The sequence below is a fragment of the Rattus rattus genome, chromosome 2 (genome assembly GCF_011064425.1).
Source record: "Rattus rattus isolate New Zealand chromosome 2, Rrattus_CSIRO_v1, whole genome shotgun sequence".
Classification (NCBI taxonomy): domain Eukaryota; kingdom Metazoa; phylum Chordata; class Mammalia; order Rodentia; family Muridae; genus Rattus; species Rattus rattus.
Genome location: NC_046155.1, coordinates 111,760,896 through 112,049,253, shown reverse-complemented (window position 1 = coordinate 112,049,253; position 288,358 = coordinate 111,760,896). Strand labels below are relative to the sequence as shown.

At 40.1% G+C, this 288,358-nt stretch overlaps 1 protein-coding gene and 1 pseudogene across 1 annotated transcript; both read right to left on the bottom strand.

The window, feature by feature from the left end:
• Positions 1 to 51,952: 51,952 nt before the first annotated feature.
• Positions 51,953 to 245,536, bottom strand: Tmem135 (transmembrane protein 135). Its single transcript, XM_032893263.1, has 15 exons — positions 245,186 to 245,536; positions 217,833 to 217,960; positions 215,249 to 215,341; positions 200,473 to 200,506; positions 159,208 to 159,273; positions 103,151 to 103,197; positions 75,809 to 75,850; positions 70,206 to 70,352; positions 67,878 to 67,947; positions 62,869 to 63,036; positions 60,303 to 60,366; positions 59,400 to 59,476; positions 56,409 to 56,507; positions 55,573 to 55,640; positions 51,953 to 53,942 (listed from the first exon to the last, which is right to left on the bottom strand). The coding sequence occupies exons 1-15, from the start codon at positions 245,324 to 245,326 to the stop codon at positions 53,810 to 53,812; spliced, it is 1,377 nt and encodes a 458-aa protein (XP_032749154.1). The 5' UTR covers positions 245,327 to 245,536; the 3' UTR covers positions 51,953 to 53,809.
• Positions 245,537 to 249,065: 3,529 nt separating this feature from the next.
• LOC116894918 lies at positions 249,066 to 249,251 on the bottom strand (annotated as a pseudogene).
• Positions 249,252 to 288,358: the final 39,107 nt, after the last annotated feature.

Genomic DNA, 288,358 nt, shown 5'->3' with positions numbered 1-288,358 from the left:
GTGGGTGGGGGTAGAACTGGATTTTCCGCCACTAGATGTCACTGTCCTACCCTAAATACCCTCAAGTTCACCATGAGATTGAAAGGGATGGATTCTTTGTCCTTCATCTAGTTTGCATGTCCAAAGACATAATAATACATTCAAAGATATATGCTCCCTCACATCTCTTCTTTCTTTTCGGGTCTCTGGAAATTACCAGAAATGCCAAAAGTGAAGTGTACCCTTGACCTCAGTAATGTCTGCAACTACTTCCAATAACAACAACAATAACAATAACAGCACACACCTTATATGGACCAAGATCTGAGCTGGAATATTCACACTCAAGGGAGAAAGTGCTTTCCAAGTCTTCAAGCACTCACAAAAGCCATGTCACTATAATTCAGTGAGAAAATGTTTAATTGAGGGAACCTATCTGATCAATGGACAGAAGCAGCCCTGTGGCCTGCCTGAAGTAGACAGAGAAGCTTTATATAAAGAGGCAGAATTTGAACTTCATATCAAGTTGATGGGCAAATTGTTGGCACATGATATCCCAGAACAATGGGACAGCAATTAAGCCCTGCATTTGTGACCAATAGTGGACCTCTGTCCTTTCAAGGTTTGTGTCCTGTTGCTCTCCCTGCTTGTGTCTCACCCTGGAAGAATGGGCTGCACTCTCCCCAGAAGAGCCCACTGATAGGCATCTCCTAGGGTGTCCCCCATAAACATGCCTTACCATACACTCACATCTCTAATGTTAGACAGAACATCATAATATGATCTCACAGACTATGCTATATGTTTAATGGTTGGGCCTGTTTAATCTTTAGAAAACACTAGAAGTCTTCCATAACCATGCCCATATCTTGGCTAGAAAACCATTATCTCACACGCTTTATAGCACAGTCATCAAAACTCTTATTATTTGCTTATGAATAATGTCTTATGTGTCTCCGTACTCTGTGCCTGCCTCTGAAGGACAGATATAATGATTCTCATCTGTTGGAGCACCAGTTCCAGAAGAAAGTTGAACCCATACTAGATACTTAGACAATGTTCTCAAGCCCAGAGCCCAAATGTTAGTCATCTTTTTATGACTAACCCCCTGACTATCATGACATGGGAAAACACTTCAACACAAAAATGTTGTATAAATCCATAGAAAAATAATGGCATGAAATTTCTTGCTTGGATTAATGAACAAATTTTACTATAACTATATATTTATTTTGCTCATTCTGATTAGTTAGTTGAAAGGACGACTCACTATCGGCATTTATTCTTTTGAGCACCTAGGTATTAACAAACACCAAAACACTCATTGCACCTAATTACAACCCCTTACCAAGTTTACTAACACAGCATTACTCTCTTTCAAACGATGACCACATTCTGCTCCAGTGGGTAACCCCATCCCTGGAATATGTGGCCAGAACACATGGGATTCAGTGGGGTATTAAAAAATCAATTTGGAGAGATAAGAAAGTGGTGATAGGTTAAACCTGGGAAAAGTTGGGGGGGCATTTATGAGGATTAATATACTTAACATATATTATATGAATGTGTTTAATTTTCAAAGAATTAATAAAAATATTTTAAAGAAGTTAAACAGGTAGAGTATGGTGATGTATGTCTATCACCAGGGGTTCACCTGTATTTCAGCACTTTCACCACTGAGGCAGGCGGATCCCAAATTCAAGAAGTGAAAGAGAAGGGGAGCAGGAGAGAGAGAGAAGAAACGTAGAGAGAAAAAATAACCCAGAGACATTAGGCTCTACAGCCATCCTGCAACTTTAGATAAAGGAATAAAACTGTCCTAACTGAAAAGATGATAGGGAGCTTCACTGACAGGAAACTGCATGGCTTGCATTGGAGCCAGGGACCTGACTGTAGACTACGCAATAGTGGTAGCTTCAGCAACTGGTTTATATGTAAAATATATCCTGGTATTCAGTGGTGGAAAAGGACTGAGGGCCAGCAGAAAGAATGGAAAGAGACGACCTCTGGAGGAAGAAGGTTGGGAAGATGCTCTAGAATGTACCAAAGGCCTGGGAAGTAAGAGACTTTCAGAACTCAAAAGGAGGGACCCTAGATGAAACGTCCAACAGCGAGGAGAGGGAACTTAATAAATCTACCTCCAGCAAAAAGACAGGGCATCAAGTGAGGATTGTGGGCTATCCCACAGCCAAAGCTCTCACCCAAATTCTTCCTGTTTGAAAGAAATAGAGGGAAGGAAATGGAGAAGATCCTGAGGAAAAGAAAGTTCAGCAATAGGCCCAAAATGAATTCCAGCTCAAAGGGGAGGCCTGATACCATTACTGAAGCTATGGGGCATTCACAAAAAGGGATCTACCATAACTGTTCTCCAAAAGACCCAACAAGCAGCTGAAAGAGTTAGATGCAGATATGTGTACCCAACCAAGGACCAGAAGTTGCTGATCCCTCTGGTTGAATCAGGGAAAATCCTCAAGAGACTGCAGGTCCCGGGAAGTTTAAATGTCTGGTGGAGTAGGTGGGGTGGGGACATCCTTGTGGAGAAGGGAAGAAGAGGAGTGGTGGTGGGGGAGTGGTATGGAATGTGGAACTGGTGGAGTATAAATATAATACATACATACATACATACAAATATACATAAATATCACACACACACACACGCACGCACGCACGCACACACACACACACACACACACACACACACACACATTTAATCTCTGCGCTTTGGAGACAGAGGCAGGTGGGCCTGTGTGAGTTCAAGATCAGCCTAATCTACATGGTGCACTCCAAGACTGGGAGAGTTATATGGTGAGATCCTGTCAGAGAGGGCTGCGGCTATAAATTTCTCTGTAGGATTTTACGTGAAGAGTTGGTGAATCCACGTGAACATGAAGGCTTTGTAAATTGCAAAGCACAGGGCTAATGGCATTATCTGTTTCACAAGTCTGTGAGCTCAATCATCCTCTCGTTAACTCCATTACAAATATTTTACATTCCTCCAAGCATTCTCTGCAATCTTCCTTCTACATATTTCAGAGGGGTGGAGGATATAATCCCTAGGAATGCGTTGTATTCTTCAGATTCTTTGAAGCAGCCAGCGTGACCCCAAATCCTGACTACTCTGCAGAGAATCCATAACATTTAACCAATGTTGACAGTGCCTCAGCCTGTATGGAAGAAAACCACTGCTCCTAGAGTGCAGGCAGAAACAGTGCTTTCCATGTTAGGCTTAGCTATCTGGGAGGGTTCTTACCTAACAAATGCAGAAATCCAAAGCATACTGGTCAATAGTGACTTAAAGCCTGCCTTCCAGGGTTCATTCAAGCCTGCAGGGAGATGTGAACAGGAAAGCCTCTGACTGCTGTCTCCATATGTCCAGTATTAGTTCTAGCATCTAAGTCTGCCTTGGAAGCTCCTTGCCACCTCTCCTGGGGCAGTCATTCTCTATTGTGGTCATCTCTAGCACAACCCTGCATATTTGCCAAATCTGGGGCCATTTTTGATTGTCTCGACTGGAAGAAGTGTGGTGCTGGAATCTAATGGCTAGAAAGCCAGGGTTCAATGTATAAGAAAGCTCCAAATGAAAATGTCAATAGCACTGGTATTCTGAAATCCCAGGATGACTTCTTCATTAGTCATCATAGGTTTTTTGTTTTGTTTAGTTTTCATTTTTGTTTTTCTCTTTTCTGATTTGGAGTCTGTTGAATCTATTCTTGTGAAACAAGCAAACATGCTTCATTATATCTGAATTCCAACCCAGATAGAACTCAAGTCTAAAGACCAATCCTTGGCCCTTACAATTTAACGAATTTTTTTTAAAGTTACACTGGCTTTCTCCTAACTCTCTTACACGACATGACAAATCTAAGTCCTCACTTCTGCCCATTTACTTCATTACATTGAAGATAAATAGTTGTAGGTTCCTTTAGTGAACAAATATTTGGTCAATATTTAGTATACAGTTGCCAAGATACTGCCTTAATACAAGATTGATTGACAATGTCCCTATTTTTACAGAGCTTAGAGTATGAAAAAGGAATAAATAGTAAATCAAAAAAAGACTATAATTATAGATGTTAGTACGTGCCCTAAAGGGAAAACATAGGATATCCAGAGAGATAAGAGTAGAAAGGAGGGCATTCAGGAACAAAAATGAAAGAATAACCATCTGAAGAAAGTATGTCCAGACTGAAGTCTGTCAAAACCTAGGCATTAGTACAGTGAATAAAGAAACAGAGAAAGATTGTGTGTAACCATTCTTGTGTGAAAAAAAGAAAAGAGAGATTGGCATCCAACAACACAATGAGAAGAACATGTGGCAACACACAATGTGATGTGGTTTGTGGTTTTAAAAGCACTCCCTGCTTCTGTATGGAGGGCAAGTTGGAGAATCACTGCAGTGAGAGATGCTTGAGAAAGTCATGTGACAGGATCCAGGAAACCAGTGGCAGTGGGGAAAATGCAAGGTAAGAGTGGAGATGGAGCCAAAAGCTATGAGACTTTCGGCTGTCTGAGGTTCCATGTCTGAGTCAGTGACTGGCAGCTGCTGAGGCACTTTGGGAGAATAAACATCAGTCTGCATAACTTCTCAGAATTACAGCATATCAAAAAAAAATCCTAATACTCACCTTTCCTGCTCAGCATTCCCATTGGGAAGAAACCATACGCATTATGGGTAGGTATCCAGGGCTTATTGTAGTTGGGGGTCTTCCACTGTTTCATCAGCTGGCAGAAATATTGACTGATAATTAATTATTTATTTATTTACTTATCTACTTGCTTAATTACTTATGACCAAAGACGTACAGAGTAGGAGTGACTTTTCAGAAGCCTAAATGTCTTGTTATCTAGACCAATTCATCACTGTCTCAAATTAGTACCATTTCTTCTTGAAATCCGGCTGATCAACAGCTGGCTATGGCCGAAGTCTTAAGATCATTTCTCAAACATTATCCTTGGGCCTGAGAGTTAGTCAAATCCATACCCACCAAAGGCCTTTTTTCTTTCAGGAAGATCCTGGTAACCTCACTTTTAGGGATGAGGGCAGTGTTGGGGATGGGTTTGATCTCCTGTAGTGGGCTTTAAATTCAAAGAGATATTAGTTACTCTCACAAACTTTATGCCACTAGTGCACCAGCACATATTATAGGCAGATAGGCAGGTCATCATTGTAAATCAAAGAGTTTATAGCTGTGTTTGTGTTTACTTTTCTCTTTGGTTACATGCAGAGTTTCTTCCTGTACCATGAACTCTATTCCATAAGGATGAGGGGTCTCGGTAGGCACCAGATCACTCTTCATATTCAATGAGTTGGATAGCTATTGTCTTCAGCAGTAAGGCCTTACCATTAGGGGACAGGCTAGGACCCAACAGTCTGAACTCACAGGGAAATCAGCTCTTATGTCATCATCATGCTGGGTGTCAACCGTCATCTCCTCAGATGATGCCTTCACATGTCAGTGCCATTGCCATCCAGGGAAGGAGGCTTAGAAGGCATGGAGCTAGATTTATAAAATGAGAGATTGAACCACAGTCAGGGATGATCTAACTGTGAATATCTGAGTCTACCCCAACCATCAACGCTCTGCCATGCTCAAGAAACATGAGAACTCTCTCCAGAGGACTGAATAGGAAGCAAAGCCTGGTGAGTGTTGGAGACTATGGTCCATGTCCTCAATGAGCTCACCTTTTATATTGGAAGCAGAAAAAGATTGACAGGAACAATAGACTGTCACATTGTACAGTGACAGGTGCCAGGGAATAGGGGAGGAAACGAACTTTGCCTGGAGACTGAAGAGACTGCAGATCCATCAGAACTCTCTATGCCACAAAATCCTCCATGGAGTCACCAGAGTTGATGAACTGCACTTAGACAAACAACCAGAAATGCTAACAGTGCATTTTAAACATACTTGCTTCATCGTCTATTTTAAAAGAATAATCAAGTGACGTAAATGTCCCTTGCAGAATTTGATTTTATTATAAAGTTATCCCTGAAGAGTGAGTTTTCAAAAAGGAAAATACTTCTTTAACATTATATAACCTTAGCCTTGGCATTTATAATCAAGCTGAAGAAACAATACTGGAAGTCTGTCTTTTGGATGTCCTTGAAGAGGATCTAAGCATCAATGCACCTTGATTGGATGAAACAACACATAAAACATGGTACGAGCTCCACTTCCACAGCCTGGCCACTCCCTTCACTAATAAACACAGACTGGGATTGGAAAGCAGTCAAAGCCTCAGGTTCATTATTAAGGTCCTCTCTCCAAGAGCACAGTTTAAACCTCAAAAGACTTGGCCAAAAACATCCCTTTACACATTATGAAATTCTATAAATATAACTTCCAATAGCTAATTTTTAACTGTGTTATAATTCCTACAGACCCATTCCACTGCACCCCTACCCTGCCACACCTGTGTGCCCTCCTGCTGCCATGCTCCCAGCCCCACTTGGAAATAAAAGTGAGTGACCTGCCTGCCTGTGGACTACGCTCCACTCCCTAGATCCTAGACTTGATTTCCAAAGACCCATTCCTTTGCCCACCCATCCTGCCCCACTGCCATACCCATGCCCCCAATTTCTGCAGAATTCAGCTGCCCAGGTGCAGGCCATGCTACTCAGAAGAACTGGGTCAGGCTATGACAGGTTGAAGAACAGGTGCAAGCCAAGCAAGCCAGAAAAACAGATAGGCAAACTCAGGCAGAGACTCCCTGCTTGATCAAATATCACACCAGCAGTCAGAATCACAGACAGGCAGCCCAATAAGCAGTCCTCCTCCACGCACTCACTACCCCCAATCCCTGTCTCCTTATACCCCCCCTCTAACTCGGGCAGGAACCCCCTGCTGCACCAAAGAACAAACTACCCTCCAGAAATCTATCCCCAAACTTGGACATAGATCCCTACTAGAGCCAAGATCACACAGGCCATGAGAAATCCAGGCCACAAAGACCAGAAGACCAAAGCAGAATCAAGAGCCAAGAAGGAAAACACCCACCAACAAAGATAGAACACCAAATAGATTGAATGGACCAGAAGAAAAGTCCCTGTGCCACATAATAATCAAAACACTAAACATGCAGATCAAAGAAAAATATTAAAAGCTGCAAGGGAAAAGGATCAAATAACATAAAGACAGATCTCTTAGAATTATACTTGACTTCTCAATGGAGACTCTAAGTTGTCAGAAGGGCCTGGGCAGATATGCTGTGACTCTAACAGATCACGGATACCAGCCCAGACTAGTATACCAAGCAAAACTCTCAATCAGCATAGATGGAGAAAACCAGCTATATCATGACAGGGTCAGATTTAAATAATATATATCCACAAACATGACCAACTAAAGGTACTAGAAGAAAAACTCCAACCCAAGAAGGTTAACTATATCCATGAATAAATACCTCACACCAGCGAAACCCAAAGAAGGGAAACACACACACACACGCACACACACACCACACGCGCGCGTGCAGAGAGAGGGTGGAGGGGGACCTTTTGCTTTTTAATTTTTATTCTTCTCTCATATATTACACCCCAACTGCAGTTTTCTCGCCCCCCACACACACACCTCCCTTCTTTCCCATATCCATCACATACCCGCACGCGCTCTGCCTAACCTCAGAAAAGGGCAGACCTCCTAGGGACACCAAAAATGCCCTAACAAGCTACAGTAAGATTAGGCACGTATCATCACATCAAGGCTGGATGAAGAAATCCCATAGTAGAAACAGCATCCCCAAAACAGGAAAAAAGAGTCAGACCCAGCTCCTGCTCCCACTGTTAGAAATCATACAAGAGCACATGCTACTCAACCATAACACATATGCAGAGGACTTAGGTCAGACCCACACATGCTATCTGATCTCAACTGATCCATGAGTCCCAATCAGGACTCTCCAAGTTCTGCCTAATGTTTGGATATGAGATTCTGCATTTGCTCCTATCAGCTGCTGGATGAAGTCTCTCTGCTCTCTCTAATAATGATTATGCCAAGGCTCTGGTCTCAGAACACTATGCAGGCAGGGCGAACTGTAGGTTAAAGGTTTTGTGGCTGGATTGGTATCCCAATCCCTCCATTTGAGGCCTGGCCTTGTTACAGAAGATGGCCGTTCAAGCTTGCTGTCTCCCATTACTAAGAGTCTTAAGGACTATCATGGCAAGGGGTCTCTATTAAGAAAAATAATTGACAGCTATCAGTCTAACTTTATGCATTGGCATAAGAGTTCTGCTAAATTGCTCTCACCAGCATAGAAGAGAGCAGGGTCAATTGGGCTGATGAGATTGGCTCAATCTTGAAGAAGTTTGCCTCCTAAAGACCTGATATCCTATCACCAGCACCCATGTAGAAAAGCAAGCCCAAGAGTTTATGTCTGTAATCCCAGTACTGGAAAAATAGAGAGAGGTGGATCCCAGGAGAGTGCTTGCTAACTTCCCTAGCCTAATCAGCAGGTTCCAAGTTCACTGAGAACCCTGTCTCAACAGAATAAGGTAGAGAGTGGCTTCGGAAAACATCTGACACTGACCACATACATAATCTATCACAAGAGAAATGCAGAGCTAGGAAGGAGCAAGCTAAGAAGGCTCCTAATGATGCTATCCTGGACATTCTTACTCTCTGTCCACCCTCTCCAGATGAGCAGATCCCCACAGAAGCACCAATCCCAGCTCATATGACTCCCAGAAGCACATCATTTGAGTATTTTCTCAAAATTGAATGTATTACAGGTATCTCAACTTCAACATATCCAAAAAAGCCATATATCCCATGCTAGCCTGCCTCTGTTTGGGTATTTTCCACTACAAAGAATGGCTCCTCTCTCCACCCAGATTGCCCCTGCTAGAAATAAGTATCATCCCCTTATGCTTGTCATTCTTCCCTCCCATGTCTACTCTACTACCAAATTCCACCACTTCTAACTCACCCTCACCTTTCTAATCCAGATCTACCCAGGATTTCCATCTTTACTCGTATCTCTTGAATGCTTCCTGTTTTCTCCACTTCTGCTTCACCTTTGCTTCCTCTGCTGTCACCCTGGCTATGTGGTTTCACAAAACTCTGCTTCTCCAAGCAAAGCATTAAACATGTTTCCTAATACATAATACCGTCATGATCATTTGCTTCACGATTCTACAGGAACCGGTTCCCATTTGGTGTGTGTGTGTGCCAGGCTTCCTAGGTTGCCATAGGTTTCATCTTGGGTATCTCAAAAGAAAATGGAAAGTCATTTACATTTTCAAGAATTTTTATGAGTTAATAAAGCAAAGGGATGAGAGTACCATCTGTTTTCCACTCTCCCAATTGTTAGGGCATGAGGCGTTTGTGTCTTTGTCAATACTCTGACACATTAGTGACAGCACAAAGGCAATGATTCGGTTCAGTAGCATGGTCCTGAGTGGCACTTATCTTTTATGTCCTTCATAACCAATTGCCACAAACTCTGGTCTCATTTTGTGCTATTGTTGCTGTTGTTGTTATTGTTTGCTCTTTGAAACAAGTCTCACTGGGTCTCCTAAGCTATCCTAGAATGCACTATGCAGTTTACATTGGCCTAAATTCATTGGCCTAAATTGATTGTGCCTTTGGATTTCTGAGTGCTGCAATTATAGGCATTGGTCACCATATCCAGCACAACCCCATTTTCTGTTTGATTGTGGGTATTTTTCAAGCATCTCCATCCCCTTCCATTCAACTACATTGCACAGGCTGAAAAGAAGCCCCAATTTCACCTTTTCCTTGGGTGCCAAGTGGGAAACTTGAAGTACTCCCTTATCTCTCATCCTCTAACCTGGTAAACCCTTCTCCTCAGGCACTGGAGAGCTAAGTGGCTTAAACCTACTTCCTCTGCCCTGCCCAGGCCAAGGTATATCTGTTTACATTTGTTTGTAATAAATTTTTTATTAAATTATTTTAGTGTGTGAGCCAGTATAATGGTACTTGGTTATAATCTTAGAACTCAGAAGGCTGAAAGGCAAGGAGGTCTCCATGAATTTGATACTGACCTGAGTTACATAGCCAGACCCTGTCTTAAAGGAATTTTCTAAGAGACTGAGGCAGGAGAATCCTGGGTTTGAGGCTAATCTTCACTACACAGCAAGATCTTACTTCAAGGAGAATAACATTGTTAGTGTATACCATGTCAATAGCTTTGATTTTCCAACCAAATTTTGTGGGGGACTCTCCCCTTTTTGCAAGGAAATTATATAACCATGAAGGGCTACCATGAGCATGCTTACTCAGAGAGGCGCAGTGGAGCATGCTTGTTGTCTCAACAGTTTACTCTTATATTCAGATCATTCGGTTTGCAATACATTCACATTTGCTGTCCTTATAAAGCCAAGAGTAGATTCCATTAATTCAATTTCAAACAATATAAACACCATGACAAGGAATAACTTGGGCAAGTCTATAGACAGTGTCACAAAGATTAGAACCAAATTTCACAGGCTTTTTGCTCCTACCCTTTAACCTCTGTGGTGGGTGCTATTATGCCAGCTACATTTCAAAATACGAGCATTAGAGAGATTTAAAAAAAATTCAAGACTATGGAAGCTATTAATCAGAAAAGAGTAGATCTAGAACTCAAACTTATACCAGCTTCAGTGCCTAGGCTTGTACCCAGTGTGTTTATTGCATCCCTTTGAGAGTTTCATGGAAGCCAGGCCTGGAGGCACAAGTCTTTGTCAAATGTCAGTGACTCTGATGGATGGCCACAGCATTCAGAGACTAAAGTCCTGCTCCCTCCCAGAAGATAACCCAGCCTCCGAGGATCCTGCATATTTTCCCTTGGTAATATACAGCTGATGATCAAGGGTGGTCTCCTGCCTAAACGCAGGCCTCTACTTCCTAAATCATCAAATGAAACATATGAGTCACGGGCAAATGTCTACAACATTAGAAATCAGTAATTCTGGGTTGTCTTCTCAGAGCTCAGTGAATATACTAAATATACTAAACATTATGCTAAATGTTTTTACTTCCTTGAAGTAAAACAGGGTAAGGAATAAATGTATTAAGAGCTATGAAGTAATAGGCATGAATAATTGACTACAATCAGAGAAGAAAAGAACCCGACACCATGGGTATTTCATAAGTCCTGTAGCATAGATTGTGTTTTAACCTTTATTTTAGTTAAGCATGCAGAAATATATGCACCAAGCTAGTACATGGTAAACAGGTTCATGTGTATGTCACACAGTTTCCAATCTATTGTTTTCCTACTCCAGTGAACATGAAAAAAATGTAGTCTCAATAACATACACACTAGATACAAAAGGGTTGGCAAACCATTTATTATTGACAAATGTCCCAAACGGAGGTTGAGGTAAACTCAGTAATGCATATGGCCGTCAAAGTGCTGCAGGAGACAGTATGAAAGTCTTTACCAGGAGTCATCCTACGCTAGCAGGATCACCTGAGCTGTTGCCAAAAATAGTTCAATAATTAGTGTCTGAGAAGCTATCTGAAGGTTCAAGTTCAAATGCAAATGGAGACACCCTGAGATAGGATTAGGAATAAAATGGGAAGTGAAGACTGAAGTCAACAACTTCACTTTCAAAGAGTCAGCAGCCAGCCAATGCTTACTAGTTTCGGGAAGATCATAAATTTAAAACTCATGTTTCCATGGAAAATGAGAAAATAGAAGAAACTTTCTCTCAGACTCAATCATGGAAGCACCATCAAGAAGACTGTAGCTCAGTTTGGTACTCACCATAACTCATTAAAGGTAGACACAGGGAAGGTCATGTCAGGACAGTACTGTGGACCATCTTGGCAGAGTCCCACAGCTAGAGTCAACATTTGATGCTCAATACTGTATAAAATTTGACAGCAACCATACGGTCACTGTTACTTGTTTTTTCCAATGCTTAGACATGTTCCTATGGTGTTGTTGATGATGCAAATCCCACTGGACACCATGGCCTTAGTAACACTCCTGGACTGACTTGAACCTAGCGCAACTATTTGCAAAGTTGAAGTTAGAGACATTTGGTAGACAAGGGATGGTGACTTCCAAGAGCCTTATTTGACACACAGCCCTTGGATTCTAGACAAGAAAAGTCTACAGGGAGGTTTTGCTCTGTGGGGGAAATAGAGATGCCTGGGAGCTGCTCCAAGCCTAGGGGAACTTGGATAGATCCCGAAGATGATGAAAGATTGTTCCCTTGCAGCCCCTGCTCAAGTCCCAAGAGTATGGAAGCCAAGGTCAGCAAATCAAGGGCTTGCCCCCTGACAAAGTCAGGCAGGAAAGGTTGCTTTCATTGGGTAGATTTTCTCAGCCATGAATGCAGGCTGAGAATCTGTTTTCTTTCTTTGTAGTTTTGCAAAGCCATGTCTTCTGGATACAAATTATTTGAAGGAGAAATAAAAAAAAAGTATCATGGGGTCCATCTATATTAGGGACACAAGATACTACTACAGGAGGCTCCCCAGACATGTGGAATGTTTCCCCCCACACTCACTAAAATCTTGTGACTTTATGCTTTGTGTATTTTCTCTGCTATCCAGAAAAACTATAACAATACAAATGATTGCTGTTTCTCCAGTTTATACTGAAAATAGTGACAGAAAATAGTGACCAAGAAATACAACACTAAAGCTGACAATAGAGAAAACTCTAAAGGCCAAAGCATGGTGTGGGTAAGAACTTACTAAATAATTACAGTGTTAGCAAAGCATAAATCTGCCAAGGAAGTCATATGTGAGAAAAAAATCTACGTAGAAGCACTCAGGGGCAACCATCCACCCCATGACTAGGTCATGCTTGGTCCATAGTACCACAAAATTAAGATATGTTTTAAAAGAACTAACAAGTCACAACAAAACTGCCAATGGTTAAGAACCACACTCAGGAAAAACAAACAAACAGATGAAATATTTTAAATTTTACCCCTAAAAATACAATTTCTTAAAATTTTGACATTATTAACTACGACAAAAGGGGGTAGAAGGAGAATTGGTCAATGAAACGACAAGAATGAAAGGAGAGTAGAAAGCCACACACTTTCATATCTAAATGCTCTGTATGCAGAGCACAAATAGTTATCCCAGGCCAATGTTAATAAAATAAAATTCAGAACTGTACCGGATTAAACATTGGTCAATAAATTATGATGGATTCATATAGAACCCAACAAAAGAAAAAGTGCTTTTTTGATGGACATTTCCTCACTAGGGAGTAAGTATTATTTTATATTTGTCCTTATATGGACAGTAAGTATGCTCAAAATCAAAGGGCGTATCAAAACATTCATGGAGTATCAGCAAGAGGCAATATTATAGAATCAAAATGTACTGTCTTCAACTCTGAAACTTGAATCCTGAAAAGACACATGGCTTTGACATCAGTAAACTTAGCTGTCTCCTGGTCTATGAAATGACCACGTTAATTGTATAATATCTTACTTTCATGTTTAGCTGACACAAGCCAACCCTGAGAAGCCTTGAGCACATCTTTCTCCTGAGAACTGCATGTGTTCCTACCTTCTATTCTAGAACTTCAGACCCTCACCAGGTCCTCTGGAACAAGTGACCCAAAGAAGGTTATGTTTAGATAAGTGATCAACCTGTCAAAAACTATCAAAAATATAAAAATAAAAATAAAGAGGTATGTTGAGGTTACTGGCTAAGCCTACTCAGGGAAATTTTAAATTCGATGAGTAATACAGTGGAGAGAGTGTAATTGGCAGAAACAGAAAGCAACAGTGAATGAACAATAGAAAAAACCCATTAGTCATTAGACGTTTGAGTTAGGAATTAGCCCTGAGCAAGCTAAAAGCAAAGGGTCAAGAAGAGAAGGCCTTGTCTATCTACTGGAGTAGAGTTCCCCAGTGTTGGGCATTTTGGCTAAAGTCACCCCCACTGAGTCCTTAGAGTCTCTCACCTCTCAGGTCTCTGGTACTTTCTAGAGGGACCCACACCTCCTACCTCCCCCATGCTGCCTATCTCCATTCATTCTCCTGGCCCTCTGGGTTTCTCTCCTGTTCCATACCTGATCATGTTCCCCTCTTCCCCTCCCTCTCCCCTTTCTCACCCAGGTCCCTCCATTCCTCTGCCTCCCATGATAATTTTCTTCCCCCTACTAAGTGGAATTGAAACATCCTCACTTGGGCCTTTCTACTTGTTACACTTATGGTCCGTGGGTTGTATCCTACCCACAGTCAAAATTTCGGACCCAGAACTGTTCCAGTCTAAAAGAATTGCAGGGACAAAAAAATGGAGAAGAGACTGAAAGAAAGGTGGTCCAATGACTGGCCCAACTTGGGATCCATCTCGGAAGCACCAAGGCCTACCACTATTACTGATAATATGATGTGCTTACAGACAGGAGCCTGGCATGGCAGTCCTCTAAGAGTCCCTACCAGTAGCTGGATTGAAGTCAGGGACCCCTATGGTTAAATTAAGGGAAAGGAGCTGAAGGGAGTGCAACTCCATAGGAAGCCCAGCAGTCTCAACTAACCCAGAACCCAGGGACCCCCAGAGACTGAGCCACCAACCAGGAGGACACATGGCCCAGCCCAAGGCCCTGGAACAAATATAGCAGAGGTCTTCCTGGTCCGGCCTCTGTAGGAGATGTGATTAATCCTTGAGAGACTTGAGGCCCCAGGCAAGGGGAAGGTCTGGTGGGAGAGTGCACCCTTTCAGAGGCAAGGGGGTGGAGAAATGGGATGTGGAACTGTGGAAGGGGCACTGAGGAGGGCAATAATTGGAAAATAAATAAATAAATAATAAATAAATAAATAAATAATAAATAAATAAATATTTTTTAAAAAGAGAGAACGCATCTGGAATATCACAGAAGTGGATGGGAAAAGAAATATAGGATTGGTCAGGAATCTCCAAAGAAAGAAAACCAGCAGAAACTATGTAGATATGCAAAAGAAAGCATGTGATAGAAATCTCTCATGTGATAAAGGAGACTGAGAAATCCCATGATTTATCTTCTTCACACCAGAAAATGAAGAAAGTCAATAGTACAACTTGGTCTGTCTCAGAAGGCTTAAGAACCAAGAGCTCCATAGAAGAAAAAGAACTTCCTAGCTCAAGCAGAGAAGGAGAATTCACTATCGGGCCTTTTGTCCTATGTGGGAAGAACTCTACATACTGCTCACACACATGGACAAAGGTGGAACTTCCTTACACAGTCTGAGGATTTTAGTGCCTACATCATTTAGAAGTGCTTTCATTAGGGCTGGAGAGATGGCTTAGTGGTAAAGAGCACTGACTGCTCTTCCAGAGGTCCTGAGTTCAAATCCCAGCAACCACATGGTGGCTCACAACCATCTGTAACGAGATCTGATGCCCTCCTCTGGTGTGTCTGAACAGCTACAGTGTACCTATATATAATAAATAAATAATTCTTTAAATAAAAAAAAGAAGTGCTTTCATAGAATAACCAGAATATGGGTTGGCCATATCTATGAGTATTTCTTGAAAAAAATCTTGTTGATATATATAAGATTAACTGTCACAGTTATGGGCTCAGAATATTTCAAATTATTACTGGAGCTAGAACTATCGATAGACTTATACAAAGTGATCTTGAAATGCATAAAATCCACTTATCTTCTTTCATAAAGAAAAGTTTAAAACTGGACTGAGATTTGTATCTCTCACCTGTCACCCTGTCAAAGAGTCAAAACTTTGATATGAAATCTTTCGTTGTGGGAAATGGGAAAAGAAAATAGAACGAGCCTTGGGAAGAAGAACTAACAACATATAACACAGTAATTTTTATATTTTGAACTACTAGTACTTACAGAAAAACTCAAGTACACACTGACAAAATATTAAAAATGTATCCATATGCACAGGACTTAAAGTGTGTGTGCGTGTGCGTGTGTGTGTGTGTGTGTGTGTGTGTGTGTGTGTGTGTGTGTGATTTAAAGCTAAATAGATTATAACTGAAACTGAAATGTGTGCTAATAAGGGGATCAACTGAATAACTGGTACAGCCACACAACTGTGACCAGGTGGTTAAAGGACAGGGATCTTCTATGAGCTGGCTGTGCAATGCTTTCTAAGTTCTAATATTTAACTGAAATCAAGAAGCCAAGATGAGGAAGAACATGCACAGCACACTATAGCTTACATGAGGAGGGGCACTGAGCACACACCAGGGCACACATACACATTGCAGCACTTGTGCTTCTCGTTCCTTGTAATACCTCGGTATTATAAAATAACTATGAGCACCAAGTTAGCAAACACCACACGGCTACCCAGTAGCTAACTGGTTTTCTCATATATAAGAACTAAGACCAGCAGTCTCAATTTACCCACACCCCTGATACCTCCCAGACACTGAGCCACCAACCAGGTAACATACACGAGTTGGTCTGAGGCCGACACATGTACAGCAGAGGACTGCCTGGTCTGGCGTCAGTGCCAGAGACTTGAGGCTCCAGGGAGTAGGGAGGCCTGGCAGGGAGGGGAACATCCTATCGGAAAAGGGGTGGGAGGAAGAGGAATTGGATGAGGAACTGTGGGAGCTGGACCAGGAGGGAGGCAATAGCTTGGCTGTAAAAAAAATAAAAGTAATAATAAAAACAGAATTCAGTGTGGTTTCTATCCAGACAGCTTTTGCAAACCCAAACCCTATTATCACCAAGAGGGAGACCAGATGCTATTACTTCCCAATGAAAATACACACTGCCTATAAAGTAACATTTTAATAACTATGATTCTAAAGTAACCTTATTTTAATAGCTATGAATCTGAATCACTTATCAAGATTTAGTTCTACCTTCTGAACAAACTCAAGGGAGGAGACAGGGAGCAGGTCTCACGACACCGTGGGAATGCAACTCCCAAAATTCATTTGTTTCCACAAGACAAATGACTCGAGCTCTTCGATAAACAATTTTTCTTTTTATTACTTGTATTCATTATTATTGCATGTATATATGTAGGAGAGCACAGGTTCACATGTGTGGGATATAATTCTCTCCTTTCTTTCAACCCCAGGATCAGGACAACCAAACCAGGTTGTCAGGTTTGAGCAGTAAGTGCTTTTACAAGCTGGGCCATGTTGACGGTCCCAATAAATAGATTTTAAAGAAAAGAAAGGAAACCCTTAGATTAAAAGACACTCAAAAGGCACATCAACTCAATGCAATTCATGAATCTTCCTTATAGGCTTATTCATGTGTGTGTTCACTGAACATGTGTGCATGTCTGTTAAGTGAGAGAGAATAACAGAAAAGTTTGAAAGCCAACTGGATAGTTTAAGTTTACTGAGATTCACTACAATTATACAGTCAGAAGAATGACAAGGGCAACTGTGAATTACTCTAGGATTATCAATTTGTGATAGGTACCAGGGCTTTACTGTTCTGGTATTTTTTAAGTTCAACATAAGCTTGACATATTTCAGGCTAAAAATCTAATTTAAATTCCAATTTAATAGGAAACTGAATGTATTCCTCTTTCTCATATTTTAAAAGAACTCATTGAACATAGAACTATTTTCAAAATTTTATTAAGCAAGCTTAGAACAGAGGGTCCAGTTACTCACAAACAAAAGGAACCAAAGAATGGTGTTTAGATGATGTTTCATGGGTTAGCCAGACCCTACTCACTCTGCTACAATTCAATGAAGTCCTAGGTTAATTGTTTGTAAATAATACACATAAAAGAATTCTTACACATCTTGTCAATATTTAGAAACAGAATCTCATATATTACATCTCTGGTTCCTCGTAATATTTGTTTTCCTGCCTCATGTCTATCCCAAAATTGCTTCTTAAATTCTATTTTAGCCAGTGTATACCCTATATTCCAGCACTGAAATACTCCAAGAAGCCTTTGACATTACAGACTTTATTGTTTCTTTTCCTAGATGTCAAACACCTACACATTGATTTTCTCAATACTAATTCTCATGGTTGCACTTCCCAATGATAATCTTGTCTCCTCTCAGGGAATATTTCCCTGACTAGGTCTGTCTCCTTGGAACAGTGCTTCCAACTCCTAAGACACAGACAGCTCCAATCTATGTTCATCCTGACTTCCCACAGCACAATTTGATCCACCTCCAACATGCCTCTCAGATGTCTGCCCTCCCCACTATGGCCATCTTAGGTCAGAGGATCTCTGGTCTGCCCTTCAGCGTCTCTCAAGTCCTCTTTGCTGACACTTTGTCTCATTTTATAATATATGTTGCCCCTATTCTATTTAGTAAGGGGTTCAGTACAAGTTTAGCAGTCTCATGCGTCCACTTCAAGATTGACACGATGGTACTGCTGACCGAGTTATTTTACTGTTACCAGAAATCAACTTATTAGGCAATTTGGGGAGTATTTTGCTCATTTTTATGTATTTTTTCTGTAAATAGAATAAATTTGTATAATTCAAATGGTTATTCCCCAAAGTAGGCCTAGGAGTTGGCAATCTTAAAACTTGCGTAATTTCCAAGAAGTCAGGATTCCATATTCCCTTAAAACTTTCCACCAATGTCTATTCCAATTGGGTCAAAGGATTTGAAATTATTTAGTGCCACAACAGGATAGTTATTCAATGTGAAAATAAAAGAGAGATTAACATTAAATCTTCCATTACAGCACACTCCCCTTTCTAGGCCTCAAGCCTATCACCATAATGAAATTTATGAAGTTGTTTATTTACTTTTATACTCTAAAAGTATAAATGATTCTAATACACTAGAGAGTCTGACAGTCAGTGAAATTGTGACTTTCACAGACATAAGCAAAATCCCTGACACCATTATCAACTCTATAATGGCAATGATTTGTGAGGGACAAGAAAATACTGGGCATATTGGAAGCCATACCTAGTCCTGAGCCAATATGCTGGGAGGTGACGAGGAACCATGGAGGACATGCCGGAGACTGCTTTAAGTCAACCACTAGATGACCTGCATTATGCCATACAAGCCATCAGACAGGAAACCACACCTTTCAGGTTCAGGGAATTTGAACCCAAACTAGATTCTATCACTCCGCCATTTAAAAATCTTTGAGTGTGAAGAAGAGTACCTACTGGAGTAACTGTAGGCAACACATGTGTTTTCCTGGTTTGATTGGTTTTAAGGCATATCAGTAAGATAATCAAGGCAGATGATGCAGGCAGGGCCAGGAAGAACTGATCTTTAGAGAGCTGGATTCACCCTATCTAAACCAGACTACAGACCAACAGAGCACATGATCTTTCATCATCGCTCCCATCTATATATCTCTGTGCAAAGAAACCTTTCATTCAGCTTAATGCAGGCTAGACATAGCCTTATTCTGAAAAAAAAATAAACCTTCATGAGCTGAGATATATATATATATATATATATATATATATATATATATATATATCAGAGAAAAGAAAATGGCATTCTTAAAATTTTGCAGTTGTGGAAACCAAAGAAAGCATAACACTGCGGAGTGATTTATGGACATCAGAGATTTCTTAGTTTTAAAACCCAAGACCAAAGTGCCGATGAGGCGTCTGGTGAGGTTATTTTCTGGTTCAAATAGTTATCTTCTCACTGTAGCCTCACAAAATAGAAGAGGTAAGGAGTTTCTCAGAAGCTATTTTTTTAATACATAAATGCCATTCATAATGGCTCTGCTCCTGGGACCAACTAAACTGCCCCCCAGAGGCCCTGTCTCCAAAGACTCTTACAATAGCTAATACGTTTTTGCCTATGGATTGGGGGTACTCAGTAGAGGATGCACCCAAATACACACTCCCTTTTCTTAAGCCACATTACACTGGGATAGAGAAAATAGAAAGTGAGGAAAATTGCTTTTCTACGAACCTTGAAAGTAAGGTGCAGAGCACAAGAGTACAACACAGGTGTGTGTGTGTGTGTGTGTGTGTGTGTGTGTGTGTGTGTATGTGTGTGTGTGTCTGTGTGTGTGTGTGTGTGTGATGTTGAAAATATAATACAAATATCTCTTAGAATAAATGAGACATCTACAGAGAGAAGGATGGCCCCTAAGGAGCATTTATAAAGAGCCCAGATACTGTAGGTTCTGCAGGAGTGAAGACAGTGGAGTTCCCAGATTTGCAGATCCTCTCTCTCCACCATTACTCCATAGCTTCCTTCCAGTCTCCTATTCGCAGTGATGATGCGACCCTTTGTTATGACTTCACGGGTTTCCATATTTTGTTCTTTCTGAATACAGTATTCATTCTCCACTTGCTTTTTTTAGATTGGTTATTTTATTTATTTGCATTTCAAATGCTATCCCCCTTCCCAGTTTCCCCTCCACAAACCCCCATCTCCTCTTCTCTCCACCTGCCTTTATGAGGATGCTCCCCCACCCACTCACCCACTCCTGCCTCAGTGGAGTAGTGTTCCCCTATGTTGGGTCATCAAGCCTCCACAGAACAAAGGGGCTCCACTCCCAATGATGCCAGACAAGGCCATCTTCTGCAATATATCCAGCTGGAGTCATGGGTATCCCCTGTGTACTCTTTGGTTATTGGTTTAGTCCCTGGAAGCTCTGGGGGGATCTGGTTGGTTGATATTGTTGTTCTTCCTATGAGGTTAATGGGCTCTGATTAGCATTTTCTTTACTGGGAAGTTTATTTGGTTATCATCTTCAAGTATTCTAAATGTGTCTTCTCTTATGCTCACAGACATGTCAAGTACATACTCATGGGTCTGCCCATCCTTCTAAACCCCCACTAAAGAAGGAGTGCCTTGAAATGTGTGTACTATTCCCGCCTGGGTCACAGTATTTTGTAGATAAACACCCTAGTAATATTCAAAGAATACAACAGCAAGAATATTTTGGTGGTTTAGGATTTTAGAAGTGGGGAAGAAGAAAAACAAGAGCCCTTTGTGTATTGAGAAGGATGAAAGGGCTGACGTCTGAGGAGAACATGGAACTTTCTAGAACAACTCATGCTAAGTAATAAGCTAGACTTGATGGGAGAATTTGGGGGCCACATAAGAAATTTTCTTCTCACTGGAGTGAAGAATTGGCATGCAGCTTGCATGCCAATGGCATCAATTAGTAAATAGAAATGCACAAAATTGAAGCTCATGACCTCCCTGTGAAGTTAAAAGGAACCCTTCCCACTCTCAGAGTCAATAGCTTTGTCCGGGAAGTAAATTAAAAGTGATCAAATCAGATTTGAGAGACCTCTGAGGGAGAATGCCTAAGACAGCCAAGGCTTTCCTGAGGGCATGAAAATACTAATACTCTCCCCAAGTCCATGATCAAAGGCTTGTCAGACTCACTCATGAAGAAGAAAATGCACTTAACAGGATTAGAGAAACCTTTGATTCTTAATCTGTTGCTGTGAGAAAATAGGGATTTTTGTCAACCAAATAGAATTTAGCATCAACTATCATGTTTTTGAAAAATCTTAATTGTAATCGCTATTAAGCAGTAACTGGTATATGTACTCAAACAAGAAATAATCAGATATAAATCTAATATAGAATTGAGCACCTTGTCTCCCTTTCCTGAATCTTTTCCTAGACTTCTGCAATCAGAACATCCCAGACACAGTGTTAGAGCTGCGAGGGACCTTGAGAACATCTGACAAAATACCATGTTTTCTTGGACAGCAGAGTAGAGGCTCAAACTTCTCAGGGTTCCTACTTCATTACTGGTAGAACCGAGGTTGAAAATTTTTCTCATCTTTCTATGGAATGATTTTCCCCTGGTGGCATGCTACAAAAATCAGGTTAAACTGCACTTAATACTCTTTTTAATTATTCGTTGAATTATTCAGTGTATTTCTAAGGGGCTTTGTTCTAGAAAATTAAGCTAAATAACATTTCCATCCTAAAAATTGTCACCCCACAGACTGCCGGAAAACATTATTTTCTGGAACACTTCCTTTTTTAAGAGTTTCAGAAAATGGAGATTTTCCTGAAGAGACATTAAATGCTCTAAGAGCTGTGGAGGAAGCTACTGCAATTTATGGAAGAGATGGCGAGCTGCTTATAGGAGATAGGAATAGAAAGACAGAAGGGGTAGGCCAAATACATAGTGTAGGGAAAGGAATAGCGATGCTAGCTGGAATAAAGAAATCTATTAAAATACAGTGAATATTTCAAATCTGGACTAAAATTAATTTTTATAGAAAAAATGACTCAGAACATAATCCATCACACACCAATCCCCAAATGTGCTGTATAAAAATGAGGAGAATGGGAATTCTGTTCTAACAAGATTGAGAAATACTCTATGCCCTCTTAGAGCTTATCAGAGCATGCTGGCATGTTAAATGTGCCAAGTCTTCATGTAGGTGAAAAACGTTGAGAGTATTTCTTAGGCTTGTGATTAAATATGATGCACATAACAGTGCTGCTTAATTGCCTGTCACAACTGCTTCCACCCAGCATCTGGACCATGGACTAGCATTTCAAATGTACTTGGCCTTGTTCAACACTTTCCGAGATTCACTTGACCCTAGAGCAGAGCATGCCAAAGTTACTCAGTGAAAGGAAAAAATGATAAATATTTTGTGCTTTGCTAGCTATATATAGGCTCCTTTGCTAATTTGTCTATTTTTTTCCAGATAACTTTTAAAATATAAGTCTTGCTTGTGGGACTTACAGAGAGACCACTGAAAAATGTTAGCTCTGTGCCTCCTGTCTACCATAGACCTTCTCTCTCTCTCTCTCTCTCTCTCTCTCTCTCTCTCTCTCACACACACACACACACACACACACACACACACCCCACTCATGACTTTGCACACGCGTGCACAAACACACACTACAGGTATATGTATGTGTGTGTATACATATACGCCATCCATAGTTCGCTTTAGAGAATAACTCAGAAATCTTGAACCTAATCATCAGCTTAAAGGCTGGTTAAATTACTTTGTGAGTTTCCACATATTCCTGGAGCTGACATCTCACTTTCCTCAAAGACCCCAGATAATTTGCACAGAGGCAGCACTACACACAGAAGGGAAATCTGATAATAATGAGAACCAAGAGTGATGATAACGTAGGGATTAAGGAAGGAGCTGCGGGAGGAGGATGGAGATAGGATTCATTATCTCAGAGATGCTTCAAAGCTTCTTTAGGGAAAACCTTCCGACTCCCCTAGGTTATCAGAGGTAACTTTAGAAAAGGCTTTTGGAGACAGGAGGGGTGGCCCTTGGTCCTTCCTGGATTCTGCGCTCCTAGGCATGACTCATTACTATTGATGATGTCATCATAGACTGGTGGTGGTGGCTGTGGAGAGGATTTTCACTTTACCTGAATTCCTCTGTGTTATAAGAGGTATTCACTCAGCGCTGCAGTAAAGACTTGGAGGAGAAAAAGAAAGAAAAGAAAGGGGATCGACATCTGACTCACAAGGTTTATCTAGTTCAATAATCCAGTCCTTTCACCATCCACCCATAGAAGATTCTGATTTGTTCCTATTGTATGGGTGACTTTGCTCTAAAGAGGACATGGCAGCCATCTCACAGCAGCTTCAGCTTCATGCCCCTCCCCTCTTTATTGAGTTAAATGCTTTGATGTTAGTAACTTGAAGTTGGTCATAGTGAAATTTCATCCTTCTACCATAGAAAGTGGCAGGGAGCAAAATTTACCCGTTCACTTACTTATGGAGAACTGGTTATGAAACAGTTTTCAGCACATCACAGTGTCACACCTAGGACCCAGAATACATGAAGACAAGTGTGAACTGTGTCCCCCCCCAACACAGCACTCTTACTGATTTGGGGGAGATTTTATACACTGTACCTTGACCACACTTGCTTCCCATTCCTCTTCGGTCCGTCCTCCCACTCAGGTCCCCCACCCCAATTTTTTAAATTAAAACAAAAACCATCATGTACAAATTGTGTTGCCAATTTATTCATTAACGCATGGTCAAACTCCCAGTAGCTAGACTCTTAAAGAAAACTGAATCCTTTCCCACTCCCCACCATCCCACTCTCTTGGTATACCAGAAGCCATCAACTGTGAAAAGCTATACTTCCTGTGTTTGAAAACAAGCCTTGATAGGAAGTCCACAGCCCCTTTCTATTTTGTAGCTTGGAGTTACTAAAAGGAGCACACCAGGAGTAGCCAGCTCCGGCTAAGTAAGTATTCACAGGTAAACTAGGCCTCTTAACATCCTAGAAGTAAATCAAGAGAAATCTGGGAGAGGTTAGTTCACCATCCCTGTTTTCTAAAGCTTTCCATGATCTGACTTCCTGCCCAAGAACACTACTTCTGCTCTACACCTTCAGAATGCCGGTATACATATAGGACTTTTCTCTATTGGGGAAAAATAACTCCTTTTGCATTTCTTTGGTGGAAATGGTCCAATAAATCCCTGTTATCATAAAAGAAACATGCCCATAGCAACAGGCAGGCTATATTGCATTGCAGTATGTCCAAATCCACAGCTATGCCTAATTCTAGAAGATTTCTACCCTGTGCTCTAGCCTCAGGCTGGGACAGATGTTGTCTGGGTCCCATGTATATATCATTCTTGCAAGACACACTGATATATAGCAAGTGACTTGGAAATTAGTGAAACAAGCATGTGGGAATATAGATTTACTTTCCTCCTTTTCTCCTGAAATCTCCACCTAATCAAGCATTCCTTGATGTCTGAGGACGTGAGACCTCTGGGTCATCATCAGGTCTATTCCCTTGACCCAAGGACAGAACTGGAACAGAAGAAAATTGCATGCCAGAATTATGTCAGCCACGTGACATCTGCAAGAGGCCGATTACTTAGACTAAATTCCTGGTATCTGTGTGCTTGGTTTCTTTTCTCTCCTAAGGACAAAGAGCCACAGCAGACTGTGGGCTGCAATTCCACCGTGTTCTTAAGGTGCAAAGCGTCCATCTGCTTCATCTGCTTGTCCATCAGCAATGACTGGAGAAAACAGCCCTGCAGAGACTTTCAGGCTCCTTTCCATCTCTGCAAGCCTGACTCTCTCCCACAATTCTTCAAGCATATCTCAAGGAGTAGAGAGTTTTCGTCAATGAAGGTTAAATAATTTATAATGAAAATCAGTGTACAATAGGTATCCATGGATATATGAGCAGTTAGAAAGATCAGCATATGACTGGCTACATTTGACTATAATTTAATTACGACCAAAAAATTTCATTTTGATATGCAGAGTATGCCGACAACTTCATCAGGATAAGGAAAAATTTTCAAAAATAGCTAGAAGAACAAGTAAGGATGAAGCAGATGCCTGCAGGGAAAAGCTCCAATGCATGCATTATTGATCCTCTTCTTGCTTGTTCATTTCTTTAGCAGCTTTATTAAAGAATATTTATATTTAGATTCCACATTTCAAGTGTACACTATTTAAGTGTATACTATCTTTATTGTGGGTCATCTTTATTCCATTACCTTCTCTTCTGACCCCACTATCCCCTTTCTGATACTCTTTCTGCTCTCTAACAGATTCTCTTTTTCTACCACATCTTAATTTTATCTAGATCTCACATAGGAGAGAAAAACAGAGTATTTGTCTGATTATATCTTACTTCACTTAACATGATAGTCTCGTTATACCCATTTCCTGCAAACAACATTACTCTGTTATTTTGCAGATAAATAATACTCCACTGTACATATCTGCCATTTCCTTATTCATCAATCAATGTGCATGTGGATTAATTCTGTAACTTGGATATTTTGAATAACATTGGAATATATGCAGACATATAGGTATCTGTCTTGTGTGTTTATTCTGATTCCCTTGAGTTTGTTATGTAGGGGTGAGACAACCATATCACCAATAGTTATATATTTACTTTTCTAAAGGAAACTTCATTCTGTTTTCCATACTAACTTCACTAATTTACATTTTCTAAAATAGTTCACAGGGCTTCCTTTCCCCTACTTAAATATCAGCATCCTTTGAAAGCCTAGCAATAAAATATTCTAGTCAACAATAGCTTCAAAAGCTACTGGGAAGAACCTGAAGTATCTGTCTTAGCAGAGCCAGGGGCTCCCTGACAGAGATTTCAGAAGTGTGAGACAGTGTTCACGGAATCTTTTTTCACGGCTTAGGTAACAAGGGATAGCAGTCTCAAATTATTTCTATTGGGGCATCGGTACACCATGATAATTTGTACACATCAGGACTTTGGGCCAGTGAAGAAACACCAAGCAGTGGAGTAAGAAGCATGAAAATGGTTAAGTCCTATGGTAGTCCTTTGACCTCATGATAGCTACACCCTCTTGGGTCCCTGTTTCTTCTTAGTAGCAACATTCTTAGGACTAAGATTCTGCCTCATAGGGTTTTGTAAGGGTCAATTTAAACATGTGCTAATATATCTATGCTGGTTAGTTTTAACTGTTCATTTGACCCAAGCCAGCATGGCCTGAGAAGAAAACCCAAGTTGGGGGGATTGTCTAAGTCAGGATAGTCTGTGGCCAATTGTCATGACTGTTAACTCATGTAGAAAGCAGTATTTCCTGGTAGGGACCCTGACCTGAAGAAAGTTAGCTGAGTATATGTAGGAAGCAAGTTGGTGGCCCGTCTATTTGTTCCACTCTGCTCTTGAAAGTAGATGCAATGTAACAAAGTTGCTTATAGTCTCGATCTGACCTCCCTTCAGTGATGGGCTGGAACCTGGAACTTGGAACCTGGAACTTGGAACCAGAAACCTGGAACCTGGAACCTGGAACTTGGAACCTGGAACCTGGAACCTGGAACCTGGAACCTGAAACCTGGAGCTTGGAACCTGGAACCTGGAGCCTGGAGCCTGGAACCTGGAACTTGGAGCCTGGAACCTGGAACTTGGAACCTGGAACCTGGAACCCGGGACCTGACGTGTAAGCCAAAATAAGCCCCTTTTATCATCTGAATTGCCTTGTGTCGGGGTATTTGTCACAGCAACAGAAACAGAAATAATGTGTATTTATCAAAGAACTTAGGCTGAGAAAGAAGTGTTGTGAAGCGGTCAGAGCAAGGAATCTGGACAGATTCATATTTGAACCTTACTTATTCTTTTATTCCTTATAACATTTATTCATTTATTCTTCGGCAGCTTGATAAATTCACTGGGCCGTTATCTTTCTCTCTGTTCAAATGTGGATAAAATTTCTCTGAAAAAACAATCACAGAGAATCCTCTTGTTTCTACATTCTCTTCCACATAGAGAGGCATGCCAGGAAATGTCTTTGTTTAATGTTGAGACAAAAGGGCAGAGAGAGTTGGTGTGTAAGGACTGTGAATGAGGAACACCCTCCAAGGACTTTAGAAAAATTCAGGTAATACTCGTTACATGTCCAACATAGAGATCGTTCAGAATGGAGCTGGATTCTTCTGTGTGAGATGTGCCAAAGGAAAAGCTCTTATTAACAGTTGAAGAGATGCTAGCAATAGGTATCACTGATAAGGCCAAACCCTGGAACCCTGCACTCAACATGTGCATCCTGTGCTGCCATGAAGAGAAAGGAAATGTCTGCAAGTCACTTTCCTGTTTTTCAATCAAGGAAGGTGAACTTGCGCTGATTCTGCCAACTCCAGACTTATCAGCGAAAAGCAAGTGTGCCCTTGGCAGCCCACTCTTATTTGCTTATTCCAACAACACGGAGCACCTACCATGTGCTACAGATGGGTGGTACACTTATGTGCCAAAGGGAATTCAGAAGAGCAGGCAGCATAAAACAGCACGCTAAAGACCTTTGCTTGGACTTTGCCTACAGAGCTACAATGGCCCTTTCATAGGAGAGGCACTTTAGAACAGGAGATGTGAGCCATAGTTTCATGTTATAATAGGAAGGAAGCAAAATAGCACCAGGAGGGGGATATCAGCAACACAAACATTTAACAGCACAGAAGTCATCACAGAGCTGGGAAGAATGGCATTGCAAGAGGAGGATGTAGAAATGACAAAGGTATAGTCAGGGAGGAGTGACTCACACTAAGTGAGCTACTAACCACTTGCAGGAAGAGTCAAGCTGTCAAGGCGAATGACACTGACATGATAGGTCCTCAGAAGAGAGCCTGTTAGGAGGGAGAGGCATGTGAAGAAGCAGAGTTGGAGACAGCCAAAGAATGAGAGAAACCAGAGCTCAAGGAGCTGAGGTCACATTCTCCTTGTCTCGCAGAGCTAAGTGGCAGAGCAAGGCCTGGAAAGCCAGCTTCCTCTTGTCACCCAGGCTTGGATTCCCTTCTCTGCACTAAAACAAAAACATGCTGGGCTGGAGCAAACATTTCCAGTCTGACACAAAAGCTGAGAGTGGTTTTGTGTACTAGCAATACCCACCAGACGTCTTGCCCATATCAAGATTAGGAAGAGGGAAAAACCCCAAACATCCTTAAAAGCCAGGCTAACAGCCAACTTCCAAAGGAAAAAGAACAATTAAACAGTAACAAATACCAGAGACAATCTAAACATCCACTGCTAAAACAGTGATTAAATGATAACAAATCCATTCATGTATTCCTCAACTATTACAAAGTTATAAATTTAATTGCACTCAAATATCTATAAAATAATATCAAGAAAAGTAACATAAACATGATAATATATAAAATATAAAATAAAAAGTAACAGTTAAAAATAAACCAAAAAATATTCATAAGATTTATCAAAACAATAGTAAAAATAAGCCATTCTAATACTAAAAATTATGTAGGATATGCATAAATATCTATCAACATAGACAAAGATACATGTATTTTTCTCTTCATTTTTTTTCACTGAAAACAGCAGGCAAGCTGTTAAGCTATAGTAACAGGTACTCAGGGTACATCAACCTATGTGTTCAAAATTGTACCACAAGTGGTAGAAGACAGAAAATAGTTAAAAGACCTATGTCAAAAGGTATAGAAGAAGACTGGAATACCAAAGATTCAGGTACAAAGCTGCATCTCAGTAATTGTTGATGAATGGATGAAGTGGATGGATGGGTGGATGGGTGGATGCATGCATGCATGGATGCATGAATGGATGCATGATGGATGGATGCATGCATGCATGAATGAACAGACAGACAGATGGACAGATGAATGGATAGATGGATGGAGAAACTAGACCTATGTGCAAAATTATCTGTGATCAATTCATCAGTTCTTCATCTTGTCCATAAAGAGGAATATTCTGGAACCTCTTTCCCAGGACACATTTCTAGCATGAGTCTGCATTAGTTCTGTTGAAGAAAGACTCTTCAGTGAATTCTGAAAGAAAATTTTATTTTACCATCATGTATAGTCATGTGAGCATTGGCAGAAAGCAGACATTAGGAACATTACCCTAAGAATCACCCCTTAGGATGTTACAAAATTTTTGATTGTCACCACAGTTCAGGATGCATCATGGGAACCTCTCACCTTAGAGCTGTAGCTGCTAAGAGGGACACGTCAAAACCTGAGCACTGTTATTATCCCCTAAAAAAAGAAATCACCTTCCTAGGCTGTTCGATCTCTAATCTCCTATATTAGACTTCTTCATATTAGAAACACCTAGAGTGGTTTCTGTCTTAAGAAAACACTAACTAGCATGGGCTGCATACAATAAAATGCAAGACAGAGGTGTCCCTGGGATGCTGTCCAAGTTAGACTCGTGGTACCCTCCCCAAATCAAAGGTGCCAACCAGGCATACAATTTACTTGTATGTGAATAGATACTTCTTATTTCACTCAAATAGTTCTTCAGTTTTGCCTCGTTCATCCAAGTTTTTCTTTCTTCTTTATCATCAGGACAGATGTGATTTTTTTTTCCCCTCTTTAAACATTGTAAATCAATATTGGCCTTCATCGGGAGGATCTCATTTAGAAAATTAATGGTTCGGTTTTCTAACAGTAATGGCCAATTCTGCTGACATAAGCTTAAAGAAATCGTCACAAAATTATTGAGAAATCTCCTGCCAAGGCCACCCACTTCCAAAAGAAATGACTTCCAGATGAATCTATCCCCATGTTCATAGAAGCCATGGAAGACTGAGTGGCCTAAGGCCACTCAGTACAATAGCAGATTGGGTCAACTCATTTACAGCAAGATGCAGCCCCTTCATAAGAAATTGAAGATAGTCCTGGGTTGCAACAAGCTGTTAAACTTTAATCCTAGATGGATGCTTCTTTTATAGTCAAACAGGCAGTGTTTTAACCTAAGTGTTGTTACACAAATAAAAATAAAAACCAAGAGTCAAAAGGTTGATCAACTGCTGAGTGGAAGTAATTTTACTGCCAGGCAGGAATATGTAAACAGACTGCTGAGATTCCAGAAGGAGGAGAAACTTATATGAGAGGAAATGGAGTCAGTCTTTTAAATCCAAGGTGTTTTACTGAGCACTGTGGTGCAAAGCATTTGGAAAATGGAGGCAGGAGGGTCAGGGGTTCAAGTTCATTCTCACACAGTGAGTTTGAGGCCAATCTGGACTACATGAAATCCTGTATAAATCCACCAACAAACAAACAAGCAAACAAACAAACAAACACAGAGTACCAAAAGTCTCTCTCCCATTTTCCAAGCAAAACCTCTGTCTACCACTGATGGCCAGTGACATTTTAGACTTGCCCCCAGATGTATATAAGGACAAGAATAGCTATGGTTGTTATTGCTATATGCCCCTACCTTGGAAGATGGCTTTCAGGGTCCCAAGAAGGCTTTCTCTTCTGCTTGAGTTGTCCAATTTGGAAATAAAGTCCCCAGCTGTCATTTTAACAGAAGTCAGGTCTACTCCATTGGCAGCAATCTAGATGGCACATCAGGGCTCATTAATAGAGTAACAGTGTAATTTATCATCCCAATCAGGATGCCAATTTGGATAAAAGAGTGCAATGGGAATAATTGCAATCAGAAACCGAAACAACTGTTACCAGCACTGCTCTGAGGAGAACCATAGCTTACCTAAAGTGGAAATAAAGAGGGTATGACATTCGTCGAGCCTCTGTGTAATATTCTGCCAGCTGTTTTCATGGGTTTTCTCTCATGTTAAGCCTCACAACAAATTTATGAAGTAAATATTACTTGCTCCCATTTTACAAATAAGGACCCAAGGCTTAGATAATTAAGGAAGTAGTCTAGGGTTGAAAAAATGTTATTAAGTCCAGTATCTGAACCCAGAGCACTGTAACGCTAGTATCTATTCTCAAGACAAATGTCATGGACCCTAAAATAGGAATTTTTGTCTCAGGTGATCTGGCTGAGACTGAACATATAGATATTTATTTGTAAGTACAATGTGGCTATTTACTATGGGTTTCAATACTTGGTTGAAATCCAGCCAATTGTGACTAAAACTAGGTGCTGTGGATGCACAATTCAAGAGATGATACTGGCTGTGAAAGGTCGTACAAAACAGAGGAAAGATACTTAAAAATAAAATCAGGGATTACATGAACACGGTAAATTTCAGGACAGAGAAACTTCCAAGATCACATTCAATCACCACAAGCAGGGTCTCATTCAACAGGGCAGGAAATAACAATTTCTAAGAAGGGGCTAGGAAAAAGATCAGGAACACAGCCTAAGAAAGATCATATGCAATTAGCACATAAAGCAATGCAAAAGATCCTTCAAGGAAAAGGCAGGGATCTGTTCAGCTTGAGGGAGGGGTTAGCACCCCTGTCTGGACGAAAGGCAACAGCAGCACCACTCTCCCTCATCTCCTCATCCCAAAGCTCTGAAGTAATGTGAGGTAATTGCCACCCAGAGACTGAGGCTCAATCAGAGTAAATAGCCGTGTGTTTCCACCCTTCCTGACTTTAACCTGCTCTCCTCATATTGGTGAGCCACCTTTTGACCATCTCCTGTCTTGATTTTAGTGTGACCTCTCTGACCTCTGAGATCTCATTTCTACCTTCTCTATGGTGTAGCTTTTTGTTTTGTTTTGTTTTGTTTTGTTTTTTAAAACTACTTTAGAATTTGAAGCAGTTTCTTTTAGTAGTATCTAGTAATGTAGTGATTTCTGGCTACCATAGTTTGAATATGGAATGTACCACCACAGGCTCCCATATTGGGATTCAGTCACCAGCTGATGGGTTTCATGGACATGATGAGCTCCTATGGTCTCCATCATTGTGAATGCATCAATCCAGTGCTGAATTTACATTTCGAGGACGCTTCTGTGTGATATGGAGCTCTGAAAGGTGGATCCTAAATGGAGAAAGGTCTCCTTGGTCTATGGGGTGTGTTTTGTCTCTTCTTCCTCCTCCTCTTCCTCTTACTCCTTCTCCTTCCCGCCCTCTCTCTCCCTCCCTCTCTTCCTCCCTCCTTCCTTCCCTTCAGTGAGGCCTACCATGAGTTGATTGGCCTCTACACATATTTCTGCAGCTGGGTATCATGTACCGCCTCAGTACAGACTCAGAAACTCAGAACCAGGTGATCATAAAGTAGAGTCACTGAAACCAAAAGTAAAAACTACATTTTTCTTTCTTTAAACTGTCAGGTATTTTGTTACAGTAATGACAAGCTTGACACGCTCACTAACCCCTTAAATCTAGGTTTCTTTGGGATCCTAGGCTCACCTCTTACTATATAGTATTCTTGGGCCAAGCTATTCATGTACTGGCTCTCTGCTGGCATGATCCCTCCTTAAGTCCTATGAAGTTGCACCTACCGGATGAGACCTACTGAAGCTGTTCAGTCCAAGGATGAATTCTGTATGTTAACCAAGCCCACCGGTGGCTACAAAGGATTAGAAGCAGAGAACTCTCCAGAAAGGGAGGAATTAGTTACATGGCCACCTATAGATGTGCACTGTATGAATTCAGACACCCAACTGAGGAGCAAATGGAAGCTGAAATTAAGCCTTATTGAGCTGCACAAATACATCATTTCCTAATTAATGGGCTAGCAGTGGCTCCTTGCCAAAGCCACATACCAGCAAGGCTATAACCACTAAAGGACCACATTCAACTAATTTACATGCGAGTGGACCATAGAATAATAGTAGCCCTGTAAACCCGAGAAACAATGAATGGGGTATGTCCTTCCTGTGAGCAGAATGGGGAGAATGGAAGAAGTCAGGAATTTACTCCTCTATCAAGGTAGGAAGTCTTCACATATTCTGACCATGAAGACCAATGATAGTTTCAGACTAGTAGCCATGTGTCCCCACCAGTCCTAGAGATGTCTTAACCCAAACAAGTTGACTACTAAGACCAAACATCACAGGTAAACCTCAGTCTGACTCTACATAGAGAGGACAATTTAACATAATGCAGGCCATCCAGTAAGCCTCTGATGGAGAACTCACTGATGGTTGGGAGAAGTCTCCACAGATGTTGGTGAGCAGTGGTGGGGTGTTTAGATTACTAAGGTATTGGAAGCTATGTTTGAATAGAAGACCATTCTAGGCAGGAAATTACATACCAAAATGCTGGGCCAGAGAGACCTGTTCCTTGGTTCCTCAAAACAGTAAACAGATTCAATGTGATATCCTTTAATGTTAAGCAAAATAAATCTTCATCCTCTTTAAGCCAGTGTTTCTTCTACTTTTTAATCCCAATAATTAAATATAAGTCCTAACAATAAACTCTAATCATGTAGAAACTTTTGAGTAATAATTGATAGTTGAGATTTCTCCCATTACCTTCATATGTCCCCCCTAACGGGATATACTCTCTGTCATAAACTCAAAATCAATTCTATCATCACTTTGCTTGCCTTATTCCCCACTGAGTCTGTTCTTCATCTAGGAGGTAATTGTGTTGGGAACTGAAGATTCCGTGTATGGTGGTTTGTGTGGAGAAGGATTATTTATGGAGGGTATACATGGAGGATGTGTGGTGTGTGTGTGTATGTGTGTGTGTGTGTGTGTGTGTGTGTGTGTGTGTGTGTGTGTGTGTGTGTGTGCATGTACATGTGCACAGGGGAGATGATGGTATGAAATAAGGATGAGCATGGGTAGAGTGTGGTGATGGGGAAAGGGAAGATGTAAACAGTGGAGAGAATAGAGCAGGGCAATTGTTAGAGGCATGTGAATGGAGGAGGATGGGTGTGAGAAGGGCAGAAGAGTGTGGAGAAGTATGCATTGGAGACATGTAATATGAGGAAGGGTTTCTGGAGGAGAAGAAGAGCATAGGAGAAGGAGAGAGACTGGATATGAGGGGAAAAGGTGTCAGGGTGAGGGAAAACGTGAAAGAGGGCAAGTAGGAAGGGAGAAGGAAATGGGATGAGAAATGTATGGAGAGGAAGAGAGAAAAGGGGAGTGTGTGGATGAGTGGAGAGTGTCAGACAGTGGGGAGGAGATAGAAAGGAGGCTATGCTGAGTGTCGGAGACTGGACAGGAGTACGGAAGTAAAGGAGGAGGAGGAGGACGTCTGCTCTTCCCACAGTGGAGTTCCTATGTAGCAAGGTCTTGGCTTTCATAAAGCACCTGTTGTCTATGTGTCCTTTGGGACCTCATAATTTGTAAGAAAGCCAAGGTCTTGTATGTGCTAGGTAAGGACTCTAACATGGAAATAGACCTTGCTCCTATTTTTCAAGAGAAATCCTGAAGAACTATACAAAGCAAAACCAACCTCTGCCTTTCCAGGTCCAGCTATGTAAATATCATCCTTGAAGGGAGGGTTGGCCAATAGAACCCACTTGTCTGTTAGAGCTCTAACCTCCCAGTTGCGCACCTATGCATACATGTTTTAAGCCTTCATTCGTTCAGTATCTTGAGCTCAGACTCATCTACCTGTCAGGCCCATTGATTTCTCACTGTGTCCACAGTGGCAATAATAGGGCCAACATGGAATGGGTGGGAAGTGAGAGAAGAAAGGGAAATTTAGTATGAGAGAGTGGTAAAGATTTCAACTGTGACTGTTCCAAGTTTCCTTTTCTTTAAATTCAGGTTCTTTGTGGATAAACTCAAATCTGTAGCCTGTAGACTCAAGATTCTTAAAACTAGCAAGCATAGCCCTCTAGTCTCTCAACGTCACTGTACCTATCCTTCTTAGGCTCTGCCTCTACTGACTCTCTCTCTCTCTCTCTCTCTCTCTCTCTCTCTCTCTCTCTCTCTCTCTCTCTCTCTCTCAGCTGGGAGGGTGCAGGATGGGGTGCTGCAGTGGGGGTTACCTTTCTTCTTTCTATAATAACCTCAGCTCTGTGGGGAGATGGCTGGGTGGAGGAGACCCATTTATCCTAAGTAAACTTACCAGGAACATGAAGCTGTTCTTTCTGGCATTTGGGGGAAATTATAGAGACCACATTGGGTAGGGTGTCCAGTACTGTACACTGTACACAGGTTGGTACCAGGCCTATGAGCCTCTGACCTGATTCTGGCTCTTATCCTGGTGACTTTCCATTGACCTTTTGGTCTTTTCATTAAGTCTTTATACTTCCCTTTAAGATGGGTATCTATTCCCATTCCATTATGAAAATGAAGTTTTAGAGAGGCTTGCCAGAGTTTGAGTTCCAGTCAATGGAGACTCAATCATTGCTTCCCTTCTTCCTTCTGTCTGCAACGATTGCATCTATTATGCGTCTCCAGATTCTAGCTGATCTGCAAAGCTCGTTGCTTGCTTGCTTGCTTGTTGTAGCTTCGCCTGGAAAGAGGTGAATATCTATTTGCCCCAACTAAGGTACCAGAGAGATGCTTCTGTCTAACACTAGTTTGGTGAACCAATGGGCTCATGGGAACTACTTACAGAAGCATTGGTAAATAATTCCCATAGAAGCTGACAGAAAAGAAGGGGCATCACCAAAAAGCTCCATTCCAGCATGAAACCTCATGAAAACTTTATGATGGAGCCCCCTTTGGTAACCTTCCACTTCCCATACACTCTAGTACTCTCCAAGACTATATGCCTCTGGAGAGACTACATGTAGCTAGTGGACAGGACAGATGGAAATAGGTAGCTACGATCTCAAGCAAGGGCCGAATGACCTTCTCTTATCCTTCATCCATGAGAGAATATCAACAGGCCCACTCCAGTGAGGGCCCTGTGACTACCGGTGGTCAAATCTACTATCATTTTGAGATGGCAGTGGTCAGAGGACAGAGTCCTCAGCGTCCCTGAAAAGGGTGAGTCCCAACTTCGCTCTGAACAGGAACTTTTGTTGATGTTCAGCTGCAGAAGGTCTCCTACCACCAGGCCCTGGCTGGAAAGGAAGCTTGGGTGTTAAATATAGTGCATACTTATTTCTCATTTAGACCAAGCTATTTGACAGAGCTGCTTAGATTCTTAGTTCTTAACCTTCTTTATAGCTCATTCTGAGTCTTTAGAACTGTATCTGCGACTACCTTGGGTTTTTTCCTCAATTCAAAAATGTCTCCCCAACACACACACACACACACACACACACACACACACACACACACACACACACACACACCAAAGCTATTAAAAGCATTTCTGGAATCTATTATGATGATAAATGTTAGGAGGTGAAAATGTTATTTCAGTTGCTGGCCTCAAAAAGAAAGAAAGAAAGAAAGAAAGAAAGAAAGAAAGAAAGAAAGAAAGAAAGAAAGAAAGAAAGAAGGAAGGAAGGAAGGAAGGAAGGAAGGAAGGAAAGGAAGGAAGGAAGGAAGGAAGGAAGAAAGAAAAGAAAAGAAAAGAAAAGAAAAGAAAAGAAAAGAAAAGAAAAGAAAAGAAAAAGAAAAGAAAACCTACCTTTGTTCTGGGAAGTGCCTTGACAAGCACCTTAGGGCAGAGGTGAAAGTATTTGACACAAAGCCACTGGCTGATGTGGACCTTTGAAAAGAACTATTTGTTTTATTCTGGAAAGCAAGAGGCCTAAACCACATGGATGGAAACTGAAAATAGAGGAAGGAGGAGTCCTGACATCAAGGATGGTCTGGGCATTCAAATTAAGTCTAGGTAACCAGCATTACCCAGATTAAAGCAAGTCTAACCACTGACCCTGGAGATAACAAATTGTGAGAACACTATACTTGATATTTTACTCAAAAGTATGTCAAGTTGTCTTCATTGCTGCACTATAAACTCATATCCCCAGAAGTCTGGCAAATAGCCTCATGTCCGAGCATGTTTTGTGAGAGTGTGATACTGCTTTAAGTCTTTGAAGAAGAGGCTGAGTTTCATTGTCTGAATCAAGATCTAGAGGCAGAAATCTTGGTCCTGAAGCAGAAATGTTTCCAACAGCATGAACTCCTCTCAGGACAGCTTTGGACTTGTGTTGAAGAGGGCTACCATATGGGGAAGCCCATGGTGACATGATTCAGGGTGTCAGTTTAATTATGGCAGCACGAGTGACAGTCTTTGCAAAGTGATTTCTCACATGTCATTTCATGCAGCCACACACACATCAGTCTAGGAGCTGCCCAGGTCATGAGAGTAAAAAAATATTCCCCTTTCTAGGCTCCTTGAGCCCCAGTATTCCAAAGAGGTGGCATGCTACCCCGGAAGACCCCAGGCACTTTGCTGGGCTATGGAAACTGTAACTCTCAAGTCAGCATTATTTGAGGGACAGGTGTGTGAGACAAATATTTGTTTTAAGATTTAATGGCCCTTTGTTCTTATTGTGGTTTGAAGGGAAACACTGTCAATTGACTCTACTGTTCGAGAATACATACTAGAGTAGGATCCATTCAGCTCACAAGTAAACAGTAGGTTCTTACATCAACTTTCAGCTCTCCACCAAGGGCTTCTATCTATAAGAAAATCTGCTCTACAGCGTTCATGAGTCAGAATCATTGGAGCACACAGTTCTGTCTCTGTTTCTTGCTGGGGGCCCTAGGATTCTCTCTTAGTTTGTTTATGTTCTACCTGTGTCCTTTAATAGAGAAGGCAGGGCCAGAGAAGAAGAGTCAACTCCTATTCTATGTCCTGGACTCTAATGGCTTTTCACCTCTTCCTTACCCTCTCCCCCCTATCTTTTGCCTCCATGACACCAGGCAGAAGCTGCCTAGATTGGCTCCTCCCTCTGTAACAAGTGTTCTCATTTGTTAGACAGAGAAGGATTATATCAATACCCCCAAAGGCATCATGTCTTCCAGAAACATACACAGGAGCAATTTCTATAATACATATGTACACAGTGACATGAGGGCTCTAGCCATTGTCCTTTTGATCTTGTAATTGAAACATAAACTAAACCTTCCATGTCTACAAGCTCATAACCAACCAGAGGAATAAATCTACTTGTGAAGTGAATCCCCTATGAGCCTTCACCTGGGAAATAAACCATACAAATAGAATGCCAAAACTTAAGAGCAGGTGATCAGTCTGGTGATCAGTACTCCAGAGGAAAGAAGCCTCTGCTTGGACAATCAACTCAAGAAATTTCCAGAGGCCTGTCTAGCCCCAAAAGTTCCCAGCTCACCTGCCACCTTCCTCCCAGCACATTATCCTCATTATCTTCCTCACTGCCTGAGACCCATTTCTGGTAATCTACCTGCTATGTGCACAGTGGATGGTTCACCAGTGACAGGCAAACTTGTGTTATTACAGAGCATGGGGCTGAGTGCCTGGGAACACATTTTCCAGATCTGTAACTCTTAACATAGAGTGTGGAAGGGCTAATTACTGGCCTGAGAGAGTGGATGGCTCAGTTTTGCCTTGTGGGGGCTGGCATTCAGAAGTCCTCAGCACTTCCCTCCCTCCAGGAAGCAGCAAGAGAAATCATTGTGATGGACAAGTGTGGAGCGGGGCAGATTGTTCTCCATGGAGGCCCTTTAAAGACAGGTAGAGACTTGTGGCTTAGGGCTTGGGGAACCCAACTCAGGACACTGCAGTGATGTTTCATTGACCCTTTATCAGGCAGGACAGGTTATCTTGCAGCCTGCCAAGTAGCAGCTTGACAATTCAATCCAGCCCGCACTCGTAGAGCACGGGTGTCACCTGGTGGCCAGATCTGGAGTCACCAACATTATCACAGCCAGAGGATTCAGGAAGCACTTGTGTAGTGGGGATCATAGTGACTTCAGGGTGACTCTAATGACACTCACACAATGCCCACACCACATCTCTTCCCAGAAGCCCTGTGCTCTCCTTTCTCTCGGTTTCTTTGATGCTGGCCTTTGTCATTGTTGCCATACTAATCGAAATACATCCACCTTCACAACAACATCAGAAACAACCCAGCCCTCTACCACGGTGTGGGTATTCTCTTTGTGCAGTGCACTGAGTGAGAAACAGGGCTTCAAATCACTACATAACAGTTCCTTCTTTCGACAGACTTATGCTGATATTATTATTGGCCAAAATATAAGACGCAGGTGGCAAAGCAGGTTCATCAGCCAAGAGGTGAGCCCAAGAGGCGACAAACTGTGAACCTTGGGAGCTTCTTTAACGTGTACCAAAGATGTAAAGGGTAGGAAAGACCTCAGAAAATGAGAGAAACAGAAACATTACAGGCATGGATAGAACAAGAAAACCACAGCAGGTCTAAGAAACTATGAGGATGGACATTGAATGTCTGGTGGGTGTGGGCAGAAGATGGCTGATTTATAGGGAAAGTGGAGCATGAAGGGTAACTTGTAATAGAAACAAAGTTTTCAGTTTGGACATCTTAGGACTGAAATGAAATAATTAAAGCTGCAGATAAGTTGTATTCTGCTTTTGTATTTTAGTTCTACTTAAGGCAAGCATACAAGGAGGCTGGTTAGGGAAAATGTATTCCACTGACAAGATAATGTAAGAGATACTGTTATGAACTTGTTATGTGCCCAGAGCTGTTCATGCCCAACCCCTTTCTTAGAGGAATATTCATTCTGGAGTGTAACAAGGGTAGATAGGAGACAAGGTGTCTCAGAAGTTGAGTTGACAGGACATTGGCAGTCTGTGAGAAGTAAAGACGCGTTGACACTCCTACATAAATGCTAGGGAGGGAAGCGAAGACTCACTTGGCTGGAATGGAGAGAAAATGACAACCTTGAGAGGAAAGGAAACACATGCTTTGGGTGTAGTCAGTAAACACGGCGAGAAGATTTGAAACGCAAATTCATCATCTACAAATTAACACTATGGCAACGGTTTTTCTCATCCCACGGAAATTCAGAATAGTTCTTGTAAAAAAATATTAATAACCTGATCATAAGACACTGGAGCAGGAGAGACCTGGAACATAAGCCTGAAATTATTCACTGTAGCGAGCCTAGAAATCCCTTCATCAGAAATCCTTCCTAGCTCTTCATTTAGCTAACTCCTGCACTTAACCCTTAACACAACCTTACCTAACACCATAGGCCTGAAATCTGCGCCTCTCTGGAAGATGGAAGGTGGAACTGTCCTTTCTGGGCTGCCTTAGCTACCAAGTGGATCAGGGTAAGCCCGGGCACCATGAAAAGGCCCTGACTCAAAACAGAAGGTAAGAAGAAAGCTAGAGATTGATCATACATGCCCAAAGTTTCATGCCGAGGGATCCAAATATCTCATCCCAGTTGCTGTAGTTGCAGAAAATCTCCTCTGTGCACTCCTTGCCACCACCCATCCTTGCCCACGCGTGGGCTGTAGTGTCACCTTGTTCCCACTCACATGCCGAAGTCTCTCTCTCTCTCTCTCTCTCTCTCTCTCTCTCTCTCTCTCTCTCTCTCTCTCTCTCTCTTTCTCTCTCCCTCTCTCTCTTTGTACAGGCCAATGCTGGGGCAAGTTTATACTTGAACTTTAAAATGCAGTTAAAGTTCTTTGACATCACCGTCAATAAGTGGAACTTATAGGGTAAGTTTGTGACTGCTTAGAGAGACCGCACGTGGCAGAAGTGACCATCAGCTGTTTGGTATCTTGCTAGAAAAACCCTAGAACTATTTCATGGCTTTCCAAGGGGATGCTTTTGAGACTCTTCCTTAACCAAGTTGTCAAAGAAATGCACACTGTGCACTGCAGGAGAAGGCCAAGGAGGAGGCCTTTTGACTGTTCGGGAGAACTGAGGGCCATCTAAGCATCCTAGCCTGTGCTACCGATGAATGAAGAAGTCACACGAGAGGAGAATTATACATCTCTCACAATTTTGCCTCCTATTCTTTCCAGCTGAGGCCTCAGAAGGTCCATGTTGGAATTTCTGGTCCAAAGTACATGACCATGGAAAGTTGTGCTATACACACCACCATTCCTCTGAGTAAAGTGCTGGAAGCCTTGCTTCTCCAGGCAGAATTTAAATGGTCCTGAGAAACCTGTACTGGGCATTCCGCCTATGAAACAGAACAAGTGGCCCTGTGATGGGAAATAAATTTAATTCCTTATCTTTAGTATTCCTAACTTCCCACTATTCTTATTTTTCTTGTCACATGGAACTGACCAATCACACTAAAAGCATTCAAGGGTCATGAGCGAAATATCATTAATAGTATCAGGGGTGGGCTCTCTCTCATGGCATGGGCCAGTCATTGGTTGGCCATTCCCTCAATTTCTGCTCCCTCTGTATCCCTGCACATCTTTTAGGCAGGACAAATTGTGGGCTGAAGGTTTTGTGACTGGGATGATGTCCCCATCGCACCATTGCCTGGTCAAAAGAGGTGGCCATTTCAGGTTCCATAGTCCCTATTGCTAACAGTCTTAGCTAGGGTCACCTTCATAGATTCCTGGAAGTTTACATTGTCCTAGGTTTCTAGCTCATCACAGAGATTGTCCCCCCTCCCCTTCCCCACCAATTCCAGTTCTTTCTCTGTCTGTCCCACACTTCATCCCATTTGTTCCCCATCCCTACACCCTTTCCCACCCAGTTCTCTCCATCCATCCCCCCCCCATGCCTATTTCCCTTCCTCAGGGAGATTCAAGCATCTTCTCTTGGGTCCTTCTCTTTACTTAGCTTCTTTGGGTCTGTGAATTGTAGCATGGCTATTCTGTACTTTATACCTAATATCCGCTTATAAGTGAATACATGCCATGTTTGTCTTTCTGGGTCTGGGTTACCTCACTCAGGATGATCTTCTCTAGCTCCATCCATTTGCCTGCAAATTTCATGATGTCACTGTTTTTAATAGCTGAGTAATATTCCACTGTGTAAATGTACCACATTTTCTTTATCCACTCTTCTAAGCAGCGACATATAGACTGTTTCCAGCTTCTGGCTATTACAGATAAAGCAGGTATGAGCATAGTTGAGTAAGTGTCCTTGTGGTATGGTAGAACATCCTTTAGGTATATGCTCGAAAGTGGTATAGCTAGGTCTTGAGGAAGATTTATTCTGTTTTCTGAGAAAATGCCATGTTGATTTCCAAAGTAGCTGTGCAAGTTTGCACTCCTACCGATGGAAGACTGTTCTCCCTGCTCCACATCCTTGCCAGCATGAGCTGTCACGTCAGGGACATTTGGGTTGTATTCAGTTTCTGCCTATTACAAATGAGGCTTTTATGAACATAGTGGAGCATGTGTCCTTGTGGTATGATGGAGCATCTTTTGTGTATATTCCCAGGAGTGGTATAGCTGGGTTTTGACGTAGCAATATTCCCAATTTTTTGAGAAACCACCAATTTGATTTCCAAAGTGGTTGTACAAGCCAGCAATGGAGGAGCAATGTCCTTGCTCCACATTCTTGCCAGCATGAGCTGTCATCTGAGTTTTTTATCTTAGCCATTCTTATGGATGCAAGATGGAATCTCAGAGTCATTTTTGATTTGCATTTCCCTGATGACTAAGGATGTTGAACATTTAAGTGCTTTCCTGCAATTAGAGCCCTCTGTTGAGAATTCTATTTATTCTGCGCCTCAGTTTTAATTGAGTTATTTCGTCCATTGATGTCTAATTTAAGCTCTTTATATATTTTGGATATCAACCCTCTGTCGGATGTAAGGTTGGTGAAGATATTTTTTCCATTCTGTAGGCTGTCATTTTGTCCTATTGACAGTGTCCCTTGCCTTACAGAAGCTTTTCAGCTTCATGGGGCCCCATTTATTCATTGTTGATCTTAGTGTCTGAGTGGTTGGTTTTTTGTTCAGAAAATACAGACTCTCCTATGCTAATGCATTTAAGGTTATTCCCCACTTTCTCTTCTATAAAATCTAGTGTATCTGGTTTTGTGTTAAGGCTTCCATCCACCTGGACACGAGCTTTGTGCAGAGTGATAGGTATGGATCTATTTGTATTCTTCTATCTGCAGGCATCCACTTAACCAGTGAGGTGATAACTATTTTTTTTAATTTCAAGTGATCCCTTCATCCTTTTAGTAAACTTTTTTAATTAATCATTTTTTTCATTTACGTTTCAAATGATATACGCCTTCTTGGTTACCCTTCCAAAAGCCACTCATCCCATCTTCCTTCTCCTTCCTCCCCTTTGCCTCTATGAGGGTGCTCCTCCACCCACTCACCCACTTCCACCTAACCACTCTAGCGTCCCCCTATGCTGGGACATCAAGTCTCCACAGGACCCAGGGCCTCCCCTTCCATTAATGTCAAGTAAGGTAATCCTCTGCTACATATGTATCTGCATGGATCCCTCCATGTATACTTTTTGGTTGGTGGCTGTCTCTGGGATCTCTGGTTGGTCTGGTTAGCTGATAGCGTTCTTCAGTTCCTTCAGTCCTTTCCCAAAGTCTTCCATTGGGGTCCCCAGGCTCAGTCTGATGGTTGGGTGTATCTGCATCTGTATTGGTCAGGTGCTGGCAGAACCTCTCAGGGAACAGCCTTACCAGGCTCCTGTCAGCAAGTGCTTCTTAGAATCAGCAATAGTGTTTGGTGTCTGCAGATGGGATAGATGACTAGGTGGGGTTGTCTCTGGACAGCCTTTCCTTCAGTCTCTATTCCATTTTTTGTCCTTGTCTTTCCTTTGGACAGGAACATTTCTGGGTTAAAAATTTTGAGATGGGTGGGTGGCCCCATCCCTCAATTGGGAGCTGTGCCCATCTACTGCAGGGGGTCTCTTCAGGTTCTATCTCCCCTTCTGTTTTGTATTTTGGCTAAAGTAATCCACATTGGGTCCTGAGAACCTCTTGCTTCCCTGGTATCTGGGACTTGCTAGTGGCTACCCCCAAGTCCCCATCCCCCACTGCTACATATTTCTATTCAATTTCCTGACCCTCTGTACTTCTCTCCTGCCCCTTCCAATATCTGATCTTACACCACCCCCTTTCCCTTCCCCTCCTCTCTCCCTCCTAGGTCCTTCCCTCCCTTTTCCTCCTGTGATTATTTTGTTCCTCCTTCTATATAGGATTGAAGCATCCACACTTTGGTTGGTTTTCCTTCTTCTTAAGTTCTATATGGCTGTGGGTTGTATCATGGATATTCTGAGCTTTTGGGCTAATATCCACTTATCGATGAGTACATACCATGTGTGTTCTTTTGTGTCTGGGTTACCTCTAAGGATATTTTCTAGTTCCATCCATTTGCTTTTGAATATCATAAAGTCATTGTTTTTATGTCTGAGTAGTACTCCATTGTGTAAATGTACCACATTTTCTGTTGAGGGACATCTGGGCTGTTTACAGCTTCTATTATGAATAAGGCTGCTATAACATAGTGGAGCATGAGTCCTTGTTATGTGTTGAAGCAACTTTTGGGTATATGCCCAGTAGTGGTATAGCTGGGGCTTCAGGTAAAACTACTTCCAATTTTTTCCAAGAAACTACTAGATAGAGGTAATAGCTCTACACAATTGAAAATTCTAGTAACTACTTACCAAACCCCTACTACATTCAAGAATTTCTCAGATGCCAGGGACTTGTCAGTGAATAAAGTGGTGATCTCTATGATGAGAGCTGATGTCATAAGCCAATCATTTATTGTAATGAAGGATGTTGAGTGTATAGAATTAGAAAGCATATAGAACAGGTTAAATGGACCTGAAATGCTAAAATGAAGCAAGCTCACTGAAAGTATGACATTCTAGCAAACCCCTAGATGTGAATTAGACCTTCACGAGTGCCTGTGTCATGGACCCAATACCCATTAATTTATACAATTAAGATGGATGTCTGGACAGGCTTGAAGTTTCACTCCAAAATGACTTGCTGAGGGTGGTTACACCAGTATATTCTCCCACTGTAAATGTCAGGTTCTCCCAGAATCTACACTGCTAGTAATGTAATCCAAATACCAGGTTCACAGAATAGCAAGCCATGCTCTTAATTCAGTGGCTCTCAATCTGGGCTGCAATTGTTAGGGGTCAGCTAAGACCATCCTACATAAAAAATATTCACAATATGATGTATAGGAGTAGCAAAATTACAGTTATGAAGTAGCAATGAAAGTAATTCCATAATTGGGTGTCACCACATGAGGACCCACAGCATTAGAAAGGCTGAGAACCACTGCTGTAACTCAACAGAATTTCATTTGATGTTTGGTCTGATTCAGGAAATGTTTGCTTAACTAACTTACATTCAAAGTAATGCAAATACTTTGTATTTTTCTATTACTGTTCTGTCAGTTTATTTTAGGCTTTACATTCTGGCTTAGAATACCTTTTGAATTAGATGTATTTTTTAAAATTAATTTTGTAGTAGTCTGCAGTGAGAAGACTCAAGATCATTTTCTTGGCATATCACTAGCACATATGTGGGAAGATTGGCTTTTCTTTTAATGAAGCACCTCACCATAATTATTCAGCAACTGGACACGGAACTCATGGTGTTTCATTGATCTGTCTTCGAGTACGTATGGGAATGGCATGCCTTTTCTAAAGCTTTATAATACCCTTTGAAGTCCATGTGCCTACCCCTCTTAGCTTTATTTTTGTCAGAGTAAATTTGGTTATTTGAGTTTCATTTCCATATATATTTTAGAATTGGCATGCACATATGTATATATGTATGTATATTTGCCTTGCTGATGCACATATGCATATATGTATCAGATTCATGATACTGATTCATATATAAGTGAATCAGAAGGTAATTCACCTTATTTATCATATATATGATTATTTATATCATATATGAATTACCTTGATTTTCCAACTGACTGATTTTTAATCTTGACCTTTGAGGATGTCTCAGTTAGTCGCAAGGTACTGTCATTTTTGTTCTTAGGTTCAGTTTGATATTGAGAGAATAGTGGCCTTACAGAATGAAACAGGAAAAGTCTCCATTTCCTGAAAACTTGGGCTTCAAATCTGGTCTATTTTATTGCTGTTGGTGGATCTCACCTGTGTATACAGCTTGACCAGGAGTTTTAAGTTGTACTAAAAATTCAGTGTCTCTAATAGTGTTGTTCATCCCTGATATTTGTTAGTCTGTATTTCAGTTCATTTGGTACTAATGTACCGAAATAATAGATGATGTTAAGGAGCAGAAATTTGTGATGAAAAAAAAATGTATTGGGAGATGATTCTGGGGGTTGCAAAGTCCATGACAGAAACTCCAGTACCTGTCTTCGTCAGTTGCTGGATGAAGCCTCTCTGATGACAACTGGGCTAGGCACTAAGCTATGAGTACAGCATAATAGCACTAGGAACCATTTCTTTCACTTCTTCCCCCCTCCCCCCGCCCCACTTGTGTTTGGTTCTATTCTGGGTCTCTGGGCTATCCAGGCTCTAGTTCCTAGCCCTTTGCCAGTGTCAGCGGTGGGCTCCCTCTTGTGGCATCCCTCAACTTCTGCATCACCTTTATTCTCACACATTTGTAGGCATAACAAATTATAAGTCAAAGCATTTGTGGTTGCATTGGTGTCCCAATCCCTCCACTGGGATGACTCGAGATTTTATCTTACACCTGTCAGAATGGCTAAGACCAAAAGCAGAAGTGACAGCTCATGCTGGCAAAGACAGAGCAAGGGAATGCTCCTCCATTGCTGGTAGGAGTGCAAATTTGTATAGCCATTTTGGAAATCAAGATAGTAGTTTTTCAGAAAATTGGGAATTGATCTACCTCAAGACCCAGCTATACCCCTCCATCATACCACAAGGATACTTGTTCAATTATGTTCATATCAGCTTCGTTCATAATAACCAGAAACTGGAAACAACCTATATGTCCCTCAACTGAGGAATGGATAAAGAAAATGTGGTACTTTTATACAATAGGATATTACTCAACTGTTTAAAAAGAATCAAGCAATTTGCTGCTAAATTGATGGAACTAGAAAAATATCATCCTGAGACCCAGAGAGATAAACAGAAAGTATATACTCATTTTTAAGTGAATATTAGCCATAAAGGACAACCATGCTACTACATCCACAGACCCCGGAAAGCTAAGGAACAAGGAGGGCTTAAGGGGGACACACGAGTCTCCCTGGAAAAGGAAAAGAGACATTTAGGGTAAATGGGACAGGGGAGGTGGGGTTAGAGATGGGAGGGAACAGGGGAGACCAGATGGAGGATGGATAGTGAGTACTAGGAGAGAAAACTGGAGTTGGGGGGACATTTCAGGGATAAGCTAGAAACCTAGGACAATGGAAACTCCCAGAAGTCTGTAAGGGTGACCCCGAGCTAAGACTAGTAGAATAGGCAGTTCAGAGCTGAACTGTCCATCTCCTGTAATTAAGCAAGAGAAATGAATTTTATTTTTTAAACATCTCCTTCCTTTCCCCTTAAAATGGGTAGTTTGGATAAACTACTTATTAGACCAGCCAATCTGGTCAAGTGACTGGAACCATTATCATCTAAGATTCTGTTACACCAGAAAAACTAAACAACACTATGGTACTAAGAAGTCAAACACAAAGGAATTCTGGAGAAACTTCCTGTGAATTTTATTTCATGAAACTGAGTGGGAGAGCCTCATGTCCTCCCATTTACCTCTAGTTTAGATTGGGCCGCTTTTAAGGAGGGGACAGTCCAGAATTGCAACTCTATCAGGAAAAAACAGACAGAGATGACAAATCATTTGCTCAAACTCAAAGTCAAAATGGCCCAACTACTGCTGGGATGGTAGCAAAGGTCAATGTTTACAAAGCCATTTGTAAGGATAACATTTGTAGATTTTTTGGTCTACAGACTCTACCGTTTGTAGGCAGTCAACAGGCAGCTACTGAGAACACTGCTTCTCATTCTAACCCATTCCCACATTGGGACTTACATAGGCACATCGGGGCTTACATAGGTGAGGAGGATAGATATGGATGCCGCAACTTACAGAGCAAGGATGAAAGCACACTTACCAGAACGAAATGGAATGTGCTTTGTGGAAGGGACAAACCGCTGCAGGAAGACTGAGGCCAAAGGCTGCCGAGGGATTCTTGCATAAAGATGGCACGGCTAGCCTGAGCTTAACTAGTCCAAACTGAATGTGCTCTGGCTGCTGCAGCCGGAGCCTCTCCAGTGGGAATTTAGGCTGCGGAGAGTGTGTATTAGCATCTCTGAAAAGCTGAAGTCCACTCTGTAAGAAGGTAGACCAATTGCCAAACCTACAGTACAGGATTGGTACATAGGAGTGTGGGCCTGCGACAAAATGCTTGTGCAGAATTAAAAACTCAGTGATACTGTCTTGTTTGCCAAGAACCCGATCCCAAATCCCAACTGGAAAAGGAAGTAGCCTGAGCATGCAAGAACACAGCTAGTCAGGTGGGGTTGGTCCAGCTGGAGTTTCTTTGCTTTTCCAGTATGGCTGGAATATGCAGACATCATTCCAAAAGCCAGATCTGTCCAGAAGTTTTTGGATGGAAAACCACTGCAATGAAAACAGCTACACGAATGGAAAATCAGTCCTGAGAAAAGATATACGAAGGACTTAGACTTTAAGATGCCATTCACGGGGCCATCTTAGCCAGAGAAGATTAAGTTATGAGGAGAAAATGACTGCAGAGATGACTTGATAGTTAAGAGCATTTGCTGCACAATCATAAAGATCAGAGTCTGGGTCCCAATCGCTTCTCGGCCTTTTGGCTAAGATCAAGTGCAGAGTCTGGGTCCCTGCACCCATGGATGGTGCTCTGGAATCATCTTTAATGTGAGTTCAGAGGTGGGTAGAAACAGCAGGGTTACTGAAGTGTACTGAAATTTGAGCTCCAGATACATGGAGAGACTCAACCACCAAGGAATGGGTGGAGAACAGAGGGCATCCAATCCACTCTTCTGGCCTCCATACCTGTTCCCAAATATACACGTGCATACATTCACAATTTTTCACATATCTGAACAGATTAATCAAAACAAATCAGTAACTCCTAAAACTAAAAGAGCAAATGACAGAAGACAACACAGAAGCTATGCTGGGATTCACTTCAACTAAACTCAAATCTCATTTTGGTGTCAGAGTATAATAAAGTGGCCAAAACATCCAGAATTTCTGACATCATCTAAACATTCTCAATGTTTGTTTTATTTTGTAGACTTTGCTGAATTATTTCTTCACGTCTTCTTGGGCTGATTTTTTTAAAGCACATTACTAAATTATAATTAGCATCCTATGTTCAGAAGCAGAGGATGGGGAGACAAGAGGAGGAAGGGCATGATGAAAGATTGAAACAGGTGTGATTAATATGGGAGCATGCATCAGAAACAGATTGGATCAAAAGTAATGGGATTCTTGAATAATGGCACCAGAAATGGATTGATGTTTCCTCAGAAATGCTCAGAAATATATGGTCATTGGTATCAAGTCACTGACTTAAGAACACCATTCACGAAGTGTGCTCTTTCCATTTTTCTTCCCCAACATGTTCAATCTGCTATTTTCCAACTTGGTATATCTCACCTAATACTGAGAAGATTGCCACCGCCATCTAGGGACCATTAGCTGCTATTCATGTGGAACAGGAAGAAAAGTAAAGTGGGCTTTCTTTGAAAGAAGGAATTCCTCTAGAGTATCCCATTTGTTCTATTACATCTTATTAGCCTATACTGAGCTGCACGGTCACTTGAAGGAAAAAACTAATTGGAAAAATAATGGATAAGATGAAAGTGTTTTAGGACAGTCTCTGCCTACTGCCAGTGGCTGGAAATGGTGCTGTCCCAACCATGAGCCGGTGTTCCATCAGGAAGGGAGAAGCAAACATCAGTAGGTGAGAGCTGACAGGGACTGCAGCCCGATGCTTGCTATGTGAATTTGGGGCTGAGAGATGGCTAGTGACTTACTTAAACCTTCCATTTCCTAAGTTCATTTATCTGCCTCTCTTGAGGTTGTGCCAGTGTGCAAAAACGGCTGTCTTGAAAGTCTGCCCACACAGGTTTTTATGCAACTTTATTTCTGCCTGTAGTTTTAAAAAAAATCCATATCAGATTTTTATCCATATCACAAATTAAATTTCAAATGAAGGATATTTAAAACTACTCATAAAATGCCCTAAATGCATTTACTTGCTTTCACATTAATGAGGAAATGGCTTTCCTTAAGCATCTCGGGGCTAATTCACCACACACATACACACACACACACACACACACACACACACACACACACACACACACACACACACACACAGAAGATGCTGAAGGTGCAAGGTATCTTGATAGTCAACCCATTTGATTACTGGCCTCAAGTAAGGTACATATTTGTAATTACTGCTTGCAGACATGGCTCCTACTTTAACGATTCTATAAAAACTCCTCCTTTCCCCATCACAGACTGTCTTGTTATAAGACCTAGTCTGGTAGTGGATACATAGCATCTGGCTCAGACATTACAGAAACACATTGAAACATTTTCACCTTGAATGAATTTAACTTACCTCTGGGTGACGGGAAGAGAAAGACATCTGCTTTCCTCCTCCTCTTCCTAAATTAAGACTGCTTCTCACTTTACAGCCCAGTCTGCCCGTAATCTCATTATCTCACCTTCATCTCTGGAGTGCTAGGATTACTGGTACCCACCATGCCTACCCTAATTCCCTATAAATTCAATAACAGTTTCAGGTCCCAACAAAACCAAGTGAGGCACACAAATGGAAAAAGAACAAGAAAGCAAAAGGAAGTAAGACATAGTTTTTGCCTTTTTCTGTAGCTACAGCACATTCCACAGTCAAACAATGTTAGGAGGTTGGCAAGAAGAGACTGTCCTGGACTTAAAGGGCTTGTTTGTGTACAGAGAAACAGCTCTTGCTATATTCATGCAGTCACCTTCCATATCATCCTACCTAAGAGGTGAAGAACTATTTTAAAAACAGTGTGTCCAGAAATGTCTCTTCCTACACTGAATCAGTTGAACACCAAAGATCTCACTATAGTCCTTGAGCCCAAGAGGCAAAAACTAACATCAGCAAGCAGAAAAGGGGGAAAAGGGAGGCAGATGTCAGGGATGATGATTCTGAAAGCTCCATGGTACAGAACCTGCCTAGCACAAAACTCCAGGCCATCTCTCTCTCTCTCTCACACACACGCACACGCACACACACACACGCACACGCACACGCACACGCACACAAAGGCAGTAAGGCTAAGAGGGAGGGGAAACGAGAGGAATGGGATAGGAGGAGAAGAAAGGTGAGGGGAAGAGAAAGGAAGAAGAGGGACAGGGAAAGTGACAAGTAAAGAGAAGCAAACAGCAGGGAAGCAGACACAGAAAGAACATAGCACAGGGCCAGAGGACAACTTCAGGCCCAGGATGGATTCTTTCCTTCAGGTAGAAGTAACAGGCTTTCTCTCCGTGTCCAGTATCTCAGTGTCGAGTATCAGCATTCACATTCATTGCAGCTACATGTGATGCCCTCTCTGTCATGCTAACGTCTTAGTGCGTGCACTGTATCGAGGCCGAGACGCTGTTCACCTTGATCTCAGAAGTCACTTGTAGTTCAGAGTTACCTTTAAAAGCACTGAGCCATACACAGCTTCTAGGACAAAGGATGACGAGATCAGGGAGCGTTCAGAGGTGAGTATCACAATGGACTATCTGGTGAAAAGGTGGGAAGAATCAGAGAGACCCAACATAACTTCTCAGCCTCAAACTCGCGTTTATTTGGGGCCAGCTCTAGAGCTTTACTAACACACAAAATGATCGTTACATGGCTGCTCCAAGTGCACTGCTGTTCACTCTGCATGAAGATACTGGGAAGACCAAAGGCTATCACGTCTGATATTCCATTCTGCTAGAAGCTGGCTGAGGACATAATTTCATGAACAGAAAAACCAAAATGGAAATAAAAAACCTGTTTTGGAATGGAGAGATCTCTTTGCCTTCATTTATGTTGACAGGGAGCTGTCAGCCAATACCGGATTAGTTAGAGGTAGAAAGACACTGGCTGTCTTTGGAAACACAAGTTTTCTTCTTGTTTGCTTGAGCAAACTCTCCTCAAAACTGTGTTTCTCAATCTGTCCCTGAAGTCCGTGAGCTATCCTTCCGAGCTGTGCACTCACTGCTGTATTTACTTCACGGCAGTTGTTTCTCATTACATTTTACAGAAAACAAAGACACGATGTAATTTGTTAAAAATATATCTCTCATAGAAATGCATCTTTTTGACCAGCAGGATTTTACTAAACATTTTTTAAGCACATTTCAATAGGATTAATCATTATCACAGTCTTTTAATGTCAATGAAAAGAATGACTTATGGCTTAAAATAGATTTTTTTTTTTAACCTGACAAGAAAAATGCAGCGGACATAAGATCTGAGAGGGAAATGAGGTACATGTAGCCAGGTGTTCTCAGTGCTTTAATACTTCATTTTCAAAAGTAAACACAGTACTAATCATCAATTCAATTCCAGTGAATAACAACCTAAAACTGTATTAATTAATCGGTGTTGAAGTAAAAAACCAAATGACCCTTCAACAGTATTACCAAGTAGGTAAGTCCACGCTAGAAGCTAATTACAATGAGAATTCTGACCAAACTAAAGTGGTTCTGTTACATGATGGCACTAGAGTCTGTCTCTCTGTAGGGATTCAATTTACCATAACAACCAAGGATAGGGTTACACAGAAATACAAGTGCTGATGCAACTGAATATGGGAGATTAAGTATTTTTAATGTCTGGGTTGTAATTCCTGTCCTAACACAAGGTCTACTGCATAACTTACAATGGCCTGACACCTTTTTAGCAACAAAATTATATATTTAAAGATAATTCCTATATATTACATTAACTGTAGACATCACAACCACTTTAGACTTCTATATTAACTTAGAAAAGTACAACTTTCCCCAGAAAACCCAAGTGATCATATTTCAGTCAGCTAGCTGTCCAGGACTGCTTCTATAATCAGCACCAACTGTCTGTTGTCCCTAACTCCAGAGTAAACTGGTCAATGAACAGGAATCCACTTAGCGAGAGACGAACTCCCAACAATCACTGCGTTTTCACATTTTTAGACATAAAACATCCCATTTAGGTGAGGCATTAGAGAGGGCACCAACTGTCAAACTGGCCCAAAGCTCTTTTGTTCCATAGGATATTAACCCTTTCTAAAACATCAATGGCATTCACTCCGAGCTACAGAGAGCACAGTCATTGTGGTGGAAATAAACGCACTATGCCTGAGGTGTAAAGGCTGGATTCTAAGTTGTCTGCTTGACGATATTCACGTGTAACACTCCTGTGAGCACTGAGACAGATTCTTCACTGCAGCACATGTCAGTTTCCATTTGCTCCTAACCTGCTACTAGCATATAAGGTCACTAGGCTGCCAAACAGCCTGTCTGGTCACGAAGGAGACAGGACTGTCAGCTGAACAAGAGTATGGGTACCACCATGACACTGGCCCAAATGGTCTGAAACCCATGTTTGTATCCCTGAAATAAGAATGGCCACTTCCTCCACATTGCTCCACAGTAAAGCAGCAATGCCCACAGAGGTTTCTCCCCATATCCAACACCCCACAGCTACAGAAATCCATTCAAAAGCATAAAAATCACGGACAGAATCCACACACCCATGATCCTCTGCAAATCCTAAAGTGAAGAAATATTCTTAGTTTTGACCAAGAATTCTATTGGAATGAACTAAAGACATCTTTTAAAGTAATTTTTAAGTATACTCTTCTTATTATATTTCTACATAGATTATTCAATATTCTTTGTGGACATAATTTAATCAACAATATATCATAATGTCAACACTACATGATCCAGAATGAGATTCTGGCTACAGAGGAAGCTTAATTATTAAGCAACGCCTTTCTAAAAAGCTTCTGTATTTCTGATTGGTATGGAAAGAAAGAAAAAGCATCTCTCGTTGACATAACACTGAGGTTCAGCTTGGGCCCCTTCTGTGTTGAACACAATTAACTCTTCAGGAGAAAACGGTGAGACAGTCAATAAGTTACAGTCGTCTTCAGGAAAAGTCTATAGGCAGCTCTGGTGTGACAACTGTGTATCGTGGGTCTAGTCTGGGGATGAAGTTGTGAAATTCTCTAGATGCACCAGTACCAAACACATCCAGGGCTTTTCTGTTCATGAGTGCAAACCTGAGAAAGAGAACACAGTACAGAAACTGATCAAGGCATTCATGAAAGAAATCAGTCAATTCCTCTGACTTGGCATTCAGGAAATGCCAAGTCAGGTAGGGTTGGCAAGGCAAAAGCCCTGAAACTCTGGCAGTTTCCAATGTTATACGGGCAGCCCAATGACCAAGGGTCACTGTCCAGGATTATCTTTTAAAAGATAATCCCCAAGGCAAAACACAGCCCCCAATTAGTATTTCAAACACATCTAGTGCTCTATACATTAGATGGCTTCAAATAGAAAACTTGACTAACCAATATTTTTCTGATGAATGAAATCACAGAATACTGGGGAAACAAGGAACCATTTAATACTTAGCAACAAGGCAAGGAAGTTAAGTGCAACCGCTCTCATACCTGAGGCCTTAATGTCTCACAGTAAGAACAGAACAATCCAAATATGAAAATAGCTAATGATTAAAGAGTAAAAGAGAACTAATAAAACCGCAAACATTACCCTCATGGAGGGGCAAGATGACTCAGTAGGTGAGGGCACTTGTTGCTATGTCTGATATGATTTCCATGCCTAGAACCCACATCATGGAAAGAGAGACCTGACTGACTCCCACGAGCTGTTCTATAAACTCTGCTGTACACACACATGGACACAAACACACTAAAAAGATGTAGTGATTAAAAAAATACCTTATATTAACCATCATCCAACCCTAGAGATAAAGCATGTTAAGAATAGTTTTAGTTGGTACATAGGATAGACCTTTTAAGGTCCCATTTTAAAAAAAAAAAGATTGACTGATTGATGTTTGTATGTATGTATGTGTATGTTTATATATTTAGTATTTATTTATATTCTAAATGTTGTCCCCTTGGTTCCCGCCCCCCAGAGACCATCCCCCATCTCCTCTTCCTCCTCTGAGAGGGTGGCCCCCAGCCAAACTTTGGATAGAGATTGAGGACTCTTATAGAAGATTTGGGGGAAGGATTGTAGGTCTCCCTTCTTATTCATGATCATTTTATTTTTGGAGAAGACAGAAGATTGAAATTGATTCCAAATCACTGGCCAGAATTGATATACCAAAATCCAAGATGGAAGCCTGTTGATGGACTGCTTTTACTTTCCAGTTACAAGAATTATGAGTCAAATGAACCTTTTTAATAAGTGTATTACCTAGTGTCAGGTAATCTCTCAGCACATAGAACAGAATATGGTTGTATAGATTATTTCATTAATAAACAAAATAAATATAAGATTGTTTGAGTAAGTATATTTCATTAGTAAAAGTAACCACAATTAAAACCCAACTCTGTCAGCCTATTTCTTTTAGGTCAAAATCTCCAAAAGACCTCAACTGAGATTAAAGGCAGAGGACCTGGCCCTGGGGTCATGGAGAAGAGCTGGCCCTTGCACAACTAGGCACATCTGCCACTGAGCTGCATTCCCAACTTGAACTGGAGATTTTAAATAAACAAGAAGAGTTTAAAGATTCACAGATAAGATTAAGTGCTGATTATCTAATTACTGACAAACTGTATTAGCAGGTGAGCATATTAATCTAGACTATTTAAAATGTCTAATATCCTTACAGAAGGATTTATTAACTTGTTAGACATTGGAATCAACTTGGTCACTTACCTGCCCTTGGTGAGCCTTAGAAGGAACTTCCAGTACGACGGTCGCAAGTTCTGAACTTCCATAACAGCCTAAGATTATTCAATTGGATATTTATTTTAGTAAACACCAACACTGCTGTCTCAAGCAATATAGTAGTTCTTATCTCTATCTTTGCTTTTGCTGCATTTTTAAAACTTTAGTGAGGAAAAATACGCTTTTATGTTAAAGTCACTCTCAAGAATCTATCTTTGTCAATATGCTTTCAAGTAGACATGTTGCTTTTGAGAGGATAATAGTGAATAGCCATCTTTATCAGGAAGCATGAGTGCCCATTAGAGAGCTGATATTTGACTTTACTGAGCTTCATGCTGACACCATCATTGTAAGCAAAAGCAAGTCAAAGCTCCTCCTATGACCAAACTCAGCAATGGCCTTTAACACAGAGACAGGAAAAAAAAAAGATAATACAAAACCCAGAGAGCTCAGACTTGCTTCTCCTTCTCCTTCCTGAGAGACGCTTGAGTGTCTCTGAGGCACCCGTGCATATTCTTAAGGTAGCTTCTCTCCAGGAAGGCTCACATCAGAGTGCTCTCCCTGCCATATAGGGCTATGGTTCACCCATTCTCATATTCTACTTAGACATAAATATTGTCTGCACTTCAAGCAGGGCCTGGCCCATTAACACGTTCAGTGCTTTGATACATGCAAGCTCTTCTGCTGAGAAAACAAACCACTAAGAAGGGGAGGTGATACACGAGTGTTGCTAGGCTCAGACCCAGCCCACCCTCACCCTCCCGTCACTGGCTTATATAACGCAGAAATAGAAACTTCTCTGTCCTCTTCAGAGCTGCACTTACTGCATGGAAACAAATCGCTGTGGAGATGGAATAGATGATAGTATCTGCTTGAGGGAAATAGGGAACCTTTCCAGCCTCGATGCCCTTGAAATACATTGTCTGAAAATGAAGCGTAAGGCAAGAGCTTAGACCGTATTTAAACACTGAGCAGTATTAAAACAGAGCTCAGTAGAGGATTCTGCAAGTACAGTTTCTACCTCCCGAACCCTTTCATTTCCTCTAAAGCGCAATCGTCACATCTTCCAGGACAGAGTCCTAAGTTAGCCTTTCCTGTCCTTCATTCTTTCATGACAAAACTCCAGGTTTGAGCAGCGATGCTTTTGTGTGTGAAACTGAACAGTTCTTTATTTCTGTTGCACTGATGTCATTTTTTTTTTTGGATGCTTTTGTAAATGCTTAAGCACTTCTTTCCTTGTATTAGACTTGTTTGTTCCTAATGTGAACAACGATGAGACGCTAGGAGTGAGGAATTTAGAAATGAATAAAATATAAACCTAGTAGACACACACCCTGCACTCTGGTAAAAACTGTGAGAGAGGCATAACTACATGTGATATTTATAGAAATGTAAATTATGCATTATATGTTATTTGGCTCTCCCAGGGAACAAAGAAAATATAATCAAGGAGAACTTTTAAGAAGATTTATTTGTAATGCTTCTCAAACTATCTCATTTTTAAGCTCAAAATTATCATAGATCAATACATTAATGATACAATAAAATTAACTAGTAAATAAAATTTAAAAAACAGAATTCTATCAAATTTTCACTGATATAAAAAGCCAAGCATTAGTGTCTCAAGTTGCTCTCAAAGTTCCCTAGTGCTGTGCTCTAGGTTATAGCTTGTCACAGGATGGCAGTAAACCAGCAGGATGAGCACACTTCAACATACATAAAACCAACAGCTATGTTAGACAGGAACATGACATAACACATGCATGATGTAGCTGTGTTTCTAGGGACTGTTTCATGTTTCAGAGAGTATCTGGAGGAAGCTCTGGGGAGGCAGCTCACTTGTGTGTGCTTCTCTCTCTCTCTCTCTCTCTCTCTCTCTCTCTCTCACGCACGCACGCACGCACACACACACACACACACACACACACACACACACGCACACACGCACGCACACCCATGCACGCTTGCACGAGACACAGAACAGAAATTGCCTATACTGGAAAACCTATCAAGTATATACAGAGGTACAATTTGCTTTATTTATCATTATTTCTAAAATAACATGAAAGGCAATTATTATAAGGCAGATATACTCATGTTGAAGAAACAGTATAATATGTGAATAGCATCACAGAGATGTTAAATGGAAGTTATCTTATAATCTTTCGATACTTGGGCTCCTAAGTATCACACTAAACACATGTACTGAACCACACTGTAGGTCGGTGAAGGGCAGGCGCCCTACTGCATGCATCACATGCTCGATAGCCCTGACTCTAGGAATCAGAGCACAGAACACATTTTATTCTTCAGTTCCAAGAAAACATTTATACAATGCAAAGTTTGTGTCTAAAATGTCCCTCAAAGACCCAAATATTAACAGATTGTCCCAGAGTGCTGTTACTGGGAGGAAGTGGAAGTGTTATGCAGCCAGTCCACCCTGTGTGGAGACCTCTGGTTACTGGAGGAATTCCTTGGAAGAGGACACTAGGAAACGCCCCCCCCCTTCAGCTCATCTCCAGCTGTAAAGTAAGCAGCTGTGCCCCCTCCCCACATGACAAACCGCCAAAGGAATGGCTGGTTAGAATAGACTGAAGCCTACCAACCACAAGCCAGAATAACCTTTCTCTCTTCAAAAGTTCTCTACCACACACAGCTGCCACAGCGATGGAAAGCTGACAATGCAGTGGCTTCCTGTCAATTCACTACACGGTGCTATAGCAGGGTAGAGCATTCTAATGGAAACTAACTTCAACCATGGGAAAGAGGCTACCAGTACACCATTTAAATTCATTTCACAAACTAAGCCAGATGACCAATGCTTTTCTCATTAAAATGTCATCCACTTTACACTGTACAGGCCAGGTTTTTTTTTTTTTCTAGAAACAAATATAAGTTGATGAGACAATAACAGAGAGGCATCCCACTGCTTGGCTGACATCTAGTTTCACCCCATGTCAAGGGTATACTTGGCCATGACCTCCCAACCTCCTGCCTCTACCTTCCGGTGCTGGGGTCCACACTTGAGCCTCTGCAGTACTCTGTGACTCAATGAACTAGTGAGGCTGAGTGATGATGCTGAGACCTGCTCAGAGTGAGAGCCAGAGGCCTCCAGTTGGCCCCATCAATGCTCGAAGCTAACAGAAAGACAAGCAGACACCTCTGAACATGATACAGCAGAATAAGCACACACACGGCACGCCCCTACCCACTCCAAGGAAAATAAGGGTTAAATGGAAGCTTTTGGATCTAGTTAATGGTTTACAGGAAAGACAGGAGTTAAACATCAAAGAAGTGAAGCAGAGACGAGGGAGAAGAGGGAGAGAACACCTACTGGAGGGAGAGGAAAGGGGGTAACTACTCAAATTAAAGCAGCCTTTCAGTGGCCCAAAGGGAGGACTGCACAAACAGGTGAGCTATTCACAGGACATGAAGACTAATCACTCGTGGGCTTTTAAAATATAAATAGACATGTGGTGGCAGTACGATTGGTTGATTGGTTTTCTTTTAAGACGCATTTCTCCTGAATCTGTATAGGTGAAAAGACACAGTGTGGCATGTGGGGTGGCAGAGCACAGGTGAGAGGCACGGTCTAGATGCGGTGCTTGCTCACGTGCATGGCACGCTCAGGACCGCTTACACTATGTGTTTGTCTGTGTAAAGGAGAATAAACCTAAGTGAGGAACTGACTGCCAGTGCCCGGCTGGAACCAGAGCTTGCCTTGGTAGCAGTTTATTCTTGCAACTGAAACAGTTACCCACCACCTATAAACGCTGTGAGCTTGGGAACTCCTCAGGCATAAGGTCTGTGCTTACCTCCACCAGCTTGGAAGCTAGGTACATGGAAATTGTTGTGCTTTTATAAAACATCATCGACACACCTGCCAAAAACCCTGAAAGGACAAGGAACACATCAGATTGCAAATTATCTCTTTGTGGTTAAGTCATCAGAAATGTTAATTCTCTTAAATAGGAAACATTTTGCTTTCATTTTCCTTTTGTTGGAAAAAAGACCACAAGAACAGTAACAAGCCCAATGACACTAGAGTGCAGTGATACATTGTTAAGTGGTGTTTTAAAAGTAGAAACAATGATCTCCCAGTGGAGAACAAATAGTGTGAGTTCCTTTTAACAAGAAAGAAACCCTAACTCAAAGAGCTGTGGTGGTCTTGCCCAACACTACTTTAAAGATCATCTGTTTTCATGACAGCTCATTATTTTCAGTGTGGTCACTCTCCACTACTGTGCACAGCATCACCTTCACTATAAATGTGGAAGACTAGGGGCTGGAATCCTAGAAACTAAGCTAACAAGTACTACATACATTTCACCCTAGAAAACAATCTTTCACTTTTACTTTTATAAAATAATGGAGGGCCTTTTAACAATTTAAATATCATTTCCAGTAGTAAAAATAGATTTTTAAAGAATTCTAACTGGAATTCGTGTTAATAAATTTTATATAATTGTCTAAACAAGTCTTTGGGTACTCTTACGACATATCCTCTAAGATTTCTGGCAATCATGACAACTCGAGTTATTACACTGCCAACTCAGAACACAGGACAGTAAGCTTGCCCGACCCATGTAACTTCCCACACAGATGGATGCGTCAGCAGAGACACGATTACAATGCAGGGAGAAACAAAACTGGATGGCTTGCCCCTCATCCTGCCACCAACGCTCCAACAATGGGCATTCTTTTGATCACTAACTTACCAGCCACAATAGCATGCAGCTCATCATCCAGGTTCCTGATCCAGCGGAGGAAACAACTTGTGCCCTGTATTAAGGAAGAAACACAATGAGCATGGTTACAGTATTCCTGAGGAGGAAAAAAAAAATGTACCAGAACAAAAACTGCACTGAATGATTCTCTCAGCAACCGGATCCTATGTGAGACAAGCTGGACCCCCGTCTGGGAAGTCCACTTTCAGCCCTGGGTACACTTAGGGAGATCACATGTCACACTGTCGAGCAGCTTTTCAAAAGCCTGCCCATGAATGTACCTCTAAAGACAGGACCTGGAGGCAAGAGGCATTTCCCTCTTAACAAAGCGAAAGAGCTGGAGAAATTACTCATCTGTCAAGTCAGGACACTGGACCCACAGACGCTGGTTCTCAGCAGTGCCAATGAAAGAGACAATTCACCTGCAGCAGACTACAGGGAAGGTCATTCCTCAGCCAAAAAAGGTGATGCTAAGCAAAAGCTCAGCTCTATAAGAAGAAATGAAGAGTGCTGGAAAATGGAAAAAAGGGGTAAATTTAGAAGACATGAGTCCCTTATCTCCAGTCAGCCAAAGCAAGAGCCAGCAGATGATGACTTTTTAGCTAAAAATGGCCGTCGGGTGGCTTCCTATGGCTTGGGAGGTAACCCTCACTTTGATTTGTGTCTGTGTTTAGGTTCTGTTTCACAGCAGGCTTGGCTATGTTGCCAGAGTTTTCTAGAACTTCTAAGTTCAATCAATCTTTCTGCTTCAGGATCCAGAGTAGCTGTAACTAGAAGTATGTGTTATTGTGCCAGTTTTTAAAATTCTTTTAATAACAATAACAAAAACAACACTGATAATTTTACATGGAAATAATAAAATATTTATGTTCTAAGAATTCTATGAAATTGTACTATGACATGGTAAGTTCTCCTGGAACACAGCCCCACTCATGTAGACAGCTTGCCTACAGCTGCCGTCTCACCAGGAAAACACAGCTTAGTGGCTGTGTTAGAAGTCACATGGTCCAAAGACTACAACCCTCACTCTCTGACTTTTTAAAGAACAAGATGACTATGAAGCAAAATATAAACAATGTGCTGTGGAGTTTTGACATTTTAAAGATAAACACACAGCACAAAGGCCAAAAAGGAATTTGGTGTAGTGTACAGTGCAATATTTTCACATTATATGTTAAGTGATGATACTATTTAATGTTGAGCAGATAAGTAAAAAGCAAATATTCTGAATGCTAAGGAGATCACTAAATACTAAAGATAGGTCAGCAGGAACAATAATATGAAACCAATAAAAATAAACGAGCCACAATATAGGAGTAACAAGGAAGAAAATGAAATAGAAAACAACTAACAAGAATTATAGAGACCTTAAATAAACTACACTGACACAGCTAAAATGTAAACAGTCTAGACACCATAATTAAATCATGGTAGTTCACATGCATAATCCCTAAACTGATCAGGGCGATTGGTGGGAATTCAAGGCCAGTTTGGGCTACACAGTAAGATCGTATCTCAGCGTGGGAGGGAACCAATTATAGTCTGAAAAAAATCCAATTTTAAAGATGAAAATAAAGGAAATTGAAAAATTAAAAACGTATTCATAAGTAAACAATTTATCACTTACAATCTGAATTTAAATACATAAACTAAAATTTAGATAGCAATACTTCAGTGTAATGAGTAACACATTAGTGTCTCCACTAAACGGCAGACCATTAGTCAACATTGCAATGTTCCCTGTCAAGGATGATCTCATACATGTGCTGAGGGGCTTGCTGGCATATGGAGACATTTAAAGCACATGCTACAGGCGATGGCAGAATGAAGTGATGAGGACTCACTGCTTTACACAGCACGACAGAAACTGAGTGGACAAAGGGTAACAGCCTGCAGCTCATGGGTCACAAGAGAAGACCATTCAGTGTTAGCCAAATTCTGCCATCAGTATACTAAAACGATTAACCAAACTGTAATGTGTTCTAGAAATTTGGAATATTATTAGATTTTGCTTAGGAAACACACATTTTCCTAGAATGTCTATGTGCTGAAAACTAAAGAAATTAAGTCTCTGGGGGAAAATGCAATATGGGTATAAGGTCAAGCATATTAAGTAAAATTCTAAACAAACTTCTCCCACCTGAATGCATAATATATTGTATATCCTTGGTGATGCCAAGATAGGTAGGAATACTCCGGAACGTACCACCAATGAAGCAATAGCCGGATCAGAGCTCATCTTATTCTAACAATAGCCATGCCATTCATTTATCTTATTAAGTATTTACTTTATGTGTATGACTTTTGCCTACATGTGTGGATGCATGTATGTACGTGTATATCACATATGTGTGTGTGCCTGGTGACCATGAAGGCCAGAAAAGGGCACCAGATCTCCTGGAAATGAAGTTACAGATGGTTGTGACCTACCATGTAGATACTGTGAACCCAACCAGGGAATTCCGGAAGAGCAGCCAGCAAGTGCTCCTAACTGCAGAGCAATTCTTCCACCCCTGCCTTACTCACTTCTCACTCTCCTCTTTTTTGATTAACTTACCTTGTATATACTAACAAAAGATCCAAGGAAAGCACCCAGCTGGAAGTTTTCTTTGTTGTAGAAGAGAGAGAGGAGCCGGGATGGCTCTGTAAACAGGTGCCTGAATGCAGAGGGGATCCGGAGACAGCACTGGATCAAGTAGCCCACGCTGAACATCCTGATGAAGCCCTAGAAACAATTCCACCTCTTTACATTCTGTTGACAATAACCACGGGGTTTTAGAAATACAAGCATGGAAATTCCAAAAATGCAGTGGACAGAGTCATCTTCCTCAGGAAATATTAATAGAAAACTGTCTGATCATCAGTACAAGCATGCTTTGTTTTTTAATGGAAGATAATTTCACTGTCTGGAGCTCTGATATATCACACACATATGTGTATATATACATATGTGTATATATATGTGTGTGTGTGTATATATGTATGTATATGTGTGTATATATATGTATGTATATATACATATGTATATGTATGTGTGTATGTATATATATGTGTGTGTATATATTTTTTAAGTAACCAAGTTAAAGGACATTCCTAGGAGACGGGAACTCTATCCAGGTAACTAACAGGAGGAACTGAAGGAACTGAGCTTGAAGACATTCAGCACTGCCTTCCCACTCTCCTTGTCTCAGCCCCACGGCAATGAGGAAAGACCTGGGACCTTGGCCTCTATGCTAAGTTCCAAATAGTCAAGCTTGCATTTTCCAATTTCAATTTTCTTTTCCAGAAAAAATAAAAAGAAAAACTGAATTGCTACAAGAAAGTAGGGGATGATTTTTCTAAAACATGGTGAAACCACGGACATGAAATAAGTCAATCATTTGTGAATTCCCATGAGTTTGCCTCACTGAAACTGCCCAGAATTTTTTCAATACTATGACAGTCCTTTTATCTCCACAACACTATGTTAGTGACTCAGGAATAGCAAACAGACTAATTTTTTCATCCAGTTTTCAAAAGATAAGATCAATACATTTTGAAGACCTTCCATTGCCCCTCCATGTATTCAGGCAGTATTTGCTGGCTATCTATTATATACTGGGATTACCAGGCTGTGGGGGACATGGCAGGCAAGACCAAGGTCTTGTCTTTGTGGTGCTTTACAATTTTATATGGGAAGAGAAAGCAAGTGAGTAAAGTAATATAACAGTTAAAAATTATAAGGTGTTACAAGAAGTACTGACCACTAAAGAGCCTTGTATTAGACTGGACAGTAAAGAAAAGCTACTGACACTGTGACATTTAAGTGAATCCAGAGAGAAGATGCTATCATGAAAGCATGCCACTCAGTTTGGACAGAGAGCACAGAGCCACTACAGAAGCAGGCAGGAACAGGACCCTATGAAGACAGCTGAGAGCAGAGTGAGCTAAGAAGAATGTAATTACTGTGACTATCTACTCAGGGTTGTAGCCTACCATGGTGTAATCAAAGCTGCACCATGAGATACACCCTGTTAAAACTTCAGTATTTTAGCCTTTAATCCCAGGACTCAGGAAGCAGAAGCAGAGGCAAGCAGATCTCTGTGAGCTCAACGTGTACACAGTGAGCATTCAGACAGCCGAGGCTACAGAGATAACCCAAAACGAGCAAAAGACACTAAGCATTTTTTTTTAAGATTTTTATTTTATAGATCTGTACAATAAGAACTTCAAGACTCTGAAGAAAGAAATTGAAGAAGACCTCAGAAGATGGAAAGATCTCATGCTCATGGATTGGTAGGATTAATATAGTAAAAATGGCCATTTTACCAAAAATGATCTACAGATTCAATGCAATCCCCATCAAAATACCAATCCAATTCTTCAAAGAGTTAGACAGAACAATTTGCAAATTCATCTGGAATAACAAAAAACCCAGGATAGCTAAAACTATCCTCAACAATAAAAGGACTTCTGGGGGAATCACTATCCCTGAACTCAAGCAGTATTACAGAGCAATAGTGATAAAAACTGCATGGTATTGGTACAGAGACAGACAGATAGACCAATGGAATAGAATTGAAGACCCAGAAATGAACCCATACACCTATGGTCACTTGATTTTTGACAAAGGAGCCAAAACCATCCAATGGAAAAAAGATAGCATTTTCAGCAAATGGTGCTGGTTCAACTGGAGGTCCACATGTAGAAGAATGCAGATCTATCCATGCTTATCACCCTGTACAAAGCGTAAGTCCAAGTGGATCAAGGACCTCCACATCAAACCAGATACACTCAAACTAATAGAAGAAAAACTGGGGAAGCATCTGGAACACATGGGCACTGGGAAAAATTTCCTGAACAAAACACCAATGGCTTATGCTCTAAGATCAAGAATCGACAAATGGGATCTCATAAAACTGCAAAGCTTCTGTAAGGCAAAGGACAATGTGGTTAGGACAAAACGGCAACCAACAGATTGGGAAAAGATCTTTACCAATCCTACAACAGATAGAGGCCTTATATCCAAAATATACAAAGAACTCAAGAAGTTAGACCGCAGGGAGACAAATAACCCTATTAAAAAATGGGGTTCAGAGCTAAACAAAGAATTCACAGCTGAGGAATGCCGGATGGCTGAGAAACACCTAAAGAAATGTTCAACATCTTTAGTCATAAAGGAAATGCAAATCAAAACAACCCTGAGATTTCACCTCACACCAGTGAGAATGGCGAAGATCAAAAACTCAGGTGACAGCAGATGCTGGCGAGGATGTGGAGAAAGAGGAACACTCCTCCATTGCTGGTGGGATTGCAGACTGGTACAACCATTCTGGAAATCAGTCTGTAGGTTCCTCAGAAAATTGGACATTGAACTACCCGAGGACCCAGCTATACCTCTCTTGGGCATATACCCAAAAGATGCCCCAACATATAAAAAAGACACGTGCTCCACTATGTTCATCGCAGCCTTATTTATAATAGCCAGAAGCTGGAAAGAACCCAGATGCCCTTCAACAGAGGAATGGATACAGAAAATGTGGTACATCTACACAATGGAATATTACTCAGCTATCAAAAACAATGCCTTTATGAAATTCATAGGCAAATGGTTGGAACTGGAAAATATCATCCTGAGTGAGGTAACCCAATCACAGAAAAACATACATGGTATGCACTCATTGATAAGTGGCTATTAGCCCAAATGCTCGAATTACCCTAGATGCATAGAACAAATGAAACTCAAGATTGACGGATGATCAAAATGTGAATGCTTCACTCCTTGTTTAAAAGGGGAACAAGAAAACCCTTGGCAGGGAATAGAGAGGCAAAGATCAAAACAGACACAGAAGGAACACCCATTCAGAACCTGCCCCACATGTGGCCCATACATATACAGCCACCCAATTAGACAAGATGGATGAAGCAAAGAAGTGCAGGCCGACAGGAGCCGGATGTAGATCTCTCCTGAGAGACACAGCCAGAATACAGCAAATACAGAGGCGAATGCCAGCAGCAAACCACTGAACTGAGAACAGGACCCCCGTTGAAGGAATCAGAGAAAGAACTGGAAGAGCTTGAAGGGGCTCGAGACCCCATATGAACAACAATGCCAAGCAACCAGAGCTTCCAGGGACTAAGCCACTACCTAAAGACTATACATGGACTGACCCTGGACTCTGACCTCATAGGTAGCAATGAATATCCTAGTAAGAGCACCAGTGGAAGGGGAAGCCCTGGGTCCTGCTAAGACTGAACCCCAGTGAATGTGATTGTTGGGGGGAGGGCAGCAACGGGGGGAGAAGGGGAGGGGGAGGGGTTAGGGGGAATGTTGGCCCGGAAACCGGGAAAGGGAATAACACTCGAAATGTAAATAAGAAATACTCAAGTTAATAAAAAAATTAATAAAAAAATACAAATAAAAAAGTGAACAAAAGAAATATATAAAAGGGAAAAAAAAGATTTTTATTTTATGTGTGTGAGTACACTCTCGTTGTCTTCATAGTCACCAGAATAGGGCATGAAATTTCATTACAGATGGTTGTGAGTCACCATGTGGTTGGTGGGAACTGAATTCTGGACCTCTGAGAGAGCAGTCAGTGCTCTTAACCACTGAGCCATCTCATCTCTCCAGCCCAAGTATTTTCTTAGTGTAAACTCCTCTCCCATTGTCTCCAACAGTTCAGCATATTCCATATTCCATGAATTGCTAAGTCCTTAGCACTAGAATGCATGTCAAAGAGTCACTAGGTTTCTGACTGCTTGTCAATTCTCATTTTTTTTCCCAATAAAATGCTCAGTTTCACCTCCCCACAGCCTGCCTGAACTTTCCCCTTGAATACACTCACTGTGCTGTCAGACACAATCCCCAACTTTACACACCAGTAGATTCTGGTTTATTTGTTGTTGCCACTTTGAAAACAAGGCAGGAAATCAAATCTGGACACTGCACAAGGAAAATGTATCCCACTGTGTTAACCCTAGACATGGCCCTGAGGATTCCGAGATGAGTACAAAGTTGGACTAATGTCACTACCGACACTGAGCCTTGGCATTACACTTATAAGCGCTGATGTGGGACAGTTCCTAAGTTCTCCATAACCATGCAGAGGGTGCTGAACATCTGAGGCTATTATCAACTAATCTCCCCCCACCAAAAACAAGAAAAAGAAGAAAAAAATCAGACCTTGTAAGAAGTGACTTTTTAAAAGCACTGGGATTGTGAACACCATCAACTGAGGGACTTGCAGCAGATGGTGCCACCTGCCCCAGACGCTCTTTCCAGAGCTAGTGATGAGAGACAAATCAGGAGGCGAGGAGTGTAGTTTTGCAAAATTACCCAAGAGAATAGCCCTGGAGAATAGGGAATTTGTGTGAATGGGCATGGTTAACTCCCTTAATGCTGATCTCCAGGCATCTCTAGTCAGCAAGGCATCATCAGAGACGTAATCTGAGTCAAATACAAATTACATGGCAGCAGAATGAATGTGGGCTTTTCTATTTACTTAGAAATTACTACAGAAATATTCCTTGGATATAAAGCAGCAACAGTTGACAAAAATCAGGGAGCTGCCTTTTGAAACTCACTTTAATACAGTAGGAGATGCAGTTGTCTTCATAATGCTTGCAGCATCTGTGCCTTGGTCCATGCTTGCATCTAAAACCACAGAGACAACACTAATTAAATTAAAGTATGTGTGCACATGTATGCATGTCTGGGTGTGCCTCTGCATGCATGTGTGTATACTGTGCATGAGTGTGCTGAAAACCTATTTAAAATTTTCTCACCAGTGAAGGAGAAAAAGATCCCACTTCCCCCTCAAATGGTTACAGCGTTTTCATGACCCACAGAAGCAAAGCTAAGAGTGCTGCTTTGATTTTGTCAGTAACACATGTACTGTACAAAACATGTGATCTCAGTTCAAACAGGAAGACGATACTGTCAATTATTTGTGACTAAATATGAAAAATATGGCTACACTGTCCATATACACCACCAAATTTTAGGAGCTTTAAATCTCTTGTTACAGAGTATGATGATCATAAATCATCCGTGAAGTCAGTACTTAAACAAAATCCTGAGAATGTGTTCAGGTTATAGGAATTTATACTTAATTATATTTGAGAGGAAACATCTGGAAAAGAAACCTGATAAAGTGTCAGAATTCAAAATTCAGTTATTAAAATAAATATGGAAATAGGAATCATGTGGGAACTCAAAGGTTATTTGTGACTTAACCGTAAACCACTTACAGTCTGGAGTTTCATACAAACATTTCTGCAAGGACTACTGTTCGTGTGGGATACTAAGTCTAAGACCCCTCAAACACCCTCGGCATAAAAATGTAAGTGAATGAACATGCATCTAAACAGCCATCATTTTTTTTTTTTTTTTTTTTTTTTGGAAGGGCTCGAGTTCCAAAGTCAGCAGTCACATGACTTCGTCCAGGCCAGTTAACTGTTTCTGCAGAGGGAGCGCATAAGCTGTTCCCTGGGTGTAACAGCAGCTTGTAGAGCAGCTCTGACTCTCTCCAGCCCTGGGCTAACTCTTCAGCAAGACCTCTCAGCAACCAAACTTTGAACTGCAGCCAGATTACAGACAGCTTGTCCTGGCCAACCACGACGGCACCAGACTTATGTCATGGCAATGCTATGCCATATCTGGCATGGGGAAGTGCTGAGTGATTAAAGCTTGGAGCTTGAACAGAGGTGGGCTACAGAGAAGTCCGCCTGCCTTGTGCAAACTATCACAGGTCAGGTTTTACCACCAGAACTACTTTGCCAGCCAAGTACCAAAGTTATCAGTATTGTCATGCGAGCTTTCCTTGGTCACCCAGAATGGATTCCAGTGTCCTAGAAAGCTACTCTCATCCTTTCAGTGTTGCTTCTGTATAATCCTCAAATAGTTTTACCTGAGTGGACTGGGTGCAGCTGCTGGGGCAAGGCCTGCCATGACTGAGCCAGCACCGGCCCTCACAAACCATGCACCTTCATCCTCTCATGTGAGCCTCTTACTACACTCGGTCGCTTCCATTAAGGGGAAACTACATGCTTCTTCACTCAGGCAACCCAAACCTGTTTTTGCACTTGCTTGAGGTCACTGTCAAACCTGTTTCTGCCCTTTATGCTTTGTTTGCCCCCACTTCTGTTTGCAGTACAGACTGATACGCAGATTAAGAAGAAGAGGAGGTTGGCCAAATGTGGGTAGCACCTGTACCTACACAGGCCAGCAAGTAGCTCTGCAAGTGCCAGCCCCAGGTAATGACAAGGATTTATGAAGAATGGCATTTTACTCATTTTTCCAAAGACGCAGAGCTGGTGGAGGCAAAGGGTAGTGGAAGGCAGGCAGGCGCACTCAGTCTGCTCTGACACATCACTGCCATGACTGCTCCACGGCTGATGGCAGAACTGCAAACCTTTGCGCTTAGTTTATTAAATGTCTGTGGTAACATAAACATGAATATTCAGGATGTAAAGATTTATTTTTCTGTATAATATACAAATAAATATTTTGTCACAGAGCACAAAATACTGTCACTGCTGGAAAACACCCTTTACTTGAAGCTTGCCCCTGCTCCTGTGTCGTCCTGGTTCTCTCAGCACTTGCTCTCTTTCCCACTGAGCATGAGCCAGCGTCTCCCGACTCCTCCTTTTATAGCCTTCTTAACTCTGCCCAGAAGGAACACAAAATGGTTCCAATTCCACAAACTCTATTTTAAAGGCATGTAATGATGCGGCACCCAATGAGAAAGAATGAGCAGCATTCCTCTGCCATTCTGTGTACTCTATAAACTCTAGGTATAGTCATTGCATGGAACAAAAGAGTAACATCATTTCCTTAAGAGAAAAAAGAGGCCTTAGCATGCACAGCGACCACTAGACAGGGATAAGTGAAACACGGGACAGAGCACTCACATGGAGTCCACGAGACTCCGAACCAGAGCAATTAGACTCATTGCTCTCGTCGTCCCCTTGTGCTTCTCCCTCTTCTGCTCCACTTTCGCATATGCTGTCTCTGGTGAGTAAGAGTGTGTGGGAATTTCTTCCTTTCCTACGATAAACCTGAAGGACAGAGCATGGTGTTAGTCATCTTCACTCAGGAAAAAAAAAATCTGTTTAACAGCTTACATAAAATATTATACTCTAAAAAGGAATTTGCTTGACATGATGGTTATTTCTGAATCAAATTAATCAACTACAATATACTACAGGACTTCTACAAGGCAATCTTTAACCTAGGACATTTTTAAAGGCATTACATGCTTTAAATTTTTCAAGAGAAGCAGGTCAATAATAATTATAATTTCTCATCATCAATCATAATATAATTTCTCATTCAGAATGAAACTAAGTTTATACCAGATCACTGTTATGTCCAAACAGTTAGGCTAAAACATTTGGGATTTGTGACCTCAAACCCCAAAATGACCGGCTTCGCTGGGGCTGGATTCTGACCAAGTAAACAGAGATTGCTAGTGGACAAACAAAAGCTTACGGGGCATTCCTCAGACCCTTGTGAAGCAATGACCTTCCATCTGTCAGGAAGAGTGACTACTGCCCTTATGTCCCCTACACTCCAGCAATGGGGCATCCAGCTCCCTAATAGCACTTAACTGTAACTCAGACCAAGGGTCCTGTCTCTCCTGACTACACACTTTCTCCACGCTGCTCTACACTTCAGACTCCCTCCGAGAGCTACCTGCTCGTTTTAAAGCCAAGGCTTTCCCACCTACATCCCGGGGATAGCCATCAGAGCATCAAAATTCCCTAAATAAGCCTTCTTTTCACTTACGGAGTAATTGGATTCTGTGGTTTCAATGCACCCTCACTGGCATTTTACTGTTAAGCAGTGGCACTAGGAAAAGTCACTTGCATGTGAAAGAACTTTACGTCCCCAGTAAAACAGTGGTATCCTCATATTTCCTTAGAAATTTTAAACTCTGTTATTGCTATTTTTTATGTCAATCTACTTATTTTTCTTTGGAAAAATCAAACACAGAAGAGATGATCATTCGTCAAAACAATGCAATTGAAAATGTTCTTGCCATCAGATAACACTGGGGAAAGGAGCAGTCTCCGAAGTTTCACAGCTGTTTCTAACTACATGGTAAGAATCATTGCTGATACAAAGAACAGCTGAACTTTCCAAAGAAACCCCAGCTTCTCAACTTTCAGGAAGTCTATCCACATCTACTCAGAGAGGATCAATAATTCTTTGCTAACATTCCAGGATTGAGACCAGTGTAAACAAATAAGAAAACTTTAATATTTGGAAAAGAAAACCAAAATGATGTTACAACTAACCACAGACCCATCCTGTCCTGGTGAGCTCAGTAAACATTTAGCTTTCCTAGGCAAACTGGGGCGTGTAAAGGGCTTTCCTGCCATCACAGGCAGCTGAGAGACCTGGGTGTTATTACTGCAAAAGAATCTGCTCATTATGTGTGTTTCTGCCTAGAAAGTTTAAATCCCCACTCAATTCTTTATGAGCAACCCGATAAAACTAGAAAGTCTCTCTAATGCTTTTTGGAGCTTACTGCTCCTCTGGTCAATGCTGATGACCTCACAGTACAGGTGACTTCTTAGAGAAGCTGTCCTTGACTCTATGCAAGTGACTGAGTGGCCCTTTACCTGTGGTCTCACAGCCCCATGAATCACAACACTGTAAGCATAATTTCTACAGTATGGGCCGCTGACTAAGCTGTGGGGACTGTGAAACTATATCCATCTTCTTTGCTATCATACAACAGTGTCTAGCACAGGTCTGTGACACTGTAAAAAGAATGAATATAGCAATATAACACGCATTCTAACTGCCTATGACAGGAAAGACACAGGGCCAACAAGCATCTCATAAAAGTTCTGTCATTTGGTCCCACAGTAATATTACAGGTACTATATTTCCCATGAGTTAGAACGTGGAACAACCCTGTGTACAAAAGTCCCATTGCCAGCAACCACTAATAGAAAACTGTCTGTCTAGAGCAGTGATTCTCAACCTGTTGCTCATAACCCTTGAGGGTCACATATCAGATATTCTGCATGTCAAATAATTACTTGCAACTCATAACAGTAGCAAAATTACAGTTATGAAGTAGAATGAAATAATTTTATGATTGGGGGTCACTACCACATGAGAAGCTGTGGGTCGCATTAGGAAGCTGAGAGCCACTGCTGTAGAGTCTGATGCTGTACCCCTAGCCATGCCCCTTTAACACTGCCCTGGTTTTCCTTCCCCATTGCCTCCAGCTACTCCAGTGCCTTTCTACTCCTGTCTGCACAGACAGATAATTCCTCCTTAAAACTGCCAGAGGAAGTTTCCTAAAGTGTAGATCAGAACTTGATCTTTCCAAATCAGAAAACTTCGCCAGCTATGGCTCCTTGACTTAGAGTTAAGTGCAAACTCTCAGTGACCAGACTGCTCTTAACTTCAGCGCTAAGAGATTTGCAGGTAAACCAATGCCTTAATGCTGCTGTCTGCATCATTCTTTCCTACATGTTTGTTAAATACTCCTTATCCACCTTTGAAAAGTCCCCGTCTTCCTTCTGTACTGTCCACTGTTCATCTTTCATGGGGGTGGGAGAATCATCAGGGAAATGATGACTTAGCACTTAATTTGCTCTATTTCAGAAGTTGGCTTTAAAAAAAAAAAAAAAAAAAAAACCTACAAGTATTCTTTGCAGTTTTCCTGCCTTATTCTCTGTCTTTATTCCTATCCACAACTTGGAAAGTAACAGCGCTAGTTCTGGCTGAGGCATACAATGGCAAAACCTGCTCCCTCATCAGCACCATTAATCCTCAGTACAGCCTCTGAAGGCAGAAAGATATCAGACTCATTCACAGGTGCATCTCAACACGGTACACATCTGGAGACAAAGTAAAGCACACCTAAATACATACTGAATCTTTGTAACTCATGTACTCTTTTACAGGTAAGATGCATTAAACCATGGTGCTGAGTTAGAGTTTGATGTTCTAAAGCTTTTTGCTGGAGTCTAGCCTGGGGACATTAAACTTGGCTGCTTTATGAATGGGTGCAGTAGATGAAGGAGGTGTGTCCTCTGTAAAACAATGTGTGACAGGGTAAGTGTAACCTGTGGAGGATGGGCACTTCCTTCAAGCCTGATGGTGACTGCATCTATTTGTGTCCAAGTTCCAGAGTGGCCATCACCCTCAAACCGTCAGGCACTGAACATTCTTTTCTCATAAAATTTACCACTGCCAGGAAGTCATACTTGCTAAGTTTGGCCACCACAAGTAATTTTCTGTCCCCTCCCCTCTGTAATTAATGTTGAATGTTGAATATTTTGACAGGCTATAAACTCACTGTATGCGTCTGTAACAACAATCATCCGAGCGTCAATAGGGAGATGCAGAATAGAAATTCATGCCAAGTAATACTTTAGGAAACCACTAACAGCAATGAACATTAACCCATTGTTCTTTGACAATGAAACCTGACAACTAAAAAGGAATCTAGCTTTCGGTATTAAAATTATGTGGCATCTTCAAGTACCTAAGAGTAATCAATGGGCAATACATGCAATGTAAAATGAAACCCACCCTGTTTAGTAGGACATGTACCATATAATACCATATGAAAACTGAGTACCATTCCCTGAGTATTTATTTGGTTACGCTTTTACTTTGTCTTCAGATGTGTACTGTGTGGAGGATGCACCAATAAATGAGTCAAATATATCTCTGCTTTCTGAGACGAGGAGAAGGCAGTATTCATTAAAATTGTGCTGACATTACAAAAGAGGGAAGGGAGTTTTCAGTTGTATGTCTCAGCCAGAACTAACACTGTTGCTTTCCAAGTTGTGGATAGGAATAACGACAGAGAATAAGGCAGGAAACTGGCACACATCTCACAGATGCCTTTTTCCATCTATGAAGAAGAATGGCTGACAGGACAGAAGGAAGAAGGCTGACTTGTGAATGGCAGAAAAATCTGCAATGCTTAACAACTTTAACAAGGATTCCTGTAACAATGAACACTGTTCTAGAACATTGTCCTATAACAGAAAAGTTAAGCACAAACATTTCCAACTAAGCACTGATTCAAAGTACATGCAACGAGATACAATACTATCTGAAGCAGCTCAAGGTTTTCCAAGACTTTGGTGGGAATCTTTAGAAAATGAGGCAAGGTTATCTCTTAAGGAAATCACCTTTTGGTTTTGTCATTAACTTACAGTTTAAAAGCATGCTTTTTCATTGTTTAAGGACAAAGGATAAAAGTTTTTTCTCATATATCTCTTAACAAAAAAAGTAAAAGAGAACATTTTACGTGCACCATGGCTTCAGAAGTCTAGTTATCAATGTTCTATCACCACAACTTTTCTTCCCCTCCTCTCCCCACACCTCCTGGGGATTGTACCCAGGGTCTCACACATTCCAGGCAGGAGCCCCATCACTAAACCCTGAAAACCTGTCAGTCACATAGTTTCCTGCCATGCCATCTCTAGGTAAATGCAAACCTCCTTGGCGCACTTAGCTTTCAGTGCTAGGCTGGGACTCAGGCTGACAGATGGAAAACAGTGCCCCTGGTCTTCTTCCATTTAACTTGTAGTTTTTCTCTTGAATCTTCTCATTATCCCAAAATCACAGTACTTATTTTCCTACCTCTAGCTCTCTGTCATCCAACATCTCAAATACTTCTGCTGGACTCACCTTTCAAAGTCACTGTTAACCACCTCACTCAGACACCATTAGGGGTCTACTACCTACTTATCAATTCCAAATCAGCCCCTCCCTACCCTGACCTATCAGTCTTCAACACTAACACCAAAACAGACAATTTGATTCACTTCTACAAACAAAGTTTTTCTTCATTTTTCCTTATCTAAAGCTATGCCTTAAACTCACATCCCGGAAAAGATGGAGGGTGTGCCATCTGAATGCTCACGAGTGTCAGCCCTGCACTAAAGCACCTTACGTGCAAGCTCTTCAGAATAACCGTATAAGATGCTGATTCCAACCCGAAGCATGCCCTAACTTTCCAGATACTTGCAGTGAATGCCATGCTACCAAAGGTCACTAGACAAGCAGCATTCCATGGACACTGAAAAATAAAGTAAGTAATGTCTGACACTAACTGGGAAAACGTGGGCTTTGCCCTTAGTACGTAGAGTGAGACGTTAGTGGAACGTTCCATTAAACACATGACAAATGTCTATTTTGTTAAGATGTTTAGAGTCATAAAATACAATAACACTTACACTGTATATATAATAGGCCAATTATTATGTTAATAGATGAGGTGAAAAATATCAAACGTTCTAAGAACACTGAAGACCTATTTTGTTTGACAGTCCATAAGTCCCACCCATAACTCAACTCAGGCTAAGAAATTATGTAATAAACTATCCACAAATGCAAGGAAATAATGGTGTGACTTTTACTGTCAGATTAAAAATTAATAAAACTTTATTGGAATTATATACACTCAATATTTTTAGGAGGTTAAGTTAACTTGCAACTTCTCTCAACACAAAGACAGAATGTTACTTACCTAAGTGCAGAAAACGTAAAGCCTTTTAAGCCATCTTTGCACCTAAAACAAAAATTTGCAATCATAAAATGGCATGTTTTAGAATATAAAGTAGTATATAAAATAGCATTCCTTCCTAATAATGGTTTAAAGTGTGAAAATTTTTTGGAATGACATAAGAAATGAAAAAATTCAGCAAGTCACCTTCCACAAAGCAACTGACTAGTATACTAGAGAGTTCCTCTGGCATAGAAACAAAGTTGGGGTTCAATCCTCAAGAGCCAGGGTAAGGGAGACTTAAGTCAACCTTCTAAGGGTTCCATTTGGATCTAAAATGAGGCTAAGACACTCTTCACTCCTCCTGATCCCTGGAGGCCGATTCCCTATGAAGAACAGCACGTCATTCTCTGAGCATCTCACACAGGGCAATTTCTGGTTCATTAATTCAGTGGGTGTGGTGCAAGAAGGAGCTGAGCAGGCACAAAAACATTGCAACATCCCCCTCTGGTTCAGGCCAAGGGAGAGAGAACATGGGATAGGGAGAGACTGAGACTGGGAGGAGGAGGAGAATCCAAGTAGTATTTCTTGAGCATTTATCATTGCTGTGCAGTTTGGGTGACTTGGTCTTGTTTTGTTAGATAACAACACAGCCCTGGGTGTAGGCTTGTGTGCATTTGAACTTTCATGGGGGCTCAAGCCCAGCAACAACCTTACCTCCTGAGGTCACAGGACTAACATACTAATAGGATTCAGAATTCCAGGTGTGTTGGGGTAGTGGCAGTGATAACCTGAATAATTAAGCACTTCTCCTTCCCATCCTCCTGCTAATTATATTGTCTTTAGCTGGGGAAGATGCAGGCTATGTGGTAACTAATATTCTCAGATTAACAGTAAGTATTTAAATGGACTTAAAGACATTAGAAATGCTCAAAAGCCCTTTCTGCAAAAAGGTTATAGCCACAAGGAACCTTTAATATAATCAATCATAAAGGAGTTTTGGGTATTTATTATCAAAATCTCTTGAAAAATGTCTATAAAGACTAATGACAAAATGACAGTCTCATAGACTCAAATTTAAAAAGTGCATCTTCAAATGTAAGTGGACAGACAACTCATGGTGCTTGTCACTTGTACGACAAGTCATAAAGAAAGCATATGAAACAACTGCCTTAAAATTTATCTTATTGTATGTGACCTAGAATCTTAGGAAATATTTAAGCCACATGAAGATATTTTAAAACATTTAAGGCTTATGCCAGTCATGCAGCATGGCTGACTTAGTGGTCGTGTTGACAATGGGAAATGTAACCAAAAGTTCACATTTAAGTAATACATGACATAAATATCTACACAGAATGTGCATGAAGGCAAAAGAATTTATAAATTAAAGTAAAAGGGTACTTGGGAAAATTACATTACTTAAACTTATCTTTTTTCATCAGAAGAAAGTGTTTCACAGTAATTTAAAACCCATAATCTGAATTGGTGGAGTGGTGAAGGAGTGGGCAAGGGGCCTATTGACGAGGAAAAAGAAAGCAGTAGATCAATTAAAAGATTATGTACATCTGGGAACAAATTTTGGTCTTGGGACGTTATTGTTCAAAGATAGCCATTTGTCTTTGTTCGGTGTTGAATAGTTAAAAGAGTCTGACAAATCGGTTAGTACACAAGGCATATTTGTGGCCCTGCACAATACATTTAATTGCAGACCAAACATCAAAAAGTAGCTTTCAAGCATAAAGGAGGCATATTCAAATGAATTTGCAATTTCATTATGATGGAGGTCTGGCTCTTCAGTAGAACCCTGTGGGAAGCACTTCATATTGATAAAGTCTTAACATGGATTCAAAAGAGGCTATTCTTTCTCCTATTCGTGTATAAGGTTTGTTAAGGTAACCGATGGTCAAAAGAACAATGAAGTAATCATTCTGCAAGAAGAATCTTTAAAATGTGGCCCCACATTTTGACACTGAGTGCATTGTGCAGGTATTAACTGTGAAACATTACTGAAGTCTATGTTAAATTAGAAGGCATGATATAAAGATTTCAACTAGACAGACCGCACTAAAAAGTTCTTTACTTTGCTATGGCCGTGGTGATTACAGTGCAGATCAAATCAAGTCACCATTTAAGAATTATCACATATTAGGTATCTACATGTGTAGGAACTGGCTTAGGTTCCATTACACATCCACTGTCACAAGAACATCACATTCTCATTTCACATGCACCTTGTGGGAGAGATTCAACAAAAGTCTAAAGATGCAGAACAATAGCTGTGGGGATAAAAAGAAACCTACAGGGCAGAGGAGAAAGGGTCTGGGTTTTCCTTTTTTCATGTATATATACATATACATACATACATACATACATACATACATATATGGTCAAGTAGTCTCTTTAAGAAGGCAAAAGATGATAATCGGTTCCGAACTTTAAGGAACTGAAGGAGGGAATTTCAATTTGAAGCAACAAGTAGAGCGCCGTGCTGAGTCACAGCAGAGAGCAGACCACCAAAGTGGCAGAACCGAAGGGAAGAGGTAAATGACACAATGGTAGGAAACACGGCCATGGAAAATGGAGGGAGTTTCTACCATGCAGAGAGGCACTTGAGAATGATCTCAGTAGAGGAAGATCTGTCTTAAGTTATATGAGATGAATTCTGGCTGCTGAGTGGAAACCAGATGATAGGAAGGCAGTTAGAAACCTGGGGAGGGTGACCATGGCTGGAAGGAAAAGAAGAATGTGACTACATACATGTCAAAGGTGAGCAGTCAGAATTTCCTGATAGTTTGAATGTAGAGCAAGCAAACAAGAGAGAATTCGATACCTACTGACAGATCTGGGCTAAAGCAAAGAGGACACAGTGGCCATTTACTGACGTGAGAAACTGTAGGACTCAGGGAGAAATGAACTTTGTTTTGGAAATGTAAGTGTGAAATGTGCCTGAGCTGAATACCAGTTAGTGAAGGATGCAGGTGCTGGCTATGAAGGTCTGAGGACCGTGGAAGACAACTGGTTCATTTTTACACAGTACGTAAACACAGGAGACTAGATACACGCACAAACAAGGAAACAAGTACAGATGTAGAAATATGTCAGGTGTGCATGTGTATGTATACATGATTTACCAAGAGCTCTTTTGCAGAAAAAAATTCATCAATTTCTTCAAATATCATCACCTGCTAAAATAAAGTCTCACTTTATTTTCAACTGCCCATAAAACTAATGCACTCGACTCATTCACGTGTGCCCAGACTTGCTATTTAGTCTGTGCAGACGATACACACTAACATAACTCAGCCCCTATCCTACTTTTGCAAAGCTCTATGCTAACATAAAGTGCAATAAGAAAAAGCCAATAAAGACAAAGGAGAAAGGGGTTTTCAGCTCTGCAGTCAAAACCTCAGTTGATAAACAACGATTACCAAAGACTCAGGCTGGAAAGTACACGCTGCATTTTGGGAAGCATACAGAGGGCTAATACTTACGTCACTAAAATAACATTCTTGATCAAATGTTCAAATTTTGAGTTAGATATATAAATAATAGTAAAAGAAACAATTCTGCACAAAATATCTTTTTCCCCTTCCAAGCTTGCTTACTTCCTGTGAAGTGACTTCCATGGTTCTATGATGTACTTTACAATACTTCACCAGCAGATGTCACTACAGAACCATCCCTGGAAGAACTGGGACCCAGGAAGCAACATTTTGGCAAGTTTTCCTCTTAAAAGTATGCATTTTATAAGGAGTTCAAAATGTCATAAGAAAATGTTACATTATGCTTTGTTAAGTAAATACCATGATATCTGAGTTTTGATGTTTCTGTTTCTATAGTCCTGTAATTTCATGAAATTATAAAATATTTTGCATTGGTCACTGTGAGAGAGGATGATGTGTGACCTGCCACTTCCGCCTCAGTCTACAGTCCCCAGGACACTGAAAACAATGAGAACAGAAATAGTTTCTCTACTCAGTTTTTAATGACTCAGTTAATGTAATCAATATCGAATATTCCCTAGATTTCACTTAGAATATTTCTTCATCAAAAAAAAATGCATGTTGTAGGAAAATCTTGATATTTACAAGGTTTATAGATATAGTCATGATCTTTTAAGCAACCTTGAGAGAACTGTAAGACTCAATCACTTTTCACCTGCACACACACACTCCAAAATACAGGGAAAGGACACTTATCATGTACTTTGGTGCTCTGTGCTGCTTCTGACTCACTGAACAGTTTCCATGAAAGCGAACTATTAAATGTAGCTAACAGTATACTCTGCCTTAATCTGTTCAATAATCATCGATTGAGCATCTGTTACACAACAGGCAACTGGGGAATGCAGTCAGCCTTGTATACCTGAACCATCACCTCCAATCTCAGATTTAAATTATGACTCACAAAAACCATGCGAGAGCATAGAAATGAAAAAGAAAAGACAAATTAGAAAAACTGTTTTTAAAAGAAACTGCTCAGAGTTCAAATGTTGATATTTCTACTGGTGCTATGAAAAAAGAAAAAAGAACAATGATGATAATAACCATGTGCCATCAAAATTTTGAATTTTGAATTACTGTATCACTGGTACAAAATCAGAAATTAATTTGTGATTAATCCAATGGAAAAAATTTAAAGTCTAAAAAGAATGAATGCATACACTTAAGTGCCTCAGAGTTAGAGATTATGACTGCTCTTTCTAAAGGATACTCGGGATTGAGGAGATAGCTCAGTGGTTTAGAGCACTCTGCTCTTGCAGGGGATTTGGGTTCAGTTCCTGGCATGAAGACAGTAGATCACACCCATCTGTAACTCCAGTTCCAAGAGACTGCAACAGCCTTTTGTGACCTCCATGGGCACTCGGCACACATGTAGTGTATATACATACACACGGGCAAAATATTCACATATATAAAATAAATGAGTAAATACATCTAAAACATGCAATTTTAAGTAGTTTGTTTTTGATGAATTAAATTTTTAACCTCACAAAGTAAAAATTTTGTAGTTTGTTTTCTACGTCATTTTCAAAAGTAGGAATATACCTTAGCACTAAATTATAATTCAATATATAAGATTTGACCAATAAATAATTGTATATTTTATTACATTTGCTTATCATGCAAATGACAAGAAAAATTGGGATATAATAAATTGCATTTATATTTGTTTTAACATTGTAATGTCTTAATCATAAATTCATATGCAAACAGGTTAAACTGAGTGCTACAAAGTTACTATTCAGACTTGTGATATTTGTGGTTAAAACGTTACATTGCCTAATTGTAGACAGCAGGACCTTCTCCTTACATCTACTATTTTTGGAACTTATGCTTCTAATTAAGTGTAAGTCACTTCCACTTAAAATTACTCAGCCAAAGCACATCACAACTCCAGGTACAGGGTAAGCAGGAGAGGGCATGCGTGCTTTCCTGTGGCGGCACAAACAAAAGTTGGTGAACAGCAGCACCTGTCTACTATTAAGGCCAAACATGTAACTGCCAAGAATCAATTCTGTTTATTTAGAATATTTAAACAAAATTCCTTGTTTCTGCAGAACATGATACCACTAGTCCATGTTTCTCACACTAATTTCAAGCAGGGTGATTAGATAAGGATCTTTCTGGTAACAGGCTTTTCTATAGTACGTTAAGGACTTACAGTTATGCACATACTGTGTACAGTATAAGATTTCTTTCTTATTCCTTAATCCTTCAGACAGTTAAGAGCATTCTCATTACATCGAACTGGCAACAATATTGCACAGCAGATAGAACATAGAAAAAAATACATTGAAAGAAAATTTTAATCTGTATAGAAATTAAGAAATCTATTGGTTGTGAAGCAATTATAGTCCTCACTGGGCACCAAGTATCTTAGATTCATTTCTATAGCAAAACTCTGGGGTTTGTCTATTTTGTCTTTCGGGTTTTGAAACAATGTAGTTTTGAATCAGTTATCTGAATACCTATCAACAGCTCCTAGCGCTTGCCCATCACACAAAGCCCCTTTAATTTATTCATTCTGCTGAGCACATGTGAGTCTGGAACAGAGGCTCCAGCCTCTTCTTATGCAGAGGAGTTTTTAAAACCACCAATGAAATAAACTGCCATTGTAATATGAATCTATCAGGTAGGTCTAAAAGGCAAGGCCACTGCTGGCCATGTTTACCACTTTACCAGGAACTGCAATCCAGCAAAGGGGATGAGACCATAGTGTTTGCATGTTGGGACACTGCTGGCATTGCTTCATTATGCATGCATGCATTCATTCATTCATTCATTCATTCATTCATACCCTTAAATTAACCTGACAATTACTATCTACCATGCAAGTCCTCAAGTGCTGGGAACAACCTGTATCACTATCCTGCAACAGTGTCACAATCCAGAGAAGTCATCACACAAATAAATAACAGTACCGTCTGTAGTACAGAAAGAGCTGTAACATAGAGAACATGATGTGAGCAAAGCATGATGGGAGGATAGCCAACCTTGGCTTCCATATCAAGGTCAAGTGACAACATAATGCAAAAGTAGACATAGATAATGAGGAAGGGATACCTATACCTTACAACAAGAGGTAACAGGCTATCAGGAACAGTGCAAGTTTAAGATGGCTACAGTACAGTGGTGAGGACAGTGGTGAGAGTGTGTGGGGAAATAGGGATGAATTTCACCCCTGGGGGAAAGGCCTCTTCCTATCATGAGTTGACGACTCACATGATCTCATTCTTTTATGTAATATCATTAGTAATATCTACTTAAGATTCCAAAATAGTAACCCACCAACTAAATTCTGCTGAAACCAACCTATAAAAATGTCTAAAGTGTGTATTGCTTCTCTATTTTGTTTTAGATGAAAGATGAAGCTGCACAGTAATTATCATAGATTTTAATGCTTATCAAATGGTGTTAAATAAAAAAAACAAATATGACTAAAAATAACTCAACTACAGAAAAATGAACATAAGAATAAAATATCAAATTTAATTTACCATAAATGTAAATAACTGATATTATTTATAAAAACTCAAAAGCCCCCAGAACTTTAGTGTAGTGAATATTATCTAACAGGCCATTCGTGTAGGCTGCCCTGTCTCCAAAACCATCCCTGCCACCAACTACAATATAGGTCGAGATTTCACTGTGTGCATATAACTAATAGTGGCCTGGTTTCTTTACTCTGGGAAGAAGGAAGGGCAACAAAAAGTGTCATTATAGAGGGAGAAGCTGCTTTGCCTTCAGTCTTGTGTAATTAACACTACTCCCAAGGAATAATGAAGCAAATATTATTTGTTTGAACAATTATTTGTCAACACGTAATTATGGAGTTAGAGTCAGGAGAGGGTTACGGATTCGTGAGCAGACTGTTTAAACTATGCCTCTGCTTCTCCAACTGGAACTGTAAATAATAGAGCCTATGTCATACTGTTCAAATGCTACTTACTAGCACCACTGCTGTTACTGCAGTCATCACCATCACGGTTACAGAGACTAAGACAGCATCGCAACTGTCACCTTACATGCATAAGACAGGAACAGCAAACAGCCTTGACTTACAGCAAGCTCATTGGCTTCATTCTTGTGGTGAAATAGACAATCTTTCTGAAACCAATACCATATCGATTTTACCATGCTTCATAATTAAAGGCCTCTTTCAGAAATACATATATAAATCAGTTTAGCATACAGTGATTTACAAATTGCAAGTGGACATACATGAAATATTAATTATCAGATGAAATTGTGACCTGCGTCAGCACATGAAGATATGAACTGTGGCAGAGCCATATGACAGAATAGTATTCAGCAATAATAAGACTGTAATGTGCAAATACATTATTTGTAAAGGTAAGCATCTTTAAAAGAGCTTGGAAAAGGCCAGTCAGTTAAAGAGACACCATATATAATTCCATTCATATGAAATTCTAAGAAAGAGAAACCAAGTCTCTAGTGACAGAAGATAGATCCACATTTTTCTAGTTTGAGGGAAGCGGAGGTGAAAAATGACAGCAAAAGAACAAGAACCCTTCCTGGGCCAGTGGGAGGCTCCAATCTCCAGTACATGAAGAGATTGTTTATAACCAAAACAATAAAGTTAAGTCAGTGAGTAACCAAATGAGAAGAATTGTAAAAGCTGAGAGTATTCAGATTAATAACCTTTTAATAAGATATGTGATTGACAAATAAGCCCTAGGGAGAGAATAAGCCATGAAGATAATCAGAAAACAACCCTGGAAAGGAAGAAAAATAGATCAGCTCCCTCTGTGAAGGTCTCCTGGGACAGATGGAGGCAGAAGGCTAGACCTGCAGCATGGCACACTGCAAGGGAGATTTGGGGCTAGAAGTGAGAGGGGCCTGGGCACAGGAGTCTAGGTGGGGGGCAGCAGGGGATGCTAGGGGACTGTTTCACAGTGTGTCTGGAGGAAGCTTCGGGGAGGCAGGTCACTCGTGTGCGCTCGCTGCCCCACCCCCCCCACACACACTCTCACATATTTAGACAATGCTTTATTAAGTTTCTGTAATCAAATCCAAGAAGGTAAGGTACCACACATTTAACCCAGTATACGACCGTATAAAGTGGGAAAAGCTTTTGATTTCTGCACAATATCAACTCAGTACCATACATTATGGACTTTTCCACATTTGATAGCACAGTGAGTTTTCCCACTTCAAATTATATATATTTCATTTTTATAAAACGACCAATGATTATAGTCTGTTATACTTTATTAAGGCTAGACAGAATTTTACCAGGCCAAAAACTAGATTAAAACAATTTTTACTTAGTTGGTTTTGTTTGTTTTCCAATAGGGGGATCTGAACATAAATTTTTACACACCTCACACATGCCTAGAGGGTGCTCCACCATAAAGCTACATCGCCAGTCTCCTTTTAAAATACTGTTTTAGTCAGATTCCTACTAAGTTCCCAGGCAGGACTTGTCCTTAGGATCCTAGTACCTCAGCCCACTGGGCTAAGTGAGATCACAATGCCCACAGCACCAAGCCATTTGCATTCATTAAGCTGTCCATAACCAAATCAAACCAAACACATTCTCACTGTAAACACAACAACCACTTCTCCTGACCTGCCTCAGTAAGAAGTGGAGATGGGAGAGGCCAACTACAACTGTAGGGACCATGTGTCACTCAACATAGCAAAGCTATCAGAAGGTGTTCCGTAGGTGACAGGAGTTCAGCACTTACGATCCTGAATGTGAGAAAGGAGAGCCAGCTGCTGCTACTTGGTTTTCCTCACTGGAGGCCCAGACGTCAACCCTCAGATAAGTCTTAGGGTTACCCTGACTCTGTAGAAAGGATGGGCTTGCCTCTAGACGTGCAGACTGCCATGTTGCCTATCCACAGCACTGAGAGGCTTACTTCAACTGATCTTCTGGTAAACATTCATCTACCATTTTAGACTTAGGGTTAGAATCCAGCCAACTTAGTTTTAATTCCCTTTCTCTACCTATTGTGGAAACTTAGTAGAGAAATTTGTTTCTGAGCCTTGGATTTTCCAAATGAAAATATAAAGAGGGTGGATGAAATGGTCTTTAAGATTCTTCACAACCTGGAGCTAGTGAGATGGCTCAGCAAGGGTATCTGAGGTGAAGCATGATGTCCTGAGTTGAGTCTCTAGTACTCATGATAGAAATGGGATAGATCAATATGACCTCTCTAAGCACACCACAGCACACACATGTGCAAATACACAGATTAAATACATAGATGCAAAATGAAAACTTTCACAACTTAAAATTCCTAACAATAAAGTATCAACTGCAAATTCATGGTCCACTCAAACTTGATATGGTCCCAATTTGAGTTTAAGCCTCAGGTTAAATCACTATTATTGAATATATACTAAATTTGTATATGACAGTTTGGAATACTTAATTTAAAAGAAAACTGAAGACATCACCTTATATATTCTATGTAGGATACTGCATAACTGTCAGTCTCTCAACATAAAGGTACATTTAATACCAGTGTGGGAACAAACTACTCAAATATATAAATTCAAGGTGGTTTACCTAGCTCCATATGCCTCGATATCATTTCTGTGTGTGGATTATCTGAGTTACGTACAGTGAACATGAAGGGGGAACCGCACTCAGCATATGTTAAAAAGCTGAGTTTCCTAGCTTCAAAAGGAAAAAATATACACAGGGTTCTTTTAAGAAAATCACACTATCCAACAATTAACAAGAAAATAGCATAGAACATTAACAAGTCTACTCCCAAAAATGATTTAAAACATTTTTAGATGCTAATGAAAACTAGGGTGCAGCCCAAAGAGACAGCATAGGACACGCTGGGTTCCATCCCCACACCTCAGCGGCGGCGGCAGCTGCCTAGATGGTGTCTGTGTCCCACATTTGCTTCCATGTGCAACACACACACCATTCGTGTTCATCTACTTCCTTCTTTTAAGATGGACACAGCCGAGCTATGATCATATTCTAAAGAGTTCCAAGTACATCTATTTCCTTCAAAAACCGTTTCATTTCGAGCCCACAATTTCAATTCACCATTTCTAATCCATATGTACATCAAAATGGTGCAAGGAAAAGAAGCAATTACTTCATTTATTTCAAACTGTCCTAGCTGCATGACTAGGGATCTCTGTGGGGCATAGGAGGAAAGTGATGTGAAGTGAAACCTTTAAAATCCAGAGGAGCTTAGTTCCTTCCACTTGAGACTCTAACTTGGTGAGAACTACACTGCTTTCCAATACATCTGCATGGGTGGACTGTTTCTGAGGCCTTAGTATCCTGTCAGACACAGATCCTATCTTATGAGTGATGTGTTCTCACAGTCTGGGCAATAGTGCCTCAGAGCTCCACATCCTCACAGTCAAAGGCCTTTGCTAGAACACCGGCTTCACCCACCAGCCAAATGTCTGCTAGGCAGGCCCTGGACTCAAAAAGCCTACACTGGTTGCCGGTCTAAAACACAGGATTTACTTTGACTATGAGCCATGCCTTATTTTACTTGTACATTTTGTAGAAATGGGGGAGTCATGCTTCAAAGGCCAGGAGACAGAAAGGAGAATCAGTTAGGCCAGCAAAGGACCCACTGAGCTCAGCAGACAACAATGCTGTTGTTTATTTCTTTGAAATACAATTATCCAATATAATAATACTCAAGTATTTGTTTTCTAGTAGACAAACTGTAGGGGCCTGGGCACAGATACAAAGACTTCTTAAATAGTATTTCACTACAAACAAGGAACCATTTCATTTACCCTAGAAATACAACAGATACTTCTGAGTTCTCTAACTGGAGCAGGCTTCCTCAGAATCTAGTTCCCCTACTATCTTACTACCAACATCTTCCGCCTTCTGTAATGAGGGGACATGGAACTGAAAACACAGCATGTGAGTCCAAGAATTCTAAATCTGGGTCTGTATGGAATTTCTGCCACAGAGCCTTTGTGCTTTAGAGCACAGGGCTATTATACTCAGTATATTTTGGTTCTTGTTGCAAATCACAGAGTGTAAAGGTGGGAATGGCTTGGCACAGCTGGGACGGGAGAATGGAACAGGGGCCCACTGGGAAGAGAAGAAGCTGAACCATGGCACCAGGAAGACAGCCTTGAGGGAAAAACAGGCTGAAACTGTTTTATGCCACATTTGGGAGGATATGACAAATAAGGCTGGATTTATTCCTGAAAGCTGTGGCAGAACTCACAGATTTATAATGAAGCAGCTGGAAGAGGAGCCTGTGTTGGCCCTAAGGGAGTGTGGGAAGCAAACCAGGAGCTGGGAAGGGTTTCATTTCAGAGTTGAGCAGAGCTTAGAGTTGCAAGTCCTGCTGACATTTCGAGCTTGGGAAGTCACTTTCTCAACTGAGTCTGCTCTGAAAGCCTTTCAACAGCCCCCCCCCCAAAAAAAAAGCATTCAGAGACTTCTTGTCTGATATTTAAAGCACTGATTTCATTGTTCGAACCATCTCTCTCTACATAATTAATACAAAACTCAAATATCCAAAGTACACAGTTTATCAAACAATGGCAGAGAGGTAAGATAAAGTAGTAAGAAGAAACCAAACAGAACAAAAGAAAATTATTGATATGCCTATTACCTTGAGGCCTTTAACTTTATTTATTTTGTGCAAATATGTGTGTATGCATATACGTGCATGAGCTCCTGGGTGCCAGATGCAGGGACCAGATCTGGTTCTCTGCGAGTGCTCTTTACCACTGAGCCATCTCTCCAGCCCCAGGAAGTGCTCATAACCACCAGTCCATCCTGACAGCCACCTAGTTTCAGTTTAGTTTTGCGGTTGTTTTTTAAGATTTATCGTATGTAGCTGGATGATTTGTCTGCATGTACATCTGCACACCAGAAGAGGGCACTGGGTGCTATAATACTACAGTTACAGACAGTCGTGCGTCTCCATGTGGGTGCTGGGAATTAAACTCAGGACCTCTGGGAGAGCAACCAATGCTCTTTACTGCTGAGCCATCTCCCAATCCCTCTAGTTTTAGGTTTTAAAGTAGTTGGAGAAGGAATCTTGCTGTATATACGGCCTGGTCTCTGATGCATGAGCTGCAGCCTATTACTTAACTTTCATAAAGCAGACTGGGCAGACTTCTAGAGTGTAGTGGTTCTCAACCTTCTTAATGCTATGACCCTTTAAAATAGTTCCTCCTGTTGTGCTGATCTCCAATGATAAAAATATTTTTGTTGCTACTTCATAACTAATTTTGCTACTGTTGTGAATCATAATGAAAATATTGTTGGAGATACAAGTTTGCCGAATAGGTCTCAACCCAGAGGTTGAGAACCACTACTCCAGAGGATTGTTTCAAGAATAAAATACAGTGAGATTGTGTGTAAGTCATCTATCAGAATCATAGCCTAGAGTATGGTACGTGTTCATCCAGTACATTTTAAGCTACTTTTTCTTTCTCCTTACATTATCTTTCCTGACATTTGTAGCATTTTCTTCTCTTGGTATTCAAGTGCTTTATTTTTCCTTAATCATAATTACAGTTTTCAAAATTTGTTACAGTTCCAAGCAATGACTTATGCTTAGTGAAACAGCCCTTAACAGTGGTTTGTTATATCATTTAAAATGAACCACAACTCAAATTTTGGCTTTTCTTCTTTCCCTTCACTGCTGATAAGACAGCTGCAAGTCCCCGTTGATGATCTCTACTTCCCAGTGAGCCCTGGAGTCAATGGAGAAAGTCCATGCTCAAAGCATGCTGTGCTATAACACTGCAGAGGTTCTGATGTTTTTTACTTCCTCGTTTTCACAGTGGGCTTATCAAAGTACAATGCCATCGTAAGTCAGATCATCTGAATAAGAGGTTTGTTCTATTATTTTACAACCACATTCATTAAAGGGAGTAATGAGTGGTTGAAACTAAAATATCAATGGAGAAGAGATGGAGCTGAAATTATAACAAATCAAAACAAACAAAAGCAGCAGAAAGTCTAGTACTCCTGAAGTCAAGTGTTATCAAGAATATCAAAAAGATCTTTGAACAAAACCAGATGAAAGGACTGGGGGTAAAATGGGAAACAGAAGCTCCCTTGGTCCAAGAAATAAATGAGAAGTCAGCTCAAGAAGACATAATCATAAGTGATGACAGCTAAAAACCAAAGATCTGCCCAAAGAAACCCTCAGGAGATTCCCCCACTAACTCTGGCACAACGGTGCTGAGGACAGCAGGGACTCCCAAGAAGCCACTTCCTCCAACCTCAATACCAGTTCCAAAGAAAGGAAGGCTGGGGAAATGTACCCAAGGGCTGAACTGGGCACAAACACAAGTAACAACAAGGGGTGTGGGAAGGGAGACTGAACTGTGATCCACAAACCAGAAGCTAAGGTTTTCTGTGGATATCATGGAAGGAATGCTCCAAGAAGGAAGTGCCTTGCAACTGTCTGGGCAAGAAAATGGGGGGATGGGGGGGGTAGGAGGTAGGGTAGTAACTAAGAAGCAGGACACAGGACAAGTGAATGAGCGAGCCCGATTTGCAACTACATAGACAATACTAAAGTGGACAGAGAAAGAACCAGAACCCTGGTAACAAACATTTCCAGCTGAAGTGGTACACAACCCACGGGCATGACCACATCGGAACGTCAGACACTGAGACCCAACTGGTGGAAGGACAGAGCTCCACTACATACAGAACGATGGCTGGGCATGTCCTCAAAGCATCAGTCCATGCTGAAGGCTGGGGAAACGCAAGGAAAAGCTGACACCCGCTGACAGCTGAGTAGAAACTCAACCTACAAGGTAGCTGGTTCAAACACCAGGATAATGCATGCCAGCCAGCAAATCTGGTTTAACAGGTTTGAAGGGAGCCACAAGTGCTCTCCCCTTCCCCCAGCAGTTCAGTTTGCTAAATGAATCATAGTCAGAGGATGCTAAATGATGCTACAATTTCTTTTTTAAAAAAATTTTTATTTTACATTTTATTGTGTTTTAAATAAAAAATGTCACTCTTGCATAAATTCTCTTAATTATTTTGCTTCTTTATATATTGGTTAATTAGGTTTTCTGACCATTCTGTAAGGTTTTGGACCTCTTACTAATACTCCGGGGTTGTGGAATAAACACAACCCATATACTTTAATTCCTATCTCACTTCCACTCTTTCCTATTCTGTCCTCTTCTTAGCTCCAACTCTCCATAGCTTTAATAATGTTGAAACTCTGTTAATGCGAACACGACCCAGACTTGCCCATCCATCTACTTGCCTCCTCATTCCTTTCTCAGCTGATATCGCTCTAGCTATACTTAGGCTTCCATTCCTAGTCTCACTAACCTGTTCCCTGAGTCCACACTGTACCTTAACCCCTAGAGTTACTGGAGTTAAAGGGTTGATTGAGTCTGTAATTGACTATTATGGTCTTTGAACACTGGGCCTGTCCTGCTGTAGTTGCTGCTTCTGCAATAAAAGTCTACAGTGACCGTAGTACTGTATTTTACCAAGGGTCCCTCCTAAAAGACTGTGAACTGGGAGTTTAGCGTCTGAACTAAAACCCCAATCAGTCCATAGGGACAGAACAACTCAATCCTTCACAATCTAATCTCATATGACACTGCAAATGCCTCAACAGAAAGAATGGAGCTAACATTAAAAAATAAAATAAAATAAAACACTTCAGTCAATGAGCTAATCCCAGACATACAACTTCTCGTACAGAAATGTAAGAAGTAAGAGAAAGTGGAAACAGTGTCACCTCTGAGGAAGAGACTGCTGTCAAGTGACTTGGATGAAAGCCTATACAGAGGATTAAACCGACCGTTCATGAGAAGATTCAGTAAAAGCAAAGGGAGCACAATTAAATCCCTGAGTGATTCAGATAGAACACAAATAAACCTGAATGAATACTGAAGTCAGTTCAGGGCATGAAGAAGAAACATGATAGAAATGTTGAAGAAAATAGAACTAATAAAAGTTTTAAAAGTAAAAGTAAAATCTAAAATTTTGTAAACAAGAATAAAAGAAAATGAAGCTTCATATTAGACCTCATGTTTCCCAAAAAAAAAAAAAAAAAACCAATAATAGGTGCAATATTCATATGTATGAAAAGTGCCTGAAGGCAAGTATGACTCCAGTGTTTTCCAGCTATATCAAACATCTGCCCTTCGAGAGAAGAAGCCCTGCAGTGTTATCATTACTGAGTTGCAAATAAGCCCTTTGCTTGCAGAAATAAAATAATCTGCTCGACAGAATTTTACTAGCCAGGGGTAGGAATGAGGGTGGGGAAGGTGAGATCACTGCCCTTTGCAGACAGAAAACTTTCTAGTTGGAACAGAGATAGATCTGACTCATCAAAAGCATATGGACAGTTAAGATCCTTAACTATAAACAGTAGGGTCCAGGCCTGGGTGGTCTGTGTTATGTCCAACAATATATAAATTGGCTTATCCTCAAAGTAAATATTTCCATTTTATTATTCTGAGTCATGAAAATATTCAGTCTGTTAAAAAACAGAAACATTTTCAATCCAATCTTTCATCAAAAGGTCCACATTTTCAATTCACAATTGAGGACTCTTCTACTCATTAAATTCATGAAATGATAAATCACTTTACTGGAATCTTACAGAACATCTAAATAAACAAAGCTGGTACACAATGGGAAATAAACTGAGTATTATGACTATCTCTGTTATTTTCTACACACTGGCTAATAACAAGCCTAAGAAATGAGATGAAATGAGAAGTGCCATGGGTGTCACTTTTTCTCTCCGAGGATTCAGAATAGGATAGAAGCCATCTAACATGGCTTCTAGACTGATTATGCCTCTCACTTTCTTTAAATACTATGTCACAATGGCCACTAATGGTTAAATGTGTTTGAAAGAATATTATCTATTTTATCAAAAATACCAATTATTTTCTGGAGGTTTTAAGACTCCTATTAAAATTTGCTCTTATAACAGACTCAGTGCAAAAGGGCAGGGGAGGAGGAATAAGTATTATTCAAGTGACATATGATAAGATGAAAGCATCCAAGTTATTCTCTTTGAATGAAAATGAAGTCCAGAATTCTTCATGGGTAGCAGGAACTTGGTCTGACTCAGGAATTTCTCCATACCTGCTTAATGAATTTGGCAGTCAATATTTTCAAGTATTTTCACAGCTATACCACCAGAGTACAGAGATGTTAAGAGCATTACGGACAGTTGTGCAGGAAGGAAATTCTTGGCTCCCAGATAGATTTCTCACTCCTGGTTTGTAAAATGAAGATTAAATATTTGCTCTGCTCTAATTTCTTCCTTCCAAAAGAACTGACCTCAGTGTGAAATCCTTTCTTGATGGAAAGTAAATGAACGATTAGGAAACATTTTAGCTGCCTGGCTGTTTCCCAGGAAGTACATATGGACGCAGATGCTTGCTCTCATATCCTGGGTATCCAGTTCTAATCAGTAACTGCTGATGCCAAAAATATTCTTCTATACAAGTAAATCATATTCTTATTCTATAGTATCTAAGTGACAGGAATTTTAATCATACACACTAAATAATCCTGCAGTTCTGTAACTGAGAATTCTAACAGTTTACCATCTTGCAACTGCTGTGCTTACCTTCCTACAACACAATGGGCAGTGAATGCTTACATTGTTAGAATCCTACAAGATAATACTTAGTTTCACTTGAAATCTTCACATTGTGCTACCAAAATCGAATATACTTATTTAAATCTAAATAAATAAAATCCAATGCTAGAAGTAAACAAATGTTTTAAAGAAAATAGCATATTTTAATAAGAAAAAAGCATTCCAATTATAATATGAAAAATAGGGAAATTGAGTATTTTCCTTTCTTCGGCACTGCACGACATTATTTATTAGCAGAAATCAGGTGCACATAACACAGAGTACGTCTCATGTGTGGTAAAATTTACAATTTAAAAGTTCTCATCTAAACACAAGTGACTGCTTTATGAAGCAAGCAGTTCACTTCCTACTGTGAATAAACATGCCCCCTTTATAAATGTCTTAAAAGAGGGAGGTTTTAAATGGCTATGTCATCCATATTTCTGCTTATTGTGCATAATGCTGATGGTTAATGTAGTGTTAAAATAATATAGTGCCAATGACAATTTGTTTTTGAGACAAGGCTCAAACCGTAGTAGTCCAGGCAAGCCTCCAACTCACTGTTAGCTCAAATTAGCCCTGAACTCATGGTGTTCTTTCTGCTTCAGCCTCTTAGGTTCTAGATTTACAGGAATGTGCTTCCATTCAGATAGAATCTTATATTTTTCCAGGTATACTAATAAAGCAGACTTAATTATTTTGGAACCTTAAGTTTAGGTGTCACTCTCACACATAGTACAATATCTGTGTGTGTTTGTACTTGTACTAGTGCATCAAGAAGTCAACCTCAGGTGCTGTCAACCCTGTGCTTTAGAGGTGGTGTCTCCCATCAGCCTAGCACTCACCACTAAGGCCCCATGGCCTTTAATCACCATCAATGTCTCAACTGTGTGTTATGAAATGTAGAAATGTCATCATTTAGAGAGAATTCAATAGTGCATCTGAACTGTTTTTAACCTAGATTATGAATAAAGTTACATGATTTATTTAATCTCTGCTGCAATTTCAGCTAACTGCTGCCTCTAATCTCAGGTGGCAGCAATGGAGCAGTGTAGACAAGGAAGCACATGTCTTCAAATACAGTATTCTGGAGAAAGGGGATTTCTAAATGGGAAATCTAAAAATAACATTTTGTCAGTGACTGAATTATCAGGTTAACATAGGGCAGACAACATATGGACTGATTTGTAACAGACTAAGATTTATTTAGAGGAACCACTCAGTGGAATACAGCATTTCTGTAATATTAAATATGCAAATTTATATATACAAATATGAACATGATGATCATGCTACTGAACAAGAAAAGAAAAACTTAAATTTAATCCACTGCCTACTGAAAGCCTTGTATGGGTGCCAATCAACATAATCAGCAAAATAGGTATTATGATCATGTTATAAATTAATACAGGCTACAAGAGGTTAAACAACTCAAGGCTATACATAGAGTAGACTGGATTTCTGTGGTGTGGCAAGTTGTGAAAGGTACCCTGTTTCCTGGTCAAATCCCCAGGGACCCTAAAAAGGGATGGTAGATACATTCCCAGCCTTCCAGACCAGGTTGTCACTAGCCGCAGCCCCCCATAAACCCCTGTAGAGAGGTTTGAGACAGACCAAGTCACATAGAGCAATGCCCCAAGCCCTTCCTCCACAGGCGAGGATATGATCACAGGTTACACAGGCTCAAGAAAGATCAGTGGTAGAGACAGGACCACACCCCCAAATATGTAGATGAGGTCTGACCCAACCCAAAAAAAAAAAAATGTATTTAATGGTTGTGCTTCGAATTAAAGGTGTACAAGAATCACTCCGTTGTCTGAGAGTTTCTGTCATAAGAGCTGTAACACAGCTGCTTGGGGAAGAGATCTGCTCTCCCAAAATCACTGTCAGAAGCCTTCCCGCACCCCTTGCCAGCTAGTCCATCTCCTTCTGGCTAAGCCTGGCTTGAAACAGAGGTGGAATGACACCTGCCCAAATTCTCCTCTGGACTGGTCAACCAAACCAGACTAGAGATCTCCATGGAAAACCTCTGGCACAGAGGCCCACAGATTTCAAAAACAATTTATTTAAATTAGATAACAACTAAATAATAAGATTTGCCTTTGTTAAATGAGTACTACTCATTAGGCAAACGGTCATTCAGTTCTAGCCATAACTACAGCCAAAACTTCCTTTAAACATACTGAAAAGATGAGACAATGGTAAGGGAAGTAGCTTGTCCAAGATGCCCAAGTAAGTTTCACTCAAATACAGGCAATGTGCGCAAATTTCTGCCTTGCTAGTCACATAGAGGAAACCATGCTACTGGGAGCCTTGCATTCTGCCTACAAGGTGTTAGGAGCTGGAAAGAAGCCTCCGCAGTGGTTGAGAGGCAATGCTGGCTATTCTTGCAGGGACCTAAATGCAATTCCCAGCACCCACATCAAGAGACAGAAAACTGCCTGTAACTACAACTCCCTGAGATCTGACACTCTCTTTAGGCCCTTTGCAGGCACCCAGCATGTATCCTATGCTGCAGAGATTTGCAGAAACATAAATAAAAACACAGGCATTTTTTTTTTATAAAAGAATAGATTTAAACTGAAGTACAGGGCCATAATTGTTTGTGTGTTCATTGCTGTTGTTACAAGGGAACTGGAGAGGAGGGCAGATGCAGGCAGATGGCAGGGAGGGAAGTATGGCATGGTCAATGTAGCTGAGCACTGACAGCAGAGGCTATTCTGTTCCCTGCCTTACCAGGTCGGTGGGTGGCAATTCTACTTCTGACAGAGATCTGGAGGAAAGCAAAGAGTTGCAGAAAGGGCTAGAATCACTGAACTAGAGTAGTGAGACTTCAGTCTGAGAAGCAGTAAAATAACCACGTCACTAGCTAAATGTGGCTTTGAAAGTTAGGAGACCAACGTGACCTAAACAGATTAGGCATCATTAATATAAGGATGGTAATGGAAACTCAGAAGTGTGTACAATTTACCGAAACTCAGGATAAGCACTGAGAATCTATAAGGTCCAAAACAGAGTATCAAATACACATATGCACAAAAGATGATCCAGAAACAAGTCAATGAAGAGGAGCTGGAGGAAGGAATAGAGAGAAAGGAGTGCAGACTGAACCATCCTAGGAAAACTAGGGGAAGGTTCAGAAGAGAGGGGGCGAAATGCCCTCGGTAGCAGAGCAAATGTCCTTCTAAGAACAGAACAGTAAATATCCAGTAGACAAAGGCTGTTTCTGATGGCATCAGAGACATTCGGAGACTCAAAGGGTGGAGATCACATTGCAGTGACATGTCAGAACAGTAAAAGGCAAATATGGACCAGTAACTTGAAAAATCTGGATGTTAAGAGAAAGACAGAGAGGAAGTGTCAGGAGGGAACACGCCATCCTCTCCACCAGGCCTGTAAGCCTCCCTCCCTTTCTTTTCAACATATTCACTCCTCAAACCACTGGGTCCTGACGCCGCAACTCCGTCTATATGTCATCGTCAGCACCACCCTCTGACCTCTCCTTATAAAGTATGATTATGATGAAATGACCTTTAAAGGCTTCTTAAATACCACTTATGAATGAAGCATCTGCCATACTCCCTAGCTGAGACATTTGCAGTATGAATCAGATTTATAATATGATCATGCCACTGTTTCACAATACCACTTATCACACAGCATATAACTGATGTACAAATGGTATTATTCCATTCAGTTACCAAAGGACATGCTAAAAAACATTTCCCAAGGAAAGTCAATTTTGTGTGATTAGTGCCATAAAAGCATGTGGACAAAAAGAGGAAAAAACAAGAAGTGACAGAAAGGAATATAACCCAATTGAGAAATATCAGCTCCTACCAGATGGTCCATGGAAATATGGGACCCAGTACACTTGCCTCACTGTGATGGGGCACTGCCTCTCACCATTTCTTTCCCAGGGAGATACTACTGTAGATAATGAGTACATCCTAGTCCCCCTCTTAGTTAGAATAGGCTTGATGGTAGAGAGAAGGGACACTTCTAACAGGCTGAAATGGAAGCTCTATGCCAGTTGCCTTTAGCTTTGAGCAGATATGCATACAAAAAAAATATGCTGACATATTCCATACATTTTAGATGATGGTTTAAAACAATGGGAAGTACTGGTTTTGTAGCTGACTGAACAATGCTGAGAACAGACTCTGAGGTTGGAGAGAACAAAATTTGAATCTATGCTTTGTTTCTAGTTGTGCAGTCTTTGGTACATTACACAAATTTTCACATTACGCAATTTCCTTACCTGTAAGGCAGTACAGTACATTCATTATCTATTCTTTTTTTCAGTTGTGATAAGTTTTATTCCAAGAATATTTATAAAGCAGCTAGTACATAGCCTTGTATACAATAAGTGCTAGCGGATATAACTTTTTGTTATCAAATTATACCATTCAAAGGCCTTCTCAGCCACGAAGAAGGCAAACAGTTTCACAGAAGCTCCAGGGGACAAAGACAGACACTGTGCCATTTACATCACAATGGGCATACAGGTTCTTTACATAGAAGGACCCATTAGCTATAACTCCTTTATATGATAAAATTCAACTATCTGTTCCTAGTCCTGACTTCATCCCTTGCTTAACTGTTTCAAATCCAGTTCCATATCCAGAAGTCAAGCTTTGGGCACCATTCTGCAGTCATGGCATCACAAACACAAGGGTAGTAAGACGGGTCCTAATCAGGGCGGATGAGCGCTTTAAAATTGTTGTGTACTTTCAATACACTTGGGCACAGAATCAGACTGTGGCTGGTGGAGTATGGAGCCAACTCGCCTGACAGATGGGACATGCCAGGGCCCTCTCACAGAGAAGACTGACGGGGGAAGAGGAGGTGGAGAGATGAAGAGAGACGCTGAATTCAAACAAAAGGCTCAACAGCCAGGATCAGAGAACACAGTGAGATGGGTGAGTGAAACAGGAAGACCAAGAGCTCAGTATCAGAGCTGCAGACTCAGGAGTATCAGAAACGACAGTTAACCAAAAGGCATATGCTTGGAAAAGGATTCTTTTACCAAAAACAGAACTATTTAGGTAGATGTGAACAGAATGGTAGCTATTTAAGTCTTGACTGAACAAGCAAAACCTAGTCAGGGCTAAGTACAACAGCAGTGGAATTCCAACAGAGAAAGGTCTCACAGGCGGATGATGGCAGCCAGTGTTTTAGACACAGTGAAAATTCTAGTTGATCGTTCATGACAACAGCTGTTAGAAAAGTTCCAATTTCTTATGGGAAAGTTTCATATTTCAACTACTATTTGTTAGCACTATGACCAATTTGATATGGGAAATAACAATATAAAACTGTATTCTCCACGGTGACCATCTTTTGAAAGTACTAGTCCATGGCTTTGAAAACCAGCATTCCATCATGTTTTATAAAGCTGTCTGCAGCTCTAGCCAACTACTGTTCAACAAAGTGAACTGTAATACAAAGCAACAAACAGAAACCAGTATGTCTGCAAAGCTAATAAGCAGAATATTTCACAGAAATTAACCTACCATGGACTTTGGAAGGTTGAATTTGAATGGCAAATGACTGTATTCGTGAACTGTATTAAAACTAGATCCACAGTGTGTAGATGAAACAGCCAGAATTCTAAAATGACACAGCTAGTTTTATAAAATGATTTATTTCGTTTGTGCACACTTGTGGAGGCCAGAGGACACATTTTGGATGTCAGTTCTCTCCTTTCCCCATGTAGGTGAAGGAACTGAATTCAGGACACTAGTCTCCACAGCAAATTCCTTCACCTGCACAGCCACCTCAATGGGCACATAACCACTATCAATAAATAAACCCTCAGTAGACACATGCATACATTTTATAAAGCGATCAGTTCCTAACAAAACTGAAATGATCATAAATGCATGCCAACAGGTTTCTTCTGAAAACATATTATGAATAATGGATAAGACAATAGTAACAAATTTAATTCAGTTCAAGAATGTTCTCATGATACATCTGTCACACTTGAAACGACATGGTAGTCAGTGAATGTTAGGTATTACAATGCATCACTGGCCATTTCCCTGTGTTTTATAAACAAAGACAGATGTTTTATCTAAATCCCTTGCAAAGATGCTTACCAATAATAATTGAATGTGAAATTATGCAATTCAAGGGGCATTTTTAACATCTGGAGAACAAATAAAGTTCGGGATGGCACTGTGCTTCCAATATGAGGGCTCAAGCTTCTCTGAACCATCACAGAAATCAAACATCAGTTCAACTGCTTTCTGTCACCTGAGTATTAAAATCAGTCCTTGTGGTGTGCGGCTGAGTCCCAGATCATCAAGGATTGCACACATGCTTGTCACAGCAGAAGCACATAGGACCGCTGAGACACAGATCTCCTGAGCGTCCCCAGATGGCAAAATCCAAAACTGTAATCTCTTTTTGTTCTGCATTTTCAGAAGACAGAAATATAGTAACAGTTGCCATTTAATCAGCAAGGTATGATCAGTACCAAGAGGCACTGGGATGGACAAATGGGAGGAGACTCACTTTTCCTGTGTCCTAGGGAGGGCCAGACAGAAAGCGCTGAAAGTTCAGAACTTAAAAGCATCTTCCATGTCTACTAGATCATCTCATAAGCAAACACCTCCCTGGTTCGGTGTCTCAGCCATACCCCAGGAACAAAGCCTGTACCTGATATGAAGATGGCTCGGCAGGTAAAGTTGCCTGTCTCCGTCTCCAAACTCAACAACCTGAACCTGACACCCAGAACCCACACAGTGAGGAAAGAACCAACCGCTGTACGTTGTCCTCGGAACTACACATGGGCAAACACAAACGCACGCACGCATGCACGCACGCACATGCGTGCCTGTCCTCATACAGACATTAAGATTATTCACAGCTAGTGAACTGCAGCAATTCTAAATAATGTGTGGACTGAGTGCCAGGCCGAGTCCAAGCTTTACAGGCTCCATGTCTCAGCTAACTGCTGACGCACCGCTGCCTCCACAGGAGCAGGTAGGAAAATTTCCAGCTAGTATTCACAACGTGTGACCAAGTTATGTTACTCTGTGACACCAGGTTTAATTAAATGACGCTGTTTACTTGCTTTTAAAGAGTAGCAACACTCTACATACACAGACGCCTGATGATGTGGAACCCATGTCTAATTATTATTCCTAATTTTATTTTTCAGTAGGATTAAGTGCTAGATGTTTGATTGTTTTTGTTGATTCTTTCATGTTTCAAATTAAAAAAAAAAATCCCACACAACTATAAAAACATCTTGACCCTAAATCTGATATAGTGATTCATGCCTGAAATCCTCACGACCAGGAGCCTGACACGGGAGGATGGCTATAAGTTTGAGGCCTACCTAAGCTATATAGGCTACTCCAGGCCAATTGAGGCTACAGAACAAAGGGGTGTATCTGGTGATGTTTTTGTTTTAAATACCTACACTGCTTTACCTACTACTATATGCTTAGACATAACCGATGTGTGGAAGATAAGAGGAAACACTTTCTATCACTTCTTACCCCTCACTCCTACTTTGCCTGCACTGAGAGCAGCAGCCCAGGCCCTTAGGGACAAATGTGTGCATACTGACTAAGCAGTAGAGGCAAGACATCGGAATGCATCCTGGGACACTTTCAAAGCCTCTTCAAAACATGCTTCATCCTCCTTTGTAGTTGAGTTCCGCTGGGATCCATAGCAGGTAGGATCAATAAAATCCAGATTCCTTCACCAAGCAGGCAGCTAGCAATAAGACAGAACAAAACTACAACTGCCAACTATTACTTTCCCTAACCCAGACATCTAAAGTGCTCCAGGATTTCATTAGCCAAGTCTGTGGAAATTCCTATGGAAAATCACAATCACCATGCACGAGATAAATAATATGTGTGAAGAACCATTTTAAAATCTGCTAAGAGGGGGTTGGGGATTTAGCTCAGTGGTAGAGCGCTTGCCTAGCAAGCACAAGGCCCTGGGTTCGGTCCCCAGCTCCGAAAAAAAGAAAAGAAAAGAAAAAAAAATCTGCTAAGAGCCCTGCGAAGGTGAAGTGCTTAGTTGGCATTAAGGTGAGCAGAGTTTTGAATAGTAAACTCAGTATGCTGCTTTTTAGGTAAATTCACACATCAGAGACATGGATTTTATCAGAAAAAAAATTATGAAATTACTCCCCAAGTAATTTCGTTCTTCAAAAAGAAGAATGTTCTTCTTGAAGAATGTTCTTCTTGAAGTTCGTTCTTCAAAAAGAAAAATCACACTAGTACATTTTATCTTTATTGAAATAGGTCTCAGTTTCCTCTTTCCAAGTTATACATCAGGATAAAAACATAAGATGATTTACTGGCACATAAAAATGCTCCTTTATCCTTTTGCCAAAAGACAATAACCATTAAAAGTAGACCTGAGGACAATATCATTTTATATTTAATTATCTACTTTTATGCAATTAGCTTTAAAATACTAACAATAAATGGAATATGTCTACAAATACTTGTGTTTATATAAAAATGCCATCAGACTTGCCAAATGCCATGTAAAATAAGTATTCGTTGCAAACACAAGCCAGGGTACAGAGAAGCACAGAACACTATTTGTTTGGTCGTAGTACTTTCTAAAGAGCTATATTTTTACCATTCAGCAATCTCCTTGCTGAGTTATTCAAACGGACTTCTGCCAAGAACACTACGAATTCAGTGACAGAACTTCTTTGGGGAGAAAAATAGCCCCTTTTCCTCAGAAAATTGAAAGTGTTTATCTTGGCTCCTAAACCTTGTATTGAGACTTCTGGAAAGTATTTTAAACTGTTGTTTTTACCTCAGAGATTTGTAACTGAAGCAGGAGTGGTTCTGAAGGTCTGCACCAAAACACGTATTTATAGGGTTGATTTCCCCTATGCATGAAAAGTACTAGGATGATGGCAGCAGTTTTCAAAATATAATTTCCTACAACCAGACAACAAACTAGATATTTATCTGTATAGTCAATATACAATATGCTTTAAACCACAGACTTCTTATGACTAAGAAATGCTAAACATTAAGCATACTTGTCACACTGAACAGTCATTTGGGAGGACTGTTTTCTTTTGTGACCTGGTAACATTTTCATAAGAAGGAAATTTACATAGCACTTTACTCCTATAATTGGCAACAAAGGTAGTTTTTCTAACTTTACAACATTTTGGAAATTGATTTTCCTGATAGGTCTATCATCAGACGAGTCAGGACACAAAGTTGTAAATGCAGACTATGGTTTGTTTTTGGCTTTGGTTTTTAACAGTGGTATCTGAATAATATTGCTGACAGAAACAGAGTCTGGGGAAACTGAAGAAATGCACTGTTCATGGCTTCTAATTCAGCTTACCAAATTAGATTTCTTAAAGCGCAAGAACCAGTGTGCTACAAGGTACAACCAGGGCACATACAGAGTGAATTCTAAGTGGGGTGTGGGAATCAATGAAGAGGATTGGCCTGCCAAGCACAAGGCTATGGGTTCAATCAAAACAAAGAAGAATCCACAGGAAGAAAGGGAAGAAAACTTTGGAGGGAGAGAGGACACATGCTCCAACACCACAAAGGTCCAATGCCTTCTGTCACTAGGACCTGCTATAAAGTCCTCGGCATCTTTATCCACTCTTTGAAGAGGAGGTCCTTCCTGCCACAGCTTTACTACTCTGTCTCTTTCTGATGCCCTCCTTGGCAACAGCAACATAGTCATTTTCTGTTCTCGTAGACTGGTTTGGAAATTAAAATTATCATACTGTGCTTATTAACTGTTTCTTAGGGTGTTCCGGTAATAAATTCCTACTTTACCCTATTTGCGTGGTTTCATTTACTTGAAACTACACCTACAAGTCTGCCACTGCCTGTATCAATTAAAGACAAATGTTAAAGCTTCAACATTCCTGCTATGACTGAACACCAACAATGCAATAAAAATTATTTAAAGGAGTATCATACAAGGGCAATAAATGCAAAGTAAACAGTATGGCTGAGAGTGGAGATTATGAGGAGCAGATTCTCCCTGGTCGAGAATCATCCCAATACTTCTCTGGTCATAGGAAGGTGACAGAGACCCTTTGTATTCGTACTTGAGTCAAACTAACACATTCCTCAGAAAACCTTCCTCCTCTCTCTATTTTCTTTACTAACAAAGAAGTGGGATTTACCTTTAAACTCTTGGAGTTAGGTGAGCAGGAATCCATTCCTGGAGAGAATGACTTGGGGAGGGCATACTTTAGTTGAAAGGAATTAGCTACTATTCGACAGTGAAATAAATTGGTGAACAGAGCATACCTGAAAAAGAACATGTACATGGCCGCTGTGATGCAGAACAAAAGGACCTGCAACAAGGAGGAAAGGGATTATTTGCAAAGGAACTGACTAACATCACTTCTGTGACTGACAACAGCAAATGTCCAGTATTAAATCTCAGGCTTCATGCAATGCAAGGACACAGAAGCCCCCACACAATGCACGTCAGCATACCAGATCATGTACCTCTCAAATAACTGATTAAGGCAGTAACAGACTTGTGGGTATATGTAATTATACTCTATACATGTGGGATATGCAAAATCTTCACTCAGCATCTATGGAAGACTGATTTAAAATCATCCAGCCAACTAGCCCACAGATGCACGAATCGTAAATGATCAAATCTCTTATATTAAATAGCATACTATCTGCATATGAATTACATACATCCTCTCACATTTTATAACATCTACAGATTACTTATAGTAAGCAGTAAAACATTTAAATTCAATCTACATAGATGCTAGACTGTATTTTTGAGGGAATAAAAAGAAAAGGACTATATGTTCAGTAGAGTTTACCAAACTTTATTAATATTTCAACCAGCAGTTGGTTGAATTCATGGATATGGGACCCACTGATACATATGGCCAACTATATACACAAAGCAATTAACAAACATATATACCCATGTGACCCATACAGACAGATGAGTGGGAACGGCTCAACAATGAACACCGGTATAGCTTGCCTATAAGAACACACATCCTCAAACTGTGGGTCGGGGCTATACATAATGTGAAGTAACTAACAAAATTTGGCAACAATCAAAGTTTTCTGAATGTGCAACAACCAATATTTAATTCAAAATCAAATAACATTAAATCCAAGATATTTCTGGCACTTGGCCAGGTTAATTATTAAAAAATGTCTTCTAATATATCATATTTTAATATATAAGTATCAAATTAGTATCTTATTGTGTTTAAGTGCTTAATTTTGAAAATTTCTGCTTAAGTTCCTAACTTGAGTTTCCTAATACTTTACCAATAAATTTTGCATTAGGATTAGAATAGAATTTGCAACAGCTTCTAAAATGACCCCAAACACATTATCTACAATTTTATACTATGCATTTATACAAAATGAACCATCAGAAGTGATGGTTATAAAATCTAAATATTGATTAACTGTAAAAAAATATTGGTATGCTTTGTACCCTGTAATGTCAATAAATCAAATTTTAATTCTTTATGAAAAAAGCAAGTCCATCCATCAGTATGCAAATTATCTTGTCTTTAATAAAGATAAAAGCTCTATGTATAGCCAAGAAGTGTTCTTAAATATATTTCCTTATGATTTATAAACAGTAAACATTTTACCTATATTGATTTCTAGATATTATTCTCAGGAGAAAGGTACTTACAAGTTGAAAAAGTCTAAGTAACTCTGAAGAAGTAATCACATTGAGTACAGGGGCTTTCACACAAACACAGAGACACGTATATACACACATACACACAAATACATATGCTAACATATAAACACATATGTAGATACATACAACATATAAACACAGACACATACATCCACATAGATACATACATATAAGTACATATATATATATAAATATATAAACACATACAAGTATACACATACCTACACACATTACATACATAATACATACAAGTACAAACACACATACATAGCACATACACATATGTTGAGTCAACATGTCTGCTAACTATCAGGACAATGTAATTTATTTAAATATAATGGAAGTTCCAACAAGCAAGCAATATAATCAATTTTTTTTTTTGGTTCTTTTTTTCGAAGCTGGGGACCGAACCCAGGGCCTTGCGCTTCCTAGGCAAGCACTCTGCCACTGAGCTAAATCCCCAACCCAATATAATCAATTTTTAAAAAGCTTAGAAATATAATCACCTTTAGTGGCATAAAGAATAACAATCCCTCACAAAAAGGTGATATGAGGAGTCATATCAGGTGTAAGAACAGATAATAAGCCTGGATCGAAAAAGTTTCCCTCATTAGCAACCATACTAAAACATGAGATAGTATATGTACACAATCAGAAGCCCAGTTGTAGTTATGGCAACAAAAAGGATCTCTCTAACATTATTGTGAAATCACAGGGAAAAGGGAAATTATGCTTAATGTTAACAATGACAATGTTGAAAATTAAGCACAAGAATTGTCAATGGCTTCATCCTCCAGCAAATGAGTGAATGATTCTCCAATTATTAAAGGCTGACCAAAAAAAAAAAAAAAAAAAACCACAAATGAAAACGGCATAAAATAATCCAGGGACTGGAAAAATAGCTCAGAGGCTAAGATCACTGTCTGCTCTTCCAGAGGTCCTGAGTTCAATTCCCAGAACCCAAGTGATGACTCACAACGAGCTATACTAGGATCTGATGCCCTCTTCTGGCATGCAGGTGCGTACAGAAATAGAGTGTTCATACATAAAATAAATAAATAAATCTGGACGGGAGGAAGGGAGGAAGGGAGGAAGGGAGGAAGGAAGGATTTGTAGTTAACTTGAGGAAAATTTAATAACTCAGCCATTACAAAGCAGATTAAGTCAAGTTTGCTATACTAGCCTCAGATAAATACACTCTGAAGGTCTTAGAAATATAAACACATATCAGCCAAAGATAGGTACCAAACGAAACTAAAGAAATAGAAATATATTTATGTAACAGCCCAAATGCAAATACACACACACACACACACACACACACACACACACACACACACACACACCTCCCTCTCCTCCTATCCTCCTAATCCCTCTAAGGATTAGGGTCTTTCCATTGATCTGAAATATATCCAGCTTTCAATATTTAAGGTTTATGACACACAGATTTTAGAAACATGAAATATATGCAATTATGAATCAGAGTCCATGGGCTGGAGAGGTGGCTCGGTAGATAAGAGCGCTCCCTGCTCTTGCAGAAGGATCAGGGTTCTGTTCACAGCCCTCTGTACCTCCACTTCCTGGGTATCTGATGCCTTCTTCTGCCCTTCATAAGCATCAGGTATATGTGTGATGCATATACATATATGTTGGCTAACATACATAAAATAAAAATAACAAATCATTTAAAGTAATAAATCAAAGGCCAAGTACGTTTTTATTGGCTGTTACTTGCTATATAATACCCAGATCAGGAAATTTAGTTTTATTCCCTATCATTCTACTGGCTTTGGGCATCTTTCCTGGATGCTCAGTTACCTTCTCCAACTTCTCAAAAGAAAATACCCAAAGTCAGTCAGTCAGTCTCTCTCTTTCTCTCTCTATCTATGTCTCTCTCTCTCTCTCTCTCTCTCTCTCTCTCTCTCTCTCTCTCTCTCTCTCTCTGTCTCTCTCTCTCTCTCAAATGATGTCTATTTAAATAACTATTATGATAATTTAATGTACTATCCTAATATATTAAAACTACTCATTGTTGGGTGTTGGTGGCACACTCGTTAATCCCAGCATTCTGGAGGCAGAGGCAGGAGGATCCCTGAGTTCAAGGATAGCCTGGTTTACAAAGTGAATTCCAGGACAGGAGAGGCTACACAGAAAAACCCTGTCTTAAACAAACAAACAAACAAACCAAAAACCTACTCATGGTTTACTATCTGGAAAAAGTATCCTTACAAATAATACACTGAAACGTTGGATTTACGCAGGTCTTAACTTGAATATTTTCTGTGGAACGTTAGATACATCCTAGGATTTTCTAATGCCAATCTGTAATTAAGAATAGTATGTCACTTAGATTGACAGAGAAAATCAATAAAAAGAAGTCTGTAAAAGGGTCAGGCATTCAGCAGACTGTTTAATATTGATCCTCACAAAAGCAACCTCTTAGTAAAATCCAAGACCAGAAACATAAACGAATAAAAACAGATACCCTAATTTTAAACAATTAGAAACATTAAAATCTTCAACAACTGAAGATTGCTTTTTTTTTTCCCAGTATGGAAGAATCAAGACAAAAAATTCTAAAGTATTTTTAAAACAGCTGATTTATTCTATAAATACACACTGAATACCTAATATGCTGCAGACACTTAATTAGAATGTACAGTGGCAGACATAACAAGCAGGCAACTTCTTCCGTGAAATGAACCTTAAGTCACAGGAGGAGGGAAGGAAACGTCAGACAGTGACCTGCATGGGCTAGAGAGGAAAATAAGGAAGAATAAAGACACGCACACAAATACATGTTTACAAAGTGGTCAGGGAAGCAGAGTACTGTCTGCAGAGGCAATGAAGAAAAGACAGGGGACAAAGCGCTGGATTAAAGAGTCACTGGAAAGACCCTGAATGTTATCGAGAAGAATGTGATCTTAACATACACTATGCCCAACATCATGTAATTAAACATGTTAAAGAAAGATTTTTTTTTTTTTTTTTTTTTTTTTTTTTTGTAGTTAGGGGTGTTAGTCAGTTTGCTATCACCTTAACAAAATACCTGAAATAAGTCAAAAGGTATTTTGGGTTTGGTTTTTAGTTTTTCAGTTTGTTTTAAAAAGTTTCTTTTGGTTTTTATTTTAAAAAACCTTAGTCCATGGCGATTTGTCTCTGGGTCTTTCTTACTTTGGGTCTTTATACTTTAGGGATACTTGTCAAAGAGAGTTGCTCACCTTGTGGGAACCTATGAGGATGAGGGGAAAGGTGGAAGAAGACACAAAGGGAGGGAGAGGGAAAGGGAGAAAGGGAGAGGGAAAAAGGGAGAGGGGGAAGGAGAGAAAAAAGAAGAGGGAGACATACACTGGGGCCTCAGGACACACCCACTGACTTTACCTCCTCTCAGAAGTCCTGTTCTTAAAGCTTCCATTACCCCCGAAAGGCCAAGAGGCTAGTAACCATGTATGCAACTGAGTCTCTGGGGAACATTTAAGCTTCAAACTAGAACATTGGCATATTTTAAGTGGTTTTCAATCCACTGTGGTGAATTGTTGAGTTCAATAAAGTATTTTTCCAAATAAAAATGTACATCCTTGTGTGGACAATGAAAAATATTCTATATTATAAATTAAAGAACTTTGGAGTTGAAGAGAACTTCAGAATAAGCACGTGCATGCATGCACACACGTGTGTGTGCGCACACACACGCACGCACGCACACACACACACACACCCCACATATACAAACACAGACCCCCACATACACATACACAACTAAGCTCTTTAAAGAGAGTGATGGCAGATACTTTTTGCAATAAATGAATGCTGGAAAAGCTGTTACACTGTATCTGGTAGGTGTTTAAATCAAATGCCAGTTCTCAGAGATTCTACAGGGTACTACTCCATGGGAGAATAATAAAGACAAGGAATATATTCATCACCCCTAATGAGGTATTTATGGTGTTCTCTCATTTTCTGTTGACAGGACATCTCCCTTTTATTTTGTTAGTGTTTTGCTTTTTTTCACTCTTTGTGATCATTATATATGAAGTGTATTGCTTATAGGCAACGTGTGTGTTTCTCGCCTTGTTATTTTTTGTACATGGGCTCTCTCTGGTGTGTACTGTAGAGACTTGGCTAGCCTGGAACTTACTCTAGACCATCATGGTTTTGACCTTAGAGATATGCCTGCCTTGGCATCCAACATGCAAGTGCTACGATTAAAGGCATGGAAAATTATATGCAGCACATTTTTTGGTAAAGATCTATCTCTTAATTGGAATATCTGGACTGTTTATTTACCTATTGGCATATTTAGATTAAAATATCTTTGATTTAATATTGTCCCTTCTATTTTCTTGTTTACCTTTTTCCAATTAACTGAATTAATGGTGCTATTTCCTCTCATTGGTTGCCTATTTTGGCATTTTTTGTAGTATCTTTGAATTTCTAATCCACATCCCCATCACACCCCCATTTAATCTTCACAGGGCACATTCCTATCCCTTTCTTCCCAGCTGTCCTCATGTCACTGCTGTTACCAAACCCCAGGTATATATCAAATTCAACACTGCATTTAAATCACTTTTCCTGAAACTCTGTCTGAGATGTTTCCACTCTTTGCAAAACTATTCTTGCTGGGTACAGGACTCTGGCTTGGTGCGTCACCTTTCACTTTTCTTTCCATGTAGACTGTGATGTCCTTTCTAGTGACCCCCTACCCCGACAACTTGTTTGGAATGGGGTTCCATTAAGTATCTTGAATATTTAAGCTTGCAGTCTCAATCATACTTGAAACCTTTCACTCTTTATTTGATTTTTTTTTTTTTTGTTCTGCTGTCTTCTCCATCAGAAAACCTAATTACATAATCCTAGGTCATCTGAAATTAGCCCTGAATTCATAGAGGCAATTTTTATTCTGGGAAAAAAATCTTTTTCTCTATATGGTTCATTTTGGACTGCTTCTCAAATTGTTTTATACTGACAGTCATTAAGATTTTTCTTCCACAATATTTAATTTACTATTATAATTACTGTAAACTTTTCATCTCTAGAACTGTGACTTGGGTTTTTAATCTCTTTTCCATGTCTCTAACATTTTTAAAACTATAGGATTTAGTTATAACAACACTTTTCACTGTCCTTGACTGCTAAATGGTTCTCAGTTCTAGCTTGGTATGAACTGGATTATCTTGAGTCAAAAGGTCCTGCTTCTTACCACTCAGTAATAGATGCCTGGCATTCTGAGTTTTACTTTGATGGGTCCTGGGTATTTCTGAACTCTCACAAATCTTAAGCTTTGTTCTGGTACACAAAGAAATTACTTGGGAAAAGCTTTATGTTTTCAAACATTTTAAAAGATAATTTAGGACGGACCGCATAGTGACTGCTATGGAGCTAATACTCCCATTACTGAGTGCTTACCCAGTGCCACATCATTCTATAATGTCTGCAAACAGGAAGTGAAACTATTCTCACAACTGCCTGAATGCCCAGCACACAGTTAAAAACAACTAACTTTTTAGGTTGCACCTTCTGAGGCTTGAGTATTTCCTCCTGTAATGCCCTAAGCCATAATGAGCTTTCTACTGCAGCCTCTGTTCTGTGAACACTGTGATCTGCCCATATGCTGTTATTTCCTCATTCACAGAGTCCTTAGTGACTCCTCCTTGACTCATGACTGAGAATCGTCTCCATACATTAAGCTAGGGTAACAGTACAACACAGTCTGTTTGATTCTCTTATCACAGTACCCCTGCTCTTTGATGCATGATATCATTGGTTTATGTGTTCTATTCTTCCAGCTGTTCTGTTGTTTAGTAAGTACAGCCATGATAATGCATTTTGGTCACAAATAGTGCAGTATGGTCATTGAAGTAAAATGAATAACTATAAAATATTAAATTTATTTTCTCATTCATATTAGTGCTGCACCTGAAGCAACTAATAGCTGGATAGAAGAACAGTCACCATCACAAATAGACAGGCATAAGACACCTTCACCATTACAAAAGTCTGACTCAACATCTCTGGCCAGCTAATGGCATTTTCATTGCCTACTGTGACAAAGTTACAGCAGTTCACATATTGTAAGTCTGAATATAAAGTATGAATTGGTACACTTTTAACTTTATACTCTGCACCTTCCTACAAATTAACAAATAGTCACAACTTAATTGGTTCATTTCTAAAAATTATGATGCCAGCTGCATAAACTACATGCATGAAATGCTAATGATAACATATAGAAAGCCTAGCAGTAGTCACTAGGGTATTCTAAATACTCAGTAACTGCTTCCCGGGCTGGAAGATGGCACCGTGGTTAGAAGTGTTCACTGCAATTGCAGTTTGTAGTTTCTGGGTTCGGTTTCTAGTACTCACATAGAAACTTACAACTGTCTGTAACTTTAGTTTCAGGAGAAACAACACCTTTTCTACCACTGGCCATTACCAACTCCCCTTCTCCAATTAACAGCATGGCAGGATCAATTTTAAATACTACAGATACAGTGATCTGAAAGGTTTGTCAATGTCCTACAAAAGAAGAGCTCGTAAATAAGACAGTGTAAAACACGATCACCATTGATGGTTCTGAAAATTTAACTCTTACCAGCTCTTTAGTAGTGAGAACAGTAACAGAAAACAATGTAGCCCAAGTGTAAAGTCAAATTTATCTAGCATCATCCCCTCCAAATTCCAAAATGACTACAGGAGGAGACTGACAGACAGGAAGTACCTTCATCTACCACTGTGTGTGCCAGCTGCATGGTCAGGCTCTTCAGTAAAGTGGTGTAAGCCTTCAACAAGATCTGGGCTATCTGACTGAAAACATAGCAAAATGGCTGATTTCTGCCTATACTCAGAAGCATAAGCTTAGGCACTGATATCTGAAGATATCTTACAAAAAGCACACTACAGATATTAATATTCACTGTATATAGGTTAATGAAATAAGCAGGTGCACACATACACCTGTCTTTCATAATTCTGCACCAAAGGAAGCATTCCCCTACTTTCTGAATAAATCAAAAAACAATATGCACACAAATCTAAGTATAACACCTGCCTTACCAATCTTTTCATGAAGATTGAATCTAAAAAGACGGGCAAGTTCTAGGTTAAAAAGATATTCTCACCTCATCTTTTAGCTCTGTAGTTATAAGCATAGCCCAAAAAGCATCTTACAAACTTCCAGTGGGGGGCGGGGGAAGGGGTGTTTTCTAGGTTGAGTTTATTTCTCCAGAAGATTATCACTAAAAGATAAGAGTAGAGTACAGGCTTGAGATGTAGCATAAAACCTCAGAGCTGCATAAACCAAGCCTGTTGAAACAAGTTTGAATTACTAACACTTGGTAGGAAAAGGCAGGAGGATCAAAAGTTCAAGGTAATAAAGCAAGCCTAGACTACACAAGACCATAGGGTGGGGTGGCAGATGGGGAAAACGGAGCAGAGGTGTCAGTCAGCTTTCTCTAAGTACTTTTAATCTGTGTGTTCTTTTCCGGTATGAAGTAGCAGGCTAGCAACATTTAGTTTGCTTTTCCTGTACCCTTCTGTGAAAACACCCATATTAGGATTTTTGGTTTGTTTGCTTTTTGTTTTTTGTTTTTTTTTTTTTAATGACAGTATGCTCACTGGCCCTGCCTCCCACCAGGTGTAGTATTCAGGAGAGAGGGCCCTGTACTCCCCTGGGCAGCACAGTAGAGCTGGCCATGGTGGAGGGAGTGGGCGAACACGCTCTGAAGGTGTGAGGTCAGAAGATCTGGCACAGCCCCTAGCCAGCTGTAGCCCCTGGGAGAGTGGGCCCCAGGCCTAAGCAGTACAGAGAAGCTGAGACGGCCTGAGAGCAGGAGAGCAGGAGGGCTGGCCCTGCCCACTGCTGATGGCTCCAAAGGGTGGACTAGCCAGAGCAGCGTGGAGAGCTTACCCTGGTAGTGGGATGCTGGGGAGCCAGCAGGGTGACCACCTCAAACACTTCCCAGGCACAGACCCAGGGCTTTGAGTTGCCCCACCCAAAAATTGGTCATCTATGATCCGTTTGAGCATGTGAAGCACAAGTCCTACTGATCCAAAGCTGCAGGACCTCCATGACACAGGGCAACAACAGAATAACCAGGAGAGGTCCCGGTGAGGATCCAAAATTGATGGTGTCACAGAAGCCAGAGACCTGGAGCCAAACCAATGTTTCATTGCAAGTAAAGATATGTGGGCAGATCGGTATAGTATGGGATACACTGTGACAAACTACAACTTCCATGATGAGATACTTTCTGTTTTGTTTGTTCCTTTTTTTTTTCTTTTAGTGGGCAGAGGGTAGATAAGAGGGAGCAGGGAGATGAATGGGGATGGGGTACATGATGTGAAACTCACAGAGAGTCAGTGAAAAGCTTACAAAAAAACAAAAATGCCAAATCATTGTTATGTACTTGTGGCAATAGTCTAAAGTAGCATAAAAATACAGGGGATTGGATTCACAGACATACCGGACATACATTTTGTGGCTAAGACCAAGTCCATTAAGTTTATTGTCTAATATAAATTATAGACATAGTTATTTTTGTCACCCAGATATTTTATGATGCCTAATTTTAAAGGTACCATACAACTTAGAAAGGCAAAACTTCTCAAATAAACTGTTTCATAAAGAAAATTATCTGTGGAGCCAGGGTGTGGTGGCTAATATCTATAATCGCAAAATCTGGGCGTTCAAGGCTGGCTTGGCCTAAAACTGTAGACTATTTCTAAGACACGTTACACCATGTCTCAATGACATTGTTGTCTCTGTACACAAAGTGTGAAGGAGATGAACAAGTGGTGAACTGGTAGACCAGAAGATTCCACATAATCCCCTGGGAAGATGATTGGAAGTCAGAGAGTACAAGTCTCACAAATAAATAACATCAAATGCAATATGAAACTGATATGCCCTAGACTTCTCAGTCTTCAAATTTTAATTGGTAACAGTAAACCAGACTAATTGGGAAACTGGAAACTTCTGAAGAACATTTCTAAAAGTGTTCTTTTTAGTGCATTAAATAAAGTGTATGGCAAAAAGTTCAGTACACATATATGTTAGCCAAATTTTCACATGGAAATTCTGTCTCTAACAACAAATAGTCTGATTAATATTTTAACGGAAAATGCCTCTAAGGAAGGCAGGTGGCTCCTGCTACACACCGTGTCAGTGTCTGAGCTATCCTGAGCACACATTTCACTCACATTAATGAAGTTAGGAGCCAAAACATATAAATAGACATTTTGCAGAACCATAATTTAATGCTTAAAGAAAAAGAAAAACATAAAAAATTGGCAATTTTTAATGAAAACTAAGAAGTTGTTAATTATGCTACTATAAAAATTTCACTAGAACTTCGACCTTTATGTGCTAAGAAAAGCCTAACTTCCAATGGCCTACTCAGAGCCTAGCAGCAAAGCAAAACAGAAGGCTGAATGGAAGGCTTTCTGCCATTACAATATTGTGACTGACACTCTTATTTTAGATTGTTATGTCATTAAACCATAACACACGTCAGAGTAGTTTATTTATACAACCAAGCTTCAGCGTAAAACTACCACATGATTATTTCATTTCAGTAAACATATATAAATAAAACTAATGATCAGTATATAGCTAACAATCAAGATATAAATAAAGCTAATAGTATGCAAATAAAACTAATGGGTCAATCAGTTCTTTTTAGAATAATTCTGTCCTCTCTAAAAAATTATTAAGTTCAGCCCTGAATGAGACTGGCTACGTCTGCAGATTGGGCAGGATCTTCAGGTTAGAAGATAAACAAGCTCCTAAGGTTGACTCCTAACCCAAGAGTTAGTATTTTTAAAGGGAAAACACACCAAAGGTCTGACTGTCAGTCTCGTCTCCCTCCTGCTCTCCCTTCCCTTTCCCCCCTCTCCTGTCCTCCCCCTCTCCTCTCCTATCCTATCCTCTTCCCCTTCTTTCCTGTCCTCATCCTCCTCTCCTCCTGTCCTTTCCTCCCTCCCCTCTCCTGGCCTCCCCCTCTCCTATCCTATCCTCTTCCCCTTCTTTCCTGTCCTCATCCTCCTCTCCTCTCCTCCTGTCCTTCCCTCCCCTCTCCTGTCCTCCCCCTCTCCTCTCCTATCCTATCCTCTTCCCCTTCTTTCCTGTCCTCATCCTCCTCTCCTCTCCTCCTGTCCTTTCCTCCCTCCCTCTCCACTAAGAAAACACATGTGAGGAAACATCAACAAAGTCCTGTCAGGCACTTTGTCAAGAAAGATGTCTCAGCAGGCCAAGGGCTTGCCTCACAAGCCTGCTGCCTGAGTTCACTCCCCTGGAACTGAAGGTGGACGGGGAGAACTGACTCTGAGGTTTCACTCTCACCTCCACTCACACGCATGGAGGACAAAGGCCCCATTATGTCCCATGTTGCACAGAGCAACGGATTCGATAAGCATCACAAATTTATTTTCAAGCATTTCCTACTTCATATGCTTAAGGTCAGTATTAGCCACCCTAGTGCCTTCAGGCTTGTGCTAGTTTCAAAGATTAAGTGGGCTACCATCTAAGTCATTTACTCAGCCAAATCCCTTAATCTCTGATTCCCAACCTTGGCACTAGTGACTGAGGAATGGAGGCAGATAATCCTGTGTGGTTTAGGATGGGAGGTGTCCAGCACCACAGGATGTAGACAACATTTCTGGTGTCTACACATTAGACAGCAGCCCCTGCCTCACCTCATCACTGATAACCAGATATTCCCTGAAGAGTACAAAGCCTCACCCAGTTGAAACCACTGCTCTCAAAGAATCTTCGCAACCTTAAACTTACACAGTCTAAAATTTAGAACAGCATGTGGCCATAGGATCTGCTAAATGACTACTGAAGAGGAAAGGCCACTATCCATCTTTGTTTAAATACATCTTAGAACAGCAGTCAATTCTATTTCAGACAATGCTGTTTGAAATCCATTTTATATAATTACTACATTAAAATTTGCCTTTTTCTTTAGTATATCCAGAATTCTAAGATTAATGTCTTGTTTTGTAGAAAACCAGCTATGGTGGTTCAGTAAAAAAGGACCCCAAATGCTTGTATATTTGAATGCTTAGTCATCATGAAGTGATACTGCTTAGAAAGATCAGGAGGTGTGGTCTTACTGTAGTAGGTGTGGACTTGTTGGAGGAAGTTTGTTTCTGGGGGGTGGGGAGAGTGGGCTTTGAAGGTTCAGAAGCCCAAGCCAGGTCCAGCCATTCATTCATTCAGTCATTCAGTCAGTCAGTCAGTCAGTCAGTCTGACTGTCTTTTCTCTCTCTTCTCCCCCCTCCTTCTTTATCTCCCTCACTCCCAGCTGCCTGAGGATCCAGATGTAAAATTCAGCTACCTTTCTATCACCATGTCTGTCTGTGGGTCACCATGCGGATGATGACCTAAGTCTCTGAAACTGTAAGCACGACTGTAAGAACTGTGCTCATTATGTCTCTTCACAGCAACAGAGCAGTGACCAAGACAATATCCCTTCAAAATACAAGATGATAGAGATCAGAGCTATATGGGGCAGACAAACAATCCCAACATTCAATATGCCTTTGCAAGGAGTCACCAAACCATCCCTGACAGTATGAAAGAATTAGATTAACTCTTGTCTCCAGAGAAGTCCAGCAAAATTTAACAAACACCTTTAAATACTTTTACTTCTAAAGTTTTATCTTTATGAATATATATGTATGCCTGAGTGTTGAGTATTGCTCATGGGTGCCCAAACACACCAGATGAAGGCATAGATCCTCTAGGTGTGAAATAACAGGTGACTGTCTACCTATGGGTACCGACCTGACCTCCAGCCCTCAAGCGCAGTGCTCGTAACCACTGAGCCTTCGTTCCTGCCCCAGTGTTTTCACTCTCTATCTGCAAAAGCCCTAACCCATCTGCTCTTCAAGCTTTGTCTTTGCACTTAAATAGGCCATCAATTTTGACATTACTTATATCTAAAAGATCTACTCACATATTGGTGGGATGCTTCAATGGAATGCTTCACTGGAAACACTGACAGCTCTTATTTTCACATTTATCACATACATGTAAGTATGACCTTAGCTATATATGTCTAACATGTAACTGATTTCTAAAATCTTTATTGCTATATTTTAGAATATGTTTGAAAGTATAAAATTGAAGCATGTAAATTCCCCATTTGGAACATATGTACTAAAATAGCTAAAGCAAAAATTACTGTCTAATACTATAAATCATTTGTGTTTTATGGATGTAATTAACTTCATATATTCAAAAACACTAATTACCTAAAATACTGGTATTATAGCTTTATTTTTTTTTAATTAAAAAAGATTCGTTGGTCAAACAAAAATCACACTGTCTGAAACTGTATATAAAACCAAAGAACACAGGAATGTTCTACCCAAAGTAAGGTAAGGCGCCGACATTCCGCTCTGGCTCACCCAAAAGTCTTTAATTAATGAATATCTTCCTGGAGAATACGCTCTCTAAGACTGCAATCAGATTGACTGGTACAATGAGGGCACCAAATTAATGAAGGAAAAGTCATCATTTGCATTATTTTTTTGGGGGGGCACTACAGATCAAATCTATGGCCTCATATGTGCCAGGCAAATTCTCTGTCACTACGTACTGATGAACTTTGACCTGAGATTTTCGGTTTGTCCCTTTCTTGGATGACCTAATTCTTCTACATAAAACAAAGTCACCTTGTAAGTATAAGTATTTTCAATTGTCTTTTAGTTAAACACTATTCAAGACCCAGAAGAACAATTTTGATCCTTTAGGTCAGCTGTTCTCAACCTGTGAGTCACATAACTCCTTTCAGGGTTGAACAACACTTTCACAAGGGGTCACCTAAGACCACTGGAAAACACATATATTTACATTACAATTCATAGCTGAAGCAAAATTACCCTTAGGAAATAGCAATGAAAATAATCTTATGGTTTGGGGTCACCACAACATGAAGAGTTGTATTAAAGGGTCACAGCATCAGGAGATCCCCTGCTTTAGATTAACATATATTTTTAGTTCGTTGTGTGTCTTTCACAAATGTGTCAAGAGATGCACAGTTACAGTCTCTTCTGGCAAACAAAAATGTACAACAGCTAAGTCAAGCAAATAAAAGTGAACTTTTATTTGCAGCCAAAGGCTTTTTGATATAGGCCAGTTTCCGTATCTAGCAAAAATCACTTCCAAGTACTGAATCTGTGCTGTACAGCAAGCTTAATTTTATATAAATGGGGGACTTGTCTCCAGGCGATAATCACATGAATCCTGCTAGTATATACCTGTTTCACATGCAGGAGGCATATTACCAGAGAGGTTACTACACTCACTCAAGGTCTCAAAGCAATGAACTCAATGGGTACAAGCTTCATTAGTAGACACCCAGTATATTGTCAGCAGAGCAGTAAAAGAATAGTTTATTATTTATATGAGACAACAAAATCCCATCTTCATCAAAAACCTCACATGCCGAAAGCAATATGTTCTTCTGGAAAACGCTGAGACTCAGACGTACAACCACAGGAGCCTCTTGAGTCTGCACTTTAAAATTATAAAAAGAAAATTAAAATGCATACTCATTGAGCTATATTGATGACTTCATAAAATAATAAGTGTTTATAAAGTGTTTATAGTAAGTAGTGATAAACTGAAATGCCCACAATAATACTACCTAATATAGGGTTTTAAAACTATTAGTATTTATTAAAATACCAAAAATATTAAATTCAGGTACACTAAACATTTTATTTGGGTTAATGCACTGTGTGGATATAATAAAAATCCTTAAACAACATTAAATTTTAATACTTTAAACAGATGTGATATTCTTATGCTATTTCATTACTAAGTTGTTATTGCTGAATAATTACAGGAGTAATTTATACTGTGAGTGAGAACAAAACAGGTAAGGTTCTTAGTTACATGCTCTTCTGTTTGCTTCTCTATGGTCTTGGAGCAATCTGTGATTAGGACAAATCTTTGCAATATCAAATTTCATCAACTCTATGCAAACATACCTTTCTTGTGTTGCTAAACAGGGAAACAAAGCAGTATCCAGAGTACACAGCTCTGGCCTCTTGCCGAGCATCCAGAACAAAGCACAATCCTGTCAGAACAGGTTCCTGTAAGTTCTTCACTTTAGAAATTGCTACTCCAAAGCTGAGTTTCAATTAAAACATCACAGAATGTCTCATTTCAAATAACCAGTCATTTGTAGTCACTGCTACCCACAGGGCAGATAAACCTAGTGACAGAGAGGAAACAGCAGCAGCATGGAAGTGAGATCCAGCAACCTTCCTCTCTGTGACAGGTACTGTCACCAGTGCACTCACTGTTGAGCTCAGCTCCCTCATCCTTATCGCTTGCCTAGAAACACAAAGTGAAGAACTAGAATGTGGTCGGGACTGCAGATGAAAGGCAAAACAAGAATAAAATCATACTATATTCAGCTAAATCCTATTTTTAAATACACAAATAGGGGATCGATCGTATTGTTCATTTATGTAACTCGGGCCCCAGAACATTAATATCACAAATGTCAAAAAACTCATATTTTTTAAATTCTGGCTAGAACGACTTAGTGTATCAACCTTACAAAGAAAACAGTTCTGAACACAATGTTAGAGCCGAAGCCATTACTGTGGGGATTTTACTGTCAATTTCAAGCATTAATAATGATGCATGTTTTTAACTGACTACATGGTGAATGATTATGTCTCTCTACAGAAAGAGCAGTGTCTCTAATTCTACTTCATACTCAGATTCTGCTCAGATATCAGATTTAACACTAGAACATGCATGTTGTCTACCAATATCTAAGTTATTGTACACTAGCCCCACAGCAGACAAACACGTGATCCATGATTGTTGACAGGCCTTCTTGTACAGACCAAGTGAAGTTGGCCACAGCACTATTGAGCTGGGCCTGCCTTAGCTTAGCCCAGAGAGTATCCTACAGCCCTTGCTCCTATCTTCTGGTATACTCCCGATACCTTATGGCATAGATTTCCTTGTCAGAACTAAGCACTCAACCTATTCTCAGCCCATGAGAAACCAACCACATGTCCCTGCACTCACTGACACTAATCTCCCTATAGATTCTGTGACTGTAATCTGAAAATCTGCATGCAAATGCTATTGAAACTCTATTCATAATACCACGACTTGAAATCAAGCAAGATGCCCTTCCCTAGGGAATGGGCAAACACTGAGCTCTCAATGCAGTCTCTGACTGTATAAATGCACCATTTCTACACTGTAAACGAAGATGAAGGGGCTGTGTAGAAATGAAGGCAAAGAATACAAGAGAAACTTCTTGTATCCCACTCAATTTTGCTTTAAAAGGTTTTACTCTAAAGCATAAGACCAGTTAATAGACAATTTAAAGTAAATTTTAAAATAATCTAAAGACTTCCGAGAAATCATGTACCTTCAAAAATCTTGAATTCTAAGATTCAATTACATATATTTGAATAGAATATTTCCTTTAAAAATAAGATTAAATATGACTGTGTAATTTGAAATAAGATTATATTTCTGTAACACACGTACCTGAAGAAAAAACTACTAATAATTTCAAAGTTTATGAGTACTTTAAAACATTAATGTAAGAAGCAAATTATATTGAAAATTAAAGTAAAATTCCGTAACAGCAAATTGAAATGTTAATAATGGCAAAATTCTCTGATAGCTTAAAAACTCCAGTTCTTTTATTTTCTAGTCTCCTCTCCTTAGACTGGCCCCAGTTTGCTCACAGCCTCAGCTAGAAGTCATGCTGCAGGAGCTGGGTCACCCCACCCCCACCATGCTCCTACTGTAAGCTCTGCTCAGTAAATGATGGTCCATCAGAGTTCTCAGCAATGCCAGAGTGGATGCTGGAACAGGAAACAGAGCTCTGAGGAGGGGTCACAACTCCTCTGTTTATAGCTTCTCCACACAGTTAATCTTGCAGCTGCACTAGATTAGTTTTTGACATGAATACACTGTCTCAATGAGGTCAGTGCAAGGAGGTTTCCATCCTTTAACACTCCCTCTAACCTGCCCTATTCAGAAACGTTGAACCACTTGTAATAGCACGCACAAGGAGGTCCCTATGTCTAGACTTAAGAAATTTCTGTCTTCAGTGCTGACAAAACAGCAGAGTTCTTCAACTAAAGGCAAATAGGTAGGAAAAAAGAAGCACATTCTAGCAAGCTCCAAGTGTAATTTAGACTGAACATGTCCCTTTCTGTGCAAAGCTCTTTGAAAACACAATTTAAAGTTCATTATCCAGTGAGAGCCCAAATTCCCAAAGACAATGTTACAGCATTTCAGTGCACGTAGAACAGAACAGGGATCATGCTTGGAAACAGAGTCCGAGGCCACCCCCTCCCTCCTCACCAAAGTACAAATAGAGATAAACAGTCATTCACATTAACAGTGTGTTGCCCATCCAACTAAAGACACCAGCACCTACAGAAAATGTGATACAGACTTAAAGCCTTTACAGAACGAATCACAAATTAATCTCCATCAAGGGGGGGTTGACTCATACATTTTCCCCCAAATACAGAAAACAGAACAAAGCAGTGCTAGCCATTCCTTTGTTCATTCCAAAGTTTGTGTGAACTGATGTTTTACCAAGAAACATACATGGACACAGAAAAATCCCATTGTATGGTAAATGGATGCAATGCAGGAAAATTTTAAGCTTAAAGATAATGCCTGAATTACCCTAGATGCCTAGAACAAATGAAACTCAAGACGGATGATCAAAATGTGAATGCTTCACTCCTTCTTTAAAAGGGGAACAAGAATACCCTTGGCAGGGAAAAGAGAGGCAAAGATTAAAACAGAGACTGAAGGAACATCCATTCAGAGCCTGCCCCACATGTGGCCCATATATATACAGCCACCCAATTAGACAAGATGGATGAAGCAAAGAAGTGCAGAAGTGTAGATCGCTCCTGAGAGACACAGCCAGAATACAGCAAATACAGAGGCGAATGTCAGCAGCAAACCTCTGAACTGAGAATAGGACCCCCGTTGAAGGAATCAGAGAAAGAACTGGAAGAGCTTGAAGGGGCTCGAGACCCTATATGTACAACAATGCCAAGCCACCAGAGCTTCCAGGGACTAAGCCACTACCTAAAGACTATACATGGACTGACCCTGGACTCTGACCTCATAGGTAGCAATGAATATCCTAGTAAGAGCACCAGTGGAAGGGGAAGCCCTGGGTCCTGCTAATACTGAACCCCCAGTGAACTAGACTGTTGGGGGGGAGGGCGGCAATGGGGGGAGGGTGGGGAGGGGAACACCCAGAAGGAAGGGGAGGGTGGAGGGGGATGTTTGCCCGGAAACCCGGAAAGGGAATAAGAGTGGAAATGTATATGAGAAGTAGTCAAGTTAAAAAAAAAAAAAAAAAAAAGATAATTATCGTGGGTTGGGGATTTAGCTCAATGGTAGAGTGCTTGCCTAGCAAGCACAAGGCCCTGGGTTCGGTCCCCAGCTCCGGAAAAAAAAAAAAAAAAGACCAAAAAAAAAAAAAAAGATAATTATCGTACAGGACAAACAAACATGTAAGCTATATTCCTCTCATAACATCAGGCAGTGGCATACATGCTGATGGTCACAGAAAATTATCGCAAAAACTTTCGTCTAGCTATGATTGTAAAACAATAGGACCACAGTTTAGACATAAATTAAACTGGAGTAAACAATGGTATTTTCAAACATAAGTCTCCATATGCCTCAAATGAGGCATAACTTTAAGTGATCCCAAATAACTGGCAATATTTTTGCATTCTTGGTTCATATTTGTAAAGCCTGCGACATGCCCTCTGCTCTATAGGTACTTTTAGTGTAAAGTGGACTATGTCCACTATGTAGACTTGTTACTTAACATTCTCTTGTTAATGTGTTGACATAGTTATAAAGATTTCCAGCATTCTACAAACTTCAGACTTTGAGATATTGTACTGTGGATTAAAACACTCTCATTAAAACCAAACACCAAAAATAAACAAAAACTTGCTACTAATACTTAGCTAGAATTCCCATCAGAGAATTGTAGTCATTCCCTTCCTAATTATTTTCCTTAGTTAAAGAACTGGCCTATTTTCATGTGGTTGGCCATTGTTAGTCATTTATAACAAGGTTGTAGTGTTCTTATAACTGATTCTATGAGCTGCATTTAGAAATTATTTGTACCTAGAAATTGCTGCCTAGATTAAATTCCTTTATTTGAATGCCTTTAGGAAATGGAAGGTGAATAAAGTCAACGTGTATCCAGGCTTTTTACGCATTTAAGTAAATTCTGCTTCTCAGTCTAGCCCCGGTCTTTAGTTTTGCTCTATAGAGTAGAGATGCTTTAAAGGTCAGGGATGTTAAAGCGCAGGCTCAGATTTGTAAGGTCTAGTCTTAATGATGACTGTTTAGCCACACAGATGTGCCCAGACTAGGCTTCTAAATCGGAGCATCTTTAAACAGTGGTACATTAATGTGTGTGCATGAACACATGCATATGCATATGAATAAGGAAAGCAGGGAACAGATTTCTGGAGTTGGTCCTCTCCTCCAAACCATCCAAGTTCTAAGAATCAGGCATTGTAGCAAGTGTCTTTACCTGGTGATCCATTTTAAATCCTCTTCAAATGCTAGGATGATTTGTTTTATATATCGATCGATTGCTATAATACTACCTAGACGGAAATTACGCACTGCTTGAGGGCAATGAATCCCTGGAGCTTATCACGATAAACAGACAAAGATGACAATGTTTGTTAAGGGTATTTTTTTTTAAATCAGGACTCAATGAAATACTCATCTCTAGGCATCTTTTAAACCTATCTTACTTGCTGAGCACAGTGGTATACACTTTTAATTCCAGCCTCTAGGAGGCAAGCAGGTAGATGCATAAAAGTTTGAGGCCAGCCTCATATACATAGAGAGAACAATAGCAAACCACACTTGTCCTTACTACCTGATACACTGCCTTCATGTAACGGCTTCAATCATTTGCTATATTTATGAACCAAGGCAAAAGTAGATAAGAAAAACAAAGGAGTGAGTGAGAGTAGAAAAGGAAGAGAAGAACAGAGAGTGGGTACAGCAGGAGGAGCAATGGAGGCAAGAATGGAAGGAAATGCAGCAACCACCCAGTGAACCAAGGCAGTGGACATCTTTGGAGCACAAAGTACCCTTAATAACGTGCCTGTGTTATTATTTGATTCCCTAAAAATAAAATATTTTCAAGAGCTCCATGGTCCCTGCTTTACTGTATAGCACTCTTCCCAATAAATTTAAAAGAGATATAATAAAAATAAGTAACAGTGTAACAATGTTTTATTGTTTTCCCAGTAAGTCTAAATGCCCATTTTCTTCTCATAATATACAAATGAAATGATTCTTACATTTTTTTCCTTTGAATTAGCATTGGAGTTATGAAAACCCAGATAAATCAATGTGTTATAAATATTTAAAATATTTAAATATGAAATTAGAGTTTATGTTTAGAGTCATGTCAACTCTACAGCTCCAACTATCAGTTTTGACCAAGCTGCACATTAAAACATACCACAAATGAACCATGAGAAACTAGAAACTTAGTAGAATTGGCAAATACAAATATACAGTAATCTACATACCATCCACAGAAAACTTTAAAAGCTATACTTAGTGACTCAGAGAAAGCTCTATATGAGAATGTCACATTACAGGACAGCATCTCTATCCTTGACTCTAATACACAAATATTTAGCTGTTCTGCAGCTTGAGAAAATTTTTTCCTGTTATATTGTTTAATAATAGTCTGTAGAGGAATCAAATTCTTTCCCACTTAAGATGAATTAGAATCTTTTACATTAAAAACCCAGACTACAGACTCGTGTGCTGTTGTACTTTCTGTTTGTGTTAATAAATATAAAAATTTTATTTATATGATCCTTAAATTAAATAAAGTATTTGTGCTCTTTTAGGATTGCCAGTAAGTATTACTAAGCTTTGAGAACTGCTATGCATAAATACCTTTTTAAGGCTGCAAATCACTCATTTGTAACAGCCACCAACATTTTACCAAAGGTAATATGTGTCCTAAAAATGCAAGTATTCTTAAGGCAATTTAAATTAACTCCCAAATAATAATTTTTACTTTCTTTTTCATATTTTAAAGGCTCAGGAATACTAAATTTTCAAATAAAAGATTATGCATTAAAGTCTGAAAGGTCAGGCTTTATTGGAAATTTTACCCGATCAGGACTTTGTCTTATATCAAAGTCAAGAAACTGAATCATTAGCTAGCGTGTACACATTGTATTTAGGGAATGTTTCCTGACGGCTCCAAAGAGACCTTTCATAAGCCTGGGTTTCAGATTCTCAATCAAGTTCCCTTAAAAAAAAATTCCATAACATAAAAAAGAAGAAAGGAAACACCCTCCCTCCAGCACTAAGCCTGGTGTAAACTAACATCAATTTCTAAGACAGAAGGCTGGCAGAGCCTGAAATAATCAAATATGCACTCTGGTGGCTTTATACTTCTTTCCTTTACTTCCTCACAGTGCTCCAGGAACAGATCAACTACTGTGCATGTGGGGTTTTTTTTAATATTTGTTAAATGACAGTGTAGTTTGTTCAAAATCTGTAACATTAACCCCAGTATTTAAGGTAATAATTTATAAAAATTTCATCACTGTGAAATCTGAAAGTTATAAACTTTCAAAAATTGCTACAATTATTCATATAACATGATTTTATCCTCCAACTAAAACCACAAAGGGAAATTTGGAAAATATTTTAATAATAATTCTAACCAATAGCATAGTTTAATTCTACTCAAGTCTATAACAACCATAAAATAGCTTGTGCAAATAATGAAAGTTGTTTGAAAACATTTCAATAATAACAGCAAATTTCCTACATCTTTGAAATGTCCTCCAATCTCACTCAATTTCAACACTAAAAAGCATTAGCTTTGAAGGATACATTCCATGCAAATACAGGCTGTCAGTAACAGACACAAAAATAAGGATTTCTGTGCAAGCAGGGAAATGACTTCTAAATGTATCTTTCTGACAGACTTCACTCAAAAGACAAGACAAAGAGGAAGGAGAAGTGGGAAAGAAAAGAACAGCCATTTGTTCAGCAAGCTAAACCACATGAATCTCAGGGTTCTATTGCATATCGGCTTTTGTTTCTGTTTAGATTTATGGAAAACTGAGACAAGAGTATCCATTATTTGAACCCAGGATTTTGAGACTATACTAGACAATATAATAAGAACCCCGTTCTCTCAGTTACGGTTACTACTGCTGTGAGGAAACATGACCATGGCAACTTGGAGAGGAAAGGGCTTACTCTACTTCTGCTTCCCTGACAAAGAAAGTCAATACAGGACCTAAGCATGGAGGGACCTGAGAGGCAGGAGCTGATGTAGAGGTCTTGGGGCAGGGGTGTTGCTTATGGCTTGCTCCCATGGCTTGCTCTGCTGGCTTTCTTATAAAATCCAGGACCACCTGCCCAGAGGTGGCCTTACCCAAAATGGGCTGGGACCTTCCCCAATCACTACCCAAGAAAATGGCCTAAAAATCTGCCTATAGCACAATCTTGAGGCATTTTCTCAACTGAGGTTCCTCCTCTCCAGAGATCATAGCTTGTGTTAAAGAGAGCATAAATTAGCAACACACCCATGTTTAAAAATAAAAAGAATTACAAAAACACTAAGGAAGAGAATTCCAGAAGCAAACAGTTAACAGCACAATGGACACAGCTGAAGTAGGATGAATCCTGGGGGCAAGTAAAGAGTAGCAGTCTAGCTGGGTCCCATGGTGATCTATTTTTAGCTTTTGGAAAAGTCTCTACTCTGGCTTACACAATGGCTACATCAGTTTGCAAGTCTACCAAACAGTAAATGACAGCCGCTTTCCCTACATCCTCACCAACATTTACAGTTAGCTCTTTTTAATTAATCTAAGCCTTTCTGATGGAATGTAGGATTTACAACCTTTTTATCTATGTAACAATAATACTTAAAGAATAAGAGGCCATGAATTTAAGAAGGAACTAGGTTGAAGGAGGAAGGTTGGAGCAGAATAATGTAAATATAGAACTCATGATTTTAAAACCTAGTGGCAATGAGCTCATCTATTACACTGGGGAAAATACACAAGCATTTCATGCTAAAGGAAATGTGCAGTTAAATTCTGCACCACACTACATAGTTAGCTGGACTTAGTTAAATTCTGCAGCACACTACGTAGTTAGCTGGACTTAGTTAACGCTGCAGACTTTAGCAAGCACGGACAGTATCTGGGTTAACAGCCACAGGAGTCAGTTGTCTTCTGGCAGGACTATGTTCATTTTAAGAATATGTGCAAAAACCAGAAGTTTTCCCAGGCATTCATTCAACATTTTTTTAACCTGAACAAGAAAAATGTTTCCTTAAATGTAAGGAAGTTCCTTTTTCATTCAGTGATATCTAAAAAAAAAACAATTTAACAACTTTTTTAAAATCACACAAAAAGCTCCGTAAAATAGGCATAATCAATGCAAAGTATTTTATAAAATTTTTAAAAGCAAATTAACAACTATTGCATTAGCCTTCCTATCCTGCCAGCAAGTAAAAACAGGAAAGTGGAGTAGCGGGAGCACCCTGAAGCCAGCCATGAAGGTACCCAGGAATAACCCCAGCACTCCGGAAGGGTGAGGCAATCAGAGTATAAGGCCAGGCAGGCAGCTACACAAAAGAGTGAAGGGCAGCCTGATGTACAAGAAACCGTCTCCAAACAAACAAACACGTGTTCATATACACACACAATGTGTGTGACTGAGAAGGGGGGTCTAAAAACACTGTGTCAATTAAAATTAACAAAATTTAATTTAATAGAGGCTGGAAAGTTATAAAGAACATTTTTCTTACACATTTCTAATAGCTCCTCAATGTTTCTACCACAGCCCAGCCTTGGCTCTACAATAAACTGAAGCACGAGCCACGGTCTAGCCACTGTGGTTTATCACCACATCTTAGTAACGAAGTGTAGTATTTCACTTAGAAATGACAGACAATGAAAATCTAAAACCAAATGTTTATTTAAGCTTATACTTGGGGCTGAGACAATAAAAGTGTTGGAGCACTCCTGGTGTAAGCCTAGGAACCGGAAGGAGTTCAGATACCCAGACAGCAACTCCGCAGGTGGGTATGGCAGCCTTGCTGTAATTCCAGACGCCCAAGCAGACACAATGGATCCCCAGAGCAAGCTGGCCAGGGAGACTAGCAGAATCACAGAGTTCGGGTTGACTCCTTCAGACAAATCTATGGATGTTTTAACACTATACGAAAAAAAAAAAGATAGGCCTTCTACAACATTCAGCAAAGAAATTAAGAGCTTTTTGTTAGCAGCTATGAGGGGAAGCTAGGAAGACAAATTCAACTCCAATCAAGCCTTGATTGCAACCTTTGCCAATAATTTGGTTTGCAACCTCATTAGAGATCCTGAGTCTCCTTAGTGCTAATGCTACTGTCCTTACTCAAAAAGATGGTAAGTATGCAGATTCCTAAATCACCAGGGGGTGGGGGGGGCAGAATAAGAGAGGTTACTTGATTCCTATTAAAACCTGCTTTCCTTTTTGATTCTTGGAAACACCATGATTTTCTATTTTGTAGGCCATAATCTATAACAATCTTCACAGAAAGAGCCAAGGATACACCAGAATTCAACAGTGATAGAATTCACAAAGATGCAGATCATGTTTATTAGGGAGTCAGCAGCTTTGAAGTGTAGAGATAAACCATGAAAGAATTTAAGGAGTAAATCAACATTGGTCCTATCTGACAAGCTTATGAAATAAAAACATACCAAGTTTATCTAAGACACTTCTCTCGCCTATCACTATATTCAGTTATAATAGCAGTTCTCTATTCTGTGCAATTGATTTTAAGAGGAAATACTGACTTCATATCTGCTGTTCTGATTGGCCTCTACAAATGACTGATTAAAACTGTTTGTATTAAACTATCCTAAGGTCTGAGATTCAAAACGCTTTTTCCCAGTGCATATCTAAAGTAAGGTAACTTGGGAGTAGGGATATGTCTCCTGGGTAAAGGACCTGCTATGCCAGGAGGGAGACCTGGGTTCACATCACCCAGAAGCTCATAAAGCGCTAGACATACTAGTGCACATCTCGAAGACAAGTATCCCCAGGCATCACTGGCCAAGCAATATAGCTAAAACACCTTGTTCCAGGTTCACTGAGCGATTCTGCCTGGAAGGAACACCCATTCAGAGCCTGCCCCACATGTGGCCCATACATATACAGCCACCCAATTAGACAAGATGGATGAAGCAAAGAAGTGCAGGCCAACAGGAACCGGATATAGATCTCTCCTGAGAGACACACCCAGAATACAGCAAATACATAGGCGAATGCCAGCAGCAAACCACTGAACTGAGAACGGGACTCCAGTTGAAGGAATCAGAGAAAGGACTGGAAGAGCTTGAAGGGGCTTCAGACCCCATATGAACAATGCCAACCAACCAGAGTTTCCAGGGACTAAGCCACTACCCAAAGACTATACACGGACTGACCCTGAGCTCCAACTGCATAGGTAGCAATGAATATCCTAGTAAGAGCACCAGTGGAAGGGGAAGCCCTTGGTCCTGCCAAGACTGAACCCCCAGTGAATGTGATTGTTGGGGGGAGGACGGTAATAGGGGGAGGATCGGGAGGGGAACACCCATATAGAAGGGCAGGGGAGGGTTAGGGGATGTTTGCCCGAAACCGGAAAGGAATAACATTCAAATGTAAATAAGAAATACTCAAGTTAATACAAAAAATAAATAAATAAAAAAGAGATTCTGCCTCAAAAAATGATGTGGAGGACAACTGACATCAACTTCTGGCCTCTAAACGTGCATGAGAGCACACACATGTATGAATACGCTACACACAAATTAATTAAAATAATGTTTTATACAATTGCAAATCCAAGAAGTGTATGTCAGTCATTATAGCTCTTATGAGTGAAATGTTAATGATATATGTGTCAATTTGAACCCTGTTTTTCATAAACTCACAATAAATGGGAACAATTATTTTTCAAAAAAATACAACCTTTATTAGCAGTCTCTTCTCCTCTTCCCCCTTTTCCTCCTCTTCCTCTTCCTCCTCCCCCTCTCCCTCCTCCTCCTCTTCTTCTTTCTTCTCCTCTTCTTCCTCCTCCCCCTCCTCTTCTTCCTCCTCCTCCTCCTCTTCTTCTTCCTCTTCTTTTTTACCCTTCAGATTGTATTCCCCTCCTGGTTCATATTAGCGGTTTCTGACTAATGCCACTCTGACAAAACATTCCATCTGTCATCATTACTGTAAAAGGTTATAATGTGTTTCCAGTACAAAGTACAGAAACCATCATGGATTCTAAGAATCAAGTATGAGGCTGGCCATAAGCAGAGTGGACACATGATTGGCTACCCTTAAAAATAACACCGCCATTTATGAACAGAATTTATAAATGCATTTATTATGCTTCATGTACTCAGACAAAGGATATGTTTCAAGATATTCTGATTCAGACAATAGCTAAGTATTTATGATGAAGTTATATAAAACTTTAAAAAGATAATATGAGGTGAAGGCAAGGTCACAGACATAAAAGAATATTTAGAGAGAAATGGATATTAAGATACTAGAACTTCAACTTTTATAAAAAGCTTAAAATTTTACATATATAACTACACTTCCAATTGCTTTTGGGTTATTTGTGAGTTAGAGGGACATGCTGTCAACTGAACACATTGCTTTGTGCAAGCTAGACAAGTGCTCTAGTAATGAACTGCACCCCTAGCCCATAGGAGCTTGTTTGATTACTTCATAATATGTTTTCGCTTTTCAGTTTATCTATCATGGAACCTAGGGGGTTCACGGATGCTGTGGAAACCCTCTACCACTCAGCTATGTCTCAAACCCTATAATTTTAAATAGACCACTTGCATAGATTTTATTTTCTGATGTAGTGCCTTCTATAACAGAAATGCATTTGTAATGTGTTTTACAGGATTTCTGTAGATTCCTTGAGTATCCCATAAATAGCAATGGAAAGTGAATGTTTTAAATATCCGAGTATTTCAAAGTCAAGAAGCCAGGGTTACAAACTGGTCAAGCCTCAAAACTAACCACCAAGGAAGATTTCACAAAATAATCATTAATTTTCCAAAAAGTTAGCAACATTCACATGAAATACAATTAATGAAATGTCATTTCTTCAGATTTGAAATTTTAAACACATTATTACTGAACTTATACAAAGCAACTCTCATGCATATTCATACTTGGTGACAGCAGTGTATATAGAATTCACTGTAAAGACTACCTAAAATACTGAAGATACGTTATATATTCCTTGCTCTATAAAATCGGTCTTCTAAAATCACATGCTCAACATAAACCATAAGGTTCTCGAGTTTAGCAAATGTGTGTGAACAGATCAGATTCAATGTACATGTGTACAGAAGTCATCCTAAAATAACAGAGAGAAGGCTCCTGACTAATCAGGGAGCATTACCATGGTTACACGTTACTTGTTTATTTTAGCAGAATTAGCACCTATTACTTGTATTTTCTTAAAGTTTCACAATATTACAAGTCAAAATATAATTCAGAGAATCTAAAATATAACTTGAAAAGTGGGAAATAAATGATATTTTTCAAACTATTAAAAAGTTCAAAGGTTAAAATACCAGTATTGAAAAAGATATGAAAAATATTTTTAATATATGATGTCATTAGTCTTAACTCTTAGAAAGGTAGCTTGTCCTATCAATTTTTAAAAGTATCCACAGCCTTTGAATTAGCAATTCTTCCTCTAGATATTTATTCTGCCCAAGAATATACAAAAGTACCTATGAGTAACGAACAAATAAATTATGGTATATCTGTCCTACATAATACAAGTGAAAAAATAAAATACCAGAGTTAACAAAGAATAGGTTAGATTGGCATACGACTACCTGGAAAGACAGTCCTGATTCACTTCCTGTGAAAAAATTATATTATGAAGACTCTGTACTCATTTTAATAATTATTAAAACAAACATGTATTTTGTATAGTGACATGAATGTATAAATATACATGAAGAATTAAAATACTTCAGATGAATATAAGCTGACACTATCAACAGTGTTTTTAGTTCACAGGGTAAACAGAAGAAATAAAGGTACCAAATTTTACCTTCTAGATTTCCATGCACTTTGGAACTCTGTCAAGTAGCAGGTTTTAATAAATTCAACAGTGCAATGTTAAAAAGAAAAGTGGATATGATGAAAGTGATTAAAAACAAACAACACAAAAGGGGAGGTTAAAAAATGTCAAGCCTGAATCCAAATCAGCCCCAGTGACCTGGAAAAGCCCATGACTTAAGAGTTTGTCACCATGGTCTCTGCACAAGACGGGAAGGAAGGGACAGGGACAGCACAATGATCACAGGTGACCCCTCTCTGCAGCACTCCAAGGAAACACACCCCTCCCTGCCCAGCAACTGGTGGATTTTACCAAAACTGAGTAACCCTCAGAGTGCACTCTCACTGGGTAATCTGTGACTGTAACTGAGAATTAACAACTGGGTTGGTTGAGAAGGCCATCACGTAGCACAAATGGCAATCACTTTTGCTAAATGAAAACATAAAAAACATCAACAGATTTTTAACAGCATAATATCCTCTGATAGAGCTTAAATATGAAAGGCAAGGAAAGAATATGCCCCCTACAAAACGTAAGAATGAAGAAGGGTAAAGGACTCTGACCTGTTCATTGTAATCACAAAAAGAAGTTGTTGAAACAGCTAAACATTGTGATGGCTAGACATTTTTTAAAATAATTTTGTAGTCTGGTAGAAAAAAATGTTACAATCTCCGAAATCCAAAGTTATAAAATACCTTCAAAACAATCAACACAAAATACTCTAAGTGCAAAGTAATTAAACCTGAAACACAAAAACATGTAGAAGCTCACATGACACACACATACTCAGCTTATCTGGGCACTCTTTCTACACTTGTAACAACAAACCACATTGTGATACAGTGCAAAGCCAGAGTGGTTTAAGTAGCTGAGGTGGTAAAGGGAAGGACTTTTGACTCCTAAAGCATCTGGGAAAGGGGACAGGTTGCTACAGTTAGTTACTCAATAGGATATACTAAAACTACCAGTGAGAATTCTAACCCAAACTCAGAACTTAAGACAGACTAGAACTACTTCTCCCCGCCCTGATCCCATCCCATGTGAACACATTAATCAAAGTATGGCCACAGGTTCGTGGACTTAGTATATATACTTTCCACTGCTAACCCTAGTGATCTATTACTGTTTACTTGAGAGCAATTCTATGAAGTTCTGCTGCATAACCTCTGACATGTGTTGTAGCTAAGAGCTGTCTGCATGAAATAAAGCACAGAAGTTTTATGAACCAACCCTTACTGGATTTGACCTGTCTCCCTAGGATACACATGCCACATTCTGACAGCACTAACCATTTCAAATCTATAATTCTGAAAAAGTTCAAGAACCCAACAGGATAAATTATCCCCCCGCCCCCTGGTGCTCAGAACTAAGCCTAGGACTTCATGTGTACCAAGTAAGCACTCTGCTACTAGGCTCTGCCTCCGAAGCCTTTGTGTGTCTAAACTAACTAACTGAACTAACTCTTGATGTAGCCTAGGTTGACAATGAACTTACAGTCAAACTGGCTCATCCTCCAAACTACCTTAGGTTACAGGCCTGCATCACCAGGCCTGGCTTAGCTAAAGACATTAGCATCTGGACAGTATCATTCTGGCTACTTAACTATAAATTACAAAACTACAGTATTCATCCTATTATACAGAATTAACTATATTTTTCAACACATTGTGTGTAAACACTGCTTCTGATTTAATTAGATTCTTGCATGGAATAACTTTCCCCTAACTCTTACTTCTCACACCTCGATGAAAAAGTAGCATATAACTGATTAAGTGGGCAAGGTGAATTTAAAACATGTCTTACAGGAATGTCATAGGATCATATCCTACATGTTTAGCACCTAACTTACATGTTTCCCCTGGCCAGGAATGCCCAACTAAGGATGGAGAAAAACCACAGACTGGATGTGACAAAAGGGTGCTCCAGTGTACATCTTCATCATGACATTCTTTAAGCCTTGTTATCCAACTGTGAATGCTTCTGTATGACAATGGTGAACAGATTTGTAGAGTTTTAAGAAGTCAGCTCATCATTTCCAAAACTGGTAAACAAGAATTAAGCCTTTATCCTCCTGTATTTCCATATGAAAGGCAAAAAAAGAGGAATGATCCCCTTTTGGCAAGTATTCTAACTGAAAAAAATGACAACAACAAAAAGAAAATCTCTATTTTTCATTACTAATAAATGTCTTGACAGGAACAGTCATCAGTCACTGCTAACGAGACAGGCAAAGACAACTACAGATTATGTAACTCCATGTGGAAGCAAACAAAACTAGATACAAAGTATTTCTGGGAAGAGGAAAAAATACAACTCTACCTCCTAGATTTAATCAAACCATACACCTATTATTGACTTCCAAAAAACACACACAACATCAACAAAAATTTTTTAAAAAGCCCAGGCAACAAATATTATAGGGATCAGCAACACCAGACTGTGAGAAATTTTACAGCTCCTTTCTTCCTTCAATAAATAAATTTCCACTAAATCTAAGAGATGAAGGGAGGGGAAGCTAACTAATGAAAGTGAGTTTAGGATGTGTTTAACCACCTGCATGCAGGCCCTTGTTTGGATTCTGACTTTAAGAAATTATACAGAGAAAGAAAGGGGCAGAGGCATGAGCAGCAATCTCATGGTGGTGATCCTACTGAATGGGGTTTTGTGGCTTTATGGAGTGGTTTTTTTGTTTTATGGGTAGTTTTGTTTGTTTGGGTTGGGTTTTTTGTTAGTTTGTTCTTTGGTGTTGAGAACTGAACCTGTACCTCAGGCATACCAAGCACATAGCTCTACCCCTGAACAACACCCCTAGTCCAGGAAGACATTTTATGTGAGAAAACTGACAGTTTATACTTTCTCAAAGGAGAGTTCTCAATATTTTGTGGCAGGGACTGTTTTCAGTGATGCGAATTGCTTCAAAGTTATTAGGGGACATCCTTGGAACATGGTAGGGGATACACAAGACACTGACAATAAGATGGTAATGGTGAAAGCAAGATTACTGTGACTGGGATAATTATCCTCTATACTGTTTATAAATATAAAACATCCCATAATAAAAATTAGCTAACATAGTCTCTCAAAATATAGGGAATGGTACTGAAGATGTCAATTTAGCAAAGCAGAGTGACAAGTTGACTTTCAATAAATGTTATTAACTGCATCTTGAATACATCAATACATGATAAGCCAATACTTGCTTACAGGCATGGTTACTAACTCTGACATCCCAGTGGGCATGGAAAGTGAAGCTACAAGTTTGAACACCTCAAGTAGAAAGCACAGAAAGGGGCTGGAGAGGTGGCTCAGTGGTTAAGAGCACTGACTGCTCTTCCAGAGGTCCTGAGTTCAAATCCCAGCAGCTACATGGTGGCTCACAACCATCTGTAATAAGACCTGATGCCCTCTTCTGGTGTGTCTGAAGACAGCTACAGTGTACTCATATATAATAAATACATAAACAAATCTTTAAAAAAAAAAAAAAAAAAAAAAGCACAGAAAGTACCCTACTTCCCTTATATAACCCGCGGACAGCCAGACTGACCCAAGACTTTCTCAAAGGCTCTGATGATAGGACAAACAACACTTTAGGTCTGTATCCTTCTCCAGGAATGGACTCGGCAAGGCTGGTCTGGGGCTAGTCAGAGTCTCATAGGAGTGAAGACTGCAGCTTCTGTGGACCCAACTTTTCCTCCTAGGCTGTGGTTATCAGTCTGGAGGCAGGCAGCTCTCTTTCTAAGGCATTCCTGTTCTCTTTGACAACACTGTCTGACTTAGCTCTCCACTGATCTGGGCCATTTTCTCCCTGTGTATATCATATATGATACTATACTTCTAAATTAACTGGCTTGCCACAGTGATGGGCTTATGCAGGTCTCCCGCTCCCAGCTGGCTATTGCTTTCCTCTCCTCTATTTCTCATTCCTCGTCTTCCAGCTTAATACCTTACCTTCCGAGATCCTTTTCCCTGCTGGGCTGAGTCAATAACAGACACACATACCACCACCACCACCACCACCACCACCACCAAAAATACTTAGGGGAAGAAAAACAACTGACATTATGAAATATACTTGAAGATCACACGACTAGTCATTTCTGTACTTTGAATAGTGTTCTCAGCACTAGAAACTCCATGTAGCATTTGAACTAAACCAGCAGTTCTCAACCTTCCTAATGCTGTGACCCTTAATACAATTCCTCATGTTGTGATGGCCCCCAAGCATAAATTTATTTTAATTAGTATTCCATAACTATAATTTTACTGCTGTTATGTTTCATAATATAAATATCTGATATGCAGGATATCTAATACATAAACCCTGTGAAAGGGTCATTACACCCCCAGAAACATTGAAACCTACTGGTTAAGATCTGCTAGACTAAACACTAATGTTTTAAAACTCACTATTAAATTTATTTTGCTTTCAGAGATATAAGGCCATCCAGTGCTTTCTGCTATGAAATTATTACCAAAAACCAATGGCTTTAAACAAAAATATATACTAATTTCTTATTGTGCATTTTATATAAAGCAATATTCAAAGCCATATGCCACTGAACTTTGAAAACTTTGTTGAATAACAGGAACGATCAGGTAACACAGATTGACACAGGATCTAAACATCCAAGTCTTTGTAGAACATATACCATCGTCATGCCAATAATCAAAGGATTTTTGACAAATTCACTGGATCACAAATAGTTCACTAATCAATATAACAGAAAATGTCTGTGATGGTTTGAATAAGAATGGCCACCACAGACTCGTGCCTTTAAATGCTTGGCCGTAGGACATGGCACTATTAGGAGGTGTGGCCTAATCAGAGGAAATACGTCACTGCTGAGGCAGCCTTTGAGGTCCTATATGCTCAAGCTTTGCCCCAGATGGCACACAGTCTCCTTGGTGCTGCCTGTAAGCTGCCATCCTTCTCAGCATGATGATAGGGGATATACCTCTGAAATTATAAGCCAGCCCCAATTGAATGCTTTACTTTATGAGAGTTGCCATGGTCATGATTCTCTTCACTGTAATAAAACCATAACTAAGACAAGGTCCTAATTTCTTAAAACAACTCCCAATAGTAAAAAAAAAAAAAAAAAGGCATCATATACCACACTGTCTGAATTCAGAAGATTATTTAACAGTTGAAAGATGTAACAATTCTAATTAGAGAGTGTTCACTCAACACCCTCTTACAGCAGGAACGGTTAAGATTAAACGCAGAGATTTTATAAACAGTGTTACTACTATACAAAGTGCATAGCTTCACAAAGTTCAGTGCTAACACATATATTCCACTCATCGAAAAAAATCAATTTGTCAAAAACATTTCATTTTATCATGTGATTTAACTGTTAGGGTTTTTCTTTAAAAAATGTTTACTCAACCGAATATATATGTTTTTTCTCACATGTGAAATCTAGATTTTTTTAAGAGAAATTAATGTAAAAGGCACTGTTTGAGGAAAAGAAAGAATTGGCGTGAGTGGGAGCGGAAACAAAAAGGGGAATGACAGAGACTCTGGTACAGCACATTATATACACATCGCAGTGCAATCATAAAACAGTTCCTTTGTACAATGAATACACTAGAGTCCAAATATTTGAAAATGGCTGAGGAATTAGAACTTAAGTTCCACTCCCCCTTCCCTTCAGTGAAGACTTACTAACCCTCCACTAGTCTAAGTGACTAGTAACTTCACTTCAGTGAAGACTTACTAACCCTCCACTAGTCTAAGTGACTAGTAACTTCACTTCAGTGAAGACTTACTAACCCTCCACTAGTCTAAGTGACTAGTAACTTCACTTCAGTGAAGACTTACTAACCCTCCACTAGTCTAAGTGACTAGTAACCTCCATCAGTTGAAAGACATCAGGCACCTACCACTCACGTACAGTCTAGTTTTCCACTGCACTTAATAGCTTTCTCTTGTTTTCTTCTCCTAGCCTCAATTCTACAGAAGCACATTTTAAAGGATTGAGAGTAATTAAGCCTTAATAAATGCACTGTAAAACTTTTGATGGAAGAAGTTTTCCATCAAATGCCATAGCAAGGACAAACACCAATTTTATTTACAATCTACATGCCAGTATTCTATTTGACAAAGATAAGCAATATTTAAAATATTGAACAGGGAGTGTTACTATTGAAAGACAGACATGTGAAACAGTATTGTTTTAGGCAAATATTTCTGGAAGGAGCCATGTGTCACTCATTATTACTATTCACTTACATCTGGAACATAGTTTTAAATTATGATGATTTTCTTTAAAAAAAAAACTATCCTACAAATGTGATGTGATCTTCCAGTAAGTGAAATAATCAAGAGTAAACAGAAGACATCCCACCATACGAACACAAAAACTGTTTTCAAAATAAAACATTATAAAGGAAGAAAAGCAGTAGAAATAGTTGCTATGCCATAGGTACGAAGATCTTTACAGACTCAATGCTCACAAACATTGTTTCTCATCTTCTACAACTCACAGTGAACTCAACACACTGACTTAATCTTATCAGGAACAGACAATTACTACAGCTTACATTCCAAAACTAAAAACACTATCCAGAAGGGACTGGACAGCACAGAAGCAAGGAACAATGAACACACTCTTCCTCTTCAACAGTGAGAGCAACAACATGAAGGCACTGTTTCCTCCTTCTGTGAAGGAGGAGGAGGCTAGGAAGATGGCTCAGTGAGTTAAACACTTGTTGAAACGCAAGCCTAGGAACATCAATTTAGATCCCCAGCATCAACTTAAATGCACAGTGGCCTCAGCATCCTACCTTTAATCCCAGATCTTAGGAGAAACTGGGGATCCTTGAAGCAAGCTAAATAGACTACAAAAATCAGCGAGCTCTGGTTTCAAATGCAGAACTCTGCCTTGAAAAGCAAATTGGAGATCAAGAAAGACAACCAACCTAAACTGCTTACATGAACCCACACACATGAATTCACATCCCTGAGTACCTACCAATAAGCGTGCATTTGCCACAAGTGCAAACACAAATGTGCAATACCACATACACACTCAAAATATTTTTAATTAAAATAAAAATTTACATTATTTTAATTGGGCACAGAAACTCAGTGAGCAAGTTGTATGGAGAGACAATAAACAAAGACTGCACATCAATATGGTTAAATAATAAAACATATAACAGTTCCATTCTAAATTTCTGCTTTTGGCAAATGTTTCATAGTCCCTTTCTAATGCTCAACTAAGAATGATAAGACTTACTACTGCTTCTCCAGACAGACTGTATACATCATCTCTTTCTAAATAAATCATTCTTGTTTGAAAAGAACCAATATTTAAATATCATCTAGAACTATGGAGCCAGGTGCAGGCGAGCAAGGTTCAAGACAGTCAGGAAACAAACTTGCTTGAGACAACTTAAGATGGTATCTCAAGGAAAGAAGAGAGAGAACGGAGAGGAATAGAAGAAGGAAGGAATGAGATAAGCAGAGTGAGTGCTCTCCATAAGGAACTCTAAAGTCGTCTTATTGTGTTCATCAACCATTAAAACCCCAGAACTTAAGAGCCAAGTGGTCCAACATTCTGACAATACTATTAGAATTTTGTCTGTCAACTTTTGACTTTATTAGCAGGAAAATGCACTGTGTGTTGTATGCTTCTGTTGGTTTTGACAAGTCAAGCAGTCATGTGCCCTATCAGTATCAATAACAGTGCCCTCACAGCCGCAACTCCTTGGCTATCTTTTGTAATCAACTCTTCCTGTCTCTGGTCTCTGACAATCACTGATCTCTCCACATTAAAAGGTGTTTTTGCTGTTGTTTTGTTTTTTAGAATGTCATATAAATTAGCTCATAGGATATTTATCCGTGTGGAGTTCACGGAATTTTATGAATCTGTAACTGCATGGTTTTTAGCCAAGGTGGGAATTTTCAGCCATTACTTCTTCAAATATTTGTCTGCAGCAGTCTTCATGTATGCTTTCTGGGTTTCTCATGTCACAGATGTGCTACCCTTCCCCTTTATGCTGCTTGTTTCATTCAGTCCCTTACCCTTTAATGTTCAGAGTACACATTTCTATTCATCTTTCTATGGACTCGATTATTCTTTCTGGTCATTCTCCATTCGGATACTGAACTCAATGCTCAGTTTTTAATTACTTCAATGAGTTATTTTACTTTTTAATTACAAATTTTCTATTTGGCTCCTATGCTTTCTTAGAACTTGTCTTCCTATTCATCTCAAAGACACTACCCTAACCTCATGGTAGAATTATAACTGTCTTAGGACACTGTACAACAATTTATGATCTGGCTTCTTGATATGTCAGATAAGGTTAGTCTGCATCCCAGAGACTGCATCTTTATACTATTAGTCCTGCTGAAGAATATTAAAACCTGATTCACTGCTGTTTTGGGTCTTAATGTTGTAGTTACTGTAGCCATAAGCTCATCAACTCTATCAGGTTAAAAAAAAAAAGTCACAGTCTACACTTAGATGCTATGACTGGATGTCAGTTCATTCCCCAACTCCTTCAGCACTGTACAATCTAGCCTCATATATGTCAGCTAAGGTCTAGCTTAAGCAAGGGCCAGGGGAATCCAATGACACTTCCGCTCAGCTTCTCCATTCTTCACTATTCTTGCTGGGATAAATTCCATACATGCCCATCATGGGGAGTCTGATACATTAAAGATAGATTTAGGTGATCTTTTCAGTTTACCTCCTTTCCCTCCATACTTTCTCCCATATTTTGTCTCCCAGCCCCGTTTTGACACTGTCTACAAATGTGACATTTTCATCCCTCACACTGTGATATGCTTCCTGAAACTGTATGTCTCTCTTCAAGGTTCCAAGAAAAGGAAAAAAGGAAAGAAAGATGGAACCGACCTTCTCCCATGCTCTTTGCATCTCAGAAGTCCCTTTTCCAATCTGTCTTGTCAACAACAACAACAACAACATTCTTCTATTTCAGAATTTTAGATTTCTGCATTTCCATGAGGACCACCATTACAGAAGGGTAGGCTCAAGATTAGGGTCCCCCAGGGGTCCATGAAAAGAGAAACACAAAACCCAAAATACAAACCAAAGGAGGATCAGTAATTCCCCACCCAGGCAGTCCTGAGAGGCCACCCTTTCCAGTCCTCTGACCGTGAACACAGACAGGATTTCTCTTGCACACTTTACTTTTCTAGCCATTGTGCAGAACAAGAATAGGGGCCACTCAGGAGTCCAAGCTGAGAGTTAAATGAGGTGGGGCAGATATTCTCCAGCATTAGTGGCCCTTCAGCTTTGATGTGCCTCCTAATCCTTCCACTGCTATTGAGTCCTCAGGAACTTCAAACAGTTGCTTTCTGTGCTCTGTCCAGGGATTTCAGTTGTAATCTGCAGGAGAGAGAAGCACTGTGCTTGCTCTTACCTTACATAATCAGAACCAACAAAAGTTCCAGAAATAAACCCTGACGATTATGGTCAATTGCGTCTTCACAAGGGTGACGAGGCAATGAATGGGGAGTCACAATTTCCTTAACAAGTGCTCTTAGTGAAACTGGGCAGACATGCGCAGTGGTCAGAGCAACAGCAGCTGTGAGGCACACGATGAAGCCAGTCACCATTCTGGCATGGAATAGGAAGGCTCACAGACCTCTACCCCAACCGGGAAGCTAATGAGTTAATGGACTTGGGGATAGGCAGAGTCAGCTTTCTTTAAGTGCATGGTCCCTGATACGTTGTCCACACTCCCACTGGATGGTCCCCTACCCATAGTTATATGAGTAAGTTAAATTGGACACAGAGCGTCATAATATAAAGAGAAAAGGAAGTGGAAAAGAGGTGGGGAGGTGGCAAGTGAATCTGTTAATGGTTATGGGAAGTTCTGGGGGAATATGATATATATATATATATATATATGTATATGTATATATATATGTATATGTATATAGTATATGTGTGTGTATCTTGGTGTGTGTGTGCGTATGTGTGTGTGTGTGTATGTAAAAGTTTCAGAAAATTAATAAGATTATACTCAGTCAGAGAAGACCTACCTAACCCTCAAGAGCGTGGGAAAGTCTGGTGGGGTGGGGAATGGGAGATGGAACAGCCTTGTGGAGACTGGGGAGTGGGGAAGGAGGTATGGGATGTGGCAGTCAGAGGGTGGACCACAAGAGGGATAAAATCTGGAGTACAAAGGGAAAAAATTATTAAATAAAATTTTAAAAAACTAAAATTTTAAAAAATAAAAAAATTTAAATCATTAAATTGTATACTTTCAATGCAGGTAATTTTTACTGTCATGATTACTAAATCCATTTTAAAAAGTAGTCACATTTTCAAGATTACAAGAGGCATTTAAAAAGTTGTTTTTAATCACATTTCATATTCCTATAATCTCACTATGAACAAGATATTTAATACATAATCACTGAAAATAAGTTTTACTATGAGAACACTCTATCACATATTAAGAAACTAATACCTAAGTCACACCAAATTCATACACCATGCCAATTTGTCATTTAGGAAAAAAGAGTGGGGAGACAGAGCTAAAGTGGTTTGACATGGAAAACTCTGGGTGCAGACAAAGTCCTACTTGTCCTTACCAATAGCAAGGACCTCGAGACTCATTGGGATTGTTCTTCCCATGTTCATATGATCTTACAAGCCCCATCAATTACATTAGAAGTACCATTACCCATAAACAAACATATACCACATACACACATATATTTGGCAAATCTGTGTTCAGTTATAGTTGGTATAACATATCATGTAATAAGCAAAGAAAATGGAACATTATTTACATTAGAAGCTTTATATTTATAGATTTTTAACCTGCGTGCTTCCCCTTTTTGCTATCTATCTCTTATGCTGCTCCTGAGTTGCCTCCCTAAAAAGAGGCTTCACGATGTCTACTCGCCCACTCCACTCTCATGATCTTCCCCAGCCCACCGTATCTAACTTCTAACTCCAATACTAAAGCCTGCACAACGTCAGTGAACCGAGCATTTTTAACAATTCAAGCCATTTAACAATCTTTCCCATAAGCTTTGATCTCATTTACATCTAAGTCATGAGAAATCTATGTACTTTTCTGTCTGAAATTAAAGGCACCTTTTTTGTTAAGGATTTGTTTATTTCATGTATATGAGTACACTGTTGCTGTCTTCAGACACACCAGAAGAGTGTGTTGGATTCCATTCCAGATGATTGTGAGCCATCATGTGGTTGGTGGGAATTGAACTCAGGTCCTCTGGGCCCCCTAAGGGTACCTCTTTACTGTTAAATCCATATGTCTTTTTTGACCTGCCTCCCTAAACCAAATCACATAGTACTTGACACTACACATGATTTCACTTACAGAGGAGAGAGGTAAGAATGAATTAAGATAGATAGATAGATAGATAGATAGATAGATAGATAGATAGATAGATAGATAGATAGGGGCAGGCAGCCAGGCAGCCAGACAAACATGTATTTCTATAAGCCAAAAGATCTAATTACTGCTCAACTCATTCTAATATTACACACAAAATTAGAATTAGTTTGGTACATTTTATACAAAGGAAACTTTCCTCTGTATATTTAAAGAACTGAATTTTAAAATGAACCCTGCGACTTGAGACCCCATATGAACAACAAGGCCAAACAACCAGAGCTTCCAGGGACTAAGCCACTACCCAAAGACTATACATGGACTGACTCTGGGCTCCAACTGCATAGGTAGCAATGAATATCCTAGTAAGAGCACCAGTGGAAGGGGAAGCCCTTGGTCCTGCCAAGACTGAACCCCCAGTGAACGTGATTGTTGGGGGGAGGGTGGTAATGGGAGGAGGATGGAGAGGGGAACACCTATAGAAAAGGGGAGGGGGAAGAGTTAGGGGGATGTTGGCCTGGAAACCGGGAAAGGGAATAACAATCGAAATGTAAATAAGAAATACCCAAGTTAATAAAGATGGAGAAAAAAATAAAATAAAGAAATAAAATGAACCCTGAGTGTTTTAATGTTTGCAACCACATTTGCTTCTGCACGCATTCAAGTTCAAGTTTAGGGGGAGACTGGCAGAGAGGAAGTAGTAAGGACTAGCATTACCTATATGGAAATAATTAGTCTCCTGGCCTAAGGCTGGTATTAGGATCAAAACAAGCTGATACTATCTTAAGAATCCTTCCAATTTCTGAAAAAGTAAAACCTAACTGTTTGGTAGTTGGTCAGAAATTGCTTAGGCTAAGGGAAAAGGGTAAGACATTTACTTTTATGTTAGAATCAAAAGCAGTTAGGTTTAATGAGCAAATGAGGATGTTTTGTACGGTAGAGATGACTACCGTATCTGGCACACGTGTACCTTCAGCTTACTCAGATGACTCAGGGAGCAAAGTCACTGGAGCCTAGGAGCCAGGGAAGCCTGATCACATGTGAATTGTGGACAGAGGGTGTTAACTTCAGAACAGAAAGTCACACTCACATAGTTGATAAAGAAAAGGTATTTAAAATCTGTGTTCAGTCCTTAGACTTCTTTGAACTGCATGCACTAGATGTGCTGAGTAACACTGTCACCACAGTAACACTGCAACCCCCAGCTGGGATGACTAACACTGCACAACCCAGCTGGGATGACTAACACTGCATCCCCAGATGTGATGACTAACACTGCATCCCCCCAGATGTTATGATGACTAACACTGCGTCCCCAGATGTGATAACTAACACTGCATCCCCCCAGATGTTATGACTAACACTGCATCACCCCCCCAGATGTTATGACTAACACTGCATCACCCCCCCAGATGTTATGACTAACACTGCATCACCCCCCCCAGATGTTATGACTAACACTGCATCCCCAGTTATGACTAACACTGCAACTCCAGTTATGATGACTAACACTGCAACTCCCAGATGTGATGACTAACACTGCATCCCTAGATATGATGGCAAGCAGACTTTACTGATTTAAAACTTTCTGTTTTATAATTCCCAAAACATTCCAGAAACTAATTTGGGGATTATCTGTGTAACAACTCTTGTACAATATGAATAGTCTCTAGACCACAACCTATACTATTACATCTGCCCTTCTTTAGATCCTATTAAGTACATTATAACTTTTATAGGATAGAAATCTAATTATTGTGCAGCTTTCCAAAAGAATAATTTGGAAATTAAGTCCAGAAGAAAAGAAGAACCATCATGAATATGGTATTTGGGAACATTCTAAAAAGGTAAGAATTTTTGTTTTTAATTTTCTTTTCTTGGAAGGTACAGGCAAATGAGAAGAAACTAATAAATTAAGAAAGAGTATATATATATATATATATATATATATATATATAGAGAGAGAGAGAGAGAGAGAGAGAGAGAGAGTCTTAATACCTCATTCCTGTTATTAAAAGTAAAAAAAAAAATCAAAGGTTATGTTGTAAAACCAGGAATCCAGTTTTCTTTGTTGGATCAACAGAAAAGAAAGCCTGCGTCCATGGAAGGTTAGTGTCTCACCTCCGTGGGACCTTTGACCAACCATTTCCACTTCTCGGAACTGGCTACTCAACATGCAGTAACTTTATCTCTTTTGTGTACAGCGCTCTTTGCATGTCAGTTTTCTTCTGTCAGTGCACTTCCTGACCTGTTTATTGCTTGTATAAAAACAAAGATGTAATCAGCAGGATTTGGTTGAGTCAGTATAGGAAGTTTGGAACTGAACACACACCGCAAGCACACCAGTACATGCCAATCTAAAGAGCATGACTTTCAAGGAAGCAATTGACTACTCCATAGGGAGCAGAGCACTGTTGTTAGCACAGCTATGGATCAAATCACTTAAATTCTCTCACTATGGACTCTCAACTTACCACTATGAAAAATTACAAGACATTCAAACAATTAAAAGAAAATAATTATAATTTAGCATAGGACAAATCTAATCCATTTAGTTCATACTAGACACTGTGACAGATGCCTTAGACATACATGATCTTATTTCTCAAGATACAACGCTTTTATCTCAGAGAAGACACTGAGTGAAAAGGTTCCATGTGACAAAATTTAGGCTCAACCCTTGGACCATAAGGTACTCTAGAAGCTTAAGTTGTTGGTTTTGTTACTAACTTAAAAGCACCGAAGATCTTATAAGCAACCAACAGCTATTCTGGAGAAGGGGAAGAGACGAAGCACTAGATATTACTGTCACAGGTCGGATTTCTCTAAGATGCTTTTTAAAAATATCTGCTTCCTATTACTGGCATTCTGTTGTCATCAAACCTCAAAGCCACCTCTGTCTGTAATACTAACGCTTTGTTCATTCACCTGAGATTTAGTCTTACTCCACTCATAATGGCTAAGATTAAGAAATCAACTGGCAACAAATGCTAGGGAGGATGGCAGAAAAGACAACCCTCATCTACTGCTAGTGAGAATGCAAATTGGTACAGCCCTTATGGAAGTCAATGAGGAGAATTCTCAAAGTTAAAAACAGGTCTACCACCACTCCTCGGCACATACCCAAAGGATTCAATACCCTACCTACTACAGAGACACTTGTTTAGGCATGGTCGCTGCAGTTCTCTCCACTACACCTAGGAAAGGTAATGAGAATCTCATACATACACATTTTGGAATTCTATTAATCTGTAATGAAAAATTAATCATGAAATTTGCAGGTACATGGATGAAACTGGAAACTATACTCAGGGAGGTAACCCAGATGTAGAAAGACAAATCCAACAAGTTCCCTCTCTTGTGGATCCTAGCACCGAATCTTTGAATTAACAACACAGTACTAACATTTCAACATTAAAATGTCAATAAGGATATTTACATTACTGCTTGTCTTAAACTAAAATGAAACAACATTTGCCACAGAAGCCCTTGGTAAATCCACCCACAGATCTGTCCATCAGACACTCAGATCCCTATCACCAACCAGGCTCGTGCCTCAGGAAGCACAGGTCTACAGCTAAGGGATTCCCATGCTGTGAGTATTCTACAGTGGAGTATCCTGCACTAGTTATTAGAGCAGGCTCCTAGAAAGTTACAAAAGAAAGGCTCCCACCCAGGAAGCCAAGTAGAATAACCTGTTTTAAATGTTAATGTGACATAAGCTGAAATCCCCTGAGAAGGCAGGGAGCCTCATGAGGGACATGCTCTCACGAGAACTACGTGAGTGGGCAGCACCATCTCACGGGCTGTACAGTGAACTGACGGAAAGGTGGAGAGGGAGCTGAACACCAGCACGCACAGATTTATTAGCTACTCTCTCTCTCTCTGGCTGTGGATATGATGCAACCAGCCATTTCAACTTCCTGCTGCCTTAAGTTCTATGCAACAATGGACCATAATTTGGAATTGGAAGTCAAATAAATCCTGTCTTAAGTTGCATTTTCTTACAGCAACAGGAAATGACACTAAGACAAACGCCACAAGTAGATTAAGGGCCAAACTCCATTAACACCTTGTCAAATCAGCAACAAATCATAGCACTGTATTCTTCTTTGTGTAGTCAACCTTTAAAATACACTGTATTGTGTCATTTCTTTATATTATCTTAAACTATTATCCTTCTTAAGGTCAAAACGTAAAAAAATGAAAGACATGAACCCTGGTGCACGGAGGCTCCCGGAAGAGGCGGCGCAGATCTTCCTGGTCGCTGCCACCGCGGAGAGCCCGTGGGCAGAACCCCGCGAGCGAACTTGAGCCTCAGGACCACAGGTAAGACTAACTTTTCTGCTGCAAGACTCGGAAGAGCACACGGGACAACAGAGGCAGAATCCCTCTAGGACCAGGCACGTCCTGTGTTTACCGGAAGTCCCACACCCGCAGATCCCGGCCCGCAGCAGCTCTCTGCTCCCAGAACCCGTGGGAGAGATACCTTACCGCCTGGTCAGGTGGGCACTCCTGAGGCTGCAGAGCAGAAGAGACCACCAATACTGCCCACCCCTGCCCACATCCCTGGCCCAAGAGGAAACTGTATAAGGCCTCTGGGCTCCCGTGGGAGAGGGCCCAGGTGAGGCAGGAGCCCTGCCTGAGACACCGCCGGAACCTGAAGGAAACAGACCGGATAAACAGTTCTCTGCACCCAAATCCCGTGGGAAGGAGAGCTAAACCTTCAGAGAGGCAGACACGCCTGCGAAACCAGAAGAGACTGCTCTCTACACACATTGCTGATTCCAGAGGAAAACACTGGAGGCCATCTGGAACCCTGGTGCACGGAGGCTCCCGGAAGAGGCAGCGCAGATCTTCCCGGTTGCTGCCACCGCAGAGAGCCCGTGGGCAGCACCCCGCGAACGAACTTGAGCCTCGGGACCACAGGTAAGACCAACTTTTCTGCTGCAAGTGACCTGCCTGGTGAACTCAAGACACAGGCCCACAGGAACAGCTGAAGACCTGTAGAGGGACAAAACTACACACACAAAAGCAGAACACTCTGTCCCCATAACTGGCTGAAAGAAAACAGTAAAACAGGTCTACAGCACTCCTGACACACAGGCTTATAGGACAGTCTAGCCACTGTCAGAATTAGCAGAACAAAGTAACACTAGAGATAATCTGATGGCGAGAGGCAAGCGCAGGAACCCAAGCAACAGAAACCAAGACTACATGGCATCATCGGAGCCCAATTCTCCCACCAAAACAAACATGGAATATCCAAACACACCAGAAAAGCAAGATCTAGTTTCAAAATCAGATTTGATCATGATGCTGGAGGACTTCAAGAAAGACGTGAAGAACTCCCTTAGAGAACAAGTAGAAGCCTACAGAGAGGAATCGCAAATATCCCTGAAAGAATTCCAGGAAAACACAAACAAACAGTTGAAGGAATTAAAAATGGAAATAGAAGCAATCAAGAAAGAACACATGGAAATAACCCTGGATATAGAAAACCAAAGAAGAGACAAGGAGCTGTAGATACAAGCTTCACCAACAGAATACAAGAGATGGAAGAGAGAATCTCAGGAGCAGAAGATTCCATAGAAATCATTGACTCAACTGTCAAAGATAATGTAAAGCGAAAAAAAGCTACTGGTCCAAAACATACAGGAAATCCAGGACTCAATGAGAAGATCAAACCTAAGGATAATAGGTATAGAAGAGAGGAAAGACTCCCAGCTCAAAGGACCAGTAAATATCTTCAACAAAATCATAGAAGAAAACTTCCTAACCTAAAAAAGAGATACCCATAGGCATACAAGAAGCCTACAGAACTCCAAATAGATTGGACCAGAAAAGAAACACCTCCGTCACATAATAGTCAAAACACTAAACGCTCAAAATAAAGAAAGAATATTAAAAGCAGTAAGGGAAAAAGGTCAAGTAACATATAAAGGCAGACCTATCAGAATCACACCAGACTTCTCGCCAGAAACTATGAAGGCAAGAAGATCCTGGACTGATGTCATACAGACCCTAAGAGAACACAAATGCCAGCCCAGGCTACTGTATCCTGCAAAACTCTCAATTAACATAGATGGAGAAACCAAGATATTCCATGACAAAACCAAATTTACACAATATCTTTCTACAAATCCAGCACTACAAAGGATAATAAATGGTAAAGCCCAACATAAGGAGGCAAGCTATACCCAAGAAGAGGCAAGAAACTAATGCCTTGGCAACAAAACAAAGAGAAGAAAAGCACACAAACACAACCTCACATCCAAATATGAATATAACAGGAAGCAATAATCACTATTCCTTAATATCTCTCAACATCAATGGCCTCAACTCCCCAATAAAAAGACATAGATTAACAAACTGGATACGCAACGAGGACCCTGCATTCTGCTGCCTACAGAAACACACCTCAGAGACAAAGACAGACACTACCTCAGAGTGAAAGGCTGGGAAACAACTTTCCAAGCAAATGGTCTGAAGAAAACAAGCTGGAGTAGCCATTCTAATATCAAATAAAATCAATTTCCAACTAAAAGTCATCAAAAAAGATAAGGAAGGACACTTTATATTCATCAAAGGAAAAATCCACCAAGATGAACTCTCAATCCTAAATATCTATGCCCCAAATACAAGGGCACCTACATACGTAAAAGAAACCTTACTAAAGCTCAAAACACACATTGCACCTCACACAATAATAGTAGGAGATTTCAACACCCCACTCTCATCAATGGACAGATCATGGAAACAGAAAATAAACAGAGACGTAGACAGACTAAGAGAAGTCATGAGCCAAATGGACTTAACGGATATTTATAGAACGTTCTACCCTAAAGCAAAAGGATATACCTTCTTCTCAGCTCCTCATGGTACTTTCTCCAAAATTGACCATATAATTGGTCAAAAAACAGGCCTCAACAGGTACAGAAAGATAGAAATAATCCCATGCATTCTATCGGACCACCACGGCCAAAAGCTGGTCTTCAATAACAATAAGGGAAGAATGCCCACATATACGTGGAAACTGAACAATGCTCTACTCAATGATAACCTGGTCAAGGAAGAAATAAAGAAAGAAATTAAAAACTTTTTAGAATTTAATGAAAATGAAGGTACAACATACCCAAACTTATGGGACACAATGAAAGCTGTGCTAAGAGGAAAACTCATAGGCGCTGAGTGCCTGCAGAAAGAAACAGGAAAAGAGCATATGTCAGCAGCTTGACAGCACACCTAAAAGCTCTAGAACAAAAAAACCAAATACACCCAGGAGGAGTAGAAGCAGGAAATAATCAAACTCAGAGCTGAAATCAACCAAGTAGAAACAAAAAGGACCATAGAAAGACTCAACAGAACCAAAAGTTGGTAGTTTGAGAAAATCAACAAGATAGATAAACCCTTAGCCAGACTAACGAAAGGATACAGAGAGTCTGTCCAAATTAACAAAATCAGAAATGAAAAGGGAGACATAACTACAGATTCAGAGGAAATTCAAAAAATCATCAGATCTTACTATAAAAGCCTATATTCAACAAAACTTGAAAATCTACAGGAAATGGACAATTTCTAGACAGATACCAAGGTACCGAAGTTAAATCAGGAACAGATAAACCAGTTAAACAACCCCATAACTCCTAAGGAAATAGAAGCAGTCATTAAAGGTCTCCCAACCAAAAGAGCCCAGGTCCAGACGGGTTTAGTGCAGAATTCTATCAGACCTTCATAGAAGACCTCATACCAATATTATCAAACTATTCCACAAAATTGAAACAGATGGAGCACTACCCAATTCCTCCTATGAAGCCACAATTACTCTTATACCTAAACCACACAAAGACCCAACAAAGAAAGAGAACTTCAGACCAATTTCCCTTATGAACATTGACGCAAAAATACTCAACAAAATTCATGGCAAACCCGAATCCAAGAGCACATCAAAACAATCATCCACCATGATCAAGTAGGCTTCATCCCAGGCATGCAGGATGGTTTAATATCTGGAAAAACCATCAACGTGATCCATTATATAAACAAACTGAAAGAACAAAACCACATGATCATTTCATTAGATGCTGAGAAAGCATTTGACAAAATTCAACACCCCTTCATGATAAAAGTCCTGGAAAGAATAGGAATACAAGGCCCATACCTAAACATAGTAAAAGCCATATACAGCAAACCAGTTGCTAACATTAAACTAAATGGAGAGAAACTTGAAGCAATCCCACTAAAATCAGGGACTAGACAAGGCTGCCCACTCTCTCCCTACTTATTCAATATAGTTCTTGAAGTTCTAGCCAGAGCAATCAGACAACAAAAGGAGATCAAGGGGATACAGATCGGAAAAGAAGAAGTCAAAATATCACTATTTGCAGATGATATGATAGTATATTTAAGTGATGCCAAAAGTTCCACCAGAGAACTACTAAAGCTGATAAACAACTTCAGCAAAGTGGCTGGGTATAAAATTAACTCAAATAAATCAGTGGCCTTCCTCAACACAAAAGAGAAACAAGCCGAGAAAGAAATTAGGGAAACGACACCCTTCATAATAGACCCAAATAATATAAAATACCTCCTGGGTGTGACTTTAACCAAGCAAGTAAAAGATCTGTACAATAAGAACTTCAAGACACTGAAGAAAGAAATTGAAGAAGACCTCAGAAGGTGGAAAGATCTCCCATGCTCATGGATTGGCAGGATTAATATAGTAAAAATGGCCATTTTACCAAAAGCGATCTACAGATTCAATGCAATCCCCATCAAAATACCAATCCAATTCTTCAAAGAGTTAGACAGAACAATTTGCAAATTCATCTGGAATAACAAAAAACCCAGGATAGCTAAAACTATCCTCAACAATAAAAGGACTTCAGGGGGAATCACTATCCCTGAACTCAAGCAGTATACAGAGCAATAGTGATAAAAACTGCATGGTATTGGTACAGAGACAGACAGATAGACCAATGGAACAGAATTGAAGACCAGAAATGAATCCACACACCTATGGTCACTTGATTTTTGACAAAGGAGCCAAATCCATCCAATGGAAAAAAGATAGCATTTTCAGCAAATGGTGCTGGTTCAACTGGAGGTCAACATGTAGAAGAATGCAGATCTATCCATGCTTATCACCCTGTACAAAGCTTAAGTCCAAGTGGATCAAGGACCTCCACATCAAACCAGACACACTCAAACTAATAGAAGAAAAACTAGAGAAGCATCTGGAACACATGGCACTGGAAAAATTTCCTGAACAAAACACCAATGGCTTATGCTCTAAGATCAAGAATCACAAATGGGATCTCATAAAACTGCAAAGCTTCTGTAAGGCAAAGGACACTGTTGTTAGGACAAAATTGCAACCATCAGATTGGGAAACGATCTTTACCAATCTGATAACTGATACAGAGGCTTATATCCAAAATATAGAAAGAACTGAAGAAGTTAGACAGCAAGGAGACAAATAACCCTATTAAAAATGGGGTTCAGAGCTAAACAGAGATTCACAGCTGAGGAATGCCGAATGGCTGAGAAACACCTAAAGAAATGTTCAACATCGTTAGTCATAAAGGAAATGCAAATCAAAACTACCTGAGATTTCACCTCACACCAGTGAGAATGGCTAAATCAAAAACTCAGGTGACAGCAAATGCTGGCGAGGATGTGGAGAAAGGGGAACACTCCTCCATTGTTGGTGGGGTTGCAGACTGCTACAACCATTCTGGAAATCAGTCTGGAGGTTCCTCAGAAAATTGGACATTGAACTGCCTGAGGATCCAGCTATACCTCTCCTGGGCATATACCCAAAAGATGCCCCAACATATAAAAAAGACACGTGCTCCACTATGTTCATCGCAGCCTTATTTATAATAGCCAGAAGCTGGAAAGAACCCAGATGCCCTTCAACAGAGGAATGGATACAGAAAATGTGGTACATCTACACAATGGAATATTACTCAGCTATCAAAAACAATGACTTTATGAAATTCGTAGGCAAATGGTTGGAACTGGAAAATATCATCCTGAGTGAGCTAACCCAATCACAGAAAGACATACATGGTATGTACTCATTGATAAGTGGCTATTAGCCCAAATGCTTGAGTTACCCTAGATGCCTAGAACAAATGAAACTCAAGACGGATGATCAAAATGTGAGTGCAGATCGCTCATGAGAGACACAGCCAGAATACAGCAAATACAGAGGCGTATGCCAGCAGGAAACCACTGAACTGAGAACGGACCCTGTTGAAGGAATCAGAGAAAGAACTGGAAGAGCTTGAAGGAGCTCGAGACCCCATATGTACAGCAATGCCAACCAACCAGAGCTTCCAGGACTAAGCCACTACCCAAAGACTATACATGGACTGACCCTGGACTCTGACCTCGTGGGTTGCAATGAATATCCTAGTAAGAGCACCAGTGGAAGGGAAGCCCTGGGTCCTGCTAAGACTGAACCCTAGTGAACTAGACTGTTGGGGAGAGGGCAGCAATGGGGGGGGTTGGGAGGGAACACCCATAAGGAAGGGGAGGGGGGGGATGTTTGCCCGGAAACCGGGAAAGGGAATAACATTCAAATGTATATAAGAAATACTCAAGTTAATAAAAAAAAAAAAAAAATGAAAGACATTTCAAGATGTTTTAGGAAAGCAGCTATGCACTGAAATGAATCTACACTTTAAAATAAGATGTATATACTAGACTAGCCAAGCCTTGTAACTTCGTAGCATTTCAAAGCAATTCTCATGGACAGACAAGGCTGGTAACTTAAACTTGAATGTATGAGGCGGACAGGACATATACATCTTCCTAGAAGGAGAAAATGTTAAAAACTACCCAGAACCATAAACTTCTTCTAATCCACATTCACAAAACTCAGAATACTAATGGCAAGAAATTAAGTATATTACTCTAAGACACAACTAGAAAAGCCAGAAAGAGAAACTGGGTGTACTCAGATGCAAGTTTTTCATGACAAGAGGCTGCTTAAGCCAAGAAGGAGGACATGATTCTAATTCTTGTACTATGACCTCAATGAAGTACACAGAGTGTAAGTCTACATACAGGAAATTCTCAAGAAAATGTAAGGTTTGCCTTCTTAACCTAGAAGTTCTTGTCAAACGTAATACTGCTAAGTGAATAAAATTGATAGTTATTATTTTTTCTTGTAATTCTCAATTGATATCTAAAATATAAAAATTATGCATGTTAAAGAGCTCACCAAAAAGTGATGTTTCAAGACATGACCACATTATTTAATTTTTAAATCAAGTATCCCTTCCTTCTCAAACATTAATCATTTCTTTATCGTAATGACTTTCAAGGTTCTTGTGTTTTTTTAAAATATACAGTATATTAGTGTTATCTGTAGTCTCACTATTGCACATTAGTACTCCAGAAATTCTTATTTAAATCCGTATTGTTCAAGCTTTCCAATCCTTCCCTCCACTGTACCCCTCCCCTTGATTAACTATCCATCTATTCTCAGTTTCTGTGTGATCAACATCTTTTATGACCAACTTTTTAATGATTTAACATGAGACACATGCGATGCTCAACATTCTGTGTCTGGTAATGGCACCTGGCATTATCATCTCCAACTCTCTTCCTGTTGTCACAAATTAAGGGGTTTGTTGATTTTCATCAAGTAGTATTCTTTTGATCTATACGGTCCACAGTCCTTCCTCCACTGCTCAACAGGCAGGTACTACTCTATCTGTTGGATTCTATTTGTTGGATTTTACAAAGAGTGCTACAGTTAACACACAGGTGTGCATGCCCCTTCAACATGTGGATTTCATTTGCCTTGGCTAAATATCAAGGAATATGACTGCTAGGTCATGTCAGTTTACTGTGGAGCCTCCATGTTCCAAGGTGGTGATAGCAATCTACTTTCCCACCAGTAGTGTGTATGTGGGGGTCACGGTGTAGGACTACATCTTCACCAGTACTCACTCACTGTACACTTTCTTACTAAGTTTTCACTGGCTTTTCTCTGAGGATAGGGCTTTTTGGCGCTGAGAGTTTTCTATGACTCCAAATGTATTTTAGGTTTTTCTGGCTTTTGTTATTGTTGCTTGTTTTCTGGTTATCTGAAGAATGTTACTGGCATATAAGTACTTCGTTGCATGCTGAATGCTTTGGGTAGCATGGTACACTGGCTCGCAAATCCATCAATATTGACTTGCTTTTCCGGTACAGGAGTTCCTTATGAATCCTGGGAGTTTTGTAGTTTGGGGGCTTAAATAAAGTCTTTAGTCTATTTGTATTTGACTTTTATAACTGGTGGATGAACTTGTTTCATTTATCTGCAAGTGAATACCTAATTATCCAGCATCTATTTATGGAAGGCTGTTCCTTTGAGTGTGTATTGCTTGCATCCCTGTCAAAATCACCTGGCTGTCAGTGTGTGGGTTTACCTCCAGGCTCCCCTCCATTGCTCTACGTACTGTTTTTAAGTCAGTAGATGCTGTTTTGATGACTGCAGTTCTGCAGCATACTTGAAGTCAAGTAGTACATCTGCTTTTTCAGTCCATTCAATGACTCTTTAGTGCTCAGAGGTATTTTGGGGTTTTCTGGGTTTTGCTGTTATTGTTGCATCTGTGGAATGATTTGGGTAGCATGGGCATAAACTGGCTCCCAAATCCATCAATACTGGTGTATCTGTGTTCTCTCCCATCTCTCCTCATAATGCTTTGTAAGGAAAGTCGTTCTGGTGTATAAATGAGATTTATTATAATGTGCTTATTATATAAAACCTCAGCAAAGGTTACTGCAGCAAACACTCAGCCTCCTCTCATGTTGTCTCTGGATTCACCGATTAAAGTTATGTGTCCCCCGTGGCTCTCCAGAGCTCTCCACCTTGCTTCTTTTCAAACTGGCTTGTCTTTCAACATCCTCCCCTTCAGTCCTGCTCATGCATAGCATAAAGGCACAGGTAAAGACGCATCTCCTTGGCAAACCACTAACTGAACACCACTATGATTTAAATTACTTTTACTTGCAAACCACAGACTTGCTTGCACCTGATTTTGAAGTTTGGTAAGTAGGTAGTTCCTGATGTCTTTGTCTGCTTTAACAGTCCTCCCTAATAAAAGTAAGTTATTGCTAGGTTAGCATGCATCTTCACCAAGTGGAGGACTGTTCCCCACTTCGCTCACTTGCAGACGACAGGCACCTGAGATAATGTCAGTCATACAGAACAGTCAACAGGTGACTTCTGAATGAAAGCACAATTAAGTCTTTCTGGTCAGGAACTCAATCCTACCAACACTTCAAATGCAATGCCAAAAACTGTCGTTTAAAGTGAGATTTTTTTTCATTAAATGAAAGTAAATAGATGATTTTTTTTATTTAAATGCTGCAAAAAATTTATAGAGCCACAATAATTTATCAATTCAGCATGACTAAAGACTAAAGACCAGTGGTTCTCAACCTGTGGGTCACAACCCCTTACTGGGTTGGAGGGGTGTAAATGACCACTTAACAGGGGTCACATAAAATCATGAGAAAACACAGATTATTTATATTAGATCAAAATTATAGTTATTAAGTAACAACAAGATTAATTAATGGCTGGGGGTCACAACAACATGAGGAACTGTTTTAAAGGGCTGCGGCATTAGCAAGGTTGAGAACCATTGCTATAGACAAGTCATTTCGCTTGTCATAATGATACCCTATCAATTAAATAATAGATATATGGTTCCAACTGTCCATCAGAGATGAGGCATTTAACTGAAGCCGAGGATTTTAAAGTGAACTCCCTGTGGTAGTCAATCACTTTATTTCCTCTCAGAACTTTATGAATAACCCTGTGGAGGCTGACCAGACGGCTCCACAGCTAAGGACACTGCTGTGCCACAGTTAAGGACACTGCTGTGCCACAGTTAAGGACACTGCTGTGCCACAGTTAAGGACACTGTGGTGCAAGGCTGATGCCTTGAGTTTGGTTCTAAAACCCATAAAACTGTGGAAGGAAAGAGCCAAACACACAGAGTTGGTCTCTGTCATTCATACCCTCTATGCATACGTGTTTGCTACAGCATGCTGCACCCAGGCACACTCCACAGTAAATGAAATAAGGCTTAGAAATTAAAGATCATAAAAAACACCAATCCCTGCTTTATTCTCATCCTAAGCTATTAAAAACATAATTCTTCATATATAAATTTACAGAAGAAACCATCTCTAACACAGTCTGCTTTAGCTGTTATAGATTTTACAAAGAACTTCCCGCAGCTGGCTATTCAATTAGCTCAACATATTAAGGAGTAAATACTTTGTTTTTCTGCTTATGTTAAACCACATAGTTTTCTATACACATCAAAAGTAGAAATTTAGAATATATAAAAATGTTTGCTGATTAATCTTACAAAATTTTAGCAAAAATGCAATTATTTAATATTCAAATATGATCACAAATTCAACAAGAACCATACGAAGCAAATAGTATAGGGGAGAGAGTAGGTTTCAGAGACTGGTTCCAATATAAGCTCTCCTATTTCCTACCTACTTGACCTGAGTCTCCATGCTATCTGTAATATGAAAGGATAATTTCTCCCATATATTATTACCATGGAGCTTTAAAAAACATAGCATAGCACTCTGCTGCTCAAAATGTCTTTCATACATTTAATCTGTAACATAGTATTCAAAGCCCTTCAATAATTTCCTTGATAGAATGACACATTCCATTTTCAGAGCTCCTAAAATATGAAAACTAATATGTATCTTACTGATTTTTAAGAACAGATGAACAGATTGCTTAAGCACCTGGTCCAATGTTAATCCAGGTTGGCCATATGCAGTAACTCCCAGTAGAAAGAGAAGAATAGCTGGAAAATCAGCATACTAGTTACCGCCCATTCAATCAAGTCTAGTCATATACCCAGTATATACTGACACACTCAAGTAACTGCTTAGAAACCTTCCTATGTGACAGGAGATAAAGTGCAGAAGTACATTATTACCCCTTCTGAATAAGCATACAATAACTAATAAAACTGAAATTCATTGCCAGGCTCTCTAGGCAGATAAAGTTTCCTTTATTAATATAGCACTAATCAATTTATTATGGATATGGGGGATTTCTTCAATAAAATATGCTAATATAGTGATGTGCAATGTATAATGAAATATCTAGGAATTTTTAAATGATGCCATGTTGCTCTTAATGAACAAATATACAAGCCAACCCAAATTATAATCATACAGATATAATTCCAATTTCCTGTTAGTCCCTTCCACCGTTAAATATTGAGCTTACTCAATTAGAAATACTACATTAAATACCAAAGAACTTAATTCCAGGATAGAAAACACTATTTTATCATTATGTGTTTACCAGTAAAACAAAGAATAAAACAACAAAATACTACATTCACCAGCAACGTAGTATGTCTTACTGAGGGAGGAAATCAGACAGAGTAGCCATCAGGCCGCTGCTAAGTGTGATAGGAATTTATTCCAGATGATAGACTATTTTCCAGATGATAGAATACTTTTAACTGGCATGGACATGGAGAATCATCAAAACTTACAGCCTACGACTTAACAGAACTGACTCAGTAAGACAGAACAAACACATCTCTCCCACTCCAGTTTTCTCTCTGCCAATGAAGACAGACTAAATACTCTAAATTTTATCATAGGAAACAGTAGCAGTTCTGTATGACATAAAAAGGAAGCACGGCTGTCAAGACGGCCAAGTTCTAAGGCACTGAGTTCAGATTGTAGTCTCCCCTGGATGCAGGTGAGAATCCTTCTTTTGACGAAAAAGGAAGTATAAAAGGCAAATGATTTTTTTTTTACTAAAATGTCTATGTAAAATTATTAGAGATGCCACATTCTCTTAAAAGTAAAGAAATTAGGAACCAGAGATTAAATGACTCAGCAATTCATTTTCAACCTAAGCTCTGATTCCACTAAGCAGAAGCAATGATGATGTATACATCAAGTACAATGTTCTGTCCATCGAGTATTTCTGTTACACAGAACATCACAGAATACCATCCCCACAGGATATATTATAGATACTGCAAACCAAGAATTAACGCAAAAATAATAAACAAGGCATAACTATATCAAGAATCTCATCTTACTTCTCCATTTCTTAATGTTGTGATGGTTCCTCTTGCAACACCCATTCTAAATAGTGTTTCTGTGGCCTGTGAATAAACAAAAAGGTATACATAACTAAGTGCATGATGTATACACAACTGCATATCTCACCCAAGACTGTACAACGCCAATGCTATAACACACCCAGTACCTTTAGGAGAAATGTAGGACACAAAGGAGTAACAAGTTCTAAATTATCCCCACAACGCAGTTTTCAGGCTTCTGACTTTTTTCAGGCTTCAGGTCTCTTATGTGAAAGGTTCCTAAGTTATTTACATGCTGGATCCTGTGCATCAGCATTTCAAATATGTTCACTTAGAAAAGTGTAACCTTAGCAAAATTTAACATTTTGTATTCAATTTAGAAGTTGCTGGTTATTCTGAATGATATTTTCCAACAAATTCACTCAAACCATTTGTCTACTTTAAAATACAGTGGGTCAGGGAGGATTAATTTAGAAATGTAGAGATAACACCCCAGTCATTGATCTCTACAAACTAGCAAAAATCATAAAAGGACATTAAGCAAACAATTTCATTTACAAAGGCATTAAAATTTAAAATCTTAGCAAAAGAATTTAATCATGGACGTTAAAAACAGTGTGCACTATAAACAACGAAATTCAAAATTTAAGACACAAATAAATGCAAAAACATCTTCTGCTCCTGTGTTTGGAAGACTTACATCCAAAGTAATTTACATATTTAATGCCTATAAAATTACAATAACTTTATTTTATAGAAAAAGCCTAAAGCTCATTAAAAACTTCCTAACTAGAAGTGAGGTGGGAAAAACCGTAGATTTGCTTGGTTATAAATAATAGTTACAAGGTAAGTTCGAACAGGATCTGGTGATCATTAAATTCTATTTTAAGTACATGTTGGGTGTATCCATGATGCGAACATCTTAGCCAAGTTCCCATGTTTCACAGCACAAAGCCAAGAGCAGCCACAACTGAATCAGGAAGAGCAAATGTGGGGATGAAGGTGAACATACGAGAGCCCAGCACTCAGAAGGCTGACAAGAGTCTCAGAAACCCAAAGCAATGACAATTAATGACAGCAATGTACCAGTTAATGAAGAGCTGACCACAGGGACTCCTTGTGAATTTCACATCAATGCACCCCAATCTCACTCATCTGCCTGACCCTTTGTGCCTGTTCTCCATCCCTGCAACCAAACTATCAATAGAAAAAAGAAAAAAAGTTACATCATGGAAGCTGTAGTGTGTCTCAGTGTGCCCCACAGTAAATACTCTTTTGTCCACACTTCTTTACTTGTAAAGGTTCCCTGCAATGAGTCATTGATCTGGTTTGAGGTCTCTGGCTTGTGCTACACTAGCAATACTGGATCCTCACTAGGACTCCTCTCTGAAGGATACCCAGTTTTTGCCTTGTGTCATGGAGACTTTACAGCTTTAGATCTGTAGGACTTTCTACCTGACCATTTATATCTAAGATGTACATCTTCATGAGCTCCAGCACTCAGGAGAGCAGGAGCAAGCCAACCCAGTACCTAGCATGGGCAACACAATAGAGCCAGCCCTGCTGGCATGGGCAGGTAAACCAGCCCTGGGCGCATGAGAGAAGGAGAGCTGGCTCTGTCTAACTGTTGCTTGCTGTAACTTTGAGCAAGCTAGCCAGGGCAACGCTGGAGAGCTCGCCCTAGTGTTGCAGGTAGATCTAGGAGAGCTGGCAGACTGACCGGTCCAACTATTACTCAGGCCCAGATCTAGGGCTTTGACTTAGTCACAGAATCTTTTGAAATCCACACCTCGAGTTTTTAATGCTCAGGTAGAAAGTGGGCGTCCAGGAAGGAAGGGGGAACAGAGGGAGTATAGAAACTGAGCAAGAATGAACCTGCAGAGGACGGGGTTACAGGCATGCACAGAGCTATAAATGGTGCTACAAGGAAAACATAAATAAAACTGAACTCTCCCTCCTCTTCCCTGCTTTATCTCTGCTTTATCCAATCCCTTTTGCTCTTCTTTCTTCTCTGAACAGAGATAGAATAATCTTGTGAAAATGACAAAATACAAACTTTAAGGAGGGTGACAGTAATGGGAAGAGAGGGAGGTGGCCCGGGGAATGAAGTCCAGCCGAGGTGGGAGAACATGCGTTGCTGTTGGACTAAATCTAGAGTTACAACAAAGGAGGTGGGCAGCTTACAAGTTGTGGAGGCACAGCACAAGTCATATGGGACATGGCTGGGAGTCTCAATTGGACTTAACTGGTAAAATGAAATCTGTAAGGAAGAACAATCTTTTCTGTGGTTCTTTAGATGGAAGGTCACAATCTTAGAGTTCCTACGCACAAGGCAACACTCATAGCGCTGGGAAGCAGAGGAACTGACATCCAAGCATGAACACACAAAAAAAAAAAATTAAAAACTAAAATCTATTCATGAAAATGCACACGATTTCAATATAATTTGATAAGAGGTTCAAAGTAGACCATTGTTGAGAAAGGAGTTATTCACATACTCCCAACATAAATTATACATCAATGAGTTCACCGATAGATTTTACTGAAGCACATAAAACTAGCTGAAAGATCTACTTGTAAAACTGTCACCAATGACGCATTTGCTTTTATTCTACTCTCGGCATGCAGCGGTGTGCCATACATCTTCCAGTTTCTGTGAAAGCCAGACAACTCAGGAAGGTGATTTCATAGAGGAGGCATGGAAAGGCGGATGTAGCAGGCAATCGCTTGAGATAAAGTCAACAATGGTTTCTCAAAACCAGATCAAATTACTTTTATGTCTCAAACCATAGATAAAAGGGAGAGCTATCTAAGGAGACTTGATTTGAAGACAAAATTCTTTCTCCTTAGTATCCAAGTGAACTTTATCCAAACCTCATCTTCAGTACCTAAATGAACAGATTTCGCTACCTCTTTCCACCGATGTTTTAAATATGACTCAATCTAGCAGCATTCTGTCAGTAAGGCTAAGCTGCCCTGGATTCTGCTGGAAAGCACTGGAGTGTGCAGCTTCCTTCTGACCTCTACTAAAGGGCTTTAATTTACTTGTACCTAAGCCAGTGCTAACAAGTGTGGGAGGGAAGTGGCTGAGATAGAAGACTGTCAGGACTTGTACCTATTTCACAGGAACTGTTTTTAAAACTGCCCCACTCCTAGAGTCCCCTTCCACCTGAGAGGAATAACACTAAGTATTCATTTGGTATTTCCTATGTGACTAGGGGTGGGTATCCTTATTTTAAAATATTATCAAGAAAAAATACTTTTTAATCATAATGCTAGATAAGAAACCCAGTCTCATAAATCCTAGATTAATTCTAAGTTTAAGACTATGAGTGTATGTGCCTGTGTGTGCATGTGGGCGTGTCAAAAACACCTATAGGAACGCGGTGAAAAAACAGCAGTAGTAATCGCGAGGGACCTTCTTTAGCCTTGATTTTCTAATGTTGCCCTCTGTCCATTTGGTGATCTCTACCCAGGGGGTGGATATGTCCTACGACTCCAGAGGATAGCTGAAATTGCAGAGAGTATCATGCCATAAACATATACACACACATATGTGCATGTACACATAAAATGCTTCCATGTAAAATGCTTCCACACATTTTTATGGAAATGTATAACTTCTAAATTAGACACATTAGAAGATGAACAAAAATAATTGAAAAAATTTGACAATACCATTCACATATTATTTAAATCTTGAATTACATATTTTCAGAATTTTATATTTAATGTTTAATACCTTTAATAGCTAAATTTAAGCATTGCTGTCCTATGTAAATTATTATAAATAAATTCATTCATTTTGGATGAGTAACTGGCCACATAGAAGAGTCAGGAGCTATTTTGGAAGGGGCAAGTTCCCATAAACCTTTGAGTGTTTCCCTATTGTTTCTAATACTCAAGCTTTTATCCTATTTTCTGCAGGAGGAACCACTTGAAGAACTCTCTACCCTACTATCATTAGATGTTCTTAATACGTCTTTCACAAGTACAGAAGTAAGAGATGGGAGACAGAGGAGAGAGATCTGCCTGTCCCTGTGCTAGGGAGCTGGGCAGATAGTAAACACACTGTTAAAGCACTGAGAAACCAAGAGGTGGTAATAAATTCTTTAAAGTCTTAGTATATTCATTCCTTTTGATGTTCCTTTTTCTTGCAAATATATAAAAATGTTGTAAGATGGGACAATCTGATTACCTAACTGGCAAATGTTGGATTCTCCATGGCTACACTAGCAGTCCCTGACCAAAAGACCTGTCTGTAGTCAAACAGCTAGCTGAACTTTCAAATGCCAGAATCAACCAGGAAGTGTTAGCATTCAATCCATGGCTCCAGAAAACTATGCAATGAGAGCAGCTAATTCCGAAGATCGTTAGTGAAAATGAGGGCTATATAAAAGAATTGTTATTAACTTTTTGTTGTCCCAAGCCTTGGTGAATTCTAGTGACATTGAAGACAGCTGAAGAAGGAGCAAAAGGAACAAGTAAACCAAGAAAAAACTGGGGTAAGAACAGGGAAATAGTAAAAATAGAACAGAAAGCTCGGCTCTTGGTTAAAAATCTACATAGAGCCAAAAAAGAAAAATTACAAGACTTAGTCCCTGGAGCAATTCCAGACAACTATCAGGCCTGCAGGCCAAGCGTCGCAGAGGTTTCACATCCAGGAGCTTGAACACTGGCCCCCATCTAGGACTAAGGAATGGGAGGCCTGATAGAAGATGCCACAGCAACCTTTAACCAGAGCTCAGGAATCCCAACTTCTTTGTCCTACACAGAAGATGTAACATAAGAGGACAGACAGCAGCTGTTGCTGCTCCTGCCTGCAGACATAATATGTACAAAGGACAATGATGATAATGGTGGTTATGGTGGTGGTAGTGGTGGTGGTGGTGGTGGTGGTGGTGGTGGTGGTGGTGGTGGTGGTGGTGGTGACAGAGGAGGAGGACTTGAGTATGAACCATGTAAATTTCAAACTCAACTAAAACTCAACAACTCAAACAATGATATTGTAAATCACACTACCACAATATGATGCAAAGATGCACTAATTTGATGTTTATATTCTGAGCAATGATGACAGGCAAAGTCTTTACTTTCCATAATTAAGCCACTGTGTCTCTGCCACAGCAGAAAACTTTGTACCATCAAAGCAGTATGATTCAAAACACAATGCATACTCATTCCATGTAGCATGTTAGTGTTGTGTGCCATGGCATGCACAGTACACAGTCTACATGCTTACAATCAGAAAGTCATGATAGGCAACACAGACAAAAACTGCCAGAAATACCTTGGCTTCATTGTTAATTGTTTTGAATTAATTTTGTGTCATTGAGTAATTAGAAAATTTCTACTGCTTCCAAATGTACACAGCTCCCATGTCTAGTTACATGCATGGGGGTGACCACAGCTTTAGGAGCTGAGCTCTGGTGTGGTACTCTGAGGAAAGAAGCGCCACACTCAGGAGCTACGCAGGGCAAACAAGCAAATGCGTCTTACCTGCACTTGCCACTGCCCTGTTCTTGTTCTTCAAGTCCACATGTGTTAGGAGAGAAGCTTAAAGGGCACACTTGAGTCTACCCCGCAACGACTTACCACACTGCACAGCAGTTGAAGTTCTGTATGAGTAAGTGCTCACACACTGGTTGGGGATGTGTGGTCAACCAGAGTGTGAATAAATATGTGCCGACTGTATTATAGCAATCTCAAATGTTGAAAATATAGTCTGCTGGTCTTTCATGCTAATGAAATCAACCTGCTCTTCTTAGACATCATAAATGTCATAATCTATTTTCATTCAGAACTCGGGAACTACTGGCGACATATGGAGACAACGGGTTCAGTAGCAGTTCAAGGTTGTGAGGAATGCTACTTCTGCTCAGAGACGTGGGCTGCTGAGTTCTGCAGGAATGCAAATGATAAGCAGATGGCTCGTTTCCAAAAGGAAAGCAACAGTGTGGTCTAAGAAGAGCACCCTTTTGTAAACACAGGCTCTGTCATGTTCCCTTCAGTGTACCCTATCATGTACCTTGTTATGTTCCTGTCTTCTTGTAGCATAATAAAATGTATCAAAAGAAAAGTCCATTTCCCCCATAATCCTATCTTCTTTAATTAATCACAACAAATAAGCAAACTATTACAAGACAACAAGCACAAAACAGTAAGATAAAGAGTTCTACTACTTCAATCCTCTTTCAAAACAAGAGTTCTGTCAATTACAGAACTGAATTTCCTCAACTTAATGTGGTGTCTGATTTGTCATTTAAAATATTTTTGAAAGTATACAAATCCAGCCCATGTAGTAAATAGTTGTTAGATGACTATTCAACAACCCCATTCCTTCCTCTGCCCCGTTCTAAGAAATGGTGACTGTCTCTAGATAATTCTTCTTGGTTTTTAAGTGGACAGTGGTTATTACAGTTTCCACCAGAAATGTCTCCCAGTAGCTCATATTTTCAGCAATTGGCCTCTAGGTCTTCGTGCTATTTTGAAAGCTATGGAGTTTTTAGGAGGTGCGGCTAACATGTGCAGCTAATATGAAGACTAGCTCAGCCTTAGACCTAGCTCTACTTCCCATCTGCCGTCATGTGAAGACGACATCACCTTGTACTCCTACTCTCTGTCATGACGATCTGAATTTTCTCTGAAGACTGAGCCAACATAAACCTTTCACTGGCTTCAGTGTTTTCTGTCAGGTATTTTCATTCACGATGCTACAAAAGCTAACATCAACATTGGAATGAATAAACATGTAATAATTACTCCTTTTGAGAGTGTTTTTTAATACATGAAAATAATCCTGGAAATAAGTTATAATAAGTAATTAAATTTGTAAAAAATATATAATATACATCCTACATTTAAGAACAGAGGTTTCATTGGGCTTTAAATATAAAATGTTACCAGTGGGCTCTGGTGCTAGATTCTTGGTCCTTACTGATTATGCTATTTTAGGAGGTGTTAAACACTTTAAGAGGTGATGTTCCTTTTAAACAGTAGGTCACTGTGGGTGCAACCTCAAAAGTTATACCATTCTCTATTTCCACACCGCCTCTTCCATACATATCTATCGTCATGATATATTACCTCATTGCAAGACCCAACACATGAAGTCAACTACCCATTGCACAAACGCTCGATAACGCTCAGCCAAAAGAAATCCTTCCTCTCTTAAGTTGCTTTCTCGGGAATTCTAGCCAAAGCTAAAGAAAATTAACAAACTCTAAAATACACAAATTAAAGATTCACACAGCAGTATGAACAAATACTATATAGTCTATACTCCATTACAATAATTGACATACAGCAGAAACAAAACCACTGAAGCTTGGAATCAGCTTATTAATCAAGCTGACCTCGTGATATTTTTGTTAGTTTTTTTCCAATGTATGTTTTTTTTTTTAAACTTTACTAAAAATTCGGAAGCTGGAGCTGAGTTAAATTCTAGGCTTTATTCTATGAAATCTGTTTATGTGTCTCTTGTGGCCAGCACTATGCTGGCTTTGGTACCATGGCTCTATATTACACGGGGAGATTCCTTCTGTGTTAGCATTTCTGCTCAGCATTGCTTTACATAGTTGGGGATGTTTGCAGTTTGCTATCTTCTATGACTCCAGTGGTTTTTGTGTTATTATGGCCTAGGCTTTTTTGCTAGTAGGTATCTTCCTCCACCACTGGTGTTGGAGGGATTGTTATTTATTCTGTGGACATTATTAGTCCCCAGTTCTCCCTTGTTAGTCTATCACTTTCACAAAATCCATTGTCTGCTACTTATGAATTGAATTGCCCACTTTCCTCTCTATGCAAGGCATTCCTTCATTATTTTCTGTTGTACTGGCTTGGATACCGTGAATTTCTTTAACTTGCACTTATCTTAAAATATTCTTATTGTTCCATCAATTTTGATATGATCTGTTGGATGTAACAATCTTAATTGGCAGTTATGTTCTTTCAGAGCTTGAAATATATCGTCCGTTGTGTTTGTTAGCATTTAGTGTTCTTGATGTGAGAACTGATGTCATTCTTGAGATGATAACTGATGTCATTCTTGAGGTGTTTACCTTTTATGTGAGTTGATATTTTTTTCCTTTATAGTTTTTTTTTTTTTTTGAAGATTTATTTATTTATTTTATGTACAGCATTCTGCCTGCATATGTGACTGCAGGCCAGAAGAGGGCACCAGATCTCATTACAGATGGTTGTGAGCCACCATGTGGTTGCTGGGAATTGAACTCATGACCTCTGGAAAAGTAGTCAGTGCTCTTAACCACTGAGCCATCTCTCCAGCCCTCCTTTACAGCTTTTAATAATGGTTCTTAGCTTTGTATTTTTGACACCTTGAATGCTATATGTCATTGAGAGGTTTTTCTCCATTCATACCTATTTGGAAGTCCTAAATCCTCCTTATGTTTTTATGTCAATTTCTCTCTGTTTTCTATGACAGTTTGATGAAGTTGTCTAGACCTTTAGTTTAGATCTCCCTCAGTTTACCCTTCTGCACTCCCCAGCGAGAAGCCCCCAATAAACCTGCCTTTATATTCTCAATTCAGCTTCAATTGGCTTATTTCATTGGCAGAGAAAACAAATTAGAAAGTACACTTGTAAAAGTCTATGTAGGTAAGATGTAAGCAAAATAAACTAAACAATTAAAATATAAAATAAAGACACAAATAAAAATATGAAGCAAAAGCATAATCTCAGAATTTCTTGACAGTTGGAATGTAGTTTCCCCCACTCCCATGACTATAGCACTCAGAGTGAGGAGTACTAGATTCAGTAATTTAAACATGGGAAGTCTGTGTCTCCTTCCTGCCCAAAGGAATTTTATCTCTACCAGGATTCCTTGATCTATGGTACCTCATAAGCCACTTAAAACTTTGGAGGATCATTGATACAGGGCTTTCTGCAACTGTGGTTTTTGAGGAGATTTAGAGAAGCCTACCCTTTATCACTGGAGAAGGAAGGTCTCTTCCCTTCATGACTGTTAGGAGACTGTGCTTCAAGGTTAGTAATGCAATTCTGCAGTTCATTGTAGTTCACCAAGGTAGACGGTGAGTGGCTTTTTGTGGGGCAGTGAAAACTGCCCTGGTTTCCGGTTGGAAAGATTTGAACCCTGGAGACCCTGAAATGGATGATAGGAGCTTCACAGGACTCTTAGGAAGCCTGCATCGCTCCATAGATTTGTGACCATCAGTCACGTAAAGGCAATACCCCAAGCCCCTTTGTGGGTAGAAGACTTGACTAGGCTCAAGACAGATCCATTATAATGAGGTGACAAAAGGCCTGGAGGCTTAGCCAATGAAGTTTTCCTTCCCAGACCCTCCTCCCTGCAAAAGGTATTCAATCTCAGGCCCACTCTCAGAAGTGGGGATGGTTTTATTCATCCACTTTCCACCAGGACAATAAATGCCTTGGAACCATGGACGGCCTCTTTTCACTGGATCCGCTGTGGGGAGCTGTAGAGAAGCCCTTCTCCTACAGAGTGGTCTCCTAATCTGCAGAAGGCCTCCCTGCACCTCCACCAAGCTCAGATCCGCAGCCAACTTTCCCTGTGGGGACCAGTCTAAGCATCCTTTTCCCCCTCAGCTCCAGGCTAGATCCAGCCCCGCAGGCCCCGACTGTTCTCAGTTCTTCCACACGGCATCCCAGCAGCACCTGAATGGCCAAGAGCCTGAGAATCCAACAGCCCCAGGCTCCTTGCAGTCCTGGAGACCTCTGAGCCAGCTGAGGCTGTGTCCCATGCTCAGACTGCATTTCCCCACCCCAGAGCGCTGTCCTGGAACTTTTCAGAGCATGGGGTAAGATAGGTCAAACTTCCTGCACTCTGCTTTTCAGAGGCCCAAGCCCTGGGCAGACCATTAACCTAATGCTTCCATGAACTATCTAAGATTTGGGCCCACACTTCTGGCTTCTCCACAACCTGATCTACTGTAGCTAACAATCCACATACATTGCTTCTCTGCCTCCCAGTCCATTTCTCTGGCTCAGTGCTTTAGTGGTACCCATGTCTAAGAGGAATGCCACCAAAAGACTTAGCAGTGACCTGGGCCTGAGTTAAGGAAGGTCATAAGCTGGTGACTGCGTCCGTCCCTCTATAGTGTGAATCCCACCGAGACATTCTTCTTTAGCTCCTCCCCTAACAGGCTGTTTGGTGACTGTGTCCGTCCCTCTAGAGTGTGAATCCCACCGAGACATTCTTCTTTAGCTCCTCCCTAACGGGCTGTTTGGTGACTGCGTCCGTCCCTCTATAGTGTGAATCCCACCGAGACATTCTCCTTTAGCTCCTCCCTAACAGGCTGTTTGGTGACTGTGTCCATCCCTCTAGAGTGTGAATCCCACCCTGCGTCCGTCCCTCTAGAGTGTGAATCCCACCGAGACATTCTTCTTTAGCTCTCCCCTAACAGGCTGTTTGTCTTATCTTGACTCTTATTTCACTGAGAAACACAGAAGTGACTGCTTTATTCTTCTTTTTAATTAAAGAAATTTCTTTCATATCATATAGTCTAATGATACTTTTCCCCTCTCAAGTCCAGATCCTCCCTACCCACCCAGCTAACCTGCCGTCTTACCTGGACATCCGTGGGCTCGAGTACTGTTAACAGAAAACTCAGAAACTAGAGCCAAGAGTTTCGTTAGACTGTACATCAGACCTACAGCCTGTTCTCTATCAATTCAGAAAAACAAACAACAATAAAAAAGGACACGAAAAGGCCAAAGCAAGATTCTACACGAAGCAGAAGCAGATAGTGGGCACTCGTGTGCATAGCGGGAGAAGAGTTTGCCTGTTTGGATTTAGGAAACGTGACAAGTTGCTCCCACCAACACCAGCGCCCTTACTTAACCTACACTGCTTCTGACACTGTCTGAGACCACATTTATGTTCCTGCTTTCTGCTAGACATTCATTTTCATGTTTCAAGAATGCCTAAACATAGACAACGTACAAATGTTGACAGGGGAAAGGGTAAACAAAAATTCATCTTTTCAATTTAGCATATCTGACCCCAACACAGGTAGGGAAAACAAGTGTCTGGGGTCCTTACTTGAACTCAAGAAAATTTCCTTAAGACTGAAGAGCAACATCCTAAACTGCCTTTTTGACATGACTTTATTTACATAAATCTACTTATTTGTTACTTAATAACATGCCTATATACTCTACTAAATTACAACTCACCACTGTGTTAGAGTAGCCTGTATATATAAATACCTGTTTATTAGTTAATTAACTTTCTGGTATATACTAATAAGCTACCATTCGCTGCTAACTGTGTAGAGAAAATAGGGGAGAGAGAAGTCTGTGAAGAGAATACGTAAAGTTCCACTACTAATACATAGGTACCTGCCCACCAAGTCTGGCTGACACAGGCCATGAGGCTGCCACACAGAGCAAGGGGAATGAACAGAGGCTTTAGCGTTTCTATTGATTGAAGCTGATTTGCAACTGTGGCACTCAACTGGTCAGTTCATACTAACTCAACCCAATGCTGACCATTCCCCTCGGACACTAATCCAGACTGTTCCACTGCCTATACATAGCATTGCAATAGAAAATTCTTTACCTTAAGCCAAAGGAACAAGATTACCTTGTTACATACTTAACATAAACAGGAGTTGGAAGGGATGGAAACTGCCCCTTGTTTCATCTTAAAAGTGCTCAGCCTTTTCCACCTACCACCCTTTCTACCTAAGGTCCTGAGATGGTGGTCAGCTTCCAGTCAGTCCCCACCACCATGACCTTCCCCCATCCCCTGAATGTAACCCGCCTCCCTGTCACTGTTGTCTCCATCACAAATTACATTAAAAAGAACTTAGAATTCAAAAATAAAATTTATAAATATACAAAGTATATATGTCTACATAGTAATTAAAGCCAATATTCTCTAAATGTGATTTCTCCTTCTTGTCTTATTAAATGTTCACACTCTAGAATTGTTGGGAATTCACTTTAACAATTTATAATAGCAAAAAATATATTTTAAATGTGATAGACTAATAATACAGTCAATTAATTGCTTTCTACTACAATGCATATATATACAGGGTGCTAATAAAGACTCAATAACTAGCATTTCTAAATCTACATTTTTAGCAAAATTAACTTTACCTTTTTTTAAAAAATGAAAAGTATACCATATGAACTTTCTCATGATAAGGTAATATAATTGTTTAGTCACTTTTAATGAAAAGATAAAGGTCATTAACTTAACAAAAGATAGTAAAATACAAGGACAAAATAAAAAATAGATTCTGAACCTACTTCATATATAAAGAAACTCTTATATAGACTTCTAAAAAACAGCTATGAAAATCAAGTTTTAATCAAGTACCAATAAAAATGTTAAAACCTGCTTTTCAAGATGAATAGCAAAGCATTTTGATTCTATGAATTAAATTATATGGCTTTACATTATAAAAGTTCAAATCACATTCATAAAATGTTCTAACTTAAAAGATTCTGACTGAAATGAAGTTAAAATGGCTCAAATGCATCTGGAACTCAGGTTACAACCCTTATAGCCTTGTGACCCCTAAACATGACCTAAACTCACAGGTGTTTCCACAGTTAGAACAGCTAATGTAATTCAAGCTATAATTCATACTTCCTTTCCAACCAACAGGGTACTGGTATAGAATTCAGGATAATTTCTATTAACAAAGAAGTAATTCTAATATTTTCACTACTGCAGGCAGGAATGTGCTGGAGTGTGGTGTACTGCAGATATCAATACATGCTGTTTCGTGAAAACTGAGTGAAAGTGACAGAGAGAAAAGTATAAATTCCAGAAAATGACTGCAAAATTGGTTTTGTTAAGAATAAAATAGATTAGTATAAATCTTACATGTTAGCCAAAATGTATTTTTATCTAAATAAACATCTGTGAAACTCAATCAAATTTAGTTCATAAGACAATTATATACAAATGCCTTAGGTCTCTGATGATTCATAGCAGTAGCTGAGAACAAATGGACAGGAAGCTTCTAGGACAACTGTTCATAAACCTTAGTTATTTCTTCCCTTACTAGCTGGAATAACTGTTATAAACTTACAAGTGGCATTACGTCATCTTATATACTTAATGTCCAATGGTTTGCTACTATACCAAAAAGCTAACTACTGTACCATGGCCACCACCAATGTCTTAAATATGATCAGACTTGTGCCTCTCCTCCTAATCTCATTTTACACCATTTTGTGAAGGCCTACCAGTGACTGGCAGTGAACTTAAATTCCCTCTCCTGAAATACTCTTACAGAACTTTGTTTGTTTGTTTGTTTGTTTGTTTGTTTGTTTTTAAGATTTGGGTTCTAAGCCAGTTAGATTAATCCAGTGGGTAAAAGGTACATAACACAAGCCTAAGAAACTGACATCTATCTCTAGGATCCATAATGGTAGCGAAAACCAACTCCCACAAGTTGTTCTCTGACCCCAGACACTCGTAACTGAAATCATCCTCATGAAGAACCAATTTCCAACTCAATTCTTCATAGAGTTAGAAAGAGCAACTTAAAAATTCATTTTTTAAACCCAGGATAGCTAAAACTATCCTCAACAATAAAAGGACTTCAGGGGAATCACTATCCCTGAACTCAAGCAGTATTACAGAGCAATAGTGATAAAACTGCATGGTATTGGTACAGAGACAGACAGATAGACCAATGGAACAGAATTGAAGACCCAGAAATGAACCCACACACCTATGGTCACTTGATTTTTGACAAAGGAGCCAAATCCATCCAATGGAAAAAAAGATAGCATTTTCAGCAAATGGTGCTGGTTCAACTGGAGGTCAACATGTAGAAGAATGCAGATCGATCCATGCTTATCACCCTGTACAAAAGCTTAAGTCCAAGTGGATCAAGGACCTCCACATCAAACCAGACACACTCAAACTAATAGAAGAAAAACTAGGAAGCATCTGGAACACATGGGCACTGGAAAAAATTTCCTGAACAAAACACCAATGGCTTATGCTCTAAGATCAAGAATCGACAAATGGGATCTCATAAAACTACAAAGCTTCTGTAAGGCAAAGGACACTGTGGTCAGGACAAAACGGCAACCAACAGACTGGGAAAAGATCTTTACCAATCCTACAACAGATAGAGGCCTTATATCCAAAATATACAAAGAACTCAAAAAGTAAGACCGCAGGGAGACAAATAACCCTATTAAAAAATGGGGTTCAGAGCTAAACAAAGAATTCACAGCTGAGGAATGCCGAATGGCTGAGAAACACCTAAAGAAATGTTCAACATCTTTAGTCATCAGGGAAATGCAAATCAAAACAACCCTGAGATTTCACCTCACACCAGTGAGAATGGCTAAGATCAAAAACTGGCGAGGATGCTGAGAAAGAGGAACACTCCTCCATTGTTGGTGGGGTTGCAGACTGGTACAACCATTCTGGAAATCAGTCTGAGGTTCCTCAGAAAATTGGACATTGAACTGCCTGAGGATCCAGCTATACCTCTCTTGGGCATATACCCAAAAGATGCCCCAACATATAAAAAAAAGACACGTGCTCCACTATGTTCATCGCAGCCTTATTTATAATAGCCAGAAGCTGGAAAGAACCCAGATGCCCTTCAACAGAGGAATGGATACAGAAAATGTGGTACATCTACACAATGGAATATTACTCAGCTATCAAAAACAACGACTTTATGAAATTCGTAGGCAAATGGTTGGAACTGGAAAATATCATCCTGAGTGAGCTAACCCAATCACAGAAAGACATACATGGTATGCACTCATTGATAAGTGGCTATTAGCCCAAATGCTTGAATTACCCTAGATGCCTAGAACAAATGAAACTCAAGACGGATGATCAAATTGTGAATGCTTCACTCCTTCTTTAAAAGGGGAACAAGAATACCCTTGGCAGGGAAGAGAGAGGCAAAGATTAAAACAGAGACTGAAGGAACACCCATTCAGAGCCTGCCCCACATGTGGCCCATACATATACAGCCACCCAATTAGACAAGATGGATGAAGCAAAGAAGTGCAGAAGTGTAGATCGCTCCTGAGAGACACAGCCAGAATACAGCAAAATACAGAGGCGAATGCCAGCAGCAGACCACTGAACTGAGAATAGGACCCCCGCTGGAGGAATCAGAGAAAGCACTGGAAGAGCTTGAAGGGGCTCGAGACCCCACATGTACAACAATGCCAACCAACCAGAGCTTCCAGGGACTAAGTCATTACCCAAAGACTGTACATGGACTGACCCTGGACTCTGACCTCATAGGTAGCAATGAATATCCTAGTAAGAGCACCAGTGGAAGGGGAAGCCCATGGTCCTGCTAAGACTGAACCCCAGTGAACTAGACTGTTGGGGGAGGGGTGGCAATGGGGGAGGGTGGGGAGGGGAACACCCATAAGGAAGGGAGGGGAGGGGGATGTTTGCCCGAAACCGGAAAAGGGAATAACACTCGAAAATGTATATAAGAAATATTCAAGTTAATAAAAAAAATTCATTTTGCATAACAAAATACACAGGATAGCAAAAACTATTCTCAACAATAAAAAAACTTCTGGGTGAATCACCATCCCTGACTTCAAGCAGTATTACAGAGCAATTGTGATTAAAAAAAAACTGTATGTTATTGATACAGAGATAGGCAGGTAGATCAATGGAATATAATTGAAGACCCAGAAATGAACCCACACACCTATGGCCACTTGATCTTTGACAAAGGAGCCAAAACCATCCAATGGAAAAAAGACAGCATTTTCAACAAACAGTCTTTGTTCAACTGGAGCGCAGCATGTAGAAGAATGCAAATCGACCCATTCTTATTTCCTTGTACAAAGCTCAAGCCCAAGTGGATCAAAGACCACCACATAAAAGCAAATACATTGAAACTAACAGAAGAGAAAGTGGGGAAGAGTCTCGAACACATAGACACATGGGAAAATGGCTTATGCTCAGAACACCAATGGCTTATGCTCTAAGATCAAGAATCAACAAATGGGACCTCATAAAACTGCAAAGCTTCTGTAAGGCAAAGGACACTGTCATTAGGAAAAAACGGCAACCAACAGATTGGGAAAAGATCCTTACCAAGCCTACATCGGATAGAGGACCAATATCTAATATATACAAAGAACTCAAGATGTTAGACCCCAGAGAACCAAATAATCCTATTTAAAAAATGAGGTACAGAGATAAAGAATTCACAGCTGAGGAATATCAAATGGCTGAGAAGCACCTAAAGAAATGTTCAACATTCTTAGTCATCAGGAAAATGCAAATCAAAACAATCCTGAGATTCCACCTCACACTAGTCAGAATGGCTAAGATCAAAAACTCAGGTGACAGCAGATGCTAGCAAGGATGTGGAGAAAGAGGAACACTCCTCCATTGTTGGTGGGATTGCAGACTGGTACAACCATTCTGGAAATCAGTCTGGAGGTTCCTCAGAAAATTGGACATTGAACTACCTGAGGACCCAGCTATACCTCTCTTGGGCATATACCCAAAAGATGCACCAACATATAACAAAGACACATGCTCGACTATGTTCATCGCAGCCTTATTTATAATAGCCAGAAGGTGGAAAGAACCCAGATGTCCTTCAGCAGAGGCATGAACACAGAATATGTGGTACATTTACACAAAGGAGTACTTACTACTCAGCTACTGAAAACAATGACTTCATGAAATTCTTAGGCAAATGGATGGAACTAGAGGTATCATTCTGAGTGAGGTAACCCAATCACAAAAATCACACATGGTATGCACTCACTGATAAGTGGATATTAGCCCAAAAGCTCAGAATACCCAGGAATCAATTCACAGACAATACAAAACTCAAGAAGAAGGAGGACTAAAATGCTTCAGTCCTTCTTAGAAGGAGAAAAAAAAATACTCAACAGGAGGGACAAAGAGTAAGTAGAGCAGGGACTGAAGGGAAGGCCATCCAGAGACTGCCCCACCTGGGGCTCCATCCCCATATGCAGCCACCAAACTTAGTTACTATTGCTGATGCCAAGAAGCACTTGCTGACAAGAGTCTGATAGGGATGTCTCCTGAGAGGCTCTGCCAGAGCCTTACTGACACAGATGAGGATGCTCACAGCCAACCATCAGACTGAGCATGGGGACCCCAATGAAGGAGTTAGAGAAAGGACTGAAGGAGCTGAAGGTGTTTGCAACCCCATCAGAACCCCCAGAGCTCTCAGGGACTAAATCACCAACTAAAGAGTTTACATAGAAGGACCCATGGCTTCAGTCACATATGTAGCAGAGGATGGCATTGTCTGGTATCAATAGGAGGAGAAGCCCTTGGTCCTGTGAAGGTTCATTACCCCAGTATAGGGGAATGCCAGGATGTTGAGGTCAGAGTGGGTGGGTGGGAGCATCTTCATTGACATGGGAAAGGGGGTTGGGATAGGAGAGGGAAGAAAGAGAATAACATTTGAAATGTAAATACATCAAATATCTAATAAAAATATTTTTTTTCAAAAAGGACTATAATGGTTGCCATAATCAACTTGACACTACCTAAAATTACCTGGAAAGACATCTCAAGTAATTATCTTCATCATTTTAAGTGTGTTGTCCTATCTGTGGGGCTTTGTCTCAATGTTATAGGAAGACAAGGCCCTTTGTGGGTGACATTATCCCTAGGTAAAAGACCCTGCTCTGTAAAGAATAGAAGAAAGCTAGAAGCAGAAGCAAGTCTGCAGCACAGGCACTTGTTCTCTCTACCACAGATCATGGGTGCAATGTTTTGAATTCTTGCCTTGACTTTACCTCAACAAAAGATGACGACCTATAACCGCAAACTAAACAGCTTCCGCTCCAAAGCGGCTTTGGTCAGGGTGCTTTATCACAGAAACAGAAATGAATTTAGAGCTGTTATATGTATATACGACACAGGCCTACTCCAAGTGCTACAGAAAGAAACTACACAGAGAGTAGAAGAGAAGAAAACTCTACCATCATTTGGTTTCAAATATGGATTCAAATCTTAGATTCACTATTTGATATCTATGTGATGTGACTCTTGGTGACTAAATTCAGTACTATGTTTCATAAGCTGCTGCACAAAAATTCAAAAATATGAAAGACATTAAAAGCAAGGCAAAGCATCAATAAGCCCTCAATAAACTTTAATTCACACCCTGTTTCCAAATTAGAATAAGAATTTAATGCAAGAATATATAAAAGTCAACCCTGGCCAGAGTCAGAAAATAGAAGAGCAAGTCTGTCCCCACACACTCTGCAAGGCTCACACACTAGGATAGCTTTTATATTATTTTTAAAGTTGGCTACTGGGCTGGACATTGTCCCAATAAAAGAATTTGATTCTAGGACATGTGAATGTGAAATTACTGGAAACAGGATCTCTGCAGGTGTAAAAGTTAAGATGCACTACACTGAGCTGAGCACTAAATCTAATGACTCACCACTGTCTTTACGTCAGAAAGGAAAGGGGCTTCACTTTCAGAATCAGTCATAGAACAAGAGACAGCAGGATGACTCGGGCAGAGATTTAGAACAATGCAGTGACAAGACAAAGAAGAGCAATTAGTGCAAGGAGCCACCGGAAGCTGTCAAAGTGCAGAGAAGATTCCCAAACTCTGAGACCTCAGAAACAGCAAGGTCCTGCAACAAGCAGCTTTTAGCTTCCAGCCTCCAGAACTAAGAAGAATAAATGTCTGTTGTAATGAGCCATTTAATGTGTGTAGTTATTTGCTATGACAGCCCTGGATGATAACACAAATACTTCTAAAAATCAAAAACAAAAGGATGCTATTTCTCTTGCCAAGTGAAAATTGTAAAATTTCAAGTTTCAGTGTCTATAAACAAAGTTTTATTGGAATACAGAATGTTTGTTCATTTATATATATTCTAGGGGTGTTTCGTCCTATGCTGGCAAAGCTGAGATTGACATGGAGATCACATGACTTGAACATGGCCAGCAAAACCAATCATCTGAATCTAAAAACAAAGGCTTGCCAATTCCTAGGCCAGAGCTTAAATGCCTAGGCAGGAATGGTCAGCTTCTTAGATTTGCTGGATACCAAAGAAAAAATGCCTAAGTAGTGGCTGACTTTAAATAAAGGAAATGAACAGACAACGAGGAACTAGAGACTTTTATCATGATAAATGGCTTAAAGTTTTGAAATAGAGCACGATTTACTGAAACACCAAAGACAAAGAAACTATAATAGTCTGATGGGTTTGTAAAATAAATTATATGACATCAGTCATCAGTTATGAAGAAACTATATCTAATGGAAAGAAAAAACTAATGATTTCTTTTATTGTGTACAAATTAGGCAGAAAATATCCACTTGAAATCTTCTGGAAATACTATCAAGTCGATGTCTGAATGTGCATGCGGTGAGTCTTTGTAATCTTAAACATTCATTTGTATCAATCCTGTTAAGACAATTCCACTAAATATACCCAAAATAAATGTCATGATTTAATGGTATTTAAATAATTAATTTAATTTTCTAATATCTGGATTCAATTAGGTTCAGGAAAGTTTCAAGAGGGCCACCCAGTAATAAACACAAAATAAACTATGTCTGCTATCCTGTGAGCGATAACTTTTACGGCTACCAAAGTTTCAGATGTCAGAGTAATGACTTCCATACTCTGATTAAAATGCAAATTGAAGCCATATGTTATAGAGAATGGAGGTTTCAATGTCACTGTTTTCTTATTTTAAACATAATAAAACTGTAATGGTCAACAATCACCCGAGTGAATTCACTCAATTCCAAGTATAGAAAAAAATCAGAATTTTACATCCCAAACTATTGTGAGGAATGTACTTATGTTGTACATAAACATACATGTGCACGTGATACGCACATCATTGACTAGAAAGGAGGAAACTATGATGAGAAATGTAAACATACGTATTCATGTGATATGCACACCACTGACTAGAAAGGAGGAAAACCCCATCACACAATGAGCATTTCTTTCTTGAAGACTACCAACTGGAAAGTAAATTTTAAGTGCCTTTCTTAAACCACAGATGTAAATGATAAAGGAACAAAACTTATCTTTCATCTATATCATTAAGGTATACATTAGTTAGTATGCCTAACAAAGCTTGGGCTGATAGGTGGACAAGTAGGTAAATAAATGCTGCCACACCCTACGGCCTAACTTCAATCCTGGGACCACAGAGTAGAAGCACAAAGCTGACACCTGCGAGCTGCTTCCCACCTCCATATGCACACAGTAGCTGCATGTGTGCACTTGCACAGACACAAACACGTAAATGTACATAGGTACGAGATAACAGATTTCAAATGACAAACTCTGCACTAATTAATTTAAAGTTGATAAACTTTTAAGACTATGCCATAACATTCTCTCAAATTTTCTAGATTAAGACTCAGACATTTTCATCATGAATTTAACATGGCAGGCTTTATCTTTTTTGTGATCCACTGAAAATGCTAACTTACTTGTCACATAAAAGAAATATCTGAAAATAAAAGTTAAATTTTCTCATAAATCAATATGCCTAAGAAATGAGCCACAAATTCTGTAGTCAAAAGTATTTCTCAATTTAGTTATCCAAGGTGAACTAGCTACAAAATATTAATAGAAACACCATTCTAACAGAATCTTTATATTTAAGTCATTATACAATTCGCAGACCTCAAAAGCAGGAGCGATGTGAGGGCAGAAGTCTATAAGCGAAGGTGACTACAGACATACTTCATAGCTTCACACCACAGGCAGGAATCAGGAGCAATAACCCACAGCTCTCAGCGGCCTTGACACTTGGGATCCTTCTGCCTCAGCCTCCTTGGGACTGTGATTACAGACTGGATTCTCAAGTGAGGTTTTTGGGTTTTGGTTTTTTTCCTCCAAAAGAGAGACTTCATGAAGAGTAATGTCTTAAACCTGTCCTTGACTCAGTTTCACTGAGCACAGAATTCCAGGTCACAAATGATCTGCCTTCAGAACTAGAGACATCCCACCACTGTTTTTCAGGACTTGCTGATGTCAACTGATAACATCTGTATTTTCTCTGTGTGCTTCCAAAAAGATTCCCTACCCCTAAAGTTCTAAAGCCGCACCTGAATGTGACAAATGAGTCTTTTCCCATTCATCTTGTTCAACACTCAGTGAGTTACAATGTGTGAGCTAATGGCTTTCTTCATTCACGGAAATCATATCCACTTACCTGTCTGCTCTTTCCCTCTCGTTTTATTTTCTCTTCACTCGATTTCACCTGACTGCCGCATTTATCTTCTCAGAATCTTTCATGTTTCAGGTCTCCCCTTGTATTCTACCTTTACTGAACTTTGGCTCATTTCTTCTACCTCCTACCTCTTCGTCATGGTTATTTCTAATTAATTATTTTGTTTATATCTAAGAATGTATATCTTTTACTTCTGTAACTGTTTATTATATTGTTTAATAATTGCTATTGCTTTTCAAACTTATTTAAAAAAGTGATGAGGCGCCTTAGCATATTTCTGAACTTTATGTTTTTTCTTCTAAAATCAAATGTTTATTAAACTTTCTATTTTGTAATATTTTATTTTCTTCAACTGTCTCCTAATATTGGCTCACAATTCGTGTTTAAGGTGAAAATTAGAGAGATGAATGTAATCACATGTACATGACTGTTAATATGAATACGTACAATAAAATGTCCACTGCACTTATGGAGTTAACTTTCCTCTGAAAAAAGGAAAACTGGAATAAAACATGAGCTGTGAATAGGGACTGTCAAACCTCACTCTACTGGAATGAGAAAAGAACAGATAAGCAAGCTGGAGATGGAGATTTTCCAACTGCTTAAATCCTTCAATACTTTACTCTTGGATGGAGTTATCGTGCACCATCCAACTCTTCCCTCCCATCCCTAAGGGGAATGACTCCACTCTTCCAGATACATCCCATTAATTAATGCGTCCTGATCTTTCCTGAGCCCCTGCACTGCCTCCTCAGTGTTCCAACAACAAGACTGCTTCCAAACCTACTACAACAGTCACTTGAATGTACTTTATCCCTCTCTGGATCTTTATTTCTGGTGACACTATTAGGATTCCAGATTCCAGCTTCATCAAAGTTTTTGGTCTCTTCCATTATTTTCAAACATTCCTTTTAACGTATCTCATGCCATTGAGATTTGAAGGAACGGGTTAACAGGTAGAAGTAAATGATGGACTGGTATATGATCTCCTTCCAAGATGTATCCTTCTAATGGTCAAGCCTGCTGTCATATGGCCTCTTTTCAGTATTACAACCTGTATTTCCCATGCAGATGTAACTGAGAAGGTCTCACATCACTTTCTGTGATTAGCCTAGCATTCTTTGCTGGCCAGGTTTGCTGTCTAGGCAGGAAACCTCAATTATATTCACAAGACAGTTTCTGAAAAAAATTATTATGATTTTTTATCAATAGCATAAGAGAAATTAAATTATTAAGGGATTAAAATATGCATGTCCATATTCTTTTGTCATGAAAAAAGTTCTCAACTCTTCTACTCTACCTCCATAGTAGAATAAATGCAATTATTAAAAGCATCTATCTGTTAAATCTTGAAGAGTGGTTTATAGTTATATAACATTTTAAACTCCCTGAAAGACATTTATAATTTATATAACACCAATAACCATATATTCACTTCATTCAAAACTAGTACAATCATATAAAAACAGAACACCAACTGTTTATTAATCATTATGTGTCTATGCAAATACAAAGACAAGGGAGCTGGAGAGGTAAAACAGATGTGTCTCAAGTATATAAATTTAGTTCAATTTCTTACGTATTACAAAATCATATTAAAATATAAGGATGTGGGTCTCAATCGAAGGATGTTTTCTTGCCTTCACGGTATGTACTTTCCTAATACATAACTTTCCTAAAAATGCAGACACTATCATCCATGCAATGAAGACTTCACAAACTTGCCTGCGGCTACCACAGAATAATAAAAGCAGTGGTTGGCATGGCCCTGTGTGCTGTTAGACTTGCCTGTGTTATTTAAGGTTTTGTGCATGGAGCGCTATCATGATACACTTCCCACAATGTAGAAAATGAGCAAGTGAATTGGTATGAGCAAGATCATCGTAGTCAGTAGGAGGTGGGAGCTGGACATCTCACAAAAACAAAACATTCCAGTAGCACTGAGAAGTACTGACACTGACACGGCCTCCACGTTCCCAGAGCAGCAAATTAGATGCAAGTAATTAGGTTATGTGGAAACTAATAGGTGTGAAAGAGACAACAGAATTGTGGTCTCTAGGCCACACTAACATGCCTTCCCCTTGTCCTTCTAGTCTGCCTCTTGCTCTGTATCAAGTTGCTGCTACATTTTCAGATATAAAAAAATCTTTATTATATTACTGTTCCTATTAATCATCTACCAAGAAAAATAATTACAAACCTAAGACAAGACTTGGCTTATGTTATCATTGTATTTTTTAGCAAACATTTACTTTGTTTCTTCATATTTCCTTAAATAAACAGTTCCTCATAAATACATCATCCAATTTCATGAAAGGGAATACTTATCTGCATCCTGTAACTTTCTAGCAAATAATGGACATTACAGAGCAGAGTGACTTTTCGTCAAATGACATTAAATTAAGTGGGTTTCTTTTATCTTCTACTTTGTTAATCACTTTTGGAGATTAAAACATGGCTTCCATTTGAGACATAATCGAAATGAACTCCTACCTAAACTTTAAACCCAATATCCCTTAAATTTCTTTACTGTACAACTTTATTAAACTAATTACAATATACCAGTACCAGAAACTCCAGAACCTAAGTATTACAGAATGCATCTCCGTAATTCCCCAAGCAATACCCACTTCCAGTAAGTAATGTAATTAAGCGTTATCTTGAATTTCTTCTGTTTCCATGGAAGTCTGCTAAGGCATCCCAATAAACACAAGGTAATACTGCTGGGGAAAAAGAACATACCTTCTCCTTACACGGCATTTAGCAAAGGACAGTAAGCTAAACAATATTATGAGTCATCCCTATACAACGCCTACAAAATATCAAACACATAATAAACACAGTGTTTTAAGATGTACATTCGTGTTTTACCATTATCTTCACATTTTCCAAGGGGAGACTTTAGTATTAGAAATATTTTATTCAAGATAATAAAGATGATGCATTGCAGAATTTATATCTCACCAAAAAGAGAAGAATAAATACTACACAAGCATACCATTCTTCTATTTACAAAGTATTACATATTTGAATCATTAAATTTTATATTTAATTATAGCTATATCAAAATAGATAAATAAAAATCACAAAGGCACTAAGTAAAGAATATTAAAAGCTACAAAATAAGATGTTTTCAGGAATTTACTAGTTGAATAAATGAACACTAATTAAATAAGTTATTTTTCTGTCTGTTTTAATCAGGTGACAGGAAACAATTTAATCCCTAAATGTATCAGCAGTGTCTACTTTCTAGACTGTAAAATGATTTAATATGTGAGCCATGCTGTGTCCCATGCGACTGCCCAAGGCTGGTACACTGGTGCAAACCTTTTAAAAGCACTGCTATTACATTCCAGAACCCCAGATATAACTTTAATTAAAGGCCATAAATGAAGCAATCAAGTTCTATGCTGCAACTGTTTCATTTAAGGGTCATTTCTTGCTCTCATACATTTTTAAAAGTCTCAAGTGTTAAGGAATATTTAGACAGAAAAGAGTAACCTATATCAACCTCAGCATCAATGCATGAGTTTACAGAGCCTTATGCATGACCACAGAAACTTAAAAACTACTCTGTATAGTTTGCTTTATCTATATAAAAAATAAGAAAACCTGTCAGATCTATTTAACAAAGTTGTTTGGACATGTTAAACACAAAAACATACGGGAAGAACATGTTATCATGCAGTAATTTAACTTGGTTACATCACCATGAAGTATGCATTATTCAATGAACAAACACAAACCATTCAGACCATTAACATGAAATTACAATGGTAGATGAGAAATCCCAAAGAGTAAAAACAAATTTAAAAAAATTCACTTATAAGTATCTTAAAGCTTAACTTTTTCTCTTAACCCAGTCCCCAAAAATCCCACATACCCTTCAAGAGCTTTTTGTGGATTCTTTAGAGACTCCAGGGAGAGGGAAATAAAGAAGTAAACATAACATTAGTCCTTGTTAGTGAGAATCACTTCCTCGTGCTGGTCTACACACCTTCCAAACTTGTATTGAGTAGCAATGACTTGTTTTATCCAGATTTAGTAAAATACAGGGCTATGAAGGTGAATATCTTAGTTCACAAAAGTACTACCCATCTTCAGCATGTTCAAATCAGCAAACTGTTTGGAATATTAACCATGCATTATAAATCTGATTTTGCAATGCTAGTCACTTGCATGTTATTTCTGCTTCGGTGTATTTTGGAATTTGAAGGTATATCTAGATCTAGATAAATAATTTATGATACTTAAGATAGATATATACACATATAATCATATAGTTGTTTGTAGATAGATAAATATTCTTTACAAATTAAAATGGGATAAGCAAATGTACTTTTTGTTCTTTTCTTACTCTAGGAAATGATTCACTGCCTCAGTAACTCAAAGACACTAAGTTGGAACTGAAATTTGAATTCATCTGATGCCTAGCCATGCTCCTAACCCCTTCTGTCTTTCCTGGTTGCTGTCATGTGAGTTGGAACACCTCCTATAAGCTCACACATGTACTGCACCATCCCAGTGAGGATCCCAGAGAACTCTGCTCTCCTTGAGACACTTCCTCCATCCACAGCTCCAAGACTTCTAGGAGGCCATGAATGACCAATGCAGAAGAACTGAATTAAGCCCATGTTTTCTCAGCAAGAAATACAGAGTAAATCTGCAGATCAGTCTATGAGGCTACAATCTAACATATAAAATGGGGTGCTTGCATAGCCATTATCATTACAAAAAAATTGACTGAATAATCAGACAAACAAAAAAAGGGGAAGTATCAAGAGTTAAATAAGGAGACAGAAAAGGTTCACTGTTGTTCATTCCTGTAAGAAAATGTTTGTCAGTTGACAAAATTTATCCCAACATGGTTTGCTTCTTTATCTCATTAACACAGAAAATTTAGACGTCACCTAAGATACAATATAGTAACAATGACCAAATAACTAAGTTGGTATTTCAAACCATTCCAAACCGATAGTAGCAAAAGCTGACTATATTTTGCTAGAGCATGAAAACTCTAGGATGCTACAGGAACTTTTGTTACAGTTTAAAAAAATGAATTTTTAATATCACTGAGCAGTTAGAAGAATACACTCCATAACTAGGAGTATATTTGATAAATTTTACACACACCTGTAAACCTGTCTTCACTATGCCCATAAACGGTTAAGTTTCCTTTTACCTCTTCCTACCCCTTCCCAGAATCCAACAGTACAGGAAAAAGAAAACGAGCCTCTTCCTTCACTTCACAGGGCCAGGTCATAGGGTTCCTGAGCTGCAACAGTGAACCTCAATACTTCCAGTGGATGAATGCATCAGGAAATGTGAAGTGGAGAAGTAAAACACTCATGTCCACATGGTATGCACTCATTGATAAGTGGATTATTAGCCCAAATGCTCGAATTACACAAGATGCACAGACCACATGAAACTCAAGAAGGATGACCAAAATGTGGATGCTTCACTCCTTCTTTAAAAGTAAAACAAAAATATCCATAAGAGGAGGTAGGGAGTCAAAGTTTAGAGCAGAGACTGAAGGAACGGCCGGCCATTCAGAGCCTGCCCCACATGTGGCCCATATATATACAGCCACCAAAACTAGGTAAGATTGATGAAGCTAAGAAGTACATGCTGACAGAACACGATATAGATCTCTCCTGAGACACAGCCAGAACATGCCAAATACAAGACAAATGCCAGCAGCAAACCACTGAACTGAGAACGGGACCCCCATTGAAGGAATTAAGAGAAAGGACTGAAAGAGCTGAAGAAGCTTGCAACCCCATAAGAACAACAATGCCAGCCAACCAGAGCTTCCAGGGACTAAGCCACTACCCAAAGACTATACATGGACTGACCCAGGGCTCCAACTGCATATGTAGCAGAGAATAGCCTTGTTGGGGCACCAATGGGAGAGGAAGCCCTTGGTCCTGCCAAGGTTGGACCCCAGTGTAGGGAATTGTTGGGGGAGGTAATGGGGGAGTAAATGGGGGGAACACCCATTTAGAAGGGGAGGGGGAGGGCCTGGGGGCTGATGGACAGGAAACCAGGAAAGGGAATAACATTTGAAATGTAAATAAGAAATATCCAATCTAATAAAAATGGAAGAAAAAAATTCATGTCCAGGACACCAAGTGGCATCCACCCTGATGAGGAGTTGTAGCCTTTTGTTATGTTATGATACAAAACCTAAACTGGTCATCTGTAGTGAACAGGACTGTATTGCCTCAATGGTCTAGGTGCTGGAAAGCTTGGCAACACATGGTGACAATGACTGAAAGCCACAACCAATCGAAATGCAGAGTTGTAGAACAATGTCCCAAAGGATTCCTCTACACAATACTTCTGCACCTAAGGCTTAGAGAACATTGAAGAATAGAAACTGAAAAGACTGTAAAAGCCAGAGGATCAGGAAGTAAGCTGCAAGTGTGTACCTCTTAGGAACGTCAGAAGCTACACATGTAATGTCTCACCAACATAACTATTTACACATGAGCTGAACAAGGACAGTGACAGCAACAGAAGACATGCCGAAGGAGGCAGAGAGAAGAAAGCCCAAGAAGCCTCACTGAGGAGGGCTGGGAGCTGAGGAGGTGCTATCTCCAAGGGAGGAGCATAGCAATTGTCCAGTGCCAAATGGTCAGCCTTGAAAACATACAAGGAACAAGACATAGACTGATCAGGTTCTTGTTACATAGATTTAGACATGCATATGCATATATGCACACAGTAACAATTAGTGCAAAAACAGGGACCATGTATTGGAAGAAGAACAGGGAGGGGTATATGTGAAGGTTTGGAGGGAGGAAGGGAAAGGGGAAAATGTTATTAAGTAAATTATAATCTCAAAAATAAAAAACTCTGACATTGGCAAGGGCTTCTTGATACATCATAACACAGCAGAAGATATCACATCAGAGAGAAGACAGACAGACACAGAAAGACAGCAAAGGGAGCAAATACACTCCATGAGCCCACTCCTTCAGTAAGGTTCTAGCCTACTGCTGAAGGACAGGCCCAGTGACCTAAAATCTTAGGAGGCCCATATCTTAATTGTGCCACAAGAGCAATTCAACAAACATTCCAACCTAGCATGCTCTTTAACCTGTCAACAGAAACTCTTTCTCCACTGTTTTGTTTGGTTTTCTTTCCAAGTGGGGCCAGGGTTTGGTTTGCTTTGGGTTTTTGTCTTTCCTTTCTGACATCATGTACTATTTTTCTTTGTAGTTTTTACTTATGGCCCATTTACAATTCTTTACATTACCTTTTTTAATATTCATTTATTTCATTTTAATGAGTTTCTTTACACTTTATCGTTTTCATTTCATATGCATTTTTTACCACCTTTCCACTCAAAGCAGAAAGCAAAGATGTGACTAGATGCAGAAAGACTGGATGTGATAATACATGCCCAAGGGACAAATGTATTTTTATTTCACTGCAGGTCCAGCTGACCCCAGAGTAAACTGCCAAGCCAGTCAGAATAGGTTTTCTACTAGCTTCAGATTCCAATCTCCACCCATAAAGTTCCTAGAAGGATGAAACTATCCAAGCAGCCACACAGACCAGAAGCAGAGGTCTCTTAGAATACAAAGTAATGTTTGTTCACATTCCAAAACACTTTATCCTCTTACTAGAAAACATGATCTAAAAATACCTACCTTCTTATTCAACAGAACGTTTCACAAGTACCTGCTCCTAAGCTTTAGTCATAGTTACATCCAAGCCTCATGTGTTCAATCCCAGCCCCCACATGGTGGGGTGTAAGAACTGACTACAGAACTGTAAAGGGAAGCAAAGGGTTAAATTCTTGAGTTTCTGAGGCAAGCCACTGGATGGATATTTGATGCACATGGCACAATAGGGAAGGCTTGGGGGAGCAATTGGAGATAATATTTATCACTGTTTTTTAAATTTAATATTCTTGTTTCTTTGAGACTCATCTATCAAGTTTCTCTTAACTACTTCAGAATCTGTCTCGTATTTCTTTTTTATCTTCATGTACCCAGCACATCCGATAATATTTGTTAAATTTAATTAAATTTAAGTATTGAAGTGGTCTCACAATAAAACTTGTGTCAACATTTATAAACCTTATGTTTAGAATGTTAAATACAGATGCTTTAGTCAAGGACACTGCATGAATAACATGGAAAAGCAAGTGCTGTAGGCGTCTGCACACACACACACACACACACACACACACACACACACACGCATGCATGTTTATAACTTTCAAATGCACACACCATTAAATGACTGATGGAATAAATGGAATTACAAAGCCAAGTTTCCTTTTGGAAGTCTCTCTAAATCATCATATGCTAACCAGGTGTTGTAAAACATGTCAAGTCCTTCTCTTCGGTTTAAGATTTGTTCTAAGAAAAAGAATGGTGGACATTAAATATCCTCTATGACTCCTTTTGGAAACTTCTTCAAACTTCACATCTGAAATATTTTTCTTAGAATTAAAAATAAAGAATAAGACCTGACATTTCTTAAACACCTGATGCATACGATGATCTTGAAAGACTGGAAACCTTAGTCGTTGGCACAATAACGTAAAGAAAACTCACGTGCATGGAAGCACAGCTCAGGAGAACATGTGTTGTACAGTACAGTGTGGCAAAACAGAATCTTAGCAGCTGGCACTCATGTGGGTAACTGATTTTAGCATCAGAAAAAATTTCCATCATTTTATTCTTTTGTGTAGAAGTCAGAGAAAATACTTGATTGTTTATTTTATAATTTTTAATATGTATTTTATTAATCTGACTTTTGACAACTATTTCACTGTCAATTTGGAAAACTAGAAAATAGTATTTTTAAGTATACACTACATTAATCATATATGAGAATTAAACAAATATTAGTTCTATTGCTATAAGCCTATATTTAATGCTTATTATTAAAGCCACACAAACTTGTATTTTAGCAACTGAAAGTTATTGGATCAAATTTTGTCAGTACTAAGATAAGCTACAGAAGTGCTTAGGGAGAACAATTCTATAGCACAAATGTCACCAGAGACAGCCCTGTGCTAAAACAAAAATATCAGCAGAGACATCCCCAAGCACAGAGTTCACATCTCTTTACCTACTACCTGGAATGATATGTGTTTATAACATAGGTATCTTCATGGCCAGGCCAACAGTGATATGTGTTTATAACATAGGTATCTACACAGCCAGGCCAACAGTGATATGTGTATGTAACATAGGTATCTACATGGCCAGGCCAATAGTGATATGTGTTTATGGAACAGGTATCTACATGACCTGCTTCTTCTCCAAAGTTCAAAGTAGAAAGTTCATGCTCAGTTTAAGCTGATCTCCAGCTTTTAGTATTTATAATCTTTTAATCAAAATATCACACTAGCATAGGTCAAACACACAAGCTTTGGGATAAATCCCTCCTGTAAATTATCCCTAGTGACGAACACTTCATTTACCAAAGTCATTCAGCCAGGTACATCTCCAGTCACAGGACAGCAATGTCCAAGCCTCACGAAGTTTAAATGCACAGATCGGAAGACAGGAAGACAGGAAGACAAGAAGGCAAGAACAAAAAACAAAAACTAAAACTCAACTGTTGACAAATTCCACGGGGAAATAAATAAAACGCATGGTCTGGGCTGTACACATGTGGCAACTGTTACTCTGTGTGGAACAGAGATGCCAAACTTTACAACTGTGACATTTCAGCACAGTCCCAAAGAAGAAAACAGCAAGTCATGCAGACACAGGAGACTAGGAAGAGTCTAACCAAGGTCCCACACAGGTTGCTGGTCATGATTCCTCGGCCAGGGTGGGCGGAATGAGGAAGAATAGAGAGCAATGGGCGGGTAATAAAGAGAAACACAGAGACGTCTCATTTTCACAGACTCTTCCAAGTCCTAAGAAAACAACTTTGTAATTTGCTCAGTCACATTTCACAAAATCTGCAAAACTACAGTATTTTAAGCACAAAATATTAAATCACTAACATTATATTTTGATTTATTTGTCACACTACACTTTTTTGTGAACAGCACAGACATTTTAGGACCAAGCTTACTGCTAGTTCAGTTCAGGACATATTTCCATTGAAATTATCAAAATGCATTCATATGCATTTATTTTCCAGTTGCTTCCAGTTACAGACAACTGATTGCTGTTGGTCCCTGAAAGTGCACTTTCCATGAACACTCTACTGCTGACCGCTCTAACTTACTCTGCCATAAAAGAAGGGAGAAGGCTCAGAAGCCACACTAACACTGAGGAGTAAGATGCCAAGTCCAATAAAGGGCCGAGGCAACGGAAAGAAATGTATGAAAGGCACAGCACCAGAAGACAAAGGCTCTTCCCAATGTCAGACATGGAAAGTGTTAAGGAGAGAACCAATGTTGATCTAGACCCAGCTTAGATACAGGTCTCTCTTGTCAAATAAACGATGTGAACACAATCACAATTACTGTAAGTGTATCAACATCGAAATGTTATGAAGTCTTAACTTCTGATGGAAATTGTATAACAGGATACGTTTTAGAACTGCTGTCTTTTAAAACTAATACTGTCCGAAACAGAGTAAGCCTGCCTATCAGATACAATTTTAACTATTCCAATTGCTTATAATTTTAAAAATATAGTTGACCAATACCTCAAAGTAGACTAAATTATGTTATTTATTCTAGTCAAAAAATAACAAAATCATCCTATAGGGAACTGAAAATGTATAAACAATGAACAATGGAAAAAGTAATACAGCTAGGGTTGATGTATGCCAAGAACCACAGCATTTGGATGCCTAAGGCTCAAGAACTAAGAATTCAAGGCCAGCTCGGAATACATAGTAACCTTCAAGCCAGCTTGGACTACACTGCAGGCCCCCACTGAAGTTAAGGAGAGACATAAGAAATAAACTGGTATGTATACCAGGTGATTGTTTTACTAGACATGTTTTTCTAGATTTTGTTACATCTGATACATATCTTCTTAAATTAAGTCATTCAAAAAATACTAGATGAACTAAGCAGCACATTAAAAACAGCACTCTAGATTCCAGACCCCAATATACACACACAGGTAAACGGTTTAATTAAATTGAGGCAAAAATATGAAGTACAATCGGGATTCAGAAGAGATAAAAAGAAAAAAAAACATTTAACAATAAACAAAACATGGAGAAGAAAATAAGGTTTAAATACAGACACCAAGGAAAAGTAGAGAATAACTAAAAAAGCAAACTAAGTTCTGATTTCAAAACAAAACTACATCCTTTCCAGTATAGTTCCTCAAAGAAAAGCTTAAAAACTAAGGAAAAATAAAGATTTCCTAAAAAAGTAAAAGAGATTGACAACACATTCCAAAAAGTGTCTACACACACAAAAAGGGGTGGGGGCTTCAGGTTTTCGCCAGCCTAGAATTCTATATCCAGCAAGATTATTGTTCTCTCAGCATATACTTATCAAATTCTATTCATGTCAGACTCTACCTACATGGTTATAATACAATGAGACATAAAACAGGAAAAGTCCCTAACTGGACAGAGCTTACAGATTAGAATAATACTGTATTCAAAAAAAGTAAAGCCAAAAAGTAATCCTTTATTTGTCTGTCCCCTCCTGCTGTCCTAAAACTTTTTTGTTTCAATTAAAAGAGACTGGAACACTGAAGCTCCTATAGTAGATGTCTTTAAATGATTTAGCCAATTGCACAGCCTGGGCTTTACTGTTGATATGTGACATCATCTCTTACGTCTCACAGACCCTGCAGATCTTTCTGTACATAGCATATATATGCAGAAAGATGCATCAGTCCGGCACTGTTCTTACAGTTCCCATAGTGCACATAGTTCACATTTCAGCCCTGTGCATCCGTTAGTATCTCACCGACCTCCTTCACCACACAACAGACTGCATAAGCATGGGTGTTACCAGCAGTCAGCACAGTCACCTCAAATAGAGTAGCACTGTATTGAACTGTTACCCATCCCCAAAGGAACGTCTACATGTGTTGAGGATTGGTTCTAATTCTTTGTCTTAATTCAACTCCCAGAATCACATGGGAATCTATGCGTTCAGATGCTAAAGGAAGCCTGAAGCCTGCCCCCAGTAGGCTCTGATTGGGAAATAAGGTTGTCTGTCAATGGCCAATGGCTGGGCAGGATGAAAGAGGTGGGACTTTCAGATTGCGCAGGCAAGGAACCAGGGAGGAGGAGAAGAAAGTAAGAATTGCCATGACCAAGAGGCAGAGGGATTAGACTTAAGAGCTGCAGCCATGTAAAAATGTGGGAAAGTAGCCCTAGGGGTCATTCCACCGATTGGGTCTTGGGTAGCAGAGATGAAATGTTGCTTTAGCAAGTTGACTCAGCAAAGTTGGAGGGAAGGATATATGCTGGTGGCAGGGAGGATTAGAAATGCCCAGACATTGAGCTAGGCATTGAGTCTAGGCATATCAAAATTAGCTGCTGGTGTGTGTGTGTGTGTGTGTGTGTGTGTGTGTGTGTGTGTGTGTGTGTGTGTGTGTCATTGAGAATCCAGAGCTCTTAGGCACAGTGGTTTAACAAATTTACTGCTACATACATGTGATAGACCTTTTTCCTTGTTGTCTTGATTGGATTTGGAGTTATTTAAAGGACATATTTCTAGGACTGTTCATGAAGATGTTTCCAGAGAAATTTAACTATCCACTTTATATGTTAGGGTCATAAACTGAAGCAAAAAAAAAAAAAAACATAAAAACAACAAAAAAAAGGAAGGAAGAGGAAAAAGCAAGCTGAGTACTAGCACTCCTCTCTGCATCCCGACAGTAGAGGAGATGTGACAGAGCAGATGCCCAGCGTGTCTGCCACCATGCCTTCTCAGCATAACCAAGAGCCAGAAGCAGCCATTCTTTTCCTCACATGGCTGTTGTCAGGTATTAGCAAGAAAAGAAACTAGCATACAAAAGACATCTGGAAATACATGAACTTGTTACAGAACTCAAGAGCTTATCTACAGGGAAATTAACCATTTTCAGTTAAACTACTGAATGTTGTACATCAACTATTATTTTAAAGTTATTAAGCCCCCTTCCAATCTGCACCTCCACTTGAACCCTAGCAGATTTCTGAGCCTGCCCTGGGACCCCACAGCCTACCTACACTCAGGAGGTCTGCCATAACCAAGTGAGACCCCTGCCCCGATACCCATGCCAGCTGGGAACCTCCCTCACCACGCAGAGTCCAGCAGATGTGGAATCTACTCCACTCTGGCCGAACATCATCCCCATTCCGGTCTGCACCTCCACCTGAACCCTGCCCACGCAACCTCACCCCAAGACCCCCCCAGGCTACCAGTCTCCCAGGAGGTCTGCCATAACCGGGAACATAGCCTACCTGTGTCCCAGGAAGTCTGCCATACATACATACATACATACATACATACATACATACATACATACATAGATCAACATGCCTGTCACTGGACTCTAAAGCCAGGCTCTCTCTCAGGAGGCCTGCCCAAACCAGGGACACAAGAACACAGGGCCACAAAAGGCCTACTGTCACAAGGGACACAGGAGGCCTGCTCTAACCAGAGACAATACTGCATACCTCTTAGGATGTTTGTTCTAGACCAGGTCACACAGTTCAACCTGCCTCCAAGGAATCCTTCTCCAGCCTAAGATACCCAGGCCAGTTAACACCAGAGGCAAGTAGATGGCGAAAGGCAAGTGCAAGAGCATAAGCAACAGAAGCCAATGTAATCCGGCAATCTCAGAACCTAATTCTCTACCACAGCAAGCCCAGGATACCCTAGCACACCTAAAGAGCAAGACTCTGACCTGGAGTCCAATCTCATGAAGAAGAAGAGGCTTTTATTTGAGGAGGATATAAATAATTCCCTTAAAGAAATACAGGGGAAAAAAACAGGCAAACAGGTAGAAGCCCTAAAGAGGAAACAAATAAATCCCTTAAGGAAATATAGGAAAACACAATTAAACAGACTTTGAAGGAATTGAACAATATAGTCTAAGACCTAAAAATAAGGAAATAATAAATGGAGGCAACCCTAGAAATGAAAAACCAAGAAATGAGTAAAGAAATGTAGGTGTCAGAATATAAGAGATGGAAGTGAGTGGAAGATAGCATAGAAAATATCAGCATATTGGTTAAAGAAACTACAAAGGGTAAAAAATTCCTAACCCAAGTCTGGGACACAATGAAAAGATCAAACCAAAGAATAATAGGTATAAAAGAGGATGAAGATTCCCAGTTCAAAGGGCCTTCATCTTCAACAAAGTCATATAAGAAAATTTCTCTAACCTAAAGGACCATAAACATACAAGAAGCCTACAGAAAACTAAATAGACTAGACCAAAAAAGAAAATTTTCCCCACTAGATAATGATCAAAACACTAAATGTACAGAACAGACAATATCAAAAGCCATAAGGGGATAAAAACAAGTAATATATGAAGTCCACCCTATGAGAATTACACTAGATCTTCAAGAGAGATGTTAAAAGCCAGAAAACGCTAGGCAGATGCCATACAGACCACAAGAGACCTCAGATGCCAGCCTAGGCTACTATATATAACAAGTAAAACTCTCTAAATCACCATAGATGGAGAAACCAAGACATGCCATGAAAAAAGAGAATTAAAACAATATCTTTCTTCTAATCAAGCCCCACGGAGGATACTAGAAGCAAAACTATAACACAAGGAGGGTAACTACACACAAGAAATTAGTCATATCACAACAAACCCAAAAGAAGAGAATCTGACACACAAATACCTCCATCAACAAAAACAAGTTACTAACAATCATTGGTCTTTAATATCTCTCAGAATCAATGGACTCAATTCCCCAGTAAAAAGACACAGGCTGACAGACTGAATATGCAAACAGGGTCCATCATTTTGCTTCATGCAAGAAACACACCTCAGCAACAAAGAGAGACAGTATCTCAGAGTAAAGGGCTCAAAGAAAGGTTTCCAAGCAAACGGTACAGAGAAACAAGCCCAAGTCACCATTCTATTATCCAATAAAATAGACTTTCCACCAACAGTAATCAAAAAAAAAAAATTGAAAAGGACACTTCGTAGTCTCAATTCTGAACATCAATGCACCAAACAACAGGGCACCTACATTCATAAAAGAAACTTTACTAAAGCTCAAAATACACACTGAACCTCACATAGCAATAGTGGAATTCAATATCATACTCTCACTAATCAACAAGTCATTGAAACAGAAACTAAACAGAGACACAATAAAAATTAACAGAAGTTATGAACGAAATAGATTTAATGGATATCTATAGAACTTTTCATCCCAAAACAAAAGAATATAACTTCTCAGCACCTCTTGGAACGTTCTGCAAATCTGGCCATATAAATGGACACAAAACAAGCTTCAACAGACAGAAGATTGAAACAACCATATGCATTCTGTCAGATCATCACAGACTAAGGCTGGACTTCAGTAACAACAAAAACAACAGAAAGCCCACATACTCATGGAAATTGAACAACTCTACTCAATGATAACTTGGTCAGAGAAGAAATAAAGAAATTAAAGACTTTTTAGAATTTAATGAAAATGAAGGCACAGCATAACCAAGCATGGAGAACATAATGAAAACAAGTGTTCATTCATAGTACCAAGTGCCTTCATAAAAAAATTGGAGAGACCATATACTATTAACTTAACAGTATACCTGAAAGCTTAGAACAAATAGAATAGACAGAAGGAAATACCCAAACTCAAGGCTGAAATCAACCAATTAGAAACAAAGAAAACAATACAAAGAATCAAAAAAAAACCAATAGCTGGTTCTTTGAAGAAATTTATAAGATAGATAAACCCTTAGCCAAACTGAAGGGCTCAGAGACAGTAACTAAATTAACAAAATCAGAAATGAAAAGGGAGGCATAACAACAGAAACTGAGGAAATTCATCAGATCTTCCTTCAAAAGCCCCTACTCAAGAAAACTGAAAAATTGAGATGAAACAGGTAATTTTCTAGACTAAAGTTAAATAAAGATCAGGTAAACTATCTAAACAGTCCCATAACCACTAAGGAAATACAAGCAGTCATTAACAGTCTCGTCACCAAAAATAGCACAGGGCCAGATGGTTTTAGCACAGAGTTCTACCAGACCTTCAAAGAAAAGTTAATACCAATACTACTGAAACTATTCCACAAAATAGAAACAGGAGGAACACTACATAATTCATTCTATGAAGCCATTCTGATACCAAAACCACACAAAGACCCAACAAAGACTGAGAATTTCAGACCAATTTCACTTGTGAATATCAATGCAAGAATACTCAACAAAATTCTCGTAAACCAAATCCAAGAACACATCAAAACCATTCATCATGATCAAATAGGCTTCATCCCAGGGATGCAAAGATGATTCAATATATGAAAATCCACCAAAATAGTCCATTATATAAGCAAACTCAAAGGAAAAAAATCACATGGTCATCTCATTAGATGGCAAAAAGGCCTTTGATAAACTACAAAACACTTCATGTTAAAAGTCTTGCGGAGATCAGGAATTCGTGGCACATAGCTAAATATACTAAAAGCAATATACAGCAAACCAATAGTCAACATCAAATTAAATTAAGAAAATTTTGAAGCAACCCCACTAAAATCAGGGACAAGACAACGCTGCCCGCTCTCTCCTTATCTGTTCAATATGGTACTCAAAATTCTAGCCAGAGCAATTAGAGAACAAAAGGAGACAAAGTGAATACAAATTGGAAAGGAAGAAGTCAAGGCATCACTATATGAAGATGATGTGGTAGTGTACATATGCGACCCCAAAAGTTCTACCAGAGAACTACTACAGCTGGCAAACCACTTCATCAAAGAGGCTGAATATAAAATTCACTCAAACAAATCAGTAGCCTTCCCTTATATAAATTATAAACAGCTGAGAAAGAAATTGGGGAAACAACACCCTTCACAATAGTCACAAATAATATACAATATCTTGGTGTAACTCTAACCAAACAAGTGAAACATTTGTATGACAACAACTTCAAACACCAGAAGAAAGAAATTGAAGAAGACCTCAGAGGATGGAAAGATCTCCCATGCTCATGGATTGGTAGGATTAATATAGTGAAAATGGCCACCTTACCAAAAGCAATCTATGGATTCAATGCAATTTCCATCAAAATTCCAACATAATTCTTCACAGACCTGGAAAGAACAATTCTCAACTTTATATGGAAAAACAGAAAACCCAGGATATCAAAGACAATTCTCTACAATAAAAGAACTTCTAGGGCAATCACCATTCCTAACCTTAAGCTGTACTACAGAGCAATAATGACAAAAAAAAAATCACATAGTATTGGTACAGGGACAGACAGATCAATAAATAAAATAGAATTGAAGACCCAAAAACAAACCCACAAGCCTATGGACAAATGATCTTTGACACAGAAGCCAATAAATACCATATAGTAGAAAAATAGGCATCTTAAAAAAAATGTTGCTGGTCTAACTAGTGGTCTGCATGTAGAAGAATGAAAACAGATCCATAATTATTACTTTGTACAAAGCTCAAGTCCAAGTGGATCAAGGACCTCAACATAAAACCAGACACATTGACTCTAACAAAAGAGAAAGTGGGAAAGAGCTTCAAACACATTGGCACAGGAGAAAATTTCCTGAGCAGAACACCAATGGCTCAGGCTCTAAGATCAACAATTGACAAAGACCTAGTGAAACTGAAAATCTTCTCTAAGGCAAAGGATACTGTGTCAGTAAGACAAAAGGGTAACCTACACATTAGGAAAACATCTTCATCAACCCTACATCTGATAGAGGGCTAGTATCCAAAATATACAAAGAACTCAAGAAGTTAGACTCCAAAATGGGGTACAGAACTAAAAAAAAAATTCTCAACAAAGGAATCTCGAAAGGCTGAGAAACATTTAAAGAAATGTTTAACATCCTTAGTCATCAGAGAAATACAGATCAAAATGACCCTAAGAATCCACCTCACACCAGTCAGAATGGCTAAGATCAAAAACTCAAGTGACAGCACATGCTGGGGAGGATGTGGAGAAAGAGGAACATTCCTCCATTGTTGGTGGGATTGCAAACTGGTACAACCACTCTGGAAATCAGTCTGGTGGTTCCTCAGAAAATTGGAATTAGTTCTGCCTGAAAACCCAGCTATATCACTCTTGGGCATATACCCAAAAGATGCCCCACCATGCCACAAGGATATGTGCTCCACTATGTTCATAGCAGCCTCATTTGTAATAGCCAGAAGCTGGAAATAACCTAGAAGACCCTCAACCAAAGAATGGACACAGAAAATATGGTTCATTTACACAATGGAATACTATTCAGCTATTAAAACGAGGGCATCATGAACTCTGCAGGCAAACGGAGAGAACTAGAATATATATTATCCTGAGAGAGGTAACCCAGACCCAAAAGGCCATGCATGGTATGTACTTACTGCTCAGTGCATATTAGCCACAAGGTACAGAATACTTATAACTCACACACCATATGAAGTTTAACAAGAAGAAAGGCTCAAATGAGGATGCTTCAATCCCCTTAGAAGGGAGGAAGAAAATAATCATGGGAGGCAGAGGGAAGGAGGAACCTGGGTGGGAGAGTAGAGGGGAGCAGAAAAGTGGGGCAGGATCAGGCATGGGGGAAGACAGGAGAGAGCCAGAGAATGAATGGAAATTTACAGCTGTGAAGGTTGGAGGAGGAACCTCTAAAAAAGTCTCAGAGACCTGAGACGTGAGACGTTCCCTGGACTCAATGGGATGACCTTAGCCAAAAATGCCCAACAGTGGGGCAATGGAACCTGAAGGGACCACCTCCAGTAGATAGACATGGCCCTCGGTAGAGGGATGGGCCACCCACCTACCTTAAAAATTGTTGACCCAGAGTTATTCCTGTCTAAAGAAATGTGGGGACAAATACGGAGCAGAGACTGAAGAAAAGATCCCGGCCCAACTTGGGATCCATCTCATGGGCAGGCACCAAACCCTGACACTATTCCTGATGCAGTTTTGTGCTTGCAGACAGGAGCCTAGCATAGCTGTCCTCTGAGAGGCTCTGCCAGCAGCTGAAACTGACAGATGCAGATACTTACAGCAAACCACTGGACTGTGGTAAGGAACTCCTGTGGAAAAGTTAGGGGAAGGACTGAAGAAGCTGAAGGGGATTACAACTGCAAAGGAAGAACAATAATATTAACTAACCCAGACCCCTCACAGCTTCCAGAAACTAAGCCGCCAACCAAAGAGCACATGGGCTGGTCCACGGCCCCTGGCACTTAATTTAGCAGAGTACTGCATTGTCTAGCCTCTGGGTGAGAGGATGTGTACCTAATCCTCTTGTAGAAATTCATGCCCCAGAAAGAGGGATGGTGCGGTGGGGGAGGGGGGGTGTCAGGTGGGGCAGGGAGCATCCTTTCACAGACAAAGGGGAAAAGGGATGGGGTGAAGAACTCTGGGAGGGTGGATCAGGAAGGGGGAGCAACATTTGGAATGTAAATAAATAAAATAATTTAATTGAAAGAAAGAAAGAAAAATGTTATGACAAGGTTAACTGGTGAACATGATAGCAGCATCTGGATTATATGTGCACTATGATCCCACGTGGCATTGGTGTCATTCCTGCAGATGTGGGAATTCAGATGATTATGTTATCACACTCGGGTTTTAACGTTAAAGGTTTATCATGACAACTCATCCTTAACTCATTTCTCCCATTCAAACAACAACACAGGCAGAGTAGGGAATTAAAGGGGGTGAGAGAGCTAAATATACAGGTACAAACTTGTAACCCATCAAAGACCTAAAGTTAGAAAAGAAGAATGCCAAAAGGCATACGGCAGTGACTTGGGTCTCTTCTCAAATAAGTGAAAGTTGCTATGACAAGAACTAATGAAGTGGTATCAAGTTCTCCCAGCCATTCAACACTAGCCATTGAAATACACAGGAAATGGCTCAAAATCAAATTTTTCCTTCTTCCATTTAAAAAAAGGAAAAGAAAGAGAAGTCTATGGAATTTTTTTTAATATAGAAAAAAGAAAAAAACCTTTACTTACCAAGTTGGCCATATAAATTGTGAGCAGCCCTCTCCTGTAAATAATTTTTAAAAAAGAAAGATTAAGCTTTGATCTGACTTTTAATTACTTTATTATCAAAAATCTAGCAAAAAATTTATCAGGAGTCTAAAACCACACTAATACTAATATATTAGAAAGTAAGCAAATTGTGTTGAGCTCTCCTTTAAATATGCTGAGTTGAACCTACATTGATTCTCTAGGTCATTCTAGTAATATGTCATAATAAGATTCTACTTGATTGTCATGAAATATTTTAAATTAATATGCTTTGTTACTAGAAAGCCCACTGAAATCTCTGTATTCTACATTAGAGATATTTTCCCCCTTTTTGAGATGGAGTCTCTACTGGCCAGGCTGGTCTCAAATCTCTGAATTCATGCAGCCCTGTAGAGTAGCTGGCACTTCCAACACACACTTGCTATACATCCTGACTGTGCTGGAGGATCCATAATTCAGTAAGAAGAAATACTAAGGAATTTCCTTGGCAAAAAGTCAAGGCCAGGGGATTGGGGATTTAGCTCAGGGGGAAGCCACTTGCCCAACAAAAAAAAGGCCCGGGGGTTGGTCCCCCAACCCAAAAAAAAAAAAAAAAAAAAAAAAAAAAGTCAAGGCCAGAACAATTCTGACTAAACACAATTTTATCAAAACATCAAATTATCTTGTTATTTCGTACAAAAGTAACTGAGCAATTTGTTCATAAGAAACTACTGTCCATTTGTCACTGGTTACAAACTCTCCTGTTTATCATATTAATAAGTAGACATGTGAAAAGGAAACAAAAGTTCTCTCAATACAGCTACAGAAAAAGAAATATTTTTATTAAACACATTTAATGAGACCTCACGTCAAGCCTCAAAGATAATGACATCTTTTAAATAACTTACTTTTAGTGTATCTGAGAAATTAAAAAAAAAATACATTCTATTCTCTAAAGAAAAGATCTCATGCCTTAATATGAGTTCAGGGAAAGAGAGAAATCATAAACAGAAAATTCAAAATCTCACTCAGATCTGAATGACAAGCACTTTCAGGACTCAGAGGAAAAGTACTTCATATCCAAAACAAGTTGCTAATATCCATCACCTTAATGTAAATATCATGCCAGGCTTAAATATCAATATTACACATATAATATTACATACATATATGTAATATAGATATAATTATATCATAACCATATATATTCTTGACTGTTTATTATTTAAAAATAGCTGACTAATATTTCCAAAGCTATGCATAGGCAGTATGGCTTAAAACTTATGAACAGATTTAGGAAACCATAGTTCTAGTCAACTTTTATTTCCTGTACCTTATCACTAAAATGAAAAAACAGAATTCCATATCTGTTCACCTTTTGTTTAAGATAAAATTGTCTAAAGACAGTAAATTATCCATTTATATGTTGGTGGTAATCGACCTAATTGGACCTAAGGCCTGCTGACAGGAAAGAAATCTTGCTGGTACTAGAAACCTGGCCAACTACCCAGGGCTAGTAAGGTCAAGGATCTTATGGGAGGACTTACTATAACAACATTACTAAACCAGTAAACTCCTAACTGCGTAAATATTTTCTCTCATACCCAAAGACCAGTATGACTCTCACCCCTCATCGAAGAACTACTATCCTGATGGATGGAGACAATCACAGAATACTGGTCAAAATGCAGAGAAAAAAGGATATGGTATTAAGCCCCAGTGGCTACATTAACAACACAATTCCTGCCCTAAAGCTCAGGAATATCAGGGGAAAGAGGGCAGAAAGACTGTAAAAGCCAGAGAAACAGGAAGGCTACCATGAATGGCAGACACATTTCAACCATAAGAGCCCAACAATATGGCAGACTGAATAAGACCCAAGTAAGGCCAATGTCAATAGATGGAGGAAGGAGGAGGGGGTAACTCTCACATGACCTCATCCCTAGACAAAGAACTATAGGTAAATACGAACTCTTAACAGAGGGGGAATTAGTCTTCACCAGGAATGGGTTCATAATTTGTTAGCCAATACCAACCCATCAACCTTAAAATTATATACATATAAGCAACGCTAAACAAATTCAGCAGGTTAGTGTGTTTGTGTATGTAACTAACAATTAAGGGAAAAGAGGCCAAAAATTGGGGGTGGAGGGAGTATATAGGAAGGGTTAGAGAAGGGCAGAAATGATGTGATTATAATTGCATCATCAATATGTAAACTGTGACTAGTCAATCTAAAAGTAGGGATAGCAGCACTCCCATACACTATGACCTCAGGGATGTTACCTCCTGAACTGCTGCAAATTATCCTCAGCAAAATAAGACACACACACACACACACACACACACACACACACACACACACACACACACGTACATGTGTTTGTATATATGTGTATGTGTATATGAATTACTGGTGGGTCAGAGAGATGGTTCATAAGGTAGAGGTTCCTGGAATCAATCCTGACAACCTGAGTTCAATTCCCATGACCCTCATAGGAAGGAGAGAACTGACCCACGAATGCAGTCCTCTAACCTCAACACATGAGCGTGCACACATACACATACTCACACACAATCTTTTTATGGTTTGTCATGATAAAATCAAGAAGGTTGCTTTTATCAAGCTGTCAATTATAATATACAGAAAAATAATTCTCAGAGCTTTACACAGATATATACACATACAAATATAAACAAACTTAAATATAAACCCTTGGCCCCTAAGAGGGTCTCTGGGAACCCCTCTATCCTTCTCCTTCACCCAAGGGCTTTTTAAAAATGATTCATTTGGGCCATCAATAACAAACTTTGAAGCTACTCTGATTTACCTATAAGTTGAAAAGCAGAGAAAAATTTTAGTTTCCACTCTGAATTCTGCATCTCCAAAATTAGGTGGAGACACCTATAATGGGTTAAAAAGTAAGATATGCTCAGTTCAAAGGGGTACATGCCATCTGCTCTGAGAGTAAATGAAAAGTAAAGGCTTAGAGTCACCAAGGAAACCACAGTTCCCATGCCTCAGGAACACACTGACAGGACTAGGTCCAGCACCCCCAGAGGCTTTGCTTTGGCCACCCCGTTTCTCTGGTATTGTCAAAAGACAATACCAGCTCCTGGGTGCCAAGGACAAGGAAGGATAGCTCAGGGCTTCCTATTAGTACTAACAGCACAATTTTAAATGTTCCCTTTTTAAAATACTTTAAAAATAAGGTAGTCAAACTCCCTACTGTGCTGTCCTCCTGACATCATCTGAGGGAGAAAACTGTATCACCACCTCATTTTGTTCCATCCTTTCCTTCTGGCTTGCCCCTGAAGTGCTGGGCTCAGGAGTTGCAGTGGCCCTGGGGCCACAATAAGCAGCTGCAAAGAAGTTCCCACTTACATCTGGCTCAAGGTACTTGAAAGACCCCAGCTCAAGAAACCCTGCAGGACACTCAAGAGTGGCCCTCTACCAACCACCAGAACCTAGTACCCAAGAGCCAAGTGAGATGTGATGTGGAACTCCACGGGTATCCAAGAGATTGTTCATGCTGGAATCCTGCCCGCTCTGTGATGTCATAGATCTTACTATCCATCAGTACAGTGTAACTGACCTTGAGGTCCACAGGCTTGAATCACCCAAGTCTCCTTCCTCAGCAGGACGTAGCCTATTACACACAGCACAGTATCTGGATCTCTTAGTTTCCTGGTCTATCTCAATCTTCCGTACTTTCCTTTGTATTGGCTACACATGCCTCCTTGAGGTCATCTTGTATACTGGACAGAAATTCAATCACTGGCCTGTTCAGCTCGTTCTCTGTGCCTCATTTCAACTCATATTCCTTCTGACTTTCTGACAATGTCCCAAAAACCTCGAGGGCCTCCTCAGACCTTTGGCTCAACAGCTTATAGCCAAGACGATAGCCCCCCACCTCCCACTCACCCCGCTAATGTTTTTTTTTTAATGTCTCTGTTTCTCTCTGTCATAGTCTCTCTGTCTTCTCTCTGTTTGTCTCTCTCTGTCTGTCTCTGCTCTCTCTCTCTGTCTCTCTCTCTCTCTCTCTCTCTCTCTCTCTCTCTCAAATCTTTTAAGCTACCACACAAAATTTTAGAAGCTACACTAAATCACTAAATCACTGTTACAACAAACCCTTCAACCCCAGCATCAACACACCTAAAGGAAAGAGAATAATTAGATTTATATAACACTAGTAGATTAAAAAGTACATAAATGAGGGAAGAGCAGGGCTTCATTTTGAATGTTACTGCACATATGATTTAGCCAGCCCCTAGGTTTGATTGAAACTGGATACCACATTTCCTGAGGTCACTGAGGACCCAGCAAGAACAATCTAACTTCTCAATAATAAATACATACATACGTGATTATTAAAGCCATATATAAAGCATGTCTGTATCCCACAAAGAGAAAAGGAGATAATACAGAAACAAGGACAGTTTCCAAACAGTGCAAGTCTATTTGTATTAAGACTGCTACTTGACTACCTGAGAAAACCCTATGAGGTATAGCTTTGCAAAAGAGTTTAAGTGCTTCCCCTCTAAGATATAAGAATGCAAGACAAACGCTCAGTCTAAAGGACAAGTGCAGGATCCCATTCTGTCACAGGAATGTCTCATTCACTGAACAGGACAAGCACATCAGAGATTGGTGGAAAAGCCTTGCTGTGGAAATACAAGTATATCAAGAACCTAGAGACCAAACTCACAGGACCCTTTGATTTGCATATTGCATCCTTCTTTTATCTTTGCTCTGTCTGCTTAGATGTTTCTTAACTATTATACTGCTTAATAACTCAATCAAAAAGTGTGCTTAAAATAAAACAGCAGTCTTCATTTAATCCATTTTTAAGCATACTGTATTAACTTATCCAACATAAAACTAAATATCAAAGCAAATTCCACAGGGAAAAAAAATCAATCAGAAAGACTTCTTTCTGGACCAGGAGGCACTTCCTAGAGTCAGAGAAAAGCTCCTTCTTAGCAGCCCTCCTGGGGGTAAGCTAGGTGTTACCAGGCTTCCAGCTGAGCCAAGATGAACCCCATTCTTTGTGGCACAAGTTTCTAAAGCAACCCTGGAAACAACTTCAAAGCTCTCTTAGAAGCTCATAGTGATGTGATTAGGGCTCAACTCAGTGTCCCTCCTTCCCTTGGTAGAACTAATTGGCAAAGAGCTCTTAACTCTGGGAGGACTGGTGAACTGATGGCTGGCTGGGATGCCAGAGTGAAATGGATAAGAACCAGGGAGAAAAAAGAAGGGAGGACATGGGAGAATATAAAGACACAGTCATATGTATCTACTATGCATAGAGAAAACATAGATAAAACACTTTCTATGTTTCATCTCAAAGAAACTAAAGCTATCACACAGCTGAACAGCACATGACTCCATCATCAGAGAAAAGTTTTCACTGTCAATAAACCTTTCCAAGTTTAAAAACCTAGACTACAAATATTACTATTTCAAAAAACAGCAAAACAAACAACAACAAATAAAACACGTGAGTACTATTCCCGCCTAACCTATTGCCCAATTTCTTCCACTCTTTCAAAGATATTCTGACGATGGCTGAAAATGACACTCTTTTCCTAGGTTCAACCCCAGACAGCTTTTTTCCTGGGAGTTTCTATGGCAGTGTAGAGAAAAACTTCCAATTTTATTTCACCACTTCCTTCCCCCTAAATCTAATCACATTTCTGGCTGTCCACTCGCTGCTTCTACCTGCACACTCTTGTTTCTCTATGAACTAAAAGCACAGTTACAAGTTTGTACTCCTCCCATAATAGTAACAATAATGTTTCATTTTCATACTAAATCAATGACTTTAAATATGTATAATTTCAGTTTGATCTTGATATTTGGTACAACCTTTAATATAAATTGGTAACACCTAAAATACACATTTTAGGAACAAGTGAGTAATGAATTTTATGCAACCACTGAACCAATTTCTTTAAAATAGAACTCAAAGAAAGGTAACTTATACAAAGATTAAAAAAATATATTTACTCAAAATATATTCCTCGATTTTAAAGTTGTACACACAAAGATGTAAATACACACTGACACACAGATAGGCAGGCAGAGAGAGAGAGAGAGAGAGAGAGAGAGAGAGAGAGAGAGAGATCGCTAGGCAAAAAAAAAAAAAATGGGGGCTGGAGAGACAGTTTAGTGTTTAGAAGCACTGACTGTTCTTCCAGAGGACCCATGTTCAATTCCCAGCACCCACATGGCAGTTCACAACTATCTTTGACTCCAGGACCCAACACCCTCACGTAGACATACAAACAAGTAAAAAACACCACTGCACATAAAATAGGAAATAAGTTATATACTATTATTAATTATTATTGTTATTATTGTTGTTGTTGTTATTGTTATTATTATTATTATTATCCCTCCTCCTCCTTCTTCTTCAACCATATGGTAATTTCATAGTAGCAATTAAAAGCCCATTAAGGAAGAACTATTTCCTTCAAGAAAAAAAAATAAAATCTCTGGCCTGAATGGATCCCCAGCTTTATGACTGGGCAGGACAATGACAGATAAGAGGCCACCTCTCAGGAAGGCCCTAGAAGTGGGGGGGGAGGGGGAGGGAGAGTGTCACATTAAGATGTGTCAAAGAGACAGAAGGCATATTTCCAATTTTTTAATGAGTTAATGTACTTTCCCTTCCAAGGATTTCCTCCCAAGAACACGGTCCCTACTTCTGTGGGGTTAGCTCATCTTATAGGGTCCTTCTTCTCATTAGTCTTCTTTTGGATGCTGGCTAGAACCTAAGGATGCGTTCTCTGATACTTTGGGCCTTTTCACTTTCTCTATGCTCTGCTTCCTTCCCTGTGACTCTAGTTGGCTGGCTGCATGGCTGACTTCCAGATCCACTTAGCTAACCTACATGGTCTCCTGCTTCTTCTCCATCCCTCCTCTCCCGGTAGCTGCTGAGATTTACAGCTTACCTAACCTGAGGTTTTTCTTTTAAATTTAAAAAAAAAAAATTGTCTTCAAACTTCCTTTGCAGTCTGTCCATAAATTCTTTCATTAATGAGTAAGAAAGCCAAAGGGAAAGAAAGCCCTGATGCCACAGGACCTTAGTGGGACTTGGCAAAATTACCAGTAACAAAAGCAGGTTTAAAAAGATAAATTATTTTATTGCTTTTAAAGCAAAAACAAACAAAAAACCTACTTCAACTACTATTTAGAATAGACCATAGTCTATAAACACCAGCTACAGTGTACTTATTTATAATAAAGTCTAATAATGTGAATAAAGAAAAAAAACACAAAAATTAAAAATAAGAAAATAGCAGATCTAACCCAACCCAACAGTTAATAAACCAGATGTTAATGGACTAAATAATCTAATAGTAGTAGAAATGCTGTTTAATAATTCAGCTACATGATATTTGAAAGAAAAAAACTTTTAACACAAAGGCGCAGGTGCTTAAAATTAAATTAAAAAACACATACCACACATCAGCCAGTGTTTGAGGGCAGCAACAGCTATGCTAGCCTGACTAGTAATGCTGTAAAAAGACACTTCTGAACAAGCAAACTATCTGAGCTATAGGAAAACAGCTGGCACTGACAATATCAATCCTGAAAAAAGCATACCGACAAGATGTATGGAGAAAACCATTGCAGAAACTGACGTAAAGACAGAAGCAGACAATTTCCAACCTCAGCTGGAACTCTCATGCTTTTCTTAGCAAATAATAAACTCCAACCACTGAATCTGACCATAAACTGATCATTAGTTTTCAAAGACTAATTGTCCCAGGGGTCTATTTGGCAACATCTAAAGACATGTTTAGCTGTTCCAGTTGTCTAAGGAAGAAGGAAAAGTCAATAGGACGAGTGACCTCATGCATAAGACAGCCTTCCAAAGGAATCTTCTGTAAGAAAACCTGTCAATATTGCCAAGGTTGAAAAATTCAGCTATATATAAAATTATCAACCCTGACCTCATTCATAGGTTAAAAACCACTATAAATGAGCCAAAGAAAAGACACATGAACATATGAATTGACGTAGAAAAGCACATGGCAAGAACACTATTATCTGTTCACAATAAGGTTTCTCTCAACATATTGGATGAGCTGTGGACGCTATAGAGCTGATGGCGCACATTTAAGTATACTACAGCTGCAGTATCACAGTGTATGGTAAAACACTGAGTACTATTTGCTAGCACCAGGATCAGGACTGGGAGAGGGGAGGAGGAGCAAAGCTTTCCCACTGGCAGCTGACAAATCTCCTGTGGAAATTTCCAAGGAATGTGCCAGCAGCTCCCAGAACAAATGAGTTCAGAAAAGTCATGAGTCAAGATTAGGACAAAAGGTAAATGGTATTTATATGCAATACTATTAGGCATACAGAATATGAAATATAAAACATTATATCTGCTACTTCCAATCACACACAAAAAGTAACTCAAAATAGAGGAAAGGCTGAAATATAAGAGCTAAAACTATAAAGATTTTAAAGAAAACAGGAGTGATCTTTGGGTTGTTCATGTTTCCCAAACCTGACACCAAAAACAAAATCAGTAAAAGTTTAATTTAAAAGACACAGGCGGGGTTGGGGATTTAGCTCAGTGGTAGAGCGCTTGCCTAGGAAGCGCAAGACCCTGGGTTCGATCCCCAGCTCCGAAAAAAAGAACCAAAAAAAAAAAAAAAAAAAGAAGACACAGGCATGAGGCATATCTGCACTTTCGGCACGCAGGAAACTGAGGAAAGAGAATCATAAGTTCAAGACCAGCCTGGATATACAGTTCAAAATTCAAAGTCTGTCTGACCTGTACAGGAACACTCTGTCAAAGAGGTTAGGGAGGGAGGGAGGGAGAGAGGGAGAAAGGGAGGGAGGAAGAGAAAGAAAAGAAAAGAATTAATGACAAGACAAGACAAGACAAACTGGCTTTAATCAATGTATTTTTGTATTCTGAAAGATATAACCAAGAAAATGATGAGACGCATGCACAGAACATGTTAGAATATTTGTAAATTCCAGACACAAGAGATGTACATTCAGAATATCTAAAAACAGTCACACTCAATAACTAAAATGTAAATAATAAGAAAATGGCATTTCTTTATAGAAGATATAAAGTAAAAGATGTCCGGTATCACTAGCCATCTGAAGAATACAAATCAAGATCACACTGCCTTCTGCTCTGAAAAAGACCCTCCCTACACTGCTGGTGTGAACAGAAACCAAGTAGCCACTTTAATGAACAACAGTTCCTCAAAAGGTTAAACATGGCTGCCAGGGTACGCCAACAATTCTACAGTTAGGTTCATTCCCCAGAAAAGTGCACATTCCAAGTCCACATTGCAATGCACACAGACTAGGGCAGCATCGTTCACAACTGGGAGCCTAGAGGGTCTAAAGCTGCAGAGCTGGGCTTTCTGGGAGCAATGAACGGTGAAGCAGAGACGCACAGATGACGTCCTGACCTTCAAGCCGTCAGCTGAGCAAACAGGATCACTCGCAGTGGCCAGGTACTGTGATCCCACTAAGGTGACACGCAGAGGAAGACGGAGCTAGGAAACTGACGGGTGACTGACTAGGACTGGATCATTCGAGGAATAGGCATGACTTACTAAACGGGCTTCACTGCAGGCAAAAATTAAATTCTTGGTTGAACAAATTTATGAATATACTTAAAATCGCTATTCTTTTAAAAGGCTGAATAAAATGTATAATAGTAACACTATAATTGTACTGAAACAGTATGAAAGCTACATCTTGCAAATGACAGAAGCTGATGAAATTTTAAAAATATCAAAATAAATGGAAAGTAGCACCATGTTCATGGATAAAATAACAACAGAATAAATAAATCATGAATACACACCAGTATATTTCTATAATGGAAAACTAAGCAATAGAAAAGGATTGAATCTTGGGTGGATCAACAGCCTAATGCTTAGTTTAAAAGGAAAAGAAAAAGTCACTGCTGTAACTGTTCAAGTCCTCAACAGGACATATGCAAGTGCAAACCAGATTACCCGTCCCTAGAGGGCAGGCAACCTTTGTGGTAATGAAATCCTTTTGTGTAAAGACAGCAGTAATGGGGGTTAAACAAGTCAACTCCTGAGGACAAGCTGCTCAGAACTGCACACATACACATAAGAGTGCAGTTAAAATAGGAACACGGAGTTCTCCAGGGAGCTGACAGCAATGCCCCTTCCCAGTTTCACTCTGTATTCTCCCAGCAGATGCAATGAGGAAGGCAGGGCAGAGGGCTGAAGCAGCCCTGCACTACTGAGCCTACACAAGTCTCATTAGACAACAGGAGCAGACGGGTCAAGCAGTAGTGCACTGACGACGATGCTATGCAGAATTAATAAGCAAACATGATAGTGATATCAAGAAACGACATCAATGTAAATATACATATAAACTAAATACAACTTGATTATATTTAGTTAAATTATATTTATTTAATTAAAATAATATACATTTACATGTTGATTAAAATACAAATATTTTTAAATTGTTTTCAAAATGTTAAGACATACTAAGCAAATCTAAAAGGAATTCTGATGTGATATATACAACACAGAACTCAAGCTAAAGGGAATTAAACATTTGTTTGTTTCTTTGTTTATTGTAGACATGGACTTACAATGTTGCCCTGGTTGACCCAAAATTCACTACGAAGACCAGGCTGGCCTCAAACTCAGAACACTCCTTTTGCCTCTGTCTCTGCCCCTCTGCCCCTCTGCCTCTCTGGCCCTCTGCCCCTGCCTCTCCAGTACTGTCTGTCAGTTTTAAAGGCATGTGCCATGATGTCAAGTCCTTCAAATATTTTAATACCAGAGACTATACCTCAAAATGAAGATATATTCTAAATAACATAATTACCAGCTCAGAACCTAGAAATTTCTTTCAACCCCAGGAACAGAAAAATATACTTTTCAAGCATTCATAATTTTTTTCTATTTTTAAAAACTATTTTGTTTACTTACATTCCAGTCATTGTGCCCCCTCCCTAACACCTGACAGTCTCCCCTCCCACAGTTCCTCATCACATTCCTCCTCCCCCTTGCTTCTAAGAGGGTGGTCCTCACCACCGCCAGGGCTCCCCTTTCCCTGGGGCCTCAAGTCTCTCAAGGATTACATGCATCTTCTCCACTGAGGACAGACAAGACAGACCTCTGCTGTATATGTGCCAAGGACCTCAGGACCAACCCTTCTCTGGTCCTAGTTGATGGCTTAGTCTCTGGGAGCTCACTAGGGTCCAGGTTAGTGGAGACTGCTGGTCTTCCTATAGCATCACCCTCCCTTCTACGCAGGTCTTTCTCCCTCCCTCTGCTTCCCATGATTATTTCCTCCCCCCTTCTAAGTGGGATTGATGCATCCTCACTTGGGCCGTTCTGCTTGTTACATTTCTTATGGTCTGTATGTTGTATCCTAGGTATTCTGTACTTTTTGGCTAATATCCACTTATCAATGAGTACATACCATGCATGTCCTTTTGGGTCTGAATTACCTAACTCAGAATGCTATTTTCTAGTTCCATCCATTTGCCTGCAAAATTCATTATGTCCTCAATTTTTAAATCTGACTAGTATTGTATTATGTAAATGAACAACATTTTCTGTATCCATTCTTCGGTTGAGGGTCATCAAGGTGGTTTCTGGCTTCTGACTATTACAAATAAGGCTGCTATGAACATAGTTGAGCACGTGTCCTTGTGGTATGGTGGGGTATCTTTTGGGTATATGCCCAAGAGTGCAATAGCTGAGTCTTCAGGTAGACCTATTTCCAATTTTCCGAGGAACCACCAGATTGATTTCCAGAGTGGTTATTTCAGTTTGCAATCCCAGCAGCAATGGAAGAGTGTTCCTCTTTTTCTACATTCTTGCCACATGTGCTATCACTTGAGTTTTTGATCTTAGCCATTCTGACTGGTATAAGGTGGTATCTTGGGGTAGTTTTGATTTGCATTTCCCCAATGACTAAGGATTTTGAACATTTCTTTTAGTGTTTCTGGGCCATTTGAGAGTCTTCTGTTGTGAATATTTAGCTCTGTATTACATTTTTTAATTGGGTTCTTTGGTTTTTTGGGAAGTTAGCTTCTTGAGTTCTTTATATATTTTGGATGTTAGCCCCCTATTCGATACAGGGTTAGTGAATTTGTCCTATTGACTGTGTCTTTTGCCTCACAAAAGCTGTCCAGTTTCATGACGTCCATTTATCAATTGTTGCTTTTAGAGTCTGAGCCATTAGTATTCTGTTCGGGAAATTTCCCCCTGTGCCAATGAGTTCAAGGCTCTTTCCCACTTTCTCTTCTATTCAATTCAGCCTATCAGGTTTTATGCTGAGGTCCATCATCCACTTGGACTTGAGCTTTGTACAAGAAGATAAGAATGAATCGATTTGCATTCTTCTACATGTCAACCGCCAGTTAGACAAGCATCATCTACTGAAGATGTTGTCTTTTTTCCACTGTTTGTTTTTTGCTTCCTTGTCAAAGATCAAGTGACCATAGGTGTGTGGGTCTATTTCTGGGTCTTCAATTCTATTCCATTAATCAGTCTGTCTATCTCTGTACCAATACCACACAGTTTTCATCACTATTGCTCTCTAGTACAGCTTTAGGTCAGGAACGGTGATTCCTCAGAAAGTTCTTTTATTTTTGAGAACTGTTTTGTCTATCCTGGGTTTTTTATTTTTTCATATGAAGTTGAAAATTGCTCTTTCCATGTCTGTGAAGAATTGTATTGAAATTTTGATGGAGACTGCATTGAATCTATAGACTACTTTTGGTAAAATGGTCATTTTCACTATGTTAATCCTACCAATCCATGAGCATGGAAGATCTTTCCATCTTCTGAGGTCCTTTTCAATTTCTTTTCTCAAGGATTTGAACTTCTTGTCATACATACAGATCTTCACTTGCTTAATAAGAGTTACACCAAGATATTTTATACTATTTGTGGCTATTGTGAAGGGTGTTGTTTCCCTAATTTCTTTCTCGGTCCATTTATCATTTGTATAAAGAAAGGCTACTGATTTATTTTTATTTCCAGCTACTTTGCTAGATATAAATAAGCTATACAGAAAACCTTATTAGGTTATAAACAAAAGAAACATTGCAAACAACACTCTCAGGTAAGGATACAATAAAATAGTTTTAACAGTAATCGGCTCTTTTATTATTTTAGACTCACTACAAAATAATCCCTTACCAAAGAAGTAACACAACCTATGATGAAGGAATTCCAGAAAAGGACATTAAGGAGTCTATTATAATCATAATCTACAGAATATTTATAGCAGTGGTGAGGATATCTGAAGCCTTAAATATTAAAAGCCACACAACTTTAACATTGGGATAAACACAACTTCAGTTGTTTAACAATTACACACAAAAGCAAAGAAGAACTGTTAGTTTTCTTATATGTGGGAGCATTTGTGATTACACAAAGAATTATCTTGATAAAGTTTCAAATAAAGGATACTAATGTCTACAGCATGCTTCCACATGATAAGCACACACAGCTACGTATGTCCACATGTGCAAAATAAAGAGAAACTGTGAACTGCAAACTGCTTCCTATTCGTGTTACCTGCCCTGCTGAAGTGGACACATAACTATAAACTAACCCTGCCGAAGTGCTAACAGTCAGTCATGGCATGCTGAGTAAGGATGCTTATGGAGAAAGGGCGTTTTTCTTCAGTCCTATAGCAGCTGATGATTGTCCATGCTCTAGGAAGTAATCTCCCACCCAAAAGGAAAAGCAAAAACAAACAAAGAGACTTAAAATTTCAGGTATTTTTATATACTTTCAAAACCAATATTCACATTTTAAAACTGATTTGAAATGCCATCAGCAGAATAACTCTTTCATTACTTAGACAGGCAAACAAACAAACAAAAAAACAAGTAATGCTTACCATATAGACAACTGTGATGTCCTAATTATTTTTGCCATAAATTAACTGAATTATCTGAAAGTATGACAGACTATGACTGCTTCCATTTTTCAGGTGAAGAGCAAGCCAAGCAGGTGATATAGTTAATGGCGGAGCCATATTATTAAGTTGCAGGCTAGCTCTGGAGTCTTCCTGAGCTCTGTACTATGCTGTCCTTGGAGGTAGAATAGAACAGGTTTTGAATTTTCTGACATTACAACATGTACCAGGTCTCCGAGTTTAGCCATCCATGCAGTGACAAATACACTCTTATGAAAAAGCCTTAACATCAACTACCCTCTGACTGAACTACTTTTGTAAGGTTCTACGGAATAAATGAGTTCACGTGGAAAATTTTATGTGACAAACAATAAAAAACACACGTCCACACGATTCTCTATAGAATACAATTGGTATAACAGGTTAGTCAAGGAGCCTGAAGCAGAGAACAGACCTAGGCAAAACAAAATGTATTACTAACTCTCTTATATATGACAAGGATGCTGTACAGCTAAGCAGACAGGCTTCCACTAGAATTTGCATATTCCACTGCTTTACTTAGGCTGTTAACACAGAACCTTCTATTACGTTAGTAAATAGAACCTGGCATTTAGATTCACTATTTTATATTTACGTTTCTTTACTTTTATATTGCATATTTATAATATAGTTATATTTATTTTATAGACAATAAGCATAGTATTCATATAAAATTAATTTTCAATCAAATAGCTGCCAAATGGAAAAAATATATAGGGACAGATTTTCCATCCCTGGCAATAATTAATTAACAGGAAAGAATAAAATTCTCCCAGGTAGCTTATTCTATTAAACATGTATATGTGTAAAATTTACCTGCTTTTCCTTTCAATCAGAATGGCCACATAGGAGGCTGGCAGAGCAGCACCAAAGCCAGGAGTCCATGAGTAGAATTTTCCAAGTATCTTCCTGAAATTCAAATTTGTAATTTTTGTATTTAATTCCTAGTTGACCATTTTAGCGCTTACAAACAGAATTTTCTCTTCTCTATTCACCCTCTATTCAATTATCCCGCAGTACCCCAAAGACACCAGGTCCCAGACCAGACTCCCTGTCTCTCTGCAGGGACTAAGCAGGACTCAACAGTACGTTTTCAGAAAAAGCAACAATGGCTACAAGCATGGCTGTGTTCTTCTTGACACAGTGGTTCTGGGATGCTGTTTGGCTTGGATTTGTTTTGGCTTTTTTGAGACAGTTTCGCTGTGTGTTCCAGTCCATCCTTTAGCCAGCCTCTGGCCAACAAGTCCTCTACCTCCTCTCCTTAACGCAGTGTGTGCCACACACCTGACTCACAGTAGGTACTTTAAAAAGGATTCCATCTATGCTCTACCTCCCTCAGGTTTCCTTATAATACTTGCTAATATTTGATTTTTTTTTTAGCTTTATGTGGAAACCATTTCTTATCTACTACCATTTGTTACTTGAAAGTAGAAACTGCTTATGTTTCCAAATAAATTTAGAGACATGAAATGTATGTTTCTGAGAAGGGGGATCTTATTTTGTAGTTCTGGCTATCCTGGAAGTCACATAGTTCAGGCTGGCCTCAAACCACTAGAGTGCTGCTATTAAAGCCATGGGCCACCACACCCTGCCTCAGATATGGTTTGCTTCAAAACAATTATGCTCCTAAAAAAGGAAGAACCAGCCTCTAAATATTCTAAGAAATGATCTGAACAAAATTAGCCAGTTGCTAAATGACAGATAGTAGGAGGGAGGAAAATATGTATATGTATGTATGTATGAATGTATGTATATGTGTATATATGTACACACACACACAATATATGTAAAAGATACACACACATATATATGGGGGATATGGTGACAAGACAGGATCAAAAATCTGAAAAAAGATCTTTTAAGGACAAGACAGGATTAAGAATCTAAAAACTTATCTGTTTAATTGAAGTTTGGGTTTATTAACTGCCATAAACACTCAACTTAAGCACTTACGAGATAGTAAAAACTTTTGCCTAAATAGCCTATAGGCACGTTTTCCATACAGGTTCTACAGAGTTCTTGACTCTAAGCTCTAGGGGGAAGAGGGCTTAGGAAGACGGCTCCAGAGAGGACACCAACAATCTCTCTCTATTAAATGTACTACACTACTTCCCCTGTTTGACCACAGCTCGCAGAGAGGATGCTGCAGTAGCAGCCTCCAGGGCAGCCATGCCTGAAGTCCTAACAAGTCTTGGCACTGCTGAGCTCACAGGCTCAAGCTCCTTTCACAGATGTCCAAGTCAATGTAAAGGAAACATCTTCTTCGCAACATGAGACCTTAACTGGTTCCTGCCTCCACTACGTGAAGTTTATAAATACTAGTGCTCCAAGGAAAAAAATCTAGGAGACAGCTTGAAAATGACAAGCTTAATTCTAACTAAAATATACAAACAACCATAGACAACACAAGGGTGAGGAAAAGGTGAAATGGCTCTAACTTGACAGATATAAGCGTGTGCTTCCAACAGCAGGGACAGAGACTGGGCGTCCAGCAGTCAGTGCACACAGTAGGCAGCACAGGCAAGGAGTGCATGCCTGAGTCACTGTCCAGCAGAGCCTTATTTAGGATGTACAGTCATGCTCTGTTCTGGCCCCAACCTTATATGACTTTGCCTTGAATATTGGGCCATTACTGAATTCTGCTTCTGATCAGAAATCCTGACCAATAATTTCAAAACTACAGTAGGCTTCAGAAAATGAATGACACATTGAAGAGATTTTGTTGCATAATCATGCCAATAATTTGAAATTTACATCATAAGCCAAGACTTAAGGCTCCAACTTTATAAATTTTCTTGTATTTTTATAAATTTTCTTGTAGGTAAATGTCATTTTATAGATTAAAGTAGAAAGAAAGAGTGTAACCTAAACAACAATTATGTCAATAAATCTCTCTTTCTGTAGGGTTTGCGTGATAATGGATCCCATAGGTTCATAGATTTTAATGTTTGTTTCCTGGTTGTTGGAGTGTTTAGTAAAAGCCAGGAGGAGTGGCCTTGGAGGAGGATGTGTGCCACTGGAGTAGGTTTAAAAAGCCTACGCTAAGCCTCCTCTCTCCTGTTCCCCTCTCCTTTTTCCCCACTCTCCATTCTGTTCCCCTCCTTGTCTCTCCCTCCCTCTTCTTTCTCCCTCTCCACCCCACACCTTGTGGGTCAGGATAGGATATATGCTCTGGGCTACAGTTCCAGCACCATGCTTGCCTGCCACAGTGTTCCAGGACCCATTGATGGTGGACTCACACTCTGACACTGCATTCAAGCCCATGGGCTCTCTTTAAATGACTTTCTTTGTAAGTTGCACAATCATGGTGTTTCTTCACATCAACACAGCAGTAATTAAGACGGTTTCCATTTCAACAAAGCAAATTCATTAACATGGATTGGTGATTATGAGTACCAACCTTAAAACACAGAAGAAAGTAATGTACAAGGCCCCATTAGCAGTCAGGAAGGAGGCAGACTGGAGGATCTCGGGAAGCAGCTTGTACAAGTAATATTCCAGCTTCCGCTTCCGGAGAACAGCTGCGATCTGGAAAAAGGGAGGCTTTGTCATTTAAGCCAACCAACTGTTTCCACTTACATTCATTCTTATATGGAAGCTACTGAATAAAGCATATGTAAAAGACTAAAGTAAAGACCTATGCCACTTTCCTAGCTCCTCTGTACAAACAAAGTTTTAGAACAGAAGATGCTCGCACTCACTTAAGTTAAAAAATAGTGACAGCATGGGTCACATGATAGTTAGCTCCAAAGCAGGCACATGTCAAGACCACCACCACCATCTCCATCATCAACACCACCACCACCACCACCACCACCACCATCTCATGGTCACATGACAAGTGAGCTTCAAGGTAGGTATATGTAATAAAATAAAATTAATAATAAAAGTAATCACAAAAATAATTACAACATGGATCACAAGATAAGTCATCCCCAAGGTAGGTACATGTAAAGTCGTAAAAACAGTTTTCAAATGAAAAATATACTTTCCAAAAGAAACAGTAAATTGCAACCCAAATAAAACCACATGCTACAACAAAGCTCCATTAACCATTGCCAGCCCAGGCTACCATCTCAGGAAAACTCAGTGTCCAAAAGCTAAGCAATGACTCTGAGATTCTCGAACTGCAGCTGTGAGGAATAAAGGTGAGGCATAAACAAGTTAATGACTTCTGGCATTCGAGAGCCCTGAAAAAAAAACTGACAATGGGCCAACAGGCTGCCTCAGAGGATAAAGGCGCTTGCTTCCAAGCCTCGTGATCTGTATTCCACCCCAAAGCCCAAGTGGGAGAGAGAGAACCTACCTACTCTTACAAGGTGTCATCCGATGAGGACATGGGAAGTCTCCAAATGCCACAAACATTTAAAAATTAAAAACATATAAAAGACTCGCCTATTAATTTTAAATTGAAAAATATTAACTTTAATGTTTTAAATTGAAAACCTACGTGTTTGTTTCTTTGTTTGATTTGGTTTTGGTTAAAAACCTGTTCGACTTGATTCTGATTAACCTTGAATTTAAAGGGATGATTTCTACATTAAATTAATACCACCAAAACCCTGGCGTAGAGAGATAATATAAAAATAAAGATACGAGTCTACTCAGTGAGTGCACTAGTAATGTTACAGGGGATAAAGTAAAAGACAATGTGTTCATGATAGGGGCTGACACACACAAGGTGATTCCATGTGGGCATTCTAAAGCACAGGGCAGTGGAGAGTCACTGGAGTTTAAGCGTAGTGCAGGCGGACCAAAGGTTCAGGGAGGAGGAAGAGGAGCTGAACTGATCACAGAACCCTCCCAGGTGGGAGGGAAATCACTGTCCGTCGTTAGGAAACTGTACAGAGGAACAAAGGTTAGAACAGCGAGATTAGGGAATTAGTGGGGAGGTGGAAGAGAGGAAGGCACTGAGGAGAGACAGGAAGGCTGACAGCCTCTCCACTCATCCCCTTCCTAGAAATAACACTTTCTGACGTTGGAGGCCAGCAAGTCCAGTGACCTCTGCTAAGGTCTTATTTCATCCACAAAGTCTTGGAAACTGACCACCTCTCCTAGTTCAATTCAACTGCCATCCACACAAAGAAATAATGAAAAAGGAAGTCTAACCCTATCTTTAAGACATATGAAAGTCTGGGTGGGGGTGAGGGCAAATAACAAACCATAGTACATATGGCAATGTGGTAATCCTAAGCCTGAGAGAGAAGGTGCTGCTAATGAAACACAGGAGTGAGTGAAACTACCAGTGCTGGGGAAGAAATGGGAGAGGCACTATTAGTCAGCTTCTCAGCACTAAGACAAGGCACCTATGGGAACAGCTTACTAGGAGAAAAGAGTTCAGAGCTCATAGTTTCAAAGGTGTCTGTCTGCCCATGAGCCCAGTCTGTGGCTTTTGTGTGGGGCAAGGCAATATATCAGAGCAGGAACATGTGGCAGCCAAAAAGGGAGGGAGAGAAACAAAATGGGGCAAAGGTCTCAATATTCCCTTCAATGTCCCCCAATGACCTAACTTCCTTCCACAAGCCCCACCATTAAGTCTTCCTCTCTCTTCCAATAGCACTCCAGTCAGGGAACCAAGTCTTCAACACATGGGCATTTGGGGAGAGTCAAACTCCAAGCTACTATACAAACCATGTTCATAAGTTATATGTCTATTGTACCTAACATGAAATGCAGATCCAACACAATTCTTTACATACTCCACCAGAGACCTCTGTAAACAAAAATAGAGTTCTGCAATTTACACAGAAAGCAAAGGAAGTAGAATTGCTCTCCATAAAAATTGTTAAAATGCAGAAAAACTATTCCCAGATCAACTGTACAATACTGACAATACAAGCACATGAAGAGAACAAAATACAGAACCAAGACATTCATTCAAATACATCTAATTTTTGATAAAAGCACAAAAACAGTTCTACAAAGGGAAGAAAGCCGTTTCAATAGACAGTGCCATCTGTGAGTTAGTAAGTAAAGGACGTCGGCAAATTAGGAAGACAGAGAATATTAAGCTAGGTTTTACATTTTGTACAAAAAGTAATCCAAAATGGATCACAGGCATTACATAACACAGACAATTACAAAACTTTTGGAGGAAAGTGGGAAGTTTTTAAAACAATGGGGCAAAGCAAAGAGGTTTTAGAATTGACACCAATGGTAAAAGGAACATTTGTTAAATTGAACTACATTTCTTGATGAAAAGACCAACAGATATGCTACAGAACACAGGAAAACAGAAAGCCTGTATCTAATTAAAGACTAGCATCTAGTGTGTGTGTGTGTGTGTGTGTGTGTGTCTGTCTGTCTGTCTGTCTGTCTGTCTTAAAGGCATGAGAAAAACATAATCCAATTAGAATAAAGGTAGGAAGAGATATTTTCCAAATAGAATATATACCAAATAAATGAGTCGGAAACTGTTAATTAAAATTACAATGAGCTAGCATTATACAACCATAGAATATCTAAAATGAAAACTAATGTCAGGGCTGGGGAGATGGCTCAAAGTGCTCTCTGTGCAAGCATGAGGACCTGAGTTCAGATCACAGCATCCACGCTTTTTAAAAAAGCACAGCACCAGTGTTATACATCTGTAACCCCAGCTCTGAAAGGCAGAAACAGGGTACATTTCTCGGGGTTCCTCACCAGCAACTCAAACTGAAAAGGAGCTCTGAGTTCAATCAGAGGCACTGTCTCAAAAGAGTAAGGTTGAGAGGTGACAGAGGAAGACACTTGACACTGACCCTGATCTCCACATGTATATGCACTGCTAAGAGCGTGCTCACTCTCTCGCGCTCTCTCTCCCTCCTTTCTCTCTGTCTCTCTCTGTCTGTCTCTCTCTGTCTCTCTGTCTCTGTCTCTCTGTCTCTCTCTCTATCTCTCTCTCTCTCTCTCTCACACACACACACACACACACACACACACACACACTGTGCACACCTTTGCACACAGTACACAATGACAATATCAAATACTAGCAAAGATTCAGCCTAGGCACTCACTTGTCACTGGTAGATGTGATGATTAATATATGCTATAGGACAGTTTGGCAGTTTGTTGAGAAACTAATCAAGCAACTGCCATTAAAGCAATAATTACTGTCCTGGGTGTGTATTTATTTCTAAGAAATGCTAACATGGCCCTTGTATACAAATGTTTCTAACAGTTTTGCTCATTATTATTAAGTTATAAAACCAGCTGTTCTTCAACAAGTGACTGGCTAAACAAACTGAGACAACTCCATGGAGTAACTACTACCTAGAGTAATTTTTTTAAAGGCACAAAACAATAATCACTGCTCTCTTGGTTGGAGAAGCTTCTTAAGCATCAGAGGGCACAGGTCAATGCAGAGCTCGTTAACTGCTCCAAGTGCTGAGAATACACAGCTGTGAACAGGGCTCAGCACTGCTGAACATTCTCAGATATCAAGCCCCGTTGAGCCACAGTGTTTCTAGAAATATCATGCAAGAGGGAGTGAATGAACGTAAGAGCCAGAAGGTAGATGTACTGGCTGGTTTGTTTGTCAACTTGACACAAGCTGGAGTTATCACAGAGAAAGGAGTCTTCCTTGAGGAAATGCATCCATGAGATCCAGCTGTAAAGCATTTTCTCAATTAGTGATCAAGGGTGGGAGCGCTCCTTGTGGGTGATGCCATCCTTGGGCATAGTCGTGGGTTCTATAAGAAAGCAAGCTGAGCAAGCCAGGGGAAGCAAGCCAGTAAGCAACATCCCTCCATGGCCTCTGCATCAGCTCCTGCCTCCTGACCTGCTTGAGTTCCAGTCCTGACTTCTTGTGGTGATGAACAGCAATGTGGAAGTGTAAGCCGAGGAAACACTTTCCTCCCCAACTTGCTTCTCGGTCATGATGTTTGTGCAGGAATAGGAACCCTGACTAAGACAATAGAGAAGAATGCTATGAAAGGTGGCCTCTGGACACAGTATGGTTGTTACACACATGAGCTCACAGCAGCTATGCATGCTTGTATGCACAAGATCAAGGGCTTTAAAAAGCCCAGCACAGAGAAAGAAGGGTCCTGACTAGGGGACTAATGGCTACTGAGGGATCAGAGGATTATTTTTCCTTAGGATTGGAGATGACCATTGGTAAGTTATCAACAACCCAGTGAATGACCCCACACATATGTGCATATATAAGCAGCACTAAATGGGGGTAGTAGGTTTTTTTTAAAAAAACAACATGAGGGGCTGGAGAGATGGCTCAGCGGTTAAGAGCACTGACTGCTCTTCCAGAGGTCCTGAGTTCAATTCCCAGCAACCACATGGTGGCTCACAACCATCTGTAATGAGATCTGATGCCCTCTTCTGGTGTGTCTGAAGAGAGTTACAGTGTACTTGTATATAATAAATAAATCTTTAAAAAAAAAAAAAAAAAACATGAAGGTAGCATGGAAGGGGATACATGTTGTAGGGAGTGGGGGAGCTAGATAGAAAACTGGAATTAACCAAGAGACACTGTATGCCTGTGTGCTGACGAGTCCTATGTCAGCTTGACACAACCTAGAGTTATAAGAAAGGAGGGAGCCTCAATCGAGGAAAGTCCCCATAAGATCTGGTGTAAGGCATTTTCTTAATTGGTGACTGATAGGGAGAGCCCAGCCTGTTGAGGGTGGTGTCATCCCTGGGCTGTGGCCCTGGGTTCAATAAGTAAAGCAGGCTGAGCGAGCCATGCTGAGCAAGCCCATAACCAACACCCTCCATGGCCTCTGCATGCCATCAGCTGCGCCTCCAGGATCCTGCCCTGTGTGAGTTCCTGTCCTGGCTTCCTTCAATCACAGAATATGATAGGAAAGTGTAAGCCAAAAAAAGTTTCTTCCCCATCCTGTCTTTAGTCATGGTGTTTCATCACAGCAAGAGTAACCCTAACTAAAAAAATACATGTGAAATTTTAAAAACATAAAATTTTAAAAGGAAAAAAAGACACAAGACAATCATATAAAGCTTCCTAGCTAAGAGAAAGGGGACAATCTCAAAGGACCGCTCACTGTACTTCATTTATATAACCCTGCTCAAATGACCAAGTACAGGAACGAAGAACCATTGTCTGGATGACAGAAACTAAAGGGACAAGGATGGGAAGACCAAAGCACGGCTATAAAAGAGCAGCCTCAAGGATGTCTGCCCTGACAAAACTGTTCTGTGTCTTTTAAGTGTAGTGGTGTTTTGTCTGCACCACTATGCACATGTGTGCAGTACCCATGGAAGCCAGAAGAGGAAGTCACAGATGGCTGTGAGCCATCATTTGTGTGCTAGGACTTGAATCCAGGTCTTCTGGGAGAGCAGCCAGTGCTCTTAACCATGTAACATACCTGAGTGCATCTGGAAGCAGGAGTTTGATGTCTTATGTCTCCCTCAATCCTGCCTTCTGTTCTAAGAGGCTCTCCTTGAACCTGGAGTAACAAATTCTCCCCCAGTGTCCTCCTGTCTCTGCCTCCCAGTCACTGGGTATAGGCACAAAGCTCCATGCACAGCAGGGTATTTGGCGGAAACAATCCAAACTTAGGTCCTCCTGTTTTGATTTTTTTGTGGTTTTTTTTTTGTTTGTTTGTTTGTTTGGTTGGTTGGTTGGTTGGTTGGTTGGTTTGGTTTGGTTTGGTTTGCACTTTTGTGTTTTTGAGGCGGGGTCTCACTATTTAGCTTTGGGTATCCTGGAACTCACTCCATAGATATGTAGATGAGGCTGGCCTCTGGCCTCAACTCACAGAGATCCACCTGCCTCTGCCTCCAGAGTGCTCGGATTAAAGATGTGTGCCACTATACCCAGCTCAGTTCCCCTGTTTATGAGCAACTGAGACATCTCCTTTCTCTGTTCTGATGTGGCTACATCAATAGTAATACTTTTACTGCATACTGTAACATTGTCTGGCAAGAGGATGCCGTGGAAAGAAAAAGCTCATAGAATCATTACTATTTCTTTCATATCTATGTGAATCTACATCTACCTCAAAATAATGAGTATTTGTTTTCACAAATAAACACTTCTCACTTCTATCAAAGAAGTCCCTGATGAAACACATACGCCAAGATCATGAAAATCAAAGACCAGACACAGAGCTGGTTCAGGAATGAGACACAACTACAGACCTCACACATTGCTGACAATACTGTAAATGCTGTACAACTCCTGTGCAAAACTGTTTGATAATATGAATCGCATCTAATTAATCATAGCCATACTCTCATGTGTATGCTCAAAACATATGCTTTCTCTTCACCAAGACCATTCTCCAGCATCTGCAATCAACCCTAAATACCAGCCCAATCTAAATGTCTAATAATGGTAGTAAAGCAAACTGTACAGGCTATTTAAAGAAAGGAAAACCTGACACAAAGCTCAAGAAATCAACTCTATCATCATTGTGCTGTCATCCAGAGCTTACAGCCAGGGTTTACAAGTAGCTGAGACACAGAACTCTGAAAAGTCTGTGGCCAGGAGAAGCCTGGGACTCCAGGCAGAGTGATCACAAAAGTTTCCCAGTATGCAGCACTCCATTTTCCTTCTCCATGCACACAGTGTACTGCATACTGGGACACAGTATGTGTGAACAGCTTAAACAATATAGTAGCACCTGGGCTAGCCTTGTGGTCATTTTTAAAACCCTCAGACTCAGGTGTGATATCATCAAGCACCTCCAGAAGCACCATTTCCTATATCAAAGACCTCAGCACTGTTCATATGCCGTGACCCAATAACTCTATGCTAATTCCTTGTGCAGTTTCTAGTGTTCATATAAAAATTTAGCAGAAAACAAGGTATATCATAAAATAATGGTTAAACTATATTAAAATTTTATTTATACTTATGTAATGTTTTAGAAGACTAATGATATCTAAAAATAAGATGTGAAAGGAAAAAGACTAAAACAATAAGGCTCATATGACAAGTGCAATATATTAAAGTGCTATACATTATCATCACTAAATGGTATATAAATTGCTAATTTAACATTCTTCTTTTTGCAATCATATATCTTGGTCATATCATCCCATAACATAAAATATGTTATAGTTTATAATAACAGGGAGAAGACATAAGTATGAGAAACTGGGGATTATCTATTACTAAAAATATAGCTAGGAAATAGCAATAGTCACAAAGATATAGCACAAAATAATCATATCCATGCTACAGCCATCTGCATAAAGGTTTCTTGTTTACATGCTCTCTAGAGGTCAGTTTCCTCACTTCTTAAAGAGATTGAGGGGCTTGAGCTGTGGCTCAAAGGGCAAGAGCATTTTCTATTCTTGCACAAGGCCTGGGTTTGTATCCCAGGACCCACGAGGCAGCTTACAACTGTCTATAACTCCAGTTCTGGGTAATAGGATTCCCTCTTCTGTCCTCCAGTGACACTGCACACCTGTGGTGTGCATCCATACAGGCACCCAAAACACTCATATACATAAAATAAAAATCTTTTTTAAAAAAAAATCAAGAAATAATAAGGAGGGTAAATTATGTAACATTGTAAGCACTTTTTTCCTCAGCAAAAAAAAAAAGTCGTTTTTTAAAAATAAGTGATACTGGAAACATCAGATACGAGCAAATATGGATACAATCAACAAAGTTCACATACTACACACAAAAAGTGCTCTGGATGGACGTCAGACCTAAGTTATTAAACCACAACACATTAAAGCATCTAAAACATAAGCAAACACCTTTGTGAACATTTACAAGCATGTGTCGAGGTGCAGTGACAGCTTGAGAGAGCTCATGAAGGGCCGATGTGGACCAAGCCAAACCACTGAGTGCAGACGGAGGAGAGACAAGATTAGGAGGCCAGGTCTCAATATTAAAGTTCCCTCCAGACCTTTAAGGTCTTAGTTATAGCCCTGAACTCTCAAGGTGTAGGCACTACAAACACATACCTCTCCATGGCGTCCAAGTCCCTGTCCACAACACTCATCACTTAGCATCCACTAAAGCCATATGCTCTTCACTTTACACATTTACATTCCCTTGTTATTCATTTCCCATTTCCCATGTGATGTGCGCCATACATTTTCCAAAGAGACAGCACACCAGCACTGACATTGCAGGCTTTGACCATGAGTGACGACAAATCTAATTGGCTCTCAAAGGAGCTTACCACAGCATTAGACTCATTAGTAACAAGCCTACAGGTTGATCATTCATCTCTTAAAAATAACTCCATTTCTAAATGTAAACAAATCTGGTTTCTTGGGACAAATAAAATAGTTTACAGTAACAGATTTGTGTTGTATCTATTCTTAATCACTTTTAAATAAGGGTTTCTTTAAAGCACGACCTCACAGCAACACAACTCATAGGGGCCAATCTGATTTTCAGAAGCTATCCTTCTTCCTGTGCCTTATAAGAGTGATACTATCCCCCACCCCTGACCCTGCCCCTGCTTCCTAATGACACATGATGCCAACAGCAATCCCTTGTTTTGACCACCAAAACTGTCTGTAGACACTGGCAAACATCTCTTCAGAAATCAAACGGCCCCCTATTGAGAACAACTGCTTTAAAGAAAATGGCAAGCACATCTTGAATATTACTACTGTGTCTTAAATGCCCTCCAGAGACCCGAGTTACAGTTTCCTTACAGTTTCCATCCCCAGCCTGTGATATATTTGGAGACCGTGGAAACATTAAGAAATGAGAACCCATCAGAGGCCTAGGCCACTGAGGCAGCTTTTTGAGTGGAACATAAGATACAGTCCCCTCCAGTCTCCTCTGCTTCCTATTTCCATCAGATGAGAGTCCTCTGACACAAGCACCCACCATCATGTATTTGCTGCCTAATTAGAGACTCAGAATCAACAGAGCCAAGCAAGCCATGCACTGAGACCTAAAACAGAATACACCTGCCTCTTTTTAAGCTAACTGGCTGCCTAGGTGTTTTGTCGTGGAGATACAAACCTAACACAGAAAACTGCCATCATGAAGTAGGGTTGGAACTGGGTGTGTGCCTAGATAATGTGAGTAGGACCTGGAATTGGTTCATTGAAGAAATCTGAGAAAGTAATTAGGAGGTGTAGGTGAGAAAAGGCATAAAATGCTGTCGGCAAAGAACAGTAGGTGCTTCTGTGGGACACAAAAAAACAATCAATAAACTAAGAGATATAAAGATAGTAATGGCTATGCAGATGAAGTTTCAGTTAGGAATGAAGATTCCACTAAATATTATTAAATGACAAACTTTTTACACAGCACAAAAGAAATTGTGCTCGTGCCTGAGAGAACTGAGTTTAGAGGTGGTAAACTAGATTACCAGAAAATCTCAAGGTGGCAGCACAGCACTTCAAGAACTCAAACAAAAAAAGCAAAGGAGAAAGGTTTCAATAATACTCTCATCTTGGGTGTGTGTGTGTGTGTGTGTGTGTGTGTGTGTGTGTGTGATTAAACTGCACCAAATTGGGGTGCAGTTGCTAAGGAGACTGAAACACTAAAAGCAGCAGCAAGGACCAGCCTCAGCATGGAGAGGGTCCTGAGAGAAGGGGTGTCTGGGAGTGGTGAAAAGAATGATTCAAAGTCAAATCATGGACCCAAGCTGATGACCTGTGTCCTGCTTGATACAGATTTTCCAGTCTGCTTCTCTCAATGTTCTGCTTTCTCGCTGGAGATCTCTCTATCCATGTCCTGCTTGCTTGTGAGGGTGTGTGTGTCTGAGAGAGAGAGAGAGAGAGAGAGAGAGAGAGAGAGAGAGAGAGAGAGAGAGAGAGAGAGAGAGTCTGTGTTTGTCTCTGTGTCTGTCTGTTCTCCAAGCAGTTCTCTCTTTTTACCCTAAATAATTCTCTGACTATCTCCTCTCCTACAGAACACAGGTCCAGTCTTTTATTTTACCTATCAATCCAGTCATTTACTCCAATTCTTAAGAGACCGCAAACATTCATTTTTTTCTTTGCATTGCAAAAAGAATTCAGAGACCTGTCAGGCTTTGTTAAGCACAGAACATAAACAAGTTGGGTGGGACCCTGCCCTGAGATTACCATTTCTAGCACACCTGGACCTAACCTCACCGTTTTAGGTTGACCCTGAACTCGGGAATCTGCCTACTTTTGTATCTTTCTGACAAGCTGGCTCATAGTGCAACTGCCTTCGTTCCTTTAGATTCATGAAGTCCCTCATAATTCATATTGCATCCTTACATAGATTTTGCATAGCTGAGAAATTATATATTTTTTCAATTCATGTATTTAGAGCTCTTTTCCATTAAGAACTGTCCTGAAGGTCCCAGTGTTTATCATTTTGCAGAGACATTAGTCATACCTTCGCCTCCTGGACCCACGCTGTCTCAGATTACCATGAAGTCATTAACATTAACAGAGAGGACATTCCACCAAGGAATGTGAAATATGTACATAATTATACAAACAAACCTTAAATCCACAGTAGCCATTGACATTCCTAGAGGCTCACACCAGGGCCCTGTCTCAGGGCAGGAACCGTGTCACTCAGGTCCCCACCAGAGCCAAGCAGGGCTCAGTAGAAGCCAAGTAGGAGCTAGACAGATGAATTAGCAGGTAAGGACACCGGCTAATCCTTCAGAGGACCCAGCATCTATCTTCGTGGGTCACAATGGTGGATAACTGTAGTTCCAGAGAATCTGACACCAGCCCATCCTCTGCCTTCATGGGAATGCACACATGTGGTACACAGACATACACAAAGGCCAAATTATTCATATGCACAGAATAAAAATAAATATTTTTTTTTACATTTTTATAAAGAATCCAAGCACTTTGTACCCTGGAAAATAGGATGAAAATGTCTTGAAAACTTCTCAGAAATAAGCAGGCCACCATCCATGCCATCAAAGGCTCAAAGACAGACAAGAATGAGTCTGTTTCAAGGACTTTTCATTGAGAAGGGACCCCAGGGCATCATGCTTGACCGGGACTGTCAATAATCTTGTTTCTTTTCAAATGATCTAACTGGGACATGCACCAGATGCCAGATATGGAACTAAGATGTAACGTTTAGCTGTGCTTCAGTCCAGTCTTGCTTTGGTCTAAACCCTGTATTTTATTCCTGAATTCCTCCCTTTTGGATTAGGAATGTTTACTCTGTGTATCTTGGAAACAGACAACCTAGTTTTCACACTTTATAAAGGCCCACAGCTTAGCCTTGAAGTCTCAGAGAAAACTTAGGAGGGCAGTAGCAGGGCAGGTAAGATTGAAGGAACACTTAGAGGCAGCCTGAACGCATTTAGCTCTGTAAGAAGGACATGAGCCTTTGGGTGCCAGGTCATAATGAAATACTTTGCAACTTAAATGTCCCTCCAAAGACCCACATGTTTTGTCCCTAAATGAATGTCCTACTGGAAGGTGGAAGATTCACCACAGATACACCAGGTAGATGCTGTTTACAAAGCTTTGTCGACTACAATGTCCTCTGTAGCATGTACCTTCAACCCTCACTTGACTGAATTCTAGACACAGAGCCGCTGATAAAGAAAACCAAGTGTATACACACATGCGCACGCACACCCCACTTCTCCTCTCTAAAAGCCCTGGCACACACATGTGCATTGCCTCCAGCATTCCTGTTTGTAAGGTTAAAATTTACAAGCTATAAAAGCCAAATTTAAATGTCTCAAAAGAAAGTGACAGACCAAGTAGCACACAGATTTACACATCTTTCTATAGTTTTCAAAGATTTCACTTACACAGTGTTTGACAAGCGTCTCACAGCAAGCCGTGAAGTAGTGAGGGCGATATTACTCTAGGAAATCACACTATCACAGAGGAAGGGGAAAAACAACCCTCATATCATGTAAAACTTATAGGAAATGCATCACAGTGCACAGCCTCATCAGAGAAAGGCAACCGCCTTATTGTTAAAACCCAAGTAGGAGCCAAAGAGCGGACTCCAAAGCCACCAAGCTTGTCAACCCAAGTTCAGTCCTTGAATGTACAGAGTGAAAGCAAACTGCAAAATTTCTCCTCTGACCTCCACACAAATGCCATGGAACACACACAGACATACAGACACACACAGAGACAGACAGACAGACAGACAGACACACACACACACACACACACACACATACACACATACAAAATATATGTGATAAGAGTAAGTAAAAACTAAACACCAGGAAGACTCATTAACAGTGTGTTTTCCCTAAGTCCTTGCTGTAAAAGAAAACCGTACATGAAGCTGTAGTGGTGATCAGTAAGCCTCACATACTAACATCTTCTCTCTCCTCTACTTGCAATTTTAAATGGAAGATAATGGAATCTTTAAAGACAGCCTGGGAATGTGCTTAAGATACAGTATTGAAACAAAAAATATGATTAAGAGTAAGGTCCCAGGCAAGCCCAGCCCCATTATCCTCATAAACCAAGTAACCAGTGCTCCTGGCACCAGATGGACAACCTTGAAAACAGAGGAGTGTCGCTTTTGCTTTTACTGGGCAGCATGCCGTGCACGACTGCAACTTTATCCAGAACTCCACAGGCTGACATGCTATTCTACCCTCTAATAATATTCTAATAATGCCCTTCTCAATAATGATCTTAGCGCAGAAGCAGAAGGTGTCTGGGATCATTACTGTTCACCCAGCAAGAACAATGAGCCTGACAGTGTGGATTAATACAATGAACCCTCAAAGCAGACGCAAGCAAACCAAGAGTTCCCAGCTAGGAGGACAGGCAAGTGCAAGAGAGGAAATCACACACTCACAGGTTCGTCCCGACTAAAGTCACTCGTCAATTCATGTTGGCATGGCAGTGGAGCTCAGTAATAGGGTACTTGCCGTGCACACCTGAGGCCCTGAGTACACTAAATAAATAGATGGACGGGAGGTCGGGAGATAGGGAGATGTTTGCTTGGACAACATCTTTAACTCTTTTTTTTTTTTTTTTTTTTTTTTTTTTTTCGAGGCTGGGGACCCCACTCAGGGGCCTTCCTTCCCTAAGCAAGCTTTACCACTGAGCTAAATCTCAACCCTTTAACTCTTTTTTAACAAAGTAACAAAATTAGTTACCCAAACCAGTAAAAAAAAAACAAAAACAAAAACAAAAACAAAAACAAAAACCAAACCTAACCTTGAAAGTTAATCATAACTGAGTGTAAACAAACAGAGCAAGAGCGCAGAAAAAGGAAGTGTCAAAAGACACTCACGGGCAGGACTGTGACCGTGAGGGCAGAGTGCTTACTGCACAGGCATGGTGAGCCAACGCTGGCTGCCTAGAACCCACATGACACTGGCTGCCTAGAACCCAGGTAAACTGGACACAGTAGTGAGCGCCACCACTCTCAGCACTCCTACTGCAGGAAGGAAGGTGGAGAGAGGAGCTGGCTCAAAAGCTAACAGTTAGCATGGTCTGTGCAGTGAAGAACGTGAGTATCATGTATCAAACAACATGGAAGGCAAAGACTGAAACCCAAAGTTATCCTCTGACCTCCGTGTGCCTTGTAAAAAGCATGTGCCTATACTGACACACGAGAATACACACACGTACATGGTTATGCATGCACATACACATACAACCCCACACATACACACCACACACCATACACACAACACAATACACACATATCAAACACACACACACACACACACACACACACACACACACACACACACACACAGGCTTATGCCTTAGACTTCACTGTTTTACCTAAAACCTCAATTTGCTTCTTAGGGAGTACAGAGAAACAGAAGTTGTTCAAAATGGTTTCACTAGCATTAGAACTAAATGTCTACTACATTTTAAATGTGGGTCTGAGAAGGAGGCTTCCAACTCTCAAACCTTTACCTACAGTATTCATATGGCCTAAGGTAATGTTTCTTAATGTTTTGCCTTCAAGTGAAAAAAGGTATCAAATTTGAAGGAAAAAAATTAAATTTTTTGGCCAGGGTATTAGACATAGGAAATTGTCCAACAAACTCTAAAAATTAATAATTCCTTCTTTTTCTCCATTTCTTTGTGCCAGTGTTCCTATAGTTAAACATTAAGCCCCACATATATTCCCTGGTTCAGTCATATCACTAGGTCATTTCCCTGGGAAAGGGCTCCTAGCTGTGCAAACTGAACATGTTAAAAACCTAATAATGCTCTGTCTATCACCTAATAGCACTTACTCCAGGTCAAGCAGCTTTGCCGTGTTTTGAAGTAACCCCTCTACCTATAATCTCTGCATCCCCTCCAACCCTGTATTCCTGACTTACTGTAGACAACGTTTTAAAAAGAAATGACAGGGAAGAGGAACTGTGAGAGGAAGTGAAGACTGGGCAGAGTTACACTGCTCCACAGGCTGCAAATAAGGTCGTGGACACATGAAGAAATCCACACTATACCAATTAACTCAATGGTCTCCTGTCAGGAGTGTTTCTGGGGTACAGGTCTGAAAAGAAAGGAGAGGAGAGGAGAGGAGAGAGAGAGGAGAGGAGAGGAGAGGAGAGGAGAGGAGAGGAGAGGAGAGGAGGAGGGAGAGGAGAGGAGTTGGGTTATTTCAAACAATCTGTACCATAATGATCCCAACAGGAATGCTGGGTATAAAACAGCATGCTGAGCACAAAGTCACTGTGTGGATTTTCAGTGTGAACTTAGCTCCCCTGGACTGGTAACCAGGAGAGTCCCTCTACCAAAATCTACTTTTATTTTCAAAATATATTATTTTTGTAGAATATAAATTTTTCCAAGTAGACTATTCTTACTTACTTGAAGAGAATTTCCTAATGACCATACAAAAATGATGTTAGCATAGAAAATAGTCAGGATTTAAAGGCCTTCTAAGCTCCTTTTAATCAAATCAATACATGATTTATTGAGAATCTGCTGCCTTTAAAACATACAGCAGGGATACTGTATCTTCATCTAGAAGAGGGATTCCAATATACGTTAATTCATCCCTGACCCGTGGAGCAGTCGAGGGTAAACGGGGGCCACCTACACTCTGTGGCTGATAAGGGGCAGCTGGATTGAGAAAGCCTTTACTGCAATAGCAGGCCCTCAACTCTCAACTCCAAGTGATCTGTTGGCAGTTGTACTTTGCACTCGACGGATCAGAGAAAGAACAACAAGAAGTCATCCAGGAAAACAAGGTCAAGGGACTCAAACTGGAACATTAATAAATACACTCATCATTTAAAAGAAAAAACAAAGGTACTGCTCCATTTCCAAATGAACAGTAACAAAGCAAGAAAAGGCATCAATGACTTAATGAGGAGCCAGGGACAAAATAAGCCGTCAAGCAAAGTCAATTTATGACTCCATTATCTTCTCCGTAGGGTCAGATAAGCAAGATAGAGTAATCTGCATTATTTAGTGACTTTCAAGGGTTCTTGATTAGTTTTGTTTTTAATTTCTTGCATGGCCTATTACAACACATTGTGATAACACACACACACACACACACACACACACACACACACACACACACTTTTAATAACAGATAGAAGCATGTGGGTTTCTGTGGGTTCAAGTCCAGTGTGAATTACACAGTTATAAGGCAGCCAGGGTTACGAAGGAAGCCCCTGTGTCAAACAAACAAACAAACAAAATGTATTACCAAACTTTCACACTAACACTGGTCTTATTTCTCTTTAGAAACTCTGCTGAAGCTCTGGCTTTAAAACTCCATCCACATCACTGAGCTGTTTCATAACTGGTGGTTTCAGGCCTTTTGCAAAGTAACTGGATGCTTAATAAATTGTTTTTTATTACTAGGAATCCCAATTCTTGGTTACATATTTACTAAGCTAATGACCCGAATGTAGACAGGCTTATGAGATTTTAATCACAAACTTGTTAGATGGTACAGTTCAAGTAAATACTGAACAAGCATTCCATAGTCTGAAGGGGGATCTATACACCTAAAAGAGAATGAAGAGACATTATTCTTTGCCCAAGGTGCAAGAAGTGTATGTACTCTGATCCCACAAGGGACTATCTAGCACACTGGTCAGACAGTCCTGAAAGAACCTGCCTAGGAAAGGAGAATTTTAAAAGGTTAATGAACAACTTTTCCCTCTTAGGGAACGTTCCTAAGTATTGAACACCATGGAATTCATATTCCCAGTGTACAAGTACGCACTTTAAAATACCACACCAGCATGGGCGCCATGCTCCACACCAGCATGGGCGCTAGCTATGCTGTCCTTAACTTTTGTCTGGGGCTTACATTTTATAATGGACTCTGGTGTATGCAGGCAGTGAGGGGCGCCATTTATTTTATATGTGAAGTAATAGCTAACATCCAAAGGACAAAATAAAATTTTGTTTTTAAATTAGGTGTATGCATGTGTCTGTGCATGGTTAGGTACACATGAATACAAGTGCCTGAGAAGGCCAGAAGATGGCTCTGGATCCCTCGGCGCTGGAAGTACAAGTGGTTATGAGCCACCAGGTGTGGATGCTGGGATCTGAGCTTAAGTCCTCTGCAAGAGCTATAGGTGTCCTTAACTGCTGAGCCATTCCCTCAAGCCATAAAATATAATTTCTAAAAATCTATTTCAATACATGTTGTTAGCTTAAATTATGCTATTCTTATGTTAGAATGCATAGGAATATGAAACATTAAAAGAAAAATGTCGGGATAAGAATAAGAAAGGAAAAAACAAAAAACAACAGACTCTGTTCCAAAAAGAAAAGGAGGAGCTCCAGAAATCCCCACAGTGAACAAGGATGGAAAAGAAGAAAGGTGTGAACTGAACAGAAGCCACACGGAAGAAGTCATGCGGTATCCAGGTGAGGAAAGCTGAAGCAGCATCCAAAAGGAAAGGCACGCAGAGGCATGCCGCCCCAGTGAACAGAGCAGCATGATCCAGCCCGCAGGGCACAGCAAGCACATCTCAAAACCAGTCTTGGCGAGACGATGACCACCACAGGGAACAAGTCACAAGTGAACAGGCACACCATTAGCTAAGGGGCATGTGGCCAGCTGACATCTGGGAGGGAATCAATTATTTAAAATTGGGTATCATGGTGTAACTCTAATTAAGCAAGTGTATGACAAGAACTTCAAGTCTCTGAAGAAAGGCATTGAGGAAGACATCAGAAGATGGAACGATCTCCCATCCTCATAGATCAGCAGTATTCACATAGTAAAAATGGCCAGGTTACCAAAAGCAATCTACAGATCCAATGCAATTCTCATCAAACTTCCAAACACGATTTTTTATAAACCTTGAAAGAGCAATTCACAACTTCATATGGAAAAACAAGAAATCCAGTAACAATCCTGTACAATAAAAGAACTTCTGGAGGTACTGCCATCCCTAATTTCAAGCTGTACTACAGATTGAAAGTAATAAATAATAAATACATAAAATAAAATAAAAACCCACACAGTATTGGCATAAAAACAGACAAACTGATCAATGGGATCAGATTGAAGACCCATAATACCCATACTCCTACGGACACTTAATTTTTGAAAATGAAGCCAAAACAGTGGGGAAAAAAGAGAGCATCTTCAACAAATGGTGCTGGTCTAATTGCATGTCTGCCTGTAGAAGAATGCAAATAGATACATATTTGTCACACTGCACAAAACTCTGTCCAAGTGGATCAAAATCTCAACATAAAACCAGGTACACTAAATGTAGTAGAACAGAAAGTGGGGAATAGCCTTGAACACATTGGTACAGGAGACAACTTCCTGAATAGAACACCAGCAGCTCAGGCACTAAGACTAACAATTAATAATTGGGACCTCGTGAAACTGAAAAGCTTCTATAAGGCAAAGGACACCATCAATAGGACAAAGGGCAGGCAATAGGACAGAAAAGGGAAAAGATCATCACAAACCCTACATTTGACAGAGGGCTAATATCCAAAATATATAAAGAACTCAAGAAATTAAATACCAGCAAATCAAATAACACAATTAAAAACAGGGGTACAGAGCTCAACAGAGAATTCTCAACAGAGGAATCTCTAGCGGCCAAGAAGCACGTAAAGAGTTGTTCAGCATCCTTAGTCATCAGAGAAATGCAAATCAAAATGACCCTGAGATTCCACCTTATACCAATCAGAATGACTAAGATCAATAACTTAAGTGACAGCACATGATGTAAGAATGCAAACTTGTATAATACTTTGGAAATCATCTGGCAGTTTCTCAGAAAATTGGAAATACTTCTACCTCAATACCCAGCTCTACCACTCCTGGGCATACACCCAAAAGATGCTCCACCATCCACAAGGGCGCATGCTCCACTGTGTTCATAATAGCTAGAAACTGGAAACAACCCATATTTCCATCACTTGAAGAATGGATAAAGAAAATATGGTACATTTGCACAATGAAATACTACTCAGCTATTCAAAAAGAAAAAAGGACATCATGAAATTCACAGGCAAATGAATGGAACTAGAAAATATTCTCCTGAGTAGGGTAACCCAGACCCAGAAAGACTCACATGGTATGTACTCTCCTAAGTGGACATCAGCCATAAAGTACAGGATAACTATGCTGTAATCCACAGACCCAAAGAAGCCAAGTAACAAGGAGGGCTCAAGGAAGAATACTTGAATCTCACTCAGAAGGAGAAATAACATAGACATCTGAAGTAGAGGGAGGGAGGAAACTTGATGAGAGAGGGTAAGGAAAGGAAAGAGGTAGAGATCAGGTGTGGGAAAAGAGGAGGGCTGGGAGAGAGAACGGAAATTGGTAGGGAGGCAGCTTTAGAACTGGAGGAGACCCTGGGAGTCTTTGGGGGTGACCATAACTGTGCGTCAGGGGATATGGAACCTGAAGAGGCCACCTCCTGTAGACAGACAAGACTGCCGGGGGGGAGGGACACCAACCCACCCACAAAAGCTACAATGACTGATCCAACTTGAGACCCATTCCTCAGTCGTGTAAGTGCCAACCCCTGAAACTACTGATGATGTTCTGTATGCTTACAGACAGAAGTCTAGCATGGCTGTCCTCTGGGAGGCTTCACACGGCAGCAGAGGAAAACAGATGCAGAGACACAGCCAAACATCAGGCAGAGCTGGGAACTCTTAAGGAAGAGTCAGGGAAAGGAATGAGAAAACTGGAGGGGTGCAGGACACCACCAGAAGACCTACAGAGTAAACTAACCTGGGTCCATGGGGGCTCACAGAGACTGAATCACCAAGCAGAGTATGCGTGGGCTGGACCTAGCTGCCCCCCACACCTGTAGCAGATGTACAGCTTGTTCTTCATGTGGGCCCCCTAATAATAGGAGTGGGAGCTGTCTCTGACTCAGTAGCCTACCTTTGGATCCCTCTCCCATAGCTGGGCTGCCCTGTCTGACCTCAGTGGAAGAGGATAATGTCCTTAGTCCTGCTGTGACTTGATGTACCTGGATGGGTAGGTACCCACGGGGAGGCCTTCCCTTCTTTGAGGAAAAGGAGAAAGTAGAGGGAGGGAGTTTAAGGGTGTGACTGGAAGGAAAGATAGGAAAACTGGATCACACTGTAAAGTGAATAAACAAATTAATAAAGAAAAAAAAAAAAGCTGAGTTACCCTGGGGTCCCAAGAACAGGAACCCATCCCAAACCTGGTATCTTAAACTTAACCTACTATTCTCTGGGGCAGTAGTTCTCAACCTTCCTAATTCTATGATACTTTCATACAGTTTCTCATGCTGCGATGAGCCCCAACCATAAAATTATTTCATTGTTACTTCATAACTGTAATTTTGTTATTTTTATGAATCATAATGTAAACATCTAATATGTAGGATATCTGATATGTGACCCACCCCAAAGGGGTCATGACCCACAGGATGAGAATCGCTGCTCTAGCTTAAGACACTGCCTGAGGAGGCAGGTACAGAGAACAAGAAGTCTGGATGCTAATGACAAACTGGCCTAGGTGGTTGAATGTAGCACTTAGGGGAAATCAGCTTCATATTTAGAACCTGAAGCAAATTTGCTCAGCTAAAAGTTACTCTAGAATCAAAGAACACAGACCCTGAGGTCTGGTAGCCTGTGAACCTCTGGTGCAGACTGACTGCTGTGTGGCTCACTGCTGTGAAATTGGAGCAATCTAAAGTTCCAGTAGAGTGATGGATGCACGTGTAGACACCTGTCCGTACAGATTTCGATGTGATGGCTGCTTCCCTGATACCCTACAAAATTCAGAACAATCCCACCTAGAGCACTGGCCATGCCAGGTTACAACTCAAGTCTCGGCAGGCTGGAAGAACCTGTTCAGCCCACAGACTGCAAAGCTGAGTCTGGCCAGCAGAAGGCCCTGGAAGAGCACTACCAGTGGCTAGCACAAGTCTTCAAACAGGCTCAAAATAACAAAGTCTTATTAATAGTTAAGACCTTACGAGCTCATCTGACACAACCCTATCCCTTACTACACTCAGCAGTGCTCAACCCTGCAGAAGGGCCGAGAAGGAGCCCCTTCAATACACATGGCATCTTTTTTTCAGCCGTATTATACCTTTTCCTTTCAATACAATGCTGCCATGCCTTTTAAGATGGCTTTTATGTTATTGCTTTGCTATTCTTCATAAATCTGTAAAACTACATTCACCTATGTTTTAATTATTGACTTTCTTATCTTCTTTAAGGGGTTGTTCCACCTCTTTTCTAGTATGCATTTAGTAGTATTTTGAATTCTGGCAAATCTGGAATTTGAGGTGTTTTACTGTGATTTTAGCTTTGATGCTTATGTTTTTATACTCCTTCTTCCACTGACCCACAGTTATGAATGTTCTCACTATTAAGGAATGTTTTTCCTGTTCATTTTTTTTCTAATCTCTTGCTCTTTTCCTTTTCTTCACAACAGTTTTCTTCTCTTCTTGCTTACTAAATCTTGATTCCCTGTCATTTCCCCCTCCCTTCCCTGAATTTACCTGACCCACTTCCTACTCCCACATTTACCCCACACTTTTTAACTGCAGAGCACACATTTTCTTCTAGTGCCGACTGGTGCGCTGGTGGGCTCTGGTTGATTTTAAGTATGCTGCTTTATCTGGTACAATTTGGTATTACTGGCACTACAAAAGCTTGTCTTCTCCCCTCTCAGTAGCGATGAGGATTGAGCTCACAGGAGCAGTTTGCCCATTAAGAAGATCCCCAAGTGACACTGGAAGAGACCCCTAAACCTGCAAACACACAAGTACCACAGGAGAACAAGCATGAGGACAGAGACATCAGTATTCCTCGCAAGGTCACAGCTTCTCAACCGCAGTCAAAGATGCTGAAGAAAGTAAAAGGCCAGACGAAGTTCTCCGATGTTTGCTGGTAAAAATGAAAAGTAACTTCAAAGAGAAAACGAGGCCAAAGAATGAAGAAATTGACTGAGCACTTAGAAAGGAAAGCAAGCTACCGAGAAGAGAAAGTCAGAAAAGTGGTTGGGAAAACCAGCAATGTGGAAGAAAAGGCAGGAAAATAGAAAAGGAAATTACAATTTTTAAAAGGATATCTAAATTCGGGGAATGAAAAATTCAATTGGGTAGCATTGCCAATAAACTCAACAAAGAACCTAGATCTACCACCGATAACAGCAATGACCACAGTGAGCAGGAACTGTGAGATAAAATTAACACACCACACCTCAAAATCCAAAAGGGGAAGCGACTATGCTAACAGCATACAGAATCTACCCCAGGGCACTCTTCCCAAATCTAGGGAACCAATACATAACAAAACACAACCAGAACCCTAAATACACATGACAAGAGAAGAACCCCTCCACAGTATATCATAATCACACATCAAAAGCAGAAAAAAACAGCATTAGAGCTGAAGGTAAGAACAGCCGCTCACCCACAAAGACACGCTCCTCAGAGTAACACCAAACCCCCAGTAGCAACCCTAAAAACCAGGAAAGGGCAGATCAATGTATTTCAAGCCCTGAAAGTAAATGACCACCAACAAAGCTACTATTTTAAAGTAAATGGAAATGGAGATACATTTCATGAAAGCAGGAAGGAATTATTATGTGGGCTGCAGAGATGACTACATTTCTGTAGTTCTATGCTAAGTTCTTTTTATCAGTGCTATATTTTAACTTTTCCATTTCTTCGTTCATTTTTAGCTTCAATAATATATCCAGAGAATTGTGGATATATTATACCTAAATATATTCACATATACATGTATCTTTTACTATAAAACAGCAAACTCACAATACTGGCATGAGGAAGAAATGAACAAAATCATTCAACCAATCACAAAACCAACCAACGAAAGTATATGGGTCAGTAAAACTCTTTCAATAATAACTATAAATAAAAATCACTTCAACTCCCCAATAGAAAGATATAGACCAGTTGACAGGATAAAAACTATATAATATCAGGTCATCTGTTGTCTCTGAAAAGCATTCCCCACTTGGAAAAGACACCCATAGTCTGAAGGTCAAGATATGAATTAATTTATGATGGGAATGGAAACCAGAACCAAGTTGGTGTAGCTATTCTGATACAGGATAAACTAGTCTTCGAGCCATCGTTAATCAGAAGAGACAAAGGCCAGTACATATTGATAAAGTGAACAATTCATCAAGACATAAAATTGCAAAGACATATATATTGAATGTTTGGTGCTGGGATTCCCACTTTAATAATGATCATGAATGAATAGATAATACATAAATAAAATAATAAAAATTATCATCATCATTATTATTAAAGGTCCTCAAGGTACAAGAGCACTAGGTAACTTGAGTAACCCATTCTTCTCGGGATACATTATTGATGCTAAAAGTGAACATAGAAATTGCAAAGCTAAATTACACCACCAATCAAAAAAACTTAGCATGTATATACAAAAATATAGTCTTCTCTGTGGCCCAGGGTTACAAATAGGAAATGAGAAAGTAACCAGCATTTGCAGCAACATAATCCTAAGACACTAGACACTCAACCCCTCTCTGTGAATATTAACAAAAAGGAAAAACGTGAGTAAAAAATTAAAGATAAGGAACTGAAACAATAAAATATAGTTCTCGAAGCAGGTTGTTTCAATAAAATGCATGCCTGATTTGGTGAAAGGAAAAAAAATTAAGGAATCATTATGCAAAGTATGTTTAGATAAAGTGTGTATATTTGAAGTGAAGCTTACATACAAAAAGGCAGACCCAAGTTCATCTACAGCTATGCTAAATCTTATCCTTTCAGTTTGGTCTCTCTTTAGCTACTCATACTTCCTAAGATGAAATCATCTGTGCCAATATATTTACATAGGGAATAACAGTTCTTATTATCAGACATTCTTGGGGACTTGTGGGTAATGCTAAAGGTTTAAATGACTTCAGGATTGCCAGGTGAAAGGATTTAACATGATCAAGCTCTCGTGGGAGGTGGGGGACTTCGTGTGATTAGAACTGTATGAATTGATTAGCTATAACTTTCTGAAACGTATCACTCTCCTTATCAAGCAGGGACTGTATTAATCGCTAAGTCATAATTGGCATTTTATATTCCTTTTATACTTGAATTATAAACTCTTCATCAGAATAAAAGCTGGATGTCTCCATCTCAAAACTGTTTTAAGCAGAAGGTAAATTCTAAGATGAGAGAATCATGAAGGCAAATGCAGAGAACAAGAGAGTCTGATGGGGAAAGCACAGAGCCCATTAGATTAACTCATCTTTCAAATGAGAAAGGAAGAGTGTAAGGCCCATTTTACAGGTTCCATAATATACTCCTTATCCAATCTTCCAGGCAAGCCCCCTACCCTTCAGACAGCTCCATCTCTTATCACTGGAGACTACAGTTCCTACATGATTCATACCCCTATAAACATCCCCACATCCTCCATCCCCCATCCTGTTTACTCCTCCAGTGAGGATAATGCCTCTAAAACTGCCCTTTCATTTTCTCTGGCAAACGCCAAACACCACCCTGCTCCTGTACTAAAGTCTATCCACTCAGATCTAAACTAATTCACAACTTCCCAATAGTTCTAGTTCTGAATAAAAGCTGCCTGCTCTAATAGGAGATGGAGGCATCATAAGGCCATATTTCAATAGCATTAGGGGTTTACCATGTCAGCTGCTATCCCTACACATTGCCATCCCACTCTAAGTCCAAACACAACCCCAAAACATGGCAAATTATCTTCTAGCAAGATAGAAACAGATTTTCCTTCACTCACACTGAAGCACAGATGGGATTCCATGTGAGGTCTCTCTCTACCATTAGGTGAAGCAACTACATCAACTCCTGTCATTCCAGCTCAGCTCCAACTAGTGAGAGATACAGGATTCCTCATCCTTATGCAGCATGCGTTCCTGTCACCTCCATAAGCCTATCCTTTCTTCTTACTACCCTAAAATCTTTGGAAGCAAGATTAATTGCTCTAATTTTTTTTTTGTTTTCTTACGCATGAAGTGAGGATAATCTTCAGATGGAGTCATAGCTCTAAAGGATAAATGTGTGAAGAAACAAACACAGAATGTTCAATAGGAGTTACAGTTCCCAACTACATTCAAACCTTTTGATTTATACAAAATGCAGGCTCTTTGTTACAAAATTCTTGGATTTGTCCCTCAGGTCACACTATTATCCCCCACTATTGACACATATTCTATACATCTACACCATGAATGATGCCCACTCTTATTTTCAACATCAAAATGAAATTCCACTAACTCTAGCTGCAGTAAACTTCACTCCTAAGTACCACTGCAGAAAAAGGAAAGACAAAAAACACATAGTCAAGACACATTATGAGCTGGGAGACCACCTACCTAGTATGCATAAGCCTCTGAGTTTGATAGGAGACCTGTATAAACCATGCATGATGATACACATTTGCAATCCCAATACTAGATCAGCAGCCAATCATCTTAGCTCATACACACACGCGCACACACACACACACACACACACACACACACACACACACACACACACAAGGCCAAAATCAAATTCCACTGCTTAGCCTTAGGATCTGAAATAGGCTATAATTTTCTAATCTCTACTTCACTTAAAATAAAATGCTAGTCAGTTCTCACTAATTTTATTTCACAGCCACTGATAAGGAGCAACATAAATTAGGAAATTTGTTCTCAAGAAGTATTTAATCTAGTTGAAAATGTAATAGTAGAACAAGTCCTTTCTTGATCCCCACCATCCTATCTTGCTAGAATACAGGAATCTCTGCTGCTCCAGTTGCTTCCTTAAATTCTCCTAACACAGAATAGAATCAATAAGTTGTCCATGCTGTAGATATAATACCAGGCATTCCACAAAAATGTGTCAAATGAATGAATGAATGAATGAATGAATGATGCTGTAGATCTCAGGAGAAATTACATAATATAAACACTCCAACTAGTTCCTAATCCCTGAGGTCAAGCGCAACTTGAGCAAATTGCCTGGATTAGTTTTGCTTCACTTTGTTTTGTCAGGCGTGGGAAGTGGAGGAACAAGGCAAGGAGTCAGAACTCAGGATTTTCCACATGCTAGGCAAAGATTCTACCACTAAGCTGAGTCCCCCCGGCCTAGGAAGAGCCTTCTTGTACAGCTGTTCAAAAGTCCAATGTATTTATAAGTGTTTACAGAAATCTGGGGCAGAGTTCAACAGCAGGACTCTTGCCTTGAAAGTACAAGATGACAGGTTAGAACCCCAGCAACACCAAAATAATAACAACATCCATCGTAATAAATATGAAACAAAGGCTGGCCAACATTCATATAGAAAACATATAGTAACAGCAGTCTTTAGGGGACACATGTATATCCATACAGATGAAAGTCTATATTGGCCTATGTTCTAGATCCATATTAATAAAGCTGGTATTCCCCAGTATCTACACTACTCTAGAGTTTATCAGAAATGCACTCTCTAGCCCCCACCAAGACCTACTGAATCAGAAACTCCACTCTAATATGATCCCTGAGGTTTCCTTAAAATGCATTAAAATGGAGAAGCACCAGTCTACACCATGAAAAGGGAACTTGGCTTCTGCAACCTCTGAGGGAGTCACTGTCTGTTCCTGTGTTGTCTGTAATTACTTATTAGACTTCTCCATCAAGTTACAAACATAACCACACTGTTAAAGATGTCATCAGCCCAAATTACTACTTCAGTGAGAAATAAAAATGGATCATCCATTGAACGCTGAACGAACTTTCAGAACATATACAAAATATGATGTCTACCTTCTCAGCATACAGACTTCAACTCATGAGAAAATGGCAATGGACTTCAGTAGCCAAATAGTCCATCTTTATTGGCAGGATGTGGTTTTTGAAGAGAACAGTGGCACTCTTCAGAAGAAAATATATCAGTTCAGAAGAAAATGCTATCGATGTTACAGGTAGGTTTCCAGATACTCTCTATAAGCTTCCCTACATGTAAATCTATATAAGAAAATGACCTCAGCAGCATACACTAAAACACCTTCGATGACTCCGAAATCACCGCACAAAATCTCAAACCAGGAGTCTACTCTGGGAACTTGCAAAAGAACGAACCGTCAAGCGACATCTCTGTCATCTCAAACAAGGACAAAATCTGTGACTAAGCGAGCTTGGGTTGCAGCATAGCCTTTTTCATATGAGAATGGGGCCAGAGGGTGGTAAAGGGGTCTGAGGAGAGACTGTGGGCATGCATTGACTAACTACAAAGCTCCAACACCTCTCCATCACAGAGTCCCTGGATCCAGGTTCTCAGTCAAGTGTAGGGCACTTGACCCTTCAAGTCTGGAGCACAACCCCAACCTAGCAACAGGCGTCCGGTGACAGTTCGCTCTCGGGGTCCCCTCCCCCTCCTTCCGCCTAGGACTCCCCCAGGCCTCTTACCACCCCTAATGCTGACCTAGGAGCAAGGAGTCCCGGGAGGCCCTGCACCCGCGCCAGCCCTCCTCACCAGGTACAGGGGTGCGTAGATCCTGAGAGACTCTTCCAGGGCGCCCCAAGTGATTTGCAAGAAGGAGACCCGGCAGGAGGGGTTCCAAGTGTGGCCGATCTCGTAGCAGTTATGAGGGATGGACTTGCTGAGGGCCGCCATGACGAGCCGCGGTGGCAGCTGTGCGTGGTCGTGGGAACGCGGGGCTAGGCGGGAGCGGCAGACACGCAACGGCGGGGCAGACGCCGCGCGGGCCTGGGCGTGCGGGGTGCGAAAAGGTCACGGGAGCGGGTTACTCAAGGCCGGAGTCGTCGGATGTTGGCCAGTCCGCGTATAGCAGCGCGAGGGGGCGGGGCGCGCACGCCAGAGGCGGGGAGAAGAGGCGCATGCGCGCTCCCGCGGGTGGGCGGGCTCCAGACCGTCAAAGGAAGCCAGCGCCTCTGAATGCGAGCGCAACCCTGGGAAGCACAAACTGCAGTTCAACAGTGGATCCCGCCTAGGTCGAGCAACTTAGCTCATCCCTTGTCCTGTCAAAGCCCACCCAAAAAGAGCAGAAGAGAGTGGAACAAAACGATTCTATGTCTTTGCTGGGAGATGGAGGTGCTTGTTCCACTGTTGTGCCAGTTGTCCCCTGGGTTCACCTGAGACTACCCGCGGTTGCTACAGAACTTTCAACATTCTTGCTACTTGCTCAGCCTCCTAAGCTCTGTTGTGCCTGTGAAGCCTTGAAAATACTAATTTAGATGTGTTAAAATGAATGCCATATGGAAAGAGACAGTCGAGAGAACTGGCCAGCCCCTAATGACTGAGGAGTCCTATCAAAAGAGTTCTTGACAGGTGCTCTTCACCCCAGCACCGCATGCAGAGGCAGCAGTGGGGCAATGAACTCCTGCCTGGCTAACCTGCTTGACCTAAGATTGAGTGCTGTGATAAACCACCTGCCATGTTGCCCTTAAGTGTCCGTTCCCTGTGTATAGTAGCCTGCTTTCTTTGGACTTGTAAATTCTGTGCTTTTTAAAGCAGAAATGCTTTGCCTTTAGATCAATCCCTCATATTCATCCAGTTCTTTCTACAATATTTACTAAACTAATATGATTTTCCAGGCCCTGTTTGAAGCCCTGGTCAGATGGATGTGGGGGGGAAATGTGTTTCTGCTGTCAAGAAACTAGTGTTCTAGAAATTAGACAACAAACAGATAAGACAGGTCAAGCTATCTGAAAGATGCCTGATCATATATATTATGTAAGTTATATACCCTGCTAGCTATCACCTTTGATTGCTGTGCTGATTATAAAACGATCACTTCACCAACAAGACATCCACATACTAGCCAAAAGGGCCAGAGAAAAGAGAACGGAAGGAAAAGTTCTCCTTAGGCTGCGCCTGACAGCACACACCTGTAATCCTAGCACTTGGGAGACTTGTTCTACTATTACATTTTTTTTTTTTTTTTTTTTTTTTTTTTTTTTTGGTTCTTTTTTTCGAGCTGGGGACCCAACTAGGCCTTGGCGCTCCTACGAAAGCACTCTACCACTGAGCTAAATTCCCAACCCCTACTATTACATTTTCAACTAGATTAAATACTTCTTGAGAACAAATTTCTGGAGTTCAAGACCAACGTGAGCTACACAGTGAATTTGAGACCAGCCTAGGAGTGTATCAAGAGACCTTGGTTCTTTTCAAAAAGGAAAAGAGAATGGAACTTTCAGGTAAACCTGTGCAAATCTGTTCATTCCCATTTGTGTAACATGATGTCAGCTTGGGCAAATGGCAGCTAAAGGCTCATGGTTGTCTCACCGCACAAAATGGCAAAACAGATACTACAGAAACTAGTAACATCAGCCATAGTGCTATGCTTCTGGCTACTCAAGCATCTTCCCACAGATGAATGTACTCCCCAGGAGAGTCAACTGAAAGTTCATGATTGTAGCACATCCTGTTCATCTTCAGGAGAGGATATTTACGTATGAATGGCCCCCAGAATGTCTTATGTTTGAATGGTTGGTCACCGAGAGTGGTTCTATTTGAAAGGATTAGAAGGGTTAAGAGGTGTGGCTTTGACAGAGGAAGTTTGTCCCTAGGTGTGGACTTCGGGGTTTCAAAAGCCCATATCAAGGTCAGAGTTTGTTTCTCCCCCTACAGACTAAGATGTAGTTCCCAGTTACTGCTCCAGCAACAACCTACACGCTGCCATGTTTCCTGCTGTGATGGTAATGGACAAAACCTCTGAAACTGTAAACCGGCCCCAATTAAGTGCTTTCTTTTATACTAGTTGTCCTTTGGTATGTCATCACAGCAATAGAACAGTGACCCAGACAGGGTCTATAGTTTAGAATAATAAAATCTTTAGCAATTCTGTTTGCACTCGTTTACATTTTTAATTTATAGACTGTAAGAAGATATATAGCATCATACTGGTTTCCAAAACAGGATTGTCAGCACACCGCCATTAAACTTCAGGAAGGTCAATGTGAACACTCCCTCTGCATGGACCATTTGTTATTTGGGGCTGGAGTATGACAGTGTTTAATTGGATATTCTCTGGGGCCTTCATTGTTTCTTCAAAGAAAGGGAGGGAATGAGGGGGGAAAAAATGAAGGAAGGAGCCAACTTGAGTCTTGCGCTTCATCAGTAAGTGAACCAAAGTTTCCCCAGAGAAGACGCATAATACATGGGGAAAAGGGAGTAATCCAGCAGTTTTGGTGGAATTCAAAGGCTTGAAGACAAGAGTTGAAAATGGTTGCTCTTGCAATATTTTACCTTGGCAGGTGTCAGTGGAAAAGGATGGGGGTGTCCCCAAGATGTGATGCAGAGCCTGTTTACAGCACAGAATTTGTTCAGATCTATGTGAAGCCATTACAGACAAATATTCAGACACAAGCATGATACAAACCATGGTTCTAAGTAGACCCTAGGACTTCTTTACGCCTTCCATTATCAGTATTCACCTACACTTTGTTGGCAGTAAACATTTTCAAAATAGTTACAAATAGCACATGATTTTTTTCCAACATGGTTTCATACACACACACACACACACACACACACACACACACACACACACACACACACACACTCATGCATAATCAACATATTTAAAGCAATGTTTTCTACGTTTTCTCTTTTCTCTCTTACATTACTTAAGATGCTAATATAGGCAGAGGTGGTGGCTCAGTCTGTAGAGTGCTAGCCTATCATGCACTAGGCCTTGGGTTTGATCCCCAGCATCACACAAACTGGGTATGGTAGTGCACACCTGGAATCCCAATGTTCAGGAGGTGGGAATATGAAGACCAGAAGCTCAAGGGCAGATCATCTACCCCAGCTATGTAATAAATACTAGACTAGCCTGACCCCACATAAAAGACTCTTTAAAAAATTAAAAGATTAAATATACATTTTCCCAAAATAACAGTAAAACAAACACTTCCTATCTTGGACTGAGATTTGGTTGAAAAGTGTCTTTGTGTCCTTGGTAGCACTTTTATCCAGCTTGAAAGGACGTAGGGAGAAAAATCTTCAAACTCCGACAGAATCCTCATGACTGTACCTGGATTTGGGCTTCTCCTTAAAGAAAACCTTGATTTCAGAGCCTTTTACCATACATGTGGAATGAAAAGCATCAGTTTTCTTGTTTTGTCTTGTTTTAAACTAGAAGGTCCTAGAATTCTTGATATTTTCCTCAAATTCTTTTAAAAAAATGTGAAGGTCCTTTGTACCTCATTGATTCTTAAAATCCAGTTGATACTTTCAACATTCTACCTGGAAATTTTCTTAACCAAAGGCAGAAGTCCAATAGACAGTTTCCATAGTTCACTTTTTAGCAGGCAACTATGTTGCCGAACTTTACTAGGTGAGCAAGTTTCTGGTATTCTTCACAAGCCTTCTTTTTTTTTTTTTTCAGGGGAAAGCAGGAACGCAGTCCCCCACTACCACAAATTATGCAGTCGAGTTTCCCGCATTTGGGGAAATCGCAGGGGTCAGCACATCCGGAGTGCAATGAATAAGCCTCCCCCTGGGAAAACCACCTTCGTCTTCACAAGCCTTCAAGAGTTGCCTAAAACACTCTCACACAACCTGACAGTATTTGGTTATACTTTTATAGCATACCCAATATCTATAGTACTTTGATAATTTATGGTTATTCTTTGAAGAGATAAATGCTAAATGAGTATAAATTAGATAAGAGTAGGGATGTGGAAGGAATGATTCAGAGCCCAGCAACATCTCTAAAGAGACGGGGACATTTCTAAAAGTGTTAGTATAGGATTGGAGTCAAAAATGAGAGGCCACCAAGACAACTGAATTACGTCTAATTATGTCTAGAGCAATCGCCCTGAGCCTCAAGAGTTCTGGACTCACTAACAAAACTCTCTCCACTATAAAAAAGAACCCCCATGCCGTCCTGAATGGATGTCACTAAACATTTGACTTAGCAAGTTCATCTTTTTCTGAGGACAGGGGCACCAAATGGACTTACACTGTGGTCTGGCCTCTTGTGTAGCTCTGTCTCTGATCAGACAGACACTGGGTGGGATTGTGTGCTTGGTTTTGTCAATGCAAATTTGCACTGGGTTTGGGCATCCACTTATAAGCTTGATGTGTGTATTCGCTTGTGAGAGATAAGGTCTCCCCACTGTGCTGTCAAAGCCAGGTTTCCAGCCTGGGTACTTTGCAGGTGACAACCGCTGTACTAGTCCATAAAGTATAGGCTGTGTTGAGATAACACATGCATTCTAAGTCTCACAGAGCTTAGAATAAGCAAGGACTGCGTCTGTGTTCATTAGGCTATAATTTATTCTCCTTTTTATTTGTTTCTTTTCTTATTTATTTATTCCTTTCTTTCCTTCTTTCCTTTTTCTTATGTGCGTATGCATAATTTTCAGTTATCATATATAGTAAAATATACAAAACCTCAGAGTAAAGACTGACAAGTCTTTAATTTTTCCCACATTCCTAAGACTCCTGGCAGATTAATAAAAGAGAATGTTTCAACCACAGAAAAATTTCTCTTGTGCCCCACTTCAATAAATATGCCTGCAAGAGAGAGAGAGAGAGAGAGAGAGAGAGAGAGAGAGAGAGAGAGAGAAATCTGCTATTCTAACTTCTTTGCTTCTTCCTAAAATTTTGTATTAATAGAAGCAAAAATTGAAAATTCATGTGCCTGGCTCCCTTCACTTAAAATTATTGCATATTACTATGTGTTGTTACAGTTCATTCATCCTTATTGCTGTGTAAATTTTTAATGTGTGTACCAACAACAGATTGTAACTTCTGGGACACGTAGAGCTCTTATGAATACATCAGCAGTGAACTTCTTTTTTTTTTTTAACACAGTCTCAGGCAGCACAAGCTGCCCTCAGACTCTCTGAGTAACTAGGAATGAACTTACACTTCTAACCCTCCTGCCTGTTTCCCCAGTGCTGGAATTATCGGCCTATACCACCATAAGTAGTTTATGCTGTGCTGATGGAACCCAAGGCTTCACACAAGGACTCCATCAACTGAGCTACACCCCCAGACCTACATGTGCTTTTGTTTGCCGTTCTGAAGTCATATGCTATTCCTTCTCTTGGGTATATACCAGGCAATGACATTGCTGGCTCATGGCAATGGCTACGTGTGTAACTTTGGTAGATGCTGTTCCTTGTTCTGGTTTTTGTGATCCATGTCTTGAATTGGTTTGATGATATGTCTGCTTACATTCTGTTTCTAGAATCCAGTCATTGTCCTCAGCCTATGTAAAGTAGAACGGGAACTGCCCTGTATGCTGTGTATGAAGTGAGCCTTGTGAGCCTATGATGATTACATGTGCTGCAAACAGCAACCACGAGCATCACGGCTAGATGATAATCTTTGTTGACTATTTTTCATCCGTTTCAGTAACGTGATTGATCATTTTAAATGAACATCTGCACATCACTATACCAAATATGAGTTGATCAGTTTCTAATAACTTTAGATTTTTTTAAATCAACCTTTCTATGATCATAAACTCATTCAAGGCAGGATCTACTTCAAATTCGTCTTCACTTCTCTGACTTTCTGGGTACAAACCAGCATTCCATGGTGGCTAGAATCAAGCAAAGACCAGGGTGCTCCTCATTAGTATTAGCTTGTAAAAGGTAAGACTGCGTACAAGAATTCACTTCCTGGCCTGCTTTGAACAGAAAAGGAATGAAATGAAATTTCCTTGCTCACTAAATCTCTCGGGATTGGTTTTGTGGTGGAGGGAGCATCTCTTTTAGGAAAACTAGCTTGCGTGATAGAGAAGCCAGTTGGCGGCCATTTGCTCTCAAACTGTTGAATGTTGTCTGTCTCTTTAAAAAATACTTCACTAAAATTCAGCCTCTATCTTCTGACGATTCCTTCCCTTACACTGTAGGAATTCAAGTAATTAATAAACTGTAATTCCCTCACGTTACATTTGCTTCTCCTCTGGCTGTAAATTAGAGATCTTTGTATGTGTTATTTTGGCAGATCTGTTGACTTTGTAAATCCACGGGTCTCATAGTCCGACAATTCTAATCTAGACCATTATTCTATAGATATATTGAACAAAAAATTCTCCAGGCCTTATCATAAAACAAAAAATAGCAAAAATGCATATGTTCATCTTAAGTAGACATGTGCAAATTATGATGTAATTACCAACATTAAAAAATGAAATCAAAAAGAGAAACGTGGCCATACAACTATCGAAGGATATTCATTATATTATATTGAAAGAATAAAATCAAAAGTTGTTCCATAGCACTCATTGATTAAGGAATACTTCATGTACATAGTGACAGGCATGTTTGCATAGTCGTTGAAAGTGGTATGTATACACAAGGATACAAAGGAATGAGAGAGCATCTCACCTTTCACTTATGAACTACTGTGTCATTTTTCTAACTTTCATACATTATACTTTATGGGGCTGGGGGAACCATAGAACCATGTAGAACAGGCCTGAAGCAAGGGGGGCTGAGGCACATTCAAACCCTGGACATCTCATCCTGACATCATCAGGAGTAGAACTCCTCCCTACCTGCCCTGGGCCTTCATATCCCAGTACAATAGACCTGTGCCCATACCTTTGCCTCACTAGAGAAGGTCACATAGCCCAGTGGCCAGGTTACAGGTTAAACTTCCTTTCCCCTAATAAGGTCATGTCTGTCAGCATCTGGAATTCCTCCTTATGCAAACAAAGCACCCCATACACACTCTGTGGCTGGGACTAATGATATACAGTTACCCCATAGCCTTTACTCACCCCAAAAGTTTAAATAGCCTATGTTCCTCCAAATTAAACAAGCTGTTCAATGAAGCCTGCCTCTGGAGAGTTTGTTCACAGAGGCCTGTGGTCTCCATCACCCCCGGCCATTCCTGCCTCCCTTTCCCTCTCAGGCCACCCATCTGAACACAAGGCAGGTCATGCAATTAAGGGAGATGGAGTGGGAGGGAACAGCAATACTTACTAATATTGTTCTTGCTGTCATTTATTTTTAGGTCGGAAGTGCTTATTGTTCTGAGTCATTAAGTGTCAAAAAAATCAATATTTCACTTTCCTTTCATTCCAAGCTAACAATATTTGCTTACATATAGAATTAAAATTCACAATAAAGTCCCCATCATGTTTTAAAAGAATTTGCTTTCTTGTATGGAATTTTGTTAACTAGATAGGGAACGTTATTGAATTGTCTTTTTTCTAATCTGTACTCATAACTTTTGTCTTCCCTGGGACAGAGTGACTGACATAAGCAGCTATAGGAAGAAGGGTTTATTTTGGCTCACAATGTCACGGTCTAGTCTCCCCACTCATGGCGGAAGGGGCATGTGCCAGCAGAGGTCCTTACCCCAGCAGACAGGAAGCAGGGAGGGGAGAGGTGCATCGTGGAAGAGGGCAAGGCACTATATAGCCCTAAGTTCAGGCTCCTTAGTAGCCTAATGCCTCCTAGTAGCCCCTACCTCCTACCATTCCCAGCTCCTAATGCCTTCATACTATAAGTCCATCACAGGGTTAATTCACTGATCAAGTCACAGTCTTCAGGGCCTATGTCAGACTGGAACACCCAGTCATGGACACACCCAGAGGAGCACTTTGCTAATCTTGTAGGTGTTAAAATCACTATAGCTTCACTCTCGTGACCTCATTTTCACTACCTTATAACTAACATACTATTTTCCACCATTTGATCATAGACAATAATTACAGCAGCACCGTCAGTATCTATGACATTATCACCAGAGAGTTCACAGATCTATTCTTGTTACAATTAATACAAATGTCTGAAAAAAATCATTAATTTGCTCTCAGGCATTATATAACTTATAGTTGTTGCAATATCATAAAAATTAGCATTTTTACAACTAAGTAACTTATTTCTTTTATTATCCTAAGTGTTCTAGTTTATACATTTCAAAGTATTATCAGAAGAGATCTATAGTGGTTCCTAAGTTCCAAAGACACCCATGACCCAAACCTATGCTTTAAATGACTGTACCAGCTTTCTGGCAAAATCTTTGCAACTCCCATATGCCTTGTCCTTGCATGGCAGCTTCCTTTCTCACCACTTTCTCTTTCCAATCAGTTTAGAGAGAGCTGGAAGACTCCAGTCAGACATGCACATGGCCGCACTCAGCATTTCTGGGATGGGAAGAACCAAAGCTTTCTGCTTTGCTTTCTTATTCCATCCCAGTGTCTGATCCAAGGGGACCATCTATTAATCTGTCTTTTCAAGGACTATAATTTTGGTAAGGAAATAACCAGTATGTAAAACAGCATGCTATGGTAAAGCTGGAATGTGCATATTAAATTTGAATTTGGAAAAGGTTAGTGCCACGTTCCTTCCACTTCCTGTTAAATTTTCCCCACTCTACTTGTACTAATACACCAAGAGGTCTGTGTTCCTCAAATGAGAAAATCGAAAGCACTGTAGGTTAAGCGTTTATTCAAAGCCACATAGTGAGTTAGCAACAGGGCCAAGACTAACTGTGAGCCTGTCTCCTCTCTAACGCTTTTCCTCTCTACTCACTGAGATACATCTCCTTCCTTTCCAGGAGCTAATGGTGCTGATGGAATAATCTACAACCTAGTAGGAGAAAACCACATTGTGTTGTTTGTTTTGTTATCATATCTATGCCTCTCTCTAAAACTGTTCAATCCACTGGGCAAAACGTCTCTTAGAACTCTTGATATGTTGCAAGGACCAGCCGAGCTCTAGAGAAACAGCCTTGAGCAAGACCCAGTTTTCACCCATGTGAAACCTGGTCCATTTTCTAACAGTAGTGGGTGCCAGGGAAATAGCTAATCCCTATTCCCTTCTCTTGGTGACTTTCTATTTACCTTTCAAGATTCCAGTCAAACACAACTTCTTTATGAGGCCTTCTGTATAGAATTAGGTACTTTTTTGCTGAGACTACTATGTACGAGGGCTGTTAGGGTCACACTACAAGTATTTTTACCCAATAAAGCATTGCCCTGACCCTCATTTAAAACTTCATAGGATTAAGGTAGCCTAAACCACCAACCAAAGAGTACACATGGAGAGACCATGCAGATGTAGCCAAGGATTGTTTTATCTGGCATCAGTGGGAGGGGAGACCTTGGTCCTGTGAAGGCTCAATGCCCAGTGTAGGGGAATGCTAGAGTGGCAAGGGGGAACTGGGTGGGTGGGGGAGCACCCTCATAGAAGCAGGAGGGAGGGGGAATGGGATAGGGAGTTTGTGGAGGGGAAGCAGAGAAGGGGGATAATATTTGAAATGTAAATAAATAAAATAATAAAAATAGCATGTAAATAAATAAAATAATCAATAAAAAACAGCATAAGATCCACATCTCTGATACCACATAACAACAGTCTTTTTAATTTGGTATTTTGGTCAACAGCTTCCTGCTACCCTCCTTGTATATATACCCCGTGGCCAGGAGGAACAATGAACATTGGCTCTTTCATTCTGTGTCATACTGTATGGCCATGCACAGCGTCTGGTAATAGATATGTGAATGAATGGAACTGTGTGCAAAAAGCGATCACAGGCTCCTTGTTCTACTGTAACTTTCATAATTTTAAATGTGGGCCAGGTAATGTCTTATGGGGTCAAAATACTTGTGGTACAGCTCCTAGTAGCCTTGGAACCTGTGAGCGAGTCCAGATGTGAGGGTTACATCTATAACTCAGTACCCCTGCAGTGCAGATAGGGAGCAGAGGCAGACAAAACAACTGGAAACTAGGCTAGCTGGCCCAGAGAAAAGCTGCAGAAATGAGGAAGACCCCGCCTCAACAAGATGGAGAGGAAAAACCAAGTCCCATAAGTTCACCCTCTGAGCCCCTCTCCCCCCACACCCAAACACATACTAATTTAATGGCATTCCTTATTGGTAATTTTAAATGATTGATAAACCTCCTTTGTATTGTTTGGGCTATTAGTCAATTAGTGACCAATATAAATGGAAACAAACATATATGCATTTGTTGGCTGTTTTTGATTATAAAATCTTAAGTCTGTTCAGGAATGTATTTTGGAAATCCACCCCTTTTATTCTAATTTATTTAAGTTGACATTCTAATCCAAACCCACTAATATCTACACCTCCAAATTTATTTAATTCTGCATGACCTATGACTACAGAAATTGAATCCCTAAAGACTCTCAGTTTCACAATTTGGCTAGCTCTAACTCCTTAACCTTCAGAAAATTCTTTTTGAATGTTTGTTGACAAGGCAGATATCTATGGTTTGAGAAAAAGAAATCAAAATTAGTTCCATATTTGTGTGTCAGGGAAAGATCTGTGGTCCCTGAAAAGGGGTAGCTGTTTCCTTCTGCCTGGATCTTCAGACTGGACTCTCTTCCACAAATGATAACGTTAGAAAGCCCAGGCTGCTGTGATAGATGGTCCTACGACTTGGAACTTGAACTCTATCTAAAAACAGGCCAAGGGTTATTTTTAAGGCTGAAGAAGAAATAGTGTCTTGCATGTCTTAATTTCAGATCTCCAAACGGCTTTTGCAAGATGTGGAAGTTGTCATTCATCTTGAAGCCGATAAGCCCTTGGTTTGGAAACAATGACCTACATGGACCAGGTTATTTTGTTCTTTCTGAACCAGATGCTTCTGGAGTGGAAACTTGACAGATGCATTTCCAGAAAGCTAAGGTTTTTGGAATAAGAATATTTTAAAAATCATCTTTACTGCAATAAGAGCTATGACTCTACAGCTTTCTATGTCTACTGTGTGCTATTGTTTATTTTAGTAGAAATGCTTGGACTTCCTGTTTAAACAGCCCCTCTGAAATCAGAAGTGAATACTTTAGGACTATAGAAAACTACAGGGAGCTGGAGAGACAGCTCAGTGGTTAAGAGCACCAACTGCTCTTCCAGAGGTCCTGAGTTCAAGTCCCAGCAACCAATGGTGGCTCACAACCAACTGTAATGAGATCTGATGTCCTCTTTTGGTGTGTCTGAAGACAGCTACAGTGTACTCACATAAATACATACATACATACATACATACATACATACATACATACATACATCCTTTAAAAAAAAGAAAGAAAAGGAAAGAAAACTACAGTTGTGATTTGAAGCTCACACTGGATAAAAAGCCTTAAAAGCCAACGGGACTGGGCAGGATCTGGTGTATAAAGCCTGACCTGCTATTATCTCATAGGTAGAGTTACTCAGACATGGTCTTTGGTATTGTGGTCCCATAGGATATGGTTTGTATGTGATGATCCCACAGAAGCTACAGGGCTCTGAATCAGAAAGAACCAGAGCTTCCTAGAGAGTGTGGGCAGGAAATGAGGTTATAGAAACTGAAGGAAGACACTCTGTCTTCTGTTTGGGACTTGTAGTAAAATGAAATACACTGGAGGTCAGTCTAAAAGGGAGAAGATAAGCAGAGCCCACCAGACAGCCAAATATGAGAAACTAGGGAGAAAAGCACTTTCAAAACTCCCAAGCTATATAGTCTGTCCTTTGGAAGGACTGGGAGCGTTCAGAATTAGTCATTTTTAAATGAGTCAGTTTTACCACACAGACAGATCCAGCATTAGGAATATCTAGCAAAGAACACAAGAGCCTTTCCTCACCCACTGAGGCCAATATAGCTGAGGTGTCATCAGGTCTGGGACAGCAGGAAGAAGGAACAAGAGTGATGGGCCTATGGTGAGAATCTGGAGGTGCAGGTGGCCAGGGAGTACGGATGAATGGAACATATGAGCAACTGTGAGGTGTAATAGCATACCAGTGAAAGAAAAGCCTCATAAAAGACATTCCTGTCATCAGATGAGATGAAAGTTTAAACCACAGTAATTCAAACATGACAAGGCAAACCTGACCTCATCTCTAATCACAGTGTACTGGAGTCAGGGAAAACTGGCTATACGTATCCAGAACGCACCATAAAATGCAGTCTTTGTACCTGAGCGACCATTTAATGTAAGACTTGAGCAACCTAACAAACCCTTAAAGGATTCCCATCTAAATTTATGGAAAGTGCATTCATCGCTTCACGGACATCACTCTTTGACCTGTATTTTATTAATGGCATATCAAATGCCACCAGGTACCAAGCAGTGCAGCAGAAACAGGCGCAGATCTGGTGGAGACTTTTCAGAGTCCAAGGTAGAATTAGGATCATATGTTTAGTCTATTCCCATTAGTGGTGAAAGTTGAGGCACTCTCACGAGGACCCCTTTTCTTCTAGGTATTCTCAGGATGCTCTGGTGAGAACAGACCAATGACCTGGTCCCTTTGGCTTTCACTTCAAACTAAGTCCTGTATCCATGCATCCACTACTACTGAATGATGCTTTGTGGTGTTATTGAAACATGGTCTCTTCCTTCTGATTGTGCTGCCAGATCACTGTATGGAGGTTATGTCATGAGTGAGCCATCTCTCGATGCCATGCCTAGTAGAGAATGCCACTGGGCTATATCTTGTTGTCTGTAGCATTCTGTGCCGTGTCCTTTTCATCTAATGGAGTCACTCTCCTTCAGACAGCATCAAGCTGTGAAACCTCACATTAGCTACTCAGATGCTGGCTACTTCACAGACTGCACAACCAGAGGCCAGCTTCCCTTGCATCTTAACCCTACAAATACAAAGGTCCTATTTTCATTCCTTTCTCAGACAGCAGGCCCTTTCATGCCTCCAGCCAAAGAGACTTCTTAGGTGGTCTCCAGAGCCACCACTCTCCTGGCATCATTTCTTTGTTGACCTTTACATACCGAAGGTTCTTCCTTGCAAGTGGAATTTAGATAGCCTGAGATAAGAGCCCGAACTCCAAATCCCAGGATTCCTGCTTCTGGAGAAGCCATAGCTTTTGTGCCTCAATAATTCTTCCTGTGAGACTCTCCCTAAGTACAGAGAAAATGATAAATGTAGTTCCTTCCAAGACATTCTTTTATCAATGATTAAAAGACAGTAAATGGGTGCCTTTGTGTGTTCTCTTGTGCAAGAAGAAAAGAAAGTTAAAACGCACAAAGACTACAAAATAGTGGGCTCATCCAGGTAAAGGCTCAAGTGCTTGGGAATCTGGAAAAAGAACCAGGATAAGCTCAAATAGTTTGAAATTAGCCTTGAAAGCAGTCTAGGAGTTGGCCTGGTAAACAGAGGATTATTAAGGCACCCCAGGCGTTCATTCAGTTCTTGTTCACTCTACAAACACTATTGGCTATGCATAGTGTGAGTGACCCTACTCTAACTGTTGGAAAGGGGGCAGGGACAAGCAAGAGGCCTTTCTGCTCTCCTGGAGGCAGAGAGAAGGCAAAGAGCTGTGACAGCATAATGCCTTGTCTGGGTCTCTCCTGGTGAGTCTTCTGCTGGTGATTCTGATAGTAGCTGTATCCGGGACTCACTAGATATGAAACTCTTTTAGGGGAAAGGCTGGGGAAATGGATATTTTAATTGAAGACTTGATAAATACTATGGCATTAGAAGTGCATTAGAGATGCTTCAGGAACAAAGCAGACACTGTACCTTACAAGGTAAGGAAAACTAATGGCTAAGAATTATGGGATGAACATAAGTTCTATTAGGGAAAGACAAGGACATGTCGCAAAAGGAACTTCCTGTAAAGGTAAACAATGTGTATAGGCCGGCGTCCCTATTAAACTTGAGACTCTGACACAACCATATGAATTGAGGGATGACTAACACTGCAGGCCAATCAGGCTTGTGTAACACATTAGTACAGTAAAACTAGTCAGGAAGGACTTGGGAGGTAGCTCAGTAGTAGAAAAGCTGACCAGCATACACAAGGCCGTATCATATAGTCAATTCCCCAGCAACACACACATACACACACACACACACACACACACACACACACACACACACACACACACACACACAGAGAGAGAGAGAGAGAGAGAGAGAGAGAGAGAACTAATCTAGAAAGTCCGTTGAGAGCATTATCAAGTAAATGAAATCATAATACTATGTTAGCCAGCCAATTCATTGATCAGAAGAAAATCAATGCACGTGAAAACTAAAAATTCAAATATATAGGAACTTGACAATGTTGGAAGCTAACTTTTCTCTTGTTTCTATTACCATTCAGAAGTGGTTCCTCATTTCCAAGCTTAGTGTCACTTGTTTCTTAGTGTGTTTACATTTCTCCCAGATAGAGCTTATGAAGTCACTTCAGATTTGTTATCTTTTAATTTGACTTCTCTTGGCTAGCTTTCTATGTTAGTATATAGAATTACATATTCTTTTTAAATGCTTTTTGTTTTAATCATGTTTCATCCTTCACACACCGTATAAATACACCTTCAATGTAAAAGAAAATATTAGAGAACTCTATGTAATTCAGGGGTCTGCCTTTACCTCTATCTCCCATTGCATGACACTTCCTTTCCCATAGGTAATCATCGCTGTCTGTTAAAATGGGTCCTCCTACTTTTTCTCTATGTCTTTCCTCCTCTCTTTCCCTCCCCAGGCACGTTTCCCCACAGATTTGGATTTTCTGCTTTCATAAATGAAATGATGAACAATGTTAACTTTCGGTCCTTATCAAATTTCAAAGCCTAGAGAACACTCAAGAAGGACTGCACTCTGTCTACGACTAAACCCCTTTTCCCTCAAGGCCGTCCACTCCTATCTTGCTTGTATTGCTTGTATTGTAGCCACTGAAAACATAGCATAATAACTGGGAATTGAGCCACCCAAAAGAACGAGGTGCCTTAGCAAGCCCTTGGCTCTCTCTTAAAGCTGTAGCATTATAAAATCAATCCAAGAAGAAGAAAATATGGAAAGGGATTTAAGGGAGAAATATGGACATTTTGGGGCCCTTGTGCACCTACGCCATTGGTTTTATATATGGTCCGCTCCAGGACTTGGGTTGCTTTCCCTCTTGCAAGTCAGGAAGACAAAGTTTGAAGCATGTAAAATCTTGGATAAAATGCAAGAAGGAAGGTCAGTGATTGGAAGAGAAATATGCAAGAAGAGCCAAGTGGGAATTAACTCAAAGGCATTATGAAAGTTTGCTTTAGTGAGTTAGAATTGCAGCCTGTGTCCCATATTTCTCAACAAATGCCCTATAGGAACTTTGTAAAGCCCCAGAGTCCTTAACTAGCGTTACTTAAGGTAATTTTATGTGTCTGTTTGTACAGATTATTTGCTAGCTTTTGAGTAAGAAATGATCTCAAAATACCCTCGTGTCTACTGATATCCTAAGGTAAAGGAATGCCCTGGAAGGGTTCCCATTTTCCAAATGTAATATTTTCCAAAATAAACGTCAGAGTCACTGCATGGCTGATAGCATGTGAACATTTTAATTCACACAATAATATTCTGGGGGTTATGGAAGCTTGGCCTTTGTCCAAGAAGTTTGGAACTCCCAAAGTTGGCTGTTTCTTCTCTGTAGGGGGAAGAAGGAACATGTGACTCAGAATTGGTAAATTGGAGAGGAGGTCACAAACTGCACAGAGTTAAGGAAAGAAAAGTGGAGTGTAATCTGCAGTGGGAAGAAAGCCAGTTGTACAGAAGGGAAAGACTGGTTACCATTAAAGCCTACCAAACTAGGAACTCAAAGCAGACAGGAGTGAGAGTTAACAACCCCTTTGCTTCTCTCTCTCTCTCTCCTCTCTCTCTCTCTCTCTCTCTCTCGGGATGGGGCTGGCATAATGAGGTCCAGATGTCAGTTTTACCGCAGGTCCCTCCATCATTCAGCCTATGTAGCTGCCGTGTTTACCCCTCTCAAGGATCCTACCCAAATGGGTTTGGTTGCCACTACCAGATGACATCACATTATGGGGACGATCTGTACCTTTGTCATGGTCTGTGAGATTCTTGAGACCAAGATGTAAAACTCACACAATTTGAAAGTTAAATGGTGATTGACTAAATCTCTCTGGATAGAAATGAACCTTGCCTTCTAAGAGTTCCCTCGATGCATTGCATTTGCGTCATTCTGTATACTTTTTCACGTTCTATATTGGTCATCATTTCCACACGATACCTCCTCTATTAGACTCGTAATTCTTTGATAGAAGAGATGAGATAATGAAGAAATAATGAATGTAAATTATTGGTACCATGTCCGATAAACGAAGGATGGCTATCATTATTTTTATAACAAGGTGCCTAGAAAATCAAAAAGGTTTTCATATCTACGAACATGAAAAATATAAAGAAATCACACTGGAATAGAGCATCTTTATTTTGTAAGTCACTTGAATGAACTATGCAACTACAAGAAACCCACTTGCTTGAAATAAGGGAACAATGGGATAGATTTAGCCTTAGATGCATCTCTTCTTCCCCATTCCCTTAGATAGAAAGCTGAGAGAGAGGTTAAGGGTGTGAGTCAATGGTGAGCTATATTTTCCAGGGGTCACTGTGCATGTTGTGATCTGTTATGATGGATATGTGGATGATACTACTGAACTAGTTCAAAGTGGCAGCTCAGAAAAAAGAAAAGGAAAACAGGCTCTGGCCTGTTTGAGGTTCTTGGTTACGTCACCTCAAATGATTGCGAACAAGGGCTTCTAAGAAGCCCTTGCTGTAAGGGAAGGGTCAACTGCATAGGGCTGGGCCAGCAAAGGTTTCTGAGTAAAGCTGGGTGCCGCTGGGAAATAATGGAAGATACTGAATGTAGACTAAGGCCTCTGAGCAGCTGAACCTTATATGCAAAGTCCCTGTAGTCAACATAGGCTCTGAGTAGCTTCTTCTCAGATTTAAGAAATAATAGCTTCTGTCCAAAGAGCTCCAACCCGCTTCTAAAAACCAGGTGAGACCAACTAAACAACCAAACCCAATCAACCAAACCCAAGCCCAGGGACCTGCGAAGGCACACAGCAGGGGCCCAATATGGCAAAACAGAACAAAAACGTTCTTGGGTCTGTATCTCACTGGTCTCCAGACCTGGCTTTTAGGAATGGGTCATAACACACTTTGGTGCAAAGAAATGTGTTGACTTCTTAAAGAATTCAGGAGGAAGAGACACTTGAGTTTCTGCTCATATAGCTCAAGATAGTACACTTGACTGGAGAAATTAAAGAGATAATAATCTGGGTGCTGAATGCGGTCCAGGAGCTTTTAGATTATTTGCTGTCAACTCTACCCCCAGATCATTTGGCACCCAGTGGGTGCAACGCAGGAAGTACACTTTCATAATGAAATTGAGGGTTCATAACTTTTCATGTGGAATCTGAAACACACAGGGGGGGGTAGAGAGAGGAGAGAGGGAGGGAGAAGGGAAGGAAGGAGGAGGGAGGAGAGAGAGAGAGAGAGAGAGAGAGAGAGAGAGAGAGAGAGAGAGAGAGAGAGAGAGAATTCTCAATGTGAAGCAGTCTCCTGGGGCCTCTCCAGTAAGGCTTGGGCCTCTGCAAAGGCACCTTTGCCACAGTACCTTCCTGCTCAGGTCTGAATAAGGGCGGGATCTAGAAATCTGTAACATTTCACCTGCTGTTCCTCCTGTGAAGTCAGGGCAGCTAAGAATGGATTTTCTCTGATGTTCATTTTTCCTCTACATTTGTGCTCAGCTCAATGGTGATCGCTGACCAGATACCCGATTGGGTGCAAAGCTCTCGCATTCAAAGAAATGGAGTCACTCACTCTCACTGCTTGCAGATATAATATCAGGATGGCAATACAGGGAAAACAGTCTTGCAGTTGCTTTTCCTGAGTCTACATTTAAGGTGGGCAATATGAGGTCTGATACTTGCACAGAGTGAAATGATTATTAATTTAAGCAATTTAACATCTACATCCTCTGATGGCTACCTTTTAAAATGGGGGGAACTATGTAGTTTTATTGAAGCATGATTAAAATAAAGTTTACACACTTAGGATGTGCAATGTGATTTGATATATTTCCATATTGTGAAATGATCATTACTGTTAAGCCACTTAATCTAGTTATGTCTTAAATGAATGGTAAGATCATTCAAGAACCGAGAAAATAGCCTTGTTGGGGCACCAGTGGAAGGGGAAGCCCTTGATCCTCCCAAGGTTGGACCCGCAGTTCAGGGGAATATGGGGTGGGGCAGTAAGGGGGATGGATGGGGGGAATACCTGTATGGGAGGATGGGGGGGCCTTTTGGACAGGAAACCGGGAAAGGGAATAACATTTGAAATGTAAGTAAAGAAATACAATAATAATAATAATAATAATAATAAGAAGAAGAAGAAGAAGAAGAAGAAGAAGAAGAAAGAAAGAAAGAAAGAAAGAAAGAAAGAAAGAAAGAAAGAAAGAAAGAAAGAAAATATAAATAAAACAAACAAACATTTCCCAGTGGAAGTTGCAGTGTGTCATTCTATGTCATATAGTATACCCTTTTATCCAAACAGCTGACTTGCAAACATTCATTGCAATGAGTCAACGGTGGGGTTCAAAGCCTCTGGCTTGTGCTACACTGTGAATACTGGATCCTCACCTGGACCTCTTCGATATCTTGTGTCATGAAGATCCTGCAACTTTAGTTCTGTAAGACTGGCTCCTTTACATGCTCCAGCAGTCCATTGATGGGGTAGATGTTGGGGTGAGCCCACTCAAAGCCCTGGATCTGAGCCTGGGTAGTAGCTGAGTTGTTCAGCCCTTGCCAGCTCTCCTGTGCCCACACCACCAGGAATAGCTCTCCCACACTTCACAGATGAGGGGCAGGGACATCTCTCCTGCTGCTCATGCCCTCAGGGCAGGCTCTCCGATGCCCATAGCACTAGTCAGGTCTACTGTATTGCCTAAGCAAGGGTTCTGATCAGCTCTACCCCTGCCATAGGCAGCAAGGCATGGGGATGAATCAAGAAACATCGATGCTACAAAACGTTTTAGTTCTAGGAACTATGCTATTCATGAAATCTCCAGCGTTTACTAATCTTGAAATTTAAAGTTTGTACCCCTTGACTAACATCTGCCTGTTTTCACCGCCACCCTCTCCGGGGTACCAACAGCCTTGCCTCTCTGTGTTCAACATTTATCTGACTTTCTTCACTTAGCATCATGTCCCCAAGGTTCACCGATATTTTCACAAATGACAGGTTTCCTTTCTATGGCTGAATGATTGTCTATTGTACATGTGACACAGTTTATTATCTATCCAACTAAAAGCAGACACTGAAGGATATTGTCGTGTCTTCACTACTGCGGGACTCCTAAGTCATGGTGGGCCTGTCTTTAATCTTGGACCCTATGTTTAACTCCTCCATACTTTTCCCATAATGCCCGTACCAAGTTACATTCCCACCATCGGTGTGCACAGATTCTCTTTTCTCTGCGTCCTTACCCAACACCGTGAGCGTAGACAGAATGCTAACCAGCATTAGGTCAATTTACCTATTCGTTCATTCACTTACGATTATTGTGTGTGGATAAGTGCATGAGTGTCATGGTGCATCTGCGTAAGCCCCAGAACAGCTACACGGGTCAAGTCTCTCCTGCCTTGACCTGAGTCTCCAGAGTTTTATGGAAAGCACTTGGTCCCTGAGCCATTCTCCTGGCTTTCTGTCTTTTTCATAGTAACCACTGTGTGTATAACAGGTGGTGTAATGTCTTACTGGGACTCTGATTTGCATTTCTTTGGAGATTAGTGATACTGAACACCTTTGGGAAAGATGGGAATTTTCTTTTAGAAAATTCCAATCTTTATTCAAGTCCTTTGTCCATTCTTAGATTGGCTCATTTGATTTGGGCTATTAAGTTGCATAAGTACCTTGTTTTTGTTTTGGAGCATTATCCCCTCTTTGGCTATATGGTTTGTAAATATTTTTCCCCAAGTCCACAGGTCGCTTTTTCACTGTGTTGATTGTTCTTTGCCTGTGCAGAAGGTTGCAGTCTGATGCAGCTCCATGGCTTCCTTTCTGCCTTTGTTGCCCATGCACTTTGATGTCCTTTTCAAGGTCTTCAGCAACCCTCTGATTGCCAAGGCCAGTGAATACTTCCCATTGTCTCCCTTCATTTCTATTGAGTATTTGATATCCCAGTCACTGCTCTGATTCAAAGTCTCTCCTCCCTTTGTTTCCTGATAACCCCTTCTGATTCTCCTGTTGGGTTTCTGTGCCCCTGCTGTCTTAGCAGCTTTCTCACCTCTTCTCTGGCCCATCCCTTTCATTGTTCCCAGACCCCCCCCCTCCCCGAATCCTCCACCTGTCATTCCTTTTCACTTTGTATACAGTCATGTTGCCTCAATTACCACTCCTAATCTAATTATTCCTTTTCTTTCTTTCTTTCTTTCTTTTTCTTTCTTTCTTTCTTTCTTTTCTTTTTTTTTTTTTTTTGAGACATCATCTTGCTGTATAGGTCTTCCTATGGCTTCAACTTCTACATTCTCCTGCCTCAGATTCCCAAGTGCTGCAATCACAACTCATTACTCCTAAGTACATATTTAAACGTCTACCTTACTCTGCAGACCTGTATTTTTGTGCGCTCCACTTGGATTCCCACTGTGAGTTTAGAATATATAACAGAAAAATCTGTTCTGTTACCCCAGAGCAACACTTTGCTGCCAGAACTGTTACTCTAGGTCTTCATTCATCCAAGCAAACCAAAGACCTATGATCCAAGAGATGACTTCACGAGTAAGATTGCTGACCTGAACTCAGACCCCATCACCCATGTTAAAAAGTCAAGTACAGCCAGGCATGTAAACCTTTAACCTCCATGCTGGGAGGTGCAGAGACGGAGTTTTCTGAGTAACAACCTAGCTTCAGATTCAACCCAGCCCTGTCTCAATGGCACAAGACAGAAAGCAGTAATAGATCTAGCAAGACACCCAGCGGCTTGCTTTGACCTCTGAACACGAACACGCACCAGCATACCCATGTTCACATGCCATACTCATGTGCATACATGCACACAAAACCTTGCTCCTCCCTACTACTCTCCCCACCCACTCTCATCAATATCCATCCACTTTATGAGTTCTCTTGTTAAAACACTTCAAGCCACCCCCTTTCCTCCATCCTCACGGGCATGATCTTAATGTAGGTATCGCTGTGTCTTCCTCAAATATTAGAGCAGCAACTGTTACGTCCATCATTTTGTATTGTTTAAATACCTAGTAAATGCCTTGGCAGATTGAATTCTCAAAGCTGGACAGAACCATAGTGAGGCTGCTAGGAAAGAGTAATTTAATTTTAAAAGGATACTCATCTGTAATCCCAACACTTGGAGGGCAGAAGCAGGAGGATTCCTGCAAGTGTGAGGCCAGCCAGCCAGGGCTACTTCTGTTAAGAAGTAGAGCAAATTTAGAGTCATCTCTACAGCAGCCTTGTACTCAGGATATCCTGATATGCTTTCTTAAGTGGGGAAGCTAATCACTGGAGCTAACACACTAAGAATCATACTTGCCTGCCACTGACCTTAGAAACTGCATGTGAATACCACTTACCATGTATCAGGCAGAAGAACTGCTGGAAATCAGTTGCTAATGTCTTCATGACTGCCAGATACCAAGATCTTGCTATGACCAATGGCCAGGGATAGTAGGGTGGTCTGAGTTATGATAAATCTAATGCACATCGCAGCAAAACAGGTACTGTGATGTTCATTTAATAGATGTCATAAAAATAAAAGTGTCAAACAAAGTTACAATATTAACATTACTATATTTTTGAAGGATGCCTTTGTTCCTTGCTATTAAGGTAAACAGGAATCCCACTTATACCATTAGTTTGTGAGCCAAAACAACATTTTCTGGTCTACTGTTGTCCCAATAAAAGTGGTTTTGGTAGGGGCCCTGAAAATGACAATCCCTTTCATTCACATATGCATGCGTAAGTGTGTGCATGTACATGAGTGTTTGCATGTGTATGTGTTTCAACAGAACAATGTCTCCTGGAATTATATTTTTTTTTTCGGTCCTGCTAGAGCCATGTCCTATTAGCTTAGGAACTTCTCGCTAATTCTTTTGTCTGCTTTCAACTGCTCTTCATTGCTACATGGGATTTATCAATACACATGGCTCATACCACAGACGAACAACTTCTTAGAAAACTTTAAGGCAGACATTTGCTATGTAGCTAGCTCAGGCTAGCCCTGAACTGATTCCCCTTCTCCTAAATTTACGATAGACTGGTAATGACAACAAAAATAGAGAAATTCCTGAAAACCTTGGGAACTCTCTGAGAAAGGAACTATGGGCTTCACCAAGGTGGCCTTTTTGAGTTGATTCTTGAAGGACACTTCCGGGCCTAATAACTGCCTTGCTCAGGGGCAAACAACTGACAAAAATCACACTGTGTTCTGGGAACAATCAGAAATGTGGTGTGTCTGTGTTGAGAGAGGCAGGAAGTGAAACACCATCCTGAGCAAGTAGGTCAGGGTCAGACAGTGGAAAGCCTCGCGTGTCATGGTAGGTGATGGGAATTCGACAGGGCTAGTACTAGGGATAAAACTTAAGTAACCCCTAATATGTGCACCAAACCCAACGAACAAAGAAATAGAGCATTCCTTTATTTACTTGTTTGCATAGTAGGCGTGGTATGTGAACATGTTTATGTGCAGAGAAGGGTTCTGAGAGGAAAGAGTCTACGTGTTTTCTGCAGCAGGGGCAATCTCCCCACAGAACATGCTCAGAACAGTAGCAGAGACGCCACTGCTGTGGTGTTGAATATCTACGTAGAGGGACTGATGGTAAGGGCCACACAGAGTTTCTGAAGTTCTGGAGTTCCTAGTGGGTACTTTAATACATGTAGTCAAGGTAGCTGTGATCTGAGAGTAAGTCAGTCACAGACTAGGGATGTGGAAAGTAGTCTCATACCAGTCAGGTCCCAGCCTGAGCCTTGGCAAAACTGCTTCCGCCTCACTTCTCACCCACTGCGTTTACATTGCAGTAAACTGGCCACACTTCTTCATTTCTGTCTGACTCCATTTCTGGATCTGAGACTTGTCCCTCTGCTAAAGAGACTTATAATCCTTTTACAATGATCCTTAATTATAGAAAAGAGTACATTAAGAACTGTCCAAAGTCCAGGAATACACCTGATCATAATCATTTGTAAATTAATGTTTAGTATAACAATCGCCCTTTCTGCTTTCTAAGTTTTCTAGAAGGCAAGGTCAATTTCTCTGTATGTGTGATAATACTATGGAAGTGTATTTGTCATTTTTATTAGCTGTGGTGCTATGTTGTCTTACTCATTGTTTTCACATCTTTTTGCATGTGTAAGTATGGTGGGGTGTGTGTATATGTGTGTATGATGTGCATGCATGTATGTGTGTTTTGGTGTATGCATACCACGGTACTTGTAGTGAGGGGATGCCAACCTCAGATGTTGGCCCTTACCTCCCTTGTTTGAAACAAAGTTACACAGCAAAGGTTATGTGGCCTTTGAGCGTCTAGAGATCCTGCTGTCCCCACCTGCTCTCTCACCCTGGAGCTCTGGCATGTTGACACTGGTTACTGTGCCTGTCTTTTACGTAGGTTCTGGAAAACTCAGAACCTTGTGCTTATCATGTTTTGTTCAATAGTGTCTCCGCTGTCCACTGTTACCATGTTTGAACATACTTCCTTCCCATCCTACCTCAAATACTAAAGATATTTGCTCATTATTTGATAAAAGTGAATCACACTCCATATTGTCCTCGGCTATTTGCTTTTCTTATGTAATGATGCTATGAATAACCTTCCAAGCCAATAGATCTAGATCTAATTCATTCAAGAGATTCCGGACAAGTACGATCATATCACCACTAAATAAACCTTTAGTTCTTGATGAACACTCAGCACTTTCCTGCTCTTGCCAACAATGTTGAAATGAACATTCTTAAGTGTAAATCCCATGTCTATAAGTCAAAGGTAAGTGTAATTAAATAAATTCGATAGATTTTAAAGATGACTTCTCCCCCAAAGACTACATGCTTTTGTTACCACAAGCTTATCAACATGTCTGTGGACAGTATTCAGGGAATCAGGTGAGCTCTGAAGCAAGACTACCTGGCATGCGAGCTCTTCTATGGCCTGTGTAACCACACACTCACTAAGTGACTGCATTGTATTCAGAGTCCGTGTATAAAAACGGATGAAATGATGCTAACGGATGGAATGATGCTAACGATAACAGATGTAAAGTGTGTGAGCTGCTTCGTAGCGTCTGGCACACAGTAAATAGTAAAGGTCACCTAGGGTCACCGTTATGGGTATGGTCACAGTTAGTCATATCACCAGCCCATTGTATTACTCTACTATTTGTTTTGCCATAAAGATGTGGCAGAAACGGACCACATGAAACTCAAGAAGGTGACCAAAATGCGGATACTTCACTCCTTCTTTAGAAGGGGAACAAAAATATCCATAGGAGGTGATAGGGCGGCAAAGTTTAGAGCAGAGACTGAAGGAACAGCCATTCAGAGCCTGCCCCACATGTGGCCCGTACATATACAGCCACCAAAACTAGATAAGATGGATGAAGCAAAGAAGTGCAGGCCGACAGGAACCGGATGTAGATCTCTCCTGAGAGACACAGCCAGAACATGTCAAACACAGAGGCGTATGCCAGCAGCAAACCACTGAACTGAGAATGGGACCCCCGTTGAAGGAATCAGAGAAAGGACTGGAAGAGCTCGAAGGGGCTTGAGACCCCATATGAACAACAATGCCAAGCAACCAGAGCTTCCAGGGACTAAGCCACTACCTAAAGACTATACATGGACTGACCCAGGGCTCCAACTGCATATGTAGCAGAGAATAGGCTTGTTGGGGCACCAGTGGGAGGGGAAGCCCTTGGTCCTGCCAAGGTTGGACCCCCAGTGTAGGGGATTGTTGGAGAGGCGGTAATGGGGAGGTAGATAGGGAGGGAAACACCCATAGAGAAGGGGAGGGGGAGAGGCTAGGGGGCTGATGGACAGGAAACCAGGAAAGCGAATGACATTTGAAATGTAAATAAGAAATACCCATTTTAATAAAAATGGAAAAAATTAATTTATTTTAAAGTATAATTTGAAATGTAAATAAGAAATACCCAATTTAATAAAAATGGAAAAAATTAATTTATTTTAAAGTATAATTATACTACAAAACATATGAGAGTAAAATTCAAAGGTTGTTCCTAGTTCTGAATTTAGAAATCATAATAAAAACGTGAATACACACACACACACACACACACACACACACACACACACACAACTGAGGTTCTAGCATAGAGTTCTTGTCTAACATGTACAAGAAATTGTTTTCAATCAATTTCTGCATATATATTTTTTTTCCAGTAGACCAAAAACTGTTAAATAAATCTATGTTCTCATCACTACAAGTTTTTGTATGTTAAATTGTGTAACAAAAATTTAAGAAAGACATTAAAGGTAATAATTATGTCATAAGCAAACAAACAAACAAAAAAGATGTGGCAGAAGACGGCCCCTGCCTGGCTCACTCTGCAACCCAGGTCAACAGTTATTAAAGGAGGAAAGACCAAGAATTGCCAGCTGTCCCACAATGCTACAATTAATGTCTTTCCACAGTGTGTTCTGCAAGTGTTTCCAAACTCTGCCTGTGACATTTTGGTTTACAAAGGAAAAGAACAAGCTTCCTAAACAGCACACAATAGCAGTAGCTCATGGCCATTTTGGTACAGAATCACTGCCAAGTTTTCATGGTAATCACCAGGAAAACATCTCATTTCTCAGCCCCTTTTTATTTGAGACGATGTCAGTGGCTTTATGTGAAAGGAATCAAGCTCTAAAGAAAAACCAGGTTTTTTTTTTCTTTTTACAAAGGATGGAAAGTAAACATTACATTTTATTGAGCCACTGATTCAAGAGTGGGCCACGCTACATCTTCCCGTCTGTTTTGTTGAAGCATGCAGTGAACATTCCAAGCACATATTTACACTCAGATCCAGTTTAATGTGGATCCAAACACACGGAGAGATCAAATATTTGAAACTCCTTCTATAGATTACTCTTCTGATTAAGAGACAAAAGTGGTACTTAGCAAGCTTACAGACAGGAGGCTTTCCAAAGCAACTTTTAGGGAATGTGGGATCCACTGGCATTTCATTCAACAGGTTCCATTTGTTTGCTGAGCATTGCTGCCTATATGACATCACAGTAGGTCTGGTGAGAAGGACGCTGCTGAACCAATGAGTTTTATTAGGGTTACTTACAGAAGCAAAAATAGTTCAGAGAGCTGCATCTTCAAAACCCACCCCAGCACGGATGATAAATTCCAAAACCAGAAACATTGGAGCTCTCCACAATAGCAGGCAGTTCTATAGGAGTGAGAGTGTCTCTTCCAAGCAACTCTGTCAGTCTGAGCCTCTCTGAGGCATCAGAGCTTGTCTCTGTTTTCCAGGCTGCTTGACTGCTTTGATATTCTTCTCAGTGCCTAGGCTTGGCAAAGAGTGTATCTTAGCAGTCCCTACTGCTTTCACATGCTTGAGGGTAGGGGTTTAGTGCATCTGGTCAGTTTCAGGGACTTCCTGAAGCTTCTGAGTTGTTTTCTCTATTAAGTTTTAATTAGTCTATTTTGAAACCTCCTGCGTTTTAATGAGTTCCCCTCTAATGAGAAAATGTGTTATCTCTGAAGAAATTACCATACAACAGATGCAGAAAGAGAAATATGGCAGGATTGGGACACTGTAGCATCAACCAAAATTCCATTAGGAAAAAAAATACAGGCAGTGATATACCATGCATTGGGTCTTTGTTGGTATTCACTGAAAGGAAACTCCATTTAATCTGCCTTAAGTGAATAAAGAAATATTAGCTCATGGAATGAAATGTATAGCTATGTTGTCTTTAAGTGGGGTTTCACGGAAGGGTTTATATAGTCCAAAGCCCTACTTCTGGGTCTGGTCTCCGAGTATAAGTCTCAACCCCACAGTCTGTGTGATGGGAGGATGGCTTAGTAAAGCTCCAGTCTATGTCCTCCAGTATTCACATCTAGCAGAAAAGTCAGATTCTCTTCCATAATAGTATGATGTAATTCTTGTACGTGTTTTTTCTATGTGTCTCACAGAAGTCTGCATGTAAGTTGCAAGCTTATTCCTAAACTTCGCACAGTGATTAGAGGGATGTGGTACTCCAACTGGTCAAGACTGAGTGACAGAGGTAAAGCCAGATAGTGGGCTGGCCTTGAGAAAATGGGCGATTACATCGAGAAGGAAAAAATTCAAAGTACACAAGGGACAACATAAAGATTATCAAATACCCAGGAGGGGGAGAACTTAGGTTTATAAGTAACATAAGGAGTACACATTGTTATAAAACTGAAGTAGTCAAAAAATTATGAGCCAAACAAATCAAAATCAAATGGAAAACTTCAAATTCGAAAAAAAATTTTAAAAAGTGTGCCTGAAGCATCAACCAAAAACAAATGAGAAAACTATTGGAAATGGAAACAGGAAAGGGGCATAAATAGAGTGTTAAAAAAAGAAATAATTTTAATGAGAAAACTGTTGGTCATTATTAACAACAAAAGCTAAACTTCTGTTGGCTTTCTTTCTCATTAATAAGACAACTGTATCATACAGTGCTGATGCCACATCCTTGGTAGAAGAATAAACGAGAAGAAACCTCTGTCACATTGTCTTCTAATAGTTTCCATTTTCTACACTATCATTTTATCACTCTGTGAAATTCAAGCGAAGGAAGTTAGTTTACCTGTAGGAAAGGCTTTCTCATCAAGCCATTTTAACAGTACCAATGAAAACTATTAGAAACCAACCAAATATCTACCCAATCTAAATGAAGAAATAAAACAACTTATTTTACGTATACAGTATACACACAATAAACACAAATCGGCTGTTAAAATCCTGCTTACCCAACAGTATAAACTTTTGAGGGATTATTTCCATCTTATTTTCATACTAAAAAGTCCGAACAAAACCAACAACATACATATTTCAAAGTGTAGGTGATATAAACTATTAAATGATACAAGATTCAAGAGAAGCATGTCAAATGTACTAAATTGTTCAGAAATTCTTTCTCTACCTTTTTGTTCTGATTGTACAATAAAGGGAAGATGAACTCTGTTTCAAAACAAAAGAAGTTAATGGGTTGTGTTACCCGTGTTAAATTGACTGATCCCAAATGCCTCCCATCTCACACTGACACAGAGCCTCTGACCCCGAGGAACAGTGTGTGTCTATCTCTTTGAAGCGCCAGCCCTGCAGATAAGCTTCTAGTTGACTCGTGGGCCCAAGCATTTGCTAGCAATGCTAGATAAGGAATTCTAAACACAGAAGGAAACTGCAGGGCTATTGGCTGGTCAGTATCAGGAGAGCCTGTTGGTCTAGCTTGTGTTTCCTCTGGTCAGTGGCCCTGAAAGAATGTGAGATTACACTGTAGCTTTTGCACTCCATCCAGGATGACAGACTGTGGCACTTAAGAGTAATGGAGGAGGAATGCCAGGCTGGAAAGATAGAAGAAAAAAGGACACCCAGAAGTGAGGCATGACGATAAGATCTCCAAACAGGATTTCTTCTTCTACTTAGCAGTTTCCAAGGCCTGGGGAACAAATAAATCCTCCTAGAGAATGGTAGGGAACCAAAAGTGAGTTAAAAGTCCCTGCCACGGTCTACTGAAAAGCCGGGTACCCTGTGGTTTTTTACACCCCTACCTTATTCTTACATTTGCTAATTACTTATCCAGTGCACAGGGAAAACCCCACATGACTTCTCACGAGTTTTGCTAATAGAATCATGCAAGGCGAAAACAGGCTGACAATTAAATGCAGCTCACAGGATGCATCTACTATGATATTAGGGTCAATTCCAACCGCCAAGAAGGAAGCTGGCTGTAAGCATAACTTTAGGGAGTTATCCCAGTGGTGTAGGGCATTTCAGAATAGAGGAAGCATCCCTGAGTGAGAGGAGAAGGTTTGCATGAGAGGCGAGAGCATTGTAGAATGCTTCTCAAGGATGAAGTGAAGGACAGGAAGTGGACACATGGCATTTCTAGCTCCCCTCAGATTGATGTATGGAGAAAGGTAAGAGGAGAAAACAAACAAATCAAAAACCCACAGATTTTTATAGAGCCGAATACTTGGGCACCCTTTCCTTTGTTCCAAAATATATACCTCGTAGCTCTCTGACCACCTGAGATGCCCTTGCAAGGTTTCAAATGAAGGCACAGAAACAGGACAAGGATGTGACCTGCAACCTACAGGGATCCCATGGCCATCATATAAAAACAGCATGGATCAGCCAGACCACAGTTGACTACATAACCATGTCACCTTCAAATTGCAACCACAATCATTTGTATTTGCAAGGGACCAGCTAATGGGTCAGATGACATCTAGCTGTCGCATATACGTACAGAATTCACATGCACTGATGATTACACAGCCTCATGTGCAAGATAACAGGCACACTTGAATAATGTATATATCAAGGATATGTACATATATACATATATCTTTGATATTAGCTAACAAAGGGATGGGATATAACAACTTTATTGAGTCTTTATTGAGTCTTTACTGTGTGTTCAGGTATGTATGATGTAAAGGAGCAGAGAAAACAATCCTAACATAGTTCAGGTCAGCTACCTTGTATGTGTGTATATGTGTGCACATACATGCATGGGAGAGAGAACAGAATGGGAAATAAATGTTGCTATGCAATATAAAAATTATTATTGTCTTGTGAAGCTATTTATATGGATTGATTACCATATATCTGGCTTAACTAATTACAAGACAGATCTTACAGTTCCTTTGCAGATGAAAAAGCTTCCCCCAAATATGATATAGTCAAAAGAACATTGTTTGAATTAGCTCTTCTCCACAGGGATAGTATACATGAGAAGGCAGTGTGAGGGAAGAAGGCTTTATTTTGGCTTACAATTTCAGAGTACTATGTCATGGTCACTTGATTCCATTGTTTCTGCACCCCGTGCACCGTGAGGCAGCACACCAAGATGAGGAGAAGGAAGTAGGTCAATGTGGCACCTCATGGAGGACAGGAGGCAGAGAAAGAGCAATGGCCATTGGCAACGTGTGTTCTTCAAAGTGTGCCTCTGCTTTCAACCGTCCTGGTAGCCCGGGAAAAATGACTTCCTCAATGACTGGTCCATTGTAATGTAGCTCATGTAGCACCTTCATAATCCAAGCACCTGTCAAGAATGCCAGCAGCTGGAGATCAAGCACATGAGCCTTTTGTATCCAAACCACGACAGATGTGAAGTCGGAGGGCACTGCGTTTGTGCTTGGGATTACCTTTATTCAACTATGCTCTTGTGTTTACTTAGCCTTTCTGAGCAACGACCACCTCAAATAAATGGCCTAAAAAGCAGTGCTTGTTGTTGTTTGAGTTTTTGTTTGTTTGTTTGGTTTTTGTTTTTCTCCCAGAATTTCTCCCAGTTTGGTTTGGGAAAGGTACTGGCTCATGGATAGAAATAATCAGGAGTTGGCAACTTTTTCTGAATGTGCCAGACTGTGCATCCATTGAATATTGAAGCCCTTTAGTCGGTTCCAGCTCTGGCACTGCAATGTGAAAACAGTCATAAACATAGACAATATATACATGAATGGATGTTGGTTGTGGTGCAAGGTAAAGGCACAAAACCAGGTGGTAGCTCAGACGTGGATGTTATCTGGATACATTTAGTCTGTGGTGAGGTGACCTTGGAAGTGCTAGTGACTCCCTTTTCTTGGTGGGTATCTGTGTGAAAAGTTGCAACCACTGATCTTAAATATAAGTCTGAGAAGGTTAGGGGGAACGGTTTTTTTTTGCTAATAAAATAAAGACTAACAAGTTAGCCATATTGTTTTCCTTCAACTGAGAGATGTGTAAAATCTGGAGATGATGCACCCTTCTGAGTATTATTACACACAGAACAAAAAAGGACCAACTGCTGTGGCGCCTGCCTATACTACCAGTAATTTGGGAGGTGGAAGCAGAAAGTCCCAAGTCCAAGGCCACCCTGAGCCACTACTGTGCTTAAAGGTAGTGATATATTTCCCTGAGAAGTGAAACAAATGAAACAGCCTCTATGGGACTATTAAACCATATTTTTTTTACTCTCTATGGTGAGATTTTTCTGTTTGTAAGCCAGAACTATTACCAAGTAGTTATAATAATTATAATTATAATAACTGTGAATGTTAATATGTATGCCACAGAGAAAATGCTCAGTAGATGTTGATTTTCTCTAAACTGCATATCAAAGAAAATTGATGCAATTCTCTTCCTGATTAGCATGAACATTCTGCATAATCTCCTTTTATGAATGTGGCAACATTTTCTGAATGTGCCAGACTGTACATGTGAATTATTTTTCAGGACCATCCCTAGTTTCCCTCTAATTCTACATTTCTAAGACCTCAAGCTAGGAGAGAGAAGGGCTAGAAAGAGCATCTCATTTAGCAAGAGACTAATTATGAAAGCTGACAGACGACTGCCAAACATACTCAGTAACTATGAATCAAAGTCTCCCTCTGCTGACCCAGCCTGCATTGCATACAAAGAGCGCTCATCCTGGCCTGCAGCTGCCTTCAGATATGAACACAGGAAGTGTGTAGGCTTCCCTGCACAACTTCTGTCTCAGAGCAGACTCTCAGTACGAATTCCATGTCTTTCTTCTCTCTCCAACTTGCACTCTCAGTCTGAGGTTGTTACAGAATCAGATTAAGTATGGAAGGGAGCCCCATGAAGAAAATACCCTTATCCTGAATGTAGAAGAGAAGCTAGAGAATTGGTTATTCAAAAATTGGGAAATATATATACATACATATATATGTATGTATATTTCTTCCTTGCCCCTTCCTCTTCTATTTTCCTCCCTTTCTATAGAAGTAAAAGAAAAGCCTGTTCACACAAAGAACAGAGGCAATCTATATGTCACAGCAAGTATAGTGTGAGAGTACAGAAGGGTTAGAAGCTCCTTGCTCACCTGTTTATACACACATACACAGAGAGAGACAGAGACAGAGACAGAGAGAGACAACAGAGACAGAGACAGAGAGACAATAGAGACAGAGAGACAGCAGAGACAGAGACAGAGAGACAGCAGAGACAGAGACAGAGAGACAGCAGAGACAGAGAGACAACAGAGGCAGACAGAGAGACAGAGAGACAGAAAATTTGATACACATTTGTGGAAGCGTGAGGCACTCTTTGGATAGATGATGGCCCCTTGGAAACAGTAACGGATAATATGATCGATGAGCAGCAGTGAGTGAGCTGGCTGTCTCCTGTCTTGACCTGACTCTGAGAATTTTCATACTCTTTTATTCATATCGGTTTTGATCCAAATACAGTCCCAGATACTTTACAAAAGAAATGTCCATAGATGTGATCCCACAAATCCTACTTATAAAATCAGACAATGGCCAGGTCAAGTCCTTGGGTCAGGCCTATCCTTATCCGGGCAGTGTTCAGGCCTGAGAGGTGCAGCATCCCTTCCAGCCTGCTACAGGGCAATTGAGAAAATCCTACTGCTTGGGGAGGAGCTTCCGAACCTCCTGCTCACTCTCCCTCAGCACTTCTTATCTAGTGACGTGGGAGGTTTGCTTCTCACTTGTGCATGTGAGCCTTTCATTGCTTGTAGCTCAAAGCCTCCTACCTGCATGTTTCCCTAAGAAACAACATTTCACCTTGGTCTAGTCCCAGGGTCTTTATTATCCTAAAAGCTTGTAGCTGTAAAATGAAGAAGTGATGTTGAGGGGGTAGAGGCGAGGCTGCCTCCTTAGTACAGACTTCTCCAAGCAAGGATTCGTTTCAGTCTAATAAACTTTACAGCCTTGGATGGGGTGGCTATGCTGTCAAGCATTCTGAACTATCAAAAATCTGTCACTGTAGTATTTAAAGAATTTGATTATAAACTCAGCACCAGGAAAGCAGAGACAGGCAGATCTGCAGGACTGGCAGGGAACCGCTAGACCAATAAGAGGCTCAAAAATACCAAAGTTAAAGGCTCCTGAGGTACAACACCCTACTTTGACCTCTACATGCATACACACAATATGTATATGGAGGCATGCACATATATATATATATATATATATATATATATATATATATATATGAAAGCATATATACAAAAACACATACACAGGGGTTTGAAGATGGTTACTGTCTTCCCCTCTGGTATGGTGAACTAGCTCCATGAAACCATTTACCTACAATGTTTGCCATTTGTTTCTTACTGAGTCATGTACACAAAGTTTATCTCTACTGTCTACGTGGATTTTTTTATGGGAGGAAACTTCTGTAGACCTCACAGAACTTGGCATTTATGTATATGACATATATACAGTATTAGCTTAATTTTCAAAGGAGTACTATAATTTTAAACATTTTCTGAGTTAAACTGTCTACAACCAGAACAAACCCAAACCACTATATTCGGTCTGTCTTGGAAATGTTTATTTAAATGAAGCTAATATTTGAACCATTTATTCATGCTTCCTCTAGGGAGAGTATTTTCCCCACACTGGAATCTGCACAATATGAGCTTCTGCTACAGGCGTAAGCTATAGGCAACACCCCACCACATGCACAGGCTTACAGTTCTTTTTCCAACACAACATGAACAGGTTTACAGTTTTTTGTCTGAAATGAAACTTTTATATACAGGTATCAGAAGGTGGCCTGTATCTTTAAGGAAGATTACAGACAAAGCACAACAAAATTCATAGGAGTAGTGGGCACATAGAAGAAACTAGATTATTAGGAGGGGTGGATAGAGGAATGGGGGATTAGTTTAGACTTGCCTTAACAACAACCTCCATGCAATGAAATGTGGTAATTCAACACTAGTTGATTGAGTAGTATAATCCTTTTTGCACGAATAAATAGCCCCCAAATTGACAGTTCTATGAATTATGTTACAAGAAACATGTAACTATATCAGAGAGATTGCTTAAACAAAGGGGATAGAATTTAACAGTAGCCTAAAGAGGGGGAAATGGTAGTTTTCCCTTTAAATGGAGGTTCTAAAAGTCCCTAAGAACTTTACAAAGACAGATTTGTTTACTTGCTGTATAAATAGTATGTACTCCCTATAGAGCTAAAAATTACCCCACGCCCAAATCCAGAGACCATTAGTGTGACAACTCTGAGGGAATTCCACACAGTTCCCTTCTTACTTCTCCCACTCACTCAAAATCAGCTCCATCGTAAGACCTGTGCTTCAGATACTGCACATGACAAACACTTCCCCTGAAAATATGTATCCCAGTGTATCATAATATTATCTTCATATTCTCTCTTCTTCTCATTACCTTTAGTACAACATAGGCATCTCCATTTTAATGTAGAAGATAATGTTGTGGTGTATAAAAATGTTTTCCAGACGGGAGTTATGGACACAGCTCTGGGATTCTACTGCAGTTATTTTCATACCACTTATCCTCTTCTTTATAGAACCAAGGCTATTTGTATTCTGTTTCACAGAAAGCACATTGCAATTTGACCTGGGAACACTTTCGTCAAAGAGACAGGAGTCTTTCTGTCATCGATAATAGTTCTTGATGTGTGGATCTTAGACCCTCACTAGCAAACGTAGTTAGCAAGTTATTAGAGCTCCTACTGGCTAAGAAATAGGATACTAGAAGAGTTCTCTCTCTCTCTCTCTCTCTCTCTCTCTCTCTCTCTCTCGTGTGTGTGTGTGTGTGTGTGTGTGTGTGTGTGTGTGTGTGTGTGTTTAAATGTTTACAAGTGCCCAGGAAATTATGATTCACAGTAAGATTTGAGGACTACTGTCCTAAGGGGGTGACAATCTGTGTTTGGTAAATAGATTGCAAATTTACCTTTCTGAGGAACATTTTCTGTAAGTTTACAGACACAAATGTCTGTTCCCTGCCTTTGCTCAATAGTAACCTGTGGAGATAGTAGCCTTCCTAGATAAGGAATAAACAGAAGAATTAGTAAGAGTGTTCTGTAAACTACTAAGTGGTGAAGCCGTATACAGAAATTAGTCATTGTTATGGTGACCCTGAGTTGAGGATGGAAGATTTATATTACCAAGCCCTGGGGATAGCCGAGTGGAATGTGGACACAGATGGTTCTTAACTTCCACATATTTAACTTTTATACAACCCAATTTTCACACATTACACATGCCACCCTAAAATGTCTTTCCCACACCAAAATCTGGAATTCCACACACTTGCAGCTTAATGAGCAATTTGAGGCATCCTGTGGCTGCACCGCCAGCCAGCCACAGCTTGGCTCTGGCAAGGTCACCTCTCTTCCTGTCTGAGGTTCTTGTGTATGTTTTACTGCAGCTTACCACTATTGTTTGCAAAGCAAACAAGAGGAGAAAACTGTCTTCAGTCATCTTTAGCTCCTATTATATTTCTTTGGCAGGCTTGGGCTGTGATCGCTCCTATTTTTGTTTTATGAGTGTGATGGCCTTACAGACCTCCTCGTTCACTGTTTCTTTCAGACTCTTGTCTGTTTCCTCTGCTCGGTCTGTTCTTGCTCCTTCTCAGTTTTATGCCCGGCGAACCTAGCTGTCTGTTTTATAAGTTTGGGTATCTGGCATTGGTTCGCTCTGAGGTTGCTCAGACTTGTTTTTTCCCTAAAGGCCGCTGGCCTAAAAGAAAGCGTCCCTGTGGTGTAAACATAAGTGCTTGGGGAACTTGACCAAGGGAGGTACTTAGAAAGCATGGGCACAGGACAACTGGCCGCTGGGCTTGCCTTCCCTTCCTCCTTCCACTGCTCCCTCATTGTAGAATAAAAATGGCTTCATGTTAGTATGGTAGGACCTCAGTGGATTTTTGTTCTAAACAAAAAGTTAGACATTTTTATTGTTTCTTCTCAGTACACTTTAGAAGTGTTTTATTCATTTGCCTCAGCCCTCTACCTGGATATCACTATCCCTTCAACATCAGAGGGTCACGTCCTTGGATAACTCTCCTGCTGTGGTTTCTACGCAAGATCTGGGGCTCCTGTTGCTGCGAGCTACTCAGTAGGGATGGTGAGAGGTCAGGCACATGACTGGCTTTGCTGTTCTAGAAGGTTCGAGAGTTATAGCCACCGTGCATGACTTGGGTCCCTTTTCGACATGTACTTGTGTTCTCCGAACTTGTACATGTGTTTGCCCAGTATCTGGGTCAGCCAAATTGATCGTAAGTGCTTCAAGTCGGCCAAGAACAGGCAGAAGCTGAGGTAGAAAATTACTACAAATAAGTAATTTTAGTATTTGTGTGTGTGTGTGCGTGCGTGTGTGCATGCACATGCGTGTGAACATGCATGAAGAACATGCAAAAGAAAGATGGCTTCAAGGATCTACATTGCTTTTCTCTTCTTCAAGTTTTTTTTCCTGAGAAAGGGTCTCTCACTTAATCTACAGCTTTCCACTTCAAGTAGACTGGCTGGACAGCCTGCTTCCACACCTACGTCCCGTACACACTAAACCCTTACCCTGCAGTCACTCTGGTTTACAGATATACACGACCAGGCTCAACTTTGTAAGTGGGTGGTGTGGATTCAAATTCAGGTCCGCATGTTTGCATAGAGAGCACTTTCCCCACCTCCACAGACTCTAATTTGGATGGTTGTTGTTCTTGTCCATGTTGCCTTTACGTTTTAAATCATCAAATATATGATACAGCATTCAGGTTTCTATTTTTAACTTAAGATTAAAATATGTATAATGTGTCCTGGGAAATGTATACTTTGTTTAGTTCTTGGGGATAAAATTCCTCATGTAATAGGTAAGGTTATTTCACTTTTCATATAAATTTTTAGGAACTCATTAAACACAAAAATAGAACTGCCTCTAAAAAACAGGATATAATGTGCAGAAAAGTAGTAAGAAGGAACCAGTAGACCCTTGGGCTAGAAAAACAAATATCTGGATATTTTATTAGTTTTCTAGCAAGCTTATAGCAATTTTGTTACCCTGCCACAGTATTTACTGATGAACACCCGGGGGCAGCTAGTTTTCTCTCAGCAGTGAGCAACACTGAGAGATTCTTCCACATTCTGCCTGTGCTTGGACTTCCAGTTCTCTGTCCTGTAATTTGTTCGCTGTGGGCTCCTGCCCACGGTTTTGGTACAATCTCCTGCGGTGAACTGGTAGAGTGACACCACCCTAACTTTGAGGTTGCTGGCAGAACATCATTCTGGTGGGGCTATGGTTGCTCCAGAGTTAACTGCTAAGGAATCCTGGCCAAGACTTGTTTTGCCTATGCATTCAATGCTGTAATAAAGTGCCCATTCCCCATCTCTGCTGCGCAAAACAAAAATGACTTCCCCAGGTGGATCTAAGTCCGTTTAAGGGCAGGCTGCTTTGCATGGACTGGATTCACTTCTATGCTGTTCAGCTGTTTCCCAGGGGCAAGAGGAGGCATTTTCTCTCCAGTTTCCAACTAGTCTGTCTGGTCAAGACATTGACTGCTCTATCCAGCAGCAGCACTGACCACACCACATGCCAAGTAGTCCTAGACTAGCACTTAACATGTATTTCTTTTTTTTTTAATTTTTTTTATTTATTTATTTATTTTTTTATTATTATTAACTTGAGTATTTCTTATATACATTTCGAGTGTTATTCCCTTTCCCGGTTTTCGGGCAAACATCCCCTCCCCTCCCCTTCCTTATGGGTGTTCCCTCCCAACCCTCCCCCATTGCTGCCCCTCTCCCCAACAGTCTAGTTCACTGGGGTTCAGTCTTAGCAGGACCCAGGGCTTCCTTCCACTGGTGCTCTTACTAGGATATTCATTGCTACCTATGAGGTCAGAGTCCAGGGTCAGTCCATGTATAGTCTTTTGGGTAGTGGCTTAATCCCTGGAAGCTCTGTTTGGTTGGCATTGCTGTACATATGGGGTCTCGAGCTCCTTCAAGCTCTTCCAGTTCTTTCTCTGATTCCTTCAACGGGGGTCCTGTTCTCAGTTCAGTGGTTTCCTGCTGGCATACGCCTCTGTATTTGCTGTATTCTGGCTGTGTCTCTCAGGAGCGATCTGCATGCACATTTTGATCATCCGTCTTGAGTTTCATTTGTTCTAGGCATCTAGGGTAATTCAAGCATTTGGGCTAATAGCCACTTATCAATGAGTACATACCATGTATGTCTTTCTGTGATTGGGTTAGCTCACTCAGGATGATATTTTCCAGTTCCAACCATTTGCCTACGAATTTCATAAAGTCATTGTTTTTGATAGCTGAGTAATATTCCATTGTGTAGATGTACCACATTTTCTGTATCCATTCCTCTGTTGAAGGGCATCTGGGTTCTTTCCAGCTTCTGGCTATTATAAATAAGGCTGGCGATGAACATAGTGGAGCATGTGTCTTTTTACATTAACATGTATTTTGCTTAATAAAAGTCATAGTCCCAAGCTCAGGTCTCAGTGTGCAGGAGGCTTAGCCTTAAGGATAACATGGCTGGCCTGAGCTATATAGTGAGTTCCAGGCCTGTGTGTGCTATAAAGAGAGATATAGCTCAAAAATCATGATCATAACCTAGATAATCTATAAAATCTCATATACCAGTTAAGTGCTCGACATACACCACTGAATCTCAATCACTCGATCCTTTGATGAAATGTTTAGAGACCAGAAAATCAAGGCATTGAAAAAAATCATGTCCTAGAATATACAAGTGATTAATGATGGATTACGGTTTAAACTCAGCCTCCCAAGCCCATTTTGTGTAACAAAAATAAATCAATTTTCCTTTCTTTCTCTTGGTCTCTTTCAATCCAAATACTTAACTTCTATCCACATTTGTTCTTGTTTTGTTTTTTGGGTTTTTTTTTTTAATTTTTTTTGTGTGTATGTGTGTGTGTATGTCTGTGTCTACGTCTATGTGTGTATGCCATGTGTGTATCGGTGTCTGAGGAGGTCAAAAGAGGGTGTTGGATCCCTTGGAGCTGGAGTTTGGGGCAATTGTGTACTGCCTAACGTTGAGTGCTGGGTCCTCTGGCACTGGAGCAAGTGCTCTTAATGGCTTAGTCATCTTTCCAGCCATGTTCCAACCATGCTGAGCATATCCTCAGTTCATTTCTTTTTATCATGGAGCAGTATGAGACAGGTAAAGAAACCATAGTTTGATCTGCCATCCACCCATTGATGGAAGTCTGAATTGTTTCCAATTTGCTGCTGTTGTTCCTTTAGACAAAACTGTGTCCCGTAAGCTAAGTATGGTGGTTTGAATAAAAATGGCACCCATTGGTCTACAGGGAGTGGCACTATTAAGAGTTGTGTCCTAAACGACAACCAACAGATTGGGAAAAGATCTTTACCAATCCTACAACAGATAGAGGGCTTATATCCAAAATATACAAAGAACTCAAGAAGTTAGACCGCAGGGAGACAAATAACCCTATTAAAAAATGGGGTTCAGAGCTAAACAAAGAATTCACAGCTGAGGAATACCAAACACCTAAAGAAATGTTCAACATCGTTAGTCATAAGGAAATGCAAATCAAAACAACCCTGAGATTTCACCTCACACCAGTGAGAATGGCTAAGATCAAAACTCAGGTGACAGCAAATGCTGGCGAGGATGTGGAGAAAGGGGAACACTCCTCCATTGTTGGTGGGGTTGCAGACTGCTACAACCATTCTGGAAATCAGTCTGGAGGTTCCTCAGAAAATTGGACATTGAACTGCCTGAGGATCCAGCTATACCTCTCCTGGGCATATACCCAAAAGATGCCCCAACATATAAAAAAGACACGTGCTCCACTATGTTCATCGCAGCCTTATTTATAATAGCCAGAAGCTGAAAAGAACCCAGATGCCCTTCAACAGAGGAATGGATACAGAAAATGTGGTACATCTACACAATGGAATATTACTCAGCTATCAAAAACAATGACTTTATGAAATTCGTGAGGCAAATGGTTGAACTGGAAAATATCATCCTGAGTGAGCTAACCTAATCACAGAAAGACATACATGGTATGTACTCATTGATAAGTGGCTATTAGCCCAAATGCTTGAATTACCCTAGATGCCTAGAACAAATGAAACTCAAGACGGATGATCAAAAAGTGAATGCATATCGCTCCTGAGAGACACAGCCAGAATACAGCAAATACAGAGGCGTATGCCAGCAGGAAACCACTGAACTGAGAACAGGACCCCCGTTGAAGGAATCAGAGAAAGAACTGGAAGAGCTTGAAGGAGCTCGAGACCCCATATGTACAGCAATGCCAACCAAACAGAGCTTCCAGGGACTAAGCCACTACCCAAAGACTATACATGGACTGACCCTGGACTCTGACCTCATAGGTAGCAATGAATATCCTAGTAAGAGCACCAGTGGAAGGGGAAGCCCTGGGTCCTGCTAAGACTGAACCCCCAGTGAACTAGACTGTTGGGGAGAGGGAAGCAAGGGGGGGCGGGTTGGGAGGGGAACACCCATAAGGAAGGGGAGGGGGAGGGGGATGTTTGCCCGGAAACCGGGAAAGGGAATAACACTCGAAATGTATATAAGAAATACTCAAGTTAATAATAATAAAAAAAATATTAAAAAAAAAAAAAAAGAAAATTGTAAGAGATGCACCTTTTACAATGTCCAAGCATTTTTGTCAAAATTGTTTTCTAATTTAAAATTTTAATGTATGTGTATGTTTTGAAAAAGAGCCAAGTTCTTAGTTATTGAGTGAATTACTCACTGACACAAAGTTGGATGAAAAGAGATATGTATTTCTGTCCATATAAGTAAAATATTATTGTTAATATGTCCAATAAAAAAAAAAAAGAGTTGTGTCCTTGTAGCAGATGTGGCACCATTGAAAGAAGTATGTCTCAGTCTCTTCTTACTGCCTGAAGATCTAGATGTAAAACGCCCAGCTGCTTTCTAGCACTGTGGCCTGCATGATGCCAGGCTTCATGTCCTGTCATAACATTAATGGACTAAGCCTTTGAAACTATAAGCCAACCCCAATGAAGTGTCCTGTCTGAGGCTTGCCATGGTGATGGTGTCTCTTCACAGCAATTGAAACGTTAACGAAGATACCTGGCTACCCTCAAGCTGTGTATTTCAGTATGCTCTCAAATGCTCAATCCTCCTGCCCCAGTCTCTTGCACACTGGAAGCGTGTGTCTGCCTTCACATTTTGTTTTTTCCCTGAAGTGTAAGAACTATGGGGAAGTTCTACTTCCAGTCGTGTGTATCTCACTAGACAGCCCTTAGACAAGCCTCTAGCTCAAGGGATAAAGCAACCAGCATTCCAGAAAGCCCTCACATGTTCCCTTCATCTTGGTCTCCACACCCCTACTTCCCATCACCACCACGCTTTTAGCAATACAGATGAACCACACGTCCTTTCTAGCTCTAAAAGAATCAAACCGTATTTGCAAGCTTCATACATATTGTATCTGGCAAGTAGTTATACATTGCTCATGACTCTTCATCCATCTGACTGTTGATGGTCCTTTGGGTGTTTGTAGCTGGGTTCCTATGTGAAGTGCTGCTAGGAACATTCTGGGAACTAAACTTGGGACCTCAGGAAGAGCAACCCGTGTTCTTAACCACTAGTCATCTGTGCAGCTCCCTAAGAACATCTTTGGAAGATGCCTGCAGTGAAGCCGTGCACATGCACCACTACTGTGGACTGGTACCTGCTGTAGGAGGCATATGTGTTCAGTTTCAGTAGGTACTACTATTCTTCTAGGTGGCCTCATACTCTGCTTTCCCCAGCCACACATGAGAGTCTCAGTTGCTCTAAGTCCTTTATATTTTTAGAATTTAGACATTCTTGGGCAAGTCCAGTGGTAGCACGTCATGCTTCAATTGCACAGAAGAGTTCCCACATGCATAGGGTGTGGTCATACATCCACAGCTCACAATACCTGTCCCCTTCTTTCATTCAGGCCAGGTGTCCATCCACTGCAGTGAGAGGTACTATGCTAATCACTATATACCTCCCAACACATGAGAAGACAGAAGCCAAGACTAAGCATTGTGAGGTACAACAGTTAGATAGGACCCAACAACAATGGTTGCCTAGCCCAACTCTGCCAGCTCAATAGCAAGCTATTCAAGGCGGGAAAACTGTAATGCTAAGGCACTCCACAACTCTTCTCTAGAGGTCTTCAGGGAAACCCTGACGGAAGGTGTCACACACCACCCCATGTTTAGGAAACACCACCCTGCCCTTAGAGTCACTGGAAACATGTCCATATGTCTTTTTCATCACTGGCATTAGGAAGCAATTAAGACATTTTAAAATATCACTTGGTTAAGTACTTACAGGAGAAATCTAGAGAAGATAGTATTTTCTCCATTTTAAAGATGTGGAAAATGAGATACATTGAAGATAAATGGCACTCCCAGCTTCATCAATTAATGGAAGTGTTGACCTACCACTAGCCCCCTTGGGACATTAATGAAATATACACACATGTGCAGTTACGCAAGCACTCCGTGACAAGGTGAAGTCCAGAAAGCAGTTTTATTATTTTATGTATATGCATGAAGGCCTACATGGTATACAAGGAATACATGGTGCTGGTACCACATGTATGCCTGGTATATAGAGAGGCCAGAAGAGGACACTGGCTACTCTGGAACTGGAGTTACAGGTAAGCTGACATGTAGATTCTGAGAACCAAATCCAGGTCTGCTGCAAGAGTAGCAAGTGCTCTGATGGCCAAGTCATCTCTTCCACTCCCTAAATAGCATAGTTTAAAATCCCTCCACCCAGAGCAAGCTTCGGGGAGGAGGGGATCCTTAAATTTGTCCTTAAATTCTTCTTCCCTTTATACATAAGTCTTTGTTTACACTTAGTCAAACTGTGGGGAAGAACAGAGGTCATTCTGTTAGCATTCCAAGAACCCAGAGACCTTCCATAAGTTCCAGCAAACATTCAGCTAGCATGCATCTTCTAAACAGTCGCCCACGGTTTT

Coding starts and splice junctions, on each gene's coding strand:
- Tmem135 (XM_032893263.1), bottom strand. CDS start 245,326: ATGGCGGCCCTCAGCAAGTCCATCCCTCATAACTGCTACGAGATCGGC. Junction 103,198..159,207: donor CAACATTAAGAAATGGAGAA/GTAAGATGAGAT, acceptor TCCTTGTTGCAG/GTCCTTTTGTTCTGCATCAC. Junction 75,851..103,150: donor ATGTACATGTTCTTTTTCAG/GTATGCTCTGTT, acceptor TTTTTGTTTTAG/GTGCAAAGATGGCTTAAAAG.